The sequence below is a fragment of the Trachurus trachurus genome, assembly GCF_905171665.1.
Source record: "Trachurus trachurus genome assembly, chromosome: 2".
Taxonomy (NCBI): domain Eukaryota; kingdom Metazoa; phylum Chordata; class Actinopteri; order Carangiformes; family Carangidae; genus Trachurus; species Trachurus trachurus.
In genome coordinates this window covers 12707782-12996139 of record NC_139914.1, presented here as the reverse complement: position 1 = coordinate 12996139, position 288358 = coordinate 12707782, and the positions used below count along the sequence as shown (strand labels likewise).

General features: G+C 41.5%; 11 protein-coding genes, 1 long non-coding RNA gene and 1 pseudogene across 14 annotated transcripts in view; 3 read left to right on the top strand and 10 right to left on the bottom strand.

The window, feature by feature from the left end:
* Positions 1-10574: 10574 nt before the first annotated feature.
* Positions 10575-17654, top strand: LOC310998244 (fibronectin type III domain-containing protein 4-like; the record flags this gene model as incomplete). The annotated part of the gene is made up of 6 exons (XM_083988199.1): positions 10575-10625; positions 10934-11035; positions 13683-13785; positions 14625-14714; positions 15659-15825; positions 17518-17654. 6 exons carry the CDS (start codon positions 10575-10577, stop codon positions 17557-17559), a joined length of 555 nt encoding a protein of 184 aa, XP_083844325.1. The 3' UTR covers positions 17560-17654.
* Positions 17655-71356: 53702 nt separating this feature from the next.
* Positions 71357-109177, bottom strand: gpd2 (glycerol-3-phosphate dehydrogenase 2 (mitochondrial)). Its single transcript, XM_083988953.1, has 17 exons — positions 109080-109177; positions 105211-105317; positions 101025-101196; positions 99905-100029; positions 99697-99794; positions 97242-97405; positions 92141-92305; positions 90096-90240; positions 87435-87628; positions 86503-86637; positions 86242-86417; positions 83284-83415; positions 82242-82400; positions 80743-80855; positions 80144-80222; positions 79941-80039; positions 71357-73791 (listed from the first exon to the last, which is right to left on the bottom strand). Exons 2-17 carry the CDS (start codon positions 105310-105312, stop codon positions 73666-73668), a joined length of 2184 nt encoding a protein of 727 aa, XP_083845079.1. The 5' UTR covers positions 105313-105317; positions 109080-109177; the 3' UTR covers positions 71357-73665.
* A 2165-nt stretch (positions 109178-111342) lies between these two features.
* On the top strand, positions 111343-116628 carry LOC310995979 (nuclear receptor subfamily 4 group A member 2-like; annotated as a pseudogene). Its single transcript has 6 exons — positions 111343-112188; positions 113566-113695; positions 113809-113966; positions 114566-114848; positions 115483-115664; positions 116381-116628. The product of its transcript is annotated as a nuclear receptor subfamily 4 group A member 2-like (transcript).
* Positions 116629-125091: 8463 nt separating this feature from the next.
* LOC310998896 (tubulin alpha-1C chain-like) lies at positions 125092-133333 on the top strand. Its single transcript, XM_083989148.1, has 4 exons — positions 125092-125189; positions 129817-130039; positions 131044-131192; positions 132080-133333. The coding sequence occupies exons 1-4, from the start codon at positions 125187-125189 to the stop codon at positions 133052-133054; spliced, it is 1350 nt and encodes a 449-aa protein (XP_083845274.1). The 5' UTR covers positions 125092-125186; the 3' UTR covers positions 133055-133333.
* A 766-nt stretch (positions 133334-134099) lies between these two features.
* LOC310998237 (uncharacterized protein) lies at positions 134100-177917 on the bottom strand. The gene is made up of 41 exons (XM_083988188.1): positions 176739-177917; positions 161852-162393; positions 159988-160068; positions 159438-159497; positions 158485-158560; positions 156078-156223; positions 155894-155911; positions 154371-154577; positions 154259-154285; positions 153747-153800; positions 153581-153664; positions 153444-153494; positions 152280-152411; positions 152142-152195; positions 151272-151316; positions 151093-151155; positions 149342-149467; positions 148774-148839; positions 148652-148678; positions 147801-147899; positions 147349-147384; positions 146842-146925; positions 146442-146477; positions 146297-146356; positions 145415-145492; positions 145238-145273; positions 145099-145152; positions 144935-145009; positions 143710-143772; positions 143595-143625; positions 142897-142953; positions 142779-142807; positions 142562-142663; positions 141938-142085; positions 141789-141853; positions 140991-141119; positions 140539-140571; positions 139436-139972; positions 137721-137918; positions 136858-136964; positions 134100-135850 (listed from the first exon to the last, which is right to left on the bottom strand). The coding sequence occupies exons 1-41, from the start codon at positions 177799-177801 to the stop codon at positions 135640-135642; spliced, it is 5190 nt and encodes a 1729-aa protein (XP_083844314.1). The 5' UTR covers positions 177802-177917; the 3' UTR covers positions 134100-135639.
* A 19052-nt stretch (positions 177918-196969) lies between these two features.
* On the bottom strand, positions 196970-222463 carry LOC310998229 (uncharacterized protein; the record flags this gene model as incomplete). Its single annotated transcript, XM_083988174.1, has 19 exons — positions 222254-222463; positions 221575-221724; positions 221169-221294; positions 220918-221081; positions 220702-220786; positions 220488-220601; positions 220238-220285; positions 201426-201500; positions 201255-201320; positions 200531-200581; positions 200360-200425; positions 199649-199711; positions 199478-199540; positions 198740-198814; positions 198479-198634; positions 197662-197709; positions 197506-197556; positions 197317-197400; positions 196970-197052 (listed from the first exon to the last, which is right to left on the bottom strand). The coding sequence occupies exons 1-19, from the start codon at positions 222321-222323 to the stop codon at positions 196970-196972; spliced, it is 1638 nt and encodes a 545-aa protein (XP_083844300.1). The 5' UTR covers positions 222324-222463.
* Positions 202163-205828, bottom strand: LOC310997578 (uncharacterized protein; the record flags this gene model as incomplete). The annotated part of the gene is made up of 14 exons (XM_083987331.1): positions 205721-205828; positions 205054-205203; positions 204645-204770; positions 204403-204560; positions 204193-204277; positions 203971-204060; positions 203740-203772; positions 203471-203575; positions 203315-203365; positions 203144-203209; positions 202623-202712; positions 202455-202517; positions 202284-202349; positions 202163-202179 (listed from the first exon to the last, which is right to left on the bottom strand). The coding sequence occupies exons 1-14, from the start codon at positions 205782-205784 to the stop codon at positions 202163-202165; spliced, it is 1164 nt and encodes a 387-aa protein (XP_083843457.1). The 5' UTR covers positions 205785-205828.
* LOC310999117 lies at positions 215709-217375 on the bottom strand. The gene is made up of 4 exons (XR_014596033.1): positions 217258-217375; positions 217042-217167; positions 216870-216944; positions 215709-216713 (listed from the first exon to the last, which is right to left on the bottom strand). It is a non-coding gene; the product is annotated as an uncharacterized lncRNA (long non-coding RNA).
* Positions 222464-223075: 612 nt separating the features above from the next.
* LOC310998219 (uncharacterized protein) lies at positions 223076-231954 on the bottom strand. The gene is made up of 12 exons (XM_083988161.1): positions 231715-231954; positions 231039-231188; positions 226793-226918; positions 226546-226703; positions 226341-226425; positions 226122-226208; positions 225903-225935; positions 225673-225747; positions 225504-225566; positions 224556-225401; positions 224336-224461; positions 223076-224163 (listed from the first exon to the last, which is right to left on the bottom strand). Exons 1-12 carry the CDS (start codon positions 231782-231784, stop codon positions 224084-224086), a joined length of 1899 nt encoding a protein of 632 aa, XP_083844287.1. The 5' UTR covers positions 231785-231954; the 3' UTR covers positions 223076-224083.
* Positions 231955-233344: 1390 nt separating this feature from the next.
* Positions 233345-256945, bottom strand: abi2b (abl-interactor 2b). 2 transcript variants are annotated; one of them, XM_083989104.1, is made up of 10 exons: positions 256808-256945; positions 252604-252771; positions 251510-251686; positions 249675-249781; positions 245205-245351; positions 243197-243321; positions 238266-238430; positions 237394-237486; positions 236091-236276; positions 233345-234907 (listed from the first exon to the last, which is right to left on the bottom strand). In XM_083989104.1, exons 1-10 carry the CDS (start codon positions 256922-256924, stop codon positions 234732-234734), a joined length of 1461 nt encoding a protein of 486 aa, XP_083845230.1. In that variant the 5' UTR covers positions 256925-256945; the 3' UTR covers positions 233345-234731. The 2 variants fall into 2 exon arrangements, with proteins under 2 accessions (XP_083845230.1, XP_083845231.1); XM_083989105.1 differs by lacking the exon at positions 237394-237486.
* A 745-nt stretch (positions 256946-257690) lies between these two features.
* On the bottom strand, positions 257691-267230 carry cyp20a1 (cytochrome P450, family 20, subfamily A, polypeptide 1). Its single transcript, XM_083986479.1, has 13 exons — positions 267026-267230; positions 266264-266313; positions 266014-266180; positions 265782-265927; positions 263030-263197; positions 262034-262112; positions 261547-261659; positions 261396-261450; positions 260804-260924; positions 260543-260654; positions 259438-259502; positions 259228-259317; positions 257691-258573 (listed from the first exon to the last, which is right to left on the bottom strand). Exons 1-13 carry the CDS (start codon positions 267095-267097, stop codon positions 258423-258425), a joined length of 1389 nt encoding a protein of 462 aa, XP_083842605.1. The 5' UTR covers positions 267098-267230; the 3' UTR covers positions 257691-258422.
* A 645-nt stretch (positions 267231-267875) lies between these two features.
* On the bottom strand, positions 267876-271375 carry LOC310998950 (transmembrane protein 237B-like). The gene is made up of 10 exons (XM_083989215.1): positions 271318-271375; positions 271100-271228; positions 270923-271016; positions 270247-270413; positions 269452-269584; positions 269190-269381; positions 269025-269098; positions 268352-268439; positions 268148-268269; positions 267876-268056 (listed from the first exon to the last, which is right to left on the bottom strand). Exons 1-10 carry the CDS (start codon positions 271322-271324, stop codon positions 267992-267994), a joined length of 1071 nt encoding a protein of 356 aa, XP_083845341.1. The 5' UTR covers positions 271325-271375; the 3' UTR covers positions 267876-267991.
* Positions 271376-274340: 2965 nt separating this feature from the next.
* The window catches only part of mpp4b (MAGUK p55 scaffold protein 4b), a gene marked incomplete at both ends in the record, with an annotated part of 16673 nt that continues 2655 nt past the window's right edge, over positions 274341-288358 (bottom strand). The window contains 16 exons of the mRNA XM_083989064.1: positions 274341-274532; positions 275250-275384; positions 275519-275627; positions 275727-275820; positions 275911-275991; positions 277147-277320; positions 277964-278005; positions 278100-278114; positions 278260-278280; positions 278381-278440; positions 278623-278681; positions 280586-280782; positions 280865-280939; positions 281677-281762; positions 282535-282616; positions 286531-286662. Of these exons, the coding sequence (XP_083845190.1) occupies positions 274341-274532; positions 275250-275384; positions 275519-275627; positions 275727-275820; positions 275911-275991; positions 277147-277320; positions 277964-278005; positions 278100-278114; positions 278260-278280; positions 278381-278440; positions 278623-278681; positions 280586-280782; positions 280865-280939; positions 281677-281762; positions 282535-282616; positions 286531-286662 (1554 nt within the window). The remainder of the gene's footprint in view (positions 274533-275249; positions 275385-275518; positions 275628-275726; positions 275821-275910; positions 275992-277146; positions 277321-277963; positions 278006-278099; positions 278115-278259; positions 278281-278380; positions 278441-278622; positions 278682-280585; positions 280783-280864; positions 280940-281676; positions 281763-282534; positions 282617-286530; positions 286663-288358) is intronic.

Here is a 288358-nt window from a genome sequence, read left to right as displayed (position 1 = left end):
ACGGGCCATAACGCCAAGGACTGCCGCAATAGACATTCATGCGACAAATGTAAAGCAAGACATCCTACGCTTCTCCATGATGACACCTACACCAAGGCCAAGCCCACGTCAGTCTCAAATCAAAGTAACACAGAGGAAACAGCAACCACATTGGCTCTCAGTGTGGCAACTAAGGAGCCATCTACCAACACTTCAATGATAGTGCCAGTGTGGGTTTCTTCTGTCAGCAATCCAGGTACGGAAAGACTTGTTTATGCGCTGCTTGATACCCAAAGCGATACAGTCTTCATTGACCAAGAAGTCAGCAATAGTTTACAGACTGAAACTCATCCTGTAAGACTGAAACTAACAACCATGACAGGAAAGGATGCATTAATGCATAGTCAAAGAGTGTCAGGTTTGAGAGTGAGAGGTTACTGCTCTGCTATCCACATTGATCTCCCCCCTGCTTACACCAAGGACTGTATACCAGTGAATCGAACACACATTCCTACCTGTGACACGGCACGGAACTGGAATCATCTCATCAAAATAGCAGATGAAATCCCACCACAGCTGGAATGTGAAGTCGGTCTGCTGATCGGCTACAATTGCTCAAGGGCACTGGCACCACGGCAGGTAATCCTTGGAGGAGATAGCGAACCATATGCAGTTCAGACGGATTTGGGGTGGAGTATCGTAGGCTGTTCACCTCACCACAACTCACCAAGCATCACCAACATGTGTCACAGAGTTTCAGTCAGAGAGCTTCCTCCAGTGACCCCAGCTGAGGCACTCAGGGTTCTCGAGTCTGACTTTAAAGATGCCAATAAGGACGGAAAGACTGTGTCTCAGGATGACATCCGCTTCCTGGATGTGTTAAAGGAAGGGATCAAGAGGAACATTCATGGACATTACGAGATGCCACTCCCCTTTAAAGAGAGACCCTATCTCCCTGACAACAAACAACTGGCGATGGTACGGCTCAGTCACCTTAAAAGAAAGCTGGCGAAGGATGACAAGTACAAAGAACATTATGTGAAGTTTATGGATGAAATCATCATAAGAGACTTACAGAGACACGCATATCCAGAAGAGTTAAAGTTGCTCAGTAAGGTAACTCAACTTCCCTCTCAGAGTAAACTGTTTCAGATGGATGCTTTTCTTGATCAGGATGGACTCCTCAAGGTGGGAGGAAGACTGAAAAATGCATCACTCCCTACCTCACTGAAGCATCCAGTGATCATACCAAAGAGTCATCCCATCACCAAGGCAATAATTGCTCACTGTCACGAGAAAGTCCAACATCAAGGAAAAGGCTTGACTATTAATGAGATCAGATCAAATGGATTCTGGATTCCAGGAATCAACAGAGCTGTGGCAACGCATCTGCATCAATGTGTTACATGTCGAAAACTCAGAAGATTCACAGAGGAGCAGCGAATGGCAGATTTGCCGTCTGAGCGTGTGGATCCATCACCACCTTTCACCTATTGTGGAATGGACTGTTTCGGTCCGTTTTTCACCAAACAAGGACGCAAGGTACAAAAGAGATACGGACTGCTTTTCACCTGCCTTTGCTGTCGAGCTATCCACATTGAAATGTTAGACGACATGTCGACAGATGCCTTCATAAATGGACTTCGTTGTTTCATTGCAATAAGAGGAGCAGTACGTGACATAAAATGTGACCAAGGAACGAACTTCGTTGGAGCTAAAAATGAACTGAATGAAGCTCTCAAGCAATTGGATGCTGATCGTCTGACTACGTTTTTGGCTGAGAAACAGTGTGACTTCAGCATGAACGCTCCGCATGCAAGCCATGCTGGAGGCGTATGGGAGAGACAGATCCGAACGGTGAGGAATGTTCTTCGTTTAACTCTTTCACCCTCATCAGGCAGGCTGGACGATGCCTCTCTACGGACATTCTTTTATGAGGCAGCAGCTATTGTGAACAGTCGTCCACTCACTGTTGGCAACTTAAATGATCCAGATAGTCCAGAGCCGCTAACGCCTAATCACCTACTCACCATGAAACCCACTGCAGCCTTACCACCTCCTGGCAGATTCATCAGAGAGGATATGTATGCTCGTAAGAGGTGGCGCCGTGTTCAGTACCTTGCAGAGCAGTTCTGGGGCCGGTGGAGAAGAGAGTATGTGTACAACATCGCCACCAGACAACGCTGGCATACCCCAAGGAGAAACCTCAAAGTCGGTGACATTGTGATGGAAAAGACAGAAGATCAACCTCGCAACGAGTGGAAATTGGCTAAAGTTGTAGAGACAGTGACTGATAAAGATGGACTAGTGAGGAGAGTGAAGATTCGTGTTGGAGATCAGAAGATGGGAAAGGAGGGACAGCGTTCTGGCAAGCCATCCATCGTTGAACGTCCAGTGCAGAAGCTGATCCTGCTCCTAGAGACTGTTTAATCACCCCCTTCACTCCACAACCTATCCTTTACAGTATGAAGAGTTTATGGACATTTTTGACTCAAGCACTAAAGGTTAAAGGTCACATGGTTTAGAAATCATTCATGCTTTACATCTAATAAGGGGATGAAAAACCAGTAATGATTTGGTGGGAGTGTAAATGACCTTTAATATGAGCATAGTATTTTTAAATATGTGTTTTTATGTTTACTTAGTAACATTCTTTAAAGCCAGGCTTTTATTTTTTATACATTAAGCAGACGGATATTCAGTGCTTTTATTTTGAAAGCGTCTCGCTGAGACCTCGTACACATCCGGTGCTTCGGAGTTTACCGGCAGAAGGAAAAGTATGTCTGCAAGGCTAAAAGAATGTCTTCAATGCTAAAAGCAAGCAAAGTGTGTCTAACCCACATGAAACGCCCTAGCACCTGGCTAATAAGGGGCACAAGGTTTGTTTTGTTACCATTTAATGCTATATTTATGTCCGGCTCGAGTTTGGTTGCCGTGGATATTTTCATGCATAAAGTGTATTGTGGTTAGCGGTAGCTACTATTAGCATCGGCGAAGCTGCCGTGTCGGTCTGTATTGAAGTGAGATGAAGCTATAAGCTAACTTGTTGGTTGTTTTATTAATGCAACAGGATGTATTTTGTCTGTTTTATATAAGGTCTGCTAAGGTTAAAAACTGTTTATTGGGTTAAAAACGAACGGTTAAAAATGCTAATTTCATGGCAAATATTGTTTTATATTGCACTCTATGTGAGGTTGTCTTTCAGTTAAAATGTGAATTTTCCCTCATGACTGTAACATCAATCGTAGCAGTTAAAATATATATTTAAATTCATGGAGTAAAACCTGTGAGTCTACAATAGGTTTATTAGATAAAAAGAGAGTTAACTTAACTTACATAATTGTTTAAGATAAAGGCAGTTAAAGGTAATTTCAAGTAAGAGTAAAGGTAACTGTATTTTGTTTTCTTCTTTTCATAGCTCTTACGGTGTGTTTACATTGAATACGGTCCAAGGAATAAACCATTGTGAACCATCAGTTTGAGAGTCCGACCATCATTTAGCCGGGGATGCTACAGTAAGAGCTTCACCTCATCCGTCACATCACGCCGCTGACCAAGGACAACTGTAGAGGGACCTGATGTGATGGTCAAGGATTGTGGTACCTGCTCACAACATGGAAGCATTAGTAAAGACGCCTCCAGACGACAGAGACTCCGAACAGATGAAGGATAAGGATACTGAAGAGGAGGATCTCCGTCGCTCTGGTCGCCTACGGAATCCCACGGAAAAGATGCTTGCATTTCATAAGGAGGAGGCCCACAAAAAGGAGAAAAGGTTGACTCACATTTATGAACAATGGAAGATCCAGGCACGTAAGGCTAGAGAACAGCTAAAGTTAAACATTCCTGAAAGTGACATTGCAACTCTTATAGACACACTAGAAGAAGGAAAAAACTGTGTTATAAACCTGTACATAGACATCAGAGCTCACCTCACTCCATCTAATGAGACTAGACGTCGTATTGATGCCTGTGAGGCAGTTACAAGGGACATTGTTAAAATTGCTCTTGAAAGGATATCAGGCATAGATGGAGAATTTGATAGTGAAGCTGTAAGGCAACGTCTTCATGAGCTTCTTAACAGAGACTACGCTCGCTCCATCTACGGATCCACAGCTTCACCTCCAAGTCAACACTCAAGTAAAGGTTCCAGTCAACACTCGTCTCGACTGTCATAGCAGCAAAAAGAGCAGACGCTGCAGCAGAATTAGCAGCAAAGGAAGCAGAGTATGAAGTGTTATTGAAGGAGGAGAAACAAAAAGAAAAGATTCAACTCCTAGAGGAACAACAAAGGAAAGAACTTGAAGCTCAAAAACGTGAGTTGGAAAGATTAAAGGCAGAGAAGGACATTAGAGCTGCACGAGCTAGGTTCACAACTTATGATCAGGAAGTAATGCAGGAAGCAAGTGTTCATTCTGTAGATCAGATGAGAACGAGAGAACATCAGTTTGTGTATCCTCCTCCTTCAGCTCTCATCCAGCAGCCCACTGATATCACAATGACAGCATCACCTGCAAGGACAGATGTAAGTTATCTGGCTCAGGCAGTCCAAGATAGCATAGCTCTGAACAGGCTCCCAATGCCAGAACCGTCTGTATTTACTGGTGACCCTATCCAGTTCATTGAGTGGAAGGCTTCCTTCACATCCCTCATAGACAAAAGGAACATTGCTTCAGCTGACAAATTACATTATTTGAAAAAATATGTAGGAGGTCCAGCTCGAAAGACACTTGATGGCATATTTTATAGAAATGATGATGAAGCCTACAAAGATGGATGGAACCGTCTCAACCACAGGTATGGTCAGCCGTTTGTTATACAAAAGGCATTCAGGGAAAAACTAGCAAACTGGCCAAGGATTCAACCAAGAGATGCAGAGGGACTTAGAGCATTCGCTGATTTCTTACACTCATGTCTGGAAGCCATGCCTTATGTTAAAGGTCTGGACATTTTGAACGATTGTGAAGAAAACCAGAAATTGGTCCAAAAGCTACCTGATTGGGCAGCATCACAGTGGAACCGCAAGGTCACTCAAGTCATGAGAGTTGACCAGGAGTTTCCCAGCTTCCAGGAGTTTGTCTTCTTCATTGTAACGGAGGCAGAAATTGCATGTAATCCTATTACTTCATTCCACGCTCTCCACTCATCAGAGGCTAACTCATCACGTCATCTGAAAGAAAAGAAATGTAAATCCAGTGTTTATCACACACAGACAGTTACAGAGAATGAAACACAAGGACAGTTAAGAACAGGTTTAAAGCCACCATGTGTGTTTTGTCAAGACAGTAAACATCAACTTCATCGCTGTCCTGAGTTTAAAGGGAAAGCTCTGGAGGAACGACGGAAATATGTGAAAGAAAAGAAGCTTTGCTATGGCTGCTTGAGGACGGGCCATAACGCCAAGGACTGCCGCAATAGACATTCATGCGACAAATGTAAAGCAAGACATCCTACGCTTCTCCATGATGACACCTACACCAAGGCCAAGCCCACGTCAGTCTCAAATCAAAGTAACACAGAGGAAACAGCAACCACATTGGCTCTCAGTGTGGCAACTAAGGAGCCATCTACCAACACTTCAATGATAGTGCCAGTGTGGGTTTCTTCTGTCAGCAATCCAGGTACGGAAAGACTTGTTTATGCGCTGCTTGATACCCAAAGCGATACAGTCTTCATTGACCAAGAAGTCAGCAATAGTTTACAGACTGAAACTCATCCTGTAAGACTGAAACTAACAACCATGACAGGAAAGGATGCATTAATGCATAGTCAAAGAGTGTCAGGTTTGAGAGTGAGAGGTTACTGCTCTGCTATCCACATTGATCTCCCCCCTGCTTACACCAAGGACTGTATACCAGTGAATCGAACACACATTCCTACCTGTGACACGGCACGGAACTGGAATCATCTCATCAAAATAGCAGATGAAATCCCACCACAGCTGGAATGTGAAGTCGGTCTGCTGATCGGCTACAATTGCTCAAGGGCACTGGCACCACGGCAGGTAATCCTTGGAGGAGATAGCGAACCATATGCAGTTCAGACGGATTTGGGGTGGAGTATCGTAGGCTGTTCACCTCACCACAACTCACCAAGCATCACCAACATGTGTCACAGAGTTTCAGTCAGAGAGCTTCCTCCAGTGACCCCAGCTGAGGCACTCAGGGTTCTCGAGTCTGACTTTAAAGATGCCAATAAGGACGGAAAGACTGTGTCTCAGGATGACATCCGCTTCCTGGATGTGTTAAAGGAAGGGATCAAGAGGAACATTCATGGACATTACGAGATGCCACTCCCCTTTAAAGAGAGACCCTATCTCCCTGACAACAAACAACTGGCGATGGTACGGCTCAGTCACCTTAAAAGAAAGCTGGCGAAGGATGACAAGTACAAAGAACATTATGTGAAGTTTATGGATGAAATCATCATAAGAGACTTACAGAGACACGCATATCCAGAAGAGTTAAAGTTGCTCAGTAAGGTAACTCAACTTCCCTCTCAGAGTAAACTGTTTCAGATGGATGCTTTTCTTGATCAGGATGGACTCCTCAAGGTGGGAGGAAGACTGAAAAATGCATCACTCCCTACCTCACTGAAGCATCCAGTGATCATACCAAAGAGTCATCCCATCACCAAGGCAATAATTGCTCACTGTCACGAGAAAGTCCAACATCAAGGAAAAGGCTTGACTATTAATGAGATCAGATCAAATGGATTCTGGATTCCAGGAATCAACAGAGCTGTGGCAACGCATCTGCATCAATGTGTTACATGTCGAAAACTCAGAAGATTCACAGAGGAGCAGCGAATGGCAGATTTGCCGTCTGAGCGTGTGGATCCATCACCACCTTTCACCTATTGTGGAATGGACTGTTTCGGTCCGTTTTTCACCAAACAAGGACGCAAGGTACAAAAGAGATACGGACTGCTTTTCACCTGCCTTTGCTGTCGAGCTATCCACATTGAAATGTTAGACGACATGTCGACAGATGCCTTCATAAATGGACTTCGTTGTTTCATTGCAATAAGAGGAGCAGTACGTGACATAAAATGTGACCAAGGAACGAACTTCGTTGGAGCTAAAAATGAACTGAATGAAGCTCTCAAGCAATTGGATGCTGATCGTCTGACTACGTTTTTGGCTGAGAAACAGTGTGACTTCAGCATGAACGCTCCGCATGCAAGCCATGCTGGAGGCGTATGGGAGAGACAGATCCGAACGGTGAGGAATGTTCTTCGTTTAACTCTTTCACCCTCATCAGGCAGGCTGGACGATGCCTCTCTACGGACATTCTTTTATGAGGCAGCAGCTATTGTGAACAGTCGTCCACTCACTGTTGGCAACTTAAATGATCCAGATAGTCCAGAGCCGCTAACGCCTAATCACCTACTCACCATGAAACCCACTGCAGCCTTACCACCTCCTGGCAGATTCATCAGAGAGGATATGTATGCTCGTAAGAGGTGGCGCCGTGTTCAGTACCTTGCAGAGCAGTTCTGGGGCCGGTGGAGAAGAGAGTATGTGTACAACATCGCCACCAGACAACGCTGGCATACCCCAAGGAGAAACCTCAAAGTCGGTGACATTGTGATGGAAAAGACAGAAGATCAACCTCGCAACGAGTGGAAATTGGCTAAAGTTGTAGAGACAGTGACTGATAAAGATGGACTAGTGAGGAGAGTGAAGATTCGTGTTGGAGATCAGAAGATGGGAAAGGAGGGACAGCGTTCTGGCAAGCCATCCATCGTTGAACGTCCAGTGCAGAAGCTGATCCTGCTCCTAGAGACTGTTTAATCACCCCCTTCACTCCACAACCTATCCTTTACAGTATGAAGAGTTTATGGACATTTTTGACTCAAGCACTAAAGGTTAAAGGTCACATGGTTTAGAAATCATTCATGCTTTACATCTAATAAGGGGATGAAAAACCAGTAATGATTTGGTGGGAGTGTAAATGACCTTTAATATGAGCATAGTATTTTTAAATATGTGTTTTTATGTTTACTTAGTAACATTCTTTAAAGCCAGGCTTTTATTTTTTATACATTAAGCAGACGGATATTCAGTGCTTTTATTTTGAAAGCGTCTCGCTGAGACCTCGTACACATCCGGTGCTTCGGAGTTTACCGGCAGAAGGAAAAGTATGTCTGCAAGGCTAAAAGAATGTCTTCAATGCTAAAAGCAAGCAAAGTGTGTCTAACCCACATGAAACGCCCTAGCACCTGGCTAATAAGGGGCACAAGGTTTGTTTTGTTACCATTTAATGCTATATTTATGTCCGGCTCGAGTTTGGTTGCCGTGGATATTTTCATGCATAAAGTGTATTGTGGTTAGCGGTAGCTACTATTAGCATCGGCGAAGCTGCCGTGTCGGTCTGTATTGAAGTGAGATGAAGCTATAAGCTAACTTGTTGGTTGTTTTATTAATGCAACAGGATGTATTTTGTCTGTTTTATATAAGGTCTGCTAAGGTTAAAAACTGTTTATTGGGTTAAAAACGAACGGTTAAAAATGCTAATTTCATGGCAAATATTGTTTTATATTGCACTCTATGTGAGGTTGTCTTTCAGTTAAAATGTGAATTTTCCCTCATGACTGTAACATCAATCGTAGCAGTTAAAATATATATTTAAATTCATGGAGTAAAACCTGTGAGTCTACAATAGGTTTATTAGATAAAAAGAGAGTTAACTTAACTTACATAATTGTTTAAGATAAAGGCAGTTAAAGGTAATTTCAAGTAAGAGTAAAGGTAACTGTATTTTGTTTTCTTCTTTTCATAGCTCTTACGGTGTGTTTACATTGAATACGGTCCAAGGAATAAACCATTGTGAACCATCAGTTTGAGAGTCCGACCATCATTTAGCCGGGGATGCTACATTAAGGCTTTGGAAAACAATAAAACATAAAGCTTGAAGAGGTGGAATTAGGAACTGCATTACCCAGAATCCTCCTTTTTTAAATTCTAATTCACTATATTACTTCCTGTAATGAACAAGAACCGAAATTTCACATTAAAGTGTTCCAACACAGGAAGGACAGGAAGACTTTTACTGTGAAAAATGGGGGATGAATTAGCAACATGACATGTATTTTATACATTGATTGTATTGTATGTATTAATGTATAACATTCATTTTTATCTGCTGATGAATTAAAGGGATAGTTCACCCAAAATTCAAATTTCAATCATTAGAGAAATACTGCTACGCTGACCCCCCCGTAACTCAGAGAAGGAACGGAGGACTCTGAAAATGTGAATTTTGGGTGAACTATCCCTTTAACACTGTTTTCTCCACCAAAAAACTGATGATAAAATGACGAAGCAAAGACTTACTGTATATTGAAGTTTGCAGTGTGTGTGCTGTGTGTTTAAATGTTTGATGGATTTGTCTGGTTTTTGTTCCAAAACCCCGAGAATCCTGCAGAATCACCGTCGGCTGATTAACAACCCTTTTACCCCCATCCAGAGAAACACCGTGCATATTGTTCCCGGTAAACCCCCCCCAGCCCCCCCCGCCTCCCCTGAGCCACGCTACCCGCCGGGGGGGGTTGATTCAGACATCTGGAGGCCCTGGAGCGTCCTGCCAGCCTCCTCTTTATCGACTGCTCCTCGGCTTTTAGTGCTTTATGGCCACATTTACTCTCCTCTCTCTCTCTAAACTAAACTTTACTCTGACCCAGTGGGGGGGTGGGGGGGGGGGAGCTTAATGGAGCTGTCACCACGCAGCTTTAACAGAAGAAGAAACAATTCAGTGTATGAAAACTCTCTGAGGTGTTTATTGGTAAATCAAACCCAGTGGTCTGGAGATGTTTTCATTCTGCATTAAAGGAGATATATTATAGAAATGTCACTTTTTGAAGGCTCTTTAACATGTATCTGGGTGTTTTCTTGTCTTCCAGCCTCCAAAATGTGAGAATTGACAAATAAATCTGTAATGTTCAGGCTCCCTAGGTTGAAATCCACGTGGTTTTACGAGCTGTTCCCTCAGATGTCTTCCAGTGAATTTGCATAACCCTACCTGGGACCGGTAGAAGGGGCGGGGCCAAGCAGTCGTTCATTCGCATTTAAAGGGACAGGCACTGAAACCAGCCGTTCTGAACAGAAAAGAGCTGTGATGTTTGATCCTTGGGGGATTTGGACCAAAGCATGTCACACACATATCTTTAAAGGTATAATATGTAGGAATTCCCCCCATCTAGCAGTGCGGTTGCATATCTGAACGTATTCTTGATGTTGCATTCACGTGAAATCGGGCAGACATCAGACAGACAACAGCTGCATGTAACAGGATAAACAAGCCCCCCCTTATGTATTTGTAACGACTTGTAACAACTCATTCTAAGGAACCAGAAAGCTTTACTTTGTATGCAGCTGTGATTCACCTTCAGTGAAATACGTATTTATGAAAGACATATTTGATTTTTGCTAATAAAAAGACAAATAAGTTACACACTGCAGCTTTAAGACACATGGAAACTATTTAAATTTGTGGAAAAGGGGCATGATATGTCTCCTTTAAAAGCAGCTCTTTGCACTGATGCATGATGGGATCTGCATCTGCATATGACACTCTCTCTGTCCCCTCCCAACGATGATCTCTGGTGTTACCTTGCCTGCAGACCTCATTTCCTGCAGTGGGACAGTGAGTGTTGGAGTTGAATTTCTATGAGCTGAAGCTGCATAGAGCAGAGCAGCGACTCTATTTGCATTTGTAACATTTGTATTGAAATAATGAAATGATGCGACTAATGATTTTATTTTTCCGATTTAAAGGAGAGGTTTTCTTATACAGACCTGGATTTGACCCTCAGTCAGTCGTCACTTTGCATTTACCTCCTGTCATTGACCTACTCCTGCATGCATGAGTTTGCACAATCGCGTGTGTGTTTGTTGCTTTGCGTGCTGCTGGTAACTCATGCATCTTCTGCACCCGTGTGTGTTGCTCTCCAGAGGCAGGACGGCCTGATGCAGCGCTCCATCCGCGAGGTCAACACGTCCAGCCGCTGGTGCGTGCTGTGGGACCTGGACGAGGACACACACTACAGCGTCCAGGTGAGACACACACAGGTTTCTGCAGGAACTTGGCTGATGATAAATTGCATTTCAGGAATGAACTTTTCCTCTTTCCCTCTCAGTGTGTCATTAACACACTCTTCTCTTTATGGCACGTCGTCTTCGGCCACAATCTACGGCCTCTCATTGAAGTAGGAGTGTTTAATGTGACTCCATTATCATGACTCTATTAAACTTTATAATCCATTATGGCTTTAATAGAGCGACACAGATCGTCCTTCACTTGGAGGACTCGGTTAAATAAGCTCGTCAGCAAGCAGATGCCCCAAAGAGGTGTCATTGAACAAAGCGCTGGACACTGGCCAGCACCGAGGGGGCTGGGGGTTGACCATTGACATTATCTGTGGACGGGAGGACAGAGGGGAGTCGGGATCGAACTTGAAAATGTACAATCAGAGATAAACTCAATGAGAAAATGAAATGATGCAGAGCTACACTGCAAAAACTCAAATATCTTACCAAGAATATTTGTCTTATTTCTAGTGAAAATGTCATTTCTAGTCAAAACAAATCTCATTATACTTGAAATAAGACTCATCACCTAAAAATTAACTTGTTTTTAGATCATTTTCACTTGTTTCAAACAAATTTTCACTTGAAATAAGTAGAAAAATCTGATAGTGGAGCAAGTTTTTCTTCCTTATTACGAGCACAAAAAACTTCCCTTTACTGGCAGATTTTTCTATTTATTTCAAGTGAAGATGAGTTTGAAACAAGTGAAAATGATCTAAAAACAAGTTAATTTTTAGGTGATGAGTCTTATTTGAAGTGGAAAGAGGTTAGTTTTGACTAGAAATGAGCCATTTTGACAAGAAATAAGACAAATATTCTTGGAAAGATTTAGAGTTTTTGCAGTGTAGTTCAGACAGACAACTCATCTGATTAGGATGGGATGGATGTTTAAACCCCCTACCAGCGCCCACCTGTAGCTCTCGTTCTGTATCCCTACCTGTCTTGTTGCTGGCTAGTGATTAAAGGGCCCTACCATATCAATGAGACAAGTTGAAACCCCATCTGACACTGCAACGACAACCTACCGGTGTGTTTGTCAAAGGGGCTGGCGTCCAACACGTGTATTTTAGTGGAAAAGAATCTCCAAGGCTCTCTAAAACTCCCTGACGAAGGCTTGTACGCCACACGTGTAGGAGTTTTTAAGGTTAAACATGACCAATCCATAGAAATAAAGGCTTTAACTGTAGAAGAGAAAGTGCCTTGGAGATTCAGTCCAGATTTTTACTTTTTCCTCAGCCTTGTCTCGGTCTCAGTTGGTTTTTTCTTAAGACCAAGACCACAGCTGCAGTGACATCTTTTTTTCTTTTCTTTTTTTTTTTACCGCAAATGTCTCTCAAATGTCACTCGCTCATTTTGGTTTATTTCATGTAATTCAATAACTTTAAGAAACTTTAAGAGTTGTTCTACAAAAGTTTCTGCTTCTGTAACCATCTCAACAACTTGGTTGCACCAGTGTCAGAAGTGGGAGACTTCTGTGTTCTTCTGTTGAATCCAAACTTTGTTTCATTTGTTTATAGAATATTATAGAATAGAATAATATAGATTTTATATAAAATCATCTCTTCTTTTAAAGGGGTAGTTCAACATTTTCCAGATTGTCTAGAAACGCCCCTGTCTATACTGTCTATCCAGCAGATCATTGATCAGGGAACGACGCTCTGCTTCAGTTATGCAAAATGTTTGTGCTCAATAAAAAAAAATATTCTGTCTGACTGAAACAATGTTATTAACTGTTGTATTATTATTAGTTATTCTCCCTTGCGACTGCCTCCACACAAAAGCTGCTGCAGCCCCTCAGGTCGAGTGTGTGTGTGTGTGTGTGTCTATCTGTGTGTGTGGGTGGATGTAATTGTGCTTCCTCGGCGCTGAATCTCTGTCTGTCTGTGGAGCTTTTCTCTCTACCACCACTGCAGCTTCCAGAAATGACCCTGAATGAGAAGCTTGAAAATGTACAATCAGAGATAAATGAGAAAATGAAATGATGCAGAGCTACACTGCAAAAACTCAAATATCTTACCAAGAATATTTGTCTTATTTCTAGTGAAAATGTCTTTTCTAGTCAAAATAAATCTCATTCTACTTAAAATAAGACTCATCACCTAAAAATTAACTTGTTTTTAGATCATTTTCACTTGTTTCAAACTAATTTTCACTTGAAATAAGTAGAAAAATCTGATAGTGGAGCAAGTTTTTCTTCCTTATTAAAAGCACAAAAAACTTCCTTTTACTGGCAGATTTTTCTACTTATTTCAAGTGAAAATGAGTTTGAAACAAGTGAAAATGATCTAAAAACAAGGTAATTTTTAGGTGATGAGTCTTATTTTAAGTGGAAAGAGATTAGTTTTGACTAGAAATGAGACATTTTGACAAGAAATAAGACAAATATTCTTGGAAAGATGTAGAGTTTTTGCAGTGTAGTTCCACTCGTCCTCCAGTGATGGTTTTGGGATCACGGCCAAGCGCCAAAGCACCATTTGCTCGGCGCTAAATACGCCCTCGCCAGCCGGTTATATAATGTCATCCTGTGTTAATGACGGGCTGGGATCGTTCCCTCTGCTCTGATGATGGGATGGATGCTTTTCTTCTTTTTATTGTTGTGTTGTGGTGTGTTTAGGTGCAGTCCGTCGGTCCCCACGGTGACAGCCAGCCCAGCAGAGCCGTCCACTTCAGGACTCTGGAGAGAAGCGACCATTACCCAGCTGGAGTCCTGGACCACCGTAAAGAAACACACACACACACAGACACACACAAGAGAACAAGTTGTGAAGGTGTTGTCAGTAGGGATGTCACAATTATAGATTTTCTTTGTACTTATGTGTTCTTATGTGTCATTTTCTGGTTGTTTTGTGCCTTTTTTTTTGCTTATTTCGTGTCTTATTCTGGTTGTTTTGTGTCATTTTCTGGTTGTTTTGTGCCTTTTCTGGTTGTTTTGTGCCTTATTTAGTTGTTTTGTGTCATTTTCTGGGGGTTTGTGTCTTATTCTGGTTGTTTTTTGTTGTTTTTTGGTTGTTTTGTGTCTTATTCTGGTTAGGAATTCTTTGTACGAAATAATCACGGTATTACGATTATCACGATTATTACGCGTTAAATAATTTCACAACATATGAATGTGTAAAATCAAACACAGTCACAATATAATTACATTACAAATTTACACTAAATATTTTAAGTATCTACTATTCATATGTAACCAGTTATTAATCCTCCAGGGGAAGTGTTTTAAATATTCAAATCATTAATTGTCATCTATACCAAATGTTTAAGTTTATTTTAATTGTTTGTTTTTTATCACAAATGAGACGCTAACATTTAAATTTCCACCATGTTACGTTAGGTAAATTGTTCGGTATTTCTTACATTTACCTTAACTTTTGTGCACATCTGCCTCTGTGTTAACAAAATAATCTTTTTTTGGGAAAGTGATGGTATTTAAGAATCTTTAAGATTAATTAATACCGCGATTAATTGTGAAAACAAGTAATCGTGACATCCCTACAGTAGTTGTCAGGTTTTATTGTCTCAGTGTTTGATGGTCTGACTCCTCCTCTGACCTCAGATGAACCGGCGATGGAAGGTCTGGGGATGACTCCACACCTGCAGACAGGAGAGCTGCTCATCATCACCACCGTGCTGCTGCTGTGGGCAGGTCAGCCTGGATGTGTGTGTCTGTGTGTGGGTGGGTGTGTGTGTGTGTGTGTGTGGGTGGGTGGTTGTGCGGATGTGTCTGCTCCACAGTGTGTAGATAAGAGTGTATGAGAAGTCTGTAGGATTGCAGATGTAAAAAAAGAAAAGAGAAAAAAAAGCCATCCTTCCTACACAAGGAGCAGAGACACAGAGAGACACATTTGTGCTCTGGTTGTGTGTCTTTCTGATTGTTTTGTGTCTTTTTCTGGGTTTTTTTTGTGTCTTATTTTGTTTTTTGTGTCATTATCTGGGGGTCTCGTGCCCTTTTTGGTTGTTTTGTGTCATTTTCTGAGGGTTTTGTGTCTTATTCTGGTTGTTTTGTGTCATTTTCTGGTTGTTTTGTGTCATTTTCTGGGGGTTTGTGTCTTATTCTGGTTGTTTTTTGGTTGTTTTGTGTCTTATTCTGGTTATTTTGTGTCATTTTCTGGTTGTTTTGTGCCTTTTTTGGTTGTTATATGTCATTTTCTGGTTGTTTTGTGTCATTTTCTGGGGGTTTGTGTCTTATTCTGGTTGTTTTTGTTGTTTTTTGGTTGTTTTGTGTCTTATTCTGGTTATTTTGTGTCATTTTCTGGTTGTTTTGTGCCTTTTTTTGGTTGTTTTGCGTCTTATTCTGGTTGTTTAGTGTCTTTCTGGGGGTTTTGTGGCTTATTCTGGTTGTTTTGTGTCATTTTTTGTTTTTTATGTGCCTTTTTTTGGTTGTTTTGTGTCTTTTCCTGGTTGGTTTGTCTTTCTTTGAGATAGTTTTGTGTTTCTTTGTATCTCTTTGTTTGCATTTGTGTCTCTGGGCCCAGGCCTGTTAGCTAGCGCAGCGCGTGTGGGCGTACTGTATTAACATCCACATGCGGATGCAGACGCTCTCCTCCTGTGTTTGACTCTCTCTCTCTCTCCCTCTGCGCTCCTCTGCAGCCGTCATCGCCCTGTTCTGCCGACAGTACGACATCATCAAAGACAACGACTCCAACAGCACCAAGGAGAAAGGCAAGAGGCCTCTGGTCCGCGCCACGTCCTCCTACTACAACGCTTCGGCCGGCAGCTCGCCCATCTACCACAACGGGGCCGTCCGCAGCAGCAGGGTGACTCATTTCTCCTCCGACCGCCGAGCTTCATTTAGAAAAACTTCTCTTCTCCGTAGCTCACAGCTCCATGTAATGCACCATCACTCTTGGCTGCCAGGAATGTTTTGTTTCCTCTGAAGGGCCTTTGTAGTCGCATCAGAGATCTCCTAGCAACCAGATAGAGCTGCTGCCATCATGGCTAAATATAAAATAACCAGGCAAACACAGAGAGAGCTCACTGCTTTTTTTTTTGTGTGTGTGTTGCGGTGCAGCTCAGTGAGAGCGAGCAGCCTGATGATGAGGTGGAGGAAGTGATGGAAAGATGAGCGGTGCGGCACAGCGATCGCTCTCCTCTCTTTAGATGACTCACGGATGATTCTGTTAAGAAACAGGAGGAAAGTTGCGCCCGTGTTTACACTGTTGACAGCTTCCTTCTGCTTTAGAGCTCAGCTTTACACAGATAGAAACACTGATTCTTTAGTTTTTACCAGAGTTTAGAGTCGAGTTTGTCAGAATATCTCACTTTTGAGTGTGTTAAAGGTACATTGTGTAGGAATTCCTCCCATCTAGCGTTGCGGTTGTATATCGCAAGCAACTCAATCGTATTTTTCATGCTGCATTCACCTGAAATTGGGCAGACGGCAGAAAATAACCAGAATAAGACACAAAACAACCAAAAAACAACCAGAATAAGACACTAAACAACCATAATTAGACACAAAACAACCAAAAAAGGCACAAAACAACCAGAAAATGATGGTGCTGCATTCACCTGAAATTGGGCAGACGGCAGACGTCCAATTCCAGGTGAATGCAGCATGAAAAATAGCCGCTGCACGAGGCAAAACAATACACGTGACAATATGTTGTCATTGCGATGTCGTATTGTTTACTTCTGTGACTAAAATGACATCTGGTTTGTTAGCGACGGCCGTCTGCCCGACTGCAGGTGAATGCAGCAACTTTTCATGGTTAGGTCCAAATAAAAACTGCAATTTTTTTCACGTGAAACCTCTTTTAGGCCGCGAAAATAGGCCGTTCCTTTGGGTCCATTCACAACACTGTATGTTGTAAATCCCTGGGCAGGGCTATTATGGGCTGGCGTTGCTAACGGGAGGAGTGCAGAGAGTCTTCTACTGCAATTAAAGTACTTAGGGGCTATTTGGAGATCATACAACCCCACTTTAAAAAAAAAATGCTACTATCCCTTTAATGAAAAACAGACTTTTTAACCAAATTATCGATTTTCATGAATAGATAGCAGGAGAAGTTACACAATGTCCCTTTAATTAGAAAAAAATGTGCAGTTTTAGAGGTTGGAATTTATTTGAAAAGCACCTGTTGGCAGATGTGGGTGTTAAGTTGAAAGCAACAACAAAACACAATGTTAAAAACACAATTCACTTCACATTTCAGCCAAAACGCTCGACTCGACTCGAACCCAAACACAGTGAAGTGTTATAGACCTGCAGCTGACCTGAGGTCTGTGCCTCAGCGCTGACACAGGCACATGAGTGTTATATATGGCAGCTTATTGATTGGTTAATACATCTTTGACAGACATTATATATATATATGGAGTTCATTAAGGCACGTGTTGGTGCATGTGAGCCGCTGCCGTCCTGAGGTTTATGACTCACCTTCATGTATGTATGTGCCCCTCTGTCTCTTTGTGTTTCTGACTCACGTGTTTGTGTGATTTCTCCACAGCTCCACAGAGCCTCCTCCTCCATCAGCATCATCAGAGTCTGAGAGCGGGGACCCGACGCTGGTTTTAGAGACTTCACTGCGCTCTCTAAAGTGGGATTATGGTGATGATGGACCTGCTGGGTGAGAGACTGGGTTGTCACATTCAAATGAAACTAAAGGAAGTCACGCTGCGACGACACGGGCCACTGCTGCTCTCTAGTGGAAGAAAACACACATCATGGAAGATGAAGGCAGATCACCGGCCTCTTGTGGCATCGTCACACATGAATTTCAACTCATTTCCTGTTGTGTAAAAATCGTTTCTCCAAATGTGAATATTTGCCAGCACGTCCAACACATCAACACATCTCTGTGTGCGTTCAGGCCCATGTGCGCATTATTTTACTACTATGAATATATCATTTGTACATTTTTTAATTCATAATCAGTAATTACTAACACCAGAGCAAATGTAATATATGTAATTAGATTATGTAAATAGATTGAAGGCAGGTAAATTGAAGGTCAAAGTGATTTAAATTTAATATATAAATAACTATTTGAATGTATTTGGTGGTGATGTCGGAGGCTGAAAACATGCAGAGCTCAAACTGTTAACTTTCATCAGCAAATTATGTTTCATCATTAACTCGTTAACTAATTATCTAATTACAGAAAGTGTAGAATATGGACATTTAATCGTCATTTTCATGCCGAAAAACTCAATTTCTTTCTTTGGGAAAGTCTGAGAAACCTGCAAACTGGAATGAACACTTACACGTACGACACATTTTTTTTAATCTAGTTTTATTCATTTATTTTTTACACACTGGGTGACATGTTCCTGTTTCAGTCTTTCACTGTGTATCTGCTTTTGATTTATTGATCTCTGTATTCTTCAGTTTCAGTTTCAATAAACATGAAATGCAGTTGTGGTGTTTGTGGTGTCTCAGTAACAAACACACACATGCACAACATATAACAATCACTCTGCACTAGGAGTTGGTTTGGCGCCATCTGCTGGTCAAAGCATAGAATTACACCAGGTTAGTTTTAAATGACAGAATAAAGTTGACAAACACTTTCTTATTCTAATTCTCACACTCACATTTACATTTATGTCAAATAAACCTCTGGAAACTTTACACTTGTCTTTTGTCAGTTGTGTGTCTCTTAGGATAAACACGACTCAGGCTTCATAATATCATCACACATGTATCAAACATATGACCTGTGTTTTGTTTCCATACATGAAGTTAAATGACAGACTACACAGTGTCTGGTTCATTCTGAGGACATTTCAACATGTTTTTAATCAAATCAATCATTTCTCATTAGACACTGATCTAAAAAAGTCTAGAAATTATGACCAGAAGAGATGGTGAAGATCTTCTATACACACACACGCATGGCTACACATCAATGAAAAACAAACTACCCTTGTGTGTGTTCAGCTAGAAACACTTGCCTAGATCAGCACTGATCAGCACCGTCAAACAGCACCTGATCTATGCTGTATGAGTCTATGCTAGAAATAGACGCCTAGATCTGCATGGTGCTGATCTATGTGTCTGTTTCTAGCTGAAAATGAGCCAAACTAGCTATAGAGCCAAACAGCATAGATCAGCATCTGTTTCTAGCCGAAAATGAGCCAAACTAGCTATAGAGCCAAACAGCATAGATCAGCATCTGTTTCTAGCCGAAAATTAACCAAACTAGCTATAGAGCCACACAGCATAGATCAGCAGCATCTGTTTCTAGCTGAAAATGAGCCAAACTAGCTATAGAGCCAAACAGCATAGATCAGCAGCATCTGTTTCTAGCTGAAATGAGCCAAACTAGCTATAGAGCCACACAGCATAGATCAGCAGCATCTGTTTCTAGCTGAAAATGAGCCAAACTAGCTATAGAGCCAAACAGCATAGATCAGCATCTGTTTCTAGCCGAAAATGAGCCAAACTAGCTATAGAGCCAAACAGCATAGATCAGCAGCATCTGTTTCTAGCCGAAAATGAGCCAAACTAGCTATAGAGCTAAACAGCATAGATCAGCAGCATCATGCTATACCTGCAGATATACATAAACATGTATTGTTGACCATAGCTTTAGTATGTACAGGTACAATGAACTGGTCATATATAAACCTACTGAATACACACATGGCTACACATCAATGAGGTCTCAAAGGGAACCCCAGAAAAACATTTAGAAATGCTCATTATTTACTCTTTGTTTATTTATACTTTTATATATTGCTCTTCCCCTGGCACAACAGTATTGTTATGCACATAAGTGTTAATAAAGTTAAAAAAAAAAAAAAAAAAAAAAAAAGTTGATTGCCCAGCTGTGTGGACTTGCTACTGATTCCACACACACACACACACACAACCCATCAGGACAGTCCTGCTACAAATGCCAATCGCCAATTACAAGAAAGGGTGTTGTTTAATTTCTTAATTCTTCTGTCTTTCATTGTGTTACTGAGATTTCATTGTGTTACTGAGATAGGCGCTATCTCTAGACCTCTAGACCTCTAGATCTCTAGCTGGAAAAGGAGTCCAACTAGCTATAGAGTCAAACAGCATAGATCAGCGTCATGCTGCAGCATTGACTCTATAGTTTGTTCTCATGATGCTAGAAAAGGTTGAGGGGTCTGTCGGTCCCTGAACACCAGGATCCTCTCACGATCATCACCCCCAGTTTTTTTTTTTTTTTTTTGTATCATCTCGTGGTGCAATGGAGTTGTTCCTTGCCTGTCAACGCAGTGATCGCGGGATCGAGACCATGCACAGTTTTCATCATCATCATCATCATCATCATCATCATCATAAACAATCTGATCAACAAAGACCAACCAAACATGTCAATGAAGGAAACTGTCAAAATTATTCACTTACTCGTTAGAGTAAGAAAACTCCATCTCTTAGTTCAACATTCAAACACTCTGCAGTACAAAGTCCACATGTTGACACCTGGAGCTGCTGGTGGTCTGGTGGCGCAGAGGAACATCTCATGTTAATGACCGTGGAGGTCGCTGGATCGAGACTATGTGCTGACTTTAGTTTGTGCATGGTTTGTATATGGTGCTGAGCCACAGTACAAGTCCAGTTGTTAGTGGATAGTAGTGCAGTGGATCGGCTACTTACCTGTCAACACAGCTGACAGCTTTTGTTATGTGGTGTTGTTGTGCAGCTGTACGAGTCTGTACAACTTCCAACACATCTGATTATAGATGTGGTGCTGGTGTAGTGGATCTCGTTTTGGCTTTGGACTCAAGAGATTGTTGGTTCGAGTCCTGGTGTTGGCTTCTTGCTTTTCTCCTTTGTATGTGCTGCTTTGACGATGTCAGATACACTATGACCAATGATTTTGCCACACCGATTAATGGTTGAGTGGGTTACCTTGCCGCTTTGGGTGCAGCAGATCATGTGTTCGATCCCCAGGGGGACAGAGAGGTTTTCTCATTAAGTTTCTTTGTAGCTGCTCTGACGGTGTCAAATACACTATGACCAGTGAATTAACTCGGGTTCGGTGGTCGAGTGTGTTGCGTTACCGCTATGTGTGCAGCAGACCATGGGTTCAGTCCCCGAGAGAGATTTTCTCCTTAAGTTTCTTTGTAGCTGCTTTGACGATGTCAGATACACTATGACCACTTTGTTACACTGATTAATGGTACAGTGGGTTGCGCTGCCGCTTTGGATGCAGCAGATTATGTGTTCGATCCCCAGGGTGGACAGAGAGAGATTTTCTCCTTAAGTTTCTTTGTAGCTGCTCTGACGATGTCAAATACACTATGACCAGTGCATTGTCTCGGGCTCGGTGGTCGATTGTGTTGCGTTACCGCTTTGGGTAGCGAAGATCACGGGTTCGAGCCCCAGTGGGAGCAGTCCCCTCCCCTCCCCAACGGTGGGACAGACGAAGGCCGGACAAGGGCGTTACCGACTAATGACCGGCCCCTACCGGTCACGACCCGACCCAACTGGACCCCACTGGTCCTGACCCGACCCGACCGGCCCCTACCGGGCCTGACCGGCCCCTACCGGTCCTGACTTGACCCGACTGGGCCCGACTTATGTGTCGTTCGTCTCGTTCGTCTCTGTGTTGTGTTGTGTTGTTCGTCCTGTCTGTATGAATGTGATTAGATAGGTCCTAAATAGGTTCTAAATAGGAACTAAAAGTAGAATTGACTAGTTAAAAGTAGAAAAATAAATAAAAGTAATAATAAGTAACTAAAAGTAGTAAATAAAATAAACAAAAGTAGAAACTATTATTAACTATTATTGTATTTTCAAGTAATACAGTCAATAAAATCCCTCTTATTTACTCGCTTCTCATGCATCGCTCCAACCGGCCTTCTTCCTCTCTCTCTCTCTGTCTGTCCCCCCTGCGGATCGAACCCGTGGTCTGCTGCACTCAAAGCGGCAGCGGTACCCACTATACCATTAATCGGTGTGATAGACACTTTGGTCATAGTGTATTTGACATCGTCAAAGCAGCACATACAAAGAAACTTAAGGAGAAAACTTCTCTCTGTCAGCCCTGGGGACCGAACCCGCGGTCTGCTTCATCCAAAGCGGTAACGCAACCCACTATACCATTAATCGGTGTGACAGAGACAACGGTCATAGTGTATCTGACATCGTCAAAGCAGCTACAAAGAAACTTAAGGAGAAAACTTCTCGCTGTCCGCTCTCGGGATCGAACCCGTGGTCTGCTGCTCCCAAAGCGGCAGCGTAACCCACTCAACCATTAATCAGTGTTTCAAATTGGTCATAGTGTATCTGACATCGTCAAAGCAGCACATACAAAGAAGGAGAAAAGCAAGAAGCCAACACCAGGACTCGAACCAACAATCTCTTGAGTCCAAAGCCAAAACGAGATCCACTACACCAGCACCACATCTAAGTCCAAATGTGTTGGAAGTTGTACAGACTCGTACAGCTGCACAACATCACATAACAAAAGCTGTCAGCTGTGTTGACAGGTAAGTAGCCGATCCACTGCACTACTATCCACTAACAACTGGACTCGTACTGTGGCTCAGCACCATATACAAACCATGCACAAACTAAAGTCAGCACATTGTCTTGAACCAGCGACCTCCGCAGCCATTAACATGAGATGTTCCTCTGCGCCACCAGACCACCAGCAGCTCCAGGTGTCAACATGTGGACTTTGTACTGCAGAGTGTTTGAATGTTGAGTTGAAGAGAATAAGAGAATAAGAGAATTAGAGAATCATTGTGACAGTTTCCTTCATTGACATGTTTGGTTGGTCTTTGTTGATCAGATTGTTTATAATGATGATGATGATGATGATGAAAACTGTGCACGGTCTCAATCCCGCGACCACTGCGTTGACAGGCAAGGAACAACTCCATTGCACCACGACGAGATGATAGAAAAAAAAAAAAAAACAGGAGTGATGATCGTGAGAGGATCCTGGTGTTCAGGGACCGACAGACCCCTCAACCTTTTCTAGCATCATGAGAACAAACTATAGAGTCATGACGCTGATCTATGCTGTTTGACTCTACAGCTAGTTTGACTTTTCCAGCTAGAGATGTAGAGGTCTAGAGATCTAGAGACCTAGAGATCTAGAGGTCTAGAGATAGAGCTTATCTCAGTAACACAATGAAAGACAGAAGAATTAAGAAATTAAACAACACCCTTTCTTGTAATTGGTGATTGGTATTTGTAGCAGGACTGTCCTGATGGGTTGTGTGTGTGGAATCAGTAGCAGGTCCACACAGCTGGCAATCAATTTTTTTTTTTTTTTTCATTGATGTGTAGCCATGTGTGTGTGTGTGTGTGTGTGTGTGTATATATATATATGGTCAACAATACATGTGTTTGTGATTGTCTATTCAATTTTTCTATTTGTATTTTTTTCTACCACAACTTGTGTCTGTCTATTGCATCTTTGCCTTATTGCTTGAGGACATCATCCACACAGGTGGCCAAAATAAAGATTAGGCTATAGTATAAAAAAGAAAGTATTTAGAGGCGACAAACTCTTTATTTTAATTCTCACACTGATACATATTGTAGACTGGAGAGAAATAGGGTAATACTGTTACCACTCCCCAGAACATTAAATCCCCACGACACCCTGACATGCACCAAAGAATTTAAGACGATTTAAAAGACACTTGAACTGCTTTTTATTTAACATCCTAACATACAGTCAACACTGAAAAGCTTTGAAAAAAAAGATTGAATGTTGAGCTGAAGAGGTGACGTCCTCCAGGAAGGTGGAGCTGCTTCTCCATTGGCCGAGCACAGGTGTCTTCACTCCCGTCCTGACGATCAAGTGTCCTATAAATAGTCATTCTGCACTGCAGCGGAAGCGACAGCAACTTTGCTCAAAGACCAGGCATCTTACATCTTTTACTAAGGTTTTTATTCATTTGCTGTGTTTGTTTCACTCTCTCTTTGTCTCTTTTGCAGGTTTTCAATCCTGAGCTGACTGGCTACCATGTGCTTCTACTACTGCCACCTCTACTTGGTAAGAAACACTCGAGACATACTGTTGAATACACACAGCAATCTTTATTTACTTCCACAAGACACACAGTCACAGTTACCTGCATCTTGTTCAATCTGAAAGACAAAGGACACATTCAACATGAGTTGCAGGCGGAAGCGTCAGGGAATGCGACTTTGCTCAAAGACCAGGCATCTTACACTTACGGTTTTTATTCATTTATCTGTGTCTCTTTTGCAGGTTTTCCATGTGCTTCTACTACTGCCACCTCTACTTGGTAAGAAACACCAATCCACACAGCAATCTTTTACTTACTTCCACAAGACACATAGTCACACAGTTACCTCCATCTTGTTCAGTCTGAAAGACAAAGGACACATTCAGCATGAGTTGCAGGTAGTCCTGTCTAACACTGCTTGTCCATGTTCTCTCTTTCAGGAGCTGCTGTCCACCTTGAGTCCAGAAGAACTTCACCACCTGGTTCAAAGACATTGAAGACTCAATGTTAATCGTGTGGAAATGCTTGAGATCCATCTCTGGTTTGTGCCATGTGCTTCACTGGGTAAGTCGGCCATCTTGTAGACCAGGCCATGTGGCTGCAGGTGTTTGTTTCAACAGACACCTGCACTTGGTTGGAACAAACACAGTCTTCAATGTCTTCTTTGAACCAGGTGGTGAAGTTCTTCTGGACTCAAGGTGACAGCAGCTCCTGAAAGAGAGAACATGGACAAGCAGTGTTAGACAGGACTACCTGCAACTCATGCTGAATGTGTCCTTTGTCTTTCAGACTGAACAAGATGGAGGCAACTGTGTGACTATGTGTCTTGTGGAAGTAAGTAAAAGATTGCTGTGTGGATTGGTGTTTCTTACCAAGTAGAGGTGGCAGTAGTAGAAGCACATGGTAGCCAGTCAGCTCAGGGTTGAAAACCTGCAAAAGAGACAGAGTGAAACAAACACATCGAAGTAAAGGTGTAAGATGCCTGGTCTTTGAGCAAAGTCGCATTCCCTGACGCTTCCGCCTGCAACTCATGTTGAATGTGTCCTTTGTCTTTCAGACTGGACAGGATGCAGGTAACTGTGACTGTGCATCTTGTGGAAGTAAATAAAGATTGCTGTGTGTATTCAACAGTATGCCTCGAGTGTTTCTTACCAAGTAGAGGTGGCAGTAGTAGAAGCACATGTAGCCAGTCAGCTCAGGGTTGAAAACCTGCAAAAGAGACAAAGATAGAGTGAAACAGACTCAACAATGTTAATCATGTGGAAATGCTTGAGATCCATCCCTGGTTTGTGCCATGTGCTTCACTGGGTAAGTCGGCCATCTTGTAGACCAGGCCATGTGGCTGCAGGTGTTTGTTTCAACCAAGCAGCAGTACACCAGACTTGGCTCAGTCAAAGTGCTCTTGGTTGAAACAAACACCTGCAGCCACATGGCCTGGTCTACAAGCATCAGGGAATGCGACTTTGCTCAAACACCAGGCATCTTACATCTTTTAATAAGGTTTTTGTTCATTTGATGTGTTTGTTTCACTCTATCTTTGTCTCTTTTGCAGGTTTTCAACCCTGAGCTGACTGGCTACCATGTGCTTCTACTACTGCCACCTGTACTTGGTAAGAAACACTCAAAGCATACACAGAAATCTTTACTTACTTCCCCATGCACAGTCACACAGTTACCTCCATCCTGTTCAGTCTGAAAGACAAAGGACACATTCAACATGAGTTGCAGGCGGAAGCGTCAGGGAATGCGACTTTGCTCAAAGACCAGGCATCTTACACCTTTACTTAAGGTTTTTATTCATTTGATGTGTTTGTTTCACTCCATCATCTTTGTCTCTTTTGCAGGTTTTCAACCCTGAGCTGACTGGCTACCTTGTGCTTCTACTGCCACGTCTACTTGGTAAGAAACACTCACAGCATACTGTTGAATATACACAGCAATCTTTTACTTACTTCCACAAGACGCATAGTCACACAGTTACCTCCATCTTGTTCAGTCTGAAAGACAAAGGACACATTCAGCATGAGTTGCAGGTAGTCCTGTCTAACACTGCTTGTCCATGTTCTCTCTTTCAGGAGCTGCTGTCCACCTTGAGTCCAGAAGAACTTCACCACCTGGTTCAAAGAAGACATTGAAGACTCAATGTTAATCATGTGGAAATGCTTGAGATCCATCTCTGGTTTGTGCCATGTGCTTCACTGGGTGAGTCGGTCATCTTGTAGACCAGGCCATGTGGCTGCAGGTGTTTGTTTCAACCAAGAAGAGTCAAGTCTGGTGTACTGCTGCTTGGAACGAAGACCTGCAGCCACGTGGCCTGGTCCACAAGCATCAGGGAATGCGACTTTGCTCAAAGACCAGGCATCTTACATCTTTACTTAAGGTTTTTATTCATTTGATAGTTTGTTTCACTCTGTTTCACTCATCTTTGTCTCTTTTGCAGGTTTTCAACCCTGAGCTGACTGGCTACCATGTGCTTCTACTACTGCCACCTCTACTTGGTAAACACTACACCCAGCAATCTTTTACTTACTTCCACAAGACACATAGTCACACAGTTACCTCCATCTTGTTCAGTCTGAAAGACAAAGGACACATTCAGCATGAGTTGCAGGTAGTCCTGTCTAACACTGCTTGTCCATGTTTCTTTCAGGAGCTGCTGTCCACCTTGAGTCCAGAAGAACTTCACCACCTGGTTCAAAGAAGACATTGAAGACTCAATTAATCGTGTGGAAATGCTTGAGATCCATCTCTGGTTTGTGCCATGTGCTTCACTGGGTAAGTCGGCCATCTTGTAGACCAGGCCATGTGGCTGCAGGTGTTTGTTTCAACCAAGAGCACTTTGACTGAGTCAAGTCTGGTGTACTGCTGCTTGGTTGAAACAAACACCTGCAGCCACATGGCCTGGTCTACAAGATGGCCGACTTACCCAGTGAAGCACATGGCACAAACCAGAGATGGGATCAAGGTTAAACATGTAAAGTTGTTTGTAAATGAAAATAAGTACAAAATAAAAACCTAAAATTTAACGTTTTGTATCTTTTATATATAAAGCATTATTGCATCTTGCCTATTGCTTGTTATACTGTCACAGACTCATTTACTCAAGTCTCCTTAGACACTCCAATGAGGTGACGTCCTCCAGGAGCCATGGAGCACAGATCTTACGTCTTTACTTCAGGTTTGGTTTTTATTTTCATTTACAAACACCTTCACATTGTTTAACCTTGATCCCATCCCTGGTTTGTGCCATGTGCTTCACTGGGTGAGTCGGCCATCTTGTAGACCAGGCCATGTGGCTGCAGGTGTTTGTTCCAACCAAGCAGCAGTACATCAGACTTGACTCACCTGCAGCCACATGGCCTGGTCTACAAGATGGCCGACTTACCCAGTGAAGCACATGGGATGGATCAAGGTTAAACAATGTAAAGTTGTTTTTCTAAATGAAAATAAGTACAAAATAAAAACCAAACCTGAAGTAAAGACGTAAGACCTGGACGTCTTGAGTAAATGAGTCTGTGACAGTCAAATACATAAGCAATAAATAGACACAAGTTGTTTATATCCACCTTTTTCCAAACATAAGCCTGTTTTGCTCTTCCGGTGGAATTTTATGTTTACGTTTCCATGGTTTCGGTAAATGCATGGATTTTTTTTTCTCCAATTAAAATCTGTAAAACTCATGGATCATCACAGCAGCTTTTAACAGTGGATATCACACAAACTGACATCCGTGTTAAAAGCCGGCGTTAATAGATCCATGCGTCCATAGATGACGTTCGGAAAATTGTGGATATATAAAAGATAAAACACATGTATTGTTGACCATAGCTTTAGTATGTACAGTTACAATTAGCTGGTCATATACAAACCTATATGTACTCATGGATAGGGATGTCACGATTATAGATTTTCTTGGTACGATTATTGTCAGAGAAATAATCACGGTATTACGATTATCACAATTATTACGCATAAAAAAATTTCACAACATATGAATGTGTAAAATACAGTCAATATATAATTACATTACACATTTTTACACTAAATATTTTAAGTATCTACTATTCATATGTAACCAGTTATTAATCCTCCAGGGGAAGTGTTTTAAATATTCAAATCATTAATTGTCATCTCTACCAAATGTTTATTTTAATTGTTTGTGTTTTATCACAAATGAGACGCTAACATTTAAATTTCTAACATGTTACGTTAGGTAAATTGAGCAGTATTTCTTACATTTACCTTAACTTTTGTGCACATCTGCCTCTGTGTTTCCAAAATAATCTATTTAAACGTATTTAAGAATCTTTACGATTAATTAATTGTGGCTTTTAATACCGCGATTAATTGTGAAAACAAGTAATTGTGACATCCCTACTCATGGCTACATAAAAATGAGATGAACCCCAGAAAAACAAACTACCATTAATGACAAATAAAGAAATGCTCTTACTGCTGTGCAGACAGTCAGTCAGCTCCTCCTGCTTCATCTCCAAACACCTCTGACTCTCCACCTGGGACAACACATACACAAAAAACATTTAGTCACACTCATCCTGACATGTAGAAATGTTTGAGCTGCAACACTTCAGCTACAAATCACACTTACATTGTGTTTTATCCAGAAACATTGAGGTGGTCACTCCTGGCTCCAGCTGCTGCTTTGGCGCCATCTGCTGGTCAAAGCAGAGAATTACACCAGGTTAGTTTTAAATCACAGAAAACCAGTTTACATTGAAAACATGAATAAAGTTGACAAACACTTTCTTATTATAATTTGCACACGGACACTATGCGGATAAAAAACAAATATTAAAGATTGTAGGCTGGAGAAAAAAAAATTGCAGCAAATATTGTGTTAAAAATAAAGAGTTTTACATAAAGTGGCTGTAGTTTTTACTTTTTACTACAATGTAAAACAACAACAACACACAATCTAGTTCTGGTAGATAACTAGAGTGGTCAGTCACCCATTCTGTGGCCAGTGGCCACTCCAAAACAAAAAGCACAAAGCAAACAATCAGTGCAAGTTATTTTTACAACGGCCAAACCGAGTGGTGAGCTGCTCAGCTAAAGAAAACAAGACAGAGTGTCATATCATCAGTCTTGTCCCATGAAAAGATATAATACAATATTTACAAAAATGTGACAGGTGTACTCACAAAAAGTTAGGGATGTTTGGTTTTAGGATTAAATTTCAGAATGCACCTAAAATGCACTATAACCTTTTACAGGTGAACTTCATTTAACCTTCTCTCAACTTTTGAATAAACATGTCCAATTGTTCAATGTTTCAGTCCTTATTGAATAACATGCTGTTCTCTAACAAACTGATTAACCACAAACATCACAAGCAGTATTGTAGACAGTCCTCTCCTCTCCACCATGTTCACATGTTGACATCATGAGACCAAGACAACACTTTGATCACATTGATCAAGTTATTGACACATTGAGATTTTTGTTGCGCATATAGCCACCACTGTAGTTAGCTTTTGTTTGAGATAAACGTAAATCCTTCTATCGTGATAGAATATCACTGTGTAGCATGAACTTTTTATAGGGATATTCTTGTCAAATATCCTTAAACTTTTTGTGAATAATATATAGTATAAATATATACTCATCATGCATTGTATATTCAAAATAAACCACAGTGAGTATGAGTTGAATCGTGAACTCATCACTCATCATCTTTGTCTTTACAAACAGTGTAAAGACATTTCCAGATGTTTAATCAAATCACTCCTTTCTTATAGGACACAAACATAAAGAGTCAACTAATTCAATCATGTTCCTGACATGACAACGCTGAGTGAAGTTTACAAAGACAGAGGAACAGCTTTCTGTTCGGCCTGCTGCTAGCTGCTAACAGTTAGCTGCTAACTGCTAGATGCTAACTGCTAGATGCTAACAGTTAGCTGCTGTCTCTGTGACCGTTGACCATGGAGGTAACGTTATTATCATGCCGCTAACGTCTCTTTCTACGTCAACACGTCTCCGCGGTTTCAACAGCTTCTTCATAAACTTATCTCTTTTCACTAGTGAAGGTTTTTATCTCACTTACGGTGAGTTTGAGCGAAGTTCACGGCGTCTCAGGTGGTCTTCAGGTGTGTTTACCGCACGCAGGTGAATCAGGAAGTGAAGCGGAAGCTGCTGCGGCTGTGACAGCAGCGCCACCTGGCGGAGAGGAGGAGAAACACCCAGCTACAACCACTGACATAAAAAATATGAAGGAACTATGGAAGTATATCCTTTTTTGTTTCCTACATATTTTCATGTGTTCCTGCATAGTGTTGATGTCTTCACTTTGAATCTACAATGTAGAGTCCAAACCTTTGAGCTGTACCATGTCTGCCATCATGTGGGGGATAATGTTCACTACAGCGATCAGGATTTCCACTACATTTAATATGTCAGCTACGTTTAAAAGAATGGTCTATACTGTGTAAACGAAAAAAAAATGAATAAACAGAGTGCATACGGATTAAAAAGTGTTTATTTGGAGTAACAAAATCAGACTGGTCCAAGAGCTGCTCCGCAAAACAAAGTCATCATTGTTAATAATATTGTTTTTGAGCAAAATGACAAAGACAAACATGTGGATATATAAAAGATAAAACACTTTAAATTTAAAACACATGTATTGTTGACCATAGCTTTAGTATGTAGTTACAATTAGCTGGTCATATACAAACCTATATGTACTCATGGCTACATAAAAATGAGGTGAACCCCAGAAAAACAAACTCCCATTAATGAGATGCAGACAGTCAGTCAGCTCCTCCTGCTTCATCTCCAAACACCTCTGACTCTCCACCTGGGACAACACATACACAAAAAACATTTAGTCACACTCATCCTGACATTTAGAAATGTTTGAGCTGCAACACTTCAGCTACAAATCACACTTACATTGTGTTTTATCCAGAAACATTGAGGTGGTCACTCCTGGCTCCAGATGGTGGTTTGTGTGTTAAAGGTACATTGTGTAGGAATTCCTCCCATCTAGCGTTGCGGTTGTATATCGCAAGCAACTCAATCGTATTTTTCATGCTGCATTCACCTGAAATTGGGCAGACGGCAGAAAATAACCAGAATAAGACACAAAACAACCAAAAAACAACCAGAATAAGACACAAAACCCCAGAAAATTACACTAAACAACCAGAATTAGACACAAAACAACCAAAAAAGGCACAAAACAACCAGAATAAGACAGAAAACAACCCAAAAACGCGAAAAACAACCAGAAAATGATGGTGCTGCATTCACCTGAAATTGGGCAGACGGCAGACGTCCAATTTCAGGTGAATGCAGCATGAAAAATAGCCGCTGCACGAGGCAAAACAATACACGTGACAATATGTTGTCATTGCGATGTCGTATTGTTTACTTCTGTGACTAAAATGACATCTGGTTTGTTAGCGACGGCCGTCTGCCCGACTGCAGGTGAATGCAGCAACTTTTCATGGTTAGGTCCAAATAAAAACTGCGATTTTTTTCACGTGAAACCTCTTTTAGGCCGCGAAAATAGGCCGTTCCTTTGGGTCCATTCACAACACTGTATGTTGTAAATCCCTGGGCAGGGCTATTATGGGCTGGCGTTGCTAACGGGAGGAGTGCAGAGAGTCTTCTACTGCAATTAAAGTACTTAGGGGCTATTTGTAGATCATACAACCCCACTTAAAAAAAATGCTACTATCCCTTTAATGAAAAACAGACTTTTTAACCAAATAAACGATTTTCATGAATAGATAGCAGGAGAAGTTACACAATGTCCCTTTAATTAGAAAAAAATGTGCAGTTTTAGAGGTTGGAATTTATTTTAAAAGCACCTGATGTTGGCAGATGTGGGTATTAAGTTGAAAGCAACAACAAAACACAATGTTAAAAACACAATTCACTTCACATTTCAGCCAAAACGCTCGACTCGACTCGAACCCAAACACAGTGAAGTGTTATAGACCTGCAGCTGACCTGAGGTCTGTGCCTCAGCGCTGACACAGGCACATGAGCTTATTGATTGGTTAATACATCTTTGACAGACATTATATATATACATACATATGGAGTTCATTAAGGCACGTGTTGGTGCATGTGAGCCGCTGCCGTCCTGAGGTTTATGACTCACCTTCATGTATGTATGTGCCCCTCTGTCTCTTTGTGTTTCTGACTCACGTGTTTGTGTGATTTCTCCACAGCTCCACAGAGCCTCCTCCTCCATCAGCATCATCAGAGTCTGAGAGCAGGACGCCGCTGGTTTTAGAGACTTCACTGCGCTCTCTAAAGTGGGATTATGGTGATGATGGACCTGCTGGGTGAGAGACTGGGTTGTTGTCACATTCAAATGAAACTAAAGGAAGTCACGCTGCGACGACACGGGCCACTGCTGCTCTCTAGTGGAAGAAAACACACATCATGGAAGATGAAGGCAGATCACCGGCCTCTTGTGGCATCGTCACACATGAATTTCAACTCATTTCCTGTTGTGTAAAAATGTTTTCTCCAATTGTGAATATTTGCCAGCACGTCCAACACATCAACACATCTCTGTGTGCGTTCAGGCCCATGTGCGCATTATTTTACTACTATGAATATATCATTTGTACATTTTTTAATTCATAATCAGTAATTACTAACACCAGAGCAAATGTAATATATGTAATTAGATTATGTAAATAGATTGAAGGCAGGTAAATTGAAGGTCAAAGTGATTTAAATTTAATATATAAATAACTATTTGAATGTATGTGGAGGCTGAAAACATGCAGAGCTCAAGCTGTTAACTTTCATCAGCAAATTATGTTTCATCATTAACTCGTTAACTAATTATCTAATTACAGAAAGTGTAGAATATGGACATTTAATCGTCATTTTCATGCCGAAAAACTCAATTTCTTTCTTTGGGAAAGTCTGAGAAACCTGCAAACTGGAATGAACACTTACACGTACGACACATTTTTTTAATCTAGTTTTATTCATTTATTTTTTACACACTGGGTGACACGTTCCTGTTTCAGTCTTTCACTGTGTATCTGCTTTTGATTTATTGATCTCTGTATTCTTCAGTTTCAGTTTCAATAAACATGAAATGCAGTTGTGGTGTTTGTGGTGTCTCAGTAACAAACACACACACACACAACATATAACAATCACTCTGCACTAGGAGTTGGTTTGGCGCCATCTGCTGGTCAAAGCATAGAATTACACCAGGTTAGTTTTAAATGACAGAAAACCTGCAGTTTACATTGAAAACATTAATAAAGTTGACAAACACGTTCTTATTCTAATTCTCACATTTACATTTATGTCAAATAAACCTCTGGAAACTTTACACTTGTCTTTTGTCAGTGTGTCAGTTTGTCAGTTGTGTGTCTCTTAGGATAAACACGACTCAGGCTTCATAATATCATCACACATACCTGTATCAAACATATGACCTGTGTTTTGTTTCCATACATGAAGTTAAATGACAGACTACACAGTGTCTGGTTCATTCTGAGGACATTTCAACATGTTTATAATCAAATCAATCAATTCTCATTAGACACTGATCTAAAAAGTCTAGAAATTATGACCAGAAGAGATGGTGAAGATCTTCTATATATGAAAAACAAACTACCCTTATGTGTGTTCAGCTAGAAACACTTGCCTAGATCAGCACTGATCAGCACCGTCAAACAGCACCTGATCTATGCTGTATGAGTCTATGCTAGAAATAGACGCCTAGATCTGCATGGTGCTGATCTATGTGTCTGTTTCTAGCTGAAAATGAGCCAAACTAGCTATAGAGCCAAACAGCATAGATCAGCAGCATCTGTTTCTACCCGAAATGAGCCAAACTAGCTATAGAGCCAAACAGCATAGATCAGCATCTGTTTCTAGCCGAAAATGAGCCAAACTAGCTATAGAGCCAAACAGCATAGATCAGCAGCATCTGTTTCTAGCCGAAAATGAGCCAAACTAGCTATAGAGCTAAACAGCATAGATCAGCAGCATCTGTTTCTACCCGAAATGAGCCAAACTAGCTATAGAGCCAAACAGCATAGATCAGCATCTGTTTCTAGCCGAAAATGAGCCAAACTAGCTATAGGGCCAAACAGCATAGATCAGCATCTGTTTCTAGCTGAAAATTAGCCAAACTAGCTATAGAGCCAAACAGCATAGATCAGCATCTGTTTCTAGCTGAAAATTGGCCAAACTAGCTATAGAGCCAAACAGCATAGATCAGCAGCATCTGTTTCTAGCCGAAAATGAGCCAAACTAGCTATAGAGCCACACAGCATAGATCAGCAGCATCTGTTTCTAGCTGAAAATGAACCAAACTAGCTATAGAGCCAAACAGCATAGATCAGCAGCATCTGTTTCTAGCTGAAAATGAGCCAAACTAGCTATAGAGCCACACAGCATAGATCAGCAGCATCTGTTTCTAGCTGAAATGAGCCAAACTAGCTATAGAGCCACACAGCATAGATCAGCAGCATCTGTTTCTAGCTGAAAATGAGCCAAACTAGCTATAGAGCCAAACAGCATAGATCAGCAGCATCATGCTATACCTGCAGATATAGGCTACATAAACATGTATTGTTGACCATAGCTTTAGGTACACTGAACTGGTCATATATAAACCTACTGAATACACACATGGCTACTGAGGTCTCAAAGGGAACCCCAGAAAAACATTTAGAAATGCTCATTATTTACTCTTTGTTTATTTATACTTTTATATATTGCTCTTCCCCAGGCACAACAGGATTGTTATGTACATAAGTGTTAATAAAGTTTAAAAAAAAAAAGAAAAAAAAAAGTTGATTGCCCAGCTGTGTGGACTTGCTACTGATTCCACACACACAACCCATCAGGACAGTCCTAGCTACAAATACCAATCGCCAATTACAAGGAAGGGTGTTGTTTAATTTCTTAATTCTTCTGTTCATTGTGTTACTGAGATTTCATTGTGTTACTGAGATTTCATTGTGTTACTGAGATAGGCTCTATCTCTAGACCTCTAGATCTCTAGCTGGAAAAGGAGTCAAACTAGCTGTAGAGTCAAACAGCATAGATCAGCGTCATGCTGCAGCATTGACTCTATAGTTTGTTCTCATGATGCTAGAAAAGGTTGAGGGGTCTGTCGGTCCCTGAACACCAGGATCCTCTCACGATCATCACTCCCAGTTTTTTTTTTTTTTTTTTTGTATCATCTCCTGGTGCAATGGAGTTGTTCCTTGCCTGTCAACGCAGTGGTCGCGGGATCGAGACCATGCACAGTTTCCATCATCATCATCATCATCAACATCATCATCATAAACAATCTGATCAACAAAGACCAACCAAACATGTCAAAGAAGGAAACTGTCAAAATTATTCACTTACTCATTAGAGTAAGAAAACTCTATCTCTTCAGCTCAACATTCAAACACTCTGCAGTACAAAGTCCACATGTTGACAACTGGAGCTGCTGGTGGTCTGGTGGCGCAGAGGAACATCTCATGTTAATGGCCGTGGAGGTCGCTGGATCGAGACCATGTGCTGACTTTAGTTTGTGCATGGTTTGTATATGGTGCTGAGCCACAGTACGAGTCCAGTTGTTAGTGGATAGTAGTGCAGTGGATCGGCTACTTACCTGTCAACACAGCTGACAGCTTTTGTTATGTGATGTTGTGCAGCTGTATGAGTCTGTACAACTTCCAACACCTTGAGTTATAGATGTGCTGATGGTGTAGTGGATATCCACCTGACTCTGGACTCAAGAGATTGTTGGTTCGAGTCCTGGTGTTGGCTTCTTGGTTTTCTCCTTTGTATGTGCTGCTTTGACGATGTCAGATACACTATGACCAATGGTTCTGCCACACCGATTAATGGTTGAGTGGGTATCGCTGCCGTTTAGGATGCAGCAGATTACGTGTTCGATCCCCAGGGGGGCAGAGAGAGGTTTTCTCCTTAAGTTTCTTTGTAGCTGCTCTGACGATGTCAAATACACTATGACCAGCGCATTGTCTCGGGCTCGGTGGTCGATTGTGTTGCGTTACCGCTTTGGGTAGCGAAGATCACGGGTTCGAGCCCCAGTGGGAGCAGTCCCCTCCCCTCCCCAACGGTGGGACAGAAGAAGGCCGGACAAGGGCGTTACCGACTAATGACCGGCCCCTACCGGTCACGACCCGACCCAACCGGACCCCACTGGTCCTGACCCGACCCGACCGGCCCCTACCGGGCCTGACCGGCCCCTACCGGTCCTGACTTGACCCGACTGGGCCCGACTTATGTGTCGTTCGTCTCGTTCGTCTCTGTGTTGTGTTGTGTTGTTCGTCCTGTCTGTATGAATGTGATTAGATAGGTCCTAAATAGGTTCTAAATAGGAACTAAAAGTAGAATTGACTAGTTAAAAGTAGAAAAATAAATAAAATAAAAGTAATAATAAGTAAATAAAAGTAAGTAGTAAATAAAATAAACAAAAGTAGAAACTATTATTAACTATTATTGTATTTTCAAGTAATACAGTCAATAAAATCCCTCTTATTTACTCGCTTCTCATGCATCGCTCCAACCGGCCTTCTTCCTCTCTCTCTCTCTGTCTGTCCCCCCTGCGGATCGAACCCGTGGTCTGCTGCACTCAAAGCGGCAGCGGTACCCACTATACCATTAATCGGTGTGATAGACACTTTGGTCATAGTGTATTTGACATCGTCAAAGCAGCACATACAAAGAAACTTAAGGAGAAAACTTCTCTCTGTCAGCCCTTGGGACCGAACTCGTGGTCTGCTTCATCCAAAGCGGTAACGCAACCCACTATACCATTAATCGGTGTGATAGCAACAACGGTCATAGTGTATTTGACATCGTCAAAGCAGCTACAAAGAAACTTAAGGCGAAAACTTCTCACTGGTCGCTCTCGGGATCGAACCCGTGGTCTGCTGCACCCAAAGCGGCAGCGTAACCCACTCAACCATTAAACAGTGTAACAAGTTGGTCAAAGTGTATCTGACATCGTCAAAGCAGCACATACAAAGAAGGAGAAAAGCAAGAAGCCAACACCAGGACTCGAACCAACAATCTCTTGAGTCCAAAGCCAAAACGAGATCCACTACACCAGCGCTACATCTATAATCAGATGTGTTGGAAGTTGTACAGACTCGTACAGCTGCACAACACCACATAACAAAAGCTGTCAGCTGTGTTGACAGGTAAGTAGCCGATCCACTGCACTACTATCCACTAACAACTGGACTTGTACTGTGGCTCAGCACCATATACAAACCATGCACAAACTAAAGTCAGCACATGATCTCGATCCAGCGACCTCCACGGTCATTAACATGAGATGTTCCTCTGCGCCACCAGACCACCAGCAGCTCCAGGTGTCAACATGTGGACTTTGTACTGCAGAGTGATTGAATGTTGAGCTGAAGAGATTAAGAGAATAAGAGAATCATTTTGACAGTTTCCTTGATTGACATGTTTGGTTGGTCTTTGTTGATCAGATTGTTTATGATGATGTTGATGATGATGAAAACTGTGCGTGGTCGTGAACCAACGACCACTGCGTTGACAGGCAAGGAACAACTCCATTGCACCACGACGAGATGATACAAAAAAAAAAAAAAAACTGGGAGTGATGATCGTGAGAGGATCCTGGTGTTCAGGGACCGACAGACCCCTCAACCTTTTCTAGCATCATGAGAACAAACTATAGAGTCAATGCTGCAGCATGACGCTGATCTATGCTGTTTGACTCTACAGCTAGTTTGACTCGTTTTCCAGCTAGAGATCTAGAGGTCTAGAGATCTAGAGGTCTAGAGATAGAGCCTATCTCAGTAACACAATGAAATCTCAGTAACACAATGAACAGAAGAATTAAGAAATTAAACAACACCCTTTCTTGTAATTGGCGATTGGTATTTGTAGCAGGACTGTCCTGATGGGTTGTGTGTGTGGAATCAGTAGCAGGTCCACACAGCTGGCAATCAATTTTTTTTTTCATTGATGTGTAGCCATGTGTGTGTGTGTATATATATATATGGTCAACAATACATGTGTTTGTGATTTGTCTATTCAATTTTTCTATTTGTATTTTTTTCTACCACAACTTGTGTCTATTGCATCTTTGCCTTATTGCTTGAGGACATCATCCACACAGGTGGCCAAAATAAAGATTAGGCTATAGTTAGAAAAAAGAAAGTATTTAGAGGCGTCAAACTCTTTATTTTAATTCTCACACTGACACATATTGTAGACTGGAGAGAAATAGGGTAATACTGTTACCACTCCCCAGAACATTAAATCCCCACGACACCCTGACATGCACCAAAGAATTTAAGACGATTTAAAAGACACTTAAACTGCTTTTTATTTAACATCCTAACATACAGTCAACACTGAAAAGCTTTGACAAAAAAGATTGAATGTTGAGCTGAAGAGATGACGTCCTCCAGGAAGGCGGAGCTGCTTCCCCATTGGCCGAGCACAGGTGTCTTCACTCCCGTCCTGACGATCAAGTGTCCTATAAATAGTCATTCTGCACTGCAGCGGAAGCAACAGCAACTTTGCTCAAAGACCAGGCATCTTACATCTTTTACTTCAGGTTTTTATTCATTTGATAGTGTTTGTTTCACTCATCTTTGTCTCTTTTGCAGGTTTTCAACCCTGAGCTGAGTGGCTACCATGTGCTTCTACTACTGCCACCTCTACTTGGTAAGAAACACTCAAGGCATACTGTTGAATATACACAGCAATCTTTATTTACTTCCACAAGACACATAGTCACACAGTTACCTGCATCTTGTTCAGTCTGAAAGACAAAGGACACATTCAACATGAGTTGCAGGTAGTCCTGTCTAACGCTGCTTGTCCATGTTCTCTCTTTCAGGAGCTGCTGTCCACCTTGAGTCCATAAAAACTTCACCACCTGGTTCAAAGACATTGAAGACTCAATGTTAATCACTTTAGACTGAGTCAAGTCTGGTGTACTGCTGCTTGGAACAAGCACCTGCAGCCACATGGCCTGGTCTACAAGATGGCCGACTTACCCAGTGAAGCACATGGCACAAACCAGAGATGGATCTCAAGCATTTCCACACAACATTGTTGAGTCTTCAATGTCTTTGAACCAGGTGGTGAAGTTCTTCTGGACTCAAGGTGGACAGCAGCTCCTGAAAGAGAGAACATGGACAAGCAGCGTTAGACAGGACTACCTGCAACTCATGCTGAATGTGTCCTTTGTCTTTCAGACTGAACAAGATGGAGGTGACTGTGTCTTGTGGAAGTAAGAAAAAGATTGCTGTGTGGATTCAACAGTATGCTTTGAGTGTTTCTTACCAAGTAGAGGTGGCAGTAGTAGAAGCTCATGGTAGCCAGTCAGCTCAGGGTTGAAAACCTGCAAAAGAGACAAAGAGTGAAACAAACACATCAAATGAATAAAACCTTAAGTAAAGATGTAAGATGCCTGGTCTTTGAGCAAAGTCGCATTCCCTGATGCTTGTAGACCAGGCCATGTGGCTGCAGGTCTTCGTTCCAACCAAGCAGCAGTACACCAGACTTGACTCAGTCAAAGTGCTCTTGGTTGAAACAAACACCTGCAGCCGCATGGCCTGGTCTACAAGATGGCCGACTCACCCAGTGAAGCACATGGCACAAACCAGAGATGGATCTAGGCTGACGAGCATTTCCACACGATTAACATTGAGTCTTCAATGTCTTCTTTGAACCAGGTGGTGAAGTTCTTCTGGACTCAAGGTGGACAGCAGCTCCTGAAAGAGAGAACATGGACAAGCAGTGTTAGACAGGACTACCTGCAACTCATGCTGAATGTGTCCTTTGTCTTTCAGACTGAACAAGATGGAGGTGACTATGTGTCTTGTGGAAGTAAGTAAAAGATTGCTGTGTGGATTGGTGTTTCTTACCAAGTAGAGGTGGCAGTAGTAGAAGCACATGGTAGCCAGTCAGCTCAGGGTTGAAAACCTGCAAAAGAGACAAAGATGAGTGAAACAGACTCAACAATGTTAATCGTGTGGAAATGCTTGAGATCCATCCCTGGTTTGTGCCATGTGCTTCACTGGGTGAGTCGGCCATCTTGTAGACCAGGCCATGCGGCTGCAGGTGTTTGTTTCAACCAAGAGCACTTTGACTGAGTCAAGTCTGATGTACTGCTGCTTGGTTGGAACGAAGACCTGCAGCCACATGGCCTGGTCTACAAGCATCAGGGAATGCAACTTTGCTCAAAGACCAGGCATCTTACATCTTTACTTCAGGTTTTTATTCATTTGCTGTGTTTGTTTCACTCTATCTTTGTCTCTTTTGCAGGTTTTCAACCCTGAGCTGACTGAGTGTTTCTTACCAAGTAGACGTGGCAGTAGAAGCACATGGTAGCCAGTCAGCTCAGGGTTGAAAACCTGCAAAAGAGACAAAGATGAGTGAAACAAACACATCAAATGAATAAAAACCTTAAGTAAAGATGTAAGATGCCTGGTCTTTGAGCAAAGTCACATTCCCTGACGCTTCCGCCTGCAACTCATGTTGAATGTGTCCTTTGTCTTTCAGACTGAACAAGATGGAGGTAACTGTGACTATGTGTCTTGTGGAAGTAAGTAAAGGTTTCTGTGTATGCTTTGAGTGTTTCTTACCAAGTAGAGGTGGCAGTAGTAGAAGCTCATGGTAGCCACTCAGCTCAGGGTTGAAAACCTGCAAAAGAGACAAAGAGAGTGAAACAAACACATCAAATGAATGAGAACCTGAAGTGTAAGATGCCTGGTCTTTGAGCAAAGTCTTGGTAAGAAACACTCACAGCATACTGTTGAATATACACGGCAATCTTTTACTTACTTCCACAAGACACATTGTCTTTCAGTCTGAAAGACAAAGGACACATTCAGCATGAGTTGCAGGTAGTCCTGTCTAACACTGCTTGTCCATGTTCTCTCTTTCAGGAGCTGCTGTCCACCTTGAGTCCAGAAGAACTTCACCACCTGGTTCAAAGAAGACATTGAAGACTCAATGTTAATCGTGTGGAAATGCTTGAGATCCATCTCTGGTTTGTGCCATGTGCTTCACTGGGTGAGTCGGCCATCTTGTAGACCAGGCCATGTGGCTGCAGGTGTTTGTTTCAACCAAGAGCACTTTGACTGAGTCAAGTCTGGTGTGCTGCTTGGTTGGAACAAACACCTGCAGCCACATGGCCTGGTCTACAAGCATCAGGGAATGCGACTTTGCTCAAAGACCAGGCATCTTACATCTTTACTTAAGGTTTTTATTCATTTGATGTGTTTGTTTCACTCATCTTTGTCTCTTTTGCAGGTTTTCAACCCTGAGCTGACTGGCTACCATGTGCTTCTACTACTGCCACCTCTACTTGGTAAGAAACACTCAAAGCATACTGTTGAATCCACACAGCAATATTTTACTTACTTCCACAAGACACATAGTCACACAGTTACCTCCATCTTGTTCAGTCTGAAAGACAAAGGACACATTCAGCATGAGTTGCAGGTAGTCCTGTCTAACACTGCTTGTCCATGTTCTCTCTTTCAGGAGCTGCTGTCCACCTTGAGTCCAGAAGAACTTCCCCACCTGGTTCAAAGAAGACATTGAAGACTCAACAATGTTAATCGTGTGGAAATGCTTGAGCTCCATCTCTGGTTTGTGCCATGTGCTTCACTGGGTAAGTCGGCCATCTTGTAGACCAGGCCATGTGGCTGCAGGTGTTTGTTTCACTCATCTTTGTCTCTTTTGCAGGTTTTCAACCCTGAGCTGACTGGCTACCATGTGCTTCTACTACTGCCACCTCTACTTGGTAAGAAACACTCAAAGCATACTGTTGAATATACACAGAACTTTTACTTACTTCCACAAGACACATTGTCTTTCACATTCAGCATGAGTTGCAGGTAGTCCTGTCTAACGCTGCTTGTCCATGTTGTTTCTTTCAGGAGCTGCTGTCACCTTGAGTCCAGAAGAACTTCACCACCTGGTTCAAAGAAGACATTGAAGACTCAATGTTAATCATGTGGAAATGCTTGAGATCCATCTCTGGTATGTGCTTCACTGGGTGAGTCGGCCATCTTGTAGACCAGGCCATGTGGCTGCAGGTGTTTGTTTCAACCAAGAGCACTTTGACTGAGTCAAGTCTGGTGTACTGCTGCTTGGTTGGAACAAACACCTGCAGCCACATGGCCTGGTCTACAAGATGGCCGACTTACCCAGTGAAGCACATGGCACAAACCAGGGATGGGATCAAGGTTAAACATGTAAAGTTGTTTGTAAATGAAAATAAGTACAAAATAAAAACCTAAAAAAAATTTAACGTTTTGTATCTTTTATATATAAACCATTTATTGCATCTTGCCTTATTGCTTGTTATACTGTCACAGACTCATTTACTCAAGTCTCCTTAGACACTCCAATGAGGTGATGTCCTCCAGGAGCCATGGAGCACAGATCTGTCTTTACTTCAGGTTTGGTTTTTATTTTCATTTACAAACACCTTCACATTGTTTAACCTTGATCCCATCCCTGGTTTGTGCCATGTGCTTCACTGGGTGAGTCGGCCATCTTGTAGACCAGGCCATGTGGCTGCAGGTGTTTGTTCCAACCAAGCAGCAGTACACCAGACTTGACTCACCTGCAGCCACATGGCCTGGTCTACAAGATGGCCGACTTACCCAGTGAAGCACATGGGATGGATCAAGGTTAAACAATGTAAAGTTGTTTTTCTAAATGAAAATAAAAACCAAACCTGAAGTAAAGACAGATCTGTGCTCCATGGCCCTCCTGGAGGACGTCATGGAGACATCTTGAGTAAATGAGTCTGTGACAGTCAAATACATAAACAATAAAACAAGCAAAGATGCAATAAATAGACACAAGTTGTTTATATCCACCTTTTTCCGAACGTAAGCCTGTTTTGCTCTTCCGGTGGAATTTTATGTTTACATTTCAATAGTCGCGGTAAATGCATGGATTTTTTTTTTTTCCCAATGAAAATCTGCAAAACTCATGGATCATCACAGCAGCTTTTAACAGTGGATATCACACAAATTGACATCCGTGTTAAAAGCCAGCGTTAATAAGATCCATGCCACCATAGATGACGTTCGGAAAATTGTGGATATATAAAAGATAAAACACATGTATTGTTGACCATAGCTTTAGTATGTACGGTTACAATTAGCTGGTCATATACAAACCTATATGTACTCATGGATAGGGATGTCACGATTATAGATTTTCTTGGTACGATTATTGTCAGAATTTATCACGATAATTATGCGTTAATTGATTACACTATGAATGTGTAAAATCACATACTCCTTGTAGGTCTAAAAGTTTCCTTTATTTCTTTAATTCTATAAGGTGTCGGTGAATGAGAAAAGAAAAAATACATTTCCAACACCCAGTTGAGCTTTGTTTGGGCTGTTATGACTTATGTTAACTGTCAAAATATAATTATATTACTAATTAAATGACTCACTATTTGTATTTATATATTTAAGTATCTATTTATATAGGACCAATCATTATTCATTCGTTCCGTTTGAGTTGCGTTTAACTGGTTACGGCATTATATTTCCTGGCGGTATTCAGGAAACGTTACGATCAATTAACTGTAGCGCTTAATATTGCAATTAATTGTGAAATCAAGTAATCGAGACATCCCTACTCATGGCTACATAAAAATGAGATGAACCCCAGAAAAACAAACTCCCATTAATGACAAATAAAGAAACGCTCTTACTGCTGTGCAGACAGTCAGTCAGCTCCTCCTGCTTCATCTTCAGTGTGATGTTCACAAACACCTCTGACTCTCCACCTGGGACAACACATACACAAAAAACATTTAGTCACACTCATCCTGACATGTAGAAATGTTTGAGCTGCAACACTTCAGCTACAAATCACACTTACATTGTGTTTTCTCCAGAAACATTGAGGTGGTCACTTCCTGGCTCCAGCTGCTGGTTTGGCGCCATCTGCTGGTCAAAGCAGAGAATTACACCTGATTAGTTTTAAATCACAGAAAACCAGTTTACATTGAAAACATGAATAAAGTTGACAAACACTTTCTTATTATAATTTGCACACGGACACTATGCGGATAAAAAACAAATATTAAAGATTGTAGGCTGGAGAAAAAAAAAATTGCAGCAAATATTGTGTTAAAAATAAAGAGTTTTACATAAAGTGGCTGTAGTTTTTACTTTTTACTACAATGTAAAACAACAACAACACACAATCTAGTTCTGGTAGATAACTAGAGTGGTCACCCATTCTGTGGCCAGTGGCCACTCCAAAACAAAAAGCACAAAGCAAACAATCCAGCCTCAGTAGGTTCGTTCCCTCTATTTGTCAGTGCAAGTTATTTTTACAACGGCCAAACCGAGTGGTGAGCTGCTCAGCTAAAGAAAACAAGACAGAGTGTCATATCATCAGTCTTGTCCCATGAAAAGATATAATACAATATTTACAAAAATGTGACAGGTGTACTCACAAAAAGTTAGGGATGTTTGGTTTTAGGATTAAATTTCAGAATGCACCTAAAATGCACTTTAACCTTTTACAGGTGAACTTCATTTAACCTTCTCTCAACTTTTGAATAAACATGTCCAATTGTTCAATGTTTCAGTCCTTATTGAATAACATGCTGTTCTCTAACAAGCTGATTAACCACAAACATCACAAGCAGGATTGTAATTAGACAGTCCTCTCCTCTCCACCATGTTCACATGTTGACATCATGAGACCAAGACAACACTTTGATCACATTGATCAAGTTATTGACACATTGAGATTTCTGTTGCGCATATAGCCACCACTGTAGTTAGCTTTTGTTTGAGATAAACGTAAATCCTTCTATCGTGATAGAATATCACTGTGTAGCATCAACTTTTTATAGGGATATTCTTGTCAAATATCCTTAAACTTTTTGTGAATAATATATAGTATAAATATATACTCATGCATTGTATATTCAAAATAAACCACAGTGAGTATGAGTTGACTGTTGAATCGTGAACTCATCACTCATCATCTTTGTCTTTACAAACAGTGTAAAGACATTTCCAGATGTTTAATCAAATCACTCCTTTCTTATTGGACACAAACATAAAGAGTCAACTAATTCAATCATGTTCCTGACATGACAACGCTGAGTGAAGTTTACAAAGAGAGGAACAGCTTTCTGTTTGGCCTGCTGCTAGCTGCTAACAGTTAGCTGCTAACTGCTAGATGCTAGCTGCTAACAGTTAGCTGCTGTCTCTGTGACCGTTGACCATGGATGTAACGTTATTATCATGCCGCTAACGTCTCTTTCTACGTCAACACGTCTCCGCGGTTTCAACAGCTTCTTCATAAACGTATCTCTTTTCACTAGTGAAGGTTTTTATCTCACTTACGGTGAGTTTGAGCGAAGTTCACGGCGTCTCAGGTGGTCTTCAGGTGTGTTTACCGCACGCAGGTGAATCAGGAAGTGAAGCGGAAGCTGCTGCGGCTGTGACAGCAGCGCCACCTGGCGGAGAGGAGGAGAGACACCCAGCTACAACCACTGACATAAAAAATATGAAGGAACTATGGAAGTATATCCTTTTTTGTTTCCTACATATTTTCATGTGTTCCTGCATAGTGTTGATGTCTTCACTTTGAATCTACAATGTAGAGTCCAAACCTTTGAGCTGTACCATGTCTGCCATCATGTGGGGGATAATGTTCACTACAGCGATCAGGATTTCCATTACATTTAATATGTCAGCTACATTTAAAAGAATGGTCTATACTGTGTAAACGGAAAAAAAATGAATAAACAGAGTGCATACGGATTAAAAAGTGTTTATTTGGAGTAACAAAATCAGACTGGTCCTGGAGCTGCTCCGCAAAACAAAGTCATCATTGTTAATAATATTGTTTTTGAGCAAAATGACAAAGACAAACATGTTGGTGAAGAACACTCTGACTCTGTGTTTTCTCCAGAAACATTGAGGTGGCTCACTCCTGGCTCCAGCTGCTGGTTTGGCGCCATCTGCTGGTCAAAGCAGAGAATTACACCTGGTTAGTTTTAAATGGCAGAAAACCAGTTTACATTGAAAACAAAGTTATAAAGTAATAAAGTGATTCTAATTCTCACACTGACACTACACAGATTAAAAAATATTAAAGACTGTTAGCTGGAGAAAAAGTATTGATGCAAATATTGTGTTAAAAATAAAGGGTTTTACATAAAGTGGCTGTAGTTTTTACTTTTTACTACAATGACACACTACATATCTCCACATACTGTTAGAATGTTTCTACATTTATATGTCAAATAAACCTTTGTAAACTTTACACTTGTCTTGTCAATGAACTGGGCTCTGTGGTGGACTGGTCTCTTAAGGACAAACAAGACTACGGCTTCATTATATCATCACACATACCTGTATCAAATATATATACATATTATGTACAGAAATGAATTCTAAAAATTAAATTAAATGAAAAAAAGCCAACTTTAAAGGTGAATTTACAGTCAATTTTAGCATGAGACTAGGGTCCAGATTTACTAAGGTTTGCACAGCTTTTGCTCCTGTTAAACCTGCACAATCTGTCTCTCTGTGTTTGATTTTGAAACATGTGAAGAGGGTCTTCAAAGACAAACAGAGGGGCAGATTGCTCAGCCTATGCAGGTTTAGCATGAGCAAAAGCTGTGCAAACCTTAGTGAATCTGTCCCTCGATGTCCATCAGATGAACCTTGCAAACCTTCAAACTAAATACAATTTAATACAGACCGATTGGTTCATTGTGAAACATTTATTTATTGATGTAAATGTGTTTTCTGTACGTAGGCTATGCTCCAAGGCAGCGCTGCTCTTTCTGTCCAATAACAACACACATGAAGCTTAAAAATGCCATAGGCTACGTAAAACATATTAAGCAGCAATATGTATTTAAAAGATGTTCAAGCAAACGGTTCGGTTCACGGTTTTCGGTTCAGTTTGGTAGATACTTTGATCGTTGGGAAAATCAATCATGTCTTGAATATTCAGGTTAAAACTGAAAGAATGAGGCGGTCTGACATCTGATCCATCATTGTGACAGTCTGAGGTTAAAAGTAGGTGAGATTCTGGCTGCGAGAGAGGATCATTAATAGTTCCAACATGTTTTAATTTATTGGGCAAAGAAAGTTATCTAACAAATGCTAAGAACAATTAGATATTCACTGAAATATATAACCTATATTTATGAATTGTATATCTTATAAAGTATAAAAGCTAAAATGTCTCTTAAAGCTCTGCCCCTTTAATTAGTGCATACAAAATAATTTAACTTTAGCCTACTACTTTACTTTTACAGCCACATTATTTACCAGCAACATAAAGTGAAACAGTCTCTGCAGCTTCAACAGCTTCTTCACAAACTTTGCTTCAGTGAAAGTTTTATCGCACTTACAGAGACTTGGAGCGAAGTTCTCGTAGACTTCAGGTGATCTTCATGTTGTCTGAACCGGAAGTGGCTGTAGGCTGCAGCTTCAACAGCGCCGCCTGGTGGTGAGGAGGACCGGCAGCTGATGACCCAGCTGTGTGTAAAAAGTAAAAACCAACAGGATAAATTAAATTAAATATCATGATAGTATGGCAGAAACAAAAACACACTCCACACTGTTATTTCAAAGAGCTTTTGGCCTTAAACCAAAAATAGAAATTCACTGTGTCTGAGCCAATGAGCCCTGAGCTTTACAGCAGTTTTCAGAGCTGAGGTTAAAAGACTACAAGATATATATAAGTAAAATAAATAATAAAAATATTAATATAACTATAATATGATGCAAGTATTGTAACCAGAAATGCAAAATATATCAATACCCAGGGTGCAAAGCAAAAAAACGGACACGGAGCGTTGTAAAAGGTTTGACACCAGAAATGATATCTAGGATATCTGGAAAGCTACAGGGGCCAAAACCTCTTTCTGGGGTCATTTTGCTGGCGAAATGATGTAAATGCTGTGTCTTTTTCTGGGGGTCTCGTGCCCTTTTTGGTTGTTTTGTGTCATTTTCTGAGGGTTTTGTGTCTTATTCTGGTTGTTTTGTGTCATTTTCTGGTTGTTTTTGCGTCATTTTCTGGTTGTTTTTTGCCTTTTTTGGTTGTTTTGTGTCTAATTCTGGTTGTTTTGTGTCATTTTCTGGGGGTTTGTGTCTTATTCTGGTTATTTTGTGCCTTTTTTGGTTGTTATGTGCCATTTTCTGGTTGTTTTGTGTCATTTTCTGGTTGTTTGTGTCTTATTCTGATTATTTTGTGTCATTTTCTGGTTTATTTTGTGCCTTTTTTTGGTTGTTTTGTGCCTTTTTTTGCTTATTTCGTGTCTTATTCTGGTTGTTTTGTGCCTTTTCTGGTTGTTTTGTGTCATTTTCTGGTTGTTTTGTGTCATTTTCTGGGGGTTTGTGTCTTATTCTGGTTGTTTTGTGTCTTATACTGATTATTTTGTGTCATTTTCTGGTTCTTTTGTGTCATTTTCTGGTTGTTTTGTGCCTTTTTTGGTTGTTTTGCGTCTTATTCTGGTTGTTTAGTGTCTTTGTGGGGGTTTTGTGGCTTATTCTGGTTGTTTTGTGTCATTTTCTGGTTGTTTTGTGCCTTTTTTTGCTTATTTCGTGTCTTATTCTGGTTGTTTAGTGTCTTTTTCTGTTTTTTGTGTGCCTTTTTTGGTTGTTTTGTGTGTTTTCCTGGTTGGTTTGTCTTTCTTTGAGATTGTTTTGTGTTTCTTTGTATCTCTTTGTTTGCATTTGTGTCTCTGGGCCCAGGCCTGTTAGCTAGCGCAGCGCGTGTGGGCGTACTGTATTAACATCCACATGCGGATGCAGACGCTCTCCTCCTGTCTTGTGTTTGACTCTCTCTCCCTCTGCGCTCCTCTGCAGCCGTCATCGCCCTGTTCTGCCGACAGTACGACATCATCAAAGACAACGACTCCAACAGCACCAAGGAGAAAGGCAAGAGGCCTCTGGTCCGCGCCACGTCCTCCTACTACAACGCTTCGGCCGGCAGCTCGCCCATCTACCACAACGGGGCCGTCCGCAGCAGCAGGGTGACTCATTTCTCCTCCGACCGCCGAGCTTCATTTAGAAAAACTTCTCTTCTCCATAGCTCACAGCTCCATGTAATGCACCATCACTCTTGGCTGCCAGGAATGTTTTGTTTCCTCTGAAGGGCCTTTGTAGTCGCATCAGAGATCTCCTAGCAACCAGATAGAGCTGCTGCCATCATGGCTAAATATAAAATAACCAGGCAAACACAGAGAGCTCACTGCTTTTTTTTTTGTGTGTGTGTTGCGGTGCAGCTCAGTGAGAGCGAGCAGCCTGATGATGAGGTGGAGGAAGTGATGGAAAGATGAGCGGTGCGGCACAGCGATCGCTCTCCTCTCTTTAGATGACTCACGGATGATTCTGTTAAGAAACAGGAGGAAAGTTGCGCCCGTGTTTACACTGTTGACAGCTTCCTTCTGCTTTAGAGCTCAGCTTTACACAGATAGAAACACTGATTTTTTTGTTTTTACCACAGTTTAGAGTCGAGTTTGTCAGAATATCTCACTTTTGAGTGTGTTAAAGGTACATTGTGTAGGAATTCCTCCCATCTAGCGTTGCGGTTGTATATCGCAAGCAACTCAATCGTATTTTTCATGCTGCATTCACCTGAAATTGGGCAGACGGCAGAAAATAACCAGAATAAGACACAAAACAACCAAAAAACAACCAGAATAAGACACTAAACAACCATAATTAGACACAAAACAACCAAAAAAGGCACAAAACAACCAGAAAATGATGGTGCTGCATTCACCTGAAATTGGGCAGACGGCAGACTGCCCAATTTCAGGTGAATGCAGCATGAAAAATAGCCGCTGCACGAGGCAAAACAATACACGTGACAATATGTTGTCATTGCGATGTCGTATTGTTTACTTCTGTGACTAAAATGACATCTGGTTTGTTAGCGACGGCCGTCTGCCCGACTGCAGGTGAATGCAGCAACTTTTCATGGTTAGGTCCAAATAAAAACTGCGATTTTTTTCACGTGAAACCTCTTTTAGGCCGCGAAAATAGGCCGTTCCTTTGGGTCCATTCACAACACTGTATGTTGTAAATCCCTGGGCAGGGCTATTATGGGCTGGCGTTGCTAACGGGAGGAGTGCAGAGAGTCTTCTACTGCAATTAAAGTACTTAGGGGCTATTTGTAGATCATACAACCCCACTTTAAAAAAATGCTACTATCCCTTTAATGAAAAACAGACTTTTTAACCAAATAATCGATTTTCATGAATAGATAGCAGGAGAAGTTACACAATGTCCCTTTAATTAGAAAAAAAAGTGCAGTTTTAGAGGTTGGAATTTATTTGAAAAGCACCTGATGTTGGCAGATGTGGGTGTTAAGTTGAAAGTAACAACAAAACACAATGTTAAAAACACAATTCACTTCACATTTCAGCCAAAACGCTCGACTCGACTCGAACCCAAACACAGTGAAGTGTTATAGACCTGCAGCTGACCTGAGGTCTGTGCCTCAGCGCTGACACAGGCACATGAGTGTTATATATGGCAGCTTATTGATTGGTTAATACATCTTTGACAGACATTATATATATGGAGTTCATTAAGGCACGTGTTGGTGCATGTGAGCCGCTGCCGTCCTGAGGTTTATGACTCACCTTCATGTATGTATGTGCCCCTCTGTCTCTTTGTGTTTCTGACTCACGTGTTTGTGTGATTTCTCCACAGCTCCACAGAGCCTCCTCCTCCATCAGCATCATCAGAGTCTGAGAGCGGGGACGCCGCTGCTGGTTTTAGAGACTTCACTTTGCTCTCTAAAGTGGGATTATGGTGATGATGGACCTGCTGGGTGAGAGACTGGGTTGTTGTCACATTCAAATGAAACTAAAGGAAGTCACGCTGCGACGACACGGGCCACTGCTGCTCTCTAGTGGAAGAAAACACACATCATGGAAGATGAAGGCAGATCACCGGCCTCCTGTGGCATCGTCACACATGAATTTCCAACTCATTTCCTGTTGTGTAAAAATCGTTTCTCCAAATGTGAATATTTGCCAGCACGTCCAACACATCAACACATCTCTGTGTGCGTTCAGGCCCATGTGCGCATTATTTTACTACTATGAATATATCATTTGTACATTTTTTTATTCATAATCAATAATTACTAACACCAGAGCAAATGTAATATATGTAATTAGATGATGTAAATAGATTGAAGGCAGGTAAACTGAAGGTCAAAGTGATTTAAATTTAATATATAAATAACTATTTGAATGTATTTGGTGGTGATGTCGGAGGCTGAAAACATGCAGAGCTCAAGCTGTTAACTTTCATCAGCAAATTATGTTCCATCATTAACTCGTTAACTAATTATCTAATGACAGAAAGTGTAGAATATGGACATTTAATCGTCATTTCCATGCCGAAAAACTCAATTTCTTTCTTTGGGAAAGTCTGAGAAACCTGCAAAACTGGAATGAACACTTACACTTACGACACATTTTTTTAATCTAGTTTTATTCATTTATTTTTTACACGCTGGGTGACACGTTCTCGTTTCAGTCTTTCACTGTGTATCTGCTTTTGATTTATTGATCTCTGTATTCTTCAGTTTCAGTTTCAATAAACATGAAATGCAGTTGTGGTGTTTGTGGTGTCTCAGTAACAAACACACACATGCACAACATATAACAATCACTCTGCACTAGGAGTTGGTTTGGCGCCATCTGCTGGTCAAAGCATAGAATTACACCAGGTTAGTTTTAAATGACAGAATAAAGTTGACAAACACTTTCTTATTCTAATTCTCACACTCACATTTACATTTATGTCAAATAAACTTCTGGAAACTTTACACTTGTCTTTTGTCAGTGTGTCAGTTTGTCAGTTGTGTGTCTCTTAGGATAAACACGACTAAGGCTTCATAATATCATCACACATACATGTATCAAACATATGACCTGTGTTTTGTTTCCATACATGAAGTTAAATGACAGACTACACAGTGTCTGGTTCATTCTGAGGACATTTCAACATGTTTTTAATCAAATCAATCAATTTCTCATTAGACACTGATCTAAAAAGTCTAGAAATTATGACCAGAAGAGATGGTGAAGATCTTCTATATATATACACACACACACACACACGCACACACACGCATGGCTACACATCAATGAAAAACAAACTACCCTTGTGTGTGTTCAGCTAGAAACACTTGCCTAGATCAGCACTGATCAGCACCGTCAAACAGCACCTGATCTATGCTGTATGAGTCTATGCTAGAAATAGACGCCTAGATCTGCATGGTGCTGATCTATGTGTCTGTTTCTAGCTGAAAATGAGCCAAACTAGCTATAGAGCCAAACAGCATAGATCAGCAGCATCTGTTTCTAGCCGAAAATGAACCAAACTAGCTATAGAGCCAAACAGCATAGATCAGCAGCATCTGTTTCTAGCCGAAAATGAACCAAACTAGCTATAGAGCCAAACAGCATAGATCAGCATCTGTTTCTAGCTGAAAATTAGCCAAACTAGCTATAGAGCCAAACAGCATAGATCAGCAGCATCTGTTTCTAGCTGAAATGAGCCAAACTAGCTATAGAGCTAAACAGCATAGATCAGCAGCATCTGTTTCTAGCTGAAAATGAGCCAAACTAGCTATAGAGCCAAACAGCATAGATCAGCAGCATCATGCTATACCTGCAGATATACATGAGCACATGTATTGTTGACCATAGCTTTAGTATGTACAGTTACAATGAACTGGTCATATATAAACTACACACATGGCTACACATCAATGAGGTGTCAAAGGGAACCCCAGAAAAACATTTAGAAATGCTCATTATTTACTCTTTGTTTATTTATACTTTTATATGCTCTTCCCCAGGCACAACAGGATTGTTATGTACATAAGTGTTAATAAAGTTTTAAAAAAAAAAGAAAAAAAAAGTTGATTGCCCAGCTGTGTGGACTTGCTACTGATTCCACACACACACACACAACCCATCAGGACAGTCCTGCTACAAATGCCAATCGCCAATTACAAGAAAAGGTGTTGTTTAATTTCTTAATTCTTCTGTTCATTGTGTTACTGAGATTTCATTGTGTTACTGAGATAGGCTCTATCTCTAGACCTCTAGACCTCTACATCTCTACATCTCTAGATCTCTAGCTGGAAAAGTCAAACTAGCTGTAGAGTCAAACAGCATAGATCAGCGTCATGCTGCAGCATTGACTCTATAGTTTGTTCTCATGATGCTAGAAAAGGTTGAGGGGTCTGTCGGTCCCTGAACACCAGGATCCTCTTACGATCATCACTCCCAGTTTTTTTTTTTTTTTTTGTATCATCTCGTCGTGGTGCAATGGAGTTGTTCCTTGCCTGTCAACGCAGTGGTCGCGAGATCGAGACCGTGCACAGTTTCCATCATCATCAACATCATCATCATCATCATCATAAACAATCTGATCAACAAAGACCAACCAAACATGTCAATGAAGGAAACAGTCATAATTATTCACTTACTCATTAGAGTAAGAAAACTCCATCTCTTAGTTCAACATTCAAACACTCTGCAGTACAAACTCCACATGTTGACACCTGGAGCTGCTGGTGGTCTGGTGGCGCAGAGGAACATCTCAGGTTAATGGCCGTGGAGGTCGCTGGATCGAGACCATGTGCTGACTTTAGTTTGTGCATGGTTTGTATATGGTGCTGAGCCACAGTACGAGTCCAGTTGTTAGTGGATAGTAGTGCAGTGGATCGGCTACTTACCTGTCAACACAGCTGACAGCTTTTGTTATGTGGTGTTGTGCAGCTGTACGAGTCTGTACAACTTCCAACACACCTGGTTATAGATGTGCTGGTGGTGTAGTGGATATCCACCTGACTTTGAAATCAGGAGATTGTTGGTTCGAGTCCTGGTGTTGGCTTCTTGCTTTTCTCCTTTGTATGTGCTGCTTTGACGATGTCAGATACACTATGAACAATATCTGTATCACACCGGTTACTGGTTGAGTGGGTACCGCTGACGCTTGGGGTGCAGCAGACCACGGGTTCGATCCCCAGGGTGGATAGAGAAGATTTCCCCTTAAGTTTCTTTGTAGCTGCTCTGACGATGTCAAATACACTATGACCAGTGCTTTGTCTCGGGTTCGGTGGTCGAGTGTGTTGCGTTACCGCTTTGTGTGCAGCAGACCATGGGTTCAGTCCCCGAGAGGGATTTTCTCCTTAAGATTCTTTGTAGCTGCTTTGACGATGTAAGATACACTATGACCAATTTGTTACACTGATTAATGGTACAGTGGGTCGCGCTGCCGCTTTGGATGCAGCAGATTACGTGTTCGATCCCCAGGGTGGACAGAGAGAGATTTTCTCCTTAAGTTTCTTTGTAGCTGCTCTGACGATGTCAAATACACTATGACCAGTGCATTGTCTCGGGCTCGGTGGTCGATTGTGTTGCGTTACCGCTTTGGGTAGCGAAGATCACGGGTTCGAGCCCCAGTGGGAGCAGTCCCCTCCCCTCCCCAACGGTGGGACAGAAGGCCGGACAAGAGCGTTACCGACTAATGACCGGCCCCTACCGGTCACGACCCGACCCAACTGGACCCCACTGGTCCTGACCCGACCCGACCGGCCCCTACCGGGCCTGACCGGCCCCTACCGGTCCCGACTTGACCCGACTGGGCCCGACTTATGTGTCGTTCGTCTCGTTCGTCTCTGTGTTGTGTTGTGTTGTTCGTCCTGTCTGTATGAATGTGATTAGATAGGTCCTAAATAGGTTCTAAATAGGAACTAAAAGTAGAATTGACTAGTTAAAAGTAGAAAAATAAATAAAATAAAAGTAATAATAAGTAACTAAAAGTAAGTAGTAAATAAAATAAACAAAAGTAGAAACTATTATTAACTATTATTGTATTTTCAAGTAATAAAGTCAATAAAATCCCTCTTATTTACTCGCTTCTCATGCATCGCTCCAACCGGCCTTCTTCCTCTCTCTCTCTGTGTCTGTCTCCCCTGCGGATCGAACCCGTGGTCTGCTGCACTCAAAGCGGCAGCGGTACCCACTATACCATTAATCGGTGTGATAGACACTTTGGTCATAGTGTATTTGACATCGTCAAAGCAGCACATACAAAGAAACTTAGGGAGAAAACTTCTTTCTCGTCGACCCTGGGGACCGAACCCGTGGTCTGCTGCACCCAAAGCGGTAACGCAACCCACTATACCATTAATCGGTGTGACAGAGACAACGGTCATAGTGTATCTGACATCGTCAAAGCAGCTACAAAGAAACTTAAGGCGAAAACTTCTCACTGTTCGCTCTCGGGATCGAACCCGTGGTCTGCTGCTCCCAAAGCGGCAGCGTAACCCACTGTACCATTAATCAGTGCAACATATTGGTCATAGTGTATCTGACATCGTCAAAGCAGCACATACAAAGAAGGAGAAAAGCAATAAGCCAACACCAGGACTCGAACCAACAATCTCTTGAGTCCAAAGCCAAAACGAGATCCACTACACCAGCACCACATCTAAGTCCAGATGTGTTGGAAGTTGTACAGACTCGTACAGCTGCACAACACCACATAACAAAAGCTGTCAGCTGTGTTGACAGGCAAGTAGCCGATCCACTGCACTACTATCCACTAACAACTGGACTCGTACTGTGGCTCAGCACCATATACAAACCATGCACAAACTAAAGTCAGCTCATGGTCTCGATCCAGCGACCTCCACGGTCATTAACATGAGATGTTCCTCTGCGCCACCAGACCACCAGCAGCTCCAGGTGTCAACATGTGGACTTTGTACTGCAGAGTGTTTGAATGTTGAGCTGAAGAGATTAAGAGAATAAGAGAATCATTGTGACAGTTTCCTTCATTGACATGTTTGGTTGGTCTTTGTTGATCAGATTGTTTATGATGATGATGTTGATGATGATGAAAACTGTGCACGGTCTCGATCCCGCGATCACTGCGTTGACAGGCAAGGAACAACTCCATTGCACCACGACGAGATGATACAAAAAAAAAAAAAAAAACTGGGAGTGATGATCGTGAGAGGATCCTGGTGTTCAGGGACCGACAGACCCCTCAACCTTTTCTAGCATCATGAGAACAAACTATAGAGTCAATGCTGCAGCATGACGCTGATCTATGCTGTTTGACTCTATAGCTAGTTTGACTTTTCCAGCTAGAGATCTAGAGATGTAGAGATCTAGAGGACTAGAGATAGAGCTTATCTCAGTAACACAATGAAATCTCAGTAACACAATGAACAGAAGAATTAAGAAATTAAACAACACCCTTTCTTGTAATTGGCGATTGGTATTTGTAGCTAGGACTGTCCTGATGGGTTGTGTGTGTGTGGAATCAGTAGCAGGTCCACACAGCTGGCAATCAACTTTTTTTTTTTTCATTGATGTGTAGCCATGTGTGTGTGTGTGTGTATATATATATATATGGTCAACAATACATGTGTTTGTGATTGTCTATTAAATTTTTCTATTTGTATTTTTTTCTACCACAACTTGTGTCTATTGCATCTTTGCCTTATTGCTTGAGGACATCATCCACACAGGTGGCCAAAATAAAGATTAGGCTATAGTTAGAAAAAAGAATGTATTTAGAGGCGACAAACTCTTTATTTTAATTCTCACACTGACACATATTGTAGACTGGAGAGAAATAGGGTCATACTGTTACCACTCCCCACGACACCCTGACATGCACCAAAGAATTTAAGACGATTTAAAAGACACTTAAACTGCTTTTTATTTAACATCCTAACATACAGTCAACACTTAAAAGCTTTGAAAAAAAAGATTGAATGTTGAGCTGAAGAGGTGACGTCCTCCAGGAAGGCGGAGCTGCTTCTCCATTGGCCGAGCACAGGTGTCTTCACTCCCGTCCTGACGATCAAGTGTCCTATAAATAGTCATTCTGCACTGCAGCGGAAGCGACAGCAACTTTGCTCAGAGCCCAGGCATCTTACATCTTTTACTTCAGGTTTTTATTCATTTGCTGTGTTTGTTTCACTCATCTTTGTCTCTTTTGCAGGTTTTCAACCCTGAGCTGACTGGCTACCATGTGCTTCTACTACTGCCACCTCTACTTGGTAAGAAACACTCGAGGCATACTGTTGAATACACACAGCAATCTTTATTTACTTCCACAAGACACATAGTCACAGTTACCTCCATCTTGTTCAGTCTGATAGACAGGACTACCTGCAACTCATGCTGAATGTGTCCTTTGTCTAACACTGCTTGTCCATGTTCTCTCTTTCAGGAGCTGCTGTCACCTTGAGTCCAGAAGAACTTCACCACCTGGTTCAAAGAAGACATTGAAGACTCAATGTTAATCGTGTGGAAATGCTTGAGATCCATCTCTGGTTTGTGCCATGTGCTTCACTGGGTAAGTCGGCCATCTTGTAGACCAGGCCATGTGGCTGCAGGTGTTTGTTTCAACCAAGAGCACTTTGACTGAGTCAAGTCTGGTGTAGTGCTGCTTGGTTGGAACAAACAGTCTTCAATGTCTTCTTTGAACCAGGTGGTGAAGTTCTTCTGGACTCAAGGTGGACAGCAGCTCCTGAAAGAGAGAACATGGACAAGCAGTGTTAGACAAAGGACACATTCAGCATGAGTTGCAGGTAGTCCTGTCTATCAGACTGAACAAGATGGAGGTAACTGTGACTATGTGTCTTGTGGAAGTAAATAAAGATTGCTGTGTGTATTCAACAGTATGCTTTGAGTGTTTCTTACCAAGTAGAGGTGGCAGTAGTAGAAGCACATGGTAGCCAGTCAGCTCAGGGTTGAAAACCTGCAAAAGAGACAAAGATGAGTGAGACAAACGCATCAAATGAATAAAAACCTTAAGTAAAGATGTAAGATGCCTGGTCTTTGAGCAAAGTCGCATTCCCTGATGCTTGTAGACCAGGCCATGTGGCTGCAGGTCTTCGTTCCAACCAAGCAGCAGTACACCAGACTTGACTCAGTCAAAGTGCTCTTGGTTGAAACAAACACCTGCAGCCACATGGCCTGGTCTACAAGATGGCCGACTCACCCAGTGAAGCACATGGCACAAACCAGAGATGGATCTCAAGCATTTCCACACGATTAACATTGAGTCTGTTTCACTCATCTTTGTCTCTTTTGCAGGTTTTCAACCCTGAGCTGACTGGCTACCATGTGCTTTTACTACTGCCACCTCTACTTGGTAAGAAACACTCAAAGCATACTGTTGAATATACACAGCAATCTTTTACTTCCACAAGACACATAGTCACAGTTACCTCCATCTTGTTCAGTCTGAAAGACAAAGGACACATTCAGCATGAGTTGCAGGTAGTCCTGTCTAACACTGCTTGTCCATGTTCTCTCTTTCAGGAGCTGCTGTCACCTTGAGTCCAGAAGAACTTCACCACCTGGTTCAAAGACATTGAAGACTCAACAATGTTAATCGTGTGGAAATGCTTGAGATCCATCTCTGGTTTGTGCCATGTGCTTCACTGGGTAAGTCGGCCATCTTGTAGACTAGGCCATGTGGCTGCAGGTGTTTGTTTCAACCAAGCAGCAATACACCAGACTTGACTCAGTCAAAAGTGCTCTTGGTTGAAACAAACACCTGCAGCCACATGGCCTGGTCTACAAGCGTCAGGGAATGCGACTTTGCTCAAAGACCAGGCATCTTTTACTAAGGTTTTTATTCATTTGATGTGTTTGTCTCACTCATCTTTGTCTCTTTTGCAGGTTTTCAACCCTGAGCTGACTGGCTACCATGAGCTTCTACTACTGCCACCTCTACTTGGTAAGAAACACTCAAAGCATACACAGAAATCTTTACTTACTTCCCCATGCACAGTCACACAGTTACCTCCATCTTGTTCAGTCTGAAAGACAAAGGACACATTCAACATGAGTTGCAGGCGGAAGCGTCAGGGAATGCGACTTTGCTCAAAGACCAGGCATCTTACACTTCAGGTTTTTATTCATTTGATGTGTTTGTTTCACTCATCTTTGTCTCTTTTGCAGGTTTTCAACCCTGAGCTGACTGGCTACCATGTGCTTCTACTACTGCCACCTCTACTTGGTAAGAAACACTCAAAGCATACTGTTGAATATACACAGAACTTTTACTTACTTCCACAAGACATATTGTCTTTCACATTCAGCATGAGTTGCAGGTAGTCCTGTCTAACACTGCTTGTCCATGTTCTCTCTTTCAGGAGCTGCTGTCCACCTTGAGTCCAGAAGAACTTCACCACCTGGTTCAAAGAAGACATTGAAGACTCAATGTTAATCGTGTGGAAATGCTTGAGATCCATCTCTGGTTTGTGCCATGTGCTTCACTGGGTGAGTCGGCCATCTTGTAGACCAGGCCATGTGGCTGCAGGTGTTTGTTTCAACCAAGCAGCAGTACACCAGACTTAACTCAGTCAAAAGTGCTGCTTGGTTGGAACAAACACCTGCAGCCACATGGCCTGGTCTACAAGATGGCCGACTTACCCAGTGAAGCACATGGCACAAACCAGGGATGGGATCAAGGTTAAACAATGTAAAGTTGTTTGTAAATGAAAATAAGTACAAAATAAAAACCTAAAAAAATTTAAAGTTTTGTATCTTTTATATATAAACCATTTATTGCATCTTTCCTATTGCTTGTTATACTGTCACAGACTCATTTACTCAAGATGTCATTTGACACTCCAACGAGGTGACGTCCTCCAGGAGCCATGGAGCACAGATCTTACGTCTTTACTTCAGGTTTGGTTTTTATTTTCATTTCCAAACAACTTTACATTGTTTAACCTTGATCATCCCTGGTTTGTGCCATGTGCTTCACTGGGTGAGTCGGCCATCTTGTAGACCAGGCCATGTGGCTGCAGGTGTTTGTTTCAACCAAGCAGCAGTACACCAGACTTGACTCACCTGCAGCCACATGGCCTGGTCTACAAGATGGCCGACTTACCCGAAGCACATGGCACAAACCAGGGATGGATCAAGGTTAAAAAATGTAAAGTTGTTTTTCTAAATGAAAATAAGTACAAAATAAAAACCAAACCTGAAGTAAAGACGTAAGACCTGGACGTCTTGAGTAAATGAGTCTGTGACAGTCAAATACATAAACAATAAAACAAGCAAAGATGCAATAAATAGACACAAGTTGTATATATCCACCTTTTTCTGAACGTAAGCCTGTTTTGCTCTTCCGGTATGTTTACGTTGCGGTAAATGCATGGATTTTTTTTTTTCTCCAATGAAAATCTGTAAAACTCATGGATCATCACAGCAGCTTTTAACAGTGGATATCACACAAACTGACATCCGTGTTAAAAGCCGGCGTTAATAGATCCATGCGTCCATAGATGACGTTCGGAAAATTGTGGATATATAAAAGATAAAACACATGTATTGTTGACCATTAGCTTTAGTATGTACAGTTACAATTAGCTGGTCATATACAAACCTATATGTACTCATGGATAGGGATGTCACGATTATAGATTTTCTTGGTACGATTATTGTCAGAATTTATCACGATAATTATGCGTTAATTGATTACACTATGAATGTGTAAAATCACATACTCCTTGTAGGTCTAAAAGTTTCCTTTATTTCTTTAATTCTATAAGGTGTCGGTGAATGAGAAAAGAAAAAATACATTTCCAACACCCAGTTGAGCTTTGTTTGGGCTGTTATGACTTATGTTAACTGTCAAAATATAATTATATTACTAATTAAATGACTCACTATTTGTATTTATATATTTAAGTATCTATTTATATAGGACCAATCATTATTCATTCGTTCCGTTTGAGTTGCGTTTAACTGGTTACGGCATTATATTTCCTGACGGTATTCAGGAAACGTTACGATCAATTAACTGTAGCGCTTAATATTGCAATTAATTGTGAAATCGAGTAATCGTGACATCCCTACTCATGGCTACATAAAAATGAGATGAACCCCAGAAAAACAAACTCCCATTAATGACAAATAAAGAAACGCTCTTACTGCTGTGCAGACGGTCGGTCAGCTCCTCCTGCTTCATCTTCAGTGTGATGTTCACAAACACCTCTGACTCTCCACCTGGGACAACACATTCACAAAAAACATTTAGTCACACTCATCCTGACATTTAGAAATGTTTGAGCTGCAACAGTTCAGCTACAAATCACACTTACATTGTGTTTTCTCCAGAAACGTTGAGGTGGTCACTCCTGGCTCCAGCTGCTGGTTTGGCGCCATCTGCTGGTCAAAGCAGAGAATTACACCTGGTTAGTTTTAAATCACAGAAAACCAGTTTACATTGAAAACATGAATAAAGTTGACAAACACTTTCTTATTATAATTTGCACACGGACACTATGCGGATAAAAAACAAATATTAAAGATTGTAGGCTGGAGAAAAAAAAAATTGCAGCAAATATTGTGTTAAAAATAAAGAGTTTTACATAAAGTGGCTGTAGTTTTTACTTTTTACTACAATGTAAAACAACAACAACACACAATCTAGTTCTGGTAGATAACTAGAGTGGCCACACATTCTGTGGCCAGTGGCCACTCCAAAACAAAAAGCACAAAGCAAACAATCCAGCCTCAGTAGGTTCGTTCCCTCTATTTGTCAGTTATTTTTACAACGACCAAACTGAGTGGTGAGCTGCTCAGCTAAAGAAAACAAGACAGAGTGTCATATCATCAGTCTTGTCCCATGAAAAGATATAATACAATATTTACAAAAATGTGACAGGTGTACTCACAAAAAGTTAGGGATGTTTGGTTTTAGGATTAAATTTCAGAATGCACCTAAAATGCACTATAACCTTTTACAGGTGAACTTCATTTAACCTTCTCTCAACTTTTGAATAAACATGTCCAATTGTTCAATGTTTCAGTCCTTATTGAATAACATGCTGTTCTCTAACAAGGTGATTAACCACAAACATCACAGTCCTCTCCTCTCCACCATGTTCACATGTTGACATCATGAGACCAAGACAACACTTTGATCACATTGATCAAGTTATCGACACATTGAGATTTTTGTTGCGCATATAGCCACCACTGTAGTTAGCTTTTGTTTGAGATAAACGTAAATCCTTCTATCGTGATAGAATATCACTGTGTAGCATGAACTTTTTATAGGGATATTCTTGTCAAATATCCTTAAACTTTGTGTGAATAATATATAATATAAATATATACTCATGCATTGTATATTCAAAATAAACCACAGTGAGTATGAGTTGAATCGTGAACTCATCACTCATCATCTTTGTCTTTACAAACAGTGTAAAGACATTTCCAGATGTTTAATCAAATCACTCCTTTCTTATTGGACACAAACATAAAGAGTCAACTAATTCAATCATGTTCCTGACATGACAACGCTGAGTGAAGTTTACAAAGACAGAGGAACAGCTTCGTGTTCAGCCTGCTGCTAGCTGCTAACAGTTAGCTGCTAACAGTTAGCTGCTAACTGCTAGATGCTAACAGTTAGCTGCTGTCTCTGTGACCGTTGACCATGGATGTAACGTTATTATCACGCCGCTAACGTCTCTTTCTACGTCAACACGTCTCCGCGGTTTCAACAGCTTCTTCATAAACTTATCTCTTTTCACAAGTGGAGGTTTATTTTTATTTTTATCTCACTTACGGTGAGTTTGAGCGACGTTCACGGCGTCTCAGGTGGTCTTCAGGTGTGTTTACCGCACGCAGGTGAATCAGGAAGTGAAGCGGAAGCTGCTCTGGCTGTGACAGGCAGCAGCGCCACCTGGCGGAGAGGAGGAGAGACACCCAGCTACAACCACTGACATAAAAAATATGAAGGAACTATGGAAGTATATCCTTTTTTGTTTCCTACATATTTTCATGTGTTCCTGCATCGTGTTGATGTCTTCACTTTGAATCTACAATGTAGAGTCCAAACCTTTGAGCTGTACCATGTCTGCCATCATGTGGGGGATAATGTTCACTACAGCGATCAGGATTTCCACTACATTTAATATGTCAGCTACATTTAAAAGAATGGTCTATACTGTGTAAACGGAAAAAAATGAATAAACAGAGTGCATACGGATTAAAAAGTGTTTATTTGGAGTAACAAAATCAGACTGGTCCTGGAGCTGCTCCGCAAAACAAAGTCATCATTGTTAATAATATTGTTTTTGAGCAAAATGACAAAGACAAACATGTGGATATATAAAAGATAAAACACTTTAAATTTAAAACACATGTATTGTTGACCATAGCTTTAGTATGTAGTTACAATTAGCTGGTCATATACAAACCTATATGTACTCATGGCTACATAAAAATGAGGTGAACCCCAGAAAAACAAACTCCCATTAATGAGATGCAGACAGTCAGTCAGCTCCTCCTGCTTCATCTCCAAACACCTCTGACTCTCCACCTGGGACAACACATACACAAAAAACATTTAGTCACACTCATCCTGACATTTAGAAATGTTTGAGCTGCAACAGTTCAGCTACAAATCACACTTACATTGTGTTTTATCCAGAAACATTGAGGTGGCTCACTCCTGGCTCCAGCTGGTGGTTTGGCGCCACCTGCTGGTCAAAGCAGAGAATTACACCAGGTTAGTTTTAAATGGCAGAAAACCTGCAGTTTACATTGAAAACAATGTTATAAAGTAATAAAGTGATTCTAATTCTCACACTGACACTACACAGATTAAAAAATATTAAAGACTGTTAGCTGGAGAAAAAGTATTGATGCAAATATTGTGTTAAAAATAAAGGGTTTTACATAAAGTGGCTGTACAACACACAATCTAGTTCTGGTAGGTAACTAGAGTGGTCACATATTCTGTGGCCACTCTAAAACAAAAAAGTACAAAGTAAACAATCCAGCCTGTCTGCATGAACACACTGCATATCTCCACATACTGTTAGAACTTTTCTACATTTATGTCAAATAAACCTTTGCAAACTTTACACTTGTCTTGTCAATGAACTGGGCTCTGCGGTGGACTGGTCTCTTAAGGACAAACAAGACTACGGCTTCATTATATCATCACACATACCTGTATCAAATATATATACATATTATGTACAGAAATGAATTCTAAAAATTAAATTAAATGAAAAAAAGCCAACTTTAAAGGTGAATTTACAGTCAATTTTAGCATGAGACTAGGGTCCAGATTTACTCAGGTTTGCACAGCTTTTGCTCCAGTTAAACCTGCACAATCTGTCTCTCTGTGTTTGGTTTTGAAACATGTGAAGAGGGTCTTCAAAGACAAACAGAGGGGCAGATTGCTCAGCCTATGCAGGTTTAGCATGATGAGCAAAAGCTGTGCAAACCTTAGTGAATCTGTCCCTCGGTGTCCATCAGATGAACCTTGCAAACCTTCAAACTAAATACAATTTAATACAGACCGATTGGTTCATTGTGAAACATTTATTTATTGATGTAAATGTGTTTTCTGTACATAGGCTATGCTACGAGGCAGCGCTGCTCTTTCTGTCCAATAACAACACACATGAAGCTTAAAAATGCCATAGGCTACGTAAAACATTACGCGGCAATATGCATTTAAAAGATGTTCAAGCAAACGGTTCGGTTCACGGTTTTCGGTTCAGTTTGGTATACTTTGATCGTTGGGAATATCAATCATGTCTCGTATATTCAGGTTAAAACTGAAAGAATGAGGCGGTCTGACATCTGATCCATCATTGTGACAGTCTGAGGTTAAAAGTAGGTGAGATTCTGGCTGCAAGAGAGGAGACATTCATAGTTCCAACATGTTTTAATTTATCGGGCAAAGAAAGTTATCTAACAAATGCTAAGAACAATTAGATATTCACTGAAATATATAACCTATATTTATTAATTGTATATATCTTATAAAGTATAAAAGCTAAAATGTCTCTTAAAGCTCTGCCCCTTTAATTAGTGCATACAAAATAATTTAACTTTAGCCTACTACTTTACTTTTACAACCACATTATTTAGCAGCAACATAAAGTGAAACAGTCTCTGCAGCTTCAACAGCTTCTTCACAAACTTTTCTCGTCAGTTCAGTGAAAGTTTTATCGCACTTACAGAGACTTGGAGCGAAGTTCTCGTAGACTTCAAGTGATCTTCATGTTGTCTGCTTACTCCTCATGCAAACAAGCAAGTGAACCGGAAGTGGCTGTAGGCTGCAGCTTCAACAGCGCCGCCTGGTGGTGAGGAGGACCGGCAGCTGATGACCCAGCTGTGTGTAAAAAGCAAAACCAACAGGATAAATTAAATTAAATATCATGATAGTACGGCAGAAACAAAAACACACTCCACAATGTTATTTCAAAGAGATTTTGGCCTCAAACCAAAAATAGAAATTCACTGTGTCAGCCAATGAGCCCTGAGCTTTACAGCAGTTTTCAGAGCTGAGGTTAAAAGACTACAAGATATATATAAGTAAAATAAATAAGAAAAATATGAATATAACTATAATATGATGTATTGTAACCAGAAATGCAAAATATATCAATACCCAGGGGGCAAAGCATAAAAAAACGGACACAGAGCGTTGTAAAAGGTTTGACACCAGAAATGATCTCTAGGATATCTGGAAAGCTACAGGGGCCAAAACCTCTTTCTTGGGTCATTTTGCTGGCGAAATTATGTAAATGCAAATATGTAGGTACTACAATGGCATAAATAGTCATACAACTATAACATTTGGCAGAGAATATCTTGACACATAGGGGGAGGCAGGAAAAAAAGATTCTGGGGTTTGTTGCAACTCGATTTTAAGATATCACCCTCAACATCCCAAAAAAGACCAAAAAAAAGTACTGTTCGCCTGACAAATTCTCATGAAAATTATTATTTTTCAGCACTTTATGGAGAATATCTATGCTTAACATGTATATAGAAAATTTCTATATAGCCTTTCTATCTTAAAAGCCCCACTTGCTGTGGCCGACGGTCTTCTCTATCTATCTGTTCACTTTGGGGAGACCAGAAATAGAATGTTTTCTGATCATGTCAGTTAACATGGAGTTTTTCACAATAGGTGTTGCATTGTTTGGAGACAGCCTGTAGCTTTCCAGTAGCTAGTAGAAAGGCTATCTGGGACTCAAACGGAAGCTTATGAATTAAGGACATTTTCTATATACATGTTAGGCATAGATATTCTCCATAAAGTGCTGAAAAATAATAATTTTCATGAGAATTTGTCGGGTGAACAGTACTTTTTTTGGTCTTTTTTGGGATGTTGAGGGTGATATCTTAAAATCGAGTTGCAACAAACCCCAGAATCTTTTTTTCATGCCTCCCCCTATGTGTCAAGATACTCTCTGCCAAATGTTATAGTTGTATGACTATTTATGCCATTGTAGTACCTACATATTTGCATTTACATCATTTATCCAGCAAAATGACCCCAGAAAGGGGTTTTGGCCCCTGTAGCTTTCTAGCAGCTAGTTGACCGGGTTGTCGGCCCAGGTTTTAATCCTTCAAGGTCCTAGAGATCATTTCTGGTGTCAAACCTTTTACAACGCTCGGTGTCCGTTTTTCAAAAGTCTAATGGCCTGAGGAAAGAAGCTCCTCCTTTAAGGTTACATCTAACCGTATAAACATGTTATGTTTGTGTTTGTTGCTCTCTTACACGTGTTCTGCCTTAAGATTTAGGAAACGCATGTGTGCAAGTCTTTCTAACAAGAAAAAAAAAGAAAAGTGCTGTTTTATTGTCACATATCTCCCAACAAATTTGGTCAGCCCACTCGAGATCAGTCACAGCCGGCGACGTTCAATGGAGCGACTCACAGCGTGAAAGGAGGCATTGTTGCAGAGGGAAGACGCAGATCAGAAACTCTTCATGAACAGTCTGCTTCATTTTCACTGCGTAGGAGGAATCTGAACGAGTTGCCGTCACTAAAAACACACTGTCGCTGCTGTCTCGGTTTCCTCTCGTGGAGATGTTTGGTCTCCGGTGGCGCCAGTGGCTCACACTTTGCAACAAACCGGCATTGTTTTACATGAAAAGGAAGAATCTTTTTCTGCGAATATGTTAATAATTCTCTTCTCTCTTCATTTTGGGTTTAGTCCGGGGTTTCTTTTTTTTTTTTAAGAAGAATGACGAATGAAGCTTCCCTTTTGATTGGCAGGTATTCATTGAAACGCGGATGAAAGAGCTTCCTGTCCACACACTGACAGGAGAATGACCCAGGTAAATGTCAGGACACCTCACAGAATGGGGTTTTGTTCCAGCAGAGGAGGTTCAAGAGCGGTCCTGAAAGGTCCGAACCATTATCACCATCCAGAGAGTGGAGATATTTCAGCTTTTTACTCTTCTCTCATATAATTTCAGTCCTCCTTTAAGTCTGAGGCAGCATCTTGGAGGTTAGCTTTTAGATGTTCAGCTGCATGTGTTTCCTCCTTTTCCTCCCTGCAATTAGCCGTAAAGGTACAAATAAAACAACATAATATTAAATTAATGAGTCCCGGCTTCTCCCATGTTAATATTTGAACTTTTCCTTCCTTGCAAGAGGTCGATGGGATTAATTTTACGAGCCGTCATTTAATAATCATCTTATTTGCCATCGTTATTAGCCGAATGAGCGAGGCTTAGCCGAGTTGTTGTGGGTTGCTGTCTGGTCCCAGTGCTCTTACAGCTCTAATTAAAACTCATCAAAACGTGATTGTTCTGCCACGACTTGGTTGTGGAAACTGCAGCTGATGGTCGATGGTTTCCACTTGTAATTTTCTAATTACCAGAGAAGGCGCCGCTAACACTGCTAACACATGCACGGCCCACATGGATCAGTCAGTGAGGAGGTAATGGAGCTTAAACTGACTGATATATCATCATGTAATACAGACATTGAAGAGGAACTATCCATTATTTTGCAAACCTTCTTCCCAGCCATGTGCATTTGTTTACAATATAACCGGCAAGAAATCAATCAATAGAGCGGTGGATAACTTTATATATCATTATGATGTGTATATTTGTATAAACTGACTGATATATCATCATGTAATACAGACAGTGAAGAGGAACTATGCAAGTCCGGTCACTTTTCCGTTATTTTGCAAACCTTCTTCCCGGCCATGTGAAAACCATCACATTTACTCCAACGCTGTTTAATTAAGGTAAAAATGTAGCATAGTTAAGCTACAAATCCTACATAGTTCCTCTTTAAAAGGGCTCAATAATTTCCTAAAAAAGAAGTCCCTCACTTTACTGATTGACCTAAAACATTCTGGAATCCAGGGTTCCAACAGCTTAAGCCACGTTAAATTTAAGACTTTTTAAGACGTTTTTAAAGCCACTTGAAATGAAATTTAAGACCGACTTCATAATAAACACAAATGCAAAAAAAAAAAAAAAATCAGACATCATTTAACAGCTGTGTAGTTGTAAAGAGGAGATGATAAACTAAAAAGGACACGTTTGCTCGTCGGTACTGTATGTTTCCATCCAAGTGATTAAAATAACTGAGAAAAGCGCATTAAAAGACATTTGAGTTCTGTGTGTTTCCATTAAAAGTAACGGACTTTGGTGAAAACTACAAACTCGCGCAAGTTTTCCGCAGCTGTCCTTTCAAAATAAATGCATAAAAACTGACTCGGGAGCTGGAGGCGGTGAGAGATTTAGCGTTGTAGACCGCCACTAACTTTTCTATGTCAGAATGTTAGCAATTATCTTGAGATTTGAGACTAATTACAATCATAAAATACCACTTATCATGTGTTAACATTTTTAAGACTTTGAAAAATTGATTTAAGACATTTTAATGCCAATTAAGGCCTTGTTTTTAGATTAAAGAATTCAATGCCTTTTAAGACTTTTTAAGAATCCGTAAGAACCCTGGGAATCAAACACTGGCCAGAAGTAAACGGTGCTGGTGGAGAGAGTACCTTTGCAGCTTTAACCTGATGGCCGCCGCCGCCTGGGTTTGAATCCAACCTGTAGATCATCCCTGGCTTCTCTCTCTCTCTCACACACACTCTCTCATACCTAACAAAAGCAAAACATGGTTAGAAATATAAAAGGGATTATTATTAGTTCATTCACTAAAAAAGAGATTTCCATTGTTATTTTTGATGGTGCCATTATATTTCTACTTCTTTATGAAATATAATATAATACTCCAATGCCTTCATATTCACATACACGCTCAAAGACAAAGCAGATCAGACATTCCTTTTGAATCGGAGAGACAATGCAGACAGTAGTTGACATCCCTCACACACACTCCACAGCCTCTGGCCCCCTCCATCATCCTCGCACTTTTCAATTAGAGCTCAGGCAGCAGCCGCCTCGGTGCGGTGCGGTGCGGTGCGGCTGGCATCATGGCCACCCTAATAATCCCCCAGAGAATAAAAAAAAAGGAGCATTAGCAGTCATATACACCGGCCAGATTTGTCCCATTATTCATTACAATTAATTGCTTCCCTGTACTCCCGGCCTTTCCCAGGAAGCCCGGTGCTTGGCCGACATCTCCGCTGTAATATGAGCGCAGGACTTAAAGCTGTCATTCAAATCTCGCCGTGACCTTTAGGGAGAAAAGGATGTTTTTCACCCAGTTTGCAGACATGAAATCCAGCGTGTGTGTATGTGTGTTCCTGTACTTCTATCCTTGTGAGAATCTTAAAGCGAGGATGTTTGCAACCCGATGCCGTGTTTCACAATCACAGACACAGAAAAGGCAACATTTAATATGAAACTAAATCCTTTACCTGCTCCACCTCCGTCATTGTGTAAAGATAAACTGATGAGACTAAAAATATCCACGAGCCGCCGGGATGTTTACAGCTACAGTATCACATGTCAATCAGTTGCTAATGTTCAAATTATACACACATTATAAAAAAAAGAAAACAAAAAATTGATCAAAAGTTCCATAACATTCAAAATCATTGATATATATACACAATAAGGGTAAATGATATTGAAAATAAACATAGAAAAGAAAAGAAAACCATTCCCTTACAGAAAAAACACAGGAACTTCACATGTGATTCACATGTGCAAAATTTGGCACATGTGAAGTTAATGTGTTTTTTTCTGTAAGGGTTCACACTAGGGATGTCACAATTAATCGCGGTATTAAACGGCACAGTTAATTAATCGTAAATATTCACTTTCCAAAGGTAAATGTAAGAAATACTGGTCCATTTACCTAACATAACATACGATTGGTAGAAATTTAAATGTTAGCGAGTAATTTGTGCTAAAAAACAATGTTAAACTTAAACATTTGGTATAGATGACGAATAATGACTTGAATATTTAAAACACTTCCCCTGCGGGATTAATAATTGGTTAATGGTTATATATTAATAGTAGAGACTTATAATATTTAGTATAAATAATTAGTAGTGTAATTATATTTGACACATTCATATGATGTAAATTAATTAATGCATAATAATCGTGATAATCGTACAAAGAAAATCTATAATCATGACATCCCTAGTTCACACTGTTATGATGCCAGGTTTGAATGATGTTCACAGGAAACACAAAAAAAAAAACACACAAAGCTTTGCAAGCAACCAGATACATTTAATTAGATAATTGCTTTGTTTCTTTTTCTTTTTTCTTTTTTTTTTAAAACCTGAATACCAACTCACAGTTTTCATACAGCAGTGGTGGAAAAAGAAAAAAAGAACAAGGAACATGATTCTCTTTGAGCTCGGATGAAGCTGTAATTTCATCCAAAACGAGACAATCAAACATCGGGGTTTAAGTCGTGCTGCTGCCCATGAGCTATACACTTGACGGGCCGGCGTTGGCAGTTTGAAGGGTCCTCAGTGTGGAGGTATTGTAGTCCGAACCCCCATGTGACCGCACACTGACACACACACACACACACACACACAGGGCCGTTGCTAGGAATTCTGGGCCCCCTTAAAGAATACTAAAGTGGGCCCCTCCCCCTAACTTTTCCTTTTTTTTTCTTAGACTACGTAGGCTATGTATTATCGTTTTTTATTTAGCCTTCTTTGTTTTGATGCTAATGCAGCATTACACTGCAAAAACTCAAGTATCTTACCAAGAATATTTGTCTTATTTCTGGTCAAAATGTCATTTCTAGTCAAAACAAATCTCATTCTACTTAAAATAAGACTCATCATATTAAAAGTAGCTTGTTTTTAGACACTTTTTACTTCTTTCAAGCATATTTTCACTTGGAATAAGTAAAAAAGGACAAAAAATTGCTTTCACTGGCAGATTTTTCTACTTATTTCAAGTGAAAATTTGTTTGAAACAAGTGAAAATTATCTAAAAACAAGTAAATTTTTAGGTAATGAGTCTTATTTTAAGTGGAAAGAGATTAGTTTTGACTAGAAATGAGACATTTGGATAAGAAATAAGACAAAAATTATTGGAAAGATGTTGAGTTTTTACAGTGTACTATGAGTATTAGTCAGGGTCTTATGCAGAATAAATCAGTCATACAAAGATTAGACTACTGGGGTTTTTTATGGGCCCCACTGGGCGCTGGGCCGCTAGAGTTATCATCACCTTTCTCCCCTGTACAACGGCCCTGCACACACACTTCAGAAACAGCTTCAGTGTTTGGTACTTGATGAGGAGACAAAGTATGGAATGATTCAGTTTACTGCATAAAAATAATCCCAACACCTGCATTTATAACATAATGGGTATAAATCATAATATGAAGGCAAAGAGGAAGCACAGATTGAAAACACACACACATACACACTTCTTTCACAATAAAATCCCTGAACAGAGGCCTGGAGAGGTGGACGGGATCTTAATCTGTTCCCTTTTATAAAATATCTTCATTTTTTTTAGACATTTTCTAAACTTTAAAGCATAAATAAACTCCAAACATTTTCTTATAAATAATAACTTATGGGAATTAATGTGCTTTTATCTTTGAACATTTGTTTTGATTTGAAAGGGAATCAGGTTACAGATGCGATGAGCGATGAGTTATGACAGAGGGGATCATTTTCGTCGTTTCTCTGAACAATTGCAGTTAAAATATGACGTCACAACAATTCACTACAGCAACTTTTCATCCTTAAAGATCAGTAAACACATTTTTCTTCTTATTCAAAGTCTCTAAAAACATCTTCTCAGTAATATTTGCAACTAAATAAAAAACAAAGGGTTAAAATTAAAACTTAAAATTAAAACTAAATGAAAGTCTTATCTTAAAACGAACAAAAAAAACCTCAGCCCTTCAAAATAAAAGTCCCTTTCGAGTTACACAGGTCAGATTACCAAATTAAAAGTCGTCCTTTAACAACAGGCCTCTGTTCTCACATACAGCGCAGTTTAAATACTATTCTTTCTGTAATAAATGTTAAAAATGATTTAAATATATTATTGACATTCGTTCGACAACGTTATTTCCTGTATTTGTTGAACATGGAGTGTTTGTGAACATCTTAGGCACATAAAGGCACATGTCGTACATTCACACCGTGCACCGCCGTCCGTCCACTATAAAGCCTGGAGGTACAAACATGCTGCGAAAAACCTCATATACCAGTGAAAACATCAGCTAACAGCATGCAGGAGTAAATATCAGTCTGCTGCCATTCACAGACCGGATGTGCGTTAATAATAAACATAATAAACTCCACTTCAACTACATGTAGTAAAAATAAAGATTGTGCTTTACATTATTTAGTGAATAAAGTTAACATATAGCGTGCAATTCCACTAGTAAAAACAACTTTACTTATAGATTTACTTATAATCTCTGTGTTTATGTCTATAAATTGCTGCAGCGTTGCAAAAACAGGGAATAAATAATTCGTAAAAATACAAATATATATGGAAAGAACAGAACAGAAGAACAGCAGTGGTGTAAAAGCATCGACAGTAACGCTAAAGCTGGGAACCTCGTCGTGTAAACCTCGGGGTCAGTAGTAGTTGTGCTGGTAGTGCAAAGGATGGAAAGAGGACGTAGAAGAGTGCGTTAAGAGTTAAGACCCGTTAAATACGACCTGACTGGAGCTTTTAACGCGCTCAGAACAGACGCAGCTTTATTTTACAGCTCCATTATTTCACCTGAAGCTTCCACATCTTCCCTTTTCTATGGATTCTTATTATTCATCCTCTTTTCTATTTGCATCTGCATCACGTGTTCATTAAAAGACGCTCAGCATCGTCTCTATTTTCTCTATTTATGATTGGCACCGAGCTCATCATTGGGAAGCGATGATGAACCTGTAAAATAAAGCGCGTGACCATGAGTTGAGCTGCCGCCTGAAGAAGCTGCATGAGGAAAAAAGCATTCACACGAACAATCAGTGTCGAATTAAGAAAAAAAAAGCGTTAAAAAGCCGTGACTGAAACGTTTTACATGGTTTTTTTGGTAGAAAACAGAGAAGACGTTGTGTAAAATCAGAGGCACCGGATGTCCAAGACCCAATCACTCCAAGGACATGACGCACCAAAACAAACACATCTGACATCATGGCCGACTCACTTAGTCATTAGATACAATTTCAGCCTAAACACACTCAGGTGTATCAGTGATTTGGCCAAATTCATCCCCACACACCACGCTTGATTGCGACATTGTCATTCAAATAGCTCCATTTGCATGAAATCCTCTTTTCTTCTTTTCTTTTTTTTTCTGTTTTGTCATTACCACCGTTATTAAAGGAGCAGCAGTAGCTCAAGGTTTTTCCGTGGCGTCCCTGAAGTGTCCCCCCCCGGCCTGTTGTTGGCTCACACTCCGCCCCCGCTGCGGTCCACCGTCACCGGGCCGCGCTTATCCAGAGTCTCCTCGGCCGTTTTCATCAGGATGGCCAGGCGGCTGTCGGACACTTGTCCCTTCTTCACGGCGCACATCAGCTGAAAACGGCAGAGTTCAGAGTTCAGAGTTCAGACCCCATTGCTAATTTACAGATGTTCCCTAAATGCCTCACAATTTGCCTTCAACAAATAACTTAAAGGGATAGTATAGTTCAACATTTTGGCAAATCGGCCCATTGCCATAATCCCTATATAGTCCAGTAATTTTAGGCCAAAAAAGGGTTAAACAACGTTAAACAAATTGCAACAGAAGCAAACTCAACTGATTTTGTATCCTCAACATGTCCTGAATGAGGGAAAAGAAGCCCAGAAGAATCCCATTAGGGGAAAGTTTCGAAAAACACCCAAACATATCCCATTTATACGCATATTGCTCATGTTAACAAAGAATTTCAAAAAACTTGTAATACATTTTTTGTTTGTCTTAATGTAAGTAATCAACTCAGTAATTTTCATAGAGATATCTAAAGGTTAAAAATGATACCCTATTCATGTGAAAAAAATGTTTTATATGCGTATAAATGGGATATGTTTGGGTGTTTTTCTAAACCTTCCCCTAATGGGATTCTTCTGGGCTTTTTTTCCCCTCATTCAGGACATGCTGAGGATACAAAATCAGTTGAGTTGAGGCTTCTGTTGCAATTTGTTTAACCTTTTCTCATAAAATGACTGGACTAATAGTTTTAGCAGTAGGTTCGTTACCTTTAATTGTCGGTGCAAGCTATTTTTAGAACGGCGGAGCAGAGCCGTGAGCTGCTCAGAGCTATGCTACGGAGGCTGATTATGGGATTTCTTGGTTTCCCTCATCAAACTCATCAAATACGAATAATACGAATGTCGAAGGGACAGATACAGGAAATCTTTCCTGCCACATGCCATCACACTGTATAATAACAGCTGAAAAACTCTGGTCATAACTTACAGTCACTACGCACTTTATTTTTCTACGCACAGTTACGCCTAAAATACACTGGATGCGGAACGGCTGCAGATCCGCTCCGGTACGGCGGCGGAGCCGTTACGTATTAATTATAATCACCGTGGCAGCGTCCACCGACTCCGGGTCCGCTGCGTCGTGGGTCCGGAACGGCACCGGCATCCGGCAGCCCTCGCAAAAGATACGCAGAGCTTCTATTTTTGCCGGACGCCGGAGCACGGCGCATCAAGCAGCACAGAGCAGGTCGTGTATGACAGGAAATCGTGGGCAAATTACAAAATAAAACACCCGGTTAATTTTCAAAATAAAATACACCATGTTTACAGCGGAGCATATTTCCTGCTTTACACCTTGAAAACGTTGTAATGGGCAGTGACCGGCCTGAAGTCAGCAGCTCGGAGGTTTTCAGACATAATTTCACCCAGTTTACACCATGGACAAGGAGATAGTGATTGTAAAATCAAGTCAGGTCAGCACCAAGTTGTTTCTCTACTACTCCTCTGGATTAAATTAATTGTTTTTGATTTTATGGTTCACTTTATGGAAACTACAACCCGCTTTATCGCGAGATCACGTGTTCCCGCTGTGCGGCGGAGCCGCAACAATCAACATCACGGACGGAACCGGTGTGAGTTGACGGAGTCGGAGTACGCAGCCGTTCCGTAGCGGAGCCGTTTCGGAGTCGTTCCGCATCCAGTGTATTTTAGGCGTTACACACATTTAATTGCACATTTTCTACTTTGCACTAAAGTCAACGCTGCCAATTTGTTGTTGTATATAGCTACTTTTGTACATCACATTTTATTTTATTTGCTATTGCTATTTTATTATGTATAGTTTGTTCTTTATATTCTTATACTATATGTTGTTATCATCACTGTGTGTCTGTGTAATGCTGCTGCTGCTGCACTGTAATTTCCCAGCTTGGGATCAATAAAGTATATCTATCTATCTATCTATCTATCTATCTATCTATCTATCTATCTATCTATCTATCTATCTATCTATCTATCTATCTATCTATCTATCTATCTATCCATCCATCCATCCATCCATCCATCCATCCATCCATCCATCCATCCATCCATCCATCCATCCATCCATCCATCCATCCATCTATCAATTAAAGGTAACAAACCTACCGGTTCTCCTAAAACTATAGGGATTATGGCAATGAGCCAATTTACCAAAATGTTGAACTATCCCTTACATTTTTTTCATCTCTCTGAGTGAATCTTTAATCTTAAATCCTCCCGTGTGGGTCTTAATCTACCTATGTGGCCTTGTCCAATTAGGAGCCAGTGTTTGGGAATGGCTGCAGTAGTAGAGGAACAGTGGGGAAAGGTCAAACTTGTCAAAGCAGCTGCTCTGCTCAGATAGAAATAATTGAATATACGACCCTGATGCCGCACAGTGAACCGTCACAGTCCGATCACCTTCACATCACCGCAGTTAGAGAGCAAACGACACCAACACCAACCGTCTTCTTCACACGTGTTAAAGCTGCTGAACCGGACTCAGTTTTGTTTTCTGACCATGTTTGAATGGCAAATCTGTGGAAAAGTGTCTCCACGCATTGGGATTTAAAGGATAATTTCTGTTTTTTTACAACCTGGACCTTATTTCTAGCATAAAATACGATCATTTTACTCACCCAGAAACTTTGGTGTCATTTGGAGTTGATTTGATGAAATAAGCCCCAGTGGAGCGGCGCGTATATCCGTATAATGCGAGAACACGGGGCACGCAATGCAGCCTCTAAATAACACATTATCTGCCGCAAAACTCGTTCATTTCACCAATATTTTGTTCTGATAGGCTAGTGCTATTCCCCTCCGAGCCCGTGGTGGCATGTTATCAACATCCGGGGTCTGTAGGTTGACCTACTGACCTCTGATCTGGATGATCTTAACAAAATATTGGTGAAATGAACGAGTTTTGCGGCGGATAATGTGTTATTTAGAGGCTGCATTGCGCTGCCCCGTGCTCTCGCATTATACGGATATACACGCCGCTCCACTGGGGCTATGTAATTTCGTCAAAACGACTCCAAATGACACCAAAGTTATCTGGGTGAGTAAAATGATCGTATTTTATGCTAGAAATAAGGTCCAGGTTGTAAAAAAAACGGAAATTATCCTTTAAATTAAAGTTCCTATTTCCAATGAAGTAACCCAGTGCAGCTTTAACACTTCCTCCATCTTTTAGTTTAGTTGTTTTTTCTTTCTCAGAATTTTCCCCTTCTTCATTCATGCTGAACGAGCGAAGGGAAGAATTGTGAGACTTCTTTCTCCTCTCAGTGATGTTTCCCCTCGGTGCCACGCTACCTGTTTGTTGTCCCTAAGTCATCCACGTGCAGGTCGTGGTGCAGAGTCCACACAGACAGAAACACACAGCAGAAAAACACATGAAATGACTCATTCCATCAGGTTTTCCTCTGGTCCGGCCAGGGCCGTTGTATAGGGGAGAAAGGTGATGATAATTCTAAAAACTCAACATCTTTCCAAGAATATTTGTCTTATTTCTTGTCCAAATGTCTCATTTCTAGTCAAAACTAATCTCTTTCCACTTAAAATAAGACTCATTACCTAAAATTTAACTTGTTTTTAGATCATTATCACTTAAATTCACAATAAATAGAAAAATCTGCCAGTGAAAGTAAGTTTTTTGTGCTTGTAATAAGGAAGAAAAACTTGCTCCACTATCAGATTTTTTCTACTTATTTCAAGTGAAAATCAGCTTGAAAGAAGTAAAAAGTGTCTAAAAACAAGATACTTTTAATATGATGTGTCTTATTTTAAGTAGAATGAGATTTGTTTTGACTAGAAATGACATTTTGACTAGAAATAAGACAAATATTCTTGGTAAGATACTTGAGTTTTTGCAGTGTAATGCTGCATTAGCATCAAAACAAAGAAGGCTAAATAAAAAACGATAATACATACGTAGTCTAAGAAAAAAAAACTGGAAAAGTTAGGGGGAGGGGCCCACTTTAGTATTCTTTAAGGGGGCCCAGAATTCCTAGCAACGGCCCTGTGGTCCGGCTGCGAGCTGAGCTGCTGGTTTCCCCCGGCGAGGAAGTCTCACAGCCACTAATGAAGACTAAATCATGGGCTGTCATCGGGCTAATGTAACGACTCTGTGAGGAAGTGCTTCAGCCTCATTACACGGCTTCGCTGACAGAGACTCTCTTCTCTCATTAGCTTCATCTGGTTTAGACTTCACACCTCCTGTGTTGCAGCAACGGATGTTCCCTGTTCTCACGTCTCAGGTGGGCAGCTTTTTTTCTTTTTTTTTTCCTCTCTTAACGACAGGATAATCTGTGCTGCAGGTTTAGAGAAATTTTCTTTTCTGTATTGTGTATACATAAACATATGTATTAGGGATGTCACGATTATAGATTTTCTTTGTACGATTATTGTCAGAGAAATAATCACGGTATTACGATTATCACGATTATTACGCATTAAATAATTTCACAACATATGAATGTGTAAAATCAAACACAGTCAAAATATAATTACATTACAAATTTTTACGCTAAATATTTTATTTAAGTATCTACTATTCATATGTAACCAGTTATTAATCCTCCAGGGGAAGTGTTTTAAATATTCAAATCATTAATTGTCATCTATACCAAATGTTTAAGTTTATTTTAATTGTTTGTTTTTTTATCACAAATGAGACGCTAACATTTAAATTTCCACCATGTTACGTTAAACGGTAAATTGACCAGTATTTCTTACATTTACCTTAACTTTTGTGCACATCTGCCTCTGTGTTAACAAAATAATCTTTTTCAGAAAGTGACGGTATTTAAGAATCTTTACGATTAATTAATTGTGGCGTTTAATACCGCGATTAATTGTGAAAACAAGTAATTGTGACATCCCTAATATGTATCTCAATTTCATACAATGGTGTGTACATAATACATTTATGTATACAAACTTTGTGCAATATTGGGCACACATCTGCATGTGCAATCGTGTGCTATGGGATGGGATAGTGCAATTTAAGTCGATCCTGCACTTTATTGGGGCATCGTGCAATTCAATTCAATCTTGCACTTATGCACTCGTCACTTTAGCAAACAGCACCTTAGCACATAGCACTTTAACTAGCACTATAGCACTTTATAACTTCTCAGTAACCTTTTGGTCCCCTTAACCCACTCTTTTAACCGTCTATGGTCAGTTAACTGGTGGTTTATGTATGTCGTTCATATATGTTTTTACAAAAATAAATCTAAAATCTGATAAAAAATTACAGCTTGTATAAGGAGAACCTGTTTTCATGTGAGCAGTGAAAGTGAAATCGACAGAAAGCAGCACAGCTTTTAACATTCTGATGCTTTTTTTTACTACCGAGACTATTAAATCTAACAATTCGCAGTCTAAAAAATGTGTATAAAGGCGACTGATGAGAGAATATGGCTGCACAGAAAAGTTTCAAAGAAAAAAAGGTGAGTTCCCCGGAGCATCTATTATCCAGGCTTCATGTTTTCTGTGCCGGTGTGAGCGGAGCAGACACTGACCGAGGTGTTGGGTATTAATAGAGTGAGGCTGCACACACACACACACACACACACTCGCACCACAAATGTTACTTTTATTGCCAGTTCTGGGATCAGCGTCTGTTGTTTTTCTCTTCCACGATAAAAATAAAAAAAGTTGTATTTTCTTGTATTTGCCGGCGCAGAGAGAAAATCCATCTATTCACAATGTTTCAAGCTTTTTCTCTCGATTCTGTGCAGCAATTTCCTGACAGTTTGTCACTTGAATTATAAACTGAAGAGAGTGAAAGTAATATATTTTCAATATTAAAGGGATAGTTCAACATTTTGGCAAATTGGCCCATTGCCATAATCTCTATAGTTTTAGCAGTAGGTTCGGTGCAAGCTATTTTTAGAACAGCGGAGCAGAGCCGTGAGCTGCTCAGAGCTACGCTACGGAGGCTAATGGGATTTCTTGGTTTCCCTCTTCAAACTCATCAAATACACAATCCAACAACTCCAAAACTCTCTCATGGACAATGGGCCAATTTGCCAAACTGTTGAACTATCCCTTTAAGTGTTCTACTCATGATTGTGAAATTATATTTGAACCTAAACCTCTTTTACGTGGATTTTTTGTGACTGATTTAAAGTTGCAGATTTCTCCTGCAGCTAGAAATAAAACTGTGAAGGCGGAGGAAACTTGAAAATAACCAGATAATGATATTATTAACCCCCCCCCACCTGACGTACCTGCAGGAATTCATCAATTTCAACTTGTCCGTTCTTGTTGAGGTCCACCTCATTAAGGATTTCATGCAGCGCGTTCTCATCAATGTGGACATTGATGCTCTGCAGAGAAGAAAAACAAGTGCAGGGATGAAGGATCAATGACATATAATGAAGATGAGCGAGTCAAGATAGGAAAAAAAAACAAAAAACAGAAGGAAACTCACATCCAGGACTTGCTGGACGTCGACAGTGGTGATGAATCCTTTGCACTCTTTGTCAAACTTATGGAAGCGTTTCTTGTATCTGCGGACGGATGAGCAGTTTGAACAACAGAAACCCTCATTGTCTAACTCAAGCCTGGTTTAACAACAGTTTAGTTGAGATTTAGTGACACATTTTGTTTCAGTTTGTTGGAATAAAAAGTTTAAAAACCAAATACAGATGCTGAGAACGTAAAAATCACAATCACAATCACAATCCGACAGTTTCCAAAACAATTGCATCACGTGTTAAATAATTCTTTTCATTTTTCTTTAAAAGATATTTTTCGGTCTTTGATAACAGGCTGTAGGAACACAGACAGATTTCATAATATAATCATGGCTTTGTTGTTTTTCTTTGACATTTTCTATCAGTTTTGTAACTTTTTACTGCCAACGACAAAAACAACTGGATCTAAAGCTGAAGGTTTGGTTCCAGAACTTTTAAAGAAAAACTGCCTGTGAAGCTGATCCGAGGTCAGAGGACTTGAAATGAGAAACAAACCCTTAAAAAAATGAAGCTTTCCAGACTACGGTGTGATAAAGAAGGAGGGTGTAAGTACCTGACCACCTCCTGGTAGTCCAAGTTGATATCGGACGTCTTGGTGAGCTGCTCGGAGCGAGACCTGTAGCCCATCTCCTGGTACAGGAACTTCCTGGCTGCTTCCAGCTCCGCCTGGATTTCACATTAGCAAAGACAATCAGGGCCGTTGCTAGGAATTCTGGGCCCCCTTAAAGAATACTAAAGTGGGCCCCTCCCCCTAACTTTTCCTTTTTTTTATTATCATTTTTTATTTAGCCTTCTTTGTTTTGATGCTAATGCAGCATTACACTGCAAAAACTCAAGTATCTTACCAAGAATATTTGTCTTATTTCTAGTCAAAATGTCATTTCTAGTCAAAACAAATCTCATTATACTTAAAATAAGACTCATCATATTAAAAGTAGCTTGTTTTTAGACACTTTTTACTTCTTTCAAGCAGATTTTCACTTGGAATAAGTAGAAAAAATCTGATAGTGGAGCAAGTTTTTCTTCCTTATTACAAGCACAAAAAACTTACTTTCACTGGCAGATTTTTCTATTTATTGTGAATTTAAGTGAAAATGATCTAAAAACAAGTTAATTTTTAGGTGATGAGTCTTATTTTAAGTGGAAAGAGATTAGTTTTGACTAGAAATGAGACATTTGGACAAGAAATAAGACAAATATTCTTGGAAAGATGTTGAGTTTTTACAGTGTACTATGAGTATTAGTCAGGGTCTTATGCAGAAGAATTCAGTCATACAAAGATTAGACTACTGGGGTTTTTTTATGGGCCCACTGGGCGCTGGGCCCCTAGAATTATCATCACCTTTCTCCCCTATACAACGGCCCTGGTCAGAATCTCCACCACTGACACGTTACAGAATAAAAACACTGTTCCCAGATGGTTTGCTGAGTTTTGTTTATCGACACACTGTCAAAATATTCACTGAACAGCTGCACAACCCTCCCTGACTTTTTTTTGCTATTTATCATTTATTTTAAAGCCGCAAATAACGATTATTCAAACATTTAGTCTTTGAAATGTCACAGACTACTTGGATAATAACCGCCCCGGTTTCCCAGAATCACGTTTCTTAAATGTCTTGTTTTGTCCGAGCAGCAGCAGCAGCCCACAGATATGTCTTGATAAAAGTCTGAGATGATGAATGGATATATAGATATTATTATTATTACTGTATGGAGAATGATTCATTTTCTTTCATTCTAACACAAACTCTTATCAACTTATCAGAGTTAAGGTTTACTTTCATGTGTCTTCATGCGCTTCGTCGGGCGACATGTGCCACCTGTTTCCTGTCTGGAAGTGGGCGACTGACAAATTCATAATTTTGGGGGATTTATAAATAAACCCACTTTGCCATCTGTCTCTAGATAACCTCCTGTGCTCCTGTTATCTGGAAGGTCCTCGGGAAGATTTCTCCATGATAAATAAATTAAATCCTTTTGTAAAAAACACAGAATGTGACAAACTTCTTTCTTGTCTAACTAACTAACTAACTGAACGTCGGATCGTACCGTGCTCTTCTCCTGACTCCAGTCCAGCTCCTTCCCCATGATCTGGACGATGCGCGGCAGAGCTTCGTCGGCCGCCTGCACGTTCAGGAAGCCCAGGCGCGTCCGCCGGGCGATGACGTCGATGGCGGTGCAGGCGTACTCCTTGATCGCATACAGCACCTGAGCAAGAACACACACAGATTAACAAGTCATGAGTAGGGATGTCACAATTACTTGCTTTCACAATTAATCGTGGTATTAAACGCCACAATTATTTAATCGTAAAGATTCCTAAATACCGTCACTTCCCAAAAAAGATTATGTTGGAACCTTATTGGCAGATGTGCGCCAAAATAAAGGTAAATGCTCAGATACTGGTCCATTTAACTAACGTAACATTGAATTGGTAGGAGTTTAAATGTTAGAGTGTCATTTTTAATAAAAAAAAAAAGCAAAACAAAACAAAAAATGATTAAAATAAATGTAAACATTTGGTATAGATGACAGTTTATGACCTGAATATTTCAAACACTTCCCCTGGGGATTAAGAATTGGTCATATATTAATAGATACTTGAAATATTTTGTGTAAACGATGAGTAATGTAGTTATATTTTGACTATATTTGATTTTACACATTCATAGTGTTGTGAAATTAATTAGTGCATAATAATCGTGATAATCGTAACACCGTGATTATTTCTCTGACAATAATCGTACCAAGAAAATTTATAATCATGACATCCCTATTTGACACAGAACCTTCTGGTGGAGTCTTTCCATGTTTCTCTTTCTGCGCCAGTGAAAAGGGAACATTTACATTTTTTCATACAAGATGATTGTCTCATAAACTATTTTTTTTAATTGAAGGACTATTCATTCATTGCCCATCCCTAGTAAAAAATCTTTTGAATGGGGAGGAGTGGTGACATTCATGTAACCGATTGCTTTAGTATCTAATGAAGTTGAAAAAAAGTATCGAATGAAGTACTCAATTGGTATCGGTATCGTGTTAAGGGTACTGGTATCGGTTATTGTTTTGAATCGATGAAATCTCACTTTACCTCACTCTCGATGTACGGGAACTCGGACACCAGCCTCTTCCCGACGATGGGCCACCTCTGTCCCGTCACCTGAGCCATCTTCGCCACTTCGAACGCCTTCGCTCCGTACGTGGAGGCCAGATGCTGCGCCACCTGTGAAACAAAGAAGAAGGATTAAAGGATAAATTCTGATTTAATTCCTGACAAGTTTGTCACTTGAATTATAAACTGAATCTTTTCTATCTTTTATCTCTTTTATCTCATTGATTTTAATTCTGTTTTATCGTATTTGATTTTATCTTATTGTGTCCATTGTTTTATTGTGCTTCTGTTGTGCTACTTATTGTATTTTATCTTGCTGTGCAGCACTTTGGAAACCTTTGTGTTTGTTTAAATCGTGCTATATAAATAAAATTGGATTGGATTGGAGAGTAAAAATAATATATTTTCAATATTAAAGGGTTCAATATTTTGGCAAATTGGCCCATTGCCATAATCCCTATAGTCATAGCAGTAGGTTTGTTACCTTTAATTGTCGGTGCAAGCTGTTTTTAGAACGGCGGAGCAGAGCCGTGAGCTGCTCAGAGCTACGCTACGGAGGAGGCTCATTATGGGATTTCTTGGTTTCCCTCATCAAACTCATCAAATACACAATCCAACAACTCCAAAACACTCTCGTGGACAATGGGCCAATTTGCCAAAATGTTGAACTATCCCTTTAAGTGCTCTACTCATGATTGTGAAGTTAATATTTTAACCTAAACCTCTTTTATGTGTCATTTTTTGACTGATTTGAAAGTTGCAGATTTCTCCCGCAGCTAGAAATAAAACTGTGAAGGAGGAAACTTGAAAATAACAAAGAAGAAGGATTAAAGGATAAATTCTGATTTTATTCCATTTAATTTTCATTTCTAATCAAGTTTGCATTAATTAAGATTTATTTTAGCGATCGGTTAGCGCCACTTTGTCGATCAGGTGTCACATATTATTTACACACCACCAGCGGTCTATTTGCCATTCACATCGCCGGCTTGCCGATCACGCGGAAAAGGGCAAACGCTGTCCAAATATCGACTGTGACCTTTTAGGAAAAGATCCGAGAGAGAGCGTTTGGAGCCGCCGCCGCTAATGAGGAGTAAGTGTAACCGCACAAGTACTTTTTCTTCATGAGACAATGTCCTATTGGACTTAATGAAAACGCTCAGGCTAATTATTGGGAATATGGCATGTAAGATGGTGTAAATCGCTCTGCCCTTATTTAATGCCATTGATAAATTGTTGAGCATACGGTGCGTTTCGTTTCGTCGTGCGTCCACAGTCTTTTGTGTAAGTGGAAATGTCAGCTCCACTGCTGCGGCTGCTGCTGAAGAAGAAGATGACAGCGAGCAACGAGCTTCACAGGGTTGTTAGTAGATGAATGTGTGTGTGTTCTTGTGTACAGCTGCAGGTAGTTAAAGGTCTCGTCCTATCGTCGGCTGGAAATGTTTCAGTGAGCAGCGAGGCGATGTGAACTGTTCCGAGGCAGAGCTGCTTAAGATTAAAGAAATAATTAACTGAGGCGCAGCAGCATCCTGAACTCAGACTGTCACAGTGTGGTCGCTAAGGCAGTAGTTTAGAAGCCAGCGCTGTGCAGAGCTACAGAAGTAATTATACTACATAGTTCAGATGTGTAACTCCTCCTAAAAACACTTTTTTCCCCCCATTTTTTATTTATTAATTTCAATCATTTTGATTGGAGAGGAGCAGGATAAAGAGAACTTTACTTTTCCTTTCTTAAAACTAAAAAACATTTCAAAACAAAACAATCAAAAATTAATAAGTTATCTTTACATTTACAGCAGGTTTTCATAAAACTTCCCTATTTTTTGCCTATACATCCTCTTAAACCCAATCAATCAATCAATCAATCAATCAATCAATCAATCAATCAATATAAACTTTATTATCCCCGCAGGGAAATTTGTCTTGGACAATCAATGCCACCAACAGCTGCATTCCATAAATACACAAGATATAAAAACAGTACGTTAACATGACAAATCACATTTCTCATTACACTCCTGAGTTGTTGTTGCCTTGTAGTTGCAACCAAGAAAGACAAGAATAACAACAGTACTTAAGCCTACGATAAATATGGTGGATAAATAAGTACTGATAAGAATCTATCTTGTATCTATTTTGTCTATTTTGTATGTCTGTGTCTGTTTTGCCTTGATATTGTCAGTCTGTGTTCTGTCTTGTAATTGTCCACTGTATGACTTGTCATCACAAGGTTTTTAAGTCTTCTGTGTTTATGTCTTTTAGAAACCTGCCTTGGGACTGCGGCTGAAATTTTGCAGTTGTGCGAAGTCCGGCACATTTACACTGATGCTTAATGTGTCAGTGTTGATGAATGTGCACTGTCCACATTCAATAAATAAATTTGTTCACTGTTTCAGATTTCTATTGTAGCCTTGCACACTTTTTATTGCAAGTCCCTCTGTCTTCTATTTTTCTATTGTATCTGTCGTATTTATTGTTTCTGACTGCGATTATTTGCTATTACCTTCCATTAGGACCTAATGTATCCAGTCACGGCAGCTTAGTATTTATCATTGTTCTTTACCTTTGTACTACATTGATGCTGTTTCTATTGTTTATATGTTGATATTTAATATTTGAATTCCTCACATCCAGACGTGTGGGAAAGTGATTGGTTTGTGTCACACAGCCACTCCTATTTAAGATGGCTTCCTGTGGTGGCGCAAACATTTGCTTGAAAAAGGTCTAGTACCGAAACGTTGCATAATAAATTCTGCAAGTTGGCCATGTGTGCGGGAACTCTTCTTTTTCTAATAAATAAAGAAATGAAATGAAATGAAATAAAGTGCAGAGTCTTTGCAATTTGGTGTTTGAAATAAAATTTTGTCGTCCTGTGAAACTGATACAAATAATAACTTGTGCATGTTTTGTTTTGATCGTCCACATTCTGTCTCTCACCTCGATCTCCAGGCCGTAGTCCTGCACCAGGCGGATGTAGAGCGTGGGCGTCCAGCCCTTCGCCCCCTCCAGCATCAGACCCACCGTCTTACAGGTCTCGCCCGAGAGGCTGTGAGCTTCCACGGCCGCGTCCAGAGTCTCCTCGGCCATGGACCGGTACGTCGTCCACTTGCCGCCTGGACCGAGACAAAACATGTTGTGCATCAATACAAAAGATATCAAGCATCAGTGGAGGATGGAGGAGGATGGATGAAGACGGACCGGCGATGGTGACCATCCCGCTGGCGCTGGTGCTGACGATGTGGTTCCTGCAGATGGACTGAGTGTCTTTGGAGCTGGGGTCGGTGACCAGGGGACGGATGCCGCTCCACGCTGCCAACACGTCTCCTCGCCGCACTGTGGACACACACACACACACACACACACACAAAAACACACGTAAAATAATTAAAGGGATAGTAGCATTTTTTTTAAAGTGGGGTTGTATGATCTCCAAATAGCCCCTAAGTACTTTAATTGCAGTAGAAGACTCTCTGCACTCCTCCCGTTAGCAACGCCAGCCCATAATAGCCCTGCCCAGAGATTTACAACATACAGTGTTGTGAACAGACCCAAAGAAACGGCCTATTTTCACGGCCTTAAAGAGGTTTTACCTGAAAAAAAAATACACAGTTCCATTGTTCACTATAATATAATTTTTTCCAGCCCTTCAAAGTGCAGGAAAAACACAGTTTTTATTTGGACCTAACCAACTCACGTATCCCTCCGCCCAGGGTTAGCGCCTCAGGTAAAACCTCTTTTAGGCCGTGAAAATAGGCCGTTTCTTTGGGTCTGTTCACAACACTGTATGTTGTAAATCCCTGGGCAGGGCTATTATGGGCTGGCGTTGCTAACGGGAGGAGTGCAGAGAGTCTTCTACTGCAATTAAAGTATTTAGGGGCTATTTGTAGATCATACAACCCCACTTTAAAAAAAAACTGCAACTATCCCTTTAACGAAGCCAGGGATCTCTCCTTGAATTCCCTGTGTTTTGCACTGTGCACAGAAACATGTGATCTTTGCCCCTACAAATAAACTCCCTGACTTTATACATGTTTGCATTCTGTCTTGCTGCTTTGCATACTCTCAAAACACACAAAAAAATCATCTGGTTGAACATGTTTCAGCGCGGAGTCCGTCGACTGTCGCCGTACCTTCGACGTCGGGGCTGAGGTAGTTGCGGACCTCCCTCAGGATGAAGTTGATGTCGTCCTCGCCCGGGATGGGGTGGGCCGTCACGCTGGTGGGGGTGTCGGTGGTGCCGGCGATGGTCATCTTCTCCCAGGGGAGGAAGAAGATGACGCGACCGTCGCTGGTGGCCGGGTCCAGGAGCCCCATGTTGTCAGGACTGTCAAACACATGCAACAACAGCTGTTTTTCCTTTTGCTACTGTAGTGGATGTGGTTTAAGGCGAGACACTAACAGGCAAAAACACTGTTTTTTCATGCACTGATCAATTTTGAGATTTTGGGCTATTTTTCTTCCTTAACATGTATTCTTTCATAAAAGTCAAACGAAATGGTAGAAAATCCACATTAAGGTGGTTATTTTACTTCATTTTGCCTCTTTTGTCGGTAGATTTCTCCTAAATTCGCCAAAAGTTAACAGCTACTGTGACATACTGTGCTGTGCTTGTTGTCTGACCCATGTCATGTCAGGTATCATTGTAAAGCTCTCTCTCTCCTGAACAATGATGCAGGCTTCAAAGATTGTCATCTCCTCTGTTTCCGCAACCAATCGTAAAAGTACAATTGACATTAACAATCTATGGAATTTTACAGTACAAGTCTTTAAAGGCTGTTTTCTCAAAATGAGTTTTTCCTCAGACTCTGAACCCGAAATCTCAACTTCAGCAGCACTTACAGACACCAAACCTTCCAGTTTTATTCCTGTCTATATTCTGAAGGTTTTTTACAGAGGGGATTGTTGATATATCATTCACAGCCTGATTTATACAACATTTTATTCCTGAAAACATGGCGAAATTGGATTTTTTTTAGGGCTGGTGACAGTATTTTCTTATTTACAAAGTGATAAAAAGAGATATCCAAAATCCCCTCTGTAAAAACTTCTGACTCTAATATGTCAACAAAATGAAACAAGAATTTTGAAAGTGGCTTTACCCATTTTTCAGATTTCGGGTCTGGAAATGTATGCAAATGTGCGCATATTTAATCAGATATTGCCTCATTTACATATTTAAACATAAAATTTGACAAAACTTGTAATACAAAAAATATTTGTCTTAATGTAAACTTTCATGGTGATATCTGTTATTTAAATTGTTTACCCTATTCACCTGGGGTGTCTCCCCTTAAAGTTGGGTGTGCATTGGATGTTTTGTATGCATTGTTTTATTGTATGGTGTGCTGCTTTATGTTTTATGTTTGGACAACAGATGGATGTGAACATCTTTACGTTTCTTGAAAATGACCAATGCAAGCACACGTTGTCCTCCTGGGTCAAGGAAGGAAGGAAGGAAGGAAGGAAGGAAGGAAGGAAGGAAGGAAGGAAGGAAGGAAGGAAGGAAGGAAGGAAGTTAGGAAGGAAGGAAGGAAGGAAGGAAGGAAGGAAGGAAGGAAGGAAGGAAGGAAGGAAGGAAGGAAGGAAGGAAGGAAGGAAGGAAGGAAGGAAGGAAGGAAGGAAGGAAGGACGAAGGAAGAGATGAGAGGAAAGAAGGAAGGGAAAAAGGAAGTTAAGATAGATGGAGGGAGTGAACAATTGGGTCAAAAAGGAAGGAAGAAGTAAGGACAAAGGGAGGAAGGAAGGGAGGAAGGAAGGAAGGAAGGAAGGAAGGAAGGAAGGAAGGAAGGAAGGAAGGAAGGAAGGAAGGAAGGAAGGAAGGAAGGAAGGAAGGAAGGACAAATGGAAAGAAGGAAGGAAGGAAGGATGAAGGGAAAAAAGGAAGGAAGGACGAAGGGAGAGATGAGAGGAAAGAAGGAAGGGAAAAAGGAAGGTAAGATAGATGGAGGGAGTGAACAATTGGGTCAAAAAGGAAGGAAGAAGTAAGGACAAAGGAAGGAAGGAAGGAAGGAAAGGAAAAAGGAATGTGGAAAGCAGGAAGGGAGAAAGGAAGGAAAGAAAGATGGAGGAAGGGAACAGATTGGGTCAATTGGATCAAAAGAGGAAGGAAGAAGAAGTAAGGACGAAGGGAACAAAGGAAGGAAAGAAAGATGGAGGGAAGGAACAGATTAGGTCAAGGAAGGAAGCAGAAGGAAGGAAGGAAAGAAGGAAAGATGGAGGAACAGATTGGTTAAATAAATACAATAAAATAAAGAAATAACACAACTGTTCGTTATCAAGTCGTGTTTGTGACTATTTTATGTCTAATTTACTGCATTTGTGCCAGAGAGACAAAAGAAGGGTAGTGTGTGTGTGGAAGAGGAGGAGATGAAAGGGAAAAAAACAAAAGGTGGAGAACAAATGAGGAGGTGAGGAGTTAGTGAGGAAGAAAATAGCAGAGAGGAAAGGTGGAGGAAGAGGAGGGGGGAGGAGGAACAGGAGAGAAAAGGAGGAAGAGAATTAGGTGGTTGGCATTTCTGCCGCTGTTCAAAGGGCTCGCGCTCCCTCGGGTTTTCGCTCAATAAGCTTCGATGAACTTTAAAAACCCCCGACTTCAACAAAACCACTCGGCGCGCGGTGCTGTATCTTAACCAGAGGAGAGTGTCTTATGCATGTAGGTATAGGTCAGGCCAGAGTTTAGCCAGATTAGTGTTTACAAAGAGGAATGGGGGTAAAAAACAAAACACACAGAGGGATGAATATGTACGAGCTCATGCATGGGGAATGGGTTGGTTTTGTCTTTTTTAAAGCACCTGTAGTATCCGGGCATGACGATGTGGACGCCGGCGCTGGGCTGGCAGATGTTGGACGTTTCCTGGTTGTCCATCTTCCTCAGAGAGTCGGTGAAGGGGCCGGTGGCGTTGATCACACACTTGGCCTTCACGTCAAACTCCTGTCCTGTTGAGACGATCAACATCCATCATTATTTGTGCTGTTTCTCAATGCTTGTAATTATATGTGACCCGATCCATCAAAATGAGTCACATTGACCCAAATTTCAAAGTTGAGATTTTGGTATCAATGGAAAGATTAGAAAATAAGCTTTAAAATGATACCCTAGTCAAAGTCCTACATTTGATGGTTTTCGAGATGTGGCCATTTGAATTACGATCTCCTACTCTCTTATTCTGTTCTAAAACCTGAGAAAATTGCAGTTAAAGTTTTTGCCAGTGACTCTGGCATCTGTTTACAGTCCACGTGATTACACGCACCCTATATGGTCCCTTGTTGTCATAGAGGCACCATTCAATGACCCTCGGAAAGTAGAGAATCTCACAATTCAGATGCTTTTTACAGCTCGTCTCTATAATGAACGGTTCAGAAGTTGTCATGTTTTGTTGACATTTTGTGAAACATGTGCAAGCGTGAACGTTCGGTTTAGCATCGTTGCTACGTTCGCATTAGCATCGATGCTACGCTCTGTTAGCATCGATGCTACTTGGTTTAGCATCTGTTTCTGTACCCGTCCCTGCTCGTCACAGAGGCACCATTCAATGACCGTCGGAAAGCGGAGAATCCCGCGATTCAGATGCAGTTTACAGCTCGTCTCTATCATGAACGGTTCAGGAGATATTTCATGTTTTGCACCGAAGCAACGCTCATTTTCAGAGGGTTTAAGTTGCAGGTTAACTTTAATCATCATTTACGTGCCTTTTCTCAATTATCTGGACTGTGAAACTTTGGGAGATTGTTTTTGAATGTCATTGCTTTGAAATTAGGGTAAAACATTTTTTTTGATTTTCTATGGGTTTTCCACGTTATCAGCTGATTATCTAAAAATAGAACGTCGCGACATCTGACTCATTGTGATGGAACGGGTCACATATGTCCTGTTTTGTTTTTGTTTTCTTGCCCAATGCCTGCCATTTTATGTCCTGCCTTGTAATGTCTGATATTGTTTGTGCTAATGTTTTAGCTCTGTGTGCTACTTGCATGTGTTTCTAGCTGCACTTTCCTCTCTTGCTTTCTCTCGCTCTTCTTCCCCCTGTCTGCATGTTATGTCTGCATGCCATGAGCTTTTGTTATGCTTATTTATGTCAGACTTCTTACCTGTTTTACTTGTTATTATGAGGTTTTACTAGGTAGATTGTTATGTAAGTTGTGTCTTGTGGCTGCAAATTGTTGCCCCTTTTTTTGGCTTTTCGGTTGCCTTTAAAGGGACAACGAGGAGTTTCTATTTGGTTATAAAAAAGTCTCACGTTAATGTGGATGAATCTACGCTACCCACACTTGTTAATGGCTCCATTTTCGATAAATATATTATTTTGTCTCTATTGTTATTTTGTTATTTGAATGACGCCGCCGAATCTCCATTTATGGTGGGAACTACGACGGTATGTGATCGTCTTCCAACCTCTGACTTTAATTCTTGATGAATGAAAACATGAGTCTGTCTTGCGCCGGTCAGAGAAATGTACGGTGCGCGCGGAGGCTCATAAATGTAGTGTGAAAACACTTCGCTTTTACAAAACTCCTCGTTGTCCCTTTACGAAAAACTAGCCTTGTTGGCTAACTCTGGCCCACTTACAGTTTTTCTTTTAACTCTGTTGATTAGTGGTGCACTGTCCCTATGAAATAAACGAATAAATGAAAAATGAAAATGAAAAGGGAGGAGTCAGAAACACTTGAGACGTCCTTTTCCTTTTTAACATTTTAAAAGCACTTGATGAATGATTCCAGCCCTTTGAAACGACGGCCGGTCGTCCTTCTCTTTAACCCCTTAACCCCCGACCTTCAAGTCTCAGCTAATCACTCTGAAAAATTCATTTGTCAGAGATTTTCTCTTTGCACGCCTCACCTGTGACGACGTCCCTGCAGCGCGCTCCACACACCTTCTCCTTGCCCGTCTCGGGGTCTTTGGTCTTCAGCAGGTGGACCACCTCCGTGTAGTTGGCGATGGCGGCGCCGTAGCGGGCGGCGGTGATGGCGATGGCCAGGTTCATACGGGCGTCGTTGTGCTGTCCTGAAGGAGACAGAGAAGGAGAAGGAGAAGGAGAAGAGTCATTTATTCACTTTGTTGTGGTGTTCTCTCATCTATTGTCTCTGAAAACCTATAAAAGGTGAGATTTTGTTTTTCTTCCCTCTGAGGAATCTGTCTCCCATTGTACGAGCTATTTTTCTAAAGTTGTGTGCGCTCATTGTCTTCAGGGTGTTTGTGTTTACAGCCAGCTTCCACCCGGATCTCTTACCCCGACCGATTTACAATGTGCGCAAAAATAAAAACAGGCTTTGTTTCCGTGCTGATGAAAATGAATTCATTGGTGCCTATTGGTCATTTTAGACTCTTAATCTCTGCTCTTTTAACTTCTGTTTGTGTCTGTTTTGGCTCTTCATGTCTCTTATTGATAATTTTAATTATTTTATACTGTTTTATCCCATTTTTACTCAACTTCTTTCTCATTTTTCTCCTTAATTTTCTAAATTTTTAATAAAGATAAGACAGAGGATTAATAAAAGACACTTTATCAACATGCAAACTCATTTTACTGCAGGATTGAGAACCAAGTCTTAGTATGAATTCAGATCAGTTTTAAAGGAAAGAGAAAGGAGATCCAGTGATTGTGGTTGCCCTATGTAATTTGTCATTTTTATGTCGTCTAAATCTATGTAGAGTTGTTTCTGGGCTGCTCTCTTAGTCAGGTCGCTCTTGTAAAAGAGGTTTTTAAATCTCAATAAGTTTTTACCTGGTTAAATAAAGGAAATAAAATAAAAAATAATGATAACGAATTAATAAAACATGTTTTTTGCTTACTACAAGAAATTATTCGGATCTTTTAACTTCTGTTTGTGTCTGTTTTGGCTCTTTATGTCTCTTATTGATTAATTTAATTATTGTATACTGTTTTATCCCATTTTTACTCAACTTCTTTCTCATTTTTCTCCTTAATTTTCTCAATTTTTAATAAAGATAAGACAGAGGATTAATACAGACACGTCTTAGTATGAATTCAGATCAGAAGGTCCAGTCTAAATCTATGTAGAGTTGTTTCTGCGCTGCTCTCTTAGTCAGGTCGCTCTTGTAATAGAGGTTTTTAAATCTTAATAAGTTAAATAAAGGAAATGATAAATAAAAAATAATAATAATGAAATAATAAAACATGTTTTCTGCTTCCTACAAGAAATTATTCGGATCTTTTAACTTCTGTTTGTGTCTGTTTTGGCTCTTTATGTCTCTTATTGATTAATTTGATTATTTTATACCGTTTTATCCCATTTTTACTGAACTTCTTTCTCATTTTTCTCCTTAATTTTCTCAATTTTTAATAAAGATAAGACAGAGGATTAATAAAGACACGTCTTAGTATGAATTCAGATCAGAAAGTCCAGTCTAAATCTATGTAGAGTTGTTTCTAGCTGCTCTCTTAGTCAGGTCGCTTTTGTAATAGAGGTTTTTAAATCTTAATAAGTTAAATAAAGGAAATGATAAATAAACAATAATACTAATGAAATAATAAAACATGTTTTTTGCTTACTACAAGAAATTATTCGGAGCACCCTTGGGAATTCACAGGTAATAAAACACTGTTGCTGTGTTTTCACGGCGTCCAGAGCATATAAATAAATTGACCACCCCGGCTAATTTGAAACGAGAGGATTAAGGCCCTCACATTCTTTGTCCGGGGGTTTGTGAGGATAAAAAGGAGGCTGTGCTGTTGTTGTTGGAGCAGCAGCAGCAGCCGTAACCAAGACAGCGGGAGGAGAAATAGCTGTTGCTCAGCTGGTCCGACCGACCGACCGACGGCGACGTCGCTCCTCGGCGTTTTACACCGCCGGGAGAGAAGGTCAGATTTCGAAATGTCACGGGCGTGATTGTTCCAGACGGCGTAATTGGAGAAAAGACGCCCCACCCCTCCACCATCCCGGCCCCGTGCCCCCCACACCACCCCCCACCTCAGAGCAGATGATGGCGGGGGAGGAGGAGGAGGAGGAAATCAAACATATGCTGCTTTGCACCGAGGAAATGCTCTTTGCTTTCTGCAGGCGGCAGGAAATTCTGAATTAGACTTTACATTCAGAGAGAAAACAATCATTTGTTTTGGTTTTTATTCTTTAAATTTGATAGATAGATAGATAGATAGATAGATAGATAGATAGATAGATAGATAGATAGATAGATAGATAGATAGATAGATAGATAGATAGATAGATAGATAGATAGATAGATAGATAGATAGATAGATAGATAGATAGATAGATAGATAGATAGATAGATAGATGCCCATCATTAATGCCCATCACTGACTGCAAATACTATATGTGTGCATACAAACACCCAATTACTTGGTTTCGCATGTTTTCACACCATTACTTTCTGTGCAAAATGAATGTTTATATATAATATTATTTTCTGATCAAAAGTACTTTTTTGTTTTTTAATCCCTCTGGGAATCAAATTTAATGCCATTTAAGGCCTTAATTTTAGCAAAATCTATTTAATGACTTTTAATGCTTTTTAATGACCCGCGGAAACCCTGAGATAGATAGATAGATAGATAGATAGATAGATAGATAGATAGATAGATAGATAGATAGATAGATAGATAGATAGATAGATAGATAGATAGATAGATAGATAGATAGATAGATAGATAGATAGATAGATAGATAGATAGATAGATAGATACGTTTATTGTCAGTTTAGTATTACATTCAGAGGTCCTTTAATCTGGAATTCTATACTGTACCTCATATAATTACTAAGTGTAGGTCTATTTCAGTGCTCAAATGTAGACTTAAACATTTTCTACTAAGATTAAGATGCTTTATTGTCATTGTATATCATACAACGAAATTTCCATTTGAGGCATTCCCAGATACCCATAGCAGCATTTAAAATAATAACAGTGACTGTATGTTAATATTGGAGTGATTTGAGTTGTCTTGTTAATTAATATTATTGTTAGCATTGTGATTTTTGAGTAGTGTTTCCACTCTCAATGTCTAGTATGTATGCATGTGTGTGTCTGTGTATGTATGGGTACACATTTTCCTTGAGCTGAGGCCTTGTATAGGACCTTTGGGTCTCTTGTCTCGGCTTGCACCTATTATTTCTTTTGTCAATGTATTTTAATGTGTCCTATTCTTGTTATTCTGTATTGGTGCGAATAAATAAACTAATAAACTAAAACTGTATGTATAATTTTCTCAAACTGTTGAATATCTTAAATAAAAAGGCATCCGATGGATCTACTGTAAATAAAGGAGCAGCTACCTGTTAGTGAAGCCTACAGTAACAGTAACAGACCCATCGCCCGCAGATGCAAAGTTGTTATTTTCGGTGGCGGTGGAAGAAAAAAAAAAGAAAAAGAAACGGTGCCCGAAGGCGCGGCGAATCTCCTCACGCTCAGCTGGCCACTCAGCATATGTTTGGCTCTCCTCCTCAGCACCCACCCATCCATCCAGGGAACACGCAACCTTTACTGCCACGGGGGGAGGAGAGGAGAGGGCATCCCACCAGCCTGTCAACACATTTCGCCAGGGACCAGCGGACACGAGAGCGCCACGGGCAGGATTCACATCTGACGGCCTGTTCTAATGGAATCTGATCTTTAATCTCCCGTTTGGCTCCATCTCATCATTTATACACTATTTCTACAATATGACAAACTGGTTTCACCTAAAAAACAGCTACAACCCTGCGTTAACTGAGCAAATGAACTGGGGAACATGGAAATATCATGATCAATGCTTTCAATATATCACTTCCATATCAATTTTTCAAGTATTGAAGGTCAAGTTTTTATTCCTTTTATTCATGTGCATATGAGCATGGTATTTTTAGCCTGTTTCAAACTCCACATGATTTTAAATGTGGCATTTTCTGCTGCAATTTCTAAACAGACTTATAATTTATATATAAACTGTTGCAAGACCACTTCAAAATGATGAGTTTCTCTGGTTTTAGTAAGTAAAGTAAGTAAAACTTTATTTATATAGCACCCATCATAGTACGCGTACACAGAGTGCTTCACAGTATGGAAAATAAGTATGTGTTTGAGTAAAATTAGCATTTTTGTTTTATTCTATTAACTGCTGACAACATTTTTCCCAAAACTGAAATAAAAATATTGTCATTTAGAGCATTTATTGGCAGAAAATTACAACTTTGGTGGGATAATGTCAATGTTTAATCCCAGCAGTGTTTTTTTATAAACTTCCTATAAAACCAGGCTGTATATATCTATATAAATACATACATATATAATAAATAAAGAGTGTGATGTGCTTTAAACGATTCTGCTTTTGTGCTTCATGTTCATTCTCGTTGTGAGGAACAAGAAGGGAAAACAGTGAGACTGACTCAGCATGATTTTAAATGTGTCATTTTCTGCTGCAATTTCTAAACAGACTTATATACAGCCGCAAAACCACTTCAAAATGATGAGTTTCTCTGGTTTTACTATTTATAAGTAAGTAAAGTAAGTAAAACTTACTCACAGTATGGAAAATAAGTATGTGTTTGAGTAAAATTAGCATTTTTGTTTTATTCTATTAACTACTGACAACATTTTACCCAAAATTGAAATAAAAATATTGTCATTTAGAGCATTTATTGGCAGAAAATGACAACTTTAAGAGTTTATAAAACAATTTTGGTGGGATAATGTCAATGTTTAATCCCAGCAGTGTTTTTTATAAACTTCCTATAAAATCAGGCTGTATATATCTATATAAATACATACATATATAATAAATAAAGACTGTGATGTGCTTTAAACCATTCTGCTTTTATGCTTTATGTTCATTCTGGTTGTGAGGAACAAGAAGGGAAAACAGTGAGACTGACTCAGCTGCTTTGTTCCTGTTTACAGAAAACACAGAGCTCAGTACTGAATCAACAAGCAGAGCGATTACTGTCCACACACGGTGTAGTGAGTGTGCGTGACAACGGGACTCACCGTCGTAGTAGACGATGGCCCCCACCAGCTTGTCCTTCTTCAGCATGGGGAACAGCTCCAGGGCTTTGGTCTTACTGAGCACGTAGCTGCTCTTCAGGTTCTGGACCCCGGCCACCAGGTCGTACATCTTGATCCCGGCCCAGTAGTAAGGCAGCTGCCACCATCTGGGTGAGGATGAACACAGTGATTGGAGTTAAATAGAAATAAAACACTGCAGTTCTTCATTTCTCTTCTTCTCCAGGGTTCCTACAGCTTAAGCCAAGTTAAATTTAAGACTTTTTAAGTTTTTAATGCCACTTGAAATGAAATTTAAGACAGACTTCACATTAAACACAAACGTCACCACATACATAGGGTTAGGGACAATTGTACCCACTTTCCTATGTCAGGGTATATACAGGAATCTTGAAGTTCATTTTAATACCTTTTTAAGACTTTTTCAAGACCTTCTCAATATTTTTTAATACCTCACCGCCGCTTCAAGCTGTAACCATTTACATCAGTGACACTTAGTTTGTGATAAAGACTATAGATAGACCACTATGATACAACAGAATTCAAAATAGGCTCAGAGACAATTTACGAACGCACCCACAATAGCCTTGTTTTTTATTTACCTGTTCATCTTTGTTTTTTAATAAAACGAATAAATTCACACACTCTAACAATGTTTTTTTTAGGACTCAAACTCTTGGACAGTTAATTCAGAAAAAAATACCTTCAAAATTTAAGACTTTATAAAGTCGTGAAAAGACTTTTAATACTTTTTAAGGGTCTTAATTTTCCCACAATTGATTTATCACCTTTTAATACTTTTCAAGACCCCGCGGATACCCTGTATGTGGTCCAAGGTAAAGCGACTGCTACATGAATAATTGGGGGGGGGGGGGGGGGGGTGACATCATTTAACAGCTGTGTAGTTGTGGAGAGGAGATGATAAACTAAAAAGGACACGTTTGCTTGTTCGTTTGTTTCCATCCAAAGTGATTGAAATAACTGGGAAATGATGCGCATTGAAATAAATTTGAGTTCTGTGTGTTTCCATTAAAAGCACGGACTTTGGTGAAAACTACAAACTCGCACGAGTTTTCCGCAGCTGTCCTTTCAAAGTAAATGCATAAAAAGTCCGAAAAAAAAAAAAAAACTGACTCGGGAGCTGGTGGCGGTGAGAGATTTAGCGGCTACTAACTTCTCTATGTGGGAATGTTACCAATTATTTTGAGATTTGAGACAAATTACAACCATAAAATACCACTTCCCATGTGTTAACATTTTTAAGACGTTTGAAAAATTGATTTAAGACATTTTAATGCCAATTAAGGAATTGTTTTTTGATGAATGAATTCAATGCCTTTTAAGACTTCTTAAGGATCCGTAAGAACTCTGTCATATCAGAGCTCCGACTTTCCGACTTGACATCACGACAACATCAAAACACGGCAGCCCTCGTCTTAAATGGTTAGAATTTAGACATTTGAAGTTATTTGTTGAGGTTTTAATGCATATTTTTGTGTATTATTGCAGTAGCCTATATGAAATACGTTTATATTAAGCTGTGATTGTTGTATGGTGTGAAACTGCGGTCCTCGTATGTGACGGGAATAACGTTTAACTGTTATCAAGGCTGTAACATTATGTTCACTCTTCTCTCCTCTTCATTTGCCTCCAAAATAAACATAATTTGCTGCTGCATATATTTTTCGCATTAAGCTATGAGCCACAATACGCCAAACTTCCTTCGGGTATCCATGTTTTTTCTCTTCCGAGTTCCTGCAGCAATGATGTCGGAAGTCGGAAATTTCCGAGTTGGGAATCCCGACCTCCGAGTTGTAATGAACGCACCATAAATTCTCTCTCTCTCTCTCTCTCTGTGTGAGTGTGTGAACACAGCGAAAGAGCGCTACGCGGAGATGAATTAACGGAAAGATATTGCGTTGATGGATAAAAAAAGAAAAAAAAAGCAGAGTCAATTTGTGTCTTGGTCTTTGATTCTGTGGCGCTGCACTGCACATTGGTCTACGTATGGGAAACAATAGGTGTGTGTTTGAGTAAAATGAACGTTTGTGTTTCTTTCTATTAACTACTGATAACAATTTCTCCCAAAAATTACAACTGGTCAAAATAACAAAAAAAAAAAGAAAAGATGCAGTGTTTTCAGACCTCAAATAATGCAGTTGATATTCATTTTTAAACAGACCACTAATGTTTTAACTTAGGAAGAGTTCAGATTAATGCAGCAGCAGTGATTGTTCACTGATTTACTGATTATTTACTGATGCATATGTTATAGTTCTAAGATTTTCTATTAAAATAAAGTCAATAATGACATTTTTTGTGTTCTCTTTTTATTTGGAAAAGTACCGAAAAGTACCGAAAAGTATCGAAAAACATGTTGGTATCGTGACAACACTAATGCAGTTCTTCATTTCTCTACTTCTCAGAGTCTGACTCTTACTTGTAAACAGGAAGCATGATGGGCAGCGGCGCCGATAAGTGCGGTGCGATCTCCAGCAGGTTGGCTCGCTCGTGCAGGGCCTCTTTCACCATCATGTACTGTGATTCAGACGAAGCATCAGAATAAAAACAGATGATGAGACAAGAACAGTGTTGAGTTGTGTAGTGGGGTGAATGTGAAGTATAAAAAAAAAAAGATGTGGAGGAACCTGTTCGTAGTCCAGCTGCATGATGGCCTTCTGGAGATAGCGCACGCCACCGTGGATGAGCTTGGTGCTGCGGCTGCTGGTCCCTGAGGAGAAGTCGCTTCTCTCCACAAGGGCAGTCTTGAGGTCTGAGGAAAGTCGTACATGACAAGTTAATACTGTCACAGTTTCATACTCATGTGTCTTAAAAGCTTCTTCTCTTTATTCCACTGTGTTCGACAGAAAACAACGTGTGTGTATTTTCAGCAGCAGCAACAAGTGAGATCATTATAAACTCTAAGGCGTTTCCCTACTTCAATCATAATAATAAACTTTATTCATTGAGCACTTATCAAACAAGAGTACAACGTTCTTTACAGAGAAAATGAGGATAGGCTAACAGTTAAAGGGATAGTTAAACATTTTGGCAAATTGGCCCATTGCCATAACCCCTATAGTTTTAGGAGTAGGTTCGTTACCTTTAATTGTCGGAGCAAGTTATTTTTAGAACAGCGGAGCAGAGCCGTGAGCTGCTAATGGGATTTCTTGGTTTTGAGGTAAATTCATGCAAAACTGCTGATGCGTGTTGCCTTCAGGGACAGTTTTTCGGCAAGCAGTCTCTGCATTTGCCTCGAAAACGACTCTGTCTCATAACGTTGTGTTATTATCTCATAGCGTGGTGAATGTGCAGGTCACAACTTGTCCACCAGAGCGTTGTGGAGTTGTTGGATTTTGGATTTGATGAGTTTGATGAGGTGAAACCAAGAAATTCCACTAGCCTCCGTAGCGGCTCTGCTCCGCCGTTCTAAAAATAGCTTGCACCGACAATTAAAGGTAACAAACCTACTCCTAAGACTATAGGGATTATGGCAATGGGTCAATGTGCCAAAATGTTGAACTATCCCTTTAAAACAAGAAAAATAAAATCACAGGGGATAAAATCAAACATTAAAATGACAATAAACAAACAGGTAAAAGTGGGAAACAGAGGAAATCAGCAACTCTGGTAAAATCAGTAAATGCTAAAGGAAAGAAATGTGTTTTTTTTAAGTAGAGACTTAAAACCGACCCAGGAGGGTGGTGTGTCTGTGTGTGTTTGAGTGTGGATGGGGGCTGCTGTGTTGTTGCCAGCGATCTATCTTACTGCGCGTGACAGCGTCTAAGGCACATCCTGCGCCCGTGGCCCCTCCGCCGACGACCAGGACGTCGAACTCCTCGGTGGATCTCAGCGCCGCCAGCTGGGCCTGTCGGGACGGGAGCTCGTCGGCGTAGGGAACCTTCAGCTCCGCTTCTGCAGCTACGTGGGCTAACCTGGCCTGGACGTGACACACACACACACACACACACACACACACACACCAGCACAAACACACACAATAGGCACAGTAGCTTCAGTGGCTTTGACTTCCCTCGGTTGTTTTTTAATGTTAATTCCTATGTTAAAACTCTATTTAAATGAATGCAGCAACACTTTCCTTGAGGTGTGTTTAGAGACATTGTAAGCACACAGACTGCACACACATTCACAGTGTAATGTGTTCATGCATTATTCTTTATGCATTAATCACCTCGTAAAATAACATGACATTATGACTTGCAATCATTTTCATACATTATGGATTCAGTGTGTAGCGTAACATCACTGTAAGACATACGGCTGTATGCCTTCTTATTGTGTTGTAATGGATGGAGCATAATGTATGTACTATGGTGTCGATTGATGATATTTTGGCTTCTTAATGCATTTATAATTAGCTCAAGACACTTACAAACTCTGGATACTGAATTTTATATGTAAACTGATAATAAATAGATCAATTCTGAACTTTAAAATATTATTTTTGACACTTTTTTGTCTTAAAGGGACAACGAGGAGTTTCTATTCGGTTATAAAAAAGTCTCACGTTAATGTGGATGAATCTCCGCTACCCACACTTGTTAATGGGCCCATTTTCGATAAATATATCGTTCTGTCTCTATCGTTATTTTGTTATTATTGGTGGTGGCGGAAGTGCTGGTCGAGCCGACCAGCGTTTCCTTCGTTGCGAATCATGAGAATAACGCAGCCGCATCGCCGTTTATGGTCGGAACTACGGTGGTATGTGAACCTCTTTGAACCTCTGACTTTAATTATTGATGAATGAAAACATGAGTCCGTCTTGCGCCCGGTCAAAGAAATGTACGGTGCGCGCGGAGGCTCATAAATGTAGTGTGAAAACGCTTCGCTTTTCCAAAACTCCTCGTTGTCCCTTTAAGTTTTGAGATTTAAAGTTGTAAATATCAGATTTTACTCCCTGATGATCAAATTGGCTATAATAGCTTCCGACTTGACACTACTTGAAGCTGCTCTTGGCACAAGGTGACATAATAATGTGCTTATAATGTCTCATTTCACCTTTGGTTTCCAAGTTAAGTGTTGCTAAAAAAAGAAAAGAAAAAAAAAAAGACATAATCATGATGTGATTAGTAGCAAAGCAAAGTTTGCAAAGGGTTACAACCTGCTGCAACATGCTGCTCAGCTCGGCTCGGCACAAAACAAATCCAATTCCAGTCGTTGAGCATCATTGACACCCATTGTTTGATTAGCAAAATAATTAATTAAAGCAATAATCACAACTACGATGAAAAAAAGAAAAAAGAAGAAAAAAAAAAGAAAAAACACAGGTTCACTCTGAGAGGAGGATGTGGGATTTCACTTCTAATGAAATATTTATTCATTTCTTCTATTTAGCAGCGCAGGTTAAATGATTGCATCAAGCTGCTTTGAAGCCGGCGCGGGCATTTGACTTGCAAATGGTAGCAGGCATTTGGTAATTTAGGGCCTGCGAACCGCAAACAAGAAGATGATATAATCATTGTCTATTTTTGATGATGCGTACAGACAAACAGTGCGACAGAATTAAGACCCAGCGTGCCTCCTGTAATCAAGTTAAGTCAGTGAATGGCAGAGCAAAGCCCCATGCTAATAGCCAAATCGGCCGCTAGAATCTTGAAATCTTCTCCAAACCATTTGCCCTTGCTAGAGGAGACAAGACGGACATTCATCTCATCAGCGTTGCAATTACTGGGATTAGACGCATGCATGATTACAAACTATTGTGAAAATAATTATTATATTTCATCATCAGGGTTCGACTTCTTGCTTACCAATCCATGCTTGGTGGAGCGGACGACAACGACGACGACAACGGACGAGAGAGAGGCGACAATATCAAGGGTCGGGACACAAAACAAGAGTTCACATTAGGTTGTACAGTCACATGAAGTGTGGTATGTAGTGGTGCGGCACGCCTGAAATAGGCCTACGTCAGGTCAGAGGTCGGCGGGAAACACAGCTGCTTGTCCATCTCAAACGAGGCCGAGGCCGAGGCGTGTGGTTATTTCTGTCTGCATGGTGACCATCCTTACAATTAGACAAATAGTTGTGTCTTTAAGGCCAGTGAGTGCTCCCAGCAGGGCCGTTGTATAGGGGAGAAAGGTGATGATAATTCTAGGGGCCCAGCGCCCATTGGGGCCCATAAAAACCCCCAGTAGTCTAATCTTTGTATGACTGATTTATTCTGCATAAGACCCTGACTAATACTCATAGTACACTGTAAAAACTCAACATCTTTCCAAGAATTTTTGTCTTATTTCTTGTCCAAATGTCTCATTTCTAGTCAAAACTAATCTCTTTCCACTTAAAATAAGACTCATCACCTAAAAAATTAACTTGTTTTTAGATCATTTTCACTTGTTTCAAACTAATTTTCACTTGAAATATGTAGAAAAATCTGCCAGTGAAAGCAAGTCTTTTGTGCTTGTAATAAGGAAGAAAAACTTGCTCCACTAGCAGATTTTTTCTACTTATTCCAAGTGAAAATCTGCTTGAAAGGAGTAAAAAAGTGTCTAAAAACAAGCTGCTTTTAATATGATGAGTCTTATTTTAAGTATAATGATATTTGTTTTGACTAGAAATGACATTTTGACCAGAAATAAGACAAATATTCTTGCTAAGATACTTGAGTTTTTGCAGTGTAATGCTGCATTAGCGTCAAAACAAAGTAGGCTAAATAAAAAACCATAATACATACGTAGTCTAAGAAAAAAAAACTGGAAAAGTTAGGGGGAGGGGCCCACTTTAGTATTCTTTAAGGGGGCCCAGAATTCCTAGCAACGGCCCTGCTCCCAGTCATGAGGCGGGACGCTGATGTGAGTCCTCGACTACCAGTGACACTTGGACTATTGTTGCAGAAGCGCCTGAGTTTTTGTCATTCCTCGTCCACACATAACAATCTGCAAACAAGCTGATCATTTTGGAGAAGTACGACATCTGAATACTTAGCGGAAACAGTTAAAAAAAACTTTAAATATACAGTGTTTACCAAATTACACTGACTGGAAGTAACTTTTCAGTACCACACAGAATGTAATTTGAAAATTTTAAGTGGCTTTTGTTTTGTTTTATCCATCAGTTGTGTGCAACAGAAGAATAATCTGGATAAGCAACAGAAAATGAGTGAGCGATGAATGGATGAAATAAAAACAACTGAGGAACTCCACTTTTCAGTTTTAAAGACAAAAAATATCCACAGAATATAAAATAATGTCTCTTAAAGAGTCCAGAACTGAAACTATAATAGAGAAAAAAAACAGTTTCTAAAGTTTAGGTCTGGCATTTTCACGTGTTTACAGCAGTTTAACTTCTTCAGACTAAATGAATGTGGCTGAGATGTTGAGTCTGTATGCTAGGCTGGTGTAGCTACAAATCTATCAACAAAATGATATAAGAGGAGTTCAATACATCTCTTACTGTAAAAAAAAAAAAAAAAACCTTGTAACAAAAGGGCAAATAGAAAAATGGCCACACCTTTCCAGGTGCTCAAGATGCTCCGCTCCTAAATTAAATTAACATCACATACTCTAATCTAAAGCACCAGAAAGTAGAAGAAAAAGCACTTGGATGCTGGTGTAGAAAAGCCTGCTCATACTGTAGAAAGAAATATGCTCATTTTATCAACATGTCTACATTGTTTACACTCCACTGCACTCTTTCAAGTCCACTTACGTCTCCTGCAGAAGGCAAACACATTCCTTTATCTAGATGGGACATGCCCTGAAAAGCAGTCCCTCCCTACCCATTAACCTTTATGCAGGATAAAAGAAACTCTATTATCACAATGATATGGTTAGCTATTAGCTATGGTATAGTCCTGCTAGAATCCAGATGTAAATGAAGTCAATCTTAAAGTTTAAAAGCTGCCAGAGTAGAAGATAAAATGGTCAAATCCTGCAAAGGGAATATATCCTATCCACCAGGAATCAAACATTTACAGCTTTCATCAGCTCACCTGCGTCTTTCTGTACTCGATCAGGTGCGAGAGGCCGAAAACGGCGGCGACCGCCCCGCCCCCGATGATCGCCGTCTTCTTCAGAGCCCTCCTGAACGCCATTGGCCCTGCGGAGGCGAGGGAGAAGTGCAGTGAGCAGAGCAGACAAGAGCAGGGACAAACCAAGGGGGGTGTTATAACTGTAAGGCTGCGGCGGGGCAGGTGATCATGTGAAGGAGGCATGCAGCGAGCTGAAGGGAGGGAGCTGGGGAGGGGAGAGGAGCTGGGGAGGGAGGGGAGAGGAGGGTGCTGCAAAAAGAAAGAGACAGAGGAATGCTGCCGGTGCGCGTTTATACCACCTGTGGTGCAGGATGAACACAAACTTTTACAAAACTGTCACCATGACACCATGTTAAAGGGATAGTAGCATTTTTTTAAAGTGGGGTTGTATGATCTACAAATAGCCCCTAAGTACTTTAATTGCAGTAGAAGACTCTCTGCACTCCTCCCGTTAGAAACGCCAGCCCATAATAGCCCTGCCCAGAGATTTACAACATACAGTGTTGTGAACAGACCCAAAGAAACAGCCTATTTTCACGGCCTAAAAGAGGTTTTACCTGAAAAAAAAATTCACAGTTCCATTGTTCGCTATAATATAATTTTTTCCAGCCCTTCAAAGTGCAGGAAAAACACAGTTTTTATTTGGACCTAACCAACTGCTGATCGGCGGGCGCTAACCCTGGGCGGAGGGATACGTGAGTTGGTTAGGTCCAAATAAAAACTGTGTTTTTCCTGCACTTTGAAGGGCTGGAAAAAATTATATTATAGCGAACAATGGAACTGTGTATTTTTTTTTCACGTAAAACCTCTTTTAGGCCGTGAAAATAGGCCGTTTCTTTGGGTCTGTTCACAACACTGTATGTTGTAAATCTCTGGGCAGGGCTATTATGGGCTGGCGTTACTAACGGGAGGAGTGCAGAGAGTCTTCTACAGTCTTCTAAAGTACTTAGGGGCTATTTGTAGATCATACAACCCCACTTTTAAAAAAAATGCTACTATCCCTTTAATAGATTTCATATCTTAGTCTATAGCTGCAACTAACGTATTACCATCATGTCTTGTTTGGATTTGGTAACACTTTATAATAAGTACACACTATTAAGCATTAGTTAAAGGTACATTGTGTAGGAACTGCAGGTGAATGCAGCATCAGTGTAACACTCCATTCCTCATACACATTTGAACAAAATAATCGATTTTCGTGAATAGATAACAGGAGAAGTTACACAATGTCCCTTTAACTAATGTTTAATAGTTACCTTGGATCTGAAAAAATGTCCAAATTTTAAAAAGAAGGTAATTTTTTACAAATACTTCACATATTTTCTTGAAAAACAACTCAAAACTTTTACTTTTCGTGTCCTATCACGATAAATAATAAACTTTACATAGAGTTTATTAGATTAAATATGCAGGTAAAGGACAGCCCATTCCCTCTGGTAACCTGCCATGGTCATTTGTTTTGGTTTTGACATTTAAAACACTACATCATTAGACCAATTGATTAATTGAAAACTTGCACTGACATCTTAATCAATAATAAAAAACGATTCTTTATCAGCGTGTGCTTTGATAATTAACTTTTGTGTGCGACTAAAATACCTATACTGTTAGCGCCTGATTACTAATTCTGCAGATCATGCTTGGTTTTCATACTTTGCAGAGAAAAAAAAAGAGTCATTCCTGTTTGAAATAACGATTGGAAAAATAAAATAAAAGTATTTTGTTTTCTTGTTCAGTACTAAGCAACTGTTCCCATTTCTTCATAATGACCCTTTGCTCCATAATGAGCAGAACATGACACCAGCCCGGCCTGGCTGAGCGGAGGGCTTTAATTCCCACCAGGGGCGGCAAAAAGTATTTGCATTCCCACCGTAATGCACTTTGAATAAAAGGTTTCCTGGGAGTGGCACAACGCAGAAGCAGATTCTAATGCATTTTAATAAAACACAGCTACAGATGGCACAAATGTCAATAAGCAGTTTGGTCGAACAAATGACCTATTACAAGTCGCACGATTGTGTCTTCACCAAAACAAAACAAAATCAGCATCAGTGTCGACTTCGGAGCAAATTATAAAATGTTTTTCGCTTCGTACAAGTTTTAAAAAAATACAACTGGCCGAATGAGTCAGTGTGTGTGTGAGCCGAATCCAGGCAAATATTTACTTATCTGGGGTTTAGTGGTTTAGAAAGTCTTTTACTGCTTGTTATAAAGACGTTAATGCAAAGTGTCCACAGGGCTTAAAGTGCACGGTGTCGTTTATCATGGCACGAGCGCTTGTGTTAAGTGCTTAAACTGTGAGTTACAGTCACACACCACATGACTAAAATAATTATAGCCCCCTTCTCTCTGCACATAAGCAAGACAAAGAATTTTAAAAGGAGCTATCACGTCTCTGGATGGCTGAAATAGTGATTCAAGAGTGTTTCCACTGGCTAAGTAGGATAAAAACCAGGGTTACAGATGATAAATACAAAATGTGGGTTAACAATAGAATAAAAGTTGCATCATTTCTGATTCCATTCAAGATAATTAACAAACTCTCACTAAAACCCACCAGAACTGGTTTCATTTTTCATTCAAATGAGGAAGTACCGGTAAACATGAACCCTAACCCTAACACTCACCACTTCCCAATACTCATTATGCATTACACATTTCTATCTGGACCAAAAGGCTCAGTACAAAGCCCTGGCTGGAAGCATCTTTTTGTTGAATGAAAATGGCTTTTTATTTACATTTCTAGTTTCCCTTTGCCCATACTCAGCACTATAATTGAACTGTTTCAGCCCAGACTCAGCCTCTCTACATTGTGCAAGCGGCCTTCCAACACTCTGCGACATACCACGGGCTTTCACACACCCTTTCACACTCACACAGGCTGCTCATTACTGAACACCGGCGTATAAAGGCCAAATATGACAATAATTAGCCCTCAGGAAGCTCGGTGACAGGACTCAGCTGGCTGATGGGTGCGGTTTAGCCAGATAAACCGCACCAATGCTGGTTGTTAATTGTGGAGACTTCAGAGTGACACTGACCAATAATAAACGAGCGACATAATCAGTAAAAATCTGTGATGCCAGGACATCCCCACTTCCTCTTCCACATCATCATCCTCATTCACACAAATCAGTGAGTGAGCCTTCACCTACATCAGCCTGTGGACTCATTATGACTATGAGTCAGCAAAGGAGGAGGCTTTTTTTTAAGAAGCACATGGTGAACCTCCATTTAGATTTCTGCTTTTTTTTATTTAACAAGGTATTTCCCAGTTATGGTAATTCATATTATACAAATGAGGGAAAAATGGCAGATATGAGGATTTCTGAAGCCAGGTTGCTGGATTGTTATATTACTCCTGTATCTGCCACCACACAAGAGGAAGTCGGTGTTATTTTCAAAGTGACATCTTTGCTGTGGATTAAAACGTTATCCCAGTTTGGTCTTTGAGGAAAACACCACCAACGAGCTTCGTCTTAACAGGCACGAATAAGCTCTTTACGTTATAGGAAGACGACTTCTTTAACGTGACAGGAAAGGAAGGGCTAACTTAAGGATACCGGGGATATTTAGCTGCTTTTCTACGGTTTTCAATACACAATTATAGGCTACACGTTAATGTGGCGTGTCCGTCGCTTTTAAATGAGGAGAACTGGGTTTTTATTTCTATTTTACAGGTACTAGCAAAGATAAACTTGCAGATGTTGCTCCGCTTTCTTTGGCCCTACGCCAGTAAACACGGGTTTAAAATGTAAATGTTCATTAGTTTTTGTTAACACGGGCGAAAAAAACAACCGGGTGATATAACAGAGGTTCCCACTTACAGGATATCTTGTTTTGTGGCTGAATAAACCTCGCTCGGAGCGATGCAGGGCGGCGACTGCTGAGGACATCGGTTGCTATCCCCGACGAGCCGTTGTGTTTGACAGATACAACCAGGAAGTGGAGACCCCCGCGGAGAGCCAATCAGAGCGCGGCGCTCGCAAGGCCTCGTCCAATGGCGTCCGAGCTCAAGGCGGGGCCACGTTGTTGACGTAAGGCTGGGGCCGAGTTGCACAACACAACACCGGGCTCTCCTGCATCCCTCCTCTCCTCTTCGAGATAATAATAAAGAGAAAGAAGTGCCACCAGCTGTCGTTTTCTGAGTCTTACAGCAGCGGATGAGTTAAACATGAGTTTCACCTCCAATACATAACCAGAAGAGATCAAAAACAGCACAAATGACTACAGAAAAGCCCCAAAACGACTACAAAGTTATGCAGGGCCGTTGCTAGGAATTCTGGGCCCCCTTAAAGAATACTAAAGTGGGCCCCTCCCCCTAACTTTTCCTTTTTTTTTCTTAGACTACGTATGTATTGTATTATCGTTTTTTATTTAGCCTTCTTTGTTTTGATGCTAATGCAGCATTACACTGCAAAAACTCAAGTATCTTAGCAAGAATATTTGTCTTATTTCTAGTCAAAATGTCATTTCTAGTCAAAACAAATCTCATTATACTTAAAATAAGACACATCATATTAAAAGTAGCTTGTTTTTAGACACTTTTTACTTCTTTCAAGCAGATTTTCACTTGGAATAGCTAAGTACAAAAAATCTGATAGTGGAGCAAGTTTTTCTTCCTTATTACAAGCACAAAAAACTTACTTTCACTGGCAGATTTTTCCATTTATTGTGAATTTAAGTGAAAATGATCTAAAAACAAGTTAATTTTTAGGTGATGAGTCTTATTTTAAGCGGAAAGAGATTAGTTTTGACTAGAAATGAGACATTTGGACAAGAAATAAGACAAATATTCTTGGAAAGATGTTGAGTTTTTACAGTGTACTATGAGTATTAGTCAGGGTCTTACGCAGAATAAATCAGTCATACAAAGATTAGACTACTGGGGTTTTTTATGGGCCCCACTGGGCGCTGGGCCCCTAGAATTATCATCACCTTTCTCCCCTATACAACGGCCCTGAAGTTATGCAAAATATCATGTTTTTATGATTGCTTTTCCTGTGCATCAACTGCATGCAGTCGTATGCCTTTTTTTTAGTTATAAATCACATTGTGCTGCATTTTCTCAATGAAATGTGCACTACAATTAAAGTCTTATTTTTAGCAAATAATAGCTGCTGAGATCCAGAACAATGACAAAAAGATGCAAATTACCACTAAAAGACATAAATTACCATATAAAACAGTAATGACAACACAGAAACACAAAATTAACACAAAGGTTCACAAAATAAATTTGCCCAGGGGACCATTGTCTCTTAGAGCACTGGATGCAGAACAAAAATAAACATTAATATTTGCACTTTGAAACTTATTAAACATGTGCACATCACTGCCACGATTCCAATGGATTATTAAATAACAATAAAATGCCTAAAATATGACGCAGACGGCAAGAAAGTGGGCCACAAGCATTACTTCCAAATTGCATGAGCTACTTTCTGTGCCCACACAGTCGGAGGCTCCCACACACTCTCACACAAGAGCGACACACACACACACACACACACCACTCCACCCCTCCGTGGCTTGTGCGTAATAGGGTTTGGCACAGGGTGCGCACCACGTAAACAAAAGCACATTGTCGGTGTCACTGGCAGTCAGTCCGCGAGCCAGGCGAGTGGGAGAAGTGAACAGTCATTTCCTTTTGCTCTCCAGACAGTGAGTGGACTTTTTCTGGTCGCCAGCTAAAAGCTTCACATCCACAAGAAGCAGCGCGGCAGAAATGGGATTATTTACCACTCTTGTTCTGCATCGGAAAGAGCTTTAAGGTATTTATACTGCACTTTTTTTCACTTGCAAGTGATGCTCTGATGTTTTTTTTTGTTTAATTCCAGAAAATTTATAGCGGGAATTAAATAAAAGATCCTCTAAAACAAAGACAACTAAAGCCTAAAGGTATTTAATTCAGGTTTTTATGCATCGCAGTTTCGTTTACGCACCAATAAGTCCTCGAATTATTTTGTCCAACAGGTTGCACATTTGACTTTTATCATTTCTCGATGCATCAGACATGCAAAATATTCCTGTGCACGCTTTGTCTGACTCCTCTAATCTGTGTCCATGCATGTTCGCAGATACTGTACCATGCCGTGTGTCCAGACCCAGTGCGGTTCCTCTCCACAAGGAGCCAGTCCGGCGTCTCAGAGCGCGGGCGGAGAGCGCACCTGCTGCGACTTCCTCACCCCGGAGTTTGTCAAGTTCAGCATGGACCTTACTAACAGTGAGATCTCTGCTGCTGCATCGGGACCCGGCGGCTTCGGCCCCTTGGCGGACTCTTACGGCTCCTCCGGCGGCTACGACGTGAAGCCGCCGTGCCTCTTCCAGATGTCGGTGCAGGCGGAGCTGCCGCCGTGCGTAAAGGTGGAGGACGCGCATGGATGTCCGCGCTACCAGCCGAACCAGCAGCAGCAGCAGCATCCTCCCTCCTCCTCGCACCAGGCGGACGAGCTGCTCGCCTCCCCGGGCTCGGTTTACTACTACCACCGCTCCCCCTCGCCTCACACCCCCATCGCGTCCAGTTTCCACACACCACCGGGACACATCTGGGACGAGTCCGGTTCTCTGTACAGTTTCCGACAGGACTATTTGGCTGCAGCGGCGGCGGCGGCGCACAGGAAAAACTATCCGCTGTCCAGATTCTCTCTGTTGTCCCTGAAACACGCGGCGCAGCACGGAGGACAGAGCTTGTCCTCCTGCCAGGTGAAGTTTGACGGAGCGCACCAGCCGCTGGACGCAGCCGGCGTGGGCTTTCCACACCCGCTGCAGCTCGCCCAGCACACGCACCACTTCATGGACTACCAGACGTCCTCCGCGTCCAGCCGCGGCGCGCTGAGCCTCGGGGCCGAGGGGCTGTGCGCGGTGTGCGGGGACAACGCCGCGTGCCAACACTACGGGGTGCGCACCTGCGAGGGCTGCAAGGGATTCTTCAAGGTTTGTTCTGGAGAGTTGCATCAACATGACACTGTGCAAGAAGCTTTTAGTTTTGGGGGGAAAACAAAAAAAATCACTTTTAATCGTGTATATATTCACTTTTCCACATGTTCCCTATAATAGGGTTATAGGGAATAAGTTGGAGACTTTCCATGGGAATTAACGGGAATATATGGGAATAAATCCGAAATTTACAAAATTGAAGGCTGGCCCTTTATAAGTAGTAATTAGTAATATTTTACTCACCATTCATGTTTTTGTTGTTCAGTAAAATAATTGATTGTTCATACAAGAATTCAAACTTGATAAAGTTCTACTCACAAATAAATCTAATGAAATGTCATGTTTTTTAATTGTATTATTTTGCATGGATGTCTGCTTATGACAGAACAAAATTTATATTTATGTTTAGATATGATATGATACCCCCAATTTCCAGTTAATTCCCATAAATTCCCATAATTCCCATGGAAAGTTTCTAATTTGAAATATTTCCGAAATTCCCCACCTTAATTTACAGTACTATGGAAAGTTTCTGGAAATTTTCCACCCCTTTGAAACCCTATTCCCTAATGAAATCTTAATTTGGAGTAATGGGTTATAATGTAAAAATCCCATGGGACGCCTGACTGATTCCTAAATTGGACATTACACTTCAAAAGCACGTTTTGATCCCTCGACACGTGCGTTTTAGGGGCAAATGTCTTGTATGAAAGTGGCCACCGACGTGCCAGGAATAAAAAAAAAACCTCTGCCTTCTTCCCTCTGAGGGAGATTCCCGGGGGCGAGTCTCCAAATTATGAATGACCACGACCCTGTGTTTACCCAGACTGCCCTGTCCGCCTGCTGAATGCCTCACACCGCCTCACACGGCCCACAGGAGCAGGAGTGCTGCTGTTCATTTTCAGGACCATTTAAGGCTCTGCATGTGGAGCAATTTCAAAAGAACCACTTTAATAGGTTTTATTTCTGACATTATTAACACATAAATGAAAATATGACTGTTCTGTATGGTTGTTTTCTTTATGCATCTTTGCAGGACTCTTCCCAAAAGGCTGCTGGATGCAGATCAGACCATTTCTTTACTTGCCTCTGATAATTATTTGCCATTTAAAGAATACTTTAAGAACAATAGGACATCAGCTCCACAGAGACCAATGCTGGGATTGAATGGCCTTTGAAATGCTACCACAGAACATGTCAAGAATCTTTTAATTGTGTTACATACTCAGATGATTTTATACGTTATTTCATTGATAACTGCAAGAATGTATGTTAAATTTGAAATTGGATATTATCTACAGTCTCAGTCGAGTTACCATCGCATGTGTTGCATTTTTTAATATTCTGTGCACTGATTTTCCCGTCTTCATGCAGCGCACAGTGCAAAAAAATGCCAAGTATGTGTGTTTGGCGGCCAAAAGCTGCCCTGTGGACAAACGCAGGAGGAACCGATGTCAATACTGCCGCTTCCAGAAGTGCCTTGTAGTGGGAATGGTCAAAGAAGGTAAAACCCTGCGGCTTTCATCACTGTCACTGTGAAACCCCCAAAACAAAGGCTGATGAATGACTCTTTCCCTGTTCCTCCTCCTCCTCCTCCTCCTCGTCCTCGTGCTGCAGTGGTGAGGACGGACGGTCTGAAAGGTCGGAGGGGTCGCCTGCCGTCCAAACCCAAAGCTCTGCCGGACTCGTCCTCGCCCGTCAGCACCCTGCTGAGCGCCCTCGTCCGGGCGCACGTCGAGTCCAACCCCGCGCCCTCTCGCCTCGACTACTCCAAAGTAATTTGCAGCTGTTAACTCTACAGCAGTGGTTCTCAACTAGTCTCACTCTGGGACCCACATTTTCCCCATGGTCATTAAGTCACGACCCACTTTTATAGAATTCAAACCTTTAAGCCTTTAAAAACTCATTTTGCTCCTTATTGAGCAAAGTGCATTTCAGAGCACATGAATGAAACTGAGGATCATGTCAACTGCATGTACGGAAGTGAATAAAATAATATCAAACTGCACAAAATGGAGACCAACAAAACGATATATTTGACTTCTAATGCATCTCTGCATTCAGAGCATGTTCACAAAAGTGAATAAATATCAAATTGCACAAAATAAAGACCCACAAAACAAAACAAGATTCACTGCATTCAGGCCACATTAATAAGAAATTGATATCTTTGCATTCAGAGCAAATAATAAGAAACTGAGGAGGACCATTACAACTGCATACGCGATGCCTGCCTTTCAATATAAGTTATTTTTCAAAATAAAAGACATGTCCAACATCAGATGTGCATTAAACATTATTTACTTTTTTGACCAGCTGTCCGCAACCCATTTTTGGGTCCGCGACACACCAGTTGAGAACCACTGCTCTACAGAAGTCTGACATAACGTTTGCACCAGATGTGGCTGTAATTGATGGCTTTGCCTTCCTGATGTCGCTGGTGACCTTTCGCCGCAGTTCAAGGAGAGTCCCGGCAGTCCGGGGGGAGACGACGCGCGGCACGTCCGGCAGTTCTACGACCTGCTGACCAGATCCATGGAGGTGATCCGAGGCTGGGCGCAGAAGATCCCGGGATTCAGCTCCCTGACCAAACACGACCAGGACCTCCTCTTCTACTCGGCTTTCCTGGAGCTCTTTGTTTTACGACTTTCATACAGGTAAAGACCTGAGCAGCCGGTTCACTGCGTATTTAGATGGATCAATCAATGAATACTATCACTTTCTATTAACACCTTTTCGTCATTTGAAGCTGTGCCTTTGTTTTGAAACACAAATATTGGTGTTTGGTAAAATTTTTGGGTTATTTTTCCAGAGTGTAACACATTTTCAGGGTTATAGGCTATGAATTTAACCCAATTCCTGGGTTGTTCAAGTAATTGGGTTATTTTTCAGTGAGTAACCCATTCATTGGGTTAAGGGTGTAAAAATAACTCAATGTTGTAGTTAGCATAACCCAACTCTTGGGTTAAAAAGAATAGCCCAACCTGTTGGGTTAAAATAACCCAAAAAAGGGGTTTGTCCTTATTTGAACCAACAGTTGGGTTATAATTTGGTTATTTTTTAACCCAACTGTTTTTAGTGTGCACTTTCTATCAAGACCTTTTCTGTCATTTGAAGCTGTGCCTTTGTTTTGAAACACAAACCCATCCCTGTGTCTGATAATGGATGTATCTGACAGGTTCCCCTTGCATCAATCTCTTGTCATATAGAAGCGTAACCAAACAGTTTACACCCACCTCTTCCTCTTCGGGCTTTTTTGCACTTTTAACACGAGCTGTCGTTCCGTTTCAGATCCAGCCCGGAGGACGGGAAGCTGATCTTCTGCGATGGATCGGTGTGGCACCGGCTGCAGTGCCTGCGGGGCTTCGGCGAGTGGATCGACAGCATCGTGGAATTCTCCGGCAACCTGCAGAGGATGAACCTGGACGTCTCCACCTTTTCCTGCATATGCGCCCTCGCCCTGGTCACCCCTGGTGAGACGCCCGACTTCACTCTTTAAAGAGGAACTATGCAGGATTTTTAGCTTAAAGGGATAGTAACATTTTTTTAAAGTGGGGTTGTATGATCTACAAATAGCTCCTAAGTACTTTAATTGCAGTAGAAGACTCTCTGCACTCCTCCCGTTAGCAACGCCAGCCCATAATAGCCCTACCCAGAGATTTACACTGTGTTTTTCCTGCACTTTGAAGGGCTGGAAAAATTTTTATTATAGCGAACAATGGAACTGTGCATTTTTTTCAGGTAAAACCTCTTTTAGGCCGTGAAAATAGGCTGTTTCTTTGGTCTGTTCACAACAATGTATGTTGTAAATCTCTGGGCAGGGCTATTATGGGCTGGCGTTGCTAACGGGAGGAGTGCAGAGAGTCTTCTACTGCAATTAAAGTACTTAGGGGCTATTTGTAGATCATACAACCCCACTTAAAAAAAAATGCTACTATCCCTTTAACTAACAGATTAGACTACACAAATATACACGTTGTAACATCATATATGGTATATAACGTTATCCACAGCTCTATTGATGGATTTCTCGCCGGCTTGGTTGAAAACAAATGCACATGGCCAGGAGGAGGGTTAGCAAAACAGCTCTTGCATAGTTCCCCTTTAAAACCATTTGTTCTGCATCGAGTGTGAACCATCTCATATGTGTTAAATGTGTCTTAAATGTGACTTGTGTACGGACCTGCAGAGCGGCACGGGCTGAAGGAGCCCAAGAAGGTGGAGGAGCTGCAGAACGGCATCGTCAGGTGCTTCAAGGACGGCGACGGGAGCTCCAGCTGCTGGTCCAACCACCTCTCCAGACTTTTAGAGAAGCTGCCCGAACTGCGCACGCTGTGCATCCAGGGCCTGCAGAGGATTTTCTATTTGAAGCTGGAGGACCTGGTGCCGCCGCCTGCAATAATAGATAAGTTATTCCTCGACACGTTGCCGTTTTAGAGACGTGAGAGAATACGCACGGGGACTTTTTTTTCTGTGGTTTTTCTTGCTTCCATCCCGGCGGTCTGTTCCTTCCTGACACTTTCAGCTCTGTGCACTGCAACAACGACAAAAAAAACACTAATATCGAGCAATTACATCACATTTTCCCATTGCAATGATTTGTGCGTCCCATTCTGTTTAGGTTCTTTATAACAGCCTATACTTGTAACATAGTGGATGACATAATTCAGTAGACTCACTCTACCATGGTCTTGTGTTCCCAGTAAACTGTCATTGTCCATGTTTTAATAAATAAATCACGTTCCTGCTGCCGAGCTTTGATTTATTGAGGGTTTTGACGTGCCGTGCTGCTCCTCGGAAGTTTTATTCAGCTAATATTCATTTTCTGACATAAAATGCGGATTTTAACATTTTTATTTTACAGTAAAATCGGTGCCTTTGCATGGAGACTGGAGGCTGAATGCACCTTTTAAAACGACAGCGCTGCACTTACATGTTAAATAAATGGTTTAATTCAATCTTGAGGGCTGCGTTTGCACAGACACACGTTTTTCACACTCTCTCTTCAACAGATTGCCTGTATTGTGCATTTTATTTATAGCGTTTATAGCTTTTCAGGTATATATATTGTCATTTATTAAGAATCCTGTGCGAGGACTAACAAAAACCCCCCAAAAATGCATTTTATATATGATTAATACTTATAGTAAGATTCACACAAAAAGAATTCTGGGTTCAAAAATAAACCCAGCACCAAATCATTGATATTTTTGTCTTTTTTAATATTAAAAACCACAAAAAAGTGAATTTTTTGTTCATAAAATAAAAAAAACCTTGTAAAAAATAATCTGCATGGGTGCATGATTGTGCAAAGGTCAAAGGTCACAATGATGCTCCGTATTTTTTAGAGGGGAAATAATTTTCCAGCAGAGCGAACCAGCGGAAGATTTCATACATTATTTCTCGAGACAAAGGGGGAACGTGTGTGTGTGTGTGTGTGTGTGTGTGTGTGTGTGTGTGTGTGTGTGTGTGTGTGTGTGTGTGTGTGTGTGTGTGTTGCATGGCCGTTGGCTGCCTGACATTTCTGCAGCCCTTTGGTCAGATGTGGCATTAAAGGGGCCGCTTTCTGCTGCTGCCGGCAAAGATAAAGGCCACGGACGCAGCACCTGCGCCGGGAAAAGTCAAACAGGGGACAGGAATACAGCTGCTGAATAAAAACCTACGATAACCCATGACGACCGACCGACCGCCCGGCAACCAGCCCAACATGTGGGGGAGTCTGGGAGAAATTAAATCATTAGAAATCCTCCCAGCTGATTCGTCCACGGCCTCAGTCTGGTCTGCTGCAAGGTGACACGTTTTCTCTTCTCTCAGCCAAAAAGCATTGATTCATGGTTTTTTTTCTTTAAATAAAAGTCATATATATATATATATATATAGATATATAGATATATATATATATAAAATAGCATGTTGTTCCCACAGAGGGTTTAATAGGCCTGCAGATCAATGGGAGGCTGTTCAATGCTGCAGCGTGTCGGGCCGAGATAGAAACGAATCGATGACAATATCGGAGAAACATCCAATTTATCCTGATGATGATGGTGATTGACAGGTGAAGAGAGAGAGAGAAAAAGAGAGATAGAGCAATACAATAACTAACAGACATTTACAGTGCAAACTCCGATATGCAAAGACTCAGCTTCGTCACAACTGATACAAGACTGAAACTGCACAGGAACAATATAATATCAGCCTATAGCTATTCTCCTGAAACACTACTCAAATTCCTATAGTAATATCATGGGTTTTGTACTCTGTGATACTAAATATTATGATATTTAAGACCCTTTTCGCCTGTGAACTTCACATACCAGTCTTCATAACAAGTTTGCAGCTCCTTTCTGTAGAGAAATGTACATTTTATGGGTTGTGTACCTGCATTTGAAGGCGTTTCAACGGGTAAAAGGGGCTGAGTGAGATATAATCTGTCAGATATAATCTTTCTGAATGAAATTCAATCATTTTAAGGCAGAAAAAAACTTTATGTTAGAAGGAAGGGGCTAGAATCACTTTTCGGCAAGTGGAAATGTACATTTTATGGGTTGTATCAGCCATGTGAAGGTATATGCTAAACAGAAATGCAGTTTTTATTTACATGTTCTACTTTTTCTTCATAAGGTGGACGTATATTTTTAGGCTCATACTATGTAGTCGCAAAACATGATCAGAAAAAGATTAAAAATTAAATCATTAATCACAATTATTTGTATGGCAACTAATCGTCAACTAAAACTATGATGTGCAGAGATGATTAGAGGCCCTAAAAGGAAAGGAAATCATCAGCATAAATACCATTAGATACATACAGTAGATAAAGATAAATATTAAAGTTGAGTGGGGTCAACGACTGAATCTGCACCAGGGACAGGTTGTTTTTTGGGGTTGGGGGGGCAGGGGGGCCCCTGGGGGCTCTGGGCCCTCGGGCTGCCGGTTGCGGCCGTAACAGCAGCATCAAGTATTTTATCAGTTGAGGACGATTTGTGGGATTTTTCCGAGGCTCTGACTGCTGACTTTGATCTCTGCATCCATCCAGCTTCAATACGGCTTAACCCTTATCACCGCCAGCCCAGAGACCCACAGCATCAAGACAGATTTATGGGCCCGGACCCCCCGGTTACTTTCAACATGTAATCCATTACAGATTATTGCAGATTACCGATCAGATGCTTCAATGGCTGTTGTAATTAGAAGTGAATGTGTTGACAGCGAGACGTGTGAGATCAGATTGATCCATCGATGTGACGATGTGGCTAATAAATCACATAATAAACAACAACCGAGAGATTTTAATCACACTGTGGTGGTTTCTATGGGTTTGAGAGGAAATCAAATGACTCTAGTATTGATCTGGATTTATTCGGAAAGAGATTCTCAAGATGATTCGACAGTTTTTAAGCTAGATTTTTAGCCAAGATGTTCAAAATATGAATATTTCTAGTTTAAAAGACACAAAATGACCAAAAAGACACGAAAAATAAGGAAAATATCCTCGAAAGATGCTCCAAAATGACCAAAAATAACCATTCAGAGCTTCATGTGTTCAGCAAATGAATGAAAACAGATTAGCGCTGCATCACGATGAAGAGTCCACTCGACAAACGCTGGCTCTAAACCTTCTTGTCATCAGAACAACAGATAATAATTGGAAGGGATTAGAGTTGGTTGTTTCTGGGGTGAAATCCTTCGGGGAGTCTGAATGTCTCTCCACAAGGAAGGAAATTAGCATTCTCCGCTGACGGGACGGACAGTCGACTAAACACTTGAATCAGTGGATTGGATTATTTCGGCTGGGAGACAAAGGAGAGGACACACGCGGGGGATCCCGGGAGGCGCGGCGAGCACTTCAAACATCCCACTTCAGTGTTTTAACCTACAGAAATCCCACGAGATGCTGTAATTAAGCTGATTTAACAACTTTTCTTACACGTCGGCTCAATCAGATGATTTAATCAACACCTTGAGCAGGTTTAGGGGTTAAACAACATCTTTGGATCAATCATATCAATACTGAACATACTTGAGAAAGAGATATAGATTGTGGGGTTGAATGAGACTGGGATTGTGAGTGTGTACATGTTTTTCAGACCAATCAAATATTAGTTTCCTTGCCTCTACTAATTTTGTTTATTCCAACAGGTTATCACAGGTCAATTTGAGTATCTCGTTTCTCCATCTGTATGCTGCTCGACACAAGACTCCTGCAACAACGTCCAGAGGAACCTGTGACCTGCATTATAGACACATCACAGTATCGCTGCAGTGCTGGGTTCAATTTCTGTCTCTTCTCCTCTTCAGGTAACACTGAATTCCCATCTCCTTCGCTCCCAGCTACGCTAGCCTCGCACCCAAAATGCACCCAAAAAACTGCACCATTACACCATGAGCACTGTTCCCTCTAAGGTGTTTTACTGCTCCACCTCTTTGCCCAGAAGACAAAAAGAGTTGCACACTCAAATATCCCCGACTAGTTTACTGTTTATTTCTCCCTAATGTGGCTTCGAATTGTGAAATGTATGACCTTAACCGTGGTCTGTAGTGCAACTACCATTTAAGTTTTTGCTTGACAATTATTATTACTGTTCATATCAAGAATGCTTCTGTGCCAAGAGTTGATGACACCAACTTGATGTTAGTCATTTTTTTCATATTGTTCATATGGCAATAAATGCAAAATCTATTTTGCCAAAACACTGTTGTATTTTGTTATCATTAACTGTAACTGACCTAGATATGGAGCAGCCTTTAATGTTGTCAAAATAATCTGTTTTTAATCATAATAGTAATAGCCAATTGTATTGATATTTGGAGTTGGAGAGGTGAGGCCATAGCACCAGCATGTGGACGTACTGTGTGTACGCTTAAGCTGTCGCTCAAAGTCACTCAAGCAGGTCATAGGGGAGTTGAATTTCTGCTCAGGAGTTTTGAAAATTAGAGGGAACATTGACCATGAGTCACTATTTTGCAACCTTATGTGTTGCGGAAATGAGCTACAAATGTTGCAATGTGCATTTTTTTGCAGAAACAGATGTAAAAGATAGTTTTAAACTTCTCATCCAGTACCATCAACCACTTCTACATACCTGATCCATCATCCTCTGCAGGCGTGTCCACTGTCCAGACGTCCAGCTCTCACAGCGTCCAATCAGATCATGAGGAAACCGATTCCCATCCGTGTGCGTACTGTACATGTTGCAGAAGAAAGAAAAAGTCATTCAGTTTTTATGCTATTTTACATTTACATGTGAACATAAAGTGGTCTAGAAACAGCAGTTTGAAACCAGTTTAGTCCAGATTGACAGCTGTCAGTCAGAAAGGGAAGTAGGAGGATTATTTTCAGTCACTTTCAGTTTTCCATCCCAGTGGCCATGCACAGGAATCATTAAGTTTATAGATTCAACTTCCTCACTGATGATCTGGTCAGTTTCTATTTGATAAAGTTAGAACAGCGCCCTCTTCTTGTGTTCATGAAGTTATGCACAAACTATGAGAGATTCATAATCTTATATTTATTCACAGGAAAAAAAACATCCCCATACTTCCTGAGAGACAAAAACAGCAAAATGATCAAACTAAAAATCAATTAACAAACTGATAAACACTGCATAAACTCATCATCATGCATGTTTTAAATAACATTTCTAATCCTATAGGACGCTCATCTTCACTTCTACTATGAATATTCATGCTGACCTGTGATTTCATTTACTATGCACTCTCACCACTTGATTGGCTGAATTTGAACAATATGCTGCATAACGTTGCGTCCATAAATTAGAGATAAATATTCCACTACGAAGCCCCAGTTTTTTTTCAATGGGAGTGTGTGTGAACATCAGCTGCAAAACATCTGGAGAAGTGAAGGAAAGAAAAGAGTTTTAAGCTTCAGCACTGAGGAGAGGGCGTAAAAGAAAAGTAATCTGTGGCCCCCCGAGGTGCAGAGGACGAAACACAGCACTTGAAAAAGATCTATTATCCGTCTATCGCAAACTATCTCTCCTTTCTAAAAAAAAAAGAAAAGAAAAGATGCTTAGGGGAGTGTTTGAAGAGGAATGAGCGGTTCAGGGGATGAAGCTATAGACTCCCGTGGACTCAGGGCTGTGTTTGAGGATTATGAGGCCGGTTTACATTCAGAGTTGAGGGCCTGGTGCGATGGATTCAGGCATCTGAAGGTGTCTGGATCAGGTGTGCATTCCCGTAAAGAGTGACAGACAGGTGAAGTTCACAGTTGAAACTGTGTGTGGCACAGAAAGTGGACAGAAAATGGGAAAAAGTGAAAAGTGAAGGGAAAGAAACAACAGGTTGAGGACTTTTCTTCCCTGGCCTACATTTTTTCATTCATTTTTTTTCCACATAAGAAGATAATCTACATAGATCAGTGCTTGTATATATTATCATTGTAAATTTGGGAATAAAAGGATGAATGATAGCCAGTCTAACAGTCCCCCTTTGTTATTCTGGTGAATTTGTGAATAACAAGCTAAAATTCACACAAATTAATTGATATAGGTTGATAAGTTAGCAGTTTTTTACTAACTATCATACACAATATGTAGTATTTATTTCGTATTTATGTATATAATCTATTTCCAACGCATTAGTCATGCTGAAAAAACAGTTTTAAACCTTGCTACTTCCCGTAGAGGAGGGGGCGGGGACAAACGTGCTAGCTGCAATTAGCACCAGATTAGCATACGGGTTAGCCGATGCTAATACCGCCTAATTAGCCCAAACATACGGATAAAAACTGTCCACTCACCTCATAATGCGGGAGTATAGATGTCCTGTGTCATTATCCGCACAAACAAACATATTGTGTATCCGACATTTGAAAGAAAAATGCATTAAAAGGCAGAAACACGATGTACACAAACGAACGGTCGCTTTCAGGTGATTTGATGTGGATGTTTTTTTTTTGTTTTTTTTTAAACTTTATTAACATTTGTGTACAGAACAATACTGTTGTGCCAGGGGAAAATAAAATAAAAAATATAAATATACAAAGAGTTTATGTTTACCATGTATATATAAAAAAATAAAATATCTATATATATGTATATAAAAAAAAAATTAAAAAAAAACATTGAAGTAAAGAAGATCATATTAAATAAATAAATAGGCTACTTATCCAAAATAAAATTGGTTTTTAATGCTTTTGGTGTTTCAAGTCCTTTGGTGTCGGTGCCATACTGAAAAAGCTCTTTCAAAAAAAACTGCAAAGTTTGGTTTTCCGTCAGTCCATTTTCTTTTCTGTATGTGAAATTTTCCTAAAAATAAAACAAGTTGTAGGCTACAAAAAAAATTAAATCATTATCCAATTAGTTATCATCAAAATAAAGAAAAATGTCCTTTTCATGTAGATGTATTGGATGACCAGTTTTTCTTTCAAGAAAGTTTTGTACATTCAACCAAAGATTTGATGTGGATGTGACACAGGTGAGACACTTCCGGTCTCCATCTGGCTTCCTCTCAGTGTCCACGCCCACAATTTCACATAAAACAAATATAGAAATTCACCCCAAGTACAGTTGTTATGAAGGAGAATTAACACAAAGAGACCAAAAAATATGATGTAAACATGGTTTCCATTGTAATATTGGGAATCTGAACATGCAGATCTCATGAAAACTTTTGTAAGTAACATCACTCCTCTGTTTCTGCTAGAAAAAAGAGCAGTAAGAGTTATCCACAAGGCAGGTAATAGAGATCCCTCAAATAGATTTTTTATTTCTGCAGGTTTGTTGAAAATGGCTGATATAATAGAATTACAGACCCTAAAAATAATGTTTAAAGCAAAGAACAGATCATTACCAGAACATCTACAAAGCTTGTTTAAATTGGAGGAAGAGGAGAATAACAGACTGAAGGTTGATTTTAAACATATATTTGCAAGGTTAAGCTTAAAACAAATGTGTATTTCTGTTGCAGGTGTAAAAGTATGGCATTCACAAAGCAAGGAATTGAAAAGTTGTACAAGTAGCCTATGTCTCAGTTTAAGAAAATGTTTAAAAAAGTAAAGATAAGTACGTTTTTTTGTCATTACTATGTTTCATCATCTTTAATATTTTGAAACAGATAATAATATTGGTGTTGAAGTAAGCCAATGAAATTTGTAACAACAGAGAGGGGCAGGTATTATAAGTTTTCTTCATCCTGCTCCTTTTCATTCATGGTGAAAATGTGTACACAATGTATAGGCTATGTGCAACTATGTGAGAATGTACATACCATGAATGAAATAAATCGAAAATGAAATGAAATGAAAACTGGAAAAAAAAAAAAGAAGAAAATTAAATCATCTAAAGACAGAACGGAAAAAGAATCAAACAAGAGCAGAAAATACACCGAAAAAATGTGATAAAGAATGGTAGAAGAGTGGTTGGTGGTTCAGATAAAGTACAGAGGACGCCATCTAGTGTCTGTAAGCTGCATTGCAACTTCAAGTGGTGTGCAGGAAATAAAATGAATCACTGCTGCCATGAAAAGGTCATAAATTAAACAACTGTTGCATTGACATAATCAACATGTTACAATACAGCAGCAACAATACAGCAGTGGATAATTTAATTTAAAATACTTCCAAAATAAGGGTTAAGGTTTAATCACATAGAAAATGTCACACATACATGCACGCAAACAGTAAAAATACAAATATATAGCTACAAATTAAATATGATAATGTTCTTACACTGAAACTAAACTGTTATGCAGCAATCATCTCATTGGTTCTCCATGTGCTCCCTTTTATTCTGAAAAGGCCAAACAGGATGTGTTCTTCCACTCCTAGAACAAAAAGGTGGGGGGTAGTAAAAAAGAAGTTGCAGCTGTTAATGGCTCCTCCTCTTCTCCTCCCCCCCCCTGTAGTATCTATAAAAGTGTGTGTGTCTCACGCTGATGACACTTTATTCACAGGGCTCTCATTATAGGTGCACTGTGAAAACCAACGAGCTTAAACTTTCTCTTCCTCTTCCAAAAAGGACAATCAAAACAGCAGAATGGTGAGTGTGGACTCATAATTACTATTATTCATAAGTAATACTGGTGTTATCCCTTTGTTAAAACTTTTCAAAATGGCACAGATTTTCTTTTGGTAGGCCTGCTGCTGAGAACTGCAAGTCATATGTGACACAGGAAGCAGTTTTAAACTCTTATAATAAGCTGATTTTGTATAGATTTTTCACAAACTGTGTGTGCTCTTGTGTAATGCTTCTACTTTAAAGGCCCCAGGCTGCTTATGAAATACATTTTTGGCATGGAAGGAGGCCATGGAAAGGCTTTATGTGTTTAGAATGAGGGGGAACATGAAGGCAGGCGGTGGAAATATGCTACCAGCCATGTGGCTCTGCTCTGGCTCTGCAGTAAAGGTTAACTGCTTCCATATGGGGACTGGGAGAGGACTGTCTGTCAGGCAGGAGGGGTGTGCTGTGCTTGTTTGCCCGCCCGGCCAGGCTGGTTGGGAATGCTGATGTGGCTTCCAGCAGCAGACGCTTGTGTGTTTTACATTTCTATTTCTGCCGCTCACCAACCTCGCTGATAAGCTGCTTGCATTCCTGCAGACCTGAGGCTCTTCTGAATACACCAACTTCACAGAAACAGGCTACGCACTTGAAACAAATAAGAAAAAAATAGAAGAGAAGAGAGAATATACAAGAAGCGCACTGTTTCTGTTGTCAAACATGAGGTGAGGCACATGACGTTAAATCCTCGAGGTCTTGGATCAACATTTTTACAAGCTCATAAGATCTCGAGAGTCTTAAGTCCATTCCAGGACGCGGACTTTTCTCTTTTGACTTGACTGCAAACAGCACAGTGTGTCGTAATGTTTGCAGATCGTTTGGAAAGCAAAGAGAGAAAAAAAAAACCAGAAGTGAGTGAGAGCGGTTAACTGAACTGAAAGGCCATTTCCCAACCGGTTGTAATTCTTGCGAGTCTTCCTGCATGCAGGGCCATTTGCAACATAAAAGCAAAGGAAGTTGCCAGTTGGGAGTCCATAAACCACCTTTTTAAAGCGCTGTCACTGTGGGTTTTAGCTGGAGATAATCAGCATATAGGATTCTTGGGTTTGTTTTATTCACATTACAATTTGGTTTTATGGTTTTGGCGGGAGCTCCCCCTGCGGCACCTCGGTCGGCTTGGAAAAACAAACATTCCTGGGTTTGATTCCAAATTCTCAAATACTTTAAAATTATTTCCCCCGACCCCCCCTCAACCCCTTCGCGGTACAATGCTCCTCTTATGTTTGCTCTCACATGGCGGCACCTGGACGTCAAACGTGACGTAATCATGGTTAGGACAAGATACAGGAAGCAGATAATTACCCCCCAGTGTGGACACAAACTTCCTCGTTCGTCCTCCTTCTCTGGCCTGGAAGTGTAAATTTCACAGGCTTGTTTGTCCTGTAAACATGATGAGGCCGTGTGGTGTGGTGTGTCGCAACATTCACGGAGAAAAACAGGCCAGCAGCACCACTCCCGCTTCTCTCACATCCTGTCGAGCAAATGTCAAAACCGTATGACTCACACAACCGGAAAAAGGAACAGCTTTTGTGATACTGCGTCACAGCATTCTGCAAGTTGCATGTTGCATTTTGCACACACTAGACAACACTGCAAAAACTCAACTATTCTCTTTCCACTTAAAATAAGACTCATCACCTCAAAATTAGCTTGTTTTTAGACAATTTTAACTTGAAATAAGTAGAACAATCTGCCAGTGAAAGCATGTTTTTTATGCTAAGGAAGAAAAACTTGCTCCACAATCAGATTGTTCTACTTATTTCAAGCGAAAAGTGTCTAAAAACAAGCTACTTTTTAATGTGATGAGTCTTATTTTAAGTAGAATGAGACTTGTTTTGACTAGAAATGACATTTTTGACATAGAAATAAGACAAATCAAGAATATTTGTCTTATTTCTATGTCAAAAATGTCATTTCTAGTCCAAAACAAGTAAGATATTTGAGTTTTTGCAGTGAAGAAAGTGTTGGCAATATTGTGTCCATGATATAAGCTGCAGAGTTTAAAACAGGTTAGTGGGTTAGAGCTATGTGTGTGTGTGATTGATGCCTCACTCAAAATAGCAGTCTGCTGAGCTGGGTGCCATCGCCATACTTGGCAACTCAGTGTGACACGACACCCCTCCCCCCCTGTCCGTCCCCCCGTCCCCGTCCCTGTCCTCTGTCCTGAGCACAAGGTTCCTCAAGGGAGGTCAATGGTCAAAACAACCCCCCTCAAAAACAACCGTAACGAGCATCTTGAAATAAAACAGGTCTCTCAGCTGTATCAACAAGTTCCTCGCAGCCCCCCATGGAAAAAAAACACACACACTAAAAAATCATGGGTTATCTCTGTAACCCAATTTCTGAGTTATTGGTGTTGGGTTACATTTTGGGGTTATTTTTCCAGAGTATAACACATTTTCAGGGTTATAGGCTATGAATTTAACCCAATTCCTGGGTTGTTCAAGTAATTGGGTTATTTTTCAGTGAGTAACCCATTCATTGGGTTAAAGGTGTAAAAATAACTCAATGTTGACAACACTGAGTTATTTTTACACCCTTAATCTAATGCTAACTACAACATTATGAATATTCAAACCAAAAATTGGGTCAAAAAGAATAACCCAACCTGTTGGGTTAAAATAACCCAAAAAAGGGGTTTGTCCTTTTATTGAACCAGCAGTTGGGTTGTAATTGGGTTATTTTTTAACCCAACTGTTTTTAGTGTGCACACACAAAAAAAAGGTCTGTGCAGTGATCTGTTAACGTGTTGTCAGAGGACTTGTTCTGCTGCCGTGCGTTGGCGGAATCTGGTTGTTTGTGTTGTGCCGGCGGTTTAGTTTGGACGTCACACTGGAAAAACACAACCGGCAAGATGTTTTTAGGCCCCCACCGGCTTATCGCGGGCTTTCCATCGCACAAATTCCACAACCAAAAATAAGGCGGGCCGGTTCCCCTTTAAGTTTGCTAATAGGGAATTATCTCCAAAACGTGGTAAAGGAGGGGGGGGGGCACGAATGATGGTATTTTATGAGGCAATACCTGACGTGTTTGTGTTCTCGTGTTTCCAGTGACAGCTGGGCCTTTTGTTGACAGACTCACTGCAGCAGCCTTTAAAGGGATAGTTCACTATTGAAATTGAAATTTCACTCATTATCTACTCACCCTCATGTATTGTGGACTAAGGGCTGGGAGAAGTTTCAGAGTCCTCCGTGGCTTCTCTGAGTTACAGGGGGTCTCGGCGTAGCACTGCATGTCCATATAACGGTTGCAAATGGATACCAACTGTCTTCGTAACAAAAAGACACAACAAAAAACATCCAAATACCTCCATGCTGCTCGTATGTAATGTCCGTCTTGTATTGAAGCCCCGAAATGCGAAATTGTCCCGGAAAAAATTATATAAGTCTATATTTCAAGCTTGTTTTGTAGCAGAAGCTTCTCGAAGCTCCTCTTCCCGGTTCGTCAAATTTGGAGGTATTTGGATGTTTTTTGGTGTGTCTTTTTGTTACAAAGACAGTTGGTATCCATTTGCAACCGTTATATGGACATGTACTGCTACGCCGAGACCCCCTGTAACTCAGAGAAGCCACGGAGGACTCTGAAACTTCTCTCAGCCCTTAGTCCAAATGAGGGGGAGGAGATAATGAGTGCAATTTGAATTTTGGGTGAACTATCCCTTTAACTTTGCCCTTTTTTTTTTTTTTTTTACAATCAGAACAGACACGTTGCATCCACCTAAGGCACATAGCTTCTTCTAAAGTAATGAGACCAAACAGGGTGCACTCCTTCACCCTCCACCACCACCCACATCATTTACCACTGACCTAGAAATACTTGAGCAGGGCGTGGGAGCACTTTGGCCCCTCGCAGATGCAGCAGTGACAAGACCGTGCTAATGACCAACTGCTGTGCTGGGTTATTTAGATCGGCTGATTTGAATTGTGTCACATCCCTTAAAAGGGGCATTACAACATGCTGTATCACAGTTTTGCGTAACAGTGGAAACCTGCAGAGAAAAGAAGCTGTCATGCAAAACATGTCGACTCCACCCTGTTCTAACTGTCATGTTCAGCACGTCATGACATGTTGAGAAAGCAGATGTGCCTAACCTAAATGGTTCATTATAAAACCTAAATGGTTTGACCTGATTGTGGTTCATGCAGTGACTGGAAATGGGAATAATCATCAGGTTTACACTGCAAAAACTCAAAATCTTACCAAGAATATATGTATCTCACTTCTAGTCAAAACAATCTCATTCTACTTAAAATAAGACTCATCACATTGAAAAGTAGTTTGTTTTTAGACACTTTTTACTTCTTTCAAGCAGATTTTCACTCAAAAATAATCTGATAGTGGAGCAAGTTTTCCTTTCTTATTACAAACACAAAACAACTTGCTTTCACTGGCAGATTTTTTGTACTTATTTCAAGTGAAAATTTGTTTGAAACAAGTGAAAATGATCTAAAAACAAGTTAATTTTTAGGTGGTGAGTTGTAATCTAAGTGGAAAGAGATTAGTTTTGACTAGAAATTAGACATTTTGACAAGAAATAAGAAAAATATTCTGTTTTTGCAGTGTATGAATAAGCATCTGAAATCTAAAACGTTTGTTTTTCCCTCCGCAGCGTGAGTGTATCTCCATACATGTGGGCCAGGCCGGCGTCCAGATGGGCAACACCTGCTGGGAGCTGTACTGCCTGGAACACGGCATCCAGCCCGACGGCTGCATGCCCAGCGACAAGCCCACCGGAGGCTACGACGACTCCTTCACCACCTTCTTCAGCGAGACCGGCACGGGGAAGTACGTCCCCAGGGCCATCTTTGTTGACCTGGAGCCCACAGTTATTGGTGAGGAGTAAATAAATACATTTTAATAACTGTATGTTTATTTCTGATGTAAGTGTGAGAGGGTGTATTATGCACATGTGTATGGATGTTTAGAACGCACTGCAAAAACTCCAAATCTTTCCAAGAATATTTGTCTTATTTCTTGTCAAAATGTCTCATTTCTAGTCAAAACTAATCTCTTTCCACTTAAAATAAGATTGATCACCTAAAAATTACCTTGTTTTTAGATCATTTTCACTACCATCAACTAATTCACTTGAAATAAGTAGAAAAATCTGCCAGTAAAAGGAAGTTTTTTGTGCTCGTAATAAGGAAGAAAAACTTGCTCCACTATCAGATTTTTCTACTTATTTCAAGTGAAAAATTGTTTGAAACAAGTGAAAATGATCTAAAAACAAGTTAATTTTTAGGTGATGAGTCTTATTTTAAGTATAATGAGATTTGTTTTGACTAGAAATTACATTTTCACTAGAAATAAGACAAATATTCTTGGTAAGATATTTGAGTTTTTGCAGTGCGCTATGTAAATTGATAATTCTTACCTTTCTATTGTTCTTATTCACCTGCCCGGGGACTACGGATGGAAAGTAGCTAGTAAGCTAAATCCGGTACAAGGCATCTCTTCTCATTTCGAGACTAATGTTATTTTGTACATTGTCCCTGATACAAATAAACTTATTAAACTAAACTAAACTAAGAAGCAGGAGAGTCCAGTTGACTTGATTTAATCACCTGACCTGGACAAATGAGAATTTACAGACATAGCCTATAAAACTATAAAGTTTCATCTGTCTGATCATTACCTGGATGAACCAAGACAGTGGAGAACTTTGTAACCTAAGTTACTTATTTTATTTTATTTTATATGACCTACTTATAGTTGTTTTCCTCTCCTGGACTTTGCACTGCTATTTGACTCAAAAACAAACTGTCCAATAAAAGTCTCCAGAGTATTTCATCTGGTTCCTCTCACAATGTTTAAACATCTCCTCTTGTCTTTTCAGATGAGGTTCGCACAGGAACATACCGACAGCTTTTCCACCCCGAGCAGCTGATCTCAGGGAAGGAGGACGCCGCCAACAACTACGCCCGCGGTCACTACACCGTTGGAAAAGAGCACATCGACTCAGTTCTGGACAGAATCCGCAAATTGGTAAGAAGACAAACTAGGCTAAAGTTTTTAAAGGGATACGCCATCATTTTTTTTGCCTCTCTCCCGAGTCCATGACCAGCAGATAGACACCATCCTTTCGACTGTGCGTGCAGTAACAAGGGAGATACGGGCAGAGCTGGTGCACTGCTAATTAGCTTAGCTCAAATGCTGGAAGTGTATGGGTAGTGTTAGCCTGCCTCCTACCCAAGCCGAAATCAGCAGTCAGAAGCTCTAAACTCTGTAAATATATCACTTTATCGACATTTCAAACATGTGTAGGTGAGAAAGTAGCTGTTTAGATCAGCAGTGTGTCGTTAATTTGTCTAAATACCAGCTGTTTACAATTTTGTTCGGACGAATTCGGCGCTACTCAAGCTAGCCGTTGTGACCAACGCACTTCCGGTTACTTTCACAAAATAAAACACCCGTTGCCCTTTACATACAGAAGTGCTTTTACTTTGAAATAGGAAGCTAACCTACCCTCGATGTAGCTAGCTTGAACCAAAATAAAGCGTCTTTGCTTGAACCCTCCGTTTTGACCGATCTCGTTCCGTTAGCGGCATTTGACCGCTCAAGATGCCTTACCGGAGAGTTTTGTCAGCTCTGAGATGAAGATCGGTCCGTTTAGAGTTGCTGAAGAGTCTCTGATGACTTTAGGAGGAGGCAGGCTAACACTACCTATACACTTCCAGTGTTTGAGCTAAGCTAATTAGCGGTGCACCAGCTCTTACCGTATCTCCCTTGTTATTGCACGCACAGTCAAAAGGATGGTGTCTATCTGCTTGTCATAGACTCGGGAGTGACGCAAGACACAAAAAACCCTTTAAAACAACCAGTTATTGATTAGTTCAGTGTTATTAAATCTCTAAATTCTTCTCATCTCGCAGTCGGACCAGTGCACAGGCCTCCAAGGCTTCCTGGTCTTCCACTCCTTTGGTGGAGGAACCGGCTCAGGCTTCACCTCCCTGCTGATGGAGCGCCTCTCGGTGGACTTTGGGAAGAAGTCCAAGCTGGAGTTTGCCATCTACCCCGCCCCCCAGGTGTCCACGGCCGTGGTGGAGCCCTACAACTCCATCCTGACCACCCACACCACCCTGGAGCACTCGGACTGCGCCTTCATGGTCGACAACGAGGCCATCTACGACATCTGCCGCAGGAATCTGGACATCGAGCGTCCGTCTTACACCAACTTGAACCGCCTCATTAGCCAGATCGTGTCCTCCATCACCGCCTCGCTGCGCTTCGACGGCGCCCTCAACGTGGACCTGACGGAGTTCCAGACCAACCTGGTGCCCTACCCCCGCATCCACTTCCCCCTGGCCACCTACGCCCCCGTCATCTCGGCGGAGAAGGCGTACCACGAGCAGCTCACCGTGGCCGAGATCACCAACTCCTGCTTCGAGCCGGCCAACCAGATGGTGAAGTGCGACCCCCGTCACGGTAAATACATGGCCTGCTGCCTGCTGTACCGCGGCGACGTGGTGCCCAAGGACGTCAACGTGGCCATCGGCAACATCAAGACCAAGCGCAGCATCCAGTTCGTGGACTGGTGCCCCACCGGCTTCAAGGTGGGCATCAACTACCAGCCCCCCACCGTGGTTCCTGGAGGAGATCTGGCCAAGGTGCAGAGGGCCGTGTGCATGCTCAGCAACACCACCGCCATCGCCGAGGCCTGGGCGCGCCTCGACCACAAGTTCGACCTGATGTACGCCAAGAGGGCCTTCGTCCACTGGTACGTCGGAGAGGGCATGGAGGAGGGGGAGTTCTCTGAGGCCAGAGAGGACATGGCCGCCCTGGAGAAGGACTACGAAGAGGTCGGCATTGATTCGTTCGAGGAAGACGAGGAGGGCGAGGAGTATTAGAGCCAATAAGAGCCGGATTGGATTGGAGGAAGGGTAGAGCTCTCTAGGCTCGACAAAGGTTTTATCTCGTCAAGAAATGGGTTTCATGTCCGACTGTCAGAGGTGTTAATGTGCAGTTTAACAACTGGTTTGTAGACCACTAATAAACACTAATGTCACTGCCAAGCAGCAGTTTGTCCAAGCTCAATCCCATGGTGTTTGGTTTTATTGAAAATCACTCTCCTGTGAGAGAGAATGTACCTTTACCTTCTTTTCTAAATAAAGCTGTTTACACCTACAGTACCTCTGCTTTCTTGTTCGGTACCTTTTCCTCAAGATTACTTGCACACTAAAACCAGTTGGGTTAAAAAATAACCAAATTATAACCCAACTGCTGGTTCAAATAAGGACAAACCCCTTTTTTGGGTTATTTTAACCCAGCAGGTTGGGTTATTCTTTTTGACCCAACTTTTGGGTTGAATGTTCAACCCAAGAGTTGGGTTATGCTAACTACAACATTTAGTTATTTTTACACCCTTAACCCAATGAATGGGTTACTCACTAAAAAATAATTAAATTCATAGCCTATAACCAATAACTCAGAAATTGGGTGACAGAGATAACCCAACATCTTTTAGTGTGTGACTAAGGCTATTTAGGAAATAGTTAAAGTGCAAAAGTGGCGTCCAAAACCCTTTTATATTTAATTAACAGTGATGTAAACTGAATGGAAAAGCAGAAAATCTTCACAGTGCAGCAGCTTTTCAACCGTCAGCTCAAATCCGACACCGGTGTGTTTCTCTATAAACATCAGCTGAGAACATAACTCACATTTTCCACACAGATTTATTCAATGAGGTGCGGCATTTCAGAAATGTTGCTCACATAACAAAAAGGAGACAGATTACAATCTGCAGGGGTTAATACACATCAGTTATGGCTCTGTTAGTACATGAAATAACCTTTCCGGCCTCCAGAAACTGAAATGCCAGTAAGCTATAGCTGCAGTGCATCTACTGCACTGCTTTCAATTGAAAACAAGCTACAGTGCATAAACATTTATGGCTGAATCCTTTCCAGATATATGTACATTAATTCATTTATTTGCTTATTATGTGCATTAACTGGTCCCTGTTTTTTTTTTTTTTTTCAGGATCACAACATCATGTATTCGACATCTTTGTGTTTATTTTGCACATTTTCTGGACCCATTTGGAAATGTAATAATCGTCCGCGAGAGCATTCACATCACATGCTGTAGTTGAACTAGAAAAAACAGTTTATAAAAAATAAATATCCCTTTGTTATTGCTTAAAATACGATCTGAAAATATCTTCCCATGTAAGTCAAATGAGAAGGTTATGACTCAAGTGCTGCGGGTTACAGAGAGAAGTTAAAAACGACTACGTACATTTCCTACACAATGTTTCTTTTACTGTTGGACGCTGAAAAGTGTCGATGACTGCACCGTTGGAAGAGATTAACAGATGTACAGTCATCTGAGTTTCAATCAGTCCAGAAAATACTGTATATCAAAGTAAATGTCATATTTAAGGCAGAGTTAATGTTGTTAAAATGATTTTTTAACACTGATTAAGCTGAATTTGGCTTTTTTTATATTCTAATGATGCAGTTATTGCTTAAACGCAGGCAAGAAACATGAAAAGTCAGTATGTTCTTGCTCCACATGGCAGTTATGACCCCTCTCTCGGATATTACCATTATTTTTTACTCATACATTCTTTAAAAAAAAAAACCTTGCAACCTTTAAAACACCAAGAAGACTCTTCCGCTTCTCGTATCATGTAGAAACCAGCTGAGAGAAATGTAAATGATAATAAAACACTGACGGCCCTGAGAGCTGAACGCACTGCAACGCTAGAAAACAGATGTAAACAGACAAATCTACACTGCATATACTCACAACATAACAAAAGCGTTTCCAGGGGGACACTATGAAGTGATGAACCCGGCTGTCAAAATGACGAATATGTGTGTTTTCTTAAGCTGCAGCGTATGGATCACTCAGGGCCACTGTGAATAAGTCGTGTTAGGCCTTTTTAAAAAGGTTGGCAGTGTTTAATTATTAGATAAACTGATTTGATTGTAATGATGATACATAACCATCTGTAAAACGACTTCCTCCCAAACAAATAGTCCCTCTAAACTCCAGATTGATCAGGACACTGTCGACTCACCTCCTCCTCTCTTCTGGGGTCAAAGCAGGAATCAGAGATAATAAAAAAAACATGGCTTTTCTAGCACCGAGCTAATTTCAATATTCATATCAACAGAATATCTGACACGTCACAAACAAAAGCTGCACCTTTGGAAACACAGTCAGCTGTTGAGGCTGCCAGAGTGTGTGTTACTGTAGGTCACCTGAGCTCAACTTAGGTTCAACATGTGGGATAATCCTCTATAGCACCATATAAGAGGGGCTAAACAACATAAACTAATTATTAATTAGAGAAAAAACTTATTTACAACGCACCAGGTACAGTGCAAAGACAGATAAGAGCGTGTGTGTGGACACTTCTGGATTTCCCTTTGTCCAGTGTTGTGTGTGTTTATATGTGTAAATGTGTGTGTATGTGTGTGTGTGTCTATCTCTTAGAGTGGCCGATGCTGTTCTCTATGCACAGCACCACGTAGGCGCTGGAGCAGCTGCTGGAGGTCTGCTGGAGCAGGCTGCCGCTCTGCAGCGCCGACGCCATGCCGCTCAGCGCCTGGTCGCCCACACGCCACGTCTCGCAGAAGCCGTCCACCTGCTGATGACCCGTGCTGGTCGACCCGTGCCACATCGACTTCTCCGGCCTGGGACGAAATGAAAAACATTTTATTAACGTAGGGCACTCATAGAAATACTAGGGAACTCAAATGTCAACCCTAGAGTGTTATAGGAGGATACTGGAAAACTTTTTTTCTTCCAAGTCAGAAAGAAATTACCCTGAAAAACAGAAAATAATTATGCTAATGATTCAAAAAAACAAACAAAAAAATAAATTACTCAGAAAAACTGGATTTTTTTAAATTATTAGTCAAGTAATATAGCAATAAGCAAGCAATAAAACGTATAGATCAAAAACCAATGAGATGGCACCATTGTGGCATCCTGAGAAAACACAACCTTCTGGCATTTGAAAACTTTATCATTTACTGTAACATCAGACTGGTTTTTAAATGTCTTCATAACTGTGTATCAACCCTGTTTTCTGCACTGATAAAAAGCCAAGTAAACACACGAGCCTCCTACAATGGCGGCTGCATTGTTCCCAAGTGTACAACATCATTTGGACAGTCTGCCTTCTCAATAAAAGGGGTTAACCTATGGAACACTTTACCCACTCACCTGAAACTGGAAACTGACACAAACTATTTTAACAGAGAGTAAAAGAGACTAAAAGCATGGCTAAAAGCAAAACAACAATGCCCACATGTTTGCTCAATCTCCTCTCGTTGATCATGTGCTCTGTATTTTTAGATTAGTATGCTACTGTTGTGATGTTGTGTCATGCACTTGGTTTTATCTCATATTCTTGATAATATGTTCTGTGCTTTTCAGTCATTTCAGTATTTTTACTGTATTCATTTACAATATAAGGACTGGTTCTCAGTTACAGTATTACTGTATTTTTGCTGTATTTTTATTTGCAGTATTAGTACTGTTGTTCAAAGTATTGCAGTGTAAGTGTTTTTTTCAATTAGTTTAGCTTCATTTACATTTAACTGTAAATGGGTTTACAGTACAGAATAATTACATATGATATGACCGAATATTTTCCCACAATCCTTTGCTATTTCCAGTTATATACTGTGCTCACCATGTGCTGTCAGTGAGGACGTTCTTGCCATCGAAGGAGTAGATCGGCACATCCTTCATTCTGCCGTCGGTGAAGATGGCGTCCCAGCTGTCGAACAGGACCTCATCCTGAGAGAGACGGGACAACACAAGCAGCTTAGAACATCTGGTGGCTACTAATAGCAGCAAAGACAGCAATTACATTAAGATGGCTTAAACAGGATCCCTCACCTATATATATATACTATACTGAATGGGTAACAACTCTAAGAAATATTTACACAATGGAAAAACATTGTTGAGATTACAGAAGGAAGCGTTTCTAGGAAGATGGTTACCATTAATGGAAGTTGTGGCAAGAAGTTAGCCAAAACGACCGGATCGCTTACTTCTGCTTTAAGTGTATTTATGCAAAGGAAATTCATAACCCATGATTAGTTTGATTTTTGATATTTTTGATATATTTGCTTGTCTTGTATTGTGCATCTTTGTCCTCTTCACTGTCTTGTTTTTTCCTTAAGTACTTTGATTATTTAAAATTTAGATTTTTTTATTATATATATATATATATATATCAACTACCGACAACATTTCTCCCAAAATTGAAATAAAAATATTGTCATTTAGAGCTTTTATTGGCTGAAAATGACAACTGGTCAAAATAACAAAATATATCAAGTCTTTTCAGACCTTGAATAATAATAATGCAAAGAAAACATGTTAATATTTATTCCTAAACAACACAGTAAGAATATTTTAACTCAGGAATCAGTTTTTGTGGGATAATGTCAATGTATAATCCCAGCTACGTATATAAACAACATATTGGCTACTAAGACCACTTGTAAAATGAATTGTCCTACTGGGTGTTAAAATATTACTGACCTTCAGGTTGACGATGGGCAGGCGGTCCCTGTCGCTCCTGCGGACGATGCTGTGCAGGTCCTGCAGCCGGGCCGACAGGAAGGCCCGGAAGGTTCCCTTCATCCCGATGGCCTGAGCCTGGGTGAAGCACAGGAAGTCGGCGCCGCGGATGCCCCTCATGGACCCGGTCTGAGGCGAGTTCAGGGCGATCAGGTGGAGCTGCGGAAACACCCACACTCTGTATCAATACACACATCTGTGATCAAACCAGGTGCAGCTTTAGATGTATCGACCGAATCGCCTTGTTGTTTACATTCTACTTCTGGGTAGAAAACCAGCATGTAATTTGAATGAGATCAATAGTAACGAACGAGAGTTTAGCTATATACTATATCATATTTTTCACGCCCTATCACCGTTTAGACCAGGGGTGTCAAACTCATTTTAGTTCAGGGGCCACATACAGCGCAATTTGATCTCAAGTGGGCCGGACCAGCATAATCTATAAATAAAAAGAACTTTGAATTTTTCCCTTTGTTTTACTACCTTTTACAAAACATATTATGAACAACCTAAAATTTCTTGCTAAAAAAATATGTGCAATTTCAACAAAAGTATACCTCTTCTGTCTTCTATGTAATTTTTACACTTGGCAAATTCATCCTGAGGGCCGGATTGGACCCTCTGCCGGGCCGGTTTTGGCCCGTGGGCCGCACATTTGACACCCCTGGTTTAGACAAATGTGAAATGATTGAAGAAACATTACTATTTCTGTGTGTGTGTGTTTTGTGTTGCTATGTGTTGTATTATTCAGTTTTGGGGGAATCACAGTGTCTAGAAAGCATCAGTGGCTCAGCTGACAGGGACAGCTAACGGCCGTAGCTAATGGCAGTAGCAAACTAACGGCGGTAGCTAAGCTAACGGCGGTAGCTAAACTGACGGCGGTAGCTAAGCTGACGGCGGTAGCTAAGCTGACGGCGGTAGCTAAGCTAACGGCGGTAGCTAAACTGACGGCAGTAGCTAAGCTAACAGCGGTAGCTAAGCTAACGGCGGTAGCTAAACTGACGGCAGTAGCTAAGCTGACGGCGGTAGCTAAACTGACGGTGGTAGCTAAGCTAACGGCGGTAGCTAAACTGACGGCAGTAGCTAAGCTAACAGCGGTAGCTAAGCTAATGGCAGTAGCTAAGCTAACGGCGGCAGCTAAGCTAACGGCGGTAGCTAAGCTACGGCCGTAGCTAAGCTAACACCAGGACGTCAGCTGTTAAGACCCTCCCGTTGTGGGACACGACATGAAACTACTCCAGTTAGCTCAGTCATGTTGGAACTCAGATATCCGCTGGAGAAAATATTTTTTCATGGACCGTTTATTGAGTCACTGAGTTATTAAAGTTAAACAGGTAGCTAACCGTTAGCCCGGCTAATCTATGATAACCATGACTAATTACAAAAATGTGCACACAGAAATAGTAATGTTTGTCCAATCATTGGTTTTATAGACTTAACAAACATCAGATTGTCACATGAAAAAAAAAAAAAAAAAAAAAAAATCTAAACTAAATCAAAACTAATCTCTTTTCACTTAAAATAAGACTCATCACCTAAAGATTAACTTGTTTTGAGATCATTTTCACTTGTTTCAAACAAATTTTCACTTGAAATAAGTAGAAAAATCTGCCATCTTATATTTTATAAGATTATTTTATTTATTTTGACTAGTGTATGGACTGGACTCGTACCCCTGGACCTGACGTGTGGTGGTGGACCGGGGTCTCGGGTAAGGAAGGAGGCGGTCTTCGCTGCGGGGTGACCGGGTAGCGGTTGTCCGGGTGCGGCGGACGCTCCTGAGTGTGGACAGAGTACCTCCCGTCCGGCAGGTACTGGCGATGTTTGTAACTCGGGAACCTCGGATCGGTGGGTGACGGGTACCGCGGGTCGGGCTGATATCTGGGATCGGGGTGCGTTGGGTATCTTGGGTCTGGGTGCGTTGGGTATCTCGGGTCTGGGTGCGTTGGGTATCTCGGGTCTGGATGTGTTGGGTATCTCGGGTCTGGGTGCGTTGGGTTTCTGGGGTCCGGGTGCGTTGGCTGTCTAGGATCGGGGTGGGGCAGGTGCTGGGGCTCTTCGTGGTGATGCCTGTCTGGCTGTGCCTGAGTGACCGGTGCCACTGGAGATTCAGGGTGGTGCGGTTGGTGCGGGTGGGGTTGGTGGTGGTGGTGGTGGTCTGGATTCAAGGGAACGACCGGTGGCGGCTCCACGGCTGCAACCTCGTTACCCTGGAGATAATATAACAGGCCATGGTATGCATTAAACAAGAAGAGGTAACGGAGTTGTGCGGAAGATAAAAGACTAGGGATGTCACGAATTACTTGTTTTCACAATTAATCGCGGTATTAAACGCCACAATTAATTAATCGTAAAGATTCTTAAATACTGTCACTTTCCAAAAAAGATTATTTTGTTAACACAGAGGCAGATGTGCACAAAAGTTAAGGTAAATGTAAGAAATACTGGTCCATTTACCTAACGTAACATGGTGGAAATTTAAATGTTAGCGTCTCATTTGAATTAAAATATACTTAAACATTTGGTATAGATGACAATTAATGATTTGAATATTTAAAACACTTCCCCTGGAGGATTAATAATTGGTTACATATGAATAGTAGATACTTAAAATATTTAGTGTATTTTGACTGTATTTTACACATTCATATGTTGTGAAATTATTTAATGCGTAATAATCTTGATAATCGTAATACCGTGATTATTTCTCTGACAATAATCGTACAAAGAAAATCTATAATCGTGACATCCCTATAAAAGACTAAATTTTACTTACATCGTCAGCGGGCAGAGGAATGTAGCCTCCCAGCTGAAAGATAAAGAAGAAGCTGCATTATTCCACAAAGAAAACCAAATTATTTCAGTATTTCTGCATCATTCAGGTTGAATCCAATACAATCCAGTTTTATTTGATGAGCATTTTAAAGTACCCACAGTGGACCAAAGTGCTGTACAAAATAATTAATAAAAGACATCAGAAATTAAAGACATAACAGCTCACATAAGGCATAAAATGACATATTAAATATGAATAAAATAAATTAAAGACATATAACATGGGTAAAAATAATAGCTGTACACTAAAATAAGATAAAATTAGATAAAACAAAATAAAATCAAACAAAGTCAACGTCTTATTAGAGGTTAAAGGCCAAGGAGAGGAGGTGGGTTTTAAGAAGGTTGAAACAGGTTCATTATAATCATTATAAATAAATGATAAATATTCACCTGGACCTGCCGAAGTCCATCTCGGACCCTTAAGTAGAGATCGGTCTGGTCTAAGATGTAGACCAGAGAGCCCTCGGGCTGTCGCCTGGCTGTGGCTGTCAAGGTGTCATAAGACCTCAGCACAGTCACCTGCAAACACACACACACACACACACACACACACACACACACTGATCAGGAGTTTGATTTTACTGGTAATTGTGCAATTTTTTTTTTTTTTATGCGTTCAGTGTCTGTAAACAGATGTAGCGTCCTGCTGCAGGGGGATAAACACTAATCTGGCAACCCAGTGCACATATAATTTTAAAGGAAGAGTTCAACATTGCCATAATCCCTATAGTCATAGCAGTAGGTTCGTTACCTTTCATCACCGGTGCATGTTGTTTTGAGATCAGCAGGGCAGAGACGTGAGCTGCTCAGTGAACACAATGGAGGTGAATGGTACAGTTTCGAAAGCAAAAAGCAAGTAGTTCCAAGTATTTGCTTCATGTGTCATAATGTTACATAATTATACATGATTATTTTATAGTGTGGTGAATGTGCAGGTCACAACTTGTCCACCAGAGCATTCTGGAGTTGTTGGATTGTGTATTTGATGAGTTTGATGAGGGACAGGGGACCTGTATCATTCACCTCCATTGTGTTCACTGAGCAGCTCACGTCTCTGCCCCGCTGATCTCAAAACAACATGCACCAATGATTAAACCTACTGCTATGACTATAGGGATTATGGCAATGGCAAAAGCCTTTTCCTTTGCTTCATTCTTCACAGAAACATGACCATGTCGGTCCTCTCACCCCAGAGGAGGATCCAGGGTGTCCCGGTGCTCCAGGTGGTCCCGGTGGGCCCGGGATGCTGATAGCTGTTATTTAAAGACAGAGTCACGTGAGACTAAACATAAAGACAGACTCCATCCTGAGTGTTTGTGTGATTAAAACTAACTTACTCTGTGTGCCTCGGTGCGTTCCAGTTTCGGTGTGTCCTGGAGCTCCAGGGGGCCCCGGGGGTCCGGGCGGCCCATCATAGCCTCTACCTGGTGGACCTGGTGGCCCGTGGGGGCCCGGTGGACCCACGATGGAGTCACCTGGAGGACCCTAAGAGTCCGAGGACAGAAAAATGGTTCATAGTTTAAAGGGATAGTATCATTTTTTTTTAAGTGGGGTTGTATGATCTGTAAGGAAAAACCCTGGGCGGAGGGATACGTGAGTTGGTTAGGTCCAAATAAAAACTGTGTTTTTCCTGCACGTTGAAGGGCTGGAAAAAATTATATTATAGCGAACAATGGAACTGTGTATATTTTTTTCAGGTAAAACCTCTTTTAGGCCGTGAAAATAGGCCGTTTCTTTGGGTCTGTTCACAACACTGTATGTTGTAAATCTCTGGGCAGGGCTATTATGGGCTGGCGTTGCTAACGGGAGGAGTGCAGAGAGTCTTCTACTGCAATTAAAGTACTTAGGGGCTATTTGTAGATCATACAACCCCACTTTTAAAAAAAATGCTACTATCCCTTTAAGCCAATCGATCGTTATAAAGTCACATGGGGGAAACAAATCCGTGTTTTTGATCTCACCGGAGGTCCAGGAACTCCATGACTCCCTCCGTAGCGCGGGTCGTAATACCCTCCAGATTCTCCTTTCTCTCCCTTCACACCAGGACTTCCCTTCAACTCGTTCTGGACACAAACAAAAACAAAAACAAAAACATAAATCTTCCCACTGTCGATAGTTGAACAATAAACAGCCGTCTAACCAATCAGGACAGTGTGGGAGGTGTAAAGATGACGTCACCTTTAAACGGTAATAGTCGATCTCAGGACCTGGGTGAGAGACAAAAGGTTTTTAAAAATTGTCTGATGATATAAGTTTGAAGCTTTTTTCTGCAGGTAGGTGCAGGTGTGAGCGTTACCTCGAGGCCCTTGAGGTCCTGGTAGACCCTGCTCTCCTCTATCTCCTTTCTCTCCTCCTACAAACAAAAGATAACAGCAGCAAAGGATGAAACAGCAATTTTACCTTTGCAAATGTATGCAAAAGTAAATCCATATTTAACCAATATATATATATGGGTTAAACAAAAAAGAAGAAAGAAAGAAAGAAACTGTATGAGTCACCCCATCATTGATATTGTTTCAGGATGGATTTTTTTGTTGTTGTATCCTTTGTGTTAATTTATTGGAAATAAAAAACATATATACAATAAAAAAAATACAAATAAAAAATAAAATAGCTGGTTATCTTAGCTTAGCATAAAGAATAGAAACAGAGAGAAACAGCTAAAGGGTAACAATATCCACCTGAAGCTCATTACAGAGCAAAAAAGCCACAATCTGACATCCAACATACTATTTATTATATTTTTTTATGCTTTTATATTTAAATGTGTGTGTTTCATATATTTTTATATTGTGTGTATTTATTTTATCCTATTTAAACGGCACCGTGAATGGAAAAAATACGATTTCAATCGCTATATATCATGTAAATCATGTATTTGATGCATTGACAAATAAAGTTGACTTTGATTTTGACTTTGATCAGACTTTGTCAGTATAATCCAAATAAAAAAGTGATATCAGGGGTATCAGACAAGTGGTTTAATGATCTCACCGGGGAAATATCTGCTGGAATCCTCGTATCCCTGAAAAGAAAACACACACACATCCATAAGTAAATATCTGCAACTCCTGCTTGGCCACGGTAAAGACTTCACATGTCCACTCACCCGTCCGTCGACGGAAACAGGATGTCCGGGAGGTCCTGGTGGGCCTGGTGGACCTGGAGGACCCTGGGAGGCAACGAGAGAGATGACTATGACTAAAGACGACGCAGACCGACTGAATAGAGGCTTTAACACGTTATTTAAAAATGGAAACATGACCACAAATTCGAGAATATGTGGAGAAAGGGAAGCGAATCATACACACATTTTCTGGGGATGTCAGAAACTTAACCCATTTTGGCTAAAACGTACACGATATAATTAAGAACATCCTGGGTTATGAAATACCTAAAGAATGTGGTGTTACGGTATGTACCTTGGGAACTTGAACCAATATGTCCTGGTCAAAGACAGATATTTAATAAAAATATTACTGCACTGCAAAAACTCAAACTCTTACCAAGAATATTTGTCTTATTTCTAGTCAAAACAATCTCATTCTACTTAAAATAAGACTCATCACATAAAAAGTAGCTTGTTTTTAGACACTTTTTCCTTCTTTCAAGCAGATTTTCGCTTGAAATAAGTAGAAAAATCTGATAGTGGAGCAAGTTTTTCTTTCTTATTACAAGCACAGAAAACGTGCTTCCACTGGCAGATTTTTCTACTTATTTCAAGTGAAAATTAGTTTGAAACAAGTGAAAATGATCTAAAAACAAGTTAATTTTTAGGTGATGAGTCTTATTTTAAAGTGGAAAGAGATTAGTTTTGACTAGAAATGAGACATTTTGACAAGAAATAAGACAAATATTCTTGGAAAGATTTTGAGTTTTTGCAGTGTGGTCACATGTAAAAAAAAAAAAAACAATAACAATAACAAGAAGATGGTACAAGGCCGAGCCACCAGCTGTGAATGAATGGCTAGAAATCATTAGAGAAGTCCATAACATGGAGAGAATGACATATAGACTTAGAATGAAGGAAAATGTCTTTGTGACTACTGTAAATGGGAGAAGTGGACCCGATGGGACACAGTTGGGAATACCTGAAATCTGTCTTATTCATATTTTTTCTCTTGGATCTGTATACAGTGTAATTTAACAATGGAATTTTTGTTTTTTTGTTCTTTTTTCTCAGTTGTATCTGATTTTTCCAACTGCTCCACACGCAGAATGTAATTCATGGATCTACTGTATATGTATACCATGTTGTTTATATGTGGAGATGAAAAATTTCAATAAAAATTTAAGTTAAAATGGAAAAATGAGCCAAAACCTGCAAAACTCACAGGGTATCCATATCCTCCTGATCCACCGCCTGAATCCCCTTTCTCTCCTTTGCCGCCGTTTAACCCCGGTCGACCCTGCAGCAAAACACACCCACAACCACATTTGAATCATTGAAGGTCAAATATCGATGAGTTTAGGTTTGGAGATAATAAGATGTACACACCGGTCGCCCTGGGAACCCGAAGTCTCCCTTTGGACCTGGAGGACCATATTGACCCTGGAGGAGGAAAAAAACACATATTTATGATTGATGAGGTGATGATGTGAGAATGAGGTTGTGTGATAAATTTTATTTTACATACTGGAGGTCCTTCAGGGCCGGGGGGTCCCATGTCACCCTGTGGACAGATACAAACTGTCAACACTGACATTTAAAGCCTCAACACTTCTGAATAATAATTACAAGACGTGAAACTAATTATACCAGTTTAGTTTAGTTTAGTTTTATAATTTAAGGTTTGATGCAGAAAGGTTTTTACCGGCTGCCCTGCCAGGCCGCCCAGATACATGGGTCTCCCATCAGGTCCCATGATGACGCCCGGCTCTCCTTTCTGCCCCTGAATAAAAACCACATTTGAAAACAAGTGTTAAAGGGATAGTTCAACATTTTGCCAAATTGACCCATTGTCATAATCCCTATAGTTTTAGGAGTAGGTTTGTTACCTTTAATTGTCGGTGCAAGCTGTTTTGAGAACAGCAGAGCAGAGTTGCGAGCGAACTTATGGGATTTTTTGGTTTCCCTCATCAAACTCATCAAATACACAATCCAACAACTCCACAACGCTCTGGTGGACAAGTTGTGACCTGCACGTTCACCACGCTATGAGATAATAACACAACGTTACGAGACAGAGTTGTTTTCGAGGTAAATTCATGCAAAACTGCCATTTTCGGCAAGCAGTCTCTGTATTTACCTCTAAAACAACTCTCGTGTCTCGTAACGTTGTGTTATTATCTCATAGCGTGGTGAATGTGCAGGTCACAACTTGTCCACCAGAGCGTTTTGGAGTTGTTGGATTGTGTATTTGATGAGTTTGATGAGGGAAACCAAGAAATCCCATTAACCTCCGTAGCGTAGCTCTGAGCAGCTCACGGCTCTGCTCCGCCGTTCTAAAAACAGCTTGCACCGACAATTAAAGGTAACGAACCTACTCCTAAAACTATAGGGATTATGGCAATGGGCCAATTTGCCAAAATGTTGAACTATCCCTTTAACAATCAACATTGGAAAAAGGTCGATAACTCAAAAGCCTTCAAAACTTTTAGATTAAGATGCGTCTTTGCAGCGTTAATTTACAAAAATATGACTCTTTGATTGCATGAAATAAAAAATGACTGGGCTAAAAGGTGGATTATCCTACTTTAGGTGCATATCCTGGGGGACCGGCCTCTCCTTTGTCTCCTTTTGCTCCCGAGGGTCCCTGGATTTAATCAAATCATAAAAAAGGGTTTGAATTTTTGTGCATTAACTTGATTTTTCTGCGCGATATCGGCTTAGATACGTACCGGGAATCCTGCCCGACCTGGAACTCCAGGTCCTCCCTGAAATAACGAGGAATTAAATTAAGATAAAATGTTTGTTTTTTTTACTTTTTCCAAGTTTAAAAATGTGAGATTTTAGTTCAGTACGGTGTGTTGTGGTGAGGTGAGGAGGGTTAGAGGACGAAAAGGGCGTGTCCACTCACCTGCCACCCTTCGCTCCCATACACGTCGTTATACTACAGCAACACACAGTTAGGTCCGTTAGTGTGGAGGTGAACAGACGGTGAGAGGAGCAGTGACCGTTAGTGAGGGTGAGCAACACAAACATAAACACAAACTCTGCTACAATCAGTCATTTAGTGAATGAGTCATCAAGTGGCAAGCCGTCATGCACAGGTTTTATGTCACATGACCGGTTACTCACGTCCCCTGGCTGGTGGACGAGCTGTCCTGGAGGCCCGGGAGGCCCTGGAGGTCCGGGTGGGCCGCCGTCCCGTCCCGGCAGACCCTGAAACACAACGATTAAAGAAGAAGAGGAGATAAGAAGTCACATTGAAGGATATTTCTTTGAAAAATGATCACAAAACAACTATAAAACTGAGTCTCCAAGCCTTAGTCAATAAGTATTCAATGGAAAAGACGACTTTCTCTGTGAGGTCCAGAGGAGCAACCTTTCTATTCCCAGGAAATGGGAGAAATGGACGCTACATATTCAACAGAACAATTAAAGACACTGCACATGATATATTATATTATATATATTAGGTTTTGTCTATTTGTTTTACTTCTTTTTTAACTTTCCTGACAGTTTGTTGTCAGCTTGTTTTTTCCTTAAACTGAAAATACGAAATAAAAAATAACAAAAGAAAAAAGAAAAAAGAATTATAGATATATTATTATAATTATAGAATTATAAAAACATGTAACCCACCGCATCTCCTCTCTCTCCTCTGTCTCCTTTAAGACCCTGGACATTGAACACAACAGATGATCAACACCATGAACACAGCCAGTCAGTGAAGTTGTGTATTATTTATACATTTTATGGTCTATAAGAAGCTGTGTAGCAACAGCACACTTTTTTTTTTTGCACCATAAAAATCAAGGACAATTACAATAACAGAAATGGGCTGATACAAAATATCTCTCTGAAAAATATGCAAAAATTCAAGAACAATTCAACAACAATAACAAAAAAAGGAAAGCAATACAAGCGCCTTATTATAACAAGAACAGTCAAATAAAATGATGAGTATGTATAAATGTAAAATAACTATATATCAGTGGGTGAGCCTGTATAGATTCACCTGGATCAGAGATGAAGATATTTTTGCTAAATGAAGATGAAAGCTCCAAAGTGAGGAATCTCATCCGGCTACATACCTGCAGTCCGGGGAATCCGTCCACCCCTGAGATCCCCGGTGGTCCCCTCGGTCCCTCTGCACCTTTGTCTCCATGGATACCAGGCAGACCTGGTTTTCCCTAAGTATCATACAAATAGTTAATAATTGAGACAACATCATTGCTTCATAGCTACTTAGTTAAATTGACTCTGAAAATAAACTGTATATTTAAAGTCCCCCTAAAGAGGCATTTTAAAATTTGTAAACATGCTCTGCTGTGACTGTTGTTTGATTAAAATTGCTTTCCCACAAAAAAGTTGTTTAAAAAAGCTCCCAAATAGGCTAAAAACAGGTCTACTATTTCTCCTTCATTGAAAAATCCAGATTCTATGAATATTCATGAGTATGCAAATTTTAAAGTGGTGTTGTATGATCTACAAATAGCCCCTAAGTACTTTAATTGCAGTAGAAGACTCTCTGCACTCCTCCCGTTAGCAACGCCAGCCCATAATAGCCCTGCCCAGAGATTTACAACATACAGTGTTGTGAACAGACCCAAAGAAACGGCCTATTTTCACGGCCTAAAAGAGGTTTTACCTGAAAAAAAATACACAGTTCCATTGTTCGCTATAATATAATTTTTTCCAGCCCTTCAAAGTTCAGGAAAAACACAGTTTTTATTTGGAACTAACCAACTCACGTATCCCTCCGCCCAGGGTTAGCACCCGCCGATCAGCAGTTGGTTAGGTCCAAATAAAAACTGCATTTTTCCTGCCCCACTTTAAGAAAATGCTACTATCCCTTTAATAATTTCAAAAAGTTTTGGTATAGGGGGTCTTTAATTCATCACTCTTAAACAATGAGGTGAGCGTGGAGAGACTGAATACTTACAGGTAGACCTGCGATACCAGCAGGACCCTGGAAGACAGGACACAGGACAATGGAGGTTAGCACATGAGCTGTGAAGACCAGGACAGGAAGGTGGTGTACTGTCTGTGTGTGTGGACATCTACCTGTGGTCCAGGTGGACCTGCGAGTCCAGGTAAACCACCGTTTCCCTCGTAGCCATCGTAGCCCCCCTGTGAGGAGGAGATACAGACTCATCGCTCAAACTCTCACTTCTTACACGGCAAAAAGTCAAAATCTTTCCAAGAATATTTGTCTTATTTCTTGTCAAAATGTCTAATTTCTAGTCAAAACTAATCTCTTTCCACTTAAAATAAGACTCATCACGTAAAAATTAACTTGTTTTTAGATCATTTTCACTTGTTTCAAACACATTTTCACTTGAAATAAGTAGAAAAATCTGCCAGTGAAAGCAAGTTTTTTGTGCTTGTAATTAGGAAGAAAAACTTGCTCCACTATCAGATTATTTTAAGTGAAAATCTGCTTGAAAGAAGTAAAAAGTGTTTAAAAACAAGCTGCTTTTTAATGTGATGAGTCTTATTTTAAGTAAAATTAGATTTGTTTTGACTAGAAATGACATTTTGACTAAAAATAAGACAAATATTCTTGGTAAGATACTGTATTAGATTTTTTGCAGTGTATTGATGCGTTTTTTCCTGAGAAACTTCTACTCACGACACGGTAAGGTGGGCCCGGTGGTCCTGGAGGCCCAGCAGGTCCCACTGGTCCCATGGGGCCTGGAAGCCCCGCCAGCCCAGTCTGCCCCGGTTGACCTGACTGTCCTGGGTCGCCCTGGGAACCCTGAGCGTGGATGTTTTGTGGTTAGAGAAACAAACCAGTGAGAATCCGCAGCAGGAAAATAAGAAAAAAGGTGTCAGGTAAAAAGGTTAAAAAAAAAAAGTGGGTTCAGAGATGTCGTTGTTATTAGATCAAGAGAGATGATAGAGGTGGGAAAGCAAAAAGCAAGGACAGGAATATTTAATGAAAACACAGAGGACAAGTCTGAAGGATGCAGGTTAAATCTTCAAGAAGTGAAGATTTGGAATAACTCCACAAGACACTCAACCGACATTTAACCATCAGGCAAAGAATATGATGCTTTTGGATCTCTTATACTGTAGCTAAGTGACAGGCCCCATCCACACGAAAACGCGGCTTCACTGAATCCGATCTTTTTCTTAATCGTTTTGAAAAAAATCTCCGTAAACACGGCATCGTTTTCAAAAATATCTGCGTCCACACTGATCCAGTGAAAACGACCCAAAACGCTGTAGTACCTACATACTGCAGGCGTGTGTGTGTCGCTGCAGCGCTGCCTGCCACACATAAACACTTAAGACAGCTGAAGAAGACGGGGTCCCCGCTGTAATTCAATAGAAGAAGAAGTTCCCCGCTGTATTCAAACTCAAACATGGATTAAATGTTGACAGGGAGTCGTGTCAGAGTAAATATGATGATCAGTGATGATTAAACAGACGCGATCCAGCCGCAGCGTCTGAGCGACGCGACGTTAGTCGGCCGTTGTTGTTGTTACGTCCACAGACTGTCAGTGTGCAGCTGCTGCTGCAGCGGTGTGTGTGTGTGTGTGTGTGTCTCAGGTTACAGGTAGAGCGGCGGGGGGCATGACATCATCGTTTCTGAAAAAGTCCGTATTGGCCGTCCAGACGGATTCGCTGGGGCGGCGTTTTCAAATTTTCCCACTCTGGGACCCGTTTTCAAAAAATACCGTTTTCACCCCCCGAAAACGCCGGATCCGTGTGGACGCGAGGCCAATCCGATAAAGTATTTATCCGGATTCGAAAAAAACGGCTTCGTCTGGACGGGGCCTAATACTCTTTAAGTGGAAAGATAAACTTCCCCCAACTTTTAAGAAGTGGATCAATGACCTTGTACACCATTTGGTATTTGGTAGAAGATTCGCTATTCTACAAGAGGATGTGCTAAGATGTATAGAGAAATTAGACGTCACGAATAGTGGTGTTATAAACTGACCCTACATTTATATTGAATAAAATTTTAAACCTATGAGGACCAGTTTTAATTTTTACTTATGTATTACACCTTTTTTCCCTGAATCTACCATGCACCATTACTATTCAATTCATTTATCTGTTTTGTTTTAATTTTATTTTCTATTTTGTTATTTCAATATGTAAAAGTGGTGCATGTAATAGATGTAAATATGTGGTTGCATGCAAGATCAATCAATACAATGTGAATGGTATCTATCTATCTATCTATCTATCTATCTATCTATCTATCTATCTATCTATCTATCTATCTATCTATCTATCTATAGACTTTCAGCGAAAAAAATCACTCACAAATCAAACATTTGGTTAAAAAAGAAAGAGGTAAAGATTCAGGAAAGGGAAAGAAAACCACCAAAGCAGAGAGAGCCCCAGTACCTGCGAGGCGTTAGACGCCGGAGACGACGGAGTAAAGTAAGAGAAGAGGCCGTTGAAAAAGCTGGAGCCCTGTGCGTCTTGCTAAAGGAGAGAGAGAATGTATCTGGATGGACCCGCCACAACAAATGCATCCTCCATTCATAAACATTCAGGATATTTAAAGACGAGTCGAGCTTTTAAATTCAGACTGAACTCACCTTTTCTCCGACCGATCCTGGAAGCCCGAGCTCGGCACAGTCACCCTGGAGCAGAAAACACATTCACACAACATCTCAACAACATTTAGATAACCGCAACAAATCTCTGTGCAGGCGTTGATGGTTTTAAAGGGATACGCCAACATTTTTCACTCCCGAGTCCATGACCAGCAGATAGACACCATCCTTTCGACTGTGCGTGCAGTAACAAGGGAGATAGAGCCGTATCGCCTGTAATTAGCTTAGCTCAAACACTGGAAGTGTATGGGTAGTGTTAGCCTGCCTCCACCTAAAGTCATCAGAGAAACTCTTCAGCAACTCTAAACGGACCGATCTTCGTCTCAGAGCTGACAAAACTCTCCGGTAAGGCATCTTGAGCGGTCAAATGCCGCTAACGGGACGAGATCGGTCAAAACGGAGGGTTCAAGCAAAGACGGTTTATTTTGGTTCAAGCTAGCTACATCGAGGGTAGGTTAGCTTCCTATTTCAAAGTAAAAGCACTACTGTATGTAAAGGGCAACGGGTGTTTTATTTTGTGAAAGCACCGTTAACCGGAAGTGCGTTGGTCATAACGGCTAGCTTGAGTAGCGCTGAAGCTGGTTTCATTTTAGCTCTAAACTCTGTAAATATATCACTTTATCAACATTTCAAACATGTTTAGGTGAGAAAGTAGCCGTTTAGATCAGCAGTGTGTCGTTAATTTGTCTAAATACCAGCTGTTTACAATTTTGTTCGGACGAATTCGGTGCTACTCAAGCTAGCCGTTGTGACCAATGCACTTCCGGTTACTTTCACAAAATAAAAAATGTTGGCGTATCCCTTTAAGGAAACATCCTGGTTAAACTGTAAAAGTGTAGTGTTCAATCTCACCTTCTGTCCTGTGAGTCCTGGTTGACCCGGAGCACCAGGACGTCCAGGGGCGCCCTGACACAGAACACAGTGTTTTTACTTTTTACAGAACTCAGACTCTTAAAGAAGCAACACAAGAACGAAGGGAAACACACTCACTGGCAGACCAGGGACTCCGTCTTGTCCCGGTGGTCCCGGGGGTCCGAACGCTACCGGTCCGTTGCCTCCGAGAGCCACTGAAGTGCCGGGAGGACCGGGAGGACCTGGGATCCCGGGAGGACCACGTGGACCCTGGAGCACAAATCAACCGCTCAGTTAGCTTTGAGTCGTAGTGAAAAAGAAGATCAACCGGAGTATCATCCTTGGTTACCCAGACAACAGAGAATAAAGATGTCATGGCAACAGGTGAAGGGTTAGGGGAGAGTGGGGTAAGTTGAGCCACTTTTTGTATTCAGGATCACTACATCAAGACAATTATAGTTTTGTTGCTAACTAACACATCTGCATATATTTCAGGATGTTTTGCATGCATGGGGTAAGTTGACCATAGGAGTGGGGTAAATTGATCAACCCCCCCTTCTTTCCTTCCATCCATCTCCTCCCTCCCCCTTTACTTAATATTTCATCTGTCCAGGTTACAGGTGAACACAAACTGCAGGGACTTCCTGCTGAGCCACCAACTCACTGAGATTTGGGGAGTTTTGCAATTACGTTGCATCTTGGGAAGAATCCCAGAGATTTTTCTTTGAAAGTAAAGTTTGACCTCACTATAAACAACTTTTCCTGTTTATAGGAACATACTTACTGTAATCACAAACATACAGAATCTTGATTTAATCATTTGGACATATACAGCCAAAATACATTCATTAAGTGTATAGGATAGGTGGCTCAACTTACCCCTGGCCAAATGGATCAACTTACCCCACAGCTACCTTAGCTTGGGTTTATTGCTCTCACAGCTAAAATGGTGCAGTTTCATGCTAGGTTTACTACCTCATGTTGTAGCTCATAGATACCACAACCCATGTATAAAACAAATTTGCAATCATCTCTTTTGGTCTAAACACAATTCTCATGAAACTTATGATCGACAAAATTCACTCTCAAGAGTGAAAAATGATTTTTGGGTCATAAATGTTAAACCACTTTACTCACGTGGTTCTAACCTTCACAGACTCCATGAAATGATGCCTGCCTCCCAAATATTTGGTCACATGCTAACTTTTTCCTATAGTTTCCTAGAAACAAGGGGTGGGTCAACTTACCCACTGGCTCATCTTACCCCACTCTCCCCTACCTACTGTACTGTACTTAACATACCCTGATCCTGTCCAGGTCTGGGAATCCAGATCCCTCCATGTCCACAAACGTCTGTTGAGAGACATGATGAGCAGGTCACAGATGTGTCAATGAAAACTGAACCGATGAGAGAAAAAGAAAAAGAAGCGTGGACGTACTGGACGGTCTCCAGACCCGGGTCCGGGGGGTCCCGGTGGCCCTGGAGGTCCCCTGGGTCCTGGTTGCCCCTCCCCACGTTCACCCTGCAAAGACCCAGAGAAGATCAGACTGAATGAAGCTGATGAAACATAAACCTCCATCTGCATCCGCTCCTCCGCTCCGCACCTTCTGGCCTGGAGTACCCGGTGTTCCTGGTTTTCCTGCGGGACCTTGAGGACCCTGGAAACAAGAAGCAAAAGAACAATATTACAATAATATATTCTCCCGATTCGATTCTTCTACGATATCTTGTATGGTGATTCGATTTAAATTGCAATTCTACTACGATATTGCCGATTCTCTCGATTTTTAGTCTTTAGCATTTTTAACATTTATCTGCACACAAATACTGTAGAAGCCTATAAATTAACATACTCCATTATAAAGTGAACTTAAACCCTTTTCAAAACCTGTACTCTCTGTATGTAAAAAAGGCGAACAAATGCACATTGCACAACATTTAAAAAAATTCAAAAAAAAATTAGATTTTTGAAAAAAAAATCGATTTAAAAATCGTCAAAAAAAGATATTGCAATATTTATGTGAATCGATTTTTTCTCCCACCCCTAAATGTTACATTTTTTAAATCATTCAGAAAGAAATATGTCAACTTGTTTCACAAAGTCAAAGCCACTTACAGTTTTTCCGTCCTCTCCCGGGTCGCCCTGAAACACATCAGTAGGTGAAAAACATGAATCGGAGAAAATTTGAATTGTCCAGTCTGGAAAATCTGGATGTCTTTGAACTCACCGCCTCGCCGTCGGCCCCTGGGGGTCCCGGGGGGCCGTCCAAGCCCGGCTGTCCAGGGGGTCCGGCGGGTCCGGAGGTCTGCTGCACGACAGAGCCGTCGCCCAGTCGGACCACCTCGGCCGCGGGGCCCGGAGGACCAGGGGGCCCCGGAGGCCCCGCTGGCCCCAGATCCCCTTTATTCCCAGGGTATCCAAATCCAGAGCTGCCCTGGAGGTGTCACATCATATAACTTTATATTAGGGACGTCACGATAATAGATTTTTTTGGTACGATTATTGTCAGAGAAATAATCACGGTGTTACAATTATCACGATTATTATGCATTAAGTAATTTCACAACACAATTAATGTGTTCAAATATAGTTAAAATATACATTACTAATTATAAAATATTTTAAATATCTATTGATATATAACCAATTATTAATCCGCCAGGTAAAGTGTTTGAAATGTTCAAGTCATTAATTGTCATCGATACCAAATGTTTAAGTTAAAGCAGAAGTGAGTGATATATTTGTGTTAATATAAGTCTTAAATAGTTCTATCTTCCGACAGCAATCACTTACATAGAGTGTTTGGACTGAAACACGGGTCTGTCAGTCCCTCTGCTCTGCTCTGAGCCGAAGAGAAAACATTTATCGTATCCTACAGTTTTTATCCAATGAGGAGAGAGAACGGCATGCAGGGCTGTGTGTGCAGCCAAGGAACGCCGTGAATGTGGCGACGTAGCGACGAGGACTGTTATGGTGCGTTCAAGGAAACTCGTATTTTTCCGACCGTGAAGTGGTACCAGTTCGATCTGGTACGAGTTCACCGGTCGGAAGTTACGAGTGGCCGTTATAGTGACTTTCACCGGTAAAACAGGTCGGAAAAACACGAGTGGGTTGCCTGAAACGCTACAAAGTCGTAAGTTGTGACTTGAAGCTGTAATTTACGATTTCAAAAGCCTGCCTGGAACGCAGCATTAGCCAAAACGACCGGATCACTCACTTCTGCTTTAATTTAAATCTTTTTTTAAAATTACAAATGACAGTCTAGCATTTAAATTCCTACCAATTCAATGTTACGTTAGGTAAATGAACCAGTATCTGTGCATTTACCTTTACTTTGGCGCCACATCCGCCGACACGGTTCAGACATAATCTTTTTTTGGAAAGTGACGGTATTTAGGAATCTTTACGATCAATTAATTGTGCCGTTTAATACCGTGATTAATTGTGAAAACAAGTAATTGTGACATCCCTACTTTATATTATATATATAGATGCTTTTCAAAGAAACAAACGACACACACAGCTCAATCACAAGACGATGTTTACTTCACTTACCAAGGGAAAATAGGATTATTTAGCTCTAAACATCTGCAAACATCGTTAAAACCAAAACCTGGTTTAAATGATGCAATGAACACAAGTTTATTATTATTAAGCTTAATAAGAATAAAAATTATTTGCTTTAACTAAATCTGAGTGACAGTTTGTATCTGATGTCATGCAGATGAGGAACAGGAACAGTGAACGCACCTTTACACCTTTTTCACCCTGAAAAATACAAAAAAGACCAATTACTGTGTCAGTCATATGTCACATGTGTGTGAGTGAATGTGTGTGTTGTGTGTGTGTGTGTGTGTGTGTGTGTGTGTGTGTGTGTGTGTGTGTGTGTGTGTGTGTGTGTGTGTGTGTGTGTGTGTGTGAGTCAGTCGTTCACCTTCTGTCCCGTTCCTCCACCAGACGAGGAACCACCAGACCCGGAGCTGCTGGACCCCGAGTCTCCCTTCGGCCCCGCGGGTCCCGTGTCGCCCCTCAAGCCTTTCTCCCCTCTGTCGCCTTTCTCACCTTTAGCCCCGTCGGGACCTGGAGGAGGCGTCACATGACACCAGTGAGCAGTGATGTCACTATTTATGAGCCAATCAGAGGTCCCACCACCAAACAACACAAACACAACATGACACTTTAAAGTCTGAACTAAAGTGTTGAATTGAATTGAATTGAATTGAATTGAATTGAATCTCAAAGAAGTCTCAAACCCCAATTTGACAGAAATTGCATCATTGCGCGTTATTTTTACAACCTTTTTCTGTGCGATATTTCAAAATAAAAGCCCATTTAAGAAGAAATGAATGGAGACTAGTGTCCACTGAAACCCTATAGGACTGGTGTAATGCAGTAAATTTAAAAAGACAAACGAGGGTGAATCAAAACCATCAAAATGTGGCTTCTTATTAAAACATGACAGTTTTCCTCAATTAAAACATATGGGATTGGGGAACATGCCTTATCTTAGATTAGCTTCTGCAGTTTAGGCATTAATGATGACTCCTGTTACTATTTTAGCAAAATAAATAAATAAATATCTGTAAACAGGGCCGTTGCTAGCAATTCTGGGCCCCCTGAAAAAATACTGAAGTGGGCCCCCACCCCCTGACTTTTCATCGCCACTTTTTTGATTGACTGTGTATTAGTGGAATTTAGATCAAATGATATTTTATTGTTTTAAGAACCCTTTGCAGTTACACCAAGTACCACTAGGGGTCAGAGTACCCCTGATTGAGAAACACGGATTTAGAAGTGAATGTGAGAACAATTGTTATGATTGTTGTTATGCATATAGTAAAATATAGCCTATACACTTGTTTTTTTCCATTCCCAACCTGCATGACAACATACAGCAGCTTGCATCATTTAGAAAGATGTGTGTCCCAAACCAAACTGAAACACAAACCAAATGCACAAGGCCCAGCTCATGACAGCAGCTGGATTCACCCCCCCCAAGCTCATCCTACACCATCATAGGATGGCCGCATGTTGATTGGCCCAAGCTCTGGCAGCCCATTACCAGGACCAGGACCCTACTGTACCTCTCTGGCCCGGCGATCCAGACCGGCTGTGATCCCCCGACGGCTGCTGATACCTGCCTGAGGTCACAACACAAACACAGCTTCACCTGCTGCTGCGTCTCCAGAGACTAAATCCACTTTTCCTTTCCCCTGGGAACACTTTTAAACTCTTTTTTTTATGAATAAAATGCCTTTAAATGTTCTATTGCATGGGGTTACTATTGGTTTTGTATGCTAATGGATACAGATATGATGACAGATACGAAATATGGACAATATGGATGGCAGTAGGAACGTGAGTATTGAACGTGACTCACATTGTTCGTTTAATGTCATAAAAGTTTTTGTCGAAAATGTATCTGACAGTGTCGGCCAACGTTTCCACAAAAGTATGACATTTTATATTTTTGTATATATATGTTTTTTTGAGAATTTTACCACTTTTTTTGTAGAAAATCTTTAACTTTTTTTTTTTATTATTACCTTTTTTTTTAATTCTTTGAACCACTTCTTCCTACAACTATTTAAACATTTTTGGAGATATTGTACCACTTTTTTCCAGAAATTTCTCTATAATATTTCCAAAAATTCACGCCATTGGCCCTAATTTGAATGTACAAAAAAAGTTACGTTATTCAGCCTCAGAGCAAATATTTGTGTATTTCTGGTGTTTGCTTGAAAATTTTGTCCAATGGGGGTCCGTGGTCTAATTTGTGTTAAATAAGGGGTCATTGATGTAAAAAAGGTGCATTAGCATACAAAACAGGTGGCTGTAGCAAAAAACCAAGGGGTCTGACTGTGCAGGTCTCCGGGTCTGCAGACACATGCTTCTCCAAACTTCACTAAAACTGCTTCACTTCTTTAGTTTCCCCACAGGAGGGAGCTGCAGATTTCCCAGTTCTACTTCTGAAACCCTGCAGCAACACTCCCCACACACACACACTCAGGTCCAGACAAGCAGCCCAGTGCACACACACACACACACACACACACACACACACACACACACACACACACACACACACACACACACACACACACACACACACACACACACACACACACACACACACACACACACACACACACACACACACACACACACACACACACACACATACTTCTGGATAAAAGCAGAGACTCTTTGGCTGCTGCTGCTGCTCTGTGATTAAAAACTTCCATTACACGTTTCCGCTCCGTGTTTCACTCTGATCTTCTTTCCATCCATTTACACATGAAGGTGATTTTACTGCTGTTAACAAGGACTTTGTTTTTTACCTGTTTCCTTCACCGTGTTTCCCCGTGAGGATATGATGGGAGGCTCGGGTACCGGACGGGAGGGGGCAGCAGTGGTCTGGAGAGAAGAGCAGAGAGAACAGCTGTAAACATCTGCAGGCACCGTGTCAAGCTGCAACTCTTCAGAGAATTCCACCAATATTTTTGCACAGAAGCTGCTAAAAGTCACTTATGTAAGTGTTTCAACCTTAAACAAATAGTTTTTTTCATGCAACAAGTTGAATTTGACTGAATTTACATCAAAAAATGCTGCACACTGCAAAAATTCAAATATCTTACCAAGAATATTTGTCTTATTTCTAGTGAAAATGTCATTTCTAGTCCAAACAACTCATTATACTTAAAATAAGACTCATCACCTAAAAATTAACTTGTTTTTAGATCATTTTCACTTGTTTCAAACAAATTTTCATGTGAAATAAGTAGAAAAATCTGATAGTGGAGCAAGTTTTTCTTCCTTATTAGGACCACTTCCTTTTACTGGCAGATTTTTCTACTTATTTCAAGTGAAAATTAGTTTGAAACAAGTGAAAATGATCTAAAACAAGTTAATTTTTAGGTGATCAGTCTTATTTTAATGGAAAGAGGTTAGTTTTGACTAGAAATGAGACATTTAGACAAGAAATAAGACAAATATTCTTGGAAAGATTTGGAGTTTTTGCAGTGCACATGTTTTTCTCTGCAACAAGATTCATGCAGCAGCAGATCAGACTGACCAGAGGTCAGACAGAGCAAAGACAAAGTGTCCATAGAGCCTCATAAACCAGCCTGGTGGTGACATATGGTGAAGTCTCGTCGCTGGAAAGAGTTTGTGCATCTGCTTTGGATTGAGTTGAAGTGTTAACCTAACACCTTCTCTTTGTAACACTGATCTTCCTCTAGCGTTTTACGTCTCAGCCCCAGGAGAGGGTTATGTAACAGCAGGACAAACTGACCCTCACGGTGTGTCCACTCTGTCTTTTGTCGCCATCGCCGCTGCCGTAGTCTCCAGATGCCTGAGAAACGCACAAAGACACAAAACGTCATGGCCACTTTTTTTTTTTTACTTACATACATTTTAAAATACAGTAAGATAGATGACATTCTTCTCTTTTCTTTTCTTATGTCTTTATTCATAAGAGCCTTTTCTTTTCATTATGTATTTATTTCACTGATTGTGTTTCCTTTTTCTTTTTGGGGGGGTGTGAGATTGAGAATGTTTGGGGATGATGAATTGTGGAGGCGGTGAGCGGTTTTTTTTTTTGAATGAATTCTGAGTTGAATAAGATATTCCCTGCCTTCAACTTGTTTTGTCTTCACAACTAAATGTATATCCCCCATCTCTAAGAACTTTCAATAAAAAAAGGATTTAAAAAAGGCACAAAATAATAATAATAATGCTAATAAAATAAAATAAAATAAAACAAATGAAGAAAATGCATGATGAAAATACACTGATAAAAGGAAAAGTCAAAGTTGTTTTAGATTGTACAATTAGACACTCACAGCGTCGGAGTCGTCCTCGTCGTCACACAGTCGCTCGGCCGCCTGAGGGTTTCCCACCACTTTCAGCTCTGCAATCGCCCCCTAAAAAAAACACACACACACACACACACACACACATTAGGTCAATGCATTTCATTTCCAGTGTGATGACAATAAGGCACGAAGCTGCAGCCTCCTCCACAGGGATGGAAAATATGAGAGAAGTGAGTATTGTGTCAGCTGCCTCTGCCACTCTGTCCACATGAGCCTGTCCAGGTGGATTTTATGGACCGAGACCCATGAATAATTATCATTTTGGATGAATTAATTAGATGCAGATGCAAAAAAAGAAGTTTAAACTCTCTTTTCCACTTGAAAAAACCATGCAATCGTCACATGTGGACGCCGACTGGGTGCAGGCTGAAGGTCAGAGGCCAAGGTCAAGTGATACATTCACAAGCCGCTTTCCTGTTGCCAGTGACCCCGACACAAACCTGCCATCACGCTTCCACACCTGCTCTTTTAGCACACAGTGTTTTATTCTGACATGTCCAGGTCCCGTGGGCGACATCCAGAGGAGGATTCATGGCTGTTTTTCCTTCATTTCTGTCAGAAAAATGTGATGAACAAACAATCTCTTCAGCGCTCGAGTATTTCCTCCGCTGGTGCCCTGGAGTTTACGCTCAGGAAATAAATTCACTTCTCCTCCAGAGTCCAAAGTTTGATGAGTCCCGAAGCTTTTTAGAGTATCTGATTTTAATTCACAACTCTCCCTTGAACTTTTACACATTTTGTCATGTTACAACCACAAACTGAAATGTATTTGATTGACCAAAACAAAGAAGCGCATAATTGTGAAGTTGAAGGAAAATGATACATGGTCATTAATGGTAATTAGTTAGGGCCACGGGGCAATCGCACCGAGCACTGGTCTCTGCAGCTTTTTTTTCTATTGTGTGTAAAGCACTTTGGGTTGCATGTCCATGCATGAAAAGTGCTATATAAATAAAGTTTGATTGGATTTGATTTAAAAAAGTAATTAATTAGGGCCACAGGGCAATCGCACCGAGCACTGGTCTCCGCAGCTATTTCATACAGTAGCTGTAGGGGCCAGTGCTCGGTGCGATTGCCCTGTGGCCCTAACTGCATGAATGGAGGGTAATTGTGAAGCTGAAGGAAAATGATACATGGTCAGTGTTGGGGCACGTTACTTTTAAAAAGTAATTAGTTAGGGCCACAGGGTGATTGCACCGAGCACTGGCCCCTGCAGGGACCTTCCTCTTCCGGACACAACTTTGTCCTGTAACTCGTCCCACAGCTTTGAGAGGACCCAGGCGAATTATATATCAAAATGTGCGTCTTGATTGGGATCGGTGTGCTATTGCTTTTGAGATAATAATGGAACGTTACGAGACGCAAATGCAGAGACTGCGTGTCGAAAAACTGCCTCCTACGGGAACGAACATCAGTGGTTTTGCATGAATTTCCCTCTAAAACAACTATGTGTGGTAATGTTGTGTTATTATCTCATAGCGTGGTGAATGTGCAGCTCACAACTTGTCCACCAGAGCGTTGTGGAGTTGTTGGATTGTGTATTTGATGAGTTTGATGAGGGAAACCAAGAAATCCCATAATGAGCCTCCGTAGCGTAGCTCTGAGCAGCTCACGGCTCCGCTCCGCCGTTCTAAAAATAGCTTGCACCGACAATTAAAGGTAACGAACCTACTGCTATGACTATAGGGATTATGGTGATGGGCCAAAATGCCAATTTGCCAAAATCTTACTAAACTATCCCTTTAAGTTTGTGGTTGTAACATAAAAGTTCAAGAGGAATGAATACTTCTGCAAGGCGCTGTGCTGTGTTTGTTCTTAATCCAGATGTTACCTGGTACTTGTCAGAGTCGGCTCCTCCGGCCTGACCCACGAAGATCCCGGCCCCCCGGTCCAGCTCCATGGGGTCCGGCGAGCGCTCGAACCGGACCACCTGCGGCTCGGAGTCGCAGCCCTGGTAGAAGGTCACCTGCTCCTCGAACACGGACAGCGAGAAGCGGCTCCAGGTGTCCACCATGCTGGGCACGTCGAAGCTCACCGCCTCGTACGACGCCTCCGAGTCCGGCTCGGTGTAGAAGAACTGGACCTTCTGCCGGCCCGACCGCACGGCGCCGAGCTTCACGCTGACGTACATGAGCCGCTGGGCGCCGTCGGTGATGGAGAAGAGGACCGAGGCGGCCGGGGTGGACGGCTTGATGTGGAAGAGGAGGGAGAAGTGGCGGAAGAACGGGTTGGGGAGGTAGGCCAGGGCCGGCGTGCCCGACACCGCCGCCGGGGTCAGGACGTAGGCCGTCTCGCCCCGCGGCCCGTAGACCCGGGTGATGTCTTCAGGAGGAGGGTCTCCGATCAGGTCCAGCAAGGACACGCCGCTCTCGTCTACAGCAGGAGGAAGAGGAGGAAGAGGAGAGGACCAAGAGAGAGGAAGTTACATTTCATTAGCCTAATAGCATAACTGCCTAAGTCATATTTGAGAGAAGAAGGAAGGAAGGAAGGAAGGAAGGAAGGAAGGAAGGAAGGAAGGAAGGAAGGAAGGAAGGAAGGAAGGAAGGAAGGAAGGACAAAGAAGGAAGGGGAAAAGGAAGAAAAGATGGAGAGAGGGAACAGATTGGGTCAAGGAAGGAAGAAGGGAAAGAAGGAAGGGAAAGGGAAGGGAAGGGAAGGAAAGAAAGATGGAGGGTCAATTGGCTCAAAAGAGGAAGGAAGGAAAAGGGGATTGTGGAAAGAAGGAAGGGAGAAAGGAAGGAAAGAAGGAAGGATGGAGTAAGGAAGAAGGGAAAGAAGGAGTAAGGAAGAAGGGAAAGAAGGAAGGGAAAATGAAGGAAAGAAAGATGGAGGGTCAATTGGATCAAAAGAGGAAGGAAGGAAGGAAGGACAAAGGGAAATATGGTAGGAAAGAAGGAAGGGGAAAAGGAAGAAAAGGTGGAGAGAGGGAATAGATTGGGTCAAAAAGGAAGGAAGAAGGATGGAAGGAAGGGAGGGAGGGAGGGAAAGGGGATTGTGGAAAGAAGGAAGGAGAAAGGAAGGAAAGAAAGATGGAGGGAGGGAACAGATTTGTTCAAGGAAGGAAGAAGGGAAAAAAGGAAGGGAAAGGGAAGGTAAGGAAAGAAAGATGGAGGGTCTCAAAAGACGAAGGAAGGAAGGAAAAGGGGATTGTGGAAAGATCAGGTCCAGCAAGGACACGCCACTCTCGTCTACAGGAGGAAGAGGAGGAGAGGACCAAGAGAGAGGAAGTTACATTTGAAAGCAAGAGCAGATTTTATCATCTGAGTTCCTCCAAGAAGCACAGTGATGTCAAATATATTTGTTATTGATGAGGAAAGAGATGATGAGGGCAGCGTGAAGCACAGAAATGATCAGCAAGTTGTTTTAGTGATGCAGGGCTCAACATCTGGATGACAAAACATCCTGAATGTGGGAACTCACATTCCACACCTTCCTGTAGCCTGTTATCTCTGCAGCAGAGAGTAGCACAGTGATAAAAGTTCCAGCTTTTGCCTCTTATTCTGGTTTTCAACTGTCACCGTTTGGTCTTTTTTTTTTACACATGCACACAGCAGAGCAGAACAGTTCTTGGCTCAGTACAGTTAATTGAATTGAACTGAATTTATCTTTATTGTTCCAAGGGGCAACTGGTTTACAGCAACTGCTGTCACAATCGAACACATAGCCTTCAGTAAAAACCCTAAAGAACAGTAAAAAATTGTGTAATACAAAAATAACACATAGATGTCATCAATAATTTAAGATAATACACAACTACAGCTGATTAAGATATACTTCCCATCCAAAAAAAAGTTACTACTTGGATTTACCCAAACTAATAGGTACAGTAAGAGCCTCCCATTGGATAATCACTGCATGGATGATTATGTTTCAGCTGGCAACAACTTATTTAACCTTAACTGATGCAGTCTCATTTCTTAAATAACCATGTTGGAAGGAGAAGATGTTAATCTGTTATAGAAGGGTCAAAATATTGCATCAAGCAATTAAAACATAATAATAATAATAAGTTTATTTGAAAACAGGGACAGTGCACATTAATAACATCACTGTAAATGCGCCAGAATTAGCCAAGAGGCTTTTTTTCATCTGTAGTCCCCAGACGGATGTTAAAAAGTCACCCTAAAACCAGAAGAAAAACTCTAAGCAGATTGCTGAGACTGCTAAAGTTGGGCTAAGAACTGTCCAACATATTATTAAAAACTGGAAGGAGAGTGGGGAACCACCATGTGACCACAGAGTCCAGACCTGAACCCCACTGAGAATCTTTGAAAAATAAATGCAACTCTGGACAGGAATAAATGTTGTGACATTGCAGAAGCTTATCGAAACGATGCCACAGCAAATGCAAATGCTAAAGGCGGTCCAATGAAATATTGTGCAAGTGTGCAACTTTTTTTTGGGACGGGCAGTTTATTTAACAGCTGATGGAACAAATGATCGCAGATATCTGTAGAGAAGGCCAACCTCCTGTTTATAGAGGATTACACCTGACCTAATAGACCTGGCTATAAGATCATTTAGATTTACACCGTTGATCTTTCAGCACTGATTGACAACAATCCAAGACTGTTTTTATTAACCAGGCTGAGATTGAGATTGCCAAACCAACAGACCATGGAACAAATGATGAGTAAAACTTTTAGGCCTAATGAACTATAATAAGGGCCTCAGCATTAGAGGTCAAGAGTCATAACGTCTCTAAGCTCTCTGCATGAATCTGTATCACTAGAGTTTTGTTTATGGGTGAATGATGGTTTACACTGGGCTCCACTTGTATAATGTTTCTACATTTACACTACAGTGTGTGTGTGTGAAAGTGGACGAGTCGGTCACATTATATCAGTTCCCATAGACTAAAATAACCCCCAGAGGGAAAAGCAGCAGCAGCCGCCTCGAGACCCACGGTTACATTCTCATAAATCGCCATCACAAAAAAAAAAAGCGTTTTTTTGGCCTGGAGGACACTTCCACGCAGAGATCTCCTGAGGGCGGCCCTGTCCTGTCAGCGCAGATTCATGACCAAACATCAGCGCATTAAAGGGTCACAGAGGTGGTGGTGGGGGGTTCCCCAGAGTTCCTCCATGTGAAATGTGAATGAAATGTGAAATGTGTGTGCACAATTCAATCTCATCTTTGTGGTAACACATTTTCCATTTGCTCCTTTACATTGAGAAGCTTTTATTTGAATTAACCCTCCTGTTGTCCACAGGAAGGAGGGCAGGAAGGAAGGACAAAGGAAAAGATGGAAGGAAGGAAGAAAGGACAAAGGGAAAGAAGGAAGGAAGGAAGGAAGGGGAAAAGGATGGAAAGATAGATGGAGGGAGGGAACAGATTGGGTCAAAAAGGAAGGAAGAAGGATGGAAGGGAGGAAGGAAAAAGGATTGTGGAAAGAAGGAAGGGAGAAAGGAAGGAAAGAAAGATGGAGGGTCAATAGATCAAAAGAGGAAGGAAGGAAGGAAGGAAGGAAGGAAGGAAGGAAGGAAGGAAGGAAGGAAGGAAGGAAGGAAGGAAGGAAGGAAGGAAGGAAGGAAAAAAGGATTGTGGAAAGAAGGATGAGAGAAAGGAAGGAAAGAAGGAAGGATGGAGTAAGAAAGAAGGAAGGGAAAAGGAAGGAAAGATAGATGGAGGGAGGGAACAGATTGGGTCAAAAAGGAAGGAAGAAGGATGGAAGGAAGGGAGGGAAAAGGGATTGTGGAAAGAAGGAAGGGGAAAGGAAGGAAAGAAAGATGGAGATGGGTCAACTGGATCAAAAGAGGAAGGAAGGAAGGAAGGAAGGAAGGAAGGAAGGAAGAAGGGAATGAAGGAGTAAGGAAGAAGGGAAAAGGAAGGAAAGAAAGAAAGATGGAGGGTCAATTGGATCAAAGGAGGAAGGAAGGAAGGAAGGAAGGAAGGAAGGAAGGAAGGAAGGAAGGAAGGAAAATAGGATTGTGGAAAGAAGGAAGGGAGAAAGGAAGGAAAGAAGGAAGGATGGAGTAAGGGAACAAATTGGGTCAATTTGACCAAGAGAGACAACAGGAGGGTTCAAATCTGACAATGGAGCGTTTAAGTCTTACGTAATTCATCAAATCTGAACTCAAACAGTGAAAAACCTCCTCCTAGATCGATAAAAATGTGAAGCTGTGTAATATTTTCTATCCTCAGATGCGTTTTATAGTTTCAAAGGTCGCACAACTTCCTGTTTCACCTTCTACCTGCTGAGAGGAACATCCCGTTACGTTGAGCAACACCACACTGCAAAAACTCTACATCTTACCAAGAATATTTGTCTTATTTCTAGTCAAAATGTCATTTCTAGTCAAAACAAATCTCATTATCCTTAAAATTAGACTCATCACATTAAAAAGCAGCTTGTTTTTAGACACTTTTTACTTCTTTCAAGCATTTTTCACTTGAAATAAGAGGGTTAGTGGAGCAAGTTTTTCTTTCTTATTACAAGCACAAAAAAAATTGCTTTCACTGGCAGATTTTTCTACTTATTTCAAGTGAAAATTAGTTTAAAACAAATGAAAATGATCTTAAAAACAAGTTCATTTTTAGGTGATGAGTCTTATTTTAAGTGGAAAGAGATTAGTTTTGACTAGAAATGAGACATTTTGACAAGAAATATGACAAATATTCTTGGAAAGATTTTGAGTTTTTGCAGTGCAGGCTGCCACGGAAGTGCCCCGAGCTGGCAGGGAGTAATCCCAAACACATGTTCTTACACACAAACACACACACACACACACACACACACATGCATGAATGGAGGGTGTTGTGTTGTGTTGTGACCTGCACGGACACAGCTGAGTCTGGATCCTTGAGGGATTCGGTCCAATCGGGGCGCGGCGGGTGGTCAGCTTCCCACTGACGGCCACCTGCTATTGGTTAATCTCACGCTGACAACACAGCTGCTGCAGCTGTCGCGCACCAACCAGGTGGCTCAGATTATGTGGAGTCGGATTTATTACACTGATGATGATGATAAATGATAAATGAGAATAAATTTAATCCCAGAGCAGCTTCTTGAACACAGAGTTCTTCTGCCTCACACTTCCACATCTGGACCAGTCCGCCCAGTTAAGACTCCCATGAACATGACCAGTGTGTGCCAACTGCTGCGGTTACACAGGGCCGTAGAGGGGAGAAAGGTGATGATAACTCTAGGGGCCCAGCGCCCAGTGGGGCCCACAAAAAACCACAGTAGTCTAATCTTTGTATGACTGAATTATTCTGCATAAGACCCTGACTAATACTCATAGTACACTGTAAAAACTCAACATCTTTCCAAGAATATTTGTCTTCTTTCTTGTCCAAATGTCTCATTTCTAGTCAAAATTAATCTCTTTCCACTTAAAATAAGACATTACCTAAAAATTAACTTGTTTTTAGATCATTTTAACTTGTTTTAAACAAATTTTCACTTGAACTAAGTAGAAAAATCTGCCAGTGAAAGCAAGTTTTTGTGCTTGTAATAAGGAAGAAAAACTTCCCTTCCATTATCAGATTTTTTTTCTACTTATTCCAAGTGAAAATCTGCTTGAAAGAAGTAAAAAGTGTCTAAAAACAAGCTACTTTTAATATGATGAGTCTTATTTAACTCATTGAGTGCCGCGCTCCTTTCCAAAGTTTTAGTCAAGTGTACCGGCAATTTAGACCATTTTTGACTTTTTATGTAGAGCCACAGTGTATTCTATATTATTGCCACCAACACATACTGTGGCTCAATTGAAAGGTTTACCTTAATGCTTCAAGTGGCCACAAACCGTTTGTTTCTACGTGCCTCCGTTCCTGAGAAAAGTCAAGCTAAACATGGCTGGGTTTCACCAAAATCCCTCCTTTTTTTCTAGAAAAGGAGATAGAGCGTCTTTTATGAAAGGTGCTCTGTTTGTGTCTGTCGCTCTTCTGACACTCGCATTTCTGGATCAAAGGGCTCGTATAAGATAAATATATACAACAGTTGTTGTTCTATTCACAAAACCACCATCGGGGGCGGGGGGGGCGCCACTAAACAACAATAACACAGACGCACCGTGCCGTGTCACAGCTTCTCCCCGCGGAGCGTGAGGGTCAGTCGGCCACCGCGGCTCGGGAAGACCGGTCCCGCCGGTGGTCGCGGTCCTTCTGTGGTACGGGTCGGTGATGCCGGTCTGCTTTGGTCCAGAGACCATCAGATTTTACCGCGGGAGGACTTTGGGGAGGACACGGTGTTGCTCCAGATGAAGACCGGGCGGACTGTCGGCTGAGAGCTTCCTGGTTCAGCTCCGAGCAGCTCGAGCAGCTGGAGCAGCAGCGCGGGTGAGAGCGGAGCAGCTGCTGCATCTGCATGCAGAACTCGTTTGCAGAAGCCGAGTTATGATAAAAACTTCCAGATCATGAGCTGTCATGTGACTTTGATCGTCATCTATTTCAGTTCTCCTCGTCGTAGAGTCCCCAAATTTACATATAATGTGTATTAAAGTGTCTATTTTCATAATTTAAAAAAAAAACAAAAAACGTAAAATTACGTTGTTGGCACTCAACGCATGGGAACGAAAAACGAGAAATTACGTGGTTGGCACTCAATGAGTTAAGTATAATGAGATTTGTTTTGACTAGAAATGACATTTTGACTAGAAATAAGACAAATATTCTTGGTAAGATACTTGAGTTTTTGCAGTGTAATGCTGCATTAGCATCAAAACAAAGAAGGCTAAATAATACATGATAATAGTCTAAGAAAAAAAACTGGAAAAGTTAGGGGGAGGGGCCCACTTTAGTATTCTTTAAGGGGGCCCAGAATTCCTAGCAACGGCCCTGCGGTTACATAACAAACCACACACAACTTTTCTACTCTGAGATCTCAATCTGAATTTAATTACCGTCTTCCTCTCAAACTAATTACAAAACAAAGCAGCTCCCAACCCGAGGGCCTCACATTATTAAATTAGTGGGATCATTACGAGGAAAAAATGTTTATTCTTTAAAGCTGTTCCATTATCTGTATGATTTTATAACAAATTACTAGAATTAGATCTCTTTTTTATATTTTACATCAATAAAATTATCAGATTTAGCGCAAAAGAACAAAAAACATCATCATCCCCCTCCACACCCACAGATCTTTTATCATTATGATTATTATTATTACTAATAAGGCATTTATCAGACTTAACTGTACACAGCTTATTCCACATGCAAAATGGAGTTCCCCTTTTTATGGGGTCATAAGTTGAAAATGCAGTTGTTGTTTTTTTCTATGGTGCCAAAGTTTACACAATAACATCTCAGCAGTCAGTCAGACCACTGCAACCTTTTGTTAAAATGTTTTATAACTTATTTTTATCTTTAGTTATCTAGTTAATTTATTTATTCTATCCATTTCTACTCTTATTATTTATCTTTATTTTAATCCCCCCCCTCCTTTTCTCCCCTTTTCATTTATCTATTCATTTTATTATTTATTTATTCTTATTGTAACTCATTCTACTGTACAGTCTATCACGCATTTTCAAAGTCATACAGTATGTCAGGAAAAGTTTTGTAAAATGTTTAAATAAAAAGTTCTAAAAAGTAAAAAAGTAATGTGTAATGTCTTGGTGCACCAGGAGGTGGCGACGATGCACCGAAAGAAGCCAATAAACCTCAGAAAAAGAAGAAGAACATGGACATGTGTCCTTTCAAACTAAATAAATAAAGTTTCTATTGCAACCACAGCCTTCACCTCTATTATTGGACTTTATGATAAATAAATCAGTGTCTAAGTGGTTTTTCTTGGCGTTTTAACAAATCTCTGTTTGTTATTTTACAGCAGCGATGATGATGATGGAGCTGGAGATGGACTGAACTTTCAGCCACTTCACAAGATCCTGCTTCTGTTTCATCATCAGTCAGTAACCATCCTGATGTTAAAGGGATAGTTCACCCAAAATAGAAATTTCACTCATTATAATATCTACTCACCCTCATGTGGACTAAGGGCTGGGAGAAGTTTCAGAGTCCTTCGTGGCTTCTCTGAGTTACAGGGGGTCTCGGCGTAGCAGTGCATGTCCATATATAACGGTTGCAAATGGATACCAACTGTCTTCGTAACAAAAAGACACACCAAAAAACATCCAAATACCTCCATGCTGCTCGTATGTAATGTCTGTCTTGTATTGAAGCCCCGAAATGCAAAATTGTCCTGAAATTTTTTTAATAAGTCTATATTTCAAGCTTGTTTGTAGCAGAAGCTCCTCTTCCCGGTTCGTCAAGAGGAGCTTCGAGAAGCTTCCGCTACAAAACAAGCTTGAAACATAGACTTATTTAATTTTTTTTCGGGACAATTTCGCATTTCGGGGCTTCAATACAAGACGGACATTACATACGAGCAGCATGGAGGTATTTGGATGTTTTTTGGTGTGTCTTTTTGTTACGAAGACAGTTGGTATCCATTTGCAACCGTTACATGGACATGCACTGCTACGCCGAGACCCCCTGTAACTCAGAGAAGCCACGGAGGACTCTGAAACTTCTCCCAGCCCTTAGTCCACATGGGGGTGAGTAGATAATGAGAAATTTCTATCTTGGGTGAACTATCCCTTTAACCCAGATGTCTGCCCATGGCTCCACAGGAACAACATACAGCAATGTTTCACAGCCCACAAGACCACATCATGGGAAGTAAAGTAAAAAAAACTGTAAAAATGAGCTCATGTATTGTGTTACAGAGGATTACTGCAGTGCCATGTCTGTATTTTCCAGCGCCGGAGGAAGAGAAAAAGACGCTGCCAGCGGAGAGAGGGGAAGGCACAGACAGACGGGACAGATGGACACTCGGAGGCAGAGAGGAAGTGCGTGTCAGATGTCCATGGGAAAGTGGACCGTGAGGGACTTCTAATAGGATGAGGGAAGACAGAGACTCGGTCCCAAAAGCCTGCGCCGACTCTCCAACATGCCAGTTAAAACAGGCTGTAATGTCGTTGTGGAACTAATGGACTCCTCCAGAGGTTTAGGAAGGGGGGGGGGGGTGAGGCGTCTTCCCCAGGGGTGAGGAAGGGCCGGGGGTTAAGCCAAACATTGAGACGAGAAGTCTTAAAAAAAATTCTTTAAAAATCTGCACTAAGCCACGTTATATTCCACAAAATTCCCAGCACTACCATAAACAGAAGACATCTTATTCCAATCAAACTCAAAGCTGGTGCATCATTCAAAGTATTAATGCAACCGGATCTATAATCTAATTACTTACACACTAAAAAAAATGTTGGGTTATCTCTGTAACCCAATTTCTGAGTTATTGGTGTTGGGTTAAATTTTTGGGTTATTTTTCCAGAGTGTAACACATTTTCAGGGTTATAGGCTATGAATTTAACCCAATTCCTGGGTTGTTCAAGTAATTGGGTTATTTTTCAGTGAGTAACCCATTCATTTGGGTTAAGGGTGTAAAAATAACTCAGTGTTGTAGTTACAGTAGCATAACCCAACTCTTGGGTTGAATATTCACCCCAAAAGTTGGGTCAAAAAGAATAACCCAACCTGTTGGGTTAAAATTAACCCAAAAAAGGGGTTTGTCCTTATTTGAACCAGAAGTTGGGTTATAATTGGGTTATTTTTTAACCCAACTGTTTTTAGTGTGTATTGACATGTGCAATGCAGTGCATAAACTCCATTTTATTTATTTATTTCTTTGTGTGGGAGTTTGAGCTTTTAATTCTTTAAGATCTGTCTCTGTCAGGTAATGTTTATATTGTCTCCCAGTTTGGATTCTGACTTGATTAAAAATAAAATAAAGTACATATAATCTGTTGTGTAACCAAAGTCGTACAACTGCCAAGCACAGAGTAAGAGCTCTGTGGCTCATCATCAACTCATATTATACAGATTTTATAGAAAAAGGTGCAGGATGTGCTGCAGAATAATGCAACAACCGTGCAAGTGAAACAGCTTTTCATAAAAACCTCGAAAAGACAGAAACTGGACCGTAGTCGTCCGTCTGCACAAAACCAGTACCTACTCCCTCCTCGTCTGTAATTACACACAAAAACAGTCTTTTTAGTTTGTTGCATGCAAAAAAAAGAAAAAAAGAAAGAAAAAAAGTTCAGGAACATTACACCATTATCAAAGTATGGCTAAACAGGAGCTCACTTTACCTCCGTCGGAGAGCTGCAGCCCTTATTTGGAGAAGTGAGCTGCAATAACAAACTAATTAAAGTGTGTAATGATTGGTCAGGAGGAATCTGAGGTATTTATGCAGTTCAGCTTTCTGATACTGCTGCTGCTTCACCTTCAAACACATTCACTTAAATCCAGAGTTTCTCTTTACATTCAATATCTCCAATAACAGTGCCCCCCCCCCCCCCCCTCCCAGCTGCGGCTCTGCCCTCCTCAGACCAACTGGACTTCACACGCGGCGTCAGTTAACGCTTCAAACGGAGGCGACGCAGCAGCTGCCACACACTCAGACTGTAATCTGTGGTAGAAGAAGCAGAAAGCTGAGAGCTAATTACTGCTGAGTGACGGGATCAGTGACGAGATCGCTCTCCTCTTGAGCTAAAACTGATTTTTCACTTCATTTTTTCACTTTTTCCTTTTTTACTAATCATTTTTTTGATAAACTACTTAAAGGAAAAGTTATAGACGCATCAGTGGGAGACTTGAACCCTTGAACTCTAAAATCCTGAAGTATTTTACCTCCAATTGCTGATTAAATCAACCAAACACACAGTAATTGCAGTGTTTTACATTTGCGTATCAACTCGCATAAGAAGGCAATATACAGCAACAGCCTTCAATTCCTTGTTACAGTAAATAACTGAGGTTTAATTAGACTTTTGCTGCTTTTATAGTGGAAATAATCACCCTGCACTGAGGTAAAACCAAAGGAAAGACTGATCCTACATTTCCCATAATGCATCTCAGTGTTTTCCTTTAAAGGGATAGTTCCACATTTTGGCAAATTGGCCCATTGCCATAATCCCTATAGTCTTAGCAGTAGGTTTGTTACCTTTAATTGTCGGTGCAAGCTGTTTTTAGAACGGCGGAGCAGAGCCGTGAGCTGCTCAGAGCTATGCTACGGAGGCTAATGGGATTTCTTGGTTTCCCTCATCAAACTCATCAAATACACAATCCAACAACTGCAAAACGCTCTGGTGGACAAGTTGTGACCTGGACATTCACCACGCTATGAGATAATAACGGAGACAAAGTTGTTTTCAAGGCAAATACAGAGACTGCTTGCCGAAAAACTGCCCCCGACGGGAACGTGCATCAGTGGTTTTGCCTGAATTTACCTCCTAGGGATTATGGCAATGGGCCAGTTTGCCAAAATGTTGAACTATACCTTTAACAACAACTAGCCTACCTGTAGTTTTACTGTAACTGCAGGTTTTACAATGGAAATGATCACCCTGCACTGAGGTAAAACCAAAGGAGAGATGGATCCTACATTTCCCAGAATGCATCTCAATGCTTTCCTTTAATCCATCACTGCTGTTAGCGCCACAACCAGCTCATTGCTATCTGAAGAAAAAAAAAAAGCATTCATGTCGGGGAAACAGACAGGACTCAGGGTCAGATTTAGACTCTTAATGACATCTAATTACTGAATGCACAAGAAGTGACTGTAACGAGAGGGAGATTCCCCCCGTTGGCACACAACAAGTCTCTCTCTCACTCCGTCCCATCTTCTCATGCTCGGGACCAAACTGCCCAATTACCTCCCATCAAGTGTGACTGGTTTTGCAGCCAGGGTGGGGGCGAGCGGCTTTGCCCCTCTGACCCCTGGCACAGTCTCCAGCCGCCCCGTCTCATCCCGCTCACAAGGCCTGTCTTGTTACCGAGAGCGACGCCGTTGCCCTTTCTGCCCCAAAACGACCACACAATCGCTCACACACTCTCTCTACGGAGCGAGGCCATTCCCCCCCCCCCCCCTCCTCTCCTCCCACGGCCAGTATCATAAATGCCATCCTCGGCCACAGATGGCTCGATTGTTTCCCCCCCTAAGACACCACTCGGCTCTAAATCCACAACAGCTGATCAGAAATCGTGAAATGTGAAGACGAGGAGATAAAACCCCCCGGGACAGAAATGCGTGACCGCCCGGCATGCAGGAGTAGGACGTGATGATCATGTGAACGGACTGATTCTCGGAGAAAGAGAGATCTCCCCTCTCCTCCTTTTTCTTTATTTTCCCCTACTTTAAAAATTAAAGGGATAGTTCAACATTTTGGCAAATTGGCCCATTGCCATAATCGCTATAGTCATAGCAGTAGGTTTGTTACCTTTATTTGTCGGTGCAAGCTATTTTTGGAACGGCGGAGCAGAGCCGTGAGCTGCTCAGAGCTACGCTACGGAGGCTAAAGGAATTTCTTGGTTTCCCTCATCAAACTCATCAAATACACAATCCTCCAAAACGCTCTGGTGGACAAGTTGTGACCTGCACAATCACCACGCTATGAGATAATAATGGAACGTTACGAAAAAGAGCCATTTTCGAGGTAAATGCAGAGACTGCTTGATGAAAAACTGTCCCTGAACGCAACGCGCATCAGCGGTTTTGCATGAATTTACCTCAAAAACAACTCTGTCTGGTAACGTTGTGTTATTATCTCATAGCGTGGTGAATGTGCAGGTCACAACTTGTCCACCAGAGCGTTGTGGAGTTGTTGGATTGTGTATTTGATGAGTTTGATGAGGGAAACCAAGAAATCCCATTAGCCTCCGTAGTGTAGCTCTGAGCAGCTCACGGCTCTGCTCCGCCGTTCTAAAAACAGCTTGCACCAACAATTAAAGGTAACAAACCTACTGCTAAGACTATAGGGATTATGGCGATGGGCCAATTTGCCAAAATGTTGAACTATCCCTTTAAGGTATGAATGAAGAAGCTGGTGCAGGTGTTTGGAAATTCACACCCAGTAAAAACAGCTTAATGACAAACACAGTGACGTTTCACATCCTGTGCTGCAGGTGCAGTAAAAACCAGTTTCACCACATCTGATATTAATAACAATTCATGGAAAAAAAAAAAAGAAAAGAAAAAATCTCTATCACACACTGTACTTCAGCTGTGAGGCTAAAATATCACATATCTGTATCATAAAGCCCCATAAGCTTCAACTCTGAGTACAGTTTAGGTCTGAGGTCAAAGGTTATCCAAACAAGAATCCCACATGCGGCATATGGAAAGTAACAACCTTCTTTTTCCACTTAAAACCAGGACATTTACATTAAATATCCCTGTGGGAAACATGTTTAATACAGCAGAGTTGACTGTTAACCCCCCAGAAGACGACTCCATGCTGTAAACTACTGAACACTTCCTGTTTGAGGTTTATCCTCAGAGGAAAAAAAAACCTCCTTACTGTGCAGATCATGTGTATTTAATAGACTTTCTTTCATAACAATGAAGCAGAAACACAGAGAAAGTGTTGCTGACTGATCACACAAAAACAATGCTTTTTGCAGATGCAGTTTTGCACATGAGCGCGGCATGCTAGTGAATCTTCAGAATGAAAATGACAAAACTGCGATGAAAGCTTTTTTTTTCTTTTTTTGCATGTTTTAACCCGGTGAATGCAGATTGTTTGGACTGTTGTGTAATCTCTGCAGAGGCTTGATACCTGCAGCAGTTCAGGGCTTCAACATATTTTTCTAATTTGCAATGCAGGACTTTTTCTAGCTGCAGGGTATTTATTTCTGCATTGTTATTCTAACTCAACTAAAGAATGTAAACGCTTCTTCGAGCCAAGTGGCAACCTCTGAGGCCGAGGGATGAAACCAACGCTGAGGGAACCTCTTCAAGTGACCACTTGGGTCTGGCTCCAAAGAGTCAGTCAGCCTCAATAGACTCCTATTTTAGAGAGGAAATAAACTGTTTTGGTCTCTAAAACTGATCTTCTCCTGCATGACAACTGTGCATGGCTGATTTTTGGTTTAAATCTTATCAATGCCTGAAAATTCATTACAATTGAGGGCGTGGCCGCTTTGAGTGACAGGTGGGCGAGCGTATGGTCGCCAGAAGCCGGCGTGCACCAAAGTCTCAGCTCCACACACGCCCAGGTCCTCTTTCTCAGTTTTTAGGCAGAGTCGAGCACAGCCAAGATGGAGCAGCTCACTCTGGACTTCGAAAACCAAATCTATGGTTCTGTCTTACAGGATAAAGTCAGGTAACAAATGTCTCCTTTGCACAGAAGACACATCTGCATTCTTGCTCTACCAGATGTGGCTGTTTTAAGCTAGTGGTGCACATATCATACACATCTGAATCTGCACCCACAGATGCAATGACCAGGGCCGTTGCTAGGAATTCTGGGCCCCCTGAAAGAATACTTAAAGTGGGCCCCTGACTTTTCCACTTTTTTTCTTAGACTACGTATGTATTATCATTTTCTATTTAGCCTACTTTGTTTTGATGCTAATGCAGCATTACTATGAGTATTAGTCAGGGTCTAAGCAGAATAATTCAGTCATACAAAGATTAGACTACTGGGGTTTTTTGTGGGCCCCTAGAGTTATCATCACCTTTCTCCCCTATAAAACAGCCCCGGCAATGACTAAACTAAACTAAAAACGCCAAAGTACGGTTTGACGATTTGTTTGCAAACGGCCAAAACATGCAAAACCATGTTCAGAGTGAATCATGGGGGGAAAAAAAGCGGGAAAGATGCTCAGGTGCGTGTTGCCAAAGCAAAAAAAAAAAACTTGCGCAGAAATGTGACGTGACGTCGGATTCAAAATGTATCTCCTCACAGGATACATTCCAACCCGGCCTGTAATACCTTTCCACTTACTAACTGACACGCATGCGGGACGACGCCCGGCTTCCTGCGCTCTCTCGGGCTCGGGCAGGAGGTGACACTCCACAGGGAAGCGCCCGTCCTCCAGGGACGCCCAGCAGCTGTCCCGCATGAGGTGGCAGAAGCTGCGGCAGGGCAGCGGGGGCCGCGGCGGTGGCGCGCCCCCCGAGGCCGAGGGGCAACCGGGCGCCAGCAGGAGGCAGAGGAACCACTCGGCGTTGGGGTGGCACTCGGCCTTCGCCAGCCCCTCCCACGTGCGTAGGACCTCGCCCACCTGCTCCACGGAAGTGTGGTTGAAAAAGTTGGGAAGGGTAAGGAACTTGGGCTTTTTTTTTTTGCCCCCCGAGCAAACGGGCCAATCGGAGGGCACGGGGAAGCACGCAGCGTCGGAATCGTTGATGCCGATGCTGAGAAGAGTCTGGTTCGTCTTTAAAAAAACATCGCCGGTTAAATTGAGATGCAGGAGTTTATCGCCTCTCAACACCGTCACCGACTCTACATCCGGCTCAAGGTCGACCTCCTCGGACCCCGACCCGTTCCCCGCCCAAACCCCGGACCCTTCCTCCACCACCACCCGCTCCCCCACAAACCCGCCAGCATTACCCGTCTTGTTAGGGTTAGCGCTCTCCACTTTCTCCCCCCCAAACCCGCCAGCATTACCCGTCGTCTTGTTGTTAGGGTTAGCGCTCTCCACCTTCTCCGTCAGGGTCAGGCTTCCGTTAGTAGTCCCAGGGATCGGGGTTTGGGTCGGGGTCGGGGTCGGGGTCGGGGTCGAGGTGGCGTCCCACGCCTGGACAAACTTACGTATCCCCGTGGCCACGTTGATGATTTCTTCACCAACCCCGGACAAGTTGTCATCATCCTCTTCCTCCGCCTTCGCCTTCTCTTTGTTGGTGGCGGTCTTCTTGGTGCCACCTGTGGTCGCTGTTGCTGTCGCTGTTGCTGTTGGGATTTCCGTGGTGGGCTCTGGATCTGAGGACCAAAACCAGGCCTCAGAGCTGCCGGCCCAGAGAACCAGAACCACGAGAAGCACCCACGTCCGCATCCTCTGGTCTATACCGTTCCACACAGGCCTCTCACTCGCTCCACCTGTTATTAACCAGCCGCTCAGAGAGTCAAATCCAGGCTGTCCAAGGGGCCACTGAGCATCTGCACAGTGAAAGCAGAGGCATAAAAACCTTGCTCAAGCTCAAGAGACCCTCCCTCGGCTGCTGCAAACTCCCCTCATAAAAAAAAAAAAAAGCATGTATGAGGGAGGGAGGATTGCTGGGAATCATTGGTTGCTCGCAGTTGCCCCAACACACACTCAAACTCCTCCCCTGTGTGTGCAAAAAGTTGATGAGTGGGTCCCCTAAGACCTCGTGCGCATGCATCGTGGAGTGGAGCAGCAGCAAGGAACATGCAAACGTGCCTGTTACCGCAGCGACACACCCATCCTGCACAGAAATAACCTCAAGAAATATGGAGTTTTTTAAAAATATGTTGTGTGACCATAATAAACAGGTTTTGTTTGGTTTTCTCGGACCGAGCCGGGCAGAAACCTCCAGTGTCCTCCAGCGGAAAAAAAACAAAAAAAAGCTGAGCTGCAAAAAGTTGTGTGCCCAGTTGTGTGAAAGTTCTCTGCAGCTTTTCAGGCATGAACTCCACAAAGAGGTGTCCCAGTCCCCAATTCATCTGACACTTTGGGAAAGACACATTTGTTTTCTTGCCAAGAGTTGATGAGAAGATCGATGTGACACTCATGCATGTGAGTTATGCATCCAGTTATTGTTTCCACCTGTAGCCAATCTTTATGCAAGTTCATCATCTACAGAAACTTTATGGTTTCATCATCTTCCATCTTCCATAATTCCAACAAATATCACATATAAACCAGTTTTTTTGTTCCATATCTGCTGCTGATGAGTCACTTCATCTATCATTTGCTTGTTTCCAGCCCTAATGTTTGGATTTGATATTAAGTTTTGATTTGATTATGGTTATTACATTAATCGATCAGTGTTTGAACAGATGAACCGGAAAACTGGAGGAGGTTCTCCTTGTTTCTTTGGACTTTAAATTTGTACTTTTTTACCTCTGGAGGCCACTAAAAACTGAGAACATTCACCTGATACAAAGGGAAACTTTGTCTCACAAGCTAACAAAGGCTGGAAACGGCTGGACTGATGGATACAGCAGCTGATGGTTGGTTAGAAGACATGAGCACAAAAAAAAACCAAAACAACGACAAGTGATGCTCTGCTGATTAACAGCCCGGTGGTGAGAGAAGAAAGCCACACAGAGGCAAGCAGAGAGGAGAGGAGCGAGGGATGAATGAAAGACAGCAGCTGAGACGGAGAGGCGGCCAGAGGAGGAGAGGAGAGGGGGAAAGGGAGAGGAGGGGGGAAAGGGGGATCTGATTGGACCGATGTCTTATTAAGCTGTCCTCCCGTGGGGAACGACTCCATTGCCTCATCGCTGGAAACCCCTCGGAAGATGTTCCACGTCCAGGTTCTCACAGATGGGCCATGAGGGGGAGAAGGGAGAAGGGATTGCCCCCCCCTTCCTCCTCCTCCTTCCTCCTCCTCCTCCTCCTCCTCCTCCACACGGCCCTGAGTGCCCCCGCCCGCCATCCAGATACCCGCCTCATCTCATCTGCCAAGCAAGGACGTCCAGCTGTTACACATTCCAGCCCGCAGACCTCCCACGCCCACGCCGAGCGGGACATTTGGGAGGATCGGAGTCGGACGCTGCCACTTGATCATTTCTGCATCCGTGCAAAACAAGCAACAAGTAACATTAACACTGCTGTCAATGTGCTCGGCTCATTCATCCAGTGATGGATCGTTTTTTTGGGGGGATGCAGCAAATTAGATTAGCAGCTTTGGCCGGAGCTTCTTCTTTAAGTGACTCATGCAAACTCTATTTCATTGAGCAGGTTTCACATGCAGCCTTCCTTAAAGAGCAGAAAGAAAAGAAATAAGAAATAAAACAAAAGCACATGTGTATGAGTTTAACATAAGGAAGCCTAACAATGTAACCAAGAGATGAGAAACACATGGAATGATAAATCGTTGTTTTTAGTTTGTTTTACAGCTGATTTAAGACTCGGGTCAAAACTGATCCTAACACAAGAGATGGTAGCAGAAAGCTGACAAGAGGTTAAATTGAAGACAAGGGGTAGCTATACTGACAAAAAAGGCCCAGAGACCCACACCAAAAAATATTAAAACCAAAATGTTCATGGATAAGGAAGCCTAACAATGTAACCAAGAGAAGAAAAACAAATGGGATGAAAAAAAAAAGTTTTTAGTGTATTTTACAGCTGATTAAAAATACAGGTCAAAACTGACCCGATGGTAGCAGAAAGCTGACACAAGACGAAGGTTAAGTGTGTTTTCCTGCAGCTGGGAGCAACATGTGGACATGCAGAGACCAAATGTGACAGAAAATCAGTTTAAACTGACAATGTCTTTGTTTTTAATTCTCTGCAGTTCATGCAAGATCAGATCAAGATCATTTCTGCATCCGTGCAACAAGCAACAAGTAACATTAACACTGCTGTCAATGTCAATGTTAGATTAGCAGCTTTGGCTAGAGCTTCTTCTTTAAGTGACTCATGCAAACTCTATTTCATTGAGCAGGTTTCACATGCAGCCGTCTTTAAAGAGCAGAGAGAAACAAACAATAAAACAAAAGCACATGTGTATGAGTTTTGCAGTAATTACAGAAAGCAATTATGGGAAAAAAAAAACTAGATTTCCTGTGCAGAGTTTCTGTTTTTTTTTCAAGTCGTGAGATTCATTCCTCTCCTCTTTCACAACAGGCGAATAAAAGCCGCTGTCGACATCTGAAATTGGCAGTTTTACGAAGATCACTCTCGATATTTATGAGCTCAAAAAGCTTTTTCGCAGGAGATAAATATGACAAAACTTCCTATCCAGTCTTCCTGGATGTTGTGTCAATACGTCGGCTCAAATGCCCCGCAGTCTCTCCCCCACATGCGTGTTCGGCCCCCTCCCTCGGCGTTTCCAGCACTTTTCATCACTATCAGCTGTCAGCTGCTCTGACCTGCACGGGGCCACGAGCGGGGCAAGTAAACACACCACGGCATTATGCTCCATGAGTCACCCAACGTCAGTTTATGAAGCCACCTGGTGATTTCCATGTGGAGTTTTCCGCACCAACATGTACATACACATACAGTTATATACATACAGCATCTAGTTCACTACAGCTGCATGTTAAAGGGATAGTTCAACATTTTGGAAAATTCGCCTACAGTATTGCCATAATCCCTATAGTCATAGCAGTAGGTTTAATTATCAGTGCATGTTGTTTTGAGATCAGCGGGGCAGAGACGTGAGCTGCTCAGTGAACACAATGGAGGTGAATGGTACAGGTCCCCTGTCCCTCATCAAACTCATCAAATACACAATCCAACAACTCCAAAACGCTTTCAAGGAGAAGTTGTGACCTGCACATTCACCACGCTATGAGATAATAATGTAACATTACGACACACAAAGAAAATACTCGGAACTACTTGCACTTTTGAAATCACTCCGCCCTGCAGCCAAGTCAGGAATGTAGTTCTGGCTGCATTCGCCTCGAAAACAACTCTGTCTCATAATGTTACGTTATTATTTCATCCAGAGCGTTAAGGAGTTGTTGCATTGTGTATTTGATACGTTTTGAGGGACAGGGGACCTGTACCATTCACCTCCATTGTGTTCTCTGAGCAGCTCACGTCTCTGCCCCGCTGATCTCAAAACAACATGCACCGATAATTAAAGGTAATGAACCTACTGCTATGACTATAGGGATTATGGCAATAGGTGAATTTACCAAAAACACTTTTTTTCAATGTCTCTCTGCCTGCTTTTGCTCCAATGAGGGATTAAATTTCCCAGAATGCCTTTCAAGAACCCTTGGAAAGTGTACATGGCTTGAATTCAAGGTTTTGGGAAACATCCTACTACAATATGAGTCAAGTAGACATCCTCTGAGTGAGATTCTGTCCCTCCAGGCAGATGATAAGACAAACTAAACACCTCCTGGCTGCAGCTGCACATTTACTGTCCAGATATTCAAGGAAGCAAAGTGTCCAAAACAAACTTTTCCATCATTCAAACGTGATTTACAGGGCTGTCCACATACTTATGGCCACGCATGGACGGACGGATGGAGAGATTGCGTTTTACCAGTGAGACAGAGAGACAAAAGAGGGTGTATATGAGTGTCAAGGTTAAGTTGCAGCTGCGTTAAAGTACCAGACTACTATCTATGTGAGTATATTTCTTGCGTTTGTAGGAGGAGGCACAGAGTTCAGACCTGTCACCGGCTCACACACTCACACTCACTGTGATTAGTTGCGACTCCTGCACACAGACAGTAATTGCACGGACCATCAGTTTAAAGGTTAACACGGTTTAAGAGCCGTTTTTCACGTCTTTCGCCTCATTTAACCTCCTCGTTGCGGGACGTCGGGGTCGTCCTCGCTGCTCTTCTCGGCCTCCTTCTTTCATCTGATGTATAGGTTCAGTGAGTTAAATGTGTTACTCAGACTCAGCAGCTTCACTGACTCTGTGTTTTTAATTGGTGTATCATGTTTCTGTTTCCCAGAGGGATGCCCTCCACAGTTCACACGCTCACATCTATGTTTGCCATAAAAACAGTGGTGAGGGAACATGCAAACCCTCAGTAGGGAGTAAAAGGGAGAGGGGGGTGTGTGTTGGCACTGCATAACAAAATATCTAACAAGTTGACTGTGAGAAGAAGTTATCTGCTACTTTTTCTGTCTTGCATTGAGTTGAATTATCTCCTCGTGCCCTTGCAGTTCTTCCTTTAACCAGCAGGTGGCAGCAACACAGAGGCTACAGGGGTCAGACCAACCAGGAAACCACAAACTTAAACTTCAACTTTAACTAAATACATTTTCTACCATCAGCTCTTTACATTAAAGCCTTATACACTTGTAAATTAACTAGTTAACCCACCAGTGACCCGTTTTCAGGTTTTAAATGCATACAAGTACCACAAGTACCACCACTCAAGGTTTTTTGACTTTGTCAGGAACCTCTATCTAATTTTTTTCACAAAATTCTAAAATGCTCTGGTTAAAATTATGACATTTGTGGTGTTAGGGTCATTTTTGACCCGGTTATAATGATAAGAACAATACTGAGAGTTAAAACTGAAATCATAAGTGCAAAACCAACCTTTTCATGGATAAGGAAGCCTAACAATGTAATGATAGCAGAAAGCTGATAAGAGGAAGGTTAAATTGAATTCAAGGGGTATACGGGCAAAAAAGGCCCAGAGACCCACACCAAAAAATATTAAAACCAAAATTTTCATGGATAAGGAAGCCGAACAATGTAACCAAGAGAAGAAAAACAAATGGGATGAAAAAGAATGTTTTTAGTGTATTTTACAGCTGGTCAAAACTGACCCAAACACCAGCAGAAAGCTAACACAAGACGAAGGTTAAGTGTGTTTTCCTGCAGCTGGAAGCAACATGTGGACGTGGAGAGACCAAATGTGACAGAAAATCAGTTTAAACTGACGATGTCTTTGTTTTTAATTCTCTGCAGTTCATGCAAGAAGCTGTAAAAGCAGACAATTGAGACATTTAATCTACTTCTGACAGCAGCACTGAACCGTTTCCATACACACTTATGGAAATGGCTCATCAATCAAAGGAAAACTGTGTGTTTATGTTGCTTCCCAGAAGGCTATGGTGCAGTGCAGATGCCACAATGAATAAGTGAATACTGTACTGTAGATAAATAAAGATAAAATGCTGCCACCTATTGTCTGCAATCTAGAGATAACAATAGAAAAAAGTGTAAAATCAACAGTTTACTCCTCACAGAGATCTTCCTGCTCGCTGTGTAAATCACCGACTGCTCCACTTATCAAATAACTCACATTCTTCAAAGCGAAGAAGCAAGAAAAACACACACACACACACACACAAAAAAAGGTCCCCGTGGGGCATCTTGGCAGAAGCTCTGCAGAAATCAACACCCATGACACCACTCCTCCCTCCTCCTCCTCCTCCTCCTCCTCCTCCTGCTCCTTACACCCTGTGGTATGTCGGAGTGGGTTCTTGGCATGGACAAAAGCGGGGCATTTTCAGACAAGAGGGTGTGAGACGGTTCACGTCTTGTCTCCTTATCGAGCGTCAATGCTCGATTCATGCAGCAACACGGGAGCTTGAGGACGAGACAGTCGCCTCGTTGTGCAAAGAAAGAATCCTCCTGATCGCTGAATGAGGACGTTTGTTGGGACAATGATGAGAAGTAACGGGGTGTAGCGGTGAATACGGTCGCCTTATTGTGAGAAAAAGCCAAAATAAATGAAGAGTTTTGTTGCAGCAGGAGAGGAACTGACGCCTCCTCTGCAGAAATGACTGACAGCAGATAATTAACAGTAATCATGGAGGTTTTTAAGCGATTAAAGGTAATTTTGGTTCTGTTTGACAAAATCAAAACGGTCAAACAGACACAGGTGTCCTTCGGTCGGTCTCACCTGTCAGAGGTGCATTTTTTTACAGTGTGAGCCTGAAGAAAAGTGACACTCAAGTCAAGTGCGAAGGCCTCGTAACTCGAGGAAAGGTTGAATTCCTGCGGCCCAGATTCAGCGCTCCGGGGCAAAGTGCTGTTAATAACCCCAGTAATGCTCACAGTGAGTCATTAAAGGGCAAACCACACACTGTCTCGCCCACAAAAAACCACAGAGACTCATCGAGAGCAGCTATAGCTACTGCACCGGCACCGAACAAAAGGAAGTTTTACAGCTCGACATTTGCACCAGGAAAGAGACATATCAGATGACAAGGATCCATGAAAACAGAAGAGAAGATGCTCCAGATTGTCACATAAAGTTTAAAGTTAAAGGGATAGTAGCATTTTTTTTTAAAAGTGGGGTTGTATGATCTACAAATAGCCCCTAACGGCCTATTTTCGTGGCCTAAAAGAGGTTTTACCTTTACCTTTTACCTTACCTGGGCGGAGGGATACGTGAGTTGGTTAGGTCAAAATAAAAACTGCCTTTTTCCTGCACTTTGAAGGGCTGGAAAAAATTATATTATAGCGAACAATGGAACTGTGTGTTTTTTTTCCAGGTAAAACCTCTTTTAGGCCGTGAAAATAGGCCGTTTCTTTGGGTCTGTTCACAACACTGCATGCTGTAAATCTCTGGGCAGGGCTATTATGGGCTGGCGTTGCTAACGGGAGGAGTGCAGAGAGTCTTCTACTGCAATTAAAGTACTTATAGGGGCTATTTGTAAATCATACAACCCCACTTTAAAAAAAAAAATGCTACTATCTCTTTAAGGTTTCCATGTGTAGTGTGATTATAAAGCAGCTCTAGGTGAAAGTATCAAAGCCTCAGTGCACAAAGGAATGCACAGAAAGACTTAAAACGGATAAAATCAAACCTAAAACGAGCCATTAGGACTTCCTGTGACTTTGTGATGTCACAACAAGGCCCAGGGCCTCCTCTCTTCTGATTGGCTGACACCAACCTATTGTTACTAGAGCACTAGGAGATGAAAAGCTACACTAACATGGGGCACCGTATAGCAGGTGTCACTATATACATATATGCATGTTGCTCCACCCCTCTCTCCGACTGTCCTATCAATAAAGGTGTAAAAAAGAAAAAAGGAAAACCAGTACACTAATGTGGTTTTCATATCTTCTTCTGGATCAACACTTGAACAAACCTGATCTGTCTGAATCTCTGAAACTCATAAGACACGTTCAAGATCAACAGCTCTCAACAGCTCTGCTTTGCATCGCTGATCCTGAACCTGGAATGCAAAGCACAACAAGACAAAACAAAACTAAAACAAACATCAACCAGCTTCACGCTCAAGCGAGGCTCAATCATCATCGGTGAAGCTTGCTAGTCCTTGAAGCAGCCTCGGAGCTCGACCGCGAGAGGTTCACGGCCTCGGCGCTGGCGGCCGGCCCTGCCGCTCTGCACCATGTGGGCAGCGAGCCCGTTTGGCCAAGACTGATTGGCTTTGCATGTGAAAAACATGTGAAAAAAGACGACAATGGAGCCGCATGAGAGTGGCCCCTGGTCCGGGTTAAGGGCAGTTCAGTTCAGTTCAGTTCAGTTCAGTCGGCGGGGAGAGATTAAGACTGAGCGCTAATAAAACAAGATGCTGATGAATGTCTTTTCTGTTTGGTAGCGCGGCCTCTTGCTTGTGCTTGTGCTTGTGCTTGTGCGCTCAGCCGCTCACACACTTCAGGTCTTTTACATGAAACTAGACTTCAGTTCAGACTGACACTTTGACTTAAGCCGCGAACAATCAGCTCTTCTTCAAGTTCGGCCTGCACAAACCTGCACAAAGTCAGGCTGCATAGTTTCACCGTCAAGCCTGGAAAGAGTTACTAACCCCTACTCCTCTTTGTGCTTTATATTTAATGTTCATTAACACATTTTCTGCGACAACCAATGAGATGAAAAGTCTTTTTTCTTGACTCAAAAACTGTAAGAAATTGGCTTTTTGTTTCATTTTTAGAAACTTAAAGATGAGAGGAAACAATGAGGAGCTGCAGCACTTGAAATAACCAGATGTTCTTTGTTTTTACATTAAAGGTCCATATTTTCTCCTTCTCTCAACCATTTATTTGGCTGACAGAGATGATCATCACAGGAAGTCCTGACAGCTGCTTTAAGGCATTTCTCTAAGGCTTTAATGCTTTTAAGAATCAATAGAGAACCTGCACATCCACATCTACCTATTTGGGACAATCCATAAAAACAATCTAATCTGCACAGGATTTTTCTCGCAGTTGGTTATTACATTAATGGCTTAAACAGGATTCCTCACCTATGCTGAATGAGTAACAACTCTAAGAAATATTTACACAATGGAACAAAATCACATGTATGTTGAGACTACAGAAGGAAGTGTTTATAGAAAAATGGTGACCATTAATGGAGGTTGTGGGGGAACTAATGGAGCTGGATCATAGTTTGTTTGTTTTGTATTCTGTTTGTTTTTCTAGTGTTTCTTTCTTTCTTTCTTTTCTTTTTTATTATATCAAATACTTTTATTTATTAATTTGTATTTCTATTATTTTCTATTCTATTTATTACTGTACTGTATGTTTTAAGCCATGGGTCCAATGAAAATTTCATTATCCAGTATAAAGACTCTCAATCAATCTAAAATGTGCATACTATATATAATGAACAAAATGATGTTGGCTGTTGATTGGCTACTAAGACCACTTGTAAAATGAATTGTCCAACTAGGTGTTGAAATACTAGGCTACTGATGTAAAAGTGGATGTGAGGAAATATAATTTTAAAAAAGTATAAAAAAAACAATAATAAGAAGAATTGTGCAACACCAGCGACACCAGGAAGAACAACAGTCAGGGTTCAGTGTTGTAGCTGATGTCATCACACACAGAGGTGGTGCTCAAATCTCAGAAAGTGTGAGACGGAGCTGGATGCTGTTTGTGTTCTCCTGCCTGATTAGATCTTAAAGAGGCGAGCAGGTGGAGGAACAAAGAGCAGAGAGCAGCGTCTGACCGGCCGCTCTAGATCCCCATCAGATAGGCTGCACAGAAAGCAAAACATCCTCTCACTCCTGCACCGCCGCACTTCCGCTGTCACCTTGGAACAGAACAGGGCGGCGGCAGGTGGAAAACACCCACAGCTGTCGTTCTGGGCCTTTTAAAAGCATCTGTCATTATTATTCCTGCACTTTGATGTTGCATTTTGTAACAGTCTGCAGGATAAAAGCTGTAATTACAGATAAAAACGGGAGTGAAGCGCGTCGTGTCCTCCAGGCCAGAGAGAGAACAAGGAGGAGTTGGTGTTAATAAGTCAGAGCAGTGGGAGGAGGAGGAGTGATGCTGTTTATTCAGCCTGAGGACACCTGTGTATGTTTCTCTATGAGAAATGACTGAATAATGGACCACGGAGCAGAAACACTGCAGGGAAGCAGCCAAACCTGAGATATATAATAGTTTATCTAACCCAGTTATTTCTTCTTACTGTTGGGAAATGAGGAGTCAAGACAAGAACAAGGCTGAAAACAAACCAACTCCTACTTCCTGTCCAATAAAAAGCTCTTTGAAGACAAAAGTGTCCAGTCCTCACTTGTTTGACCTTTTATCTCAAGCAGTGACTCTCTGTCTGGGTCAGGTCATGTTACAAAACATCAAGACAATGAGTCAAGCCCAGAAAAGTCCAGATAAGATCAGAAAACTTGAGATAATTGATCAGAACGATGAAATAAAACCAAAGTCAAGATCAGCTCAGTGAAGAAAAACCAAGAAAAATCAAGATGAGATCAGATAACTTGAGATAATTGATGAAATAAAACCACACACTAAAAACAGTTGGGTTAAAAAATAACCCAATTTTAACCCAACTGCTGGTTCAGAAAAGGACAAACCCCTTTTTTGGGTTATTTTAACAGGTTGGGTTATTCTTTTTGACCCAACTTTTGGGTTGAATATTCAACTGTTTCACTGAAATTACTTGAACAACCCAGGAATTGGGTTAAATTCATAGCCTATGACTCTGAAAATGTGTTACACTCTGGAAAAATAACCCAAAAATTTAACTCAACACCAATAACTCAGAAATTGGGTTACAGAAATAACCCAAATTTTTTTAGTGTGCAAGTCAAGATCAGCTAAATGAAGAAAAACCAAGAAAAGTCAAGATAAGATCAGATAACTTGAGATAATTGATCAGAACGATGAAATAAAACCGAGTCAAGATCAGATCAGTGAAGAAAAACCAAGAAAAGTCAAAAAGTTCAGTAACAGCTTGGGGGTAAATTGTACCTGAACATCTGGATCAGCTGCTTCAGATTCATAACACATGAGTCATGTGATCCAGCTTCTGATCCAGACGTGTTTTCAGGCTAAACTCACTAAACACCGACTCCTCATCGCGTCTTAAAACCAACCACACAGAGACTTAAACCGTAATTAGCGGCCGGCTCGTCTGCAGGAGAAACCACAACCTGAGCTTTTTCTGGAATCACTGCACTCTTAAAGGGATTCATCTGCTTTGTTTGGACCTAAATAAACGTCTTCTTCGCTCTCATCCCTGTTGATAAGAATCAGACAGCGGTTTCACCTTGATCCCTCCTGTGAAAACTCATGTATTTGATGTTTCTCTGCAGCTGTTTGCGGGAAACATGTTACTGCCCTAAAGGAAATCAAGTGAGTCATTTATGTAGAGCTGAAGCTGATGATTATTCCATTACCAGTTCATTTGTTACCTGATGCCTGATGGTCTATTAATTAAAGGGATAGTAACATTTTGGCAAACTGGCCCATTGCCATAATCCCTACAGTTTTAGCAGTAGGTTCGTTACCTTTAATTGTCGGTGCAAGCTGTTTTTAGAATGGCGGAGCAGAGCCGCGAGCTGCTCAGAGCTACGCTACGGAGGCTAATGGGATTTCTTGGTTTCCCTCATCAAACTCATCAAATACACAATCCAACAACTCCACAACGCTCTGGTGGACAAGTTGTGACCTGCACATTCACCACGCTATGAGATAATAATGGAACATTATGAGACAGAGTTGTTTTCGAGGTAAATTCATGCAAAACCGCTGATGTGCGGTCCTGGCGGGCAGTTTTTCGGCAAACAGTGTCTCCATTTGCCTCGAAAACAACTCTGTCTCAATTTGCCAAAATGTTACTATCCCTTTAAATGCTAGAACAAGTGCAAAATGCTTATTAATGTGTATTCCAATGGTCCCAAAACTCAAAGATACTTATATTTAAATGATATAATTTGAATTCTGGATCAGGTTTACTTTAGACATCGCAGGAGGGAAATTGGAGGTTAAATTTCAGAATAAAAGCATGAAACAAATTCTTCATTTTGCCACTATATGTGTAGCCTAATGTGCTTTATCAACAAATCAGCTCTCAGTTGGGGCCTGCAGCTGCAATACAATACAGTTGAATTCTCGTTCGACACGTGGTTGGGTTCAACGGGCTCGAGGCGAGCTGAACATAAGAGCCGGTGCGTTTCCCCATAAAGACGCCACCGATGGCAGAAATGTTCCTCGTGTTCAGACAGGCTCCTCCAGCTGTGTGTGCACGACAGAAAGTGTAAAATCATCTCAAACAAACACTGAAACTCTCACTCTAATTACGCCACAAGATCCCCCTTCACATCCTGCGTGTACAGTACTCTGCACTCTTGGGTTTTATTTGCCCCACTTGTTGCCTGCTTTGATAAAATATAGGCTCATATATTATGGCAACGGGGATGTTCGGCCACCCAGGAGTGTGATCTGTGTGTCTAACTGCTGGTGATGCAGCGTCGCTTTCGGAGGAAGGACGCCAACGTGTAAACACACGCACGGTAAATCTGAGAGCTGCTAGAGAGGGAAAACAAAAGAGGATGTAAATTCTGACAGGAAAAAATCCGCCCCCGCATCCTCCGACACCGTTAGACGGTAAATTACACGTTAATGACGCTCTGTGCTTGACAGAAGCTTCCTTATTTGGAGGATTCACTTTACATTTTCCTTCTTTATTCACCTCTTGGTGAAACGCAGACATCCCAACACAACACAAATTAAAACAGCCGGAACTAGGGAGTGAACATATTAGCCTTCCAGAGTCACCTATAATCTATACAGTCTATAATTGATATGTATCATCTATAGCCCGACATCGATCAGCATGTTGAGTCGTGTATCTGTCATCATGAGTGGGTGTTTTGGCCCCTAGTGTGGAAAAACAGACTGTAGCTCATTGAGCCGTGCACTGTCGCTGATAACAAGAGTTTTACACATAGGACCTTTAAAAAAATGAGTGTTATGTTATATGTTATATTATGTGCGTGAATGTATGAATGTGACAATGTACAGTATGTATATGGTCTCAGTATATGGGCAATAAGGATAACTGTTTCTGCTACAAACAAGAGCAGTAAGAGTTATTCACAAGGCAGGCAATAGAGATTTGCAGGTTTGTTGAAAATGGCCGATATAATAGAATTTCAGACCTTAAAAATAATGTTTAAACCAAAGAATAGATCATTACCAGAACATCTACAAAACTTGTTCAAACTGGAGGAAGAGGACAACAGATTGAAGCTTGATTTCAAACATACATTTGCAAGGTTAAGCTTAAAACAAATGTGTAGCTATTTCTGTTGCAGGTGTAAAACTACTGTATGGCATTCACAAAGCAAGGAATTGAAAAGTTGTACAAGTATGTCTCAGTTTAAGAAAATGTTTAAAAAAGAAAAGATAAGCGCCTACAAAAAGAGAAAAAGAAGGGGAAAAAAGAAAAGATAGATAGATGAGTGGTGTCCACTGCTATTCTGCTTGTTTTCTTGTCACTACCATGTTTCATCATCTTTAATATTTTGAATTAGAGTATAATATTGGTGTTGAAGTAAGCCAATGTAATTATCATCATGGTGACAATGTGTAAATTATGTAAATATGTGTGCAACCATGTGTAGAATGTTGAATGGAATAAATCAAAATGAAATTAAATGAAATAAGGGCTTCACAGGGCGGAAGGAGATTGAGTTCATATTGTGCTTTCACTGTGAATTTTGTATGCAAATCAACAGATGTATTATGTTTTAAAAAAAAAAACAATAAAAAAAGATGAGAAAGAAAAAAAAAGTTTCTTCTCCTGCACCAAAACTTTGGTCCAGTCGACAGGAAGTCGATGCACAAGACTGAAAGCTTGTGAGGATTGTGGGAGCATCATATACAGCTCTGTGTCTGTACATGACTGTGTCGACATGCCTGAATGTCAGCTTATTGTTGGTGTATTCTGTGTGTGTGTGTGTGTGTGTGTGTGTGTGTGTGTGTGTGTGTGTGTGTGTGTGTGTGTGTGTGTGTGTGTGTGTGTGTGTGTGTGTGTGTGTGTGTGTGTGTGTGTGTGTGTGTGTGTGTGTGTGTGTGCAGCCAAAAGAGGAGGGAAAGCTGCTCCAGAGCCCTGGAGAAGGGAAAATCTGAGCAAACCGCAAATCACTACCCTCAAGACACACACACACACACCCAGCAACAACACAATGACCAGCCGACCTGAGTTACATCCATTACAATTAAAGGAGGACATGAGCAGAAACATAGGATAATTGTAATAAAACACCAGCACACACGCAGGAGTACAACATCATAGAAGGAACTGAGAAAGACCCCCAGCCTCGGCCCCCACGGGACAAAGACCTCCACTCGCAAGGACGTCACATTTCTCACTGGAGAGTAAATCAGACGACAGAAAAAGAGACACAAACTGACTAAAAGGATGCAAAACCACTGCAAAGAGACACAAAAGGATGGAAAAGACACAACAGCAGAAGAGAAACACAAGACTATGATAAAAAGACACAAAACAGGTGCACAAAGACACAAGACAACTAGAAAGGGACACAAGAAAACTAATAGAGACACAATACGAATGCAAAGAGACACAAGACAGCCACAAAGAGACACAAAACATGTGCATAAAGACACAAGACAACCACAAAGAGACACGGGGAAACTAATATGACACAAGACAAATGCAAAGAGACACAAGACAGGTGCAAAAAGACACAAGACAACTAGAAAAGGACACAAGAAAACTAATAGAGACACAAGACGAATGCAACGAGACACAAAACATGTGCAGAAAGACACAAGACAACCACAAAGAACCACAGGTAAAACTAATAGAGACACAAAACAAATGCAAAGAGACACAAGACAACTAGAAAGGGACACAGGAAAACTAATAGAGACACAAGACTAATGCAACGAGACACAAAACGCACAGAAAGACACAAGACAGCCACAAAGAGACAAGGGAAAACTAATAGAGACAAGACGAATGCAAAGAGACACAAGACAACTAGAAAGAGACACAAGAAAACTAATAGAGACACAAGATGAATGCAAAGAGACACAAGACAGGTGCAAAAAGACAAAAGACAACCACAAAGAGACACAGGAAAACTAATACGAATGCAAAGAGACACAGAACTGGTTCAAAGTGACCACAGATGACTGCAAACAACACTTTGTGGTTCTGTTGGGTTTGCTGTAAACTTGACTGTGTGCTGCTGTGGGGCCTTGGCCTTCAACACTGTCTGTGCCCCAGGGGGCGGGGGGGCATTGTCTCCTAAATAAAGCTCAGCTGCCACACAACACCACAGACAGAAGGCAAACACAAGAAAAAAGCCATCATGAAACGAAACACCTAAACTCATTATTTCATATGAGGAGTAGCAGGTCTGAGCAGGAGGCTCTGAATCCAGATGTGCATCCTGCTGCTGCTGCTGCTTTAAATGCAGCTCTGCAAACCAAACAAAAGGGCCAATGAATCAGACACTATAGTACAGTAGAGACAGTGGAGGAGATGCTGCTATGAACTATTCACAGCTAGACAAGTCCAGACACTGATGCCAACCACAAAGCTCATTCCAGCCTGAAAGAAACCCAGAGCTTTCAGATCATGTGTCAGCACATCAGCAGCAGCAGCAGCTCATTATTCACACAAGTTGGAGGAAAATGTCAAAATCTAAATTTCAAATGAATAAAGCTCCAGGAGTTCAGATCTAGAGGCAATGAAACAATGAATAACTTAAAGCTGCAGGTGTGCTTAGGCTATAGAAGTTTTACAGTGCATTTTTCATAATAAACACTTTATGTTGTGGATAATAATATATATAAAGCAGCTTGTGTTTACCTCCTCTCTGTGTTTTCATCTGAGCCACCATCAGCAGCAGCAGGACGCAGCACCGCAGGCTCGTGCTCGGCCACCTGTCCCCGCGCATCCTCCCAAATCTTCTGGAGGATTTTGTGCAATTAAAAAAAATAAAAAAAATTAACAGTGATAAAGTAGATAAAAGTCCGTCAGAGCGCGCGAGCAGGAGTTTTCATGTCCAGCAGCTTCCGGTGGGAATCAAACAATCAGCGTCCAGCCGGTGTAGTGTAGTCTACCTGAGGAGGAGGAAGAGGAGGATGTGAGCACCTGAACGCACCAGCTGCATGAGGAGCAACACGGTGTCGAGTGGGAGAGCGGCACACCACAACTTCCTGTATGGGGTTTTTTCAAAGTAAAAGCACCACCTATGAGCGCGTTCTTTATGGAAGCAAATAGTGCACCAACTGTTTTAGATGCTGGATATTTTGTACATTCAGATTAAAAATCCAAAATGTACATAGATACTTTATGACTCAGATAAAAGCATATTCGTAATATGAGGAAGAAAATTCTTTTATTTTGAAGAGCATCTTGCCCTGTTGGTTGCTAATCTTGTTTCAATTAACTTAAAATACAATCCTAAAGTTTGAAAACCACATGTCAGATCTGAATTATCTCAGCTTTTCCACTAAAGCTGCAAAAAGTTGATTAAATTTGCTATTTCTAATCAATAATCAGCTGACAGAACTAGAAAAAGAAAAATATGATTAGTTACAGTTTGGAAATGATGCTGAAGAGATTGAATATCATCCAACAGTGCAGTGGTTCATAACCCGGTGACCCAGCATTGCCCCACCCAGACTGGACTGGTCCACAGACAGGAGAGATAATGACGTCATACAGCACAGACAAGTGCAACATGAAGCTGTTTGGTTTTAGCAGCTGGATGTGAGTGATATTCGGTGAAAACAGAGCTGAGAGCGGCTTCAACACAGTTTTCTTTCCTCACTTTGTGCGATTGAACATCACACTGATCAGAATCCGACACTTTATTGATCCCAAGGGTGGAATAAGTTGAGTTACAGCTTATCCCATGCAAAGAATAGAGAATATGGAGTGGGTTATACAGTGAAGCTAAAAATGAATGAAATATTAAGTATGCTACAATTTGAACACAATCCACATGCAGAAAAATTAAATATGGAGCAATGCATTGAGAGTAACCTGCTAAAAGAAAACACAGTGGAACTTTATACTCAAGGAAAACCAACACAAGTGTCCATTCATAGATAGTGCAGTGTGACAGCGGCCCCTGTACTGGAGATCTGGAGTCAGAAAATCCAGAATCAGAGGTGAAATAAGTTTTTCATGAGCCTCTGTTCAGACTTGCCTCCTGTCTGTGTGCCACCTGTCTGTGCTGCATTGCATTCCTCCAAGAGAGAAAGGCTTCACATGATGACAGATGCTCCATAGCTGCCTATATTAAACACACACATGCATTGAGAGGTGGCATATGTTCATATGTGCATGCATTTTTTATTTTATTGTATTATTTTACATAAAAACCTGCACCATCCATCTGCAGGAATGCATCAAAGTTAGTTTTATTCATGGGGATTCCACTCCCTCGTGGCTCAGTGGGCAATAGGAAAAGCAGTGTCAGTACAGTGTGATGGGGGTTTGTCGGAACATGTCGGAGTTCTGAACCATACGAGTGGATGGAAGAATCCCTCTCTGACACATCTCCTCTCTTCTCCGTGGATCCTGTCTGCACACGTAAAGAAAAAAAAGAAGCTCAGTCCCACTTCTCGCTGTGATTTCACCACCGCTGCCTGCTCTGCTCTCACTCGGGGGCATGTGTTGTTGTAAAGACCCCCATCTCACACTTCAAATTTAAATTCCATCCATCTTGTCTCCCGCTCTCAGCTGTCAAAGCTCAGGAAGAGTCGTCCTGAAGGTAGCACTTATGTTGTGACCTGTGAATGAGTGCAGCTCTCACAACCTGTCTGTCACTCTGGACCCAACACACACTAGGTTACTGCAAACTACAGAACAATATGAGGCTGTTCCCCCTCAGGTCAGTTTCCACATATAGTCATAATAAATCCTAACAAATATTTGTCTTGAAATTTTTTTGCTTTAAGTAACAAAATAAAAGTAGCATTTAACTAGAAGCAAAAAGGGAGCAATGAAACAAAGGTGAACACAGAATAAATTTATTGTAGGTTACTACCTGTAAAAAACTAAAATCAACTAAATAAAAAAAAAGAAAAATCAACGTTTTCAGCGCTCATTTAGATATTCTATACAGTATTATTTACACTATATACAGTACCTTTTCTAACTAAAACTGTTTAATGCTGTGGATGAATCCATATAGCAAACACAGAACAGCTGCCACAGGCGAATCCTGACTGATACATGATCAGTGCCTGAGTGATGCTGTGACAATGAACACCTATACAGTACTGTGCCGCCTTTTTTTTTTTCTTGTCACATACATTATAAGCTGAGATCCATGTGAACAGCCCCTCATTGTCGTTGTAACTGGATCTAAACCCACTGTTCCCCTTTTCTCAGTCAGGTGGAGTCGTTAAGGCACAAAAACAGGAGATAACATTTCATCTTTTGGGAGATCCTCAACATTTAATTTTACATTGTACAAAACCTATTAGAAGTTTATACAGTATGTTATGTTATGTTATGTTTATTTATTTGATATGGACATCACAAATACATTAAGACTGTTCCAGTGGACAGAACAGATGCTTTGCTTGAGTGTGTTTAGCACAAGTGCTAATTTTCAACACCAGTCCATAGGCGGCTAATCTAAAAATACAGAACATATTATCAACAGTATGAGATAAAACCAAGTGCAAGACACTACATCATGACAGTAACATATTAAAAAATACAGAGCACAAGATCAACGAGAGGAGATTGAGTAAACAGAATCATGATCGTAACAGTAAAAATGGTAACAATAAAAAAGTCCATATTTATACATGTGAGCATTGTTGTTTTGCTTTTAACCATGCTTTTAGTCCTCTATTAAACGAGTTTGTGTCAGTCTCATATCATGAAATTATATGTTGTATGTTTTCACATAATTCATGTCAACACATCCAGACTCCTTTAAAAAAACAAAAACATCTAGCTAGTGACCTCTGGTGGACAGACAGGGGTAGTGGGGTGGCAAGGCAGGTAAAAGAGACTAAAAGAAGAATAAAAAAAACAAAATACATTCTCAATAAATAGTGTCTCTTTCTTTTGGTCCCATGAGCAATTTTAAATACTGTTAAATACTAAGACAACTCCGTTTTGCATCGGTTTTACATTCAAGCCTGAAGAGAAGAAAACTGCACTGTAATCTGATCAGCCTGCTGAGTTTAAAAAATAAATTAAATACAGACAGCATTCAGTTCATAAATACCAGGATGTTCCAGTTCATTTAGCACCAACCATCCCTCTCAGGTATCTCATTGCACACGTGTCTTCAAAGTGCTGCAACACACAGCATAATGCCAATGTGAACCAGTGGTGTACAGATGTGAGGTGCAGATGCTTCAGGTTTGGACCTCATCCTGTAGATGTGCTGCCTGATCCTCCTGGTTGGATGGTTCTTTGTCATTGGACACGTTTGACGTCGCTGTCAAAGGATAAATCAGAAACAATCTGTGATAATTAGATTATAACAGAATATTAAAAATGATCCCTATCTAGAATATAGTACTTTTATCAGTAGTGGCGGTTGTAATGTTTGGTATTTACATTTACAGCAGGATGGATATGAGGACACGTCACTCACCAGTTCCATTGCTTCATTGATGTCTCTGTCAAATGTTAAAAGTCTCATCAGGACCATGAATACTGAACCTTAGGGAACAATTCTGTTGCATCAAGTTCAACCCACCTGGTTCCTCAGTGGGATCTAGGGATGGAGTAGGTGTTTGGTTCTCAGCAGATGTTTGGTCCTGTGCAGATGTTCCTTGGACTCCTGAAAAGGTTGGTAATGAAGAATTGACACAGTTACAAAACTTCCACCTTGGTGCATCATGACTTCAGGTTCTTCCATCACCTTTCTAATAAACATCTCACTCACCAGTTTCCAGGGGAACAGAGGACTCTGGGTTGTGGTTGGACACTGTCGTCTCTGTTGAAGTTCAAAGAGTGGTTAGAGTCACACTGTCTACAGATCATTATCATAACATGTCTGATGTTATGTCCTGGCATCATTTGTGTCCCTGTTTGTCCTCACCTGTCATCGGACCCTCACTCTCATTTAGTGTTCCTGCTTCATTTTTCTCTGTCAAATGACAACAGCAGAATTGTCAAAATTCACATTTGTTACTGTCAGAACAGTGCACTCTTAACCCTCAGTTAAAGCAGAAGTGAGTGATATATTTGTGTTAATATAAGTCTTAAATAGTTATATCTTCCGACAGCAATCACTTACATAGAGTGTTTGGTCTGAAACACGGGTCTGTCAGTCACTCTGCTCTGCTCTGAGCCGAGGAGAAAACATTTATCGTATCCTACAGTTTTTATCCAATGAGGAGAGAGAACGGCATGCAGGGCTGTGTGTGCAGCCAAGGAACGCCGTGAATGTGGTGACGTAGGGACGAGGACTGTTATGGTGCGTTCAAGGAAACTCGTATTTTTCCGACCGTGAAGTGGTACCAGTTCGATCTGGTACGAGTTCACGGGTCGGAAGTTACGAGTGGCCGTTATAGTGACTTTCACCGGTAAAACAGGTCGGAAAAACACGAGTGGGTTGCCTGGAACGCTACAAAGTCGTAAGTTGTGACTTGAAGCTGTAATTTACGATTTCAAAAGCCTGCCTGGAACGCAGCATTAGCGAAAACGACCGGATCACTCACTTCTGCTTTAACTTAGAAAAATCAATTTCATCGATTTTATGAAGTAAACAGGAAATAGTCCTATTTTAAATTGGTCATGTGTAACTGTAAGCTGTGAGCATTAAAGGAGAAAAATAAAATAAATCTTTGTTCTTATCCTGGAATACTGAATACTGAACCTTAGGGAACAATTCTGTTGCATCAAGTTCAACCCACCTGGTTTCTCAGTGGGGTAACGGGCGGGGGCGGGGCCCCCATGGCATGTGGGGCTCCCCTGCCTCGCGGGGCCCCACTGCCTCGGGGGGGCTACGGGGAGATACCTTACGGCCCAGTCAGCAGGTGGTGGGTTTTCAGCAAATGTTCCTTGGACTTCTGAAAAGGTTGGTAATGGAGAATTGACACAGTTACAAAACTTCCACCTTGGTGCATCATGGCTTCAGGTTCTTCCATCACCTTTATAATAAACGTCTCACTCACCAGTTTCCAGGGTAACGGAGGACACTAGGTTGCGGTTGGACCCGTCTTGGTGATTTGAAGCTGCACCTCTCATCTCTGTTAAAGTTCAAAGATCTGGTTAGGGTCACACCTGTCTACAGATCATTATCATAACATCTCTGATTTTATGTCCTGGCATCACTTCTGTCCCTGTTTGTCCTCACCTGGATCCACGGGGATGCCTGAAGACTTCATAAGACGCCGTAAGAGTGACGGTATCGGAACCCTATCATGTCCGGTTCCTTTATTTCTGTGTCTCTCCTTTTCCTCTGTCAAACGACAACAGTCAAAATACTCATTTACTTTTTACTCTTAAACTTTCCTTAGAAATCTTTTTGATGTGTCATGTGTAACTGTGAGCTTTGAGCATTTAGGGGAATTTCAACATCTGAGAAGGAAGGATTTCTCTCTCAGGACTCTTACCCCTGTAGAATTTGATCATTTTTTTCTTTTTCACAACAACAACAGAATTGGCAAAATTGGCAAAATTTGCATTTGTTACTGTCAAAACAGTGCACTCTTAAACTTCAGTAACTTCGAAAAATCTGTTTCATTGATTTATTTAAAAATAAACAGGAAATTGTTCCATTTTAAATTGGTCATGTGTAACTGTAAGCTGTGAGCATTACAGGAGAAAAATAAAATAAATCTTTGTTCTTCTCCTGGAATACTGAATACTGAACCTTAGAGAACAATTCTGTTGCATCAAGTTCAACTCACCTGGTTCCTCAGTGGGTTCTGGGGATGAATCAGATCTTCGCTTCTCAGCAGATGTTCCTTGGTCTTCTCAAAAGGTTGGTAATGAAGAATTGACACAGTTACAAAACTTCCACCTTGGTGCATCATGGCTTCAGGTTCTTCCATCACCTTTCTAATAAACGTTTCACTCACCAGTTTCTAGGGGAACGGAGTACGCTGGGTTGTCGTTGGACACGTCTTGGTGATTTGAAGACCCTGTTAAAGTTCAAAGAGTGGTTAGGGTCACACCTGTCTATGGATCATTATCATAACATCTCTGATTTTATGTCCTGACATCACTTGTGTCCCTGTTTGTCCTCACCTGGATCCATGGGTGTGACTGAAGACTCCATAGGTATCCAGACCGCATTCTCATCTTGGGTTCCTTTTTTTCTGTGTCTCTCCTTTTTCTCTGTCAAACAACAACAGTCAAAATACTCATTTACTTTTTACTCTTAAACTTTACTTAGAAATCTTTTTGATGTGTCATGTGTAACTGTGAGCTTTGAGCATTAAAGGAGAATTTCAACATCTGAGAAGGAAGGATTTCTCTCTCAGGACTCTTACCGCTGTAGAATTTGATCCTTTTTTTCTTTTTCACAACGACAACAGAATTGGCAGAATTGGCAACATTTGCATTTGTTACTGTCAAAACAGTGCACTCTTAGACTTCAGTAACTTCGAAAAATCTGTTTAATCAATTTATTTAAAAGTAAACAGAAAATAGTCCTATTTTAAATTGGTCATGTGTAACTGTAAGCTGTGAGCATTACAGGAGAAAAATAAAATAAATCTTTGTTCTTCTCCTGGAATACTGAATACTGAACCTTAGGGAACAATTCTGTTGCATCAAGTTCAACCCACCTGGTTCCTCAGTGAGTTCTGGGGGTGGAGCAGATGTTGGCTTCTTAGCAGATCTTTCTTGGTCTTCTGAAAAGGTTGGTAATGAAGAATTGACACAGTTACAAAACTTCCACCTTGGTGCATCATGGCTTCAGGTTCTTCCATCACCTTTATAATAAACATCTCACTCACCAGCTTCTAGGGGAACGGAGGACTCTGGGTTGTGGTTGGACACTGTCATCTCTGTTAAAGTTCAAAGAGTGGTTAGAGTCACACTGTCTACAGATCATTATCATAACATCTCTGATTTTATGTCCTGGCATCACTTGTGTCCCTGTTTGTCCTCACCTGGATCCGTGGGGATGCCTGAAGACTTCATAAGACTCCGTAAGACTGAAGACGATTTCCGAACCCAATCATATCGGGTTCCTTTTTTTCTGTGTCTCCCCTTTTTCTCTGTCAAACGACAACAGTCAAAATACTCATTTACTTTTTACTCTTAAACTTTACTTAGAAATCTTTTTAATGTGTCATGTGTAACTGTGAGCTTTGAGCATTAAAGGAGAATTTCAACATCTGAGAAGGAAGGATTTCTCTCTCAGGACTCTTACCCCTGTAGCATTTGACCCCTTTTTTCTTTTTCATTGTCAAACGACAACAGAATTGGCAGAATTGTCAAAATTCGCATTTGTTACTGTCAGAACAGTGCACTCTTAAACTTCAGTTAACTTAGAAAAATAAATTTCATAGATTTATTTAAAAATAAACAGGAAATAGTCCTATTTTAAATTGGTCATGTGTAACTGTAAGCTGTGAGCATTACAGGAGAAAAAAATCAAATAAATCTTTGTTCTTATCCTGGAATACTGAATACTGAACCTTAGGGAACAATTCTGTTGCATCAAGTTCAACCCACCTGCTTCCTCAGTGAGTTCTGAGGATGGAGCAGGTCTTCGCTTCTCAGCAGATGTTCCTTGGACTTCTGAAAAGGTCGGTAATGAAGAATTGACACAGTTACAAAACTTCCACCTTGGTGCATCATGGCTTCAGGTTCTTCCATCACCTTTATAATAAACGTTTCACTCACCAGTTTCCAGGGTAACGGAGGACACTGGGTTGTGGTTCGATGTGTCTTGGTGATTTGAAGCTGCACCTGTCGTCTCTTCTGTTAAAGTTCAAAGAGTGGTTAGGGTCACACTGTCTACGGATCATTATCATAACATGTCTGATTTTATGTCCTGGCATCACTTGTGTCCCTGTTTGTCCTCACCTGTAGACTCCATAAGACTCGGTAAGACTGTAGACTCCATAAATCTCTGGAAGACTGTAGACTCTATAAATCTCTGGAAGACTGCAGACTCAATAATAGTCTGTAAGAATGAAGACTCCAAAATAGTCTGTAAGAATGAAGACTCCATAAGACTGTGGAAGACTGCAGACACTATCATAGCCGTCTCATCTCGGGTTCCTTTATTTCCGTGTCTCCCCTTTTTCTCTGTCAAACGACAACAGTCAAAATACTCATTTACTTTTTACTCTTAAACTTTCCTTAGAAATATTTTTGATGTGTCGTGTAACTGTGAGCTTTGAGCATTAAAGGAGAATTTCAACATCTGAGAAGGAAGGATTTCTCTCTCAGGACTCTTACTCCTGTAGAATTTGATCCTTTTTTTCTTTTTCACAACAACAACAGAAGTGGCAGAATTGGCAAAATTTGCATTTGTTACTGTCAAAACAGTGCACTCTTAAACTTCAGTAACTTCGAAAAATCTGTTTAATCGATTTATTTAAAAGTAAACAGGAAATAGTCCTATTTTAAATTGGTCATGTGTAACTGTAAGCTGTGAGCATTACAGGAGAAAAATAAAATAAATCTTTGTTCTTATCCTGGAATACTGAATACTGAACCTTAGGGAACAATTCTGTTGCATCAAGTTCAACCCACCTGCTTCCTCAGTGGGTTGTGAGGATGAAGCAGATGTTTGGTCCTGTGCAGATGTTCCTTGGACTTCTGAAAAGGTTGGTAATGGAGAATTGACACAGTTACAAAACTTCCACCTTGGTGCATCATGGCTTCAGGTTCTTCCATCACCTTTATAATAAACATCTCACTCACCAGTTTCCAGGGGAACGGAGGACTCTGTGTTGTGGTTTGATGTGTCTTGGTGATTTGAAGTCTCTGTTAAAGTTCAAAGAGTGGTTAGAGTCACACAGGTCAACGGCCGTTATCATAACATCTCTGATTTTATGTCCTGGCATCACTTGTGTTCCTGTTTGTCCTCACCTGGATCCATGGGTGTGACTGAAGACTCCATAGGTATCCAGACCGCATTCTCATCTTGGGTTCCTTTATTTCTGTGTCTCTCCTTTTTCTCTGTCAAACGACAACAGTCAAAATACTCATTTACTTTTTACTCTTAAACTTTACTTAGAAATCTTTTTGATGTGTCATGTATAACTGTGAGCTTTGAGCATTAAAGGAGAATTTCAACATCTGAGAAGGAAGGATTTCTCTCTCAGGACTATTACCGCTGTAGAATTTGATCCTTTTTTTCTTTTTCACAACGACAACATTTGCATTTGTTACTGTCAAAACAGTGCACTCTTAAACTTCAGTAACTTCGAAAAATCTGTTTAATCAATTTATTTAAAAGTAAACAGGAAATAGTCCTATTTTAAATTGGTCATGTGTAACTGTAAGCTGTGAGCATTACAGGAGAAAAATAAAATAAATCTTTGTTCTTCTCCTGGAATACTGAATACTGGACCTTATGGAACAATTCTGTTGCATCAAGTTCAACTCACCTGGTTCCTCAGTGAGTTCTGGGGGTGGAGCAGACGTTGGCTTCTTAGCAGATCTTTCTTGGTCTTCTGAAAAGGTTGGTAATGAAGAATTGACACAGTTACAAAACTTCCACCTTGGTGCATCATGGCTTCAGGTTCTTCCATCACCTTTCTAATAAACATCTCACTCACCAGTTTCTAGGGGAACGGAGGACTCTGGGTTGTGGTTGGACACTGTCATCTCTGTTAAAGTTCAAAGAGTGGTTAGAGTCACACTGTCTACAGATCATTATCATAACATCTCTGATTTTATGTCCTGGCATCACTTCTGTCCCTGTTTGTCCTCACCTGGATCCGTGGGGATGCCTGAAGACTTCATAAGACGCCGTAAGACTGACGGTATCTGAACCCAACCATGTCCGGTTCCTCTTGTTCTGTATCTCTCCCTTTGCTCTGTCAAACGACAGAGACAACAACAGTCAAAATACTCATTTACTTTTTACTCTTAAACTTTACTTAGAAATCTTTTTGATGTGTCATGCGTAACTGTGAGCTTTGAGCATTAAAGGAGAATTTCAACATCTGAGAAGGAAGGATTTCTCTCTCAGGACTCTTACCGCTGTAGAATTGGACCACTTTTTCCCTTTGCCCTGTCAAACGACAACAGAATTGGCAGAATTGTCAAAATTCGCATTTGTTTACTGTCAAAACAGTGCACTCTTAAGCATCAGTAACTTAGAAAAATCTGTTTCATAGATTAAGTAAACAGGTTAGTCCCATTTTGGTTGGTCATGTGTAACTGTGAGCTGTGAGCATTAAAGGAGAATTTCAAGCATCTGGATTCTTACACCAGAGGAATATGAAGAGAGGAAAAAAGACGAGAAAAAAGACGACCAGAATCACTGATATGATGATCCAGATCCTTATACTTGATGCAGCTATAACATGAAAGAAGAAAGAAACAATTAGACAAGTTTAAAGTGGTTTAAAGAAGCAGAAGTCAAATAATAAACAATCACTTTACATTGTGTTACATTATGAACTTTAACAAAATTATGAAGTATTTTCACCGTTGAAGGGGTTGAGGATTTCATCACCGCTCTCCTCACTGACTGGGTTTTTTACCACACACATGAACCACTTCTCCTGCCTCTCCTGCACAAAGTCAAAACCAGACGCTGTCAGCTACACACACCACACACACACACATTTACTAATATGGTGCTATATGCATACACTATATGTAGGCTAGTGTGTCTAAAGTCTAATCCAGTTCATACCGGTGTGATAGATAAAGTCTCCGTTGAGTTGTGGAAATCGGATATCCACATAATGCTGATTGGTTCAGCATCTTTGGTGTCGACTTCACACTTGTAGTTACAGATCCTCTCATCTTCTTTGTTACATGATTTTGTGTATCTGGGTTTGGAGACAGGAGCTGAGAGGAAAGACATGAAGAGACGTTAGAACTGAGAGTGAAGACAAACAGTTCACATGAGTTTATATAAAACTGCTGCCTCACCGATCACCTGCAGCTCCGCTGCACCACGCACTTGGTTGTTAATCACGGGCGTGTAGAGGCCACTGTCCTCCACAGTCAGTCCTGAAACTGTCATCGCTCCAGTTAAATTGTTCAGAGACCCACGAACTGAGAAGGAGACAGGTTGGACACAACACTGATATCCTCAATTCATAATGAATCTCATTATTATATTCCAATATATTGAGTAGATAATCTATTATCTGTAGTTTAAGGGCTTATAAAATGTAAAGATGCCTCACAATTGACCAAAACACATTGAAATGAGCCTTAATTTACAATTGTTAGCACACAGGTCAAAATTCAAAGATTGCTTTCAGGTAGGATAAAACTCATGACAAACACCAAACATAAAATCATGAAGTGACAGTGAATGTGTGGCTGAATGTACCTTTAAACTGGCGGTAAGCATCAGTGCTGCCCTGGAACCACTCCATGGCCATGTCAGCTTTGTGCTTCCATGTGATTTTTGTGATGGTCTCAGTCACAGGGCCTGGAGAGAGGACCACTGTGTCCCCTGTCTTCTTATACTGAGGTGCAGCTGCACAATGAGAAGAATAAAAATGTTAAATGCATGGGGGGAACATTCACTTTTTCATCCATAAAAGCATCCATGGATAACCAGCAAGCAACATGTTGATGTTCCAGAAGATCTGCATTTGATAATAACTCATTAGCATATTAATCAAAAATGGAAGCTGTTTTTTTGTTTTTTTTGCAGAGTCACTTCAGGCTGGTCTACTGGTACCTATTGCTAACTAACCTGCAGTGTGATTGAATGAAATGATGATGAATTGAACTAAAAATGAATTACAAAACTCTTCTGATTACATTCTGAGCTGAACATCGATAGAAACAATAGTGATTATTGTTATTATAGTCACAGTAATTAACGGGATACGAACAGGCCTATAGGGTGTGGCCTGCTGCACGACTATTATAATGAGTGAATCGATCAAATATTATGAAAATATGCATATTTATCTAGCCTACATTAACATTAGGATTTCTTTCTAGACATACAGGCCCAGGTTAGTGTATGGAACCGCTTCACATACCTGCGTCAACGCAGACGGAGACGAATCCATGACCAATCAATGAGATGATAATCCACTTCAACATCGTCCTGCCGATAAATAACCACAACACAGCGACACGAGTCAGCTCAGCTGCTGTCGCTGATGTCATGTAGAGGCGTTTTAAGGGAGTTAAAAAACGAAAGTGAAAGAGTTCACTGCAGAGGAGGAGGGGGGGGGGGGGGGGGGGGGCTGGTTCTGCTGCACAAATGATACTAATACTCATCAAACAGTTTAACATATTTTAAACACATAAAATAAAAACAAGAACAAACAAAGAAAAACAAGGCTGTCCCCGCTACTAAGGTCCAGGCAGTAGCGGAACGAATCAGAGCTGGGCCCTTTAAACCCAAATAATAAAGCTCATCATAACATCATTTACAACATACACATGTCCGCGGGGCTTACTACACACTTCAGCACCACTGAGAGCAACTATGTCATTTTGAAGCCCATCAAACGGACATGAAGTATAACAAACCAAGAGAACAACGAAAACATTATACAAAAGCAGTTCAGCACCACGGATAGCGACATGTTGTGGTCTTGTTTTGCACATGATCCGTTTGATCCCAGAAAGGAAAAAAGGATCAATGCGCAGCCTCCGTTTCCTTTCTGATTGCGTCCGTCTGTCTGTTCGGAGTGGGAGAGAGAGAGAGAGAACCCAATCCACCTGTCTGTATACCTGTCTGTAATGTAAGTTGGATTTGATATGTGTCAAGGTTTAATTACGGACACTAATGAGCGCGCAGCAGTGCGTAAAAGTCGTGCGTAATGACAGCTCCTCGTTGGTGAAACACAATAAACTGCACCTCTTCTTCCACGTGTGTCTTACTGACAGGTGGAGCCTATATGAATAATTATATAAATGCAACGGTAAGAACGGAGAGTTGGACTAATGCTAACTAGTCCAGTTCGAACTAATGGACCTCCCATTAGTTCGAACTCTCATTACTCCGATTGTCGGACCAATGGGAGGTCGGACCAGTGCCAACACCCACTTTAACCATTTCAACTAATGAGAGCACAGTAGGCAATATCAATAAAGTTTAGTAAAACTGGTACATTGGCCCACATGTTCATGTAGGCTACAAACACAATTTCAATATGAAGTAGCCTACTATAGGCCTACTCACCACTATTTGAAGGGAATACGACGGGCCTTGCGCTCCGTGAACTCGTCCACGATGCTCTGTATGTCCATTTTCTTTGCTCTCTCATTCTCTATGGACAACATGACAAGTCCACTCAGTCTGTCCTGTCCTACTGTGCTCCTCAAGTGGTTTTTAATTAGTTTTAACTTGGAGAATGAGCGCTCAGAGGTTGCAACCGTGACGGGAAGAGTCAAAAATAAAAGGAGGGCGGTGCAAACCTCACTGAATGTAGAAGTTACTGCTGGGTGGTTGACAAGGAGCATTTTTGCCAGATCCGCAGATTGCCAGTGTTGGGGTGAATTGCCTCAAACATATTCACATCCATTTAAGCTGGTGAATCTTCGGGACAGTTGCTGGATGACAATATCAAGACAAGCATTGAAAACGTTCACCCGAAAGTCGCTCTCTGTGTCAAAATACACTTGGAGACAATATCAGCGATCTGCTGTGTAACTCGCGGAAAGCACCGACGATTGGTCCAATTTGCGGAAAAGTTGCGGTGATTGTACAATATTGCAAGATCGCACAAATTCACGGGCATTGGTTGAATTTGCACTAATTGTTGCGATCATCGCGAATTCCTGGAGGGACTGAAAAAAAAGCTCAGTTCCACTTCTCGCTGTGATTTCACCACCGCTGCTGTCATCTCTACGCCATCGGCTCTGCTCTCTTTCTCTCTCACTCGGGGGCATGTGTTGCCCCCCTCCCCTCCCATGATCAGATACATGATCAGTCCCTGAGTGACTGTCACATACATAGCTGAGATCCATGTGAACAGCCCCTCATGTTGTTGTAACTGGATCTAAACCCACTGTTCCCTTTTTCTCAGTCAGGTGGAGTCGTTAAGGCACAAAAACAGGAGATAACATTTCATCTTTTGGGAGATCCTCAACATTTAATTTTACATTGTAGCTATTAGAAGCTTGTACAGTATGTTATGAAATGATATGTTGTATGTTTTCACATAATTCATGTCAACACATCCAGACTCCTTTTTAAAAAGTGACCTCTGGTGGACAGATAGGGGTAGTGGGGTGGCAAGGCAGAACACATTCTCTTAATAAATAGTGTCTCTTTCTTTTGGTCCCATGAGCAGCTTTAAATGCTATTTAATATAAAATAAAATAAAAAATAAATTAAATACAGACAGCATTCAGTTCATAAATACCAGGATGTTCCAGTTCATTTAGCACCAACCATGTATTCACATAGTGAATCTCAGTGCAGCCACAGCCTGGTGCTAAAATCAGCCTTTTCTTTGCTGCTACTTGTGGGAGCGACTGCGGTTTCCTATACTTGTATTAAGTAACATCATCCTGTATTTACAAAGCACAAATAAATCAATATGTATCACAGACATAATCTCAGGTATCCCATCGCACACGTGTCTTCAAAGTGCTGCAACACACAGCATACAGTAATGACAATGTGAACCAGTGGTGTACAGATGTGAGGTGCAGATGCTTCAGGTTTGGACCTCATCCTGTAGATGTGCTGCCTGATCCTCCACCTGCTCCTCCTGGTTGGATGGTTCTTTGTCATTGGACACGTTTGACGTCGCTGTCAAAGGATAAATCAAAAGTCACATCCAAACAATATGTGATAATTAGATTATAACGGAATATAAAAAATGATCCCTATCTAGAATATAGTACTTTTATCAGTAGTGGCGGTTGTAATGTTTGGTTACATTTACAGCAGGATGGATATGAGGACACGTCACTCACCAGTTTCAGTGTTTCATTGATGTCTCTGTCAAATGTTAAAAGTCTCAGGACCATGAATACTGAACCTTAGGGAACAATTCTGTTGCATCAAGTTCAACCCACCTGGTTCCTTAGTGAGTTCTGAGGATGAAGCAGATGTTGGCTTCTCATCAGATGTTTCTTAGACTTCTGAAAAGGTCGGTAATGAAGAATTGACACAGTTACAAAACTTCCACCTTGGTGCATCATGACTTCAGGTTCTTCCATCACCTTTCTAATAAACGTCTCACTCACCAGTTTCCAGGGGAACAGAGGACACTGTGTTCTGGTTGGACCGGTCTTGGTCATTTGAAGCTGCACCTGTTGTCTCTGTTAAAGTTCAAAGAGTGGTTAGGGTACCGCGGTAACACAGTGAGGAGGAATGGAGCGTTACACTGATGCTGCATTCACCTGCAGTCGGACAGACGGCCGTCGGTAACAAACCAGATGTCATTTTAGTCACAGAAGTCCAGAGAAAGCCGGTAAAACGTGGGTCAGGTAAACAATACGACATCGCCATGACAACATATTGTCACGTGTATTGTTTTGCCTCGTGCTGATGAACCACTTGTTTACATAGAGGCTTGTTTAAGCCGTTACGTGTAGTGGCTGTTGTCCGTCTACTGTCTGCCCAATTTCACGTGAATGCAGCATGAAAAATACGATTGAGTTGCTTGCGATATACAACCGCAACGCTAGATGGGAGTAATTCCTACACAATGTACCTTTAACTTAGAAAAATCAATTTCATCAATTTATTTAAAAGTAAACAGGAAAAAGTCCTATTTTAAATTGGTCATATGTAACTGTAAGCTGTGAGCATTAAAGGAGAAAAATAAAATAAATCTTTGTTCTTATCCTGGAATACTGAATACTGAACCTTAGGGAACAATTCTGTTGCATCAAGTTCAACCCACCTGGTTCCTCAGTGAGTTCTGGGGATGGAGCAGATGTTGTCGTCTCAGTGTCTTTTGGGGGTGAAGCAGATGTTGTCGTCTCAGTGTCTTTTGGGGGTGAAGCAGATGTTGTCGTCTCAGTGTCTTTTGGGGGTGCAGCAGATGTTGTCGTCTCAGTGTCTTTTGGGGATGAAGCAGATGTTGTCGTCTCAGTGGGTTTTGGGGGTGAAGCAGATGTTGTCGTCTCAGTGGGTTTTGGGGGTGAAGCAGATGTTGTCGTCTCAGTGGGTTCTGTGGACGAAGCAGATGTTGGAGTCTTAGAGGGTTCTGGGGGTGAAGCAGATGTTGCCGTCTTAGAGGGTTCTGGGGATGCAGCAGATGTTGTCGTCTCAGTGTCTTTTGGGGGTGAAGCAGGTGTTGTCGTCTCAGTGTCTTTTGGGGATGCAGCAGATGTTGTCGTCTCAGTGTCTTTTGGGGGTGAAGCAGATGTTGTCGTCTCAGTGTCTTTTGGGGATGAAGCAGATGTTGGGGTCTCAGTGTCTTTTGGGGATGGAGCAGATGTTGTCGTCTCAGTGTCTTTTGGGGGTGAAGCAGATGTTGTCGTCTCAGTGTCTTTTGGGGGTGCAGCAGATGTTGTCGTCTCAGTGTCTTTTGGGGATGCAGCAGATGTTGTCGTCTCAGTGTCTTTTGGGGGTGAAGCAGATGTTGTCGTCTCAGTGGGTTTTGGGGATGAAGCAGATGTTGTCGTCTCAGTGTCTTTTGGGGATGCAGCAGATGTTGTCGTCTCAGTGTCTTTTGGGGATGCAGCAGATGTTGTCGTCTCAGTGTCTTTTGGGGATGCAGCAGATGTTGTCGTCTCAGTGTCTTTTGGGGATGCAGCAGATGTTGTCGTCTCAGTGTCTTTTGGGGATGCAGCAGATGTTGTCGTCTCAGTGGGTTTTGGGGGTGAAGCAGATGTTGTCGTCTCAGTGTCTTTTGGGGGTGAAGCAGGTGTTGTCGTCTCAGTGTCTTTTGGGGGTGAAGCAGATGTTGTCGTCTCAGTGTCTTTTGGGGGTGAAGCAGATGTTGGGGTCTTAGGGGGTTCTGTGGACGAAGCAGATGTTGGAGTCTTAGAGGGTTCTGGGGGTGAAGCAGATGTTGCCGTCTTAGAGGGTTCTGGGGGTGAAGCAGATGTTGCCGTCTTAGAGGGTTCTGGGGATGGAGCAGATGTTGTCGTCTCAGTGTCTTTTGGGGGTGAAGCAGATGTTGTCGTCTCAGTGGGTTTTGGGGATGGAGCAGATGTTGTCGTCTCAGTGTCTTTTGAGGGTGAAGCAGATGTTGTCGTCTCAGTGGGTTTTGGGGATGAAGCAGGTGTTGTCGTCTCAGTGTCTTTTGGGGGTGAAGCAGATGTTGTCGTCTCAGTGGGTTTTGGGGATGCAGCAGATGTTGTCGTCTCAGTGTCTTTTGGGGGTGAAGCAGATGTTGTCGTCTCAGTGTCTTTTGGGGATGCAGCAGATGTTGTCGTCTCAGTGTCTTTTGAGGGTGAAGCAGATGTTGTCGTCTCAGTGGGTTTTGGGGGTGAAGCAGATGTTGTCGTCTCAGTGTCTTTTGGGGGTGAAGCAGATGTTGTCGTCTCAGTGTCTTTTGGGGATGCAGCAGATGTTGTCGTCTCAGTGTCTTTTGGGGGTGCAGCAGATGTTGTCGTCTCAGTGTCTTTTGGGGGTGAAGCAGATGTTGTCGTCTCAGTGTCTTTTGGGGGTGCAGCAGATGTTGTCGTCTCAGTGTCTTTTGGGGATGCAGCAGATGTTGCCGTCTTAGGGGGTTGTGGGGGCGAAGCAGGTGTTGGGGTCTCAGTGGGTTCTGGGGATGGAGCAGATGTTGGCTTCTCATCAGTTGTTTCTTGGACTTCTGAAAAGGTTGGTAAAGAAGAATTGACACAGTTACAAAACTTCCACCTTGGTGCATCACGGCTTCTGGTTCTTCCATCACCTTTCCAATAAACGTCTCACTCACCATTTACCAGGGCAACGGAGGATGCTGGGCCATGGTTGGACCCGTCTTGGTGATCTGAAGCTGCATCTGTCATCCATGTTAAAGTTCAAAGAGTGGTTAGGGTCACACTGTCTACAGATCATTATCATAACATCTCTGATTTTATGTCCTGGCATCACTTGTGTCCCTGTTTGTCCTCACCTGGATCCGTGAGGATGACTAGATGCGCTTTCTCATCTGATGTTCCTGTCTTTCTGTGTCCCTTGTTTTTCTCTGTCAAACAACAACAATCAATATACTCATTTACTTTTTACTCTTAAACTTTACTTAACTTATAATTTTTTTGATGTGTCATGTGTAACTGTGAGCTTTGATCATTAAAGGAGAATTTCAACATCTGAGAAGGAAGGATTTCTCTATCAGGACTCTTACTGCTGTAGAATCTGTCCCACTTTTCGTTTATCCCTGTCAAACGACAACAGAATTGGCAGAATTGTCAAAATTCGCATTTGTTTACTGTCAAAACAGTGCACTCTTAAACTTCAGTAACTTAGAAAAATCAATTTCATCGATTTATTTAAAAGTAAACAGGAAATAGTCCTATTTGAAATTGGTCATGTGTAACTGTAAGCTGTGAGCATTAAAGGAGAATTTCAAGCATCTGGATTCTTACCTATCTTTTCTCTGAATTTGTAGAGAAGAAAAAAGAAAAGAAAGAAGACTAGACCAGAAAAGACCAGAATCACTGGTATGATGATCCAGGTCCTTATTCTTGATGCAGCTATAACATGAGCTGGAAGAAGAAAGACACAATTAGACAAGTTTAAAGTGGTTTAAAGAAGCAGCAGTCAAATAATAAACAATCACTTTACATGTGTTACATTATGAACTTAAAATTATGAAGTATTTTCACCGTTGAAGGGGTTGAGGATTTCATCACCACTCTCCTCACTGACTGGGTTTTTTACCACACACATGAACCACTTCTCCTGCCTCTCCTGCACAAAGTCAAAACCAGACGCTGTCAGCTACACACACATTTACTAATATGGTGCTATATGTATACACTATATGTAGTGTGTCTAAAGTCTAATCCAGTTCATACCGGTGTGATAGATAAAGTCTCTGTTGAGTTCTGGAAATCGGATGTCCACATGATGCTGATTGGTTCAGCATCTTTGGTGTCGACTTCACACGTGTAATTACAGATCCTCTCATCTTCTTTGTTACATGATTTTGTGTATGTGGGTTTGGAGACAGGAGCTGAGAGGAAAGACATGAAGAGACATTAGAACTGAGAGTTAAGACAAACAGTTCATGTTGTGACTTCATATAAAACTGCTGCCTCACCGATCACCTGCAGCTCCGCTGCACCTCGCACTTGGTTGTTGATCTCAGGTGTGTAGACACCGCTGTCCTCTACAGTCAGTCCTGAAACTGTCATCACTCCAGTTGAACTGTTCAGAGACCCACGAACTGAGAAGGAGACAGGTTGGACTCAGATTAATTAATCTAATTATTATATTCCAGTATATTGAGTGGATAATCTATTATCTGTAGTTTAAGGGCTTATAAAATGTAAAAACGCCTCACAATTGACCAAAACTCATTGAAATGAGCCTTTAAGTTACAATTGTTAGCACACAGGTCAAAATTCAAAGATTGCTTTCAGGTAGGATAAAACTCATGACAAACTCCAAACATTTGATTTGATTTGATTTATTCAGATCCCCATTAGCTATGGCACTGCCAGAGCTATTCTTCCTGGGGTCCATACAACATATTTGCAGTGTATCAATGCAATTTATGCCCTATAAATACAGTCCATGTCCAAATACAACATAAAACACACACAAAAACAAAAAATAAAATACAAACAGATACACAACACAACAATACATCGACCATACAAGACAGCTCTCTAGGTCAGCAGCGGCACGTAGAATTTACACATCATATCAATACATGTCGACATATTGGTCATACAAATAGCCAATTACTATTACATCCAGCGCTATCGAAACCCAGTCTCAAAATCAGACCTGACAAAATTAAAGCAGATTTGACAGTATCCTATTTTGGTGTAGGCTACATCTCCAAGAACTGTTTCTGTTTCACAAGGTGTCATGCTTGTACTTACAATTGTCCTATATTAATATTAAATCTCTAACAGGTGTTCTTTGACTAACTTCTTAAAAATGATTTTACTATTTTCTTGTGTAATGTTGTCTGGTAGTTTGTTCCATTCCTGCATCCCTGCTCTGTACATAACCATTCGTTTCATTGCATAAAACCACATAAAACCATGAAGTGTGTGGCTGAATGTACCTTTAAAGTGGCGGTAAGCATCAATGCTGCCCTGGAACCACTCCATGGCCATGTCAGCATTGTGCTTCCATGTGATTTTTGTGATGGTCTCAGTCACAGGGCCTGGAGAGAGGACCACTGTGTCCCCTGTCTTCTTATACTGAGGTGCAGCTGCACAATGAAAAGAATAAAAAAATGTTAAATGCATGGGGGAACATTCATTTTTTCATCCATAAAAGCATCCATGGATAATCAGCAAGCAACATGTTGATGTTCCAGAAGATCTGCGTTTGATAATAACTCATCAAAAAAGGAAAACGAGCAGGAACTAAGCTGTTTGTTTTTTTGCAGAGTCACTTCAGGCTAGTCTACCTAACTAAACTGCAGTGTGGTTGAATGAAATGATGATGAATTGAACTAAAAATGAATTACAAAACGCTTCTGATTACATTCTGAGCTGAACATCGATAGAAACAATAGTGATTATTGTTATTATAGTCACAGTAATTAACGGGATACTAACAGGCCTATAGGGTGTGGCCTGCTGCACGACTATTATAATGAGTAAATCGATCAAATATTATGAAAATATGCATATTTACATTAACATTAGGGTTTCTTTATAGACATACAGGCCCAGGTTAGTGTATGGAACCGCTTCACATACCTGCGTCAACGCAGATGGAGACGAATCCATGACCAACCAATGAGATGATAATCCACTTCAACATCGTCCTGTCGATAAATAACCACAACACAGCGACACGCGGAGCAACGACGAGTCCAGATGCTGATGTTGATGCTGATATTGATGCTGATGCTGTGCAGAGGCGTAGGGAGAAAACACCGCGCATGATCATTTAAAAACGAAAGTGAAAGTTAACTGCAGAGGAAGGGAGAGTGGGTGGAGGGGGATGATATCATCCTAAACAAACTCTCAAGAAGAAAGCCTATATTAAAATACTATCTGAAACCTTCTGAACGTTTTATTCTACTATTCTAAAAGTTAAAATGTAAAAGTTAATCACAAATATGGATCAGGAACCATAGGATTAAAATAACATACACAAGGTAGATAACATAACAGCCTTAGGACTGTTCCTGCTGCACAAATGATGCTCAGATTCAGATTCATACATATTATACATACTAATAGTCATCAAACAGTTCAACATATTTTAAACACATAAAAAAAATCACAATAAATCCTATTAAATCTGTCTAAGTGAACAAGGTCTTCATATTTCATGGTTTAAATAACAAAATAAAAGCATAAACAGCATTTAACTTCCACACAGGTGCTAAAAACAAAAAAAGAGCAATGCAACAAAGGTGAGCACAGATTCAATTTATTGCCTTAACCGTAAAAAAATAAAAATCAACATTTTCAGTGCTCATTTAGATATTCTATACAGTACTGTTTACATTCCCTTTTCATTTAAGGCTGTGTGATTCCTCATTGTAAACACACAACAGCTGCCACAGGTGAATCATGGCTGGTGTGTGATAAGTACCTGAGTGATGCTGTGTTTCAATGAACCGGGTCACATACATTATAAGCTGAGATCCATGTGAACAGCCCCTCATTGTGGTTGTAACTGGATCTAAACCCACTGTTCCCCTTTTCTCAGTCACGTGGAGTCGTTAAGGCACAAAAACAGGAGATAACATTTCATCTTTTGGGAGATCCTCAACACAGTTCAATTGTATAAAACCTATTAAAAGCATTACAGTAACCTATGTTTTTACATGATTTTACATGAAATCCAGACTCTCCTTTAAAAAAACATCTACATCTATCTGCATAACTAGTTAGTGACCCCTGGTGGACAGACAGGGGTAGTGGTGGCAGTGCAAATACAAGAGACTAAAAGAAAAAAACAAAATACATTCCCTTAATAAATAGTGTCTCTTTCTGTTAGTCCATGAGCAGCTTTAAATGCTGTTTAATACTGAGAAGACTGCAGTTTTGCTTCAGTTTTACATTCAAGCTTAAAGGGGAAGAAAACTGCGGTGAAATCTGATCAGGCTGCTGAGTTTGAAAAATAATGAAGAGTTCATTTGCAAAAGCAGATAAACGCCATTTTGAAAAAGATGAGCTGATGCTTTTGAATTATTCTTTGCATAGTGTTGTTTTCAAACAGTTTTATTTTTTTGAGCTACGTCTGTTTTGTTACGTCTCATCTCCTTGGTCAAAGCCACTCAACTTTGGTTGGACTGATATCACCTGGTGTGAATAATAATTAAAAATTGTTTTGAAATTTTTAAAAAAACTGAGTTATCTGCTTTTGCAAATGAACTCTTCAAATATAGACAGCATTCAGTTCATAAATACCAGTTCATTTAGCACCAACTCTGTATTAAAACAGTGGGTTAGTCTCAGTGCAGCCACAGCCACAGCCTTTTCTTTGCTGCTACTTGTGGGAGCGACTGTGATGACTACGGTTGGCTCCTGTACCTGTATCGAGTAATGCCATCCTGTATTTAAAAAAATCACATATTATTCAATATATATTGCAGACATAATCTCTCAGGTATCTCATTGCACACATGTCTTCCAAGAGCTGCAAATATTGCGAAGCAAGTAAAACTAAAGCAACAAATGTATCAGCTTCCAGTTGGCAAATTTGGACATTATTAACACTGTTGTGAAGAGGATAGAAAATAGAGAGAAGGAGGAAAATAAATAAAAAGTTGGGAACAACAAAAAACTAGCTAATGTAGCAGACAGCAGAACGCCGTCATTAAAGCTTTAAGGTTCACTGACAGTGTGAACCAGTGGTGTACAGATGTGAGATGTAGATGCTTCAGGTTTGGACCTCATTCTGTTGATGTGCTGCCTGATCCTCCACCTGCTCCTCCTGGTTGGATGGTTCTTTAGCATTGGACACCTATGACGTCGCTGTCAAAGGATAAATCAGAAACAATCTGTGATAATTAGATTATAACAGAATATTAAAAATGATCCCTATCTAGAATATAGTACTTTTATCAGTAGTGGTGGTTGTAATGTTTGGTTACATTTACAGCAGGATGGATATGAAGACACGTCACTCACCAGTTTCATTGCTGGTTTCTGGGGACACAGGGGACGCTGGGTTGTGGTTGGACGAGTCTCGGTGCAGTGACGTCTCTGTCAAACGTTAAAAGTCTCATCAGGACCATGATGCTCCTGTCACATGTTCTCATCTGACCATGTCTTCTGTTTGGTGTAAACTAAATCTACTCACCTGCTGTGATGTTGTTGTTGACTATTACAGTAGGGTTGAGATGCTGCCGCTCTGGTTTGCAGGGAGCTGCAGGTTCGTCCTGATTGGATGATTCCTTGTCACCTAGCTCCGATGTCACCAGCGACTCTGTCACATAAAGTAAAATAAATCTTTGTTCTTCTCCTGGAATACTGAATACTGAACCTTAGGGAACAATTCTGTTCAAGTTCAACCCACCTGGTTCCTCAGTGGGTTCTGGGGATGGAGCAGATGTTGGCTTCTCAGTAGATGTTTGGTTTTCAGTAGATGTTTGGTTCCCAGTAGATGTTTGGTTCCCAGTAGATGTTTGGTTCCCAGTAGATGTTTGGTTCCCAGTAGATGTTTGGTTTTCAGTAGATGTTTGGTTCCCAGTAGATGTTTGGTTCCCAGTAGATGTTTGGTTCCCAGTAGATGTTTGGTTTTCAGTAGATGTTTGGTTCCCAGTAGATGTTTGGTTCCCAGTAGATGTTTGGTTTTCAGTAGATGTTTGGTCTTCAGTAGATGTTTGGTTCCCAGTAGATGTTTGGTTTTCAGTAGATGTTTGGTTCCCAGTAGATGTTTGGTTCCCAGTAGATGTTTGGTTCCCAGTAGATGTTTGGTTTTCAGTAGATGTTTGGTCTTCAGTAGATGTTTGGTTCCCAGTAGATGTTTGGTTTTCAGTAGATGTTTGGTCTTCAGTAGATGTTTGGTTCCCAGTAGATGTTTGGTTTTCAGTAGATGTTTGGTTCCCAGTAGATGTTTGGTTCCCAGTAGATGTTTGGTTCCCAGTAGATGTTTGGTTTTCAGTAGATGTTTGGTCTTCAGTAGATGTTTGGTTCCCAGTAGATGTTTGGACCTCACCCTGTTGATGTGCTGCCTGTTCCTCCTGGTTGGATGGTTCTTTGTCATTGGACACCTTCATCACTGTCAAAGGATAAATCAGAAGTCACATCCAAACAATCTGTGATAATTAGATTATAACAGAATATAAAAAATGATCCCTATCTAGAATATAGTACTTTTATTAGTAGTGGTGGTTGTAATGTTTGGTATTTACATTTACAGCAGGATGGATATGAGGACACATCACTCACCAGTTCCATTGCTGGTTTCTGGGGACACAGGGGACTCTGCATGGATCTGGATCACCGGCGTCTCTGTCACATAAAGTAAAATAAATCTTTGTTCTTATCCTGGAATACTGAATACTGAACCTTAGGGAACAATTCTGTTGCATCAAGTTCAACCCACCTGCTTCCTCAGTGAGTTCTGGGGATGGAGCAGATGTTTTGTCCTCAGCAGATGTTCCTTGGACTTCTGAAAAGGTTGGTAATAAAGAATTTACACATTTACAAAACTTCCACCTTGGTGCATCATGGCTTCAGGTTCTTCCATCACCTTTATAATAAACGTCTCACTCACCAGTTTCTAGATCAGGGGTCATCAACTATATTTGTTGAAGGGCCAGAATCTTTCTCAACAGACACCTTGGGGGCCGGACATTCAAATAGGCCGAGATTGAAATTAAATTCACCTTTTTGCCTAATAATTTATTTGTTTATATTCTATTTTACCTGTAAGCTCATAATTTTCATTTATACATATCTTTGGTGTTTGGTATGATATAAAATGAAAAATCTTGACAGCTGGACTTTCAGATACTCCGACATGCTGGAGCTTTACACTGCTGACTTGCCCTGTGATTTTCAGCCTAAATATGAAAGGAGGCTGACAACTGGTTCTGATGATACAAGTCAGTAGCCCTGAGTCGTCAGTAGTGTTTCTCTTCTATAAAACACATTCTACATTTCAGAGGCGATGTTTTTACACACACATGGACAGAGCTCAGTGGGAAACAGTAGGAGAGACACAGGCCGAGGGGGAACCGGGACACAACACCGGAGGGAGAAGCAGGACCGTGCAGCTGTGCGCCACGGACCTGCACAAAAAAACAACCGCGTGGCATCAAACACACGCTGCTACTGCATTGTTTTTGGGTTGTGAGCGTGCATGACATGCAGCTACACTGAATGGGTTTGAGTGCGCAAAAGACGCTACATCTGAACGGCCCGCTGTGCACACCCGGTTTAACCAAGGCGGCGGCCAAAATCACCCCAGCAGCTCGCTCTGCAGACAGACAGGGAAAACCCTGCAGGCCGGCTCCCTAATCTTTCATGCATGGTGCTTTGGGTACCGCGGCGTTTCCTTATCCCAGTGCATTGACTTACAGGCGCACACAAACAGAGACCGAGAAATATAATATAATAGCTACTTTAACTATCAGAACTCAGTCGCGGGCTGGATTGGAAGGGGGCCGCCAGTTGATGATCACTGTCCTAGGGTAACGGAGGACTCTGGGTTGTGGTTGGACGAGTCTCGGTGCAGTGACGTCTCTGTCAAACGTTAAAAGTCTCATCAGGACCATGATGCTCCGAGTCCTGTCACATGTTCTCATCTGATCATCTCTTCTGTTTGGTGTAAACTAATGGTGCGTTCCAGGCAACCCGTAACTCGTGTTTTTCCTTCCCACCTGTGAACTGGTACTAGATCGCTATACTCCCAGTTCCCAGTTGTAACTCGTAACTTACCTGGAACGCTACAAACTCCTAACTGGTGACTTGAAGTCGTGACTTACGGGTTGAAAAGCCTCGAACGCACCATGAATCTACTCACCTGCTGTAACGTTGTTGTTGACTGTTGCAGTAGGGTTGAGATGCTGCCGCTCTGGTTTGCATGGAGCTGCAGGTTCGTCCTGATTGGATGATTCCTGGTCACCTGGCTCAGACGTCACCGGCGTCTCTGTAAGTAAAATAAAATAAATCTTTGTTCTTCTCCTGGAATACTGAATACTGAACCTTAGGGAACAATTCTGTTGCATCAAGTTCAACCCACCTGGTTCCTCAGTGGGTGGTGAGGATGGAGCAGATGTTTGGACTTCTGAAAATGTTGGTAATGAAGAATTGACACAGTTACAAAACTTCCACCTTGGTGCATCATGGCTTCAGGTTCTTCCATCACCTTTCTAATAAATGTTTCACTCACCATTTTCCAGGATAACGGAGGACACTGGGTTGTGGTTGGACACTCTCATCTCTGTTAAAGTTCAAAGAGTGGTTAGGGTCACACCTGTCTACAGATCATTATCATAACATCTCTGATTTTATGTCCTGGCATCACTTGTGTCCCTGTTTGTCCTCACCTGTCATCAGACCCTCATTCTCATTTGATGTTCCTGCTTCCTTTTTCTCTGTCAAATGACAACAGCAGAGTTGTCAAAATTCACATGTGTTACTGTCAAAACAGTGCACTCTTAAACCTCAGTTAACTTAGAAAACTCTATTTCATCGATTTATTTAAAAGTAAACAGGAAATAGTCCTATTTTAAATTGGTCATGTGTAACTGTGAGCTGTGAGCATTAAAGGAGAATTTCAAGCATCTGGATTCTTACTTCTCTTTTCTCTGAAGAATTTGAAGAGAAAGAAAAAGACAACCACAATCAGGAGGAGGACCACAAATGATATGATGAGACCTATCCTAAGTCTTCGGACAGATAAAACATGGGCTATAAGAAGAAAGAAACAAGCAGCCGTCAAACAACGAACAATCATTTTTCATCATCGTGTTACATTATGAACTTTGATATAATTATTAAATATTTTCACCGTTGAAGGGGTTGAGGATTTCATCACCGCTCTCCTCACTGACTGGGTTTTTTACCACACACATGAACCACTTCTCCTGCCTCTCCTGCACAAAGTCAAAACCAGATGTTGTCAGTGACACACACACCGAACACATTCACTTCTATGTCGCCTTTGTTTTGGTTCAGTTTATCCAGATCGACATGTAGCCGATCTAAAGTCTAATCCAGTTCATACCGGTGTGATAGATAAAGTCCCAGTTGAGTTCCAGCTCTCGATATTGGATGTCCACATGATGCTGATTGGTTCAGCGTCTTTGGTGTCGACTTCACACGTGTAATTACAGATCCTCTCATCTTCTTTGTTACATGATTTTGTGTATCTGGGTTTGGAGACAGGAGCTGAGAGGAAAGACATGAAGAGACGTTAGAACTGAGAGTCAAGACAAACAGTTCATGTTGTGACTTCATATAAAACTGCTGCCTCACCGATCACCTGCAGCTCCATCGCAACACGCACTTTGTTGTTGATCTCAGGTGTGTAGACACCGCTGTCCTCCACAGACAGTCCTGAAACTGTCATCACTCCAGTTGAACTGTTCAGAGACCCACGAACTGAGAAGGTGCACAGAGACAGTTGGAGTCAGATTCACAGTGACATTGACACCCTCAATTCATAATGAATCTAATTAGGCTATTATATTATAGTATATTGAGGAGTGGGTTATCTATTATCTGTAGTTTAAGGGCTAATAAAATGTAAAGATGCCTCACAATTGACCAAAACACATTGAAATGAGCCCTTACTTTACAATTCTTAGCACACAGGTCAAAATTCAAAGATTGCTTTCAGGTAGGATAAAACTCATGACAGTGAATGTGTGGCTGAATGTACCTTCAAACTGGCGGTAAGCATCAGTGCTGTCCTGGAACCACTCCATGGCCATGTCAGCATTGTGCTTCCATGTGATTTTTGTGATGGTCTCAGTCACAGGGCCTGGAGAGAGGACCACTGTGTCCCCTGTCTTCTTATACTGAGGTGCAGCTGCACAATGAGAAAAATAAAAAAGTAAAATGCATGGGGGGAACAATCACTTTTTCATCCATTAATAATCAGCAAGCAACCTGTTGATGTTTCAGAAGATCTGCATTTGATAATAACTCGTTGTGGAAATAATTAGCATATTAATCAAACAAGGAAAACGCGTCACTTCAGGTATGTAGTCTACCTATTCCTAACGGAACTGCAGTGTAACTGAATGAAATTATCATGAATTGAACTAAAAATGAACTTTTCTAACTAAAAATGAACTTTTCTGATTAAATTCTAACTGAACATCGATAGAAACAATAGTGATTATTGTTATTATAGTCAGTTATTTACAACGGGATACGAAAAGGCCTAGGGTGTGGCCTCGCTGCCGCACGACTATAAAATGAGTAAAATGATCAAATATTATGAAAATATGCATATTTACATTAACATTAGGCTTTTTTTTCTTTTTTTAGACATAATGGCTAGGTTAGTGTAAGAACTTAAAGAATAAAGTATGAAATCGCTTCACATAGCCTACCTGCGTTGGCGCAGAAGGAGCCACGTTCAAGGATAATCAATGACACGGAGATAATAATCCACTTCAACATCGTCCAGTCGAGAAATAACCACAACACGGCGACACGAGTCAGATCAGCTGCTGTTGATGTTGTTTAGAGGCGTTTTAAAGGAAAAGAGGAAAAAAAGAACAAAGAAATAAAACAAAGAAAAGACCGAGCACGACGCTAACTCCAACACTAAAAACGAAAGTAAAAGATAACCTGTTGAGGAAGTGGGAGGACTTTGGATCACATGAGGGAAAAAAAAGTAAAGTGAGAAATAACAATAAAACCCATAGAAAGCCTATATTAAAATATTATCTAAAACCTTCTGAACTTTTTATTCTACTATTATAAAAGTTAAAATGTAAAAGTTAATCACAAATATGGATCAGGAACCATAGGATTAAAGTAACATACACAAGGTAGATAACATAACAGCCTTAGGGCTATATTCAGATTCAGATTCAGATTCATACATATTATACATACTAATACTCATAAAACAGTTCAACATATTTTAAACACATAAAAAAAACAAAAACAAGAACAAACAAAGAAAAACTATGCTGTCCCCCCTCATGTGAGTTTCCATGTACAGTCACAATAACGTCTTCATATTTCATGGTTTAAATAACAAAATAAAAGCATAAACAGCATTTAACTTCCACACAGGTGCTAAAAACAAAAAAAAAGAGCAATGCAACAAAGGTGAGCACAGAATACGTTTATTGCCTTAACCGTAAAAAACTATCAGTGAAAAAATAAAAATCCACATTTTCAGTGCTCATTTAGATATTCTATACAGTACTGTTTACATTCCCTTTTCATTTAAGGCTGTGTGATTCCTCATTGTAAACACAGAACAGCTGCCACAGGTGAATCTTGGCTGGTATGTGATCAGTACCTGAGTGATGCTGTGTTTCAGTGAACCGGGCGACATTTATACAGTACTGTGCTGTGCTTTCGCCTTTTCTGTTTTTTTTTTTTGGAGATCCATGTGAACAGCCTGTCATTGTCGTTGTAACTGGATCTAAACCCACTGTTCCCTTTTTCTCAGTCAGGTGGAGTCGTTAAGGCACAAAAACACAACATTTCATCTTTTGGGAGATCCTCAACACAGTTCAATTGTATAAAACCTATTAAAAGCTTCACAGTAACCTATGTTTTTACATGATTCATTTCAACACATCCATACTCCTTTTAAAAAACACATCTCCTGTACATCTTTATCTACAAACTTAGCTAGTGACCTCTGGTGGACAAACAGGGGTAGTGGTGGCAGGGCAGATACAAGAGACTAAATCTAAAACCAAAATACATTCTCTCAATAAATAGTGTCTCTGTCTTTTGGTCCCATGAGCAGCTTTAAATGCTGTTAAATACTAAGACAACTCAGTTTTGCATCGGTTTTACATTCAAGCTTCAAGAGAAGAAAACTGCACTGTAATCTGATCAGCCCACTGAGTTTAAAAAATAAATTAAATACATAAATACCAGGATGTTTCAGTTCATTTAGCACCAACCATGTATTCAAATAGTGAATCTCAGTGCAGCCACAGCCTGGTGCTAAAATCAGCCTTTTCTTTGCTGCTACTTGTGGGAGCGACTGTGGTTTCCTATATTTGTATTAAGTAACACCATCCTGTATTTACCAAGCACAAATAAATCAATATGTATCACAGACATAATCTCTCAGGTATCCCATTGCACACGTGTCTTCAAAGTGCTGCAAATATTGTAACACCAAGTTGCCCGGAGTCATATTGCCAATGTGAACCAGTGGTGTACAGATGTGAGGTGCAGATGCTTCAGGTTTGGACCTCATTCTGTAGATGTGCTGCCTGATCCTCCTGGTTGGATGATTCTTTGTCATTGGACACCTTCGTAGCTGTCAAAGGATAAATCAGAAACAATCTGTGATAATTAGATTATAAAATGATCTCTATCTGGAATTTAACTGCACTTTTATCAGTAGTGGTGGTTTAAATGTTTTACAGCAGGATGGATACATGTTCTCATCTGACCATGTCTTCTGTTTGGTGTAAACTAAATCTCCTCACCTGCTGTGATGTTGTTGTTGACTATTACAGTAGGGTTAAGATGCTGCCGCTCTGGTTTGCAGGGAGCTGCAGGTTCGTCCTGATTGGATGATTCCTGGTCACCTGGCTCGGATGTCACCGGCGACTCTGTCACATAAAGTAAAATAAATCTTTGTTCTTATCCTGGAATACTGAGTACTGAACCTTAGGGAACAATTCTGTTGCATCAAGTTCAACTCACCTGGTTCCTCAGTGGGTTCTGGGGATGGAGCAGATGTTTGGTTCCCAGTAGATGTTTGGTCTTCAGCAGATGTTTGGACCTCTGCAGATGTTTGGTCTTCAGCAGATGTTTGGTCCTCTGCAGATGTTCGGTTTTCAGCAGATGTTGGGTCTTCAGCAGATGTTTTGTCCTCAGCAGGTGTTTGGTCCTCTGCAGATGTTTGGTCTTCAGCAGATGTTTGGACCTCTGCAGATGTTTTGTCCTCTGCAGATGTTCGGTCTTCAGCAGATGTTTGGTCCTCTGCAGATGTTCGGTCTTCAGCAGATGTTTTGTCCTCAGCAGATGTTTGGTCTTCAGCAGATGTTTTGACCTCAGCAGATGTTTGGTCTTCAGCAGATGTTTTGACCTCAGCAGATGTTTGGTCTTCAGCAGATGTTTTGACCTCAGCAGATGTTTGGACCTGAGCAGATGTTTTGACCTCAGCAGATGTTTGGTCTTTAGCAGGTGTTTGGACCTCTGCAGATGTTTTGACCTCAGCAGATGTTTGGTCTTCAGCAGATGTTTTGACCTCAGCAGATGTTTGGACCTGAGCAGATGTTTTGACCTCAGCAGATGTTTGGTCTTTAGCAGGTGTTTGGACCTCTGCAGATGTTTTGTCCTCTGCAGATGTTTGGTCCTCTGCAGATGTTCGGTCTTCAGCAGATGTTTGGTCCTCTGCAGATGTTTTGTCCTCAGCTGATGTTTGGTTCTCAGCAGATGTTTTGTCCTCGGCAGATGTTTTTGTTGGGTTCTCAGTAGATGTTTGGACCTCAGCAGATGGTCTGACCTCTGCAGATGTTTGGTTCTCACCAGATGTTTCTTGGACTCCTGAAAAGGTCGGTAAAGAATTGACACATTTACAAAACTTCCACCTTGGTGCATCATGGCTTCAGGTTCTTCCATCACCTTTCTAATAAACGTTTCACTCACCATTTTCCTGGGGAACGGAGGATGCTGTGTTGTGGTTTGATGTGTCTTGGTGATTTGAAGCCTCTGTTAAATGTTCAAAGAGTGGTTAGGGTCACACAGGTCAACGGCCGTTATCATAACATCTCTGATTTTATGTCCTGGCATCACTTGTGTCCCTGTTTGTCCTCACCTGTATCCATGGGGATGACTGAAGACTCCATAGGTATCAGAACCACATTCTCATCTTGGGTTCTGCGTCCCTCCACTGTCAAACGACCACAGTCAAAATTCTCATTTACTTTTTACTCTTAAACTTTACTTAGAAATCTTTTTGATGTGTCATGTGTAACTGTGAGCTTTGAGCATTAAAGGAGAATTTCAACATCTGAGAGGGAAGGATTTCTCTCTCAGGACTCTTACCCCTGTAGAATTTGGCCCTTTTTTTCCTTTTCACTGTCAAAAACCACAGAATTGGCAGAATTGTCAAAATTAGCATTTGTTTACTGTCAAAACAGTGCACTCTTAAACTTCAAAAAATCTGTTTCAATTTAAAAGTAAACAGGAAATAGTCCTATTTTAAATTGATCATGTGTAACTGTAAGCTGTGAGCATTAAGAAGAATTTCAATCATCATCTTACCCATGAAGAATATGAAGAGAAGAAAAAGGATGACGACGACAAGCAGAATCACAACTATGATGATCCAGGTCCTTATACTTGATGCAGCTATAACATGAAAGAAGAAAGAAACAATTAGACAAGTTTAAAGTAGTTTAAAGAAGCAGCAGTCAAATAATAAACAATCACTTTACATTGTGTTACATTATGAACTTTAATAAAATGATGAAGTATTTTCACCGTTGAAGGGGTTGAGGATTTCATCACCGCTCTCCTCACTGACTGGGTTTTTTACCACACACATGAACCACTTCTCCTGCCTCTCCTGCACAAAGTCAAAACCAGACGCTGTCAGCTACACACACCACACCACACACACATTTACTAATATGGTGCCTTTGTAGTATCAACATGTAGTGCGTCTAAAGTCTAACCCAGTTCATACCGGTGTGATAGATAAAGTCTCCGTTGAGTTCTGGAAATCGGATGTCCACATGATGCTGATTGGTTCAGCATCTTTGGTGTCGACTTCACACTTGTAATTACAGATCCTCTCATCTTCTTTGTTACATGATTTTGTGTATGTGGGTTTGGAGACAGGAGCTGAGAGGAAAGACATGAAGAGACATTAGAACTGAGAGTGAAGACAAACAGTTCACATGTTGTGACTTCATATAAAACTGCTGCCTCACCGATCACCTGCAGCTCCATCGCAACACGCACTTGGTTGTTGATCTCAGGTGTGTAGAGGCCGCTGTCCTCCACAGTCAGTCCTGAAACTGTCATCGCTCCAGTTGAACTGTTCAGAGACCCACGAACTGAGAAGGAGACAGGTTGGACACAACGTTAATATCAGCGATGCAAACGGGTCAGGACCAAAAAAGAGAGGAATTGTCTGGCGGGCGGGCGGGCGGGGGGGGGGGGCCTCACCATTAACAATATCACAGAAAAGTCAATTTCCAGAAACCAAGTATTGAGTGCATATAGATGGACAGTTTTCAGAAGGCCAACATTTCTAGATTAAAAATGCTTAAAAAAAATAAAAACCATTGCAATATTTCAATTTTGGAGATACTGATTTTTAGGTCTTCACTGAATGTTAGTCATATACTATTAAAATAAACAGAAGAAATAAAGACATGGGATTTAACATCCCATTCAGTGTGTAATGGACATGTAGGCCTATATAATGTGTTAGTTTCACTTTAATTGAACACATTCTACATCGCGGAGGCGACGTCTCTCCTTCACCGTAGAAACGGGGCAGAGCTCCGTGGGAGACACCTGCCTGACACAGCAACGGACATGCACGGGGGGGAAACGGCGGCGCCGTCGCACCGAATGCACGCGGATACGCGCCGCTTTGGGTAACGAGCGCGCACGTCGCGTCTACATTGGAGGTGAATAGGAAGGATGTTACCAGTGTAATCAGAGACCGCAATCAGCTTTACATTAAACCGACATCAGGAGAATAATGAGAATTAGCCTATGATTTAAAAAAATATATATTTGTTTCGAATTTTGGCCCCTGGATCATGATTTTTTTGGGCGCATTCTTGGTAAAAAAAAAAAAATCCTCTAAAAAAAAAGACAGTTGGGATGCATAATGTGTCTCATAACAGTATACTGTGCGTCACGTTATCGTCCCCCCCCCCTCTGTACTGAGCTGGCCGGTACTGGGTATAGCGTCCTGCTGATCCTCTGTAGCTCATCAGCCCGGAACTCGCCGTCATGGATCAGAAGCGACGGCGGCGTTTGGCCTCAGTGTCTCGGACTTCCAGAGCAGCTACAGCAGCGTTGTGACCTCAACCATGGTTGGTGAGCGCAGAAATGTTTTTGTAGGCCTGTGCATATTCTCATTTGTCCAGGTCATAGTATTTCAAAGGAGGTTAAATCGAAAGCAACTGGACTTATACTGAGTCTCCACACCAGTTAGTTGGTCCAGTCCCAGCCTGGTCAGATGCTACATGAACTGATGAAGCCTCATGGATGAGAGGTGAAACGTCTTCCTAGACAAATAACTAAGTCCAGTTGAACCTCCTTTGAAAAAAAAAAAAAAAGTTGTTGGCGGGCTCGTGAATTTTTTTTGAAACGAGTGAAAACGAGCGATAAATCGCATTTCTCGCGTATCTCGCGTTTGGTTGCGCGTAAAAGCTCGCGCGAAAAAAAAGCGTTCCTCGTGTTTGTGTGGGAAGCCCCTGTGGGTCTTCCCACCAAACACGATGAAAAGGACGAAGACGCGAGGGTCCCGTCGCCATAAAAGAATCGCGTGTATTGCGTCGCAAAAAAAAAAAGTCGCGTCTACCGCGTCTCGCGCCTAATCGCGTCTTTGCGTCACGGCCTTTTACACCGCGGACGTAACGAATAAACGGTGACGGTGTGAACGAACAACATAGAACAGGACCAGACGTGGTGTTGTTTCCTCTTTTCACCGACAGCTCCACTCTCCCTTACTTACACTAACTACTGTTATTGTTGAGGCAGAGGATTGTGGGATTTGTAGTTTTGGACCAATCGCAGGTTGTGCTCTTTCTTTTTTGTGATTTTCCCGGTTCACACATGTCTTTTTTTTTTTAGGGGCAAATGCGAGTGAAATGCTCGCCCATGGTGGGCATAAGAAAATTTAAGACCTGTCTAAAATTATTTAAGACTTGAACACAATAATTCAACAAATTTAAGACATTTTAAGGCCTAAAAGTGTGTAATGGACATAGCCTATATAATGTGTTAGTTTCACTTTAATTGAACACATTCTACATCGCGGAGGCGACGTCTCTCCTTCACCTCTGAAACGGGGCAGAGCTCCGTGGGAAACACCTGCCTGACACAGTAATGTACGTACCGACTGCACGCGGATACGCGCCGCTTTGGGTAACGAGCGCGCACGTCGCGCGTCTACATTGGAGGTCGGCAGTTATCAGTATGATCAGAAACCATGAATGAGTTCGCCTCAGTTTCACGTGATTGTCACTGTCAGCCTGTTAGAAAAACATTTTACTGACCCCAGCTGAGACGCTGAGACCCCCCCCCCCCCTCAAAACAAAAACTCTTCGGATCTGAATGATTCACACAAGTCACCTAATTGGTCATGAAAAAAGCGAGTTTCGCTTTTCGGCGCGCTGTTTGCATCCCTGTAATATCCTCAATTCATAATGAATCTAATTATTATATTCCAGTATATCGAGTGGATAATCTAGGCTATTATCTGTAGTTTAAGGGCTAATAAAATGTAAAGATGCCTCACAATTGACCAAAACACATTGAAATGAGCCCTTAATTAGGGCCACGGGCCATCGCACCGGGCACTGGTCCCAACAGCTATGAAATAGCTGCAGGGTTATTGTGTGGATTTTTTCCTAGTTTTCTTTCTTCATCTTCCGGCCAGATTTTGGTTCGCTACTAGACAAATTATATATCAAAACGTGCGGTTTGATCGGGATCTGTGTGCTATTACTTTTGCGCATAATTTTGCATTGAAGTCAATGGGACAGGCGAAAAAAAAAGAGCGAAAAAGACCAATCATTGGAGTTTAACAAACGTCTACTGCTCAGGCATACTTTCACCTAGAGACTCCATTTAAACTTTAAACAGTAGACACAAGTCTTGTGTATTGTCGTATTACTCCACGTTTTGATAGGTCATATAGTTTTTGATCAATCCCTGTTCAATGACCATGATCATTTTTGGAGAAATTATGAGATTATAATGGTTGTGTATTGCACGGAATGTTCGTGTCAGAGCGCGTGACATCATCGGTTAGAGTGGGAGAGATGCCAGAAAAACTCCAGATTTTTTCTCTTTCCACACTCGGCCCGGCCACAATTTACACTCTACATACATAATTTTTTCAGAATTTGTAAGACAAACTTGTTATCTCTCATATCATGTGCTCAAAATATCAGAGTGACTTACAGAATTTACAGAATAAGCCTCTGAGTGCGGCCACGTCTGTCTCTGCTCCTCATTGACTCCAATACAAATATTTTCTGAGAGAAGCAGAACGGCCCGGTGTTTTAAAACTGCCAGCGTCTCCAAAATATTTACTGTAGAAACACCAAATCGTACCAAATTTTTCAGGAAGTCCTTACAGCAACGTGATCTGTGTTTTGTTCTGATAGGAGTTACCGTTTTGTCACAGTAAGCCTAAATGTGAGACCGGTGCAGAGGGAGAAAATCGCTCTTTTTCTCCACGTTTCTGTCTGTCTCAGCCTGCGGGGGCCCCTATCGCCGTGGTAACCTCTTTGATCCTCAGGCCAGAGCTCGTTAACTTCATAAACAATCCACCTGGCGCTCGTTTAAATGTTTATAAACAGAGACACAGCTAAATCAGACTGACACAGGATGCAGCTACTAACTAACTATGTGTCAAGTCAGTCACACACACACAGACTCTAGAGCCAGCTTCATGTGATTACAATTACAGACACACACACACACACCCCGCCTCTCGCCCAAAGTCAGCTGAGATAGGCTCCAGCTCACCCGTGACCCTAGTACAGGATAAGCGGTATAGAAAAATGAATGACACACACACACACACACACACATCAAAACACACAGGTAACATACAAATGCACGCGGAAGCGCGCACTTCTCTCCCACACTCTAACACACACAGGTAACTTAATGTGATTATACACACACACACACACACACACACACACACACACACAGTTAACCTAATGTGGTTACAGCTCCTCCATATCAGTGCTTATAGAAAGATGATCGTGTGTCTGATCAGCTCTGTCTTGACCTTAAGATTGTGGGTTTGATTCCCATGTTGACAGAGATGGCAAAACCGGCAGTAGCCCCGTGGGCCTTTCAAAATTTCCCCAGAGGAAATTTTCTAGTTTACTATTGTTAGCACACAGGTCAAAATTCAAAGATTGCTTTCAGGTAGGATAAAACTCATGACAGTGAACGTGTGGCTGAACGTACCTTCAAACTGGCGGTAAGCATCAGTGCTGCCCTGGAACCACTCCATGGCCATGTCAGCATTGTGCTTCCATGTGATCTTTGTGATGGTCTCAGTCACAGGGCCTGGAGAGAGGACCACTGTGTCCCCTGTCTTCTTATACTGAGGTGCAGCTGCACAATGAGAAGAATACAAATGTTAAAAATGCATGGGGGGAACAATCATTTTTTCATCCATTAATAATCAGCAAGCAACATGTTGATGTTCCAGAAGATCTGCATTTGATAATAACTCATTGTGGAAATAATTAGCATATTAATCAAACAAGGAAAACGCGTCGCTTCAGGTATGTAGCCTACCTATTCCTAACTGAACTGCAGTGTAATTGAATGAAATTATCATGAATTGAACTAAAAATTAACTTTTCTAACTAAAAATTAACTTTTCTGATTAAATTCTAACTGAACATCGATAGAAACAATAGTGATTATTGTTATTATAGTCACAGTAATCTACAACGGGATACGAAAAGGCCTAGGGTGTGGCCTCGCTGCCGCACGACTATAAAATGAGTAAAATGATCAAATATTATGAAAATATGCATATTTACATTAACATTATGATTTTTTTTTTTTTAGATATAAAGGCCCAGGTTAGTATAAGAACTTAAAGAATAAAGTATGAAATCGCTTCACATACCTGCGTTGGCGCAGACGGGGCCAAATTCAAGGATAATCAATGACACGGAGATAATAATCCACTTCAACATCGTCCTGTCGATAAATAACCACAACACGGCGACACGAGTCAGATCAGCTGCTGTTGATGATTTAGTTTAGAGGCGTTTTAAAGGAAAAGAGAAAAAAAAGAACAAAGAAATAAAACAAAGAAAAGACCGAGCACGACGCAAACTTCAACCCTAAAAACGAAAGTAAAAGTTAACATCTATGTAGGAAGTGAGAGGACCTTGGATCACATGAGGGGAAAAAAAAAAAAAAAAAACTAAAGTGAGAAATAACAAAACCCATAGAAAGCCTATATTAAAATATTATCTAAAACCTTCTGAACTTTTTATTCTACTATTATAAAAGTTAAAATGTAAAAGTTAATCACAAATATGGATCAGGAACCATAAAATAACATACACAAGGTAGATAACACAACAGCCTTAGGGCTACATATATTCAGATTCAGATTCATACATACTAATACTCATAAAACATTTCAACATTTCAACACAAAAAAACAAGAACCAAGACATAACTACACCATAAATCTTAATAATTTTATTGTCTTTGTTCTCATGATTTTACAAATATGATACTTCTGCAATTCAACTTTAACTGTGCAACACAATGGCATTATGGACTGTTAAACCTGACATCCAGAGGGACGTCTGTGACTCCGGGGGCTGTGAATCCTGCAGGACAAGCGCTCATATTTAGGGATTTCATTTGATTTTTCAGTGTCGTCTTCTATGAGTGTTTCTTTTTTATATATGTATATACATATATATATAAAACAAGAGTTGAGCTTTTGTAGTTAAACTCTAGTGTTAACATCCATCTCTCTCTCTCTCCTTCCCTCCCCTCCTGTCTTAGTGGGTTTCTCAGTCCGCAGGATTCACTAGCAGCTTACACACACACAGGGTTTGTCATTTCAGGAGATCCGTCCGTCCTCCCCCTCCCCACCCACAGGTCAGAGAGCGACTCCTCGGACGTGGGCTTGAAGTTAAAGTTGTACAGTCTCTTTGGATGAGGCTGGTGGAACCTGGTCAGAGCTGCAGGGCTGCTTGTCTTTTGAAAGAAATGGGGGGGGGGGGGGGTGGTGATCTCGCCACGTAGGGTTTTTCTTTTTTTTTTTGGGACACCAGTACAGATAAGAACAATGGCATGCAAGACTCACATACAGACCCACTTGTTATTAGTTCTTTTTCTTTTCTTTTTTTTGGTTTTTTAATAGAAAATAAAGATTCTGACATAAGTACAAGCACTGAGCCCCTCGCAAACACCCAACAGCCAAGCGTATTGGAAACGGTACGGAGAAGTAGGCCTATCGGGGACTTGCGACGGTTAAAACCATTTCAACACGACAGCTGGCTTCTTTTCATATTCATAAGTCCTGCGTCGAGGACATAATACATCTCACATTTATATTATTTCTTCGTCTACACCTTTTTTTTTTTTTATTTACTACAAACGTTATGTGCTTTTTGATTTTAAAACAACTTGGGAAAACTCGATGAAAAAAAGAAAAATGGAAAAAAGATAAAGATTGATTTGTAATTTTCGACGACAGTCCACTGCCTCACCCCCCATCCCTCCCCACCCCCCCACTCCGGCCAATTTAATTATTGCAAATGAAGTGATAACCTCTGAACAGCAACACACACTTCAATATGGCACAAGCATCTGAGAAATGACCCCTAAATGCATCACCGTCGTCGTCGTAGTCGTAGTTGTGGGTGAATATCAAAAACCAAACCACACCATATCTAAAAATATTAAGACAGTAATCATCAGTAGAGCAGTAAAGAAAAGGTTTTTTTTTTTTTTTTTCCTCGTTGAAACATGCAGTCTGCCGCTCTGCAAGCAACACTCGGTTCTGAATCTGGACCCCTTGGTACAAATGCCAAAAAAAAAACAAAAAAATTATGAAAACGTAGAAAGAAAAATAAATAAAATCTTCATCTCGAATGTATATGAACACGGCAAACCATGAAATGAACGCGCCAGCTACGCATCTCTTCTATTATTCATACCAGGAAGCTGCAGGAGTTTTAGTTAAGACTTCAAAATCCAGGTGAAGTGAAGCGTGTAGTGAGTCAACTCTGAACCTCGCACTCGCATGACGCAAAAAAAAGAGAGAAAGAAATAAAATTAGGTGATTAAATAAAACTTTGAGAAAAGAAAATGGAGAATAAATCTGGATTTAAAGCACTCGCGGGACTTTTTCTGTTTAGCGTTCGACTCGTCTCTCCTGACCCACTCATCTAGCTTAGTGTGTGTGTGTCACTTTAAGACATTAGATGTGCTTTATCTTAGTAAATGTCAGCTTTGGCACGCTCCCTGCTGAGGTACCTAACTAAAAAGTACAGAAACTACTATTTATTTTTTTTGTTTTGTTTTGTTTTGTCTTCTCCCCACTGAGGATATTGTTGTTGCATGATACTTAATATACAGAGAGGTGGAATTCTTCTCTAAAAGTGTCTCTGGAGTGTTAAAACGGAGAAAATCTAACTCTCCTCTCCTCCCAGCCCTTTCTCAGCTTCACCGTTCATCCCACTACTACGAAATCCAAATAAATATGGTTTCAAATAATAAGGGCAAACTGGTTCAAAAATGAAAACTCGATGTAGTGGCCTTACTGTATGTAACAAAAGAAAGCTCAATAAAAAGTACAATAAATCCATCGCCGTCCGTCCAGTCCTCCTCAGTCAAATAAAGAAACAAATAAAAAGAAATATTAGAGGGAGGGATATATCTATAGAGTAGTGGTTGTTTTACAATGGCGGCTATGTCGAGAGAATGACCGGGCGTCAGTTTGTCACGTTGCAAATTCTTTAAAAACTGCTTCCTCTTTCCTCTTTCCTCTCCTCTCCTCGCCCCGGAGCTGATCAAAGTCTTCCGCCTTCCCTCCTCTCCTCTCCTCTCCTCTCCATCCATCCATCCAACGCTCCTCTTCCTCTCTCGGCGCTCCGACAGGGAGGGGATTGTTCAGTCGGCGTAGTGCATGATGGACTCGACGTAGTTGCCGGGGAACAGGCCCGTGGTGCCGTTCATCACGCCCTCGTACCAGCCGTCGTCGTTCTTCTTGATCACGTAGATGATGGCGCCCTCCTGGAACGACAGCTCGTCCTCTTTGTCGCGGGCGTAGTCGTAGATGGCCACCACTGGAGGAGGGGAAATGTTCAAATTAAAAGGGATAGTTCACCCAAAATTGAAATTTCACTCATCTCCTCCCCCTCATGCCTAAGGGCTGGGAGAAGTTTCAGAGTCCTCCGTGGCTTCTCTGAGTTACAGGGGGTCTCGGCGTAGCAGTGCATGTTCATATAACGGTTGCAAATGGATACCAACTGTCTTCATAACAAAAAGACACACCAAAAAACATCCAAATACCTCCATGCTGCTCGTCTCTAATGTCCGTCTTGTATTGAAGCCCCGAAATGCGACATTGTCCCGAAAAAAATTGAATAAGTCTATATTTCAAGCTTGTTCCCAGTTCGTCCTTATTTGACGAACCGGGAAGAGGAGCTTCGAGAAGCTTCAGCAACAAAACAAGCTTGAAATATAGACTCATTTAGTACAAGACGGACATTACATACGAGCAGCATGGAGGTATTTGGATGTTTTTTGGTGTGTCTTTTTGTTACAAAGACAGTTGGTATCCATTTGCAACCGTTATATGGGCATGCACTGCTACGCCGAGACCCCCTGTAACTCAGAGAAGCCACGGAGGACTCTGAAACTTCTCCCAGCCCTTAGTCTAGTTTACCAGCAGAACTGAAATCAGCCCCAACTGTAAGCACTTTTAAATCCAGGTTAAAAACATTTCTCTTTTCACATGCTTATAGCTGAGCTCTTTTAAGAACTTAAAACTTTACCTATTTTCTTTTATTTTACTTTTATTTGCTCTTGCTTTTAACTCCGTTTTTAGTGTTTTGTTTGTTTTTATTCTGTCTGATGCTTCTTTTTTTAATGTTTTGTCTTTATGTAAAGCACATTGAGTTGCCTTGGTATGAAATGCACTATATAAATAAAGATGCCTTGCCTTACAAACAAGCTTGAAACATAGACTTATTTAATTTTTTTCGGGACAATTTCGCATGTCGGGGCTTCAATACAAGACGGACATTACATACAAGCAGCATGGAGGTATTTGGATGTTTTTTGGTGTGTCTTTTTGTTACGAAGACAGTTGGTATCCATTTGCAACCGTTATATGGACATGCACTGCTACGCCGAGACCCCCTGTAACTCAGAGAAGCCACGGATAACTTCAATAACTTTGTGAACTATCCCTTTAAAGCTGCTTTTAGACAACATTGAGATAATCCAGGAGCTAACCAGCCTCACCTTTCTCCAGGTAGCTGCGCGGGGCCCAGGGCGGGTCCTCCTCGGCGTACGGGTCGCTGTACTCCACCACCGCCGACTCCTCCTCGTCCTCGTCGTCCTCGTAGTCCTCGGGCGGCGGCGGCGGGGGGGTGGGCTCCTCAAACACCGGCTCGTCGCTGGGGGGAGGCGGAGGCGGCACGTCTGAGACTGAGAGAGGAGATGGAAAGTAGTGAGAGGAGGAGGAGGAGGAGGAGGAGGAGGAGGAGGAAGAGGAGGAGGAGGGACATGGAGCGACGGACGGTCCCATGCATTGGAGGACGGATCATGCTGAGTGACAGGAACACAAAAGGTGCACACACTGATTCAGTGAGCATTTATGGGAATTTAAAGGGATAGTCCAACATTATGGCAAATTGGCCCATTACCATAATCCCTCTAGTCATAGCAGTAGGTTCGTTACCTTTATTTGTCGGTGCAAGCTGTTTTTAGAACGGCGGAGCAGAGCCGTGAGCTGCTCAGAGCTACGCTACGAGGCTAATGGGATTTCTTGGTTTCCCTCATCAAACTCATCAAATACACAATCCAACAACTCCACAACGCTCTGGTGGACAAGTTGTGACCTGCACATTCACCACGCTATGAGATAATAACACAACGTTACCAGACAGAGTTGTTTTAGAGGGAAATTCATGCAAAACCGCTGATGCACGTTGCCCTCAGGGACAGTTTTTCATCAAGCAGTCTCTGTATTTCCCTCTAAAACAACTCTGTCTGGTAATGTTCTGTTATTATTTCATAGCGTGGTGAATGTGCAGGTCACAACTTGTCCACGAAAGCGTTGTGGAGTTGTTGGATTGTGTATTTGATGAGTTTGATGAGGGAAACCAAAAAAATCCCATTAGCCTCCGTAGCGTAGCTCTGAGCAGCTCACGGCTCTGCTCCGCCGTTCTAAAAACAGCTTGCACCAACAATTAAAGGTAACGAACCTGCTCCTAAAACTATAGGGATTATGGCAATGGGCCAATTTGCCAAAATGTTGAACTATCCCTTTAAAGAAAGACGAGTCAGAGTCAGAAAGAAGACAAACAGATAATTAGACAGAGTCATCATCATGCTTATGAACGGACAAACATGTTTTTTCTCTTTTCTGACACACTAATGAGCGGTCGAACAGAAGGATCGATCACTCGTTTGCTTTAATAAGAGAAACACTGGAGGAGGAGGAGGAGGAAGAGGAGGAGGAGGAGGTGTGACTGACTGACGCTCACGACTGAAATCACAGGGGTTTCATGCAGAGGGAGCGAGGAGCTAAAAAGCCACTTACTAGTCTCCTGAACTCGGGCCACAAAGCCCATCAGAGGCAGCTGAGGGGTGATCTGCATGGAGGGGGGAGGGGGCGCGAGCGGGCCGGCTATCACTGAACAAAGTCAACACACACAGAGAGAGGGAGAGAGGAAGGTGTGTCGCAGGAGGACAGAGATGAGAAAACGAGGTTAGAATAAAGAATAAAGAAGAGCAGCACAGAGGAAGTTAAAGTTCCAGACTTGATTTTAATATAAAACAGACATGTACGTAGGCTTTAACACAAATATACTGGAAGACCGGCGCCTCACGGAGACAAACTGAATGCGTGATGAAGAAGCCTGCAGAGAGCTGAGAGGACAGAGGCAGAGGTGAAGCTACTCTGAGGGGAAATGACTGAGCACAAACCAGGACTCGTCTTTTTTTTTTCTTTCCATAAAAGATGCAGAGAGGAGAGAGAAGCTGGACTCTCTCTGTGACTCAGCTCATCTAAATCACTGATATTAAACAGATGAGGAGGTTTGAAACAGAAGAGGAGTAAAAAAAACAGTAATAATTCCCCACTAAACTATATTCTGTTTGACAAGAAAGTCCCAGAAGAATAAAACCAAATGAAATCCATCTGATTATAAAACTTCCTCATTAAAGGGATAGTAGCATTTTTTAAAAGTGGGGTTGTATGATCTACAAATAGCCCCTAAATACTTAAATTGCAGGGTTATGGGCTGGCGTTGCTAACGGGAGGAGTGCAGAGAGTCTTCTACTGCATTTAAAGTACTTAGGGGCTGTTTGTAGATCATACAACCCCACTTTTTTGCTACTATCCCTTTAAATGAGCTGTGGTTTTCTATCCTTCACAAACCCAAAGAGCAGCAGCAGCATCAGTACCGGTACCTTGGTTCTGGACGAAGTGCGGTCCTCCGTTGAGCTGGTTCTGGTTGTGGGCCACGTTGGGCTGCCCGGTGACGGACGAGGGCCGGCGGTAGGGCAGCGAGCCGCCCACCGGGGGGTTCTGGGGCTGCTGCGCCGGGCGGTTCATGCTGTAGAACTGAGGAGCACCTGGTGACGGGGCGACAGCAGGGGGCAGCAGAGAGTCAGTGTTACACCAGGGTTTAGTGGAATTTAAACAAGCTCCTAGTATATGGCTGTTAGGAAAAACCAGGGCCGTTGTATAGGGGAGAAAGGTGATGATAACTCTAGGGGCCCAGCGCCCAGTGGGGCCCAGAAAAAACCCCAGTAGTCTAATCTTTGTATGACTGATTTATTCTGCGTAAGACCCTGACTGATACTCATAGTACACTGTAAAAACTCAACATCTTTCCAAGAATATTTGTCTTATTTCTTGTCCAAATGTCTCATTTCTAGTCAAAACTAATCTCTTTCCACTTAAAATAAGACTCATTACCTAAAAATTAACTTGTTTTTAGATCATTTCACTTAAATTCACAATAAATAGAAAAATCTGCCAGTGAAAGTCAAGTTTTTTGTGCTTGTAATAAGGAAGAAAAACTTCCACAAAAGCTCCACTATCAGATTTTTTCTACTTATTCCAAGTGAAAATCTGCTTGAAAGAAGTAAAAAGTGTCTAAAAACAAGCTACTTTTAATATGATGAGTCTTATTTTAAGTAGAATGACATTTGTTTTGACTAGAAATGACATTTTGACCAGAAATAAGACAAATATTCTTGCTAAGATACTTGAGTTTTTGCAGTGTAATGCTGCATTAGCATCAAAACAAAGAAGGCTAAATAATAAATGATAATACATACGTAGTCTAAGAAAAAAAAAGGAAAAGTTAGGGGGAGGGGCCCACTTTAGTATTCTTTAAGGGGGCCCAGAATTCCTAGCAACGGCCCTGGGAAAAACAACACTAATCCTGAATCATTAATTCTTTATTATGAGTCGAAAGCCTCAAGTTACAGTTTTTAATTTTAATTTTAAAACCACCTCTAAGAGCATTTCTGTAATTATACTACTGCATCCTGTTTCTATTTCTGTGACTATTAATTAATTCCTTACAGGTTAATTACCCCGAGGTAACACTGAATCATTTTCTCACAATTTCCACAAATATATCAATATTAACTTTAGAGTAATAATATTCTTTTTCTCCAGCAGCCACAGAGAAAAGGCCGAATAATCACAGATGAAATGAGGAGTTCACGGTGAAAAGCGTTTGACCACACGGCTCATGCATTATACATTATACAGCATCATCATCATCATCAACACAGACACAGGCAGCTGATGAGATGCTGTGAGTGACGGATGAAGGCGGAGGAGCAGCAGACTGGTTTCTGTGTGTTGGTTTTCCACACACGTTTGGATGAAACGTCTACAACCTTTAGTTTTCTACGGAATGAGACTGAGCTGTTTCCAAATAAGCTCATGATCTTGTTTCCTGTGCTGTCGAAGGCCAGTGTTGGATGATTTCATAATAACTTCTGGATGGGATGTGTCTTCATTAGCAGCTGTGGTTTGTGTCTGAAAAAGCTCAATCTACATCTTGAAGAGCTCAAATTAAAACTTCCAGATTTAATAGTAACAGATTGTAGTTGTTGCTTTGAGCAGCAAGAAAAACTTAATGAAGGAGAAACAGGTTGAAATGAGGAGAGAAACTCCTTGTCAGGAATGATGAGTTTTAACGATCAGTCGATCAGTTTTCATTGATTCATTTTTCAATCAAAACTCATCACCATTCTTGTATTGAACAGATGATTTGCTGCTTTATCGGCCGCGTTCTGATGAGAATTTATTCACTAGTTTTTTATAGTTTATGAACCAAATGATGTAAAGATGTAAATTATTAGTTGCGGCTCTAAGGGAATTTAAACGTTCCCTCTGAGGTGTAGAACAACAAGGCTTCTACCCTGCAGCTACCAGGCTTTTAAAGTGAGTAAGTGCACCTTTAAAAGGAGGCATATGTGCAATATAAATGATATTTAGGTATTAGTTTTTCCCCATTTCCCTTTCATAATAAATCTCTTTTATACGATGCAGTATCAGGGCCCCATTGAGATTTTTTTCCCACAGACTTCGAGAAAAAAGAGTCACAATATTTTAACCTGTTGTTTTAGAGGAGGAAAGTTGTTAAAATGAGGCTGTGGAGCATTTTGTGACTTTGTACTTCAGAAACAAGGAGATACGTAACCTTTTTGGCACATCAGCACCACATTGTCGTCAGTATCAAGACTTTGAAAAGAATATGCAAAGAAATGCATCTACTCCACAGAAAGAACAGAGCAGACTTAGAGGAAATCGCTGCTTTTCTCATAAAAATGCCACTTTATTCTCATAAAAATCATGACTTTATTCTAGAAGTCTGTGAAAAAAATGTTTTTCAATGTGGCCCTAATACTTTTATATAACTTATAGTAACTTTTTAATATATTTATTGGAAATATTGGTCTGTCTTCTTCTGAGTTTTTATTGATGCTTGTTTTTCTACCTTGTGTTTTCTTAATTTCGTTCCAGTACATGCAAATGTACTATGAATGACAATAATATGGACTCTGACTCTGACATATTCAGTTTTATTTCAGACGTTAACTCAGTGATTTTCAACCTTGGGGTCACCTGGAATTCAAATGGGGTCGCCTGAAATGTCTAGTAATTGATTTAAAAAAACAAATTATTATTCTTTTTAAAATTATGATTAAAAACACCACACACAATCATAAAAACTGTATATATACAGTTATACTCAAATAAAATGCAGCATATAAGGTTGGGAACCACTGCGTTAACATGAAGCTGAGCACATCTGTCAAACCTCTGGCTTGATGCAGATGTTTCCTTAGAGAAGCCTGAAACACTTTGGAGCAGGTGATATGGGAGCAGGCTGTCAGACAACACCACTGGGGGGGGAGGGGGGGGGGGCAACGGACAAACACATGTGGGTCTCCAGGCGGGAGGATGCAGGTCGGGTTGGGGGGGCAGGATGGAGGGATGGAGGGGGTGAGGTGGGTCGGTGGTGGTGGAGGGGGGTCGACACTCACCTTGTGCGGGGTTGCCGTAGGTAGCGGGGCCGGTGGCGGTGGTGGGGGCTGCGGAGGCGGGGAGCTGGGGAGGGGGCGGGGGCACGGGCGGGATCTCTATGGGGGGGTTGAGGGGGTTGAGGGCCTGTGGGGGGCTGTCTAGGGCGGAGGGGGGGGGGGCCGGGGGTGGTGGCGTTGGGGGCGGCGCCGGAGGAGGGAGGTTTGGCTGGGTTGTTGGAGGGGGCGGGGACTGAACCTGAGGGGCGGGGGGTGTCAGGAGAGGAGGGGGGGTGAGTAAGGAAGGAGAGAAAAGACAGGTGTGAGGAGTGAGAAGAAGAAGGGGAGGAGGAGGAGAGGGGGGGGGGGGGGGGGGCAGATCCAGGTGTCACATTCTCATTCGATTCAATAGAACGAATCTCCTTGTTGTTTACATTCTACTTCCTGGTAGAAAACCAGCATGAGATCAATAGTAACGAACGAGAGTTTCGCTATATTCTATATCATATTTTTCACGCCCTATCACCGTTTAGACAAATCTGAAATGATTGAAGAAACATTACTATTTCTGTGTGTGTGTGTTTTGTGTTGCTATGTGTTGTATTTATTCAGTTTGGGGGAATCACAGTGTCTAGAAAGCATCAGTGGCTCAGCTGACAGGGACAGCTAACGGTAGCTAAGCTAACGGTAGCTAAGCTAACGGTGGTAGCTAAGCTAACAGCAGGACGTCAGCTGTTAAAACCCTCCCGTTGTGGGACACGACATGAAACTACTCCAGTTAGCTCAGTCATGTTGGAACTCAGATATCCGCTGGAGAAAATATTTTTTCATGGAGCGTTTATTGAGTCACTGAGTTATTAAAGTTAAACAGGTAGCTAACCGTTAGCCCGGCTAATCTATGATAACCATGACTAATTACAAAAATGTGCACACACAAATAGTAATGTTTGTCCAATCATTGGTTTTATAGACTTTACAAACATCAGATTAGTCTAAACGGTGATATAGTAACATGAAAAAAAACAAGGCGATTCGTCCTATAGTGACGGACGAGAGTTTCGCTATATATATATAACTCAGTGACTCAATAAACGCTCCATGAAAAAATATTTTCTCCAGCGGATATCTGAGTTCCAACATGACTGAGCTAACTGGAGTAGTTTCATGTCGTGTCCCACAACGGGAGGGTTTTAACAGCTGACGTCCTGCTGTTAGCTTAGCTACCTACACATACTATGTATGCACCTGCACTTTCCACTGCAATCCTGCATTTTTATTATCATAGGCTATTTATTGTTTTTATAATCTAATGTTTTTATTTATTCTATTCTCAATGCACTTATTTTATGTCTTGCTGTTGAATGACTGTTTGTTTATTGTGCAGCTGAGAAACTGAATTTCCTTCGGGATTAATAAAGTATCTATCTATCTATCTATCTATCTATCTATCTATCTATCTATCTATCTATCTAATCTACTGCTGTTAGCTTAGCTACAGCCGTTAGCTGTCCCTGTCAGCTGAGCCACTGATCATTTCTAGACACTGTGATTCCCCCAAAACTGAATAAAAACCGCATATAGCAACACAAAACACACACACAGAAATAGTAATGTTTCTTCAATCATTTCAGATTTGTCTAAACGGTGATAGGGCGTGAAAAATATGATATATAGCTAAACTCTCATTCATTACTATTGATCTCATTCAAATGACGTGCTGGTTTTCTACCTGGAAGTAGAATGTAAACAACAAGGAGATTCGGTCGATACTAAACAAAGGTTAGTGGAGTTAGTCGCTCTCGTTCAGGAGGGGGAGGGGAGGGGGGGCAGAAACAGGAAGTGGGCGTTACCTGGGAAGGCGGTGGGCGGGGCCGGGGTCGGCACGGCGATGGGCACGCCCACGCTGCCGCTGCCACTGTTCTCCCGGCTGCTGCTGCGACTGCTGCTGGGATGGCTGCCTCCACTGCTGCCACTGCTGGTGGACGGGGTAGGGGGGGGGGGGCAAACACGTCAGAACACACACTCACACACACACACACTCATACACACACTTCTGCACACACTCAGACTTTGACTTCCTCTTTACATCAAATATTAAAAACCTAAAAAGTCGCTTTTTTTTTTTTTCTTCCACTAAGTGTTGAAACCTGAAATACAAAGATTTCTTTTCCCCCAGAAACTTTACGTCCCGTTAAGAAGAAAAACATCTTGTATTCCGGCTGCTACACAACAACAGACACACAACCAGCCTCAGATAAAGATAAAGTGCGCTTTATCTTCTCATTTCCTCCATATCTCGGGTTAATAACGTGGGAAATACCTCATGATGTGTGTTAGCGTGAGCCGTTGTTATGCCTTTGAAATGACTATGTCACAGTGATAAAGGAAACAAAGAAAAAGGGGGGAAAAAAAGCAGCTCGGAGCTTCGCCAAGGGACACATGATGACACAGGTGACGCAGTGGCGAGTCGACACGGGACAGAAGACAAAGAGGCATGACAACGCTGCGGGAAGCGGGAAGCGCCGAGACACATCGGACAGGAGAGAGAGAAGGAGAGAGAGAGAGCGCATGGCGGAGGGATGGAGGGATGGAGCGGTGCAGATCGAGGTCGGTGCTGAAGAGGAGGAAGAGTCGGGGGGAAGAGTTCACTTTGTGTTTCTTCCGGGAGCGAGGAAACATCTGGGCAGCAGAGAGGAAGAGGGGGGGTGGGGGTGGGGGTGGGGGGGGCACACACCTCTCTGGAGGAGCTGACACTGGGTTGACAGGAGTGCGGGGTCGACGCTGCCTGTTTGTGACTATCACCATGGAAATCTGATCTATATATATGCAGCTCTGTTTAGTCCTTGTTTCTTTTCCTTTATATGAGCAGGTGAGGTGGGGGTCTGGGGGGGGTCAAACAGGTGAGGGGTTTCCAGAATTAAAGAAATTGTTCAACATTTTGGCAAATTGGCCCATTGCAATAATCCCTATAGTCATAGCAGTAGGTTCGTTACCTTTAATTGTCGGTGCAAGCTGTTTTTAGAACGGCGGAGCAGAGCCGCGAGCTGCTTTTTTCCTTTCTTGGTTTCCCTCATCAAACTCATCAAATACACAATCCAACAACTCCAAAACGCTCTGGTGGACAAGTTGTGACCTGCACATTCACCACGCTATGAGATAATAACAGAAAGTTAGGAAACAGAGTTGTTTTCAAGGTAAATTCATGCAAAACCGCTGATGCGCTTTCCCGTCGGGGGCAGTTTTTCATCATCAGTCTCTGTATTTCCCTCTAAAACAACTCTGTGTGGTAACGTTGTGTTATTATCTCATAGCGTGGTGAATGTGCAGCTCACAACTTGTCCACCAGAGCGTTGTGGAGTTGTTGGATTGTGTATTTGATGAGTTTGATGAGGGAAACCAAGAAATCCCATTAGCCTCCGTAGCGTAGCTCTGAGCAGCTCACGGCTCTGCTCCACCGTTCTAAAAATACCTTGCACCGACAATTAAAGGTAATGAACCTACTGCTACGACTATAGGGATTATGGCAATGGGCCAATTTGCCAAAATGTTGAACTATCCCTTTAAGTGGGCTTTTCCTATGAGCTGAATGTGGTAAATAAAAAAACTGAGTGAGCTGACGTGGTGTAAAAACAGGGAGAAGTGAGTAAAAGTGATTGCACTTTTCCACAATGAGTCATTTCACAGAAGAAGAACAAGAAGAAGAAAAGAGGAGGGGGGGGGGGGGGGGGGGGGGAGGGCGGGCTCGCTTTTCAAGAGCAGGAGAGGAGAAGAAGAAAAGGGAGGTGTGGAGGAAAAAGGGGGCTTGTTTCAGAAGTGTACAGAGGCATGCTGGGGGGGGGGAGGGGGGAGAGGGGGTACCTGTACGTGCGGTTCCTCTGATTAACGGAGGCAGTGCGTGCAGGGCTCTGCTGGGGGGGCGCCATGTTGCGCGTCGGGCTCGAGACGTAGTCGTTAGGGACAACGGGCGGACGCACCGGCTCAAGCGTCCGATAGGGGGAGTGGCGCCTGCGAGAGGGTCAGGAGGACAGGAGTCGAAGGGGGGGTGTCCACAGAGAAGTGTAGGGGAGGGGGGGAAGAGGAGGAGGAGGAGGAGGAGGAGAGCAAGAAACAAACAAGTGCAAACTTAAAAAATGGGGCATGACAGGTGGAGAACTTCGGGTCGGGAGGGGGGGGTCGGGGTTGGCTGAGGTCCACAGGTGGAGTCGGGAGGAGGCGGAGTCAGGACGGACACGACATCGCTGCTGCTGCCGCCGAAAAAAACACACCACACACATTTGACGGTAGAAGAGTTCCCCCCATAAACTGCCCTGGTCGGGTGGGGGGTAGTACTTTCTGAAAGGTAACTAATAGGGGTGGGAGAAAAAATTGATTCACATAAATATCGCAACATCTTTTTTGACGATTTTTAAATTGCTTTTTTTTTTCAAAAATCGTTTTTTTTTTAAAAATGTTTTAAATATTGTGCAATGTGCATTTGTTCGCCTTTTTTACATACAGAGAGTACAGGTTTTGAAAAGGGTTTAAGTTCACTTTATAATGGAGTATGTTAATTTATAGGCTCCTACAGTATTTGTGTGCAGATAAATGTTAAAAATGCTAAAGACTAAAAATTGAGAGAATCGGCAATATCGTAGAATCGCAATTTAAATCGAATCGCCATCCAAAAAAATCGTAGAAGAATCGAATCGGCAGAAAAGCATATCGTCCCAGCCCTAGTAACTAATAATGCAACTAAATACTTCCAGAATAAAGTAATCTGAACAGTAACTTGATTAGGCTACTTTTAAAAAGAGTAATCAGTAGCCTAATCTAAATACTTCTGCAGAGTAATGTGCCCAACGCTGGTTCTAGATCTGTGATTTTCAACCTTGGGGTCAGGACCCCAAGTGGGGTCGCCTGGATTTCAAATGAAAAAGTTCACCTATTTACTACAGGAGTCTTTACTATGCATTACTCTGTGTCAAATACAATCGATGCCAGTTTCTACAGGAACACAGAGTGGATTAAACTGCCCTATTGGTTTTTCCAGATTAGCATGAGCATTAAAACTTGCTCCATGAACTGTTTACATGAACATTTTGACCTGTGGCTTCCATCAGGTTAGATAAATACACATCGTGGCTGCATGAGTTGAATTCACAGGCTTTAAAAACCAGGACCTAATGAGACGAGCTCATTTAGCAGCAGGTTAATCACTCCACCGCCAATTTACAAGCAGATTAATTTGATGTTTTGTGTGAGGGAGCAGACGGCAGAGGCACAGTCACTCACTGACAGTTTTTTCTGTGTGAGATAAATGTGTGTGTGCTGCGCTACCAACAACAAAACAAAACAAGATCTACGCTCAAGTGAGTCTGAAATGAGACACAAGATTTTTCACGGAGCCTCGGGAAATAAAACGATCGGCTTAGTTCAATCCAAAAGACGAATCTGAATCCCTGCCAACTGGAAAACCAATTATTCACTTGTTTAAAAACACAGGAAGTGATTTTTAAGGCGACAGCAGCGCTTTGTCCGTGACGTTTTCTTTTTTTTTGAATTGTGGGGAAAAGAAAAACAGAAGTGAGATTTACTGGTATGTAAATTTCCAGAGGGGTGACCCATCTCTGAGCACTGTTGCTATGGCAAAATGTTGCTATGAGGAATATGGGGCAGCCAGGAGTGGGCGGGCTGGGTCACAAACACACAACTGAAAGTAAATTTGACAAAATAAATAAAAAGGAAATTAAAAAAAATTAAAAAACTGAGGGGAAGTTGAACAACAAAAAGAGAAACGATAAATTCAATAAGATGTGGGCCCGTAGCCACAGGCTGCGGCAGGAGGTGCATCATGGGAGGGCTGGAGCTGTGGTTGATCGGCATGCGTCTTGAAGGGACACACACACACACACACACACATACACAGTGGACACAGTCACACACACACACACACATATAAACAAACAGTGTCCCACAAACAGCACTGGACGTCCAGGAACAGGAAGAGACCGAGAGAAAGACAAGAACACCACACTGATGCTGCACTAGCAGAGAGCCTGTGGGATAAGAGACACCTTCAACAGTCAAAGACACAGTGACACCACCACATAACAGGGAAAACAACATGTACAGTCTGTCCACACTGAGACAGTAAGACACAGTGGGGAGAAATAACTTCACGCTATTGGTCAGAGTTAGTTATTTATCTGCTGTGAAGAAGTTTTCTTTTGGAGTTCATTGGTAAAAGCTGTCGTAAAGCTACACAGGGTTTATACAGGAATCTTGAAGTTAATTTTAATACCTTTTTAAGACTTTTTCAAGACTTTCTCATTATTTTTCAATATCTCACCGCCACTTCAAGCTGTTACCATTTACATCAGTGACACTTTTAACTTAACAGTTCCAGTTTGTGATAAAGACTACGTAGACCACTATGATACAACAGAATTCAAAATAGGCTGGGATAATAAATAAAAGGCAAAGTTTATAATAAAAAAAAACAAAAAAACATTGCTCCACTCTCAAAAAACCAAAACAACAATCTTCTTTTCTTTTTTACGTACCGGTTCATCTTTGTTTTTTTAAATAAAATGAATAAATTCACACACTTTCACAATGTTTTTTAGGACTCAAACTCTTGGTCAGCTAATTCTGAAAAAATACCTTCAAAATGTAAGACTTTATAAAGTCGTGAAAAGACTTTTTAATACTTTTTAAGGGTTTTCATTTTCCCAAAATTGATTTATCACCTTTTAATACTTTTCAAGACCCCGCGGATACCCTGCTACAGCCTTTACATATGGACTCAAAAAGAAATGTATAAAAAAAAGAAAAGTAGGTGAGATGAACTTGTTTGGACGATTAAAGAAGATTCAGATCAGAGGCGTAATAATACTGGATTACTGAAACAATACAGACTAACTATCTATACCAGGGGTGTCAAACATGCGGAGGGTCCAATCTGGCCCCAGGATGAATTTGTCAAGTGTGAAAATTTGAAATTTCACATATTTTTATCAAGAAATTTCCGGTGGTTTATAATATGTTTTATAAAAGGATAGTTCAGTAACAGTAAACATCTTATTAATGTACTAAAACAGAGGAAAATTTCAATTTTTTAAAATATATTTAAAGGTTATTATGCTATTATTTTACTGGTCCGGCCCACTTGAGATTAAATTGCGCTGTTTGTGGCCCCTGATCTAAATTGAGTTTGACATCCCTGATCTACTGTATACTGAATAGCTGTTTGTTATTGTGGCTGATTGGTGTAGAAATTCATTCTCAAACTTCATTTTTTCAACCTAAAACTTAAAAAAAATATATACAAATATGGCAAATGAAATACAGGAAAAGATATTAACAAACATAACAAAACATCATCATCAGCATTCAGCAACAACCTGAGCAGCAGCACTTTGTTTCTGACGGATTAACAGAATTCCCCACCCTGATCCGTATGATTCTCCATCAGGACCGGCTTGAGTTTTGGGACTGTGACCTTTGTGCCGGCGGCTTGTGCTCCTCCTCCTCCTCCTGTGTCCTGGCATTAGACAAATGCCAGGGAAAGGTTGAAGACGGGGGAGATCTGAGCGCTCGCCACCTGCGCAGCGTTCCTGTTCAAACACCAGCTCAGCCGCGGCGGCGGAGGAGACTTGCTTTTAAATCTTAAATCAAACTGCATGATCGGGTTTTACGCTCCGGCTTTTCATGCCGCTTTAGTTTTGTCGATACTTTCACACTGCTTCATCCTCCCTGTCTCACGTTTCCCGGCTTTCACGGCCGTGTGCGTTAAAATGAGAGCGTTACATTTCAATAAAGAGCCCGAGCTTTGACTCGCTCTCAAGGACGAAGAGGAAAAGTTCACTCTGGGAATAAATTTCGTCTTTTCACAGCTAATTTCTCCCGATAAAAAACGCGTTTTAAGCGGCAAAACCTTTCCCACCCTTTCTGCCAGAAAAAGAACAACCATGTCGAGATGATAAGCAAATTAATTACCTTGGAGTTACTGTCTGCTATCAGTTCAAAAATAGCTCTTGTACTTAAAGAGTGTGTTAGCGTTAGTGTAAAAAAAAATCTCCTGATTAAAGAGACAAAAGGACGATGGAACAAATTAGTTTGAGGAGCTTTAACTCAGTTTCTCCAGTGCAGATAAAAAAGCCAAACAGAGATTACCACGGTGATGAGAACTGGCACTGTCCCCCCTAAGGACACTAATTAAACACAAAGGTAAAGGTTGCTGATGAAACTTGGGAGCAACTGTGTAAAAAAGGCACTGTGTCTCACACACACACACACACACACACACACATCCTGCGTCCATCAAGGCCCGGGCACGGCTTTACATACCCAAGGGTCCCTTTGCCTGACATGGGCGGGCTGGGGGGCTTCTGTGTGGGGGGGTTGGTGCGGGGGAGTCCTCCGCCTCCTCCGGCCTTCATGTTCTGAGCGCTGGCCTGTGGCGGGAGGACACGAGGGAGGGTTATCTGCCGGCTCGGCGCAGGAAATAAACATTAAATAGTTTGTATTTTGAAAAAGAAAGATAAAAAAAGAAAGTAAAAAAGATAAAATAGATAAAATAAACGACTGCTCCCACAGCAATCCAGAAAACAAAACACAGCTCATTCAGAAAAACACACAAGCACCTCCCTCGTTCGAGGCTCTTACTCTGAAAGCCTTACCTTAAACCTTTGCAACCACTAGGGTTGATGGTTATAAAGACAGAAATTAGGCGAGCAGAAAGAGAGAAAGAGAAGAAATCAGAGGGTTAGTGGGCGAAGGAGGAGAGAAAAACAACAGTTATTGGTGCATGTGATACATGATGGAGCTGCTGAGATGCAGGCAACAATGGCTCTGTGTTGGGAACTGGAGGAATTTGTTCTTTGGAGCTTTGTGAGCTTCCAACTTGGCCGTCGGCTTTTTCGCCGCGGGACAAGCCGGGCTTTGTTCGCAGAAGTCGGTGGGAAACCAAAAACAAAAAAACCAGCCACTTTCACTTTTAATTTAATTTAATAAAAAAAAAAATCCCCATTAGACACAGGAACCTGTTCTCAGCAGCAGGTGAGGCGTTCACAGACACACAGGGATGTTTAACTACAGCTGTGGCCCCCCGGGGGAGCAGGGGTGACGGTCCCACTGGTGAAAAGCGGCAGCCATTGATTTTTTCCTTACATTACTTGTCACTGAAACCCAGTTTGACCTCTAAAGGACCTCTCTCTCTCTGTGTCAGATTGCCGGGGCCTCATTACTCCCGCGGCACAAACAGCGCCGTTTCCCGTCGACACACTTCTCCCTGACTGAACTCGCGACAGTGTTAAGGCCTCATTAAGATACTAAATCACATTACACCTCTGGTAGCAGTCACTCTCAGTCTAACACCTTCATACACTGCAAAAACTCAAAATCTTTCCAAGAAAATTTGTCTCATTTCTTGTCAAAATGTCTCAATTCTAGTCAAAACTAATCTAAACTAAGACTCATCACCTAAAAATTAACTTGTTTTTAGATCATTTTCACTTGTTTCAAACACATTTTCACTTGAAATAAGTAGAAAAATCTGCCAAGTTTTTTGTGCTTGTAATAAGAAAGAAAAACTTGCTCCACTATCAGATTTTTCTACTTATTTCAAGTGAAAATCTGCTTGAAAGAAGTAAAAAGTGTCTAAAAACAAGCTACTTTTTAATGTGATGAGTCTTATTTTAAGTGCAAAGAGATTAGTTTTGACTAGAAATAAGACATTTTGACAAGAAATAAGACAAATATACTTAGTAAGATATTGAGTTTTTGCAGCGTATGAAGCACTCGCCCCCCTGTCGGAATCAGTTTTTAAGGAGACTAAACCTTGGAAAGCTACACAAACCTCATAAATTAGAATTAGCCATTAAAGGGGTGAATTTGCTATTAAATAAAGCAACTTTTGTGTGATTAAGTGTTGTTTTCGCCATCTCTTCCCCCGTAAATCAGTTCATCCACTAAAAATAAACTGTCTTTGCTATTTACTGGTAATTTTCCCATCCACTCTGGCGCAAACGCATCTGTTTAACTTCAAGTATGATCATTAAAAAGCCGGGAGAACTTAATTAAGAGCTTTCCGCCGGACTGTTGGCTGCAGCGGCTCTTCCGCGCAATTAAGTTTAATGGGTAAATGAAGGGGTGGGGGGGGAAAGAAGGAAGGAAACAAGCACCTTCACGCCGTGGCCCATGTCATCTAGCAGGCTGTAGTCGATGGGCTTGCGGATGTAGCGCACGGGCCTCTCGGGATTGGCCGGGGCGATGATCTTGTGCGTGCGGGATGTGTTCTTGTTGGTGGTGAGGATGCCGATCTCCCGCCGCGCTACCTTCTCTTTGTGGATGTCCACCGTCTGGGGAGGAGAGGAAAAAGACGCGACTGCTTTAAAGGGATAGTAGCATTTTTTAAAAGTGGGGTTGTATGATCTACAAATAGCCCCTAAATACTTAAATTGCAGTAGAAGACTCTCTGCACTCCTCCCGTTAGCAATAATAATTTCCCACTAAACTATATTCTGTTTGACAAGAAAGTCCCAGAAGAATAAAACCAAATGAAATCCATCTGATTATAAAACTTCCTCATTAAAGGGATAGTAGCATTTTTTAAAAGTGGGGTTGTATGATCTACAAATAGCCCCTAAATACTTAAATTGCACGGCTATGGGCTGGCGTTGCTAACGGGAGGAGTGCAGAGAGTCTTCTACTGCAATTAAAGTACTTGGGGGCTATTTGTAGATCATACAACCCCACTTTAAAAAAATGCTACTATCCCTTTAATTCCATGTCATCATTGTGTTTCCTTAAATCTTAAAAGAGCCTGTCTGTGTTTTTATTCTGACAGACGGAGGAAGAATTAACATTCCAGGTCTGTGCAGCATCTGGATGATTACAAATCCTGCTAAAAAAAAACACACATTTTCATCAAACGACTGAGAATAAATCAAAAATCAGGAGCCAAAATTCACTGGAAAAGGTTTGTTTAACACTTTTTACTACGTCCCATTTGGCTGCCCTGCAGATACACTGAATTATACATGCGCTCTTCATGTTCACCTCCTCTGGTAAAGCCAGGAAAATTTTTACAACTACAGCTCTCAGTGTGGTCCCGTTCTGTTCTGAAGATCGGCTCAGTCAGGAGTGTTAAAGTTAAGCTGCCAGAACTGTGTGAATAAAAGTCTGTTGAGGATTTTTCTAGTGAAACATTTGAAGAGATAAACACAGCACGTCTCTATTCATCGAAAAAGATCATTTCTGTGTTGCCGTCACCGACCTGTGAGATGTGGTTGATGGAGGACTCCATGCGGCGGAGCTGTGAAGCCTGGATGTCCAGCATCTGCAGGACATTGTTGGCCAGTGTGTTGATCAGGTAGGCGACGCTGGCCAGGGACTGGGTGGTGTAGTTCTTGGTCTCCTCCAGCGCCCTCTGCTTGTCTGGAGACTGAATGGGACGGAGGAGAAGAGAGGAGAGAAGATTGACGTCTCTGATTCTTCCCTATTTAGTGATGCTGACATCATATTCTGCACATTTTCACTTCGTATTTCACATGATTCACATTTGATGAAAGGTTATCACACTCATTGAAATGATATATCATATGTTGTAAAAGTTTGAAAAATGCATGACGGGATGCACATTTTCACTTTGTATTTCACATTTGCTGAAACGTTATCACACTGAAAACTCATTGAAATTATATATATGTTGTATTTACAAAAAATGCATGTAGGGATGCACATTTTCACTTTGTATTTCACATTATTCACATTTGCTTTAAAGTTATCACACTAAAAACTCATTGAAATTATATATATGTTGTATTTACAAAAAAAGTTAGAAAAATGCATGAAGGGATGCGCATTTTCACTTTGTATTTCACATTTGCTGAAAAGTTATCACACTAAAAACTCTGAAATTATATATGATATGTTGTATTTACAAAAAAAGTTTGAAAAATGCATGAAGGGATGCACATTTTCACTTTGTATTTCACATTATTCACATTTGCTAAAAAGTTATCACACTGAAAACTCATTGAAATGATATGATATGTTGTATTTACAACAAAAAGTTAGAAAAATGCACGTATGGGTGCACATTTTCACTTTGTATTTCACATTATTCACATTTGCTGAAAAGTTATCACACTGAAAACTCATTGAAATGATAGGTGATATGTTAAGTTAGAAAAATGCATGAAGGGATGCATATTTTTACTTTGTATTTCACATTTGCTGAAAAGTTATCACACTAAAAACTCATTGAAATTATATATGATATGTTGTGAGAAAAAGTTAGAAAACAATGCACGTAGAAATGCACATTTTTGGGGGCGAAAAGACAAACTAACTATTGATCGACAGACTAGTCTTTGCAGCTCTGATCTGTCCTAAAGTTTCATTGACAAAGATGTAAAAAGAGGTTAAAATCACTGTCTTCACTGCCTGACACTTCAACGTCAGATGCCACGGTAGGAAAACATCACGCCGCGCGCTTCTCCTCCTTTTTATAAAACCAAAATAATAAAAATCATCCTCATAACACAGAGCAGAAGGAACAATCCCAAAGCAAAGACTGATGATGTGTACCCAAAATATGAAAAACACACAGTGTGATGAGGAAACTGCTGCTCCAAGGTTTCAATAAAAAAAAAGCAACAACATGTAAGTGAAATCTGAAATAATGATCTTAATGGGCGTGAAGAGAGGAGCAGGTAATCCAGCAGCAGCCAGTGTGGTGTGATGGGAGGCTGAGGCAGCTGCTGGGGCCGTGGGCGCAGCGTGGGCACATCAACAGCCACATCAAAGGCCAGATGGATCGGCTAATGTTTCTGCTGGGAGACGCCGCCGCTGCTGCTCGCTGACAATGCAGGGGCCCGGGCTGCGACTATTATTTTTCGTAAAAGCGACTGTTTTGATCATCAATTTATTAGTCGCGTTCATTTTTTTAAAGCAAAGCGCCAGAAAACTGCTTGTTCCAGTCTCGAGTCTGAGCTTTTTTATTCGTCCGCTACCACGGGAAAGTGAGTTTCTTTGGCTTTCTGGAAAACACAGAGGGAATTCTTCACCATTTCTTAGCCAAACTGATCAATCTATTGCCAAATTGATCACAGCCTAGAGCTCTGAACACAAGGGGAACCCCACCCCTGATTTTATAAACGACACAAGAAACTACAACTGAAACATTTCATGGCTCTGTCTTCTTAAATATGAGGATTTACTGGTCTAATATTGATGATAATAATAGATTAACAAGCTCTATGAAGGCTTCTACTTGGAGAAGTGAGTGGAATTCTAATCATCAATCTATTAATGTGGATAAAACTATACAGAGTAATTAATAATGAAAATAACAGTTAGTTGCAAACTAAAAAACAAAACCATCCATCAACCGTCCGGCATGCAGGCTCTAGTGTGCACGGCATTGCAGCAGATTGATTACTACAGGACGGTAAACACACCCCAGGACACAGCGGCCTGTGGGTCGTGATTGGATATTGATTGACTGATTTCATTTGATTTTTTTTTTTGCATTTGAGCTCTATTGCTGCGGTGACGACGAGCCCAAATCAAATCCAGTGGATTTCTCCGTTTCCTCTTGTTTCTGCAGTTCTGATGTTTATACCACAGAGTGGATTTCGGAATAAATCCTTGAATATGAAACTTAAAAAAAGGAAGACAAAACATTTGAGAAGCAGAGCGGTATAGTGAACAAACAGAGGTGTCCCCTCCGGCATCCTCGGCGGCGACGTGTCTGCTTCCTTTTATGAGAAGCAGAAACTATGCAGGAAAACTTTCTGAGGAATTGCAAAGTGCGATCCAATCTGTCGAGCGTCTTAATTAACGTGGCGTTGAGCGCGCAGCGTCTCCCAAGTATGAGGTCAAACAGGTTACACAGCAAAAAAGTCAGGAGTGCAGGCAGCTGTGGCTGATACCTGCGGGGCAGAGTTGAGGTATTTCTAAATCATCTGCAGGTGGATTATAAGACCTGCTGCTGATGAAGTATTCCACTTATCTAGCACAATATTTACTGACACTAATGCCTCCTTTTAGAATGCATTGATTATCACCTAAACAGACACAAAAACTGCAGTTATCATCCATGTAAATACAAATCTAAGGAGAGGAGGTGTTGTCAAAGTCCAACAAGTGTCCATCCCTGCATGACAAATAAAGACTGGCATGGCAGGGCAAAGCTGTGAATCAGAGCGATGGAGAGTCCCTCTAACATATCCCCCTGACGAATACTTGTATCTGACTAATCTATTAGTGGTAATACCCGTCTGACAGCAGCTGGGTAAACCTTGCAGGGTGAAAAGAAAACAGGGGCAGGCTGCCAGACACCAAGCTGCCAACATCCAAGAGCCGAGGCCGCCGCCACCTCCTCCTCCTCCTCCTCCTCCTCCTCCTTCACAGGGCAACCTGTCAGACCTGATCAGTCCTGCTCATCAAGGATGTCAGATTTCAGTATCACACCTTGTCAAATCCTCTCCTTGTTAACACTGTAGCCACTGAAATGTCTCACCTACCCATGCCAGGCCTGTGGACAGAGTCTGGCAAGAAGAATATAGTAGAAGGGAAAAGGGATGAGGGGGGAAAGCTCAGGTAACCAGTGAGATCACACCTGCAGCGTTTCACATAAAAGGGCTCTGAATGGGAGAATGGGGCTGATCAGATGCTCCCTCATTCACACACACACATATAGCTATAAATCTACACAAATACTCAACTATTCATTTCAATGCAGACACAGAAACGCTGTCATTTATCAACATGAAGCCCAGTGCGTGGATGGGAATAAGAAATCGCAGCTAAATGACAGCAGATAGAGGGGAATTTCAATGGGTTTAAAATAAATGCATGTATGTGTGGCTGCAGCATCAACAGTCCAACATCATAAATCAGAGGTTTATCTTGTGACAACCAAAGCTCATCGCCAGATTAATCTGGCTCGGGCATCTCGTCCTACATCTCCGGGGCCGGTCGGTGTCTGATCAGCTGGCTGTGCGGCGATTGATCCCGCAGAGAGCAAGACAGAGAGAGAAAATTGATTTTCACGGTGCCTTGCCTGTTTGGGCTGTTTTAGACCATGGGGTGATGATGCCGAGCAGCTGGCTAGCATAGCAGCTAACGTTACCTAGCCACCAACAACCGTGAATGTTCACACACAAGTCACACACACAGCGTTTACGTCGGTGGGAACACACCGCAAAAACAACACGAACACCCCCTGACGTGAATAAAACACACGTAGTAACAGATTTTGTGTCGATAGTATGAAAAAAATGCTTTGACAGTTGGTTGTTTTCGCGTTAGCCGAGGCTAGTTAAGTTAGCCACATCGGCAGCGTTAGCAACGGCTAGCCCCATCGGTAGCGTTAGCAACGGCTAGCCCCAGCATCAGTCCGCCCAACCGGCTGAAAAAAAACCGAACCACACCGTGTTTTTCCCCTCCGCGGTGCTGACGGCCTAACTCACCTGGACATAGTTGCTCTCGCAGTACTCGGCGACTCTTTCCAAATTGGTGAAACTGTCTAGTAGCGCGCTTCGTCCTGCTGGAATCTCCTCTTCCAGAAGCATTTGTAGCTCCGCCATTTTCACATCTTTAGCGGAGCAGTAGTGTGTGTGTGAGTGAAGGGGGAGTGTGTGCTCTCTAGCGCCACCCCCTGCCCCCGCTGGCCGTGTGCGGTACTGCAGGGGTTCTCCCAGCAGCTGGTGGTGTGGTGAGGAGAGCAGAGCAGGGGTTCCCAAAAAATTAATAATGCTTCGACCAGAGAGGAGAGACACATTAAAAGCTGATTCCCCCGCTGGTTAAATGCTTTCGAGGTTATGTGATTAGTAAAATACTCCAGAGACCTGGTGTAATATCATAAATCCAGTCAGATTTTTTTCATTATTACCAGTTTAGGGATATCGTCCATCAGCTTCCTGAGGTGCTCCTCCTTTTATTCAGTCACTGAGCAGCAGCAGGTTAAGATAGATTACATCAATACAACTATCTATTTATTAATAGACCATTGATCCACTATTCAAGTCAATCTGTAGCTGCCTTTAGATATAATGATGCTTCCGTACACAGTGGGGGTAGAGAGGAGAGATCTAAATTAGAGCTTAATTGATTAGTTGATTCATCCATCAATAGATATTTTGTTCAGGTTTTATTTTTTATGATTGTTAAGGTCACTGTTTAAGCAAATCCAGCTTTTAAAATATAATACTCATCTTCTATTATGTCAAATTAAATATCTATTCAAGATTAGGACTTATAACTACTCTATTCTCTAGGTAAAACAATGATACACATGAAAATGTAAACATAACGGCAAAATGTAAGCAACTCAAACTTAGTTAAATCTTAATTTCATATTATTTATTGAAATGTCAGACATGTCCATACAAGTTCTCAGTCATCCAAGTCATCAAAAGCAGAAACTGAACGTAACTACACTTCTTTTGGTTCTTGACATTTGCTTCTCATCCAAAAGACAAAGCAGTGTCAGAGACCAAGTCATTCAACCCTAAGCGGGAGGAACATCTTGGGAGTGGTCTTGACTACCCATCATGCAAGTCCTTAGGGTCACATAGACCAAGGTGCAACTCAACAGAGAGTTGTTGCCCAACCCCGGGTCTACTTGGCCTCTCAGAACTGAAGAAGCCTTTTGGATAAAGGGCCAGAAGGCCTCCAAGAGCCTAAAGAAGTCCAGTTACTTTCAATTTAAACACTAATGACTTACGTAAGACATCTTTACAAAAAGGAATGAGATGTCTTAACAACATGTGATCCGTTCTTAGTGACATTGGAAACTTTGACTCAAGGCAGCTGTTGTGGGAATTACAGAAAGAGTTTCGGTGGCACCGGTTGTTCTCCACGACGTAGAGAATTAATAAGGTTCTTACGGTTTTTGACAGTCTTTCAACCCGTGGACAGACCAGTTGATATTGTGCCGTCTGTGGAGTAGCACCAGGAGGAGTAAGAATAGCGCTGGTGCGGATTGTAAATTACAAAAAAATCCCAAAAATGATGGTTCGAATCTCTTGCAGACTGGATCGTCCACATTCAACAGATTGTTGGCGGTTTTTAAAGACGGGTCCTCTAGCTCCTCTTGCTGACGGTGATCCAGGTCTCGTCCTTGGGCGTGGACACCAGCTCCGACCGGACCTCCATCACCTGTCCTTTCAACTTGTGGAGCTTCAGCTGTCGCACCAGCGTGCTGAGCAGGACGGTGGCCACGCTGTAGGCAAACCTGCCACACACAACAAAGTACCTGGAGTTAGTGTTGGTCTAGTGGTTAGGATTCTGGGTTTTGACTCCCAGCATGGGAACACTCGCTTTAAACAACGTGTAAATATAGTTTTTCTTTCTCTATTTAAATAATCTTTGCAAGTAGATACCACCTGAGACCAGGTGTTTTCGTTCCCATGTGGAGTTTACAGGGTTCCTACACATTTGAAATGTCCAAATTCCATACTTGGACCTTAATTAATGGACCTAATTTCCAAAAAATTCAAATAATTTGTGATATTTAAGTAAATAGACATGCATAATATAAAAAAGCATGCAATTTATCATTTGTTTCCATTATTCTGAATGGGTATACCATTATGCAACCAAATAATTTCCATGAGATTGTAGCTAGGGACGATAGCGCATACAAAATAATTTACATAAATAACTTCAGATAAGACCAAACCAAGATAAGATAAATAAAATAAATATATTTCCATACTATGGTTTCCATTTTCCATACTTTTCCAGACCTGGAAATGTATAAAATCAAATTCCATACTTTTCATACATAGTCTTGAAGTCTTCCTTACTTCTATACTACTGTTGCAAGTGAATTTCCCACATGTGGGATCAATGAAAAGTCTAAAGTCTGTCCTGTCTCCATCTTCACCTGAGCTCCGGACACGTTTGGTTCCCGGAGAAGCCGAGCAGACAGAAGCTCTTCCTCGCTGATTCCTCCTCAAACCGATCTGGATCAAACCTGAGAGATGTCACAGTAAATCACCATGTCAACCACTGCACAGATCAATATTTTAAACCAAATTTTTATTTATTTTTTTAAATCTATTTGAACATTTCTCCATGTGAAGTTGCAGCTCACCTGTACGGGGTGCTCCAGGTGTCAGAATCCTGCAGGACGACTCCCAGAGCGTAGATCACCAGGGTCTGAATATGAAAACAAAGCCCTTCTTACCACTGTATATATACACAACTGTTTCATTCATAAAAACACTTGGTAAATCCTACACACACAATATATTTCATTAGTTTCTTAACTACAATCCCAGTAATTTGAAACCAAACACTCTAAAAATTCAATAAAACTGATTTGCATTTTAAAGGGATAGTAGCATTTTTTTTAAAGTGGGGTTGTATGATCTACAAATAGCCCCTAAGTACTTTAATTGCAGTAGAAGACTCTCTGCACTCCTCCCGTTAGCAACGCCAGCCCATAATAGCCCTGCCCAGAGATTTACAACATACAGTGTTGTGAACAGACCCAAAGAAACGGCCTATTTTCACGGCCTAAAAGAGGTTTTACCTGAAAAAAAAATACACAGTTCCATTGTTCGCTATAATATAATTTTTTCCAGCCCTTCAAAGTGCTGGAAAAACACCGTTTTTATTTGGACCTAACCAACTGCTGATCGGCGGGCGCTAACCCTGGGCGGAGGGATACGTGAGTTGGTTAGGTCCAAATAAAAACTGTGTTTTTCCTGCACTTTGAAGGGCTGGAAAAAATTATATTATAGTGAACAATGGAACTGTGTTTTTTTTTCCAGGTAAAACCTCTTTTAGGCCGTGAAAATAGGCCGTTTCTTTGGGTCCATTCACAACAATGTATGTTGTAAATCTCTGGGCAGGGCTATTATGGGCTGGCGTTGCTAACGGGAGGAGTGCAGAGAGTCTTCTACTGCAATTAAAGTACTTAGGGGCTATTTGTAGATCATACAACCACACTTTAAAAAAAATGCTACTATCCCTTTAACTATAATCCCAGTAATTTGAAACCAAACACTCTAAAATCTCAATAAAACTGATTTGCATTTTAATTCCATGAGCCCTGTGTGGTTTGGTTATTATTTCTGTTCTCTGAAACAAAAACCCTGATAAGAATGAAACTCTGATTGTCTGGCTGTAACAATGTGACAAAGAGCTGGGGGGAGAAACACTGTAGACAGACTAGAGAGCTGGAAAGCCGATACCTCTTTGGGGATGACGTGCTGATCGACCTTGCCCTCCACTTCCTGAAGCCGAGCCGCCACGGGGGTCAGCTTGGCGGTCCGCACCGTCTCGTTGAGGACCTGCTGGCAGTATCTTTTCAAGGGGAGAAAATGAACAAGATCGAGTTTATTATGACAGTTCATCTGCACTTATAGTGTATATTTGTCTCCTTAAATAAATAATGTAGCAAGAAGAAACAGACGTCAGGTTTCTAGTTTGAGGTCCAGAGATGATGATCTCACCTGAGCTGAGGGATCTTGTCCAGGGAAACTGGATCTGAACCCAAAACGTCCTCCAGCTCCTGGTACAACTTGTCCTGCACTTCCTCTGAGGTGGACAGGAAGTGAAGCGCCCAGATGCACACTGTAAAAAAACCACAACATGTCAAACCACAACATGTCACATGGAAGCTTTAAGTTCAGAAAACAGCTTCAGTTATTTATTTTTTTCATTTTCTTTGTCTAAAGTTTTTTTTTGGTCTATATTTGTTCTTGTTTTGTCTTTCTTTATATATATATATATATATATATATATATATATATATATATATATATACAGTATATATATATATAGATGAATTAATAAATGAAAGTTTATATGAATAAAGGAAGAACAAAATAAAAAGAAACTACCAAACAACAATAAATACAAGGCAACCATGCAAAAATAAATCTATAACAACATAACTTAACACTTATTTATGTTCAAAAGGAGCAGGAAGAAGCTGAAGCTATAAAAAAAAGATGATGTCCTGCTAAAATACTAAGAAAAAGAAGAGAAAGGAAACAGCTTCAGTTATTGATCGACTGGTTGGTGAGAGAATTGATCACTTACAGTTGGCGGTGATGACGCATCCGGCCAAGGTGAACACCATGCAGTCCTCCATGATCTGAAACAGACAGTGACAGGGAGATGCGTTCAGGTCTGTGGGAATAATGAAGATTTATGAGCTTTAGGAGTTAGAGTCTCCATCAGTATTATTCACCTGTCGCTCCGTGAGGCTGGACTGAAGCAGAGTGTCGACAAAAACCTTCTGCTTCTTCTGAGCTTTCCTCTCCTTCGCCACCGACAGCAGCACCGACTCCATCTCCGACAGGGCTGAAAACAGGAAAATGTGACACTTTTTACATTTCTTTTAGCTCTCATACTGAGATTATGTTCCTCAAGCCTCCACAGCAATGAGGATTAGCTGCAGAACAGGTGCAGGGCGGCAGAGAATCAATATCCCAGCGGCTGTTCACCGATCGAGGTGATAACACGGAGCACAGTCGGTCTGTTCTCACAGATTTCACATCGACCACGTCTGAGCCTCTGCAAACTTTTCCAGAGATGACGACGGCGGCGGCTGTGGCTCGTTGCTGCGGCTCCCACATGTCAACACGCAGCAGGTGCAGAAAGGAATGAAGACTAAAGGCAAACACCAGACTGAGTGGAGAGAGAAACGACAGAGAGCATCGTACAGCGACTCTCACCCTTCTCATAATGTCCTTTCCTGCTGGAGCTCTTCTCCAGGGAACCGTCCAGGTAGCCTCGCCCAATCTCTGACCAGATCTAACACCAGAGACAGACAGGCAGACAGAAAGAAAGGAAGGAATGGAGGAAGAAAGACAGAAAGAAAGACAGACAGAAAGAAAGAAAGGAAGAAAGAAAGAAAGGAAGGAATGGAGGAAGGAAGGAAGAAAGACAGAAAGGAAGAAAGAAAGAAAGGAAGGAATGGAGGAAGGAAGGAAGGAAGGAAGGAAGGAAGGAAGGAAGGAAGGAAGGAAGGAAGGAAGGAAGGAAGGAAGGAAGGAAGAAAGGAAGGAAGGAAGGAAAGAAGGAAGGAAGAAAGACAGACAGAAAGAAAGAAAGACAGAAAGGAAGAAAGGAAGGAAGGAAGGAAGGAAGGAAGGAAGAAAGAAAGACAGAAAGGAAGAAAGGAAGGAAGGAATAGAGGAAGGAAGGAAGGAAGGAAGGAAGGAAGGAAGGAAGGAAGGAAGGAAGGAAAGAAGGAAGGAAGGAAGGAAGGAAGGAAGACAGAAAGGAAGAAAGGAAGGAAGGAAGAAAGGGAGGAAGGAAGGAAGGAAGGAAGGAAGGAAGGAAGGAAGGAAGGAAGGAAGGAAGGAAGGAAGGAAGGAAGGAAGGAAGGAAGGAAGACAGAAAGGAAGAAATACAGATAGAAAGAAAGAAAGACAGAAAAAAGAAAGAAAGAAAGAAAGACATAAAGAAGGGAAGGAATAGAGGAAGGAAGGAAGGAAGGAAGGAAGGAAGGAAGGAAGGAAGGAAGGAAGGAAAAAAGACAGAAAGGAAGACAGAAAGAAAGAAAGGAAGAAAGAAAGAAAGAAAGAAAGAAATACAGATAGAAAGAAAGACAGAAAGAAAGACAGAAAAAAGAAAGAAAGAAAGAAACTAATCAAATGAAGCCTTTCCACAGAATTTCAACAGAACAGATTCCTTCAATAACTCCATGTCCCACCAAGCCTCCTCACCGCGTCGTGGTTCTTGCGGAAGGAGATGACCTCGGTGTCGTCTCCAAAGCGCTCTCCCAGACCCAGCTGGGTGACGGTCTTCATGGCCAGGCCCAGCAGGTGGCCGCACAGCGGGGTGTGCTGAGCATCCGGGAACGACTTCCACTTCCCCACCAGCTCTTCCACCACCTGAAGGAAAAACACAACATCTTTCTTATCACTTTGCACATTTCCTTTTTGCACCATATTTTAGCGTTGAGCTCCGATTGTGTTATCGGGTCCTGCAAAGTTCCGATAACATAAATTCTAATAATTTGTGATATTTGAGTAAATAAATGTGCATAATATAAAAAAAAAGAATGCAATTAATCTTTTGTTTTCATTATTCTGAATGTGTATGCCATTATGTACCAAATAATTGGGGGGGGGGGCTCACCATTAACAATATCACAGAAAAGTCAATTTCCAGTAGTTCAACCCCAACCAAGTATTGAGTGCATATAGATGGACATAGTTTTCAGAAGGCCAACATTTATATATTAAAAATGCTTTAAAAAAATAAAAACCATTGCAATATTTCAATTTTGGAGATACTGAATTTTAGGTCTTCACTGAATGTTAGTCATAATTATTACTATTAAAATAAACTGAAGAAATAAAGACATGGGATTTAACATCCCATTCAGTGTGTAATGGACATATAGGCCTATATAATGTGTTAGTTTCACTTTAATTGAACACATTCTACATCGCGGAGGCGAAGTCTCTCCTTCACCGTAGAAACGGGGCAGAGCTCCGTGGGAGACACCTGCCTGGCACAGCAACGGACATGCACGGGGGAAAAAACGGCGGCGCCGTCGCACCGACTGCACGCGGATACGCGCCGCTTTGGGTAACGAGCGCTGTTACCAGTGTAATCAGAGACAACCATGAATGAGTTGTCGCACACACTGAGGTGAGCAGCAGCAGAGCGGCCGCACCGTGACCGCGGTCCGCTCCAACTGCCTGGTGTCCCCATTGCGCACCACGCGTCTTTTCAGTTTTTTCACTTGTCCAAGTTCTCCTTTACTGTTTTTTTTCGAGACAACACTCATTCTCTCTCTCTCTCTCTCTCTCTCTCTCTCTCTCTCTCTCTCTCTTTTACCGGCGATGTCAGCTGATGTGCACATCTGCAGCAACCCAAACAAATGCACATGTTACTGTTGACTGGCTCTATTCCAGCCACATGATTGGTTCGGCGCGGTGGAAATCTCATTATCATTGGTTATTTGTATCGTCTGCCAAAACATGGATGAATGAAACCTGTCGACCACGTCTCATATTTCTATCGAGGAAAAGTTATTTCACAATTTATAGACACAACACCGACAAGCACTGAGAGCCGCATGTTGCAGTGACGTTATATAGGCTATAAAAAAATAATAATCCGCAAATAATAAGCCGACGAAAAGGTGCAACTTGCCACTTAACTTCTTGTCGATGTATTATTTGCGGGGGGTTTCGGGGGATCTGCTGACGGTGGAGGATCTGGGACTGATTGACTGTGGACCACCACCAGTCTGATCAGGTCCATCACAGCACAGCAGCTGCAGCACTGCCCCGCTGTCACATGACGCATATCAGCGCAATCTGTTTACATTAAACCGACATCAGGAGAATAATGAGAATTATGATTAAAAAATATATATATTTGTTTCGAATTTTGGCCCCTGGATCATGATTGTTTTGGGCGCATTCTTGGTAAAAATAAATAAATAAATCCTCTAAAAAAAAAGACAGTTGGGATGCATAATGTGTCTCATAACATAACTGTGCGTCACGTTATCGTTATTGGCCTCAGTGTCTCGGACTTCCAGAGCAGCTACAGCAGCGTTGTGATCTCAACCATGGTTGGTGAGAGCAGAAATGTTGTTGTAGGCCTGTGCATATTCTCATTTGTCCAGGTCATAGTATTTCAAAGGAGGTTAAATCGAAAGCAACTGGACTTATACTGAGTCTCCACACCAGATAGTTGGACCAGTCCCAGCCTGGTCAGATGCTACATGAACTGATGAAGCCTCATGGATGAGAGGTGAAACGTCTTCCTAGACAAATAACTAAGTCCAGTTGAACCTCCTTTGAAAAAAAAAAAAAGTTGTTGGCGGGCTCGTGAATTTTTTTTTTGACACGAGTCAACGAGCGATAAATCGCATTTCTCGCGTATCTCGCGTTTGGTCGCGCGTCACAACTCGAGCGAAAAAAAAGCGTTCCTCGTGTTTGGTGGGAAGCCCCTCGTGGGTCTTCCCACCAAACACGATGAAAAGGACGAAGACGCGAAGGTCCCGTCGCCATAAAAGAATCGGGTGTATTGCGTCGCAAAAAAAAAAAGTCGCGTATACCGCGTCTCGCGCCTAATCGCGTCTCGCGCCTAATCGCGTCTTTGCGTCACGGCCTTTTACACCGCGGACGTAACGAATAAACGGTGACGGTGTGAACGAACAACATTGGAGGTGAATAGGAAGGCTGTTATCAGTATAATCAGAGACAACCATGAATGAGTTCGCCTCAGTTTCACGTGATTGTCACTGTCAGCCTGTTAGAAAAACATTTTACTGACCCCAGCTGAGACACTGAAACCCCCCCCTCCCTCCCTCCCTCCCAAAACAAAAACTCTTCGGATCTGAACGATTCACACAAGTCACCTAATTGGTCATGAAAAAAGCGAGTTTCGCTTTTCGGCGCGCTGTTTGCATCCCTGTAAATTTTGCCTTCTTCATTCATCTGTTGTACAAACCTTGAGCACCAGAGGGAAGTTGTTCTTCAGCGTGTTGTTGATGGCGTTCTCGTACACCTTCTTCCTTATCACCGTCTCGCTGGCGCCGCCTCCCATCCCTGACTGGTAGCCTAGCAACGACTTCAGCATCGTCTCAAAGGAATCAGCTGAGAGGAGTAAAGGAATAAAGAGTGTGGTTTTACTGAAAGGAGACATCAGTGCAGAATGGTTTGGTGCATACTATCAGACTTACTGGTGTGGTTGGGGTTGATGTGTTGCTGTAGCTGGTCCACGGCGCCCAGACTGACCACGGGACGGCCGCCGAACCAGAACGACGCCACAGAGCCGAAGTTCTGGTGCAGACTGACGAGGAACTCGTGCAGGCTGCCTCTGTTGATGATGTCCTGCAGGTTGCCATCCCTGTTGGAGGAGGAGATCCTCATCAGCACATCATCTCACTTTCATTTTTCAGTTTGAACTAAACCCTTCACACATCAACTTACTTCTCATCTGTGGGGTTGAGACCTGGGATGCCAGAGGCCCTTCTGGATGACTGAAACAGTACAGAACAGATACTAAGTTAGTCAAATGAGTCATTTAATGTCATACAACTCATAGTCCTGCATGTGCATAACGTTTCAGGCAATGACAGGTTTAGTTTATTAGTTTAATAAGGGACTATGTGCAATTACATTAATCATTTAAAGGAAAAAATGAAAAGATGGTTGCACCAGATTGAGCTCCCAGCTAATTTCCATCTGTAGTCCCTACACATAACATAAAAGTAATAAAATACACAGAATACAAGCTACTATACAAAGATGAGGCATAAATGTTGTCTAAAGGTGGTGAAAAATATGCCAATTAAAATCTTATTTTAGTCGCAAACACTTTTTCACGCACTACAAATGGAAAACTTTGCAGGATTTGATTTCAATATTTTCACATGTATTTTATTAATATCATACTAATATATTCACATATTCCCACTAGTAATTAAGGCAAATAGATCAGCAGTCGTTGCCGCCCACTATTGATTCTTAAAAGTTGTTTTTCCCTGCAGAAGATTCCTGCTTGTTGTGACAGCTGAATATCAAAATAAGAACTCGATGTTTTACTTAAAATGGATTTTATAACTATAATAATAAACGCTACTGTGCATTAAAACGTGTAAAGAGGCTACAGGAGTAACTGTGTCTAGATAACGGACAGCTACGTAGCTAACTCGGAGCTAAAGTTGCAGCAGCGACGTAACGTTACGTTACCGGGTAGAGGTAGAGCACAGCGCCGACTAACATGATGACAAACGTCACAGCAAAGATGGCAAAGTCCAGCATGACTTCTCCCTTCACACGGCGCTGGTTTAGTTAGTTCAGCTCATTAATATCTGGACTGTCGCTCCACGACAACTCTAATATCAGTCACCACGTCAACAGGAATCACAGGGAGAAGCTCTGCGCTCGACTACACACACAGGCTGCTGGAGTTAGCCAGGGAAAACTAGTCGATGGTAGTGAAATCGATGAACAAGCCCACTCTCCATTCATAAAAGAGTTAACTTAGAAGCTTGTGAAGGAAAAACTTGTGCTATTTAACAATTAAATTATATTTAGATGTATTATTAATAATTAATTAATTAGTTTGAGCCATTAATTAGCAGAATGTTTGGGTTGCCAGGTTTTGGAATATCCTCCTATTCCTGATGGAGACCAGTGTTGGTGGTCAACATGGTATGATTTTTTAATTAATTGCCATGTAAAATAAAGGTATTTTAGTAATTTTTCCACCAATCCTGCAGAGTGCCTTTTATGTTTTTGTCAAACTTTTGAAAAAGAACACACCCAGCGTTTTCAAAGAGCACATGAGGATTAACAACAAGACCCAGCAGCACTAACACCTTTTTGCATTTAGAATTCAATTACAATTGCAAAAACACTGTATTGATCTATCTATATTTGAACTTTTTTTCATGAAGATCAATCAACAAGTCAAACTGTAGTTGTGATTTTATATTTTTATTACTTTAAAATGCTAATAAACAATGTATAAACATGTGACTGATACAAACCTAACATGTTGGATTTGTTGAATACAACATTGTATTTACAAAGAAACAATCGCATTCATATTTCAAATATATAAATATGTAATAGTATAACACAATCGGAGCTAAAATATGGTGCAAAAAAAAGAAATGTGCAAAGTGATAACAAAGATGTCGTGTTTTTCCCTCAGGCGTTCATTTCTGATTTGTCCTCTGCTCTGGGCGGCTCAATCTCCATGGCCATCAGATAACCTGAGGAAGACAGAGATATTCATTCCTGTGGGTGAGACTGAGCGGTATTCAACACAGATGAGATGTATCTCTCTCTCTCTGATTCTCTCACCTTCAGTGTAGTCGGTCTCAGGTCGGGCGGAGATGAAGATCCAGGCCAGGCCGACCAGCAGCGCCACCACCAGGTTGATCGTCACCCAAGGGTGAAGGATCTGATGCTCCGACCCCGGAGGCCTGGAGGCAAAGAACAGGAGAGCGTCAGGTTTATTATATCCAGGCTTCACGATCAGAAACCACACACACACACACCACTCACCATAGTGTAGCGTTGTAGTGCGGGTACAGGTTGATCCGATCGCTGGTCATCTGCTGACTCAAGCACAGGACCAGCGCTGAGAAATACACTGCAGAGGAGAGAGACAGAAACCAAATCAAATCATACAATCTTTATTTATAATGCATGATTAATGCACAAAGTGCTTTACATAGTTAAAAAGCAATACCCCAATGCCCCCCATCAGTAAAAAAAAAAAAAAAAAAAAAGGTTAAGAACCTAGCTAGGTAAAAGATTAAAGGGATATTTTACCATTTTGGCAAAGTGGCCCATTGCCATAATCCCTATAGTCATAGCAGTAGGTTCATCACCTTTAATTGTCGGTGCAAGCTGTTTTTAGAACGGTGGAGCAGAGCCGTGAGCTGCTCAGAGCTACGCTACAGAGGCTCATGGGATTTCTTGGTTTCCCTCATCAAACTCATCAAATACACAATCCAACAACTCCACAACGCTCTGGTGGACAAGTTGTGACCGGCCCAAGACCATTAAGACATTTAAAAACCATTAAAAGAAAAGTTAAAATCCATCCTGAAACACACAAGGAGCCAATGCAGTGATTCTAAAACTGGTATAATGTGGGCCCACCTTCTGGTCTTTTTGGAAAGCCCAGAAAGCAGGGAGATGTAATGTGTTTAGAAAAGGAGGGGGGACTCACAGAAGGAGGCCAGAGCGACGGGGTCCAGCGTGATGAACTCCTGCAGAGCCATGGAGCCTTTGGCCAGATTCACTCTGACAAGCACAAACATTTTTATTTTTATTTTTTTTACAACATATACACATTTCTAGAGCTGCAACGATCGGTGGATGAGTGCTTGCTCACCGGTCGAAGGCGGCCACGGTGCTGATGGCCAGCAGCATGTAGAGCAGAGACTGGTAGGGGTAGGCCAGGCCGTGGTACTGCTCCAGCAGGTTGGTCAGGGCCGTCAGGTGCTGCCCGGCCAGCATGTAGACCACCACGATGTTCCACACGGCGCAGCCCGCCAGGAAGCCATGACAGTACAGACCCAACACCCTGAAGGAGGAGAGACTTTTAACAAACCCAAAAAAAACAAGGAGGAGTGTGTTGTTGTGTTTTATTTCACCTGAATCCTTCGTGGACTCTGATAGAAACATCTCTGGTGGTCCAGAGCGGCTGCATGTGCTGGAAGTCCGTTATGTTCTCCATCTGGTCGCTGGTCTTCCTCCAGTCGGAGCGCTCGGCCGCCTGGAAACGCTCTACACACACACACACACACACATACACAACAATATATTTATTTATATAGATCTGGGGGCTTGCCAATCTATTGTTCATGTTATTTTGGATGTTATTTTATTATATTTTATCATTATTATCAATTAGTATTGTACTATCATACTGATGTATTGTTATTTTTAGTGATATTTTCATTATTATTATTATCATTATTAGTAATATACTGTTATAGTACTGTATATATACTGATTCTGATACTGTTATTTTGATTATAATGAAACAGGTAGGAGTTTTATAAGTTTTTTTCTAACATTTTGTCCTTTTGTTTGGTTGCATTTTGTTGTTTGTTGTTTTATTTAATATATACTTTTTATTTTATACTTTATAAAACTTTTTTATTCATTTATTTTTCTCTGATCATGGAGATTTTGATTAAGTTTTGTTTCATGCATGTTCCAAATAAAGATTTCAATTCAATTCATAGCACATTTTAAAAAACAACCCAACATAAACCCACAACTAAAACATATAATAACAATAAAGCTAAATAGATGCAGGTAATGGACATTAAAAACATTCAATAAAACAATAAAACAGAAGTGAATATATATCAAACCTAAGAAAAGAGAAAAGAGAAGTGTTATAAATAAAGACTTTAAATGCTGCAGGGTTTGTAACTCACTGCCTCTCTCCACGAAGAGCTTCCCGACCGGCTGACTCTGTCCGTGCGGAGCGGTGAACAGGGAATGCTGTGGGATGGCGGGAGGGCCGTTGCCGTCGGTGATGATGTCGTCTTCCTCCACGTCCAGCTCATCGGGAAGCTGCGACGCTTCCACCGCTCTCGGCTTCCTGAAAGGACAGGAATACTGTTGTGACTGCCATCTATAGTTTACTTACTAGGCAACTATTTGATGAAAATGACATTAAAGGGATAGTAGCATTTTTTTTAAAGTGGGGTTGTATGATCTCCAAATAGCCCCTAAGTACTTTAATTGCAGTAGAAGACTCTCTGCACTCCTCCCGTTAGCAACGCCAGCCCATAATAGCCCTGCCCAGAGATTTACAACATACAGTGTTGTGAATGGACCCAAAGAAACGGCCTATTTTCACGGCCTAAAAGAGATTTTACGTGAAAAAAAAATACACAGTTCCATTGTTCGCTATAATATAATTTTTTCCAGCCCTGGATGTTGTAAATCTCTGGGCAGGGCTATTATGGGCTGGCGTTGCTAACGGGAGGAGTGCAGAGAGTCTACTCCTGCAATTACAGTACTTAGGGGCTATTTGTAGATCATACAACCCCACTTTAAAAAAAAATGCTACTATCCCTTTAAAGAACATGTTGTTGGTTCTCTTACTTTTTCCTTTTGGGTTTTCTCACCACTTCCTCTCCATCGGTGATCTGATCTGCTGTGTCTCCGTTCACTAGATCGGCCTGGTCGTCCTCTAGATCTGAAACAAATGAGTTTTCCTTTTTGTTTTGTTTTGATCCCAGTGAAACTACAAGATCTAAAGGTTTGTACGTCTGTTTCTACCGATAGTGGCAGCTTTCTTTTTCTTCCTCCTCCTCTGCGGAGCCGCCTCAGGTGTGGGTTCGGGGGAGAGTTGCTCTCCGACCTCAGACCCCCTCCTGCTGCCCAGGCCTCCCATCTCCACCGCCTGGTCTGAAATGGAGAGATGGAGTTGAAAATAAAATAAAGAAAGAAACGCAAAAGAAACGTGAAGTGAAGCAGAAGACGTTTGTGCTTCGTACCGTCCATATCATCCACTCCATTTGCTTCCTTTCTCACCCTCTTCTTCCTCTGTTTCGGTGCTGCATAAGAAAATATACAAAGAAAAAAAGCTCATTAGAAAAATGAAGAGGATTTAATTATGAATATTATGTTATCAAGTAATTTGTACAAATCCTGACTCACCAGCTGTGTCCTGACTTCATGTGAAAACATAGAGAAAAGACATTGATATGACTGTTAGATAAAGATAAAAATGACATCACAGTTGTTATGTAATGATAGAGGAACAGACACCTGAACCCACCTGAGCATTGTGGGAAGTGTTCTCTGTCCACGCTGAAGAGAGAAAAGATAGAAGAAAGAAAAATACTAAGAATAATTAAAAATAAATCTGAACTTTACAGATCAATCAAATGCAGCATGAATCATGAACACACCGTGAAGAGAAGCTGTTCAAGCGACACGCTTACATAACAGCTGAGCCGCTTTAGATTTTAATTTAAATGAACATTTTCTTCCTCCTGCGGTTAAATCCATACGTTTCAGCCTGGAGTTAAATCCTTTATACGGTTGTTGTCTTTCTGGCCATTTCACCCAAGAACCAAGAAGCAGCGGAGTAACATCCTGGCTGTAAACAGTCCTCGGCTCAATCTGTGTTCATACTCTACATCTGCCAGCAGCGAGGATTACTCAGGCCAGAGGTCAGACCTGCTTTCAGACTCTTGAGGCTGTGTGAGTCTATTTGTGTGAAACAAGGAGGCAACGTCTGTGTAATCTCCCTGACCACGCTTGTGTGGAGGTGGTGGATAAACACATGACACATGGTCCCTAAACACACTAAGACAACTCCTCAATGGGATTCCCCTGCTTTTCAGGTTTTTTAACCCTCCTGTTGTCCTTATGGGTCAAATTGACCCAATCTTCCTTCCTCCATCCTTTCCTTCCTTACTCCCTTCCTTCTTTCCACAGTCCTTTTCCCCTTCCTTCCTTCCTTCCTTGAACCAATCTGTTCCCTCTCTCCATCTTTCTTTCCTTCCTTTCTCCCTTCCTTCTTCCCTTCCTTCCTCTCATCTTTCCCTCCGTTCATCCTTCTGCTTCCTTCCTTGACCCAATCTGTTTCCTTTCTCCATCTTTCCTTAATTTTTCCCCTCTTTCTTTCCCTTCGTCCTTCCTTCTTTCCCTTCATCCTACCTTCCTTCCTTACTTCCCTTCATCCTTCCTTCCTTCCTTCTTTCCCTTCGTCCTTCCTGCCCTTTGAGACAAACTGTTTGTAAAAATGGGCTATACAAATAAAATTGCCTTCCTTCCTTCCTTCATTCCTTTTTCCCCTTTGTCCTCCCTTCCTTGACCCGGGAGGACAACAGGAGGGTTAAAGGCTGAAATGTGGTTTTAGTTCAGATTTTTTAAATTATTATTATTTATATATTTTAATTAATCAGACTTTTAATTGTTTAACTGTTTTTTATCAGTGTCTGTCATGTGAATAATGAAAACAGTGCGTTTTTACTTAACATGACTGTATCTTGTTATTTATTTCATAAATTCATCTAAAAATCTCCCAAAAATCAACATTGTTTTGTTGAATGTGAGTGACTCACCTGTGGAAGAGGGGGAAGCTCCCTAGGTCGCATTTTCTATGATAAAAAAAATTAATTAGCAATATTTACAACCAACTTTACGTTACAACAGTGTTTCTATGGCAACGTTTACTCAGTTGCAACCGAGACCCGGAGGTAACGGGTCGTTTGGTCGTTTCCGTTAGTTAAAAAAAAGAAAGAAGATATTTATGAACTATACGAACAGTAATCTACAGAAAAATAAAAGACATGTAACTTCAATGCATTTAGAAATATTACTTTAAAGTGGTCGTGGAAATAACATTTAGCGTTTAGCTATTAGCCTGGTAGCCGCTTTAACGTCCGTTATTACAGCGAATAAACGTCCATTACCTTTGAGCCTCCTCCTGTGTCCATTATTCCGCAATTCTCCTAAAACTCCTTTAAATGTTCATCCAGCGGGGTCATCTGTGGTTTATAAGGCACATTTTAAAGGCAGGACTAGTTTTTAAAGCGAATTAACTATTAGTTTCATTGTTGTTGACTTTATCTGGACTCTCCGGAAACGGCTAGCCGGACGTATTTCTGAGTAGCACACTTGACTTCCTGTGGTTTCAAAATAAAAGTCCACACATGAAAGTTCAGTAAATTATTGACTAAATGAATGAATCAAAAACTAAAAAGCTATTATAATTCATTTATTAACGTCAAACACCGTTACAAATATCAAAATGCCATTGTTTTGTTTGCACTTTTGTTGCATTTTACCCTGAAAATATGGTTCTCATTGCATAATTTGAATGAAATAAGGACACAAAGTGTTTGTTTTTTTTAAGAACTTGCCAAACACAACATTTAGTTAATCTTTTGTGAATTTCAAACACCTTTTTTTCCAAAGTTGCACTTTTAGCTATACCAAAACACAAAAGAATGACAGAAATGACAAAAAAAACAAAACATTTAACAAGATTGAAAAAACAACAACATTGCTCTCTAGCATGTAAACATCAAATGAAAAAATATCATATCTGAGCGGGGAGCAGGGCAAGAAATGAACATTTTATAATTGTATCAAAGCTGCATGCAAAGCAGGAAGTTACCATTTGTATTAGCGGTCCGACTATAATCCTGCAGTTTCAGACCTGCACTAGAGGAAGGCGCCCCTGGTTGCAGGGCAAACTGTAATCATCTAAAAACGCGAGATAAATGAGAAGAAACAAAACGGTGACAGTCTGACAGAGTTTCAGGGATTTCTTTGGGCTTGAGTCCAGCTTCATCTTGTCTTTAGGGATTTGAAACGACTTAAGAACCAGATCAAGCACGAAACCAAAGCAACCAGATCAAAATATTTCCTTTTTTTCATGCCCTACTCCCCTAAAACATGCAGTATTAGACATACAACAAATTGATTTCAATGTCAGTCTTCAAAATGTGCTGCCATGATAAATAAATCTCTCTTGTGCCCTCGTCTTTCCCTCCGTCCTCTCCTACGACCCGGCGGTGGGTCGTATCCAGCTGGCGGGGACCCACTGCGGCTCGTCCTGCGCCCGCCTCACCGCCGTCAGCAGCTGGACGCACGAGTCCTGCAGCTCATCGTTGACGATCACGTGGTCAAAAAACTGCCCGAAGTGGAGCTCGATCTTCCGGGATGCCTCCTCCATCTCCTGGAAGTCTTCATTCTGTTGGAGGACAGGAACAAATCTCCTTTTACTTCATTTGCTACCATTCTTTTTTATTATTATCCAATGTGGTGTAGTGTATATTACCTATTTGCTTCTTTTTTATTTTAAATATTTATTTAGTATTTATTATACACAATTGCAACCATACACACACACACACACACAAAAAGAAAATATCATACAGTGAGCGAAAAGGGAATAGGCTTATATTTGCCTCTCCTTTACACTCTATGAAATTAAATTGCCTAGAATGTCAGCAGTCCAAAATAATAAGATGAAAGTAATCATTACTGTATTTTATAATTTTTCATTATTTTACATTTCAAGGCTTTCTTAAAACTCAACAAAGAACTACATGTCTTCAACTCATCACTGAGCTTATTCCACATTTTAACTCCTAAGACTGAAACACATTTGTATTTTATATTAGTTCTCACTTTACACATTTCAATCAATCAATTCAATCAATAACCCTCTTAAATTATAGTTTCCTTTTCTTAATTTAAATAACTGAAGGATACAAGCTGGAAGGCTGTTGTTCCTTACTTGAAAAATGATTTCCATTGTCTTTAGGAACACAATATCTGAACATTTTAATGCATTAGATCTTAAAAATAAATCTCTACCATTCTTTTTTTTATTATCTGATGTGGTGTAGTGTATATTATCTATTTGCTTCTTTTTTATTTTAAATATTTGATCATGTTATCTTACTTTGAACGGTCGGTCGACGTAGTAGTTGGTGGTGATGTATGAATCCTGTCTGGTCTCCCTGAGGCGCTCCAGAGGTGGAGGCTTCACGTAGATGACGTAGGCCCTCAGCATGTGTGTCCTCACCGCCTGGATGGCCTGAAGAAAGAACATTTAGATCAAATAAGACAGTGTTTATATTCTAATTTAAATGCTTGGTTAACAGAATGACATTAATCCAAACATTTCAGCTTTAAAACATCACATCCACTCTCTCTCCGTGTTGTATTTACATTTGGCTCGATGTCGATCACGCAGATTTTTCCGCTGTTTAAAACTTCCCTCACTGACTCGATGCTGGTGCCGTACAGACTCCCTTTATACTCCCCGTACTCCAGAAACCTGTCCAACACACAATCAGCTTTTATCAAACACACACAGGAAAACAGCAGCTTTCTGCAGACTTTAGAGAAATCACATCACACCATGAATCATTTGCACCTGTTGTTATAAACCATGTTGTCGAAGATTTCTCGGCTGGTGTAGAAATATTCTCTCCCAGACTCCTCGTATCCTCGGGGTGCTCTTGTGGTATCTGGGCGAGAAAAAAAAAAGAAACTCACATTTTATAAAAATATATATTACAAGAGCACTAATTACATAATGACTAATGATAAAAACATACGAGGTACAGCTCCCTGGAAGACGTTGGGATTCATTTCAACCAAACGCCTCCGAAGTTCATTCACACCGACACCGGTCGGACCTGAGGGAAAACAAACACACTGATAAACTCATCTGATCTTTCTGTAAAGCTTCACTTTAGTTTGTTCTATTGTGGATTAAATATTTATGTGAAAACTACAAGATGGTCTCTTCCTACATAGGGGAATTTTCCTGCATATGATGATGAGATACAGCAGCAAGGCAGGTTTTTTTTAACGGGATAGTTCAACATTTTGGCAAATTGGTCCATCGCCATAATCCCTATAGTCATAGCAGTAGGTTCGTTACCTTTAATTGCCGGTGCAAGCTGTTTTTAGAACGGTGGAGCAGAGCCGTGAGCTGCTCAGAGCTACGCTACGGAGGCTCATTATGGGATTTCTTGGTTTCCCTCATCAAACTCATCAAATACACAATCCAACAACTCCACAACGCTCTGGTGGACAAGTTGTGAGCTGCACATTCACCACACTATGAGATAATAACACAACGTTACCACACAGAGTTGTTTTAGAGGTAAATACAGAGACTGCTTGCTCAAAAACTGCCCCTGACAGGAACGCTCATCAGTGGTTTTGCATGAATTTCCCTCTAAAACAACTCTGTCTGGTAACGTTGTGTTATTATCTCATAGCGTGGTGAATGTGCAGGTCACAACTTGTCCACCACAGCGTTGTGGAGTTGTTGGATTGTGTATTTGATGAGGGATACCAAGAAATCCCATGAACCTACAGCGCTATGACTATAGGGATTATGGCAATGGGCCAATTTACCAAAATGCTGAACTATACCTTTAACATATTAGTAATAATAACTAACAAAGTGTTCAAATGATTGCACCTAATTATGTCATTTATTTTAATTTTATATCCAGAACAGTAGAAGTATATCACTCATTACATGTTCCCTATTGTTCAGTGTTGTATGTTGATCAGTGACAGAGTGTGAAGATGAATTTCCCTATGGGACAATAAAGGCATTCTATCTATCTATCTATCTATCTATCTATCTATCTATCTATCTATCTATCTATCTATCTATCTATCTATCTATCTATCTCTATCTATCTATCTATCTATCTATCTATCTATCTATCTATCTATCTATCTATCTATCTATCTATCATTAAACCCCGGTTGCTGCTGTGCTGTCCCGTTCTTGTCGCCCCTGAGTCAGAGTGTTGGTAAACTAACTGTACCTATCAGGGCGATGAGGCGGTTCGTGTCCTGCGGGTGGCGCTGGTAGCGCACCACCTCCTCGTAGGGGCTGTTGAGGGCGCTGTGGCAGCTGCTGGGGCAGCGGGTGTGGCAGGACGGCTGGGTGGTGCTGTGGAAGCGCCGCCGGCACAGACGCATGCTGCGCCTGAAGCCCGCTGGAAAAGAAAACGTTAAAAATAACAATAAACCGACAGATCGTGGAGGAATGAATCACAGAGTCGATCGTGTTCATGGCTGAGGACTAGGGTTGCAAAATTCCGTGAATTTTCAAAGTTGGAAAATTTCCATGGGAATTTATATGGGAATTAATGGGAATATATGGGAATAAACGGGAATAAATCCGAAATTTACAAAAATTTAAGGTTGGTCGTTAACAGGGAACTTAAGTATAGTTGGAGGGAATATATTGTAGCATAATCTTGTCTAAAACAACCAGATTTAATGCAAGTACACTTGAATATCTAGGCTATTCCTCAATCACATGCACACAGCACACTGCTTACTTTTTATTTTATTTGGGGGGGGGTAGTAATATTTTACTCAACATTCATCATGTTTTTGTTGTTCAGTAAAAGAATTGATTGTTCATACAAGAATTAAAAGTTGATAAAGTTCTACTCACAAATAAATCAGTTGAAATGTTTTTTAATTGTATTATTTTGCATGGATGTCTGCTTATGACAAAACAAAATATTTGCATTTATGTTTGGACATGATACAGTTTGTTTAAATGACCCCCAATTTCCAGTTAATTCCCAGTTAATTCCCATAAATTTTGTAACCCTACTGAGGACTCACCTAAATAAATCCCTTCGATGTTGCTGCTGAAGTCATCCTCCTCTGGTTTGATAAAGGAGGAGATGATGATGAGTAAGAATTTAAATTAAAAAGAGAAAATACTGAGGCTGCGACAGATTCATAGATGTTTTCTCACCGTCTCGGAGCTCCTCTGACATTTCCCCGTCAGACAGCAGTCGGGTTTGGGAGAGAAACAGCGACAGGAGCTTCAGATTTGAGGAGGTGGGGTGACAGGAAACAAGAGCGACGCTGCTTTGTTTTTGTGACATTCAGAATCAAAACAAGGACTTACCTACCAGATTCAAATGCCTCCTCATCTGTAGGAGAGAAAAAACACACAGGGAGATTAATCACAAAGCAGCGATGGCACAATAAGTCTGATTAAAAGAGCATGAGAAGCAGCGAGGGAGGATTTACCTGCTTCAACACACTTCTCATCGAGGGCCATCAAGTCTTCCTCTGTGTGGGGAGAAGAAACTGTCACATCTGCAGCTCCACATATAAATAAATGTGCAGCATTTTGAATCGTCCTCTCTCCTTACCTTCTTCTACTGTGCTCACTTGAGTTAGCGTGAAGCAAAACACAACAAAAACTCAATGAAACCCAAGTTGTGCAACAGTTTAGACTTAAATTTAGAGACAAACGTGGATGAACTCACAGGTCTGCATGCAGCCGTGTGGCTGATAAGGCTGAGACCACCAGAACTCCCTCTGTTTCCTGTGGCGACACAGATTCAGGCTTTAAAGGGATAGTAGCATTTTTTTTTTAAGAGTTGGGTTGTATGATCTACAAATAGCCCCTAAGTACTTTAATTGCAGTAGAAGACTCTCTGCACTCCTCCCGTTAGCAACACCAGCCCTCAAAGTGCAGGAAAAATGCAGTTAACGGCCTATTTTCGTGGCCTAAAAGAGGTTTTACCTGAAAAAAAAAACCCACAGTTCCATTGTTTGCAGGAAAAACTGCATTTTTCCTGCAAACAATGGAACTGTGGGGTTTTTTTTCAGGTAAAACGTCTTTTAGGCCGTGAAAATAGGCCGTTTCTTTGGATCTGTTCACAACACTGTATGTTGTAAATCTCTGGGCAGGGCTATTATGGGCTGGCGTTGCTAACGGGAGGAGTGCAGAGAGTCTTCTACTGCAATTAAAGTACTTAGGGGCTATTTGTAGATCATACAACCCCACTTTTAAAAAAAATGCTACTATCCCTTTAATGATCACATCACACCTCCTACTGCAAACATACTGTTGGTTATCTAACAGCTTTATTTAGAGTCATTAGCAGGGATGAGTATTCACACTCAGGTCACAGGGAAAGCTGCATCAGATCTCTGCTCAAGTTTTGATTCTTTGATCAAAGTGATACAGATATGGGCCGTGTGGGTCATATAGCTCAGTGGGTTGAGCGGGCGTCAGACTCCCTATACTAATTTTTAGACTTGTTTTTTCCTATTCTGTTATGAGTTTCCATATGTCTGCTTCATTTATTTCCTTTCTTTATCTTTTATTTCTTTATTTTTTTCTTCTTTTCTTCCAAGTTTAGTTTGGTGTGTTGTTTGTGGTTGTTGTTGCTTTATTAATGCATGACCCACTTGGCTTGCTTGGTTCAGGATAATTGTCTTTGTTAAATATTTGAACATGTATGCAAGTGTGTGTATATTTATATGTGTATATTCAGTTTGAGTATTATGAACTTTAAAAATGTTTTAATATTGTAACTGTGGACCCCGGGAAGAATAGTGGCTGCTGAGGCAGTGAGTAATGGGGATCTAGAATAAACTAATAAACTAATTAAAGGCATAAAAAGCCAAAAAATATATTAAGTGACATGGGCTGGGAACCCTGTTTGATTAAACAGAAAGGGGAAATGCTTAGGCTTTGGAATCGCTTGTCTTCTATGCCAGAGGATAGAATAGCCAAAAAAGTCATTAGATGGGATAAAACACATAACTATCCCTGGTATTGTGACATGAAAGCTATTTTTAGCGAGGCTGATCAACAACATGTATATTGTTCAGAACCCGATGTGACTTTGCCACTGGATAGATCCAAGAGATCTTTATGTGCCCAGTTGAGGGCTGGATTCTCCCTCTGGCAATAGAAGTAGGCCGGTTTAACTCAGTACCTGAGGATGAAAGACTCTGCACATTATGTAATTTAAATGTAATTGAGGATGAACTGCATTTTGTGTTTCATTGTCCGTTATATGACGAAGCCAGAACAGGCAGTTTTTGTTTCAGAAAATGCAAAATGTGAAACCTGAGTTGTTTTGGGCTGATGATGATGAGGTAAAGTTGGAATGGTTCTTCAGAAAAGAAGTCTTTACTAGAGCTACTTTCATAAAAGGTGCCTGGTCAAAAAGAAAAAGTGAATTATTTATGTGAATTCCATGTGGTTTCTGTTTTTGTTTGGTTTTGTCTGTGCTCAGATTATTTTGTTTGGTGTCTAAATATGATGATAATGTGTCTTGTAAGCCCTTATAGGCTGCATGGGCGCCTTAATTGGTGCACGACACGTAAATAAATATAAATTCATTCAAAATGCATTAAAAAAAAAAGTGATACAGATAAAAATCATGAGTTAAGCATCATAAATAAAAGTCAAAATCTAAAAAGCGTCCTGACCGTTTGAGCAGGATGGTGGAGGGGATGAGGCCGGCACAGGCCGTGTTACTGGGCAGTTTCTTGGCCTGCCACCAGAGGGCGTCCGTCTGGTCCACGATCTCCAGGACGTCGCCTTTTCGGAAGCTCATGCCGGCGTCGGCGCAGGGGATGGCCGGGTCCTGCTGGGGGCTGTAGTCGGCCATGGCGCGCACGTACAGCTGACACACCGAGACAATCAGGTCAGAGTCAGGACACGAGGAGGAAGAGAGACAGTAAGAGGAGGCAGAGACCAGGACTCACCATCGTCTGGTTGTGGACCGGCCTCTCCGTGATGGGGATCACCTTAAACATGATGGTGCCTTGTGACCGCGCTTGCTGAAACAAAACGGATTCATTAGCAGAGTCCTTAAAGGGATAGTAGCATTTTTTTAAAAGTGAGGTTGTATGATCTACAAATAGCTCCTAAGTACTGTCTTCTCTGCACTCCTCCCGTTAGCAACGCCAGCCCATAATAGCCCTGCCCAGAGATTTACAACATACATTGTTGTGAATGGACCCAAAGAAACGGCCTATTTTCGTGGCCTAAAAGAGGTTTTACCAGAAAAAAAATACACAGTTTCATTGTTCGCTATAATATAATTTTTTCCAGCCCCTCAAAGTGCAGGAAAAACACAGTTTTTATTTGGACCTAATCAACTGCTGATCGGCGGGCGCTAACCCTGGGCGGAGGGATACGTGAGTTGGTTAGGTCCAAATAAAAACTGTGTTTTTCCTGCACTTTGAAGGGCTGGAAAAAATTATATTATAGCGAACAATGGAACTGTGTATTTTTTTTCAGGTAAAACCTCTTTTAGGCCACGAAAATAGGCCGTTTCTTTGGGTCCATTCAGAACAATGTATGTTGTAAATCTCTGGGCAGGGCTATTATGGGCTGGCGTTGCTAACGGGAGGAGTGCAGAGAGTCTTCTACTGCAATTAAAGTACTTAGGGGCTATTTGTAGATCATACAACCCCACTTTTTAAAAAAACGCTACTATCCCTTTAAGAAGCTGTAATGACTTTTGCTTTTAAATGAACTCTTATGGAAGAAACAGGAAGTGTAAGTGACCCACCACAACCTGGATGACCTGCTCAGGCTCCATCCCATCCACAGGGAAACCATTCACCTCCATGATCCTGTCCCCTGCGTGGAGCAGACCTACACACACACACACACATGGTCGTATCAAAAATATGCAGTCGACTAACTGGCAACATTCAACCAGGGCCGTTGTATAGGGGAGAAAGGTGATGATAATTCTAGGGGCCCAGCGGCCAGTGGGGCCCATAAAAAACCCCAGTAGTCTAATCTTTGTATGACTGATTTATTCTGCGTAAGACCCTGACTAATACTCATAGTACACTGTAAAAACTCTACATCTTTCCAAGAATATTTGTCTTATTTCTTGTCCAAATGTCTAATTTCTAGTCAAAACTAATCTCTTTCCACTTAAAATAAGACTCATTACCTAAAAATGTACTTGTTTTTAGATCATTTTCACTTAAATCCACAATAAATAGAAAAATCTGCCAGTGAAAGTAAGTTTTTTGTGCTTGTAATAAGGAAGAAAAACAGATTTTTTCTACTTATTCCAAGTGAAAATCTGCTTGAAAGAAGTAAAAAGTGTCTAAACAAGCTGCTTTTTATATGATGAGTCTTATTTTAAGTATAATGAGATTTGTTTTGACTAGAAATGACATTTTGACTAGAAATAAGACAAATATTCTTGCTAAGATACTTGAGTTTTTGCAGTGTAATGCTGCATTAGCATCAAAACAAAGAAGGCTAAATAAAAAACGATAATACATACGTAGTCTAAGAAAAAAAAAGGAAAAGTTAGGGGGAGGGGCCCACTTTAGTATTCTTTAAGGGGGCCCAGAATTCCTAGCAACGGCCCTGCTTCAACACAATCCTCATTAACAGTGCTCACCGCTTCGGTCGGCCAGCCCTCCATGAATCACCCGAGCGACGAAGATCTCCCCTGTGATGTCGTTTCTCTTTATCGTCGCTCCCTGGAACAAACAAGACGACAAAACACTGAGCAGCTGAACAACCTGGAACAAGACGGTCGGTCGAGTCGAAACCAACCACACGGATAAAGAGGAATAAAACAGATGGAGTGAGAAACGACGACAGGATGTGATGGAAATGGAAGAGGAGTCACTTCAAGACAAAAAACAACAGAGGAAAAAGTCTTGGCATGAAGAATCCACACGATGATGAGGATGAGATGGTGGAAGGAAAACCAGAAAAAAAGTGTCAACTACCACTGTGCTATTCGATGAGGATGCAAGAAGATCAGATCGTTCCTAGGACACTCTTCTGCGTCTCTCACGTCGCCTTCTTCCTCTTCTTCTTCCTCTGGTTGGATCGACCTCCTTTTGCCGCCGATTTGGTCTGGTCCTGGTCCGGCTCATCCAGCACCAGCAGCCCGTTGGTTAAGGGATGCTTAAGGGACGACGCCGGGGGATCGGAGCGATGCGTGCGCTTCTTCTGCTGCGGGGAGGAGGAAGAGGCGTTTTTGTTCTTGTTTTTGTCCTTCAGGGAAGCTCGAGGAGATCCGCGACAGGACACGGAGAGACAGCCGGTCCCCTGGGAGGTGGACGGAGCGTCATGGAGGCTGCTGAAGGAGCTGGAGGAGGAGGAGGAGGAGCTAGAGGATGGAAGAGATGGGAAGGAACATCTGGACTGGTGCGTCAGAGATGGACGATGCTCAGGTGCAGGTGCAGGTGCAGGTGCAGGTGCGGGTGCGGGTGCGGGTGCGGGTGCGGGTGCGGGTGCGGGTGCGGGTGCAGGTGCAGGTGCAGGTGCAGGTGCAGGTTTCGAGGCGGCGAGGAGCACCTGCAGCCGGTCCACCACCTGCGTGAGGAGGACCAAGGCGTGCGAGTTGTCCCGCACCGTCTCGGTCATGCGCTCCGTGGCTGCCGCCATCTTCTCCCCCAGCAGCCGGACGTCCCGCGTGCTGGTCTCCATGGAGCTGGCGGCCAGCTGCACCGTCGTCCGCAGCTCGTCCAGGCTCTCCTGCTTGGCCAGTTCCACCGGGGGCGGGGCCACTACGTCCGAGATGCGGCGGCGAGGGCAACGGCGGGGATGCATGGGGCTGGGAGGGGCCGTGTGGACGTGACGAGGGCTCTGGATGCGGAGATGCTGAGGCAGTCCCGGCTGCAGGTAGTCGTCCAGGTTGGGGTAGTAGGGCACGGAGAGGCACGGCGGCGTCATGGGCCAACGGCGAGAAGCGGGAAGCGGGGAGGGGGGGGCGTCGGCCGACTCTCCTGTCTCGTCTTCATTCCCACTGTCCAGCTCTTCTATGACGTTGTCTCCAATGAGAAAAGAAAGAGAGAGAGTTGAAGGGATAATAGTTCAATATTTTTGGCAAATTGGCCCATTGCCATAATCCCTATAGTCGTAGCAGTAGGTTTGTTACCTTTAATTGTCGGTGCAAGCTGTTTTTAGAACAGCAGAGCAGAGCCGTGAGCTGCTCAGAGCTACGCTTTGGAGGCTGATGGGATTTCTTGGTTTCCCTCATCAAACTCATCAAATACACAATCCAACAACTCCACAACGCTCAAGTTGTGAGCTGCACATTCACCACACTATGAGATAACAGTTGTTGAGTTGTTTTCGAGGTAAATGCAGAGACTGTTGATGAAAAACTGTCCCTGAAGGCAACGTGCATCAGCGGTTTTGCATGAATTTCCCTCTACAACAACTCTGTCTGGTAACGTTGTGTTATTATCTCATAGCGTGGTGAATGTGCAGCTCACAACTTGTCCACCAGAGCGTTGTGGAGTTGTTGGATTGTGTATTTGATGAGTTTGATGAGGGAAACCAAGAAATCCCATAATGAGCCTCCGTAGCGTAGCTCTGAGCAGCTCGCGGCTCTGCTCCGCCGTTCTAAAAACAGCTTGCACCGACAATCAAAGGTAACAAACCTACTGCTATGACTATAGGGAATATGGCAATGGGCCAATTTGCCAAAATGTTCAACTATCCCTTTAATCCACAGAAAAGCACAGGAAGATGTGATGAGAGGATGAAGAGGATGGAGAGGTGAACGATGAAGGCGAAGGTGATGTTTCCTGAGAGCATCTTTCAGAAGCTCCTTAAAACCTCAAACTGAAGCTTTTAATCATCCCTTGGATCTATTTTCTTCTTCGAGGCCCGGTCGGACCGTTTTCTGTTCTTACCGATCAGCAGGGAGCCGTAGACCGACGGCGCCGAGCGGTTGGCGCTCTGCTCCCACAGCAGGTCGCTGTAACACATCCTGCACTGGCTCATCTGTTTGCTACAGCACGTCTGACAGCCGCACGTCGGTTTGTGCTGCTGAGGTCGCGCCCCAGATGCCCCAGGCCGATACCCGGCTTCGGTCGGGGGGTAGCTGCCCCTCCGGACCCCGTGCCACGTCGGCGGATCCTCGATGAAACTCGGGCTCTCGGCCCCGAAAGGCACGCCACCGCCTCTTTGGAGCCTCTGGCGGGTGAGCCGCCTCAGGGTGTCCCAGTGACTGTGGACGCCCCCTCTGGGGCTTTTTGCAGAGGGAGGGGGGGCGCTGGGCAGCGGCAGCCCCACTCTCTGCTGGTTGAAGGGCTGCGAGACAAGAGAGTCACTCAAAGGTGGAAGAAAATGTTCAACACAGGATCTGGAAAAACTGGAAAAATGGCAAATTTAATAGGAGTCTGATATGAGCCTATTTTGTTTTTGAATACTTTTGATTTGGTCTTACAACTTCATCTATATGATCTGATAATTTCTTTTCACATTAAAAGGGATTGTTCAACATTTTGCCTAATTCGCCTATTGCCATAATCCCTATAGTCCTATGTATAATCATGTAACATTATGACAGATGAAGCAAATACTCAGAACTACTTTGCGCTTTTGAAATCACTCCGCCCAGCAGCCAAGTCAGGAATGTAGTTCCGGCTACGCATTTGCCTCGAAAACAACTCCACAAGAGTGTTTTGGAGTTGTTGGATTGTGTATTTGATGAGTTTGATGAGGGACAGGGGACCTGTACCATTCACCTCCATTGTGTTCACTCAGCAGCTCACGTCTCTGCCCCGCTGATCTCAAAACAACATGCAACGATAACTGAAGGTAATGAACCTACTGCTATGACTATAGGGATTATGGCAACAGGCGAATTTGCCAAAATGTTGAACTATCCCTTTAACCTACTTTATTAACACACTGGATATCAAATTAAAAGTCTCATCTCCGGTTTTATGTGTTCTGTCAAAGTCAAATAAAAATTGTGAGAGTTTCAAAACCACATTTTCAAATGTAGTGCTTCAGGCATTACAGCGTTTTGAAGACAATATCTGAACTGTGTGATAAAAAAAATAAAAAAAACTCCCGAAAACATCGAAAACAGATCGATTATGGATCAGCGGTTTTTCTTTTCCTGCTGTAGCATCTGCGGACAATTACACAAATGACAGATTATGCAATTCAAACATCTGGTCTACAGCTGGATGCAGCTGTTTGACTTATATCTGGCAGAAACATTAAAATATCCAGCAGCATCTGTTCACACAGGAGCTGAAATATGATCGCTGTGGTCGAAATCATACACTGAAATGTTCTGTACAGCCTAAAGGGTCAGTTCACACAGTTTTCATTGTAATTTCCTCGTCAGAACGAAACCATTTCATCTTTTTTTTGTAGTATGACTTCATTCTCTGTGAGGTTCATCTGATGGGTTTCCCTAATCCCAACCAACCTGTTTTTTTCTGATGAGGGATTAAAAAACAAAACAAAACTCGGGGTGATCCCATCACAGTGTGGCCTGGTTTAGGGTCACATGGTGCCTGAAAAGAGCGCACGCTGGACAACATCGCAGCAAAGAAAAACAAAAGCACGAACAACACAAACTTAATTTCATAACTGCAGTAATGAGGCGGGGGGGTTAAGGCGTGCAGCTCACCAGCGGCTGCTTGTTTTTGACCAGGCAGACGATCCTGGTCGCCTCCTCGTCGTCCGGCAGGTCGTCGGGCATCGGCGGCAGCACCGGCTCGTAGTCCCTCTGGGCCACCGTGTCATGAGCAGAGAGCAGAGCCTAGAAAATGTGCAAAAGTTAAATGGATAGTTCAACATTTTGGCAAATTGGCCCATTGCCATAATCCCTATAGTCATACAGAGACAGTGATTTATTTTATTTTAAAGCACAATGACAAGATTTACGTTTTGTTTTTGAGAAATTAACAAGTGCACCTTTAAGTACTACTTAAAGGGATAGTTCAACATTTTAGCAAATTGGCCAATTGATAGCTTTCATGTGACGTCACGGCCCGTATGGAACGCCCCCCTGGCGGTCAAAACAATCCACTTCCCCGCTGTCCGCGGATTAGGACAAGGCAGAAAAACACACACTGCTCCCTGCTGCTTCAAAAATACCGGTGTTATGGCCCAACTGGTGTCTGATTTAACTGGTTACCGAACCGAACAACAGCTGTGCTGCACTTCCGTCCGCAGATTTGTCACAAATTCACAAATAAAGCCGCAGTTCACATGTTACTGCAGCCAATATGCGTCTGTGAGTGAACCTGTTCCGCCAATCTACAGACATCAGCGCCACACTACTCTCACTAGTCTGCACAACACTGCACACTATGACAAAGCCTGTCATGTTAAAGTTACGAACTAATGGAAAACACTCTGAAAATACGCTAAACAACACCGGTCATCGTCCTCGCCGCGCCGCGGTCGGTCCCGACCCCCGTTACCGTGTCGCTGCCGCCGCGGGCGGTACTGTTGCCGGTGTCCGGTGGCGGCGGTCCCGCCGGGTTACCATCGCCGTCGCCGCCGCCGGTCCTGCTGCTATCGGACCGCCGTCATCGTTGCCGTCGGTAGCGGTGCGTAGCAAAGCTCCGGGGGGTAAAGGGGGGGCAGCTGGTCACCGTGCAGCCCAGCTAAGGGCTCTGGTTTGTGGGTGAGAGGAGCAGGGAGCCTGGGCTCAGTGGGCTGGAGCTCAGACTGTGGAGCTCAGCGGAGCTGCGGTACCAGGACGGTGTTCCCACACAGGAAAGTTACACAGGGATGCAAACGGGTCAGGACCAAAAAAGAGAGGAATTGTCGTGGGGGGGGGGGGGGGGGGGGGGGGCTCACCATTAACAATATCACAGAAAAGTCTATTTCCAGTAGTTAAAAAAAAAATCCTCTAAAAAAAAAGACAGTTGGGATGCATAATGTGTCTCATAACAGTATACTGTGCGTCACGTTATCGCCTCAACCATGGTTGGTGAGAGCAGAAATGTTGTTGTAGGCCTGTGCATATTCTCATTTGTCCAGGTCATAGTATTTCAAAGGAGGTTAAATCGAAAGCAACTGGACTTATACTGAGTCTCCACACCAGATAGTTGGACCAGTCCCAGCCTGGTCAGATGCTACATGAACTGATGAAGCCTCTTGGATGAGAGGTGAAACGTCTTCCTATACTTTTTTTTTTCAAAGGAGGTTAAATCGAAAGCAACTGGACTTAGTTATAATAAGTAAATAACTAAGTCCAGTTGCTTTCGATTTAACCTCCTTTGAAAAAGAAAAAAAAAAAAAAAATTGTTGTAGTGAAATTTTTTTTTGAAACGAGTGAAAACGAGCGCTAATTCGCGTATCTCGCGTATCTCGCGTTTGGTTGCGCGTAAAAGCTCGCGCGAAAAAAAAGCGTTCCTCGTGTTTGAGTGGGAAGCCCCTTTGGGTCTTCCCACCAAACACGATGAAATAGACGAAGACGCGAGGGTCCCGTCGCCATAAAAGAA

Bases quoted from the DNA above. Each gene is read 5' to 3' on its own strand.
- gpd2 (XM_083988953.1), bottom strand. From the start codon at position 105,312: ATGGCGTTCAGGAGGGCTCTGAAGAAGACGGCGATCATCGGGGGCGGG. The intron at 92,306-97,241 runs GTGAGTCCCGTT...TGTCTCCTTCAG, and splicing joins GGCCATCGTCTACTACGACG to GACAGCACAACGACGCCCGT. The intron at 90,241-92,140 runs GTGAGGCGTGCA...TCGTCTCAACAG, and splicing joins CTGCAGGGACGTCGTCACAG to GACAGGAGTTTGACGTGAAG.
- LOC310998896 (XM_083989148.1), top strand. The intron at 130,040-131,043 runs GTGAGGAGTAAA...TTGTCTTTTCAG, and splicing joins CCTGGAGCCCACAGTTATTG to ATGAGGTTCGCACAGGAACA. The intron at 131,193-132,079 runs GTAAGAAGACAA...CTCATCTCGCAG, and splicing joins TGGACAGAATCCGCAAATTG to TCGGACCAGTGCACAGGCCT.
- LOC310998237 (XM_083988188.1), bottom strand. From the start codon at position 177,801: ATGCGGACGTGGGTGCTTCTCGTGGTTCTGGTTCTCTGGGCCGGCAGC. The intron at 148,840-149,341 runs GTGAGTAGAAGT...TCCTCCTCACAG, and splicing joins CGGGCCCACCTTACCGTGTC to GGGGGCTACGATGGCTACGA. The intron at 147,900-148,651 runs GTAAGTATTCAG...TATGATACTTAG, and splicing joins CTGGTATCGCAGGTCTACCT to GGAAAACCAGGTCTGCCTGG.
- LOC310998219 (XM_083988161.1), bottom strand. From the start codon at position 231,784: ATGTTGAAGTGGATTATTATCTCCGTGTCATTGATTATCCTTGAATTT. The intron at 226,704-226,792 runs GTGAGGCAGCAG...CTTTCCTCTCAG, and splicing joins GATGGAGCTGCAGGTGATCG to CTCCTGTCTCCAAACCCACA. The intron at 226,426-226,545 runs GTATGAACTGGG...GACTTTGTGCAG, and splicing joins AGACTTTATCTATCACACCG to GAGAGGCAGGAGAAGTGGTT.
- abi2b (XM_083989104.1), bottom strand. From the start codon at position 256,924: ATGGCGGAGCTACAAATGCTTCTGGAAGAGGAGATTCCAGCAGGACGA. The intron at 245,352-249,674 runs GTATGTAAAGCC...ACCCTCTCGCAG, and splicing joins TCAGGCAAAGGGACCCTTGG to GCGCCACTCCCCCTATCGGA. The intron at 236,277-237,393 runs GTAAGTGGCTTT...CTCCTCTCTCAG, and splicing joins GGCCCGAGTTCAGGAGACTA to TCTCAGACGTGCCGCCTCCG.
- cyp20a1 (XM_083986479.1), bottom strand. From the start codon at position 267,097: ATGCTGGACTTTGCCATCTTTGCTGTGACGTTTGTCATCATGTTAGTC. The intron at 261,660-262,033 runs GTGAGAGTCGCT...TCCTGTTTTCAG, and splicing joins GAAAGGACATTATGAGAAGG to CCCTGTCGGAGATGGAGTCG. The intron at 259,318-259,437 runs GTGAGCTGCAAC...GACATCTCTCAG, and splicing joins ACCTGGAGCACCCCGTACAG to GTTTGATCCAGATCGGTTTG.
- LOC310998950 (XM_083989215.1), bottom strand. The intron at 271,017-271,099 runs GTAGAAACAGAC...CATTTGTTTCAG, and splicing joins AAAGAAAGCTGCCACTATCG to ATCTAGAGGACGACCAGGCC. The intron at 270,414-270,922 runs GTAAGAGAACCA...CTGTCCTTTCAG, and splicing joins AGAAAACCCAAAAGGAAAAA to GAAGCCGAGAGCGGTGGAAG.